We start from the raw sequence: 288,358 nt of genomic DNA, 5'->3' as shown, positions 1-288,358 counted from the left end.
CTAATGTCCAATGGCCGTGTTTCTTGGCCCAAGCAAGTCTTCTTATTGTGTCCTTTGCGTGAATCCAGCCTTCATGGTCAAATTGCTGCAAAGAAACCACTACTAGTCTCCTCTGAACAGTTGATGTTGAGATGTGTCTGTTACTTGAACTCTGTGAAGCATTTACTTGGGATGCAATTTCTGAGGCTGGTAACTAATTAACTTATCTTCTGCAGGTAAGGTAACTCTGGGTATTCCTTTCCTGTGGCGGTCCTCATGAGAGCCAGTACCATCATAGCGCTTGATGGTTTTTGCGACTGCACTTCAAATCAAATCAAATTTTATTTGATTTTACTTGAAGAAACATTCACAGTTCTTGAAATTTTCCAGATTGACTGAACTTTATGTCTTAAAGTAATGAATGGAGTGTCGTTTCTCTTTGCTTATTTGAGCTGTTCTTACCATAATATGAACTTGGTATTTTACCAAATAGGGCTATCTTCTGTATACCAACTCAAACTCATTATGAAGGAAAGAAATTACACAAATTAACTTTTAACAAGGCACACCTGTTAATTGAAATGCATTCCATGTGACTACCTCATGAAGCTGGTTGAGAGAATGACAAGAGTGTGCAATGCTGTCATCAAGGCAAAGGGTGGCTACGTTGAAGAATCTCAAATATAAAATATATTTAACACTTTTTTTGGTTACTACATGATTCCATGCGTGTTATTTCATAGTTTTGATATCTTCACTACTATTCTACAATGCAGAAAATAGTAAAAAATAAAGAAAAACCCTGGAATGAGTAGCTGTGTCCAAACTTTTGACTGGTACTATATATATATATAAGATATAACAATTTGACTATAGGTTATCATCCTTATATGAGTGAATACTCAGAAAGTTAATATTTGACAATTAAGAATTGATGGAAGTTGAATTTTCATGCAATATACTGTAGTGTAGACCTATATATGAATTGTATCACTGTTTTTCCATGAGCCTATAACATTAAGAAACCAAATGGCAAGTGTATATATGAGTTATTGGCATAGGCCTGTAGACACTTTGTCATACTTTTGAAATGAGCATATGTAAAAATGTTGAAAAAAATATTTATAAACGTTCATGCCCTTTTAGGTATGATACCGTAACTCTCGCATAGCATAGTAAAGATCCTTACCTGCGTTAGCCTGTTGTATTTTTTCTGTTTGTCCAAAAGTAAAGTTGGTATGCTATTTCGAATGCGTCAGTGCCGAGCGAGACTAGGACTCCAAAATGATCTAATTTCCTCGGTCGCAGCGCACAGGGAGAGATCACCTGTTGATTTTACGAGCTATTTTAAATTAAATGTTTTAATTAATGTTTAGACACATTTCACTGCACACAATATATTATTACTTATTTTCCAGTGTTTCATAGTTTTTAGTGGGTGACATTCTTTTTTGATAAGTGTATATTATTAGACTATTTCAACATTCATTTTAATTACACGTATGGATTTGGTTTAGTCTAGCTAAAAAATAAAAAAAAACGGAATATGATGATAAACCATCAATCAGGAAACATGCATTTTTTTATCCAGATTTTGTTAAAAATCCTTTTAGCGACTACAACACCGTAAATATCGCGAGATTGTTCGAGGGAATAAGTTCATGTTCGTATTCCTGAACATGGCGACGTCTAATTTGCTAAAGGTAGGAGGCTGCTCAATTCAATACATTTGATTAACGTTACATGAATCATTGTCTGTTGCATAGTTGTGGATATCTTACTCCACGTTGCTAAGCGCACATACCTGAAGATGGCCTTGCAATATAGGTGTTATGAGGTTGTTTGCCTTGCTAGCAATGAAAGACTGCTGTGTACACCTCTCATTGACGTTCGTTAGCCTGTTGCTAATTAGATTCGAACTAGATTCGTAACAGTTAGCTAACACTATCATTTAACTTTACATGACTATGGTTTACTAAGGAACTCAATTCGTTAACGTTTTCACAAATTATCGTCTTTTTCATGAAAACACATTAGTTTGCTGCTAGCTAGCTAGACATCTGGCACTGATGGCACAGTAACAAGCTACGTTAACTTAGTGTCTGCTCATTTTTCCCCCGCTAGCATTAACTCTACTGTATCAGTCTAGCTAGCGAGCTACAGTACTGTAGTTATGTCTGATAAAACACTGAATCACTGCCTAGATTTGGTTTTTCGAGACACCAAAGGTAGGTTAAGCTACTTGCCAGCAACATCCGATAGCTACCTAGCTACGATAACATTATATATCAGGACACACTGGCGCAAAGTTGATTCTACATATATTTTTGTGGGGCTAGCTTACTGATATGTGATACAATGTAGGCCTATTTGATGAGGACCTATAACTAGTCATGTCTACTACTACATACAACATTCCCTCACATAAGAGCCTAATGTAGACTGGATGCAGTTACACATCCTGGAAAAACAGATGCTAGTAAATCAGGGTTGAAGCACCTTTCAGATAGTGGGTTGATAACTGATGGCATGGCTTGTCTAACGGCACATGTTGTTTCTAATGTTAAAGTAGGCCAACTTGCCTAGTGCCTAAACATAAAAGCAACCACTGGGATGTCAATGATATCAATTGTATGTCCTTGATTTCTCTCATCCTCCCTTCTCATGTGCTTCTCAAAGCACATTGGAGTAGAACATCTGAGGTTCTTAACATATGATATTCCGTTTTGAGAAGGAGGATCAAGTAAATACAATTGCGGTTCACTCTGGTGTTGTCATAACTGCTAGGCAGCCTATAGCCAGAGGTGACACTTCTACCCTTCTCACCCAGAACAAAGGCTCCCTCCAGTTTGAGGACAAGTGGGATTTGATGCGTCCCATCGTTCTGAAGCTGCTCCGTCAGGAGTCAGTCACCAAGCAGCAGTGGTTTGACCTCTTCTCGTGAGTATGGCCACGCAGTCCATGTTCATGTGCTCTGTCATACAGAAGTTGTATTCATTAGTGCACACCAAGTTTTGCAACTGCTATTGTAAACAAGTGTTTCTCATTTGACAAGTCCAGGCAGTTTGGTTCCTAGTGAATATGACCCAAGAGCCTGTTGCAAAACGTTCAAAAACAAATGTATGGTGTAGAACAGATTGCCTTACTGACAGATATATTAAGGAATTGTGGTGTCTGCTCTATCCGTTCTTTTTCGATCTTCAACATTCGGAATGTTTCGCATCACTTAATAGACTATACCCCAAGAGAAAATCCTGTCATTTTGTTAACTCCAGGCGTTTCCGTTAATGCCTGTCTCAACTGTTAGACTGGCAGATGATTTGAACCACATGTCCCTCACCTCCAATTCCCTCATCCGATCTCTTGGTTTCCATAGAGACGTCCATGCAGTATGCCTATGGGATGACAAGGGACCGGCCAAGATCCACCAAGCCCTGAAGGCGGACATCTTAGACTTCATCAAGCAAGCACAAGTGGTAGGTAGGCCTGCTTGGTCTTGCTACCATTGAATGGACTGTGCTATTTATTCCCTCGCTGAGTACTACTAATGCTAGCTAGCTATCAACCTAGCTGTGACAGTAGGCTACCGAATAACCATGCAGTCTACTAGCCTACCCCTGAGAACCAACATTTTCAATGCTATATAATCCATAACAATGCCCTCAACTGCTCTCACGTGTTGAGTAACCAAGCAGACTGTCTATTACCCCCAGTTTTTCAACGCCATAAAGTCCATAACAGGGCCCTGCGCTCTCCCCCACAGCGGGTGTTGAGTCACCAGGATGACACGGCACTGCTGAAGGCCTACATCGTGGAGTGGAGGAAGTTCTTCACACAGTGCGACATCCTGCCCAAACCCTTCTGCCAGCTGGAGATCACGCTCATGGGCAAGCAGGGCAGCAACAAGAAGTCTAACGTTGAGGACAGCATCGTACGGAAGGTGAGGAAATGGGGAGGAAGAAATGGGATGGGAATGCGAGAGATGATCACGTGCTAACTGGGTAGCAACAAGAAGTTGAGGGAAAAAGATCACATTGCAAACAGGGCAGCAGCAGTATTTGGTTGTATTTGTAATGATATAAGAGAATTTCCAGTTGGCATGAGGAAATGTTGCCGCCTATAGATTCCCTCTTTCCCTGCTCATGTATAATGTACTCTATCTTCTATTACCTTGTAGCTTTGGGGTGGCAAGGGGAGTAGAATGTAGTGAGAGTAGAATGTAGTGACATCCGGAGGATTGTCGGTTCAAATCCCGAGATTGACTTGGACAGAATGTCATAACAGGAGGGATGCTGTTGTCAAATCATGCCATCGCCTGCAGTTGTACCCTTGAGCAAGGCACTAGATTACGCAAAAAGACAAATGGACATTTTTGAGATATATGGACAAAGTAATGTTCTTCTAAACTTCATTTTATATGCCCTCAGCTCATGCTGGACACGTGGAATGAGTCCATCTTCTCCAACATCAAGAACAGGCTGCAGGACAGCGCCATGAAGCTGGTGCACGCCGAGCGCCTGGGGGAGGCCTTCGACTCTCAGCTGGTCATCGGCGTCAGGGAGTCCTACGGTGAGCAAAACATCACTGTCGTCTTTAGCTGTGAGAGAATGGTGTGTAATGAACGCGAGCCAGATCTTTGGTGTATGTAAACCATACCAATGGATTGATTCACCAAATCCCTGTGCCAAATTGGATTCACCTTCAATGTGAATTTTGGTGTGAAACCCCCAATGACAAATGCAGGCTGTACATGAAAATGTGAGGTACTAACATTTTAGAATTTAGCTATGTAGTGTGAATGACAAAAGTGTAGTCTTAACCCCACTCCACAAAGATGCCTGTAATTCTCCTGGGTTGTGTTCATAACTCACCAAACGGAAGAGAACCTACTGAAACCGGAAGGGACTGATTGGACTCATCCATTAAGAAATGCTAATTTCTAAAACGTTGCATGCTAATGACATTGGCCCCTGGGCACCTCCATCCCTGTTTTCCCTCTGCAGTGAACCTGTGCTCAAACCCAGACAATAAGTTGCAGATCTACAGGGATAACTTTGAGAAGGCTTACATGGACTCCACTGAGAGATTCTACAGAACACAGGCCCCCTCCTACCTGCAGCAGAACGGAGTACAGAACTACATGAAATACGTGAGTAGTACTAGGATCCTTTAACTTTTCTAAAATTCCCAGATGGTTTTCTGGAAACTCTATAGTTAAAGGACTCCTGGACTTCCTGCTTATTCTCTCCCTTTTCCAGGAATTTTCCAACTGGGATTTCTGGAAAACCTGGGAATTTTTGTAAATTTACTCTAATTTTGCAACCCTAAAAAGGCCCCTTGATCATACACCACACTTCAAGTTATAAGCAGAATTCCAAATGGACATGCCAAGTCCAAACCCCTCAGATGCTCATGTATATTTGAAACATTTGCATAGGTGTAAGCCATATGGCGTAAGTCTCATGCTGCCTATCAGATGGCAAGGTGAACCAATGACCACACTGCTTTAACATATCCGATCCTTTCAGGTCTACGTGAGTGGCTAGGGTTTGTTTTAGATTTCAGAGATAACAGAGGTCGAAAATAATCGGTATGAGACAAGTACTGTTTCTGCAGTTCCGTTGTAGTTTCTCAGTAGGGTTACAAAATAATATTTGGCAACAGGAGGGAATAAACAGGAAATTCAGCAATCTTCCAACTGTGATTTCTTGAAGAGCTGAGAATTTGGAGAAAGTGACTGGAATTTTGCAACTCTATTTCTCAGCAACTGTCTGTAATCTAGGCTATCCATCTGAGGGGGAACCAACATGTGTATCTCTGTGCGTTCTAACAGGCAGACACTAAGTTGAGAGAGGAGGAGAAACGGGCGTTGCGCTATTTGGAGACAAGACGTGAATGTAACTCTGTACAAGCAGTGAGTAAACTAAACTCTAAAAATACAAATAACTTCACAAATCTTCATTGTAAAGGGTTTAAACACTGTTTCCCATGCTTGTTCAATGAACCATAAACAATTAAATATGCACCTGTAAAATGGTCGTTAAGACACTTACAGCTTACAGACGGTAGGCAATTAAGGTCACAGTTATGAAAACTTAGGACAACAGAGACCTTTCTACTGACTCTGAAAAACACCAAAAGAAAGATGCCCAGGCTCCCTGCTCATCTGTGTGAACGTGCCTTCAGTATGCTGCAAGGAGCCAGATGTGGCCAGGGCAATAAAGTGAGATGTCCGTACTGTGAGACGCCTAAGACGGCGCTACAGGACAGACAGCTGATCGTCCTCGCAGTGGCAGACCACGTTTAACAACACCTGCACAGGATCGGTACATCACACCTGCGGGACAGGTACAGGATGGCAACAACAATTGCCCGAGTTACACCAGGAATGCACAATCCCTCCATCAGTGCTCAGACTGTCCACAATTGGCTGAGAGAGGCTGGACTGAGGGCTTGTAGGCCTGTTGTAAGGCAGGTCCTCACCAGACATCACCGGAAACAATGTCGCCTATGGGCACAAACCCACCATTGCTGGACCAGACAGGACTGGCAAAAAGTGCTCTTCACTGACGAGTCTTGATTTTTATCTCACCAGGGGTGATGGTCGGATTCACGTTAACCGGGACCTGTACTCTGGAGCGGGATTGATTTGGAGGCGGAGAGTCCGTCATGGTCTGGGGCGGTGTGTCACAGCATCATCGGGCTGAGCCTGTTGTCATTGCAGGCAATCTCAACGCTGTGTGGTACAGGGAAGACATCCTCCTCCCTCATGTGGTACCCTTCCTGCAGGCTCATCCTGACATGACCCTCCAGCATGACAATGCCACCAACCATACTGCTCGTTCTGTGCGTGACTTCCTGCAAGATAGGAATGTCAGTGTGCTGCCATGGCCAGCGACGAGCCCAGATCTCAATCCCATTGAGCACGTCTCGGACCTGTAGGATTGGAGGGCTAGGGCCACCCCCCCCAGAAATGTCTGGGAACTTGGAGGTGCCTTGGTGGAAGAGTGGGGTAACATCTCACAGCAAGAACTGGCAAATCTGGTGCAGTCCATAAGGAGGAGATGCACTATAGAACTTAATGCAGGTGGTGGCCACACCAGATACTAACTGTTACTTTTGATTTTTCCCACCCTTTGTTCAGGGACATGTTATTCCATTTCTGTTAGTCACATGTCTGTGGAGCATGTTCAGTTTGTCTCAGTTGTTGAACCTTGTAATGTTCATACAAATATTTACGTTAAGTTTGCTTAAAAGAAACATAGATGACAGTTCGAGGACGTTTTCTTTTTTTGCCGAGTTTAGGTCCTGGGTTGTAGGAAGCTTGGCCCCAGCAACGTACTGGGCCGTACACACTACCCTCTGAAGTGCCTAACAGTCAGATGCCGAGGAGTTGCCATACCATTTGGTGATACAACTGGTCAGGATGCTCGATGGTGCAGCTGTAGAACTTTTTGGGAATCTGGGGACCCATGCCAAATCTTTTCAGTCTGCTGAGGGGGGAAGGTGTTGGTGTGTTCAGACCATGATAGCTCGTTGGTTATGTGGACACCAAGGGACTTGAAGCTCTCGACCCGCTCCACTAGAGCCCCGTCGATGTTAATGGGGGCCTGTTCCTCTAGTCCATGATCAGCCCCTTTGTCTTGCTCACATTGAGGTAGGGGTTATTGTGCTGGCACCACACTGGTAGGTCTCTGACCTCCCTATAAGCTGTCTCATCGTTGTCACTGATCAGGCCTACCACTGTGTCGTCAGCAAACTTAATGATGGTGTTGGAGTCGTGTTTGGGTACGGCGTCGTGGGTTAACAGGGTGTGCAGGAGGGGACTAATCACGCACCCCTGAGGGGCCCCAGTGTTGAGGATCAGCGTGGCAGATGTGTTGTTGCCTACCCTTTCCACCTGGGGGCGGCTCGTCAGGATGTCCAGGACCAGTTGCGGAGGGAAGGGTTTATTCCCTTAGTGATGAGCTTTGTGGGCATTATTGTGTTGTAGTCAGTGAACAGCATTCTCACATACGTGTTTATTTTGTCCAGGTTGGAAAGGACAGTGTGGAGTGTGACTGAATCATCTGTTGGGGCGGTATGCGAATTGGAGTTGGTGTAGGGTTTCCGGGATGATGGTGTTGTGAGTCGTAACCAGCCTTTCAAACCCCTTCATGGCTACTAACGTGAGTGCTACGGGGCGGAATCATTTAGGCAGGTTAACTTAGTGTTCTTGGGCACAGGGACTATGGTGGTCTTCTTGAAACATGTAGTTATTACAGATTCGGTCAGGGAGAGGTTGTAAATGTCAGTGAAGACTCACTTCACAGAACCGTGCAAACTGGCTCTAACCAGAATAGAAAGAGTGGGAGGCCCCGGTGCACAACTGAGCAAAAGGACAAGTACATTAGTGTCTAGTTTGAGAAACCGATGCCTCACAAGTCCTCAACTGGCAGCTTCATTAAGTGGTACCCGCAAAACACCAGTCTCAATGTCAATGGTGAAGAGGCGACTCCGGGATGCTGGCCTTCAAGGCAGAGTTCCTCTGTCCAGTGTCTGTGTTCTTTTGCCCATCTTTTTATTTTTATTGGCCAGTCTGAGAGATGGCTTTTTCTTCGCAACTGCCTAGAAGGCCAGCATCTCGGAGTCGCCTCTTCACTGTTGACTTTGAGACTGGTGTTTTGCAGGTATTATTTAATGAAGCTGCCAGTTGAGGACTTGTGAGGTGTCTGTTTCTTAAAGTGGACACAATAATGTACTTGTCCTCTTTCTCAGTTGTGCACCGGGGCCTCCCACTCTTTCTATTCTGGTTAGGGCCAGTTTGCGTTCTGTGAAGGTAGTACACAGCGTTGTAGTAGATCTTCAGTTTCTTGGCAATTTCTCGCATGGAATAGCCTTCATTTCTCAGAACAAGAATAGAGTGATGGGTGTTAGAACGTTCTGATTCTGTCATTTTGAGCCTGTAATCGAACCCACAAATGCTGATGCTCCAGATACTCAACTAGTCTAAAGGACAGTTTTATTGCTTTAATCAGAACAACAGTTTTCAGCCTTGCTAACATAATTGCAAAAGTGTTTTCTAATGATCAATTAGCTTTTTTTAAATGATAAACTTGGATTAGTTAACACAACGTTCCGTTGGGACACAGGAGTGATGGTTGCTGATAATGGGCCCCTGTACGCCTATATAGATAATCCATCAAATCTGCAGTTTCCAGCTACAATACAACATTAACAATGTCTACACTGTATTTCTGATCATTTTGATATTTTAATGGACCAGAAATGTGCTTTTCTTTCAAAAACAAGGACATTGCTAAGTGACCCCAAACTTTTGAACCATAGTGTATATAGAATTTAAAAAAGATTTGAATAAACATTGAATTTGGCCTTACTGCTATTAGCCTGTGGAAACGCAATGAATTTAAGATACTTCAAAACATGCTTCCTTTGACTGTGTCCTATATCTGAGAGAGAGCTCTGGGGGAATCACCAGTATACCTTTGATGTGGAAATGTATTTTTCGGCCCGGTACTGGGTTACCGTCAGACGAGCCCCGTGACACTTGTGGCGGTCGTAGAGTGAAATGGAGAACACTGAGTTTGTGTCTCGTATTTCTTATACAAGTTTGTAGCCTAAACCATTCGGACACTACAGACGTTTCCGTTCCGTGAAAAAACATTACCTCCCTGCTATTGATATGATTGAGCCTGGTTCCCCTCTAGGTTTTTCTTGACATTCTCCTTATCCTTGCTCTTTGGGTTCTTGGCCGGGTCACTGTAAAACCACTTTGACACCTGCTGATATTAAACATTAAAAAAAGGCCTCAAATCAATTAGATTTTGAAATATGTGATGAAGAGATGAGCGACCCATGGTTTTTCTATTCCCCCTCAGCTGATGGAGTGTTGCGTGAACGCCCTGGTGACGTCCTTCAAGGAGACCATCTTGGCCGAGTGTCCAGGGATGATCAGGCGAAACGAGACAGAGAGTGAGTACGGCCGGAGCGCTCCCGGCACCAAAGGCTCGGCCAGCTCAGGTTTGCAAACCAGGAAATGACCTCACCGTCCTCCACTTCCTGTTTCAATTTGTCCTCGTCAACCAACCAGACGCTGCCTTTGCCCATTCCGTGTGTCATTCAACACGTTGTCATCATCACCCCCCTCAAACATCAGTGTCTGACCATAATCCCACCCTGTATTGTGTATGTCCTGATAGTTTTAACCAGGTGTCTACCTACTTATGTGTCACTAACCAATGTGTGCCTTTTGTGGAGCATCTGTTTGTTTGGTGTATAGCAGTAAGATCTAGAACTAGGCCTTTGACTGTAAAGTCTAACTGACAATAATATACCACCACTGTGATGTTTAACTTTAAGGGCTGGTATACTGTACATAGATGAAGCATAGTCCTGAACTAAAAAGCATGTTGACTGGAGAATCAGTCAACGGAAACCAACCTCTAAATACTGGTTATTGAAATCTGGCCATCAATTGCCGCTGCGTACCCTTTGTTTGATACTATAATCTAGAAGTAGAAAACTAGAATCTATAGTCTAGCTTCAGTATCTTACCATGGACAGTGTTTGACTAGCTTTCCTCCACCTTATAGAGCTCCATCTCATGTTCTCTCTGATGGACAAGGTGCCTAGTGGCATCGAGCCCATGCTGAAGGACTTAGAGGAACACATCATGTCTGCTGGGCTGGCCGACATGGTGGCCTCCGCCGAGACCATCACCTCGGTGAGTGCTACACATACATAAGCTGCTTACACACACGCGCACAGATATGTTACACTAACAGAGATATTAAATACATATTACTTTTGTGACGTATTTGCTGAAGGGTGACGGGAACAATCCACTAGTCTTTGTATTTTTCTCTGTGTGCGCGCGCAGGACTCTGAGAAGTACGTGGAGCAGCTCCTCACCCTGTTCAACCGCTTCAGTAAGCTGGTTAAAGATGCCTTTCAGGACGACCCTCGCTTCCTCACAGCCCGAGACAAGGTCAGCACAATGTTTTTCCAGCATTGATTCAACATGGCCAATGAATGTAAGCGCAACGTTCCGTCAACGTTTGTCCAACATTGACACAACGTTGTCACTATATGTAACACTTTTTTTCCTTCTCTTAGGCTTACAAAGCAGTTGTGAATGATGCTACTATTTTTAAATTGGAACTTCCGCTGAAGCAGAAAGGGTAAGAGTTCTACTGTATGCTTTAATTGCTTCACTGAATTCAAAATTGATACCGGCATACTGTTGAAAGCTGCTACAGTATTTATTGATGTTGCACTTGATAAACCTGTGGGAGCATTCAACAGGGTGGGGGGTAGATCTTTTGTGTTTTTCTTGAATAATTAAAACAAAAGTTTTTTAAAGTTCCACTTCTGAACTGTTAATTGCTTAATTAGTGAATGACTGAACGTGTGAGTTTACGAGTTCTACTTTCTCTGTACTGTCGGTCTGTCAGGGTGGGGCTGAAGACTCAGCCAGAGTCCAAGTGTCCAGAGTTGCTGGCCAACTACTGTGATATGCTGCTGAGGAAAACCCCGCTGAGCAAGAAACTTGCATCTGAGGAGATCGAGGCCAAGCTCAAGGAAGTGGTACGTGTGTGTGCGTAATGATTTGATGACTCCAGCAAGCTTTCCTTAAGGCTTCGGCCACACGTGCGTACTCGGATGAAATCGTATGTGACGTACATCATTGTTTATTGTCCCTCAGAAGTATATCTCAAGTCAACAACTTTCAGTGTTTTTTTTGTCAGACCTTCTCACCCGCTCCAATTTCTCTCCTGTTGCGCTCACTTCAGGAGCTCAGGGCATGCCCGGCCCAGCATGCATTTGTAGTCTACTTGTGTGCTGCTAATAGACCCTTGCTTTAGATACTGTCATGCAGTTGGCTAAATATTTTCACAAAGAAACTGATAAAACACACAGGTGCTAAATCAATGTGACTTACAAAGATGAGAACCAAGAGGGAGTGCGGTGATGTAGTGTCTGCTGTTGTGTAAGGCTTGGATGCCACGGTGCTAAACTGTTAGGTTATTGACTGGATGGCATTGTTCTTCGCAAGATATGGCGGCAGTTACACGCTGGCTACATGAAACGGCTAAATAATCATTGTGGAGTCTGAAAAGACACTTCTCCCAAAAGTATGTGTTCATGCTGAAATAACTATCATTGTAGCAAAGTGTTTATAAACATTTTGTTCTATTATCTATACAATAGGCCATATTCCCACTTTCAATGAGCTTTCCGTTTTGATTAGGTTATTTTGCCTAAAACCTTTGTCTGCCTATTTATTTATTTTACTAGGCAAGTCAATTAAGAACAAATTCTTATTTTCAATGACTGCCTAGGAACAGTGGGTTGGCAACTCCCTCTCTTGGTTCTCATCTTTGTAAGTCACATTGATTTAGCACCTGTGTTTTATCAAAAAAAATAACACTGCCTCTCTGCCCAACCTGGCAAGAGTGGCCAAACAGGGTGTTTAGCATCCCAAGTGGTCCTGCAAGTGTGGAGAGGATATTAACTGCCTGTTCAGGGGCAGAACGACAGATTTGTACCTTGTTAGCTCGGGGATTTGAACTTGCAACCTTTCGGTTACTAGTCCAAAGCTCTAACCACTAGGCTACCCTGCCGCCCCATATATTAAAAAAAATAACACTGCCTCTCTGCCCAACCTGGCAAGAGTGGCTAAAAAGGGGTGTTTAGCATCCCAAGTGGTTCTGCAAGTGTGGAGAGGATATTCTCCGCTGCTGGCCGGCACTCCAGGAACCATCGCATGAGCCTGAAGTCCCAGACTGGCCAAACCGTTGTTTCTAAAAATTAGTTCAAAAAATAATTTCAAAGACAGTCATTTTTCATTTCATATGTGTTTAATTGTGCAATTTATAGACTATAATGATTTTAATACAATGTTTACAGTGCATTCGGAAATTATTCAGATCCCTTTTTTCCACATGTTACATTACAGCCTTTTTTTTTGCCGATGTAAAAAAAAGACATGCCTTATTTATATTGGGGCGGCAGCGTAGCCTAGTGGTTAGAGCGTTGGACTAGTAACTGAAAGGTTGCAAGATCGAATCCCCGAGCTGACAAGTTACAAATCTGTCTTTCTCCCCCTGAACAAGGCAGTTAAACCACTGTTCCTAGGCCGCCATTGAAAATAAGAATTTGTTCTTAACTGACTTGCCTAATTAAGTAAAGCGAGGGTCTTCAGACCCTTTGCTATGAGACATTTGAGCTCCGGTGAAACCCTGTTTCCATTGAGCATCCTTGATGTTTGTACAACTTGATTGGTGTCCATCTGTGGCAAATTTTAAATGAATTTATACCTGTCTATGTAAGGTCCCTCAGTTGACGGTGCATGTCAGAGCCAAAAACAAGCCATGAGGTCGAAGGAATTGTCCGTAGAGCGCTGAGACAGGATTGTACCAAGGCACAGATCTGGGGAAGGATACCAAAAAAATGTGTGCAGCATTGAAGGTCCCCAAGAACAGTGGCCTCCACCATTCTTAAATGGAAGAAGTTTGAAACCACACACTAGAGCTGGCTGCCCAGCCAAACTGAGCAATTGGGGGAGAAGGGCCTTGGTCATGGAGGTGACCAAGAACCCGATGGTCACTCGGACAGAGCTCCTCCGTGGAGATCGGAGAACCTTTCAGAAGGATAACCATCTCTGTAGCACTCCACCAATCAGGCCTTTATGGTAGCGTGGCCAGATGGAAGCCACTCTTCAGTAAAAGGCACATAACCGCCCGCTTGGACTTTGCCAAAAGGCACCTATAGACTCTGACCATGAGAAACAAGATTCTCTGGTCTGATGTGTAAATGTGGTAATTGAGTTTTTCTTTTAAAATGATTTAGCGACCATTTCTAAAACGTTTTGCTTTATCATTTATGGGGTATTGTGTGTAGATTGAGGTGGAAATCATGAATAAGGCTGTAACGTAACAATGTGGAAAAAGTGAAGGGGTCTGAATACGTTCCTAATTAACTCTAAATGCTGCACGCTTTATGTCCCTACCAGACAATTGTGTCGCACTCGCAAAAGCTTCACAATGCATTTCTTTGTAGGCTATAGCCTGGAAATAATTGAAATAATGTAGCTGTAATTGTTCCTTCTGTCTGGCTCCTGACCTATTTAGTGTTTCTGATGTTTAATACGACATATTTGAAACGGTTCGCTTCTTACATCAATGTTTATTCAAATACTTTTCATTCAAATCCATGTTTCAATTCAAAACCTTTGGTAGGTCCAGGTAGTCACAAAAATAGATGGGTGTTTGTTAATGTGATTTTAATGGAAGTTCGTCTTTAAGTTTAGTGCGGTCGTTGCTTTATACTCTGTATTTCTAACTTTGATTTAGCAGGTACTGAGGGATGCTGTATTATACCTCTATTCTTTTCAGATCTGCAAACACTTGTTTCTTGTTTGGACGGGACAATCTTAGCCGGGTCATGTTCATTAGACACCAAATAGAGGAAAACAGACAAACCGGGAGAGACTACCTGAACTTGTCTAATAAACTCTTGTTTTAGTTTTCCCGGGACCATCATCCATATGTGAAATGTGTGCATGCATGACTAAGTCGCTTTGGATAAAAGCGTCTGCTTAATGTCATATATTATTATAATATGACCCTGATTGCACGGTGGTGTTCTGTGTTCTCCTGCAGTTGCTGGTGTTGAAGTACGTGCAGAACAAAGACGTGTTCATGCGCTACCACAAAGCACATCTGACCCGACGCCTTATCCTGGACATCTCCGCTGACAGCGAAATCGAGGAGAACATGGTGGAGTGGCTCCGGGTACGACCTGTGGGTGGGTGTAGGGCTGTTACGGTGACCATATTACCGGTGGTCTCCAGTCATGATCCCAGTCAAATTCCATGTGACCGTTTAGTCATTGTAACTAGGCTGCTCTGATGGTCATTATTAGCCTACCTCACTTGCTAATTGCCAGTCACTAATGGCCTGGTACTTGGCACACTATTGTCCCTCGAATCACTGATATCAATGCAAATGTATTCAAATCAAATACTTAATGAGAGCTCATGTTGTGCAACATTTCTATAGGCTGTGCAATTGCGTGAGAACAGAATTGATGGCCTCTTAAAGAGTGTTCCATCAGCTTTCTATAGGCTAGGCCTACTATCTATTTCTAAACATTCCTAATATTAAGCACATTGCTTCACTTTACAACAGGAGTATAGCCTACCTGGCCGGCATGAAAATGAACCACGGGAAAAGTGTCCTCCATTCGCTATTTTAAGTGTAGAAATGACATGTATTTTTTTTTTCTCCAATGCCCCTGTTCCGATAAATCGAACTCATTTCACACATTTAGTATATGTAAAGACCAGATTAAGTTAAGAATAGTCTGCTGGGTGACAATATTATCACTTGTGAATGGTGCACATGCTGGGCATCAAAGGCAAGAAACAGCGCCTTCCTGTTCCTAAATTATAGTCGCACAAGTCATGTAGCCTAGCCCATAGGCCTATATGGTTTGTATCAACTAAAGTGGCCAAATAACTGCAAACGTAGCCTATAGGCCTAGGACCCCTGGAACATGGTTAGAGAGCCCAGAGCCCAGTGAAACGTCTTCTTATAAACCCAGTCATTGCGCAATTCTGTGTGAAAAGCGCTTTGACTGACCACTATTTAAAATAGGATACCAGCTTTCTCATGCTGCTATATTTATTGCTCAATTCTTAAAGTGAAACGCATGAATCTTCTTTACAACCGGTGTAGCCTAACTGGTATACATAGGGGAAGATCATTTTCACCATAAATGAACCTTTACAATAAAGCATCACATGCATAATCTTTGCCGATTTTTATGTAAGATGGCCTACTATTCACAAGGTGATGAGTAGATTGGAGAGTTATAATTTGGGCTGATAATATAACTCCACTGTTCTCAAACTGTTCAATGCCTGGCTGAGCGCGTATTACATAGAGTTAGGCCTAGGCTTTATCAGACACGTGTATTTCTTTGCATAGGAAAAAAATTGGCCTTTTTTCTAAGCGCATTTCATGAGGTTTTACTCTAGTTTAGCAGAATATTTTTTTAATAGGACAAATTTCAAGGGTAGGCTACTCTACCGACTAACAAAAAGCTCAATAAAAACAACTTTGTCCATATAATAGGCCTACGAGAAGGGGAGACAAATAGAATATGACCTCCATCCAAACTGGAGGTGGAAATGATTGTCCAAAAACAAACTTAAGTAGCACTGACCCAACAAAGATGGATAAACCATTTGTTTTCCAAGCTGTTTTCCCACAATTTGTATTTTTGAAATATTGCGATATGCCTGGCTTGGCCTCTACTTTTCGGACAGTCGCAACTCGACAATAGTCTGCTCAAATTGCCTTTCCTTCCAACCTATAGCCAAAACAATTAATAAAAAATAAGCTAAATACTCTGACCAAATCATGCTTTAGTAGTGACTTTTAAAATATATATATTTTATTTATTCCGTGTGTATACAAGCGAAGGCTAATTAGGCAATATAATTAGGGAAAGCTTCCCCTAACCTTATGGTCGCGCCGCCTACGCTTGCGTATTAAAAACGTTACTGCGTTCGCTATTTGAGTGCAGGCTACGGATTACATCTCTTTTTGTGGGCCACTAATCAACTAATTCCACACATTTGTGCACCCTGCACAGGAAACCGAGTAGAGTTCATGCCTTTCATGCAACTTTTTTCAAATCATCATTAGTCCCATCATGCCGCCTTAGGCTATATAGTCTGCTCTTTAACACATTAACATTTTGAAGTTACATAAATAACTCTAAATTAAGCATATAGGAGGACCTATTTCTTTGTTAACCGCTCAACACTGAATAGCGGCATGTGCGCACTCCCTCGCAAATTTTGGGGAGAAAATGTCCTATTTTATTCAGCTATGTTCAATTGTATTCTTCATACTATAATGCCATGGAATTCTAAGCAAATCTTGTCTGCTAAATGAGTGTAGCGCACATCCATATGGCATAGCCTACCACAGCCCTAGACGGGTACTTGCATGTGTGCCGGTGTCTTATGAGAAGGGAGATACTGTGTGTTTGCACATGCTGCCTATTTGTGCATTTGTTCCACCTCACGTACTTAAAATTATAGCACGTCGCCAATGTCCCCTACCCTTGATTGCAGGAGGTAGGCATGCCCGCTGACTACGTGAATAAGCTGGCTCGGATGTTCCAGGACATCAAGGTGTCCGAGGACCTCAACCAGAACTTCAAAGAGTGTCACAAACACAACAAGCTGGCCCTATCAGGTAAACCAGGTAGCTGTATGTAACTAATATAAGATCTATAATTATTATGCCATTTAGCAAATGCTTTTTATCCAAACCGACTTATAACAGTGAGTGCTTACATCAGGGTTCCCCAATTGGCGCGCCCCATGTACCGATTTTGGCCCGCGTGTGGTTTAATTGGCCCCCCAAAGTTTTCTGAGAAAAAATGTAAGCAAGGTTTAAAATCATTGTTTGGGTTAAGTATTATATCTGTTTGGGGTTCTTGCGGTCAAATGATTTGTAATTATGTTCTGGCCCCTGACCATGTGCTCAAGAAAAAATTGTCCCGCTGCTGAATTTAGTTGATGATCCCTTGCATACGTTTTCGTATTGCCAACCTGCACACATGTTGCGTACTATGCACGCAATTTGAGGTCAAAGTAATCTGGTACGAAAACTACCCTTTTAAAATACTCAAATAGGTTTCTATTTGGCACATTGTGTTTGACTCAACCGTCTGAATTTGGAGCTGAACCAATCAGACGACTTAGGAGAGAAGACAATCCTTAGCTCTCCACTCCGGCCCTCGTACTATTTTCCTCCAGCTGCATGGCAGGAGCTTATTTATTACGGAAACCGTTTACCATAATGAACGGAAGCAAACCGAGTAAAAGAAGGGTTTCTCTTGGTCAAATTCAGGTAGGTTCCTCCCCATTCCGTTTGCTACCATTTTTAGAAGATTTTTGCAACCGAATCAGCGTAATTATTTCATCCCACCACTCCCTTTCATCCGCTGATACCACTGATGTTAGGGGAAAAAGGTAGGGAAAATGAACTGTTTACCAAATACATTTTCTAAAATTGTACAGTGCTTCCAGAAAGTATTCACACCCCTTGACTTTTCCACATTTTGTTGTTGCAGCCTGAATTTAAAATGGATTCAATTTAGTTTTTTTGTCACTGTCCTACACCCACTACCCCCATAATGTCAAAATGGAATTATGTTTTTAGGAACTTTTACAAATGTAATGAAAAAGTGGGAATGTCATGTCAGTAAGTATTCAACCTCTTTTGTTATGGCAAGCCCACAGATTCAACCACAAAGACAAGGGAGATTTTCCAATACCTCGCAAAGAAGGGCACCATTTGGTAGATGGGTAAAAAAACAGACATTGAATATTCCTTTGAGCATGGAGAAGTTATTAATTACACTTTGGATGGTGTATCAATACATCCAGTCACTAGAATGACTCCGTTGCCAGAGAGGAAGGAAACTGCTCAGGGATTTCACCATGAGGCAAATGGGGAGTTAATTTTAAAAAAAAATCAACCAGTTAGTGTTAAATGGCTGTGATGGGGAAAAAACTGACACTGGATCGACATTGTAGTTACTCCACAATACTAACCTTATTGATAGAGCGAAAAGAAAGCTTGTACAGAATAAAAATATATTTTTTAAAAAGTATCCTGTTTGCAACAAGGATTAAAGTAATGCTGCAAAAAATGGGAATACAAACTGCTGTTTGGGGCAAATACAACACATTACGGAGTACCACTCCATATTTTCAAGCATAGTGGTGGCTGCATCATGTTATGGGTAGGATTGTAATTGTTAAGGATGGGAGTTTTTCAGGGTCAGCACTAAATGTAATGGAGCTAAGTACAGGCAAAATCCTAGAGGAAAGCCTGGTTCAGTTCTTGTTCCACGTGACACTGGGAGATTAATTCACGTTTCAGCAGGGCAATCATCTAAAACGCAAGAAGACGGTGAATGTTCCTGAGTGGCCGAGTTAGTTTTGACTTAAATCTATGGCTACAAAATAACAATGGGCAAATGTTGCACAATCCAGATGTGGAAAGCTTTTGCCCAGAAAGACGCTGTATTCACTGCCTAAAAGGGTCTTCAAAGTGGCACTGCATCGCAGTGCTTGAGGCATCACTACAGCCCGGGTTCGATCCCAGGCTGTTTTCACTGGGAGACCCATGAAGCGGCACACAATTGGTCCAGCGTCATCAGTGGGTTTGGCCGGCCTGGATTTCCTTGTCCCATCGCGCTCTAGGAACTTTGTGGCTGGGCTCCTGCAAGTTGACTTTGAACGGCAGTTGGAAGGTGTTTCCTCCAACACATTGGTGTGGCTGGCTTTGGGTTAAGCAAGCAGTGTGTCAAGAAGCAGTGCAGCTTGGCAGGGTCGTGTTTTGGCTCTCAGCTTTTGCGTGTGACTAACGTGTTGATTACTTATTTAATCAAGATACAGTATAGTGTTACATTTGCATTACTTAAAAAATTATATACTTTTTTTTACAAATATTAGACAACTTTGACATTTAGTATTTTGTGTAGGTGGTTTACAGAATGAAATCTATTTGAATTCCACTTTAACACAAAGTATTTTGATGTTTGTGCCTAAGGCGTCATTACGACCAAGGTAGTTAGCTACAACATTTTAGTAAACTAAGCGACAACGCTTTGCCCGCACATGCTTTCATTGCCGCAACAGTAGTAGGTGCAAGCACATTGACGAGCAAGGGAACGTGTGGTGTTACGGTAGTTCAATTCGTCATTGTGTGGATGGAAGCAGAGTTGTTCTGCTAATACCTTCCTTCACAGAAAGTTATGTTACACTGTTAAAGATTAGTAGGCCTATGTTAATTTAATCAATTGATCTATCTTCTTGATATAGAGTGCATTCGGAAAGTATTCAGACCCCTTTTTCCACAAGTATTCAGTACTTTGTTCAAATCACCTTTGGCAGCAATTACAGCCTAGAATCTTGGGTATGACGCTACAAGCTTGGCACACCTGTATTTGGGGACTTTTTCCCATTCTTCTCTGCAGATCCTCTCAAGCTCTGTCAGGTTGGATGGGGAGCGTCGCTGCACAGCTATTTACAGGTCTCTCCAGAGATGTTCAATCGGGTTCAAGTCCGGGCTCTGGAAGGGCCACTCGAGGACATTCAAAGACTTGTCCTGAAGCTACTCCTGTGTTGTGTTGGCTGTGTGCTTAGGGTCGTTGTCCTGTAGGAAAGTGAACCGTCGCCCCAGACTGAACCTGCTCCAGAGCACTCAGGACTTCATCAAGGATCACTTTGGGCTTTGCTCTGTTCATCTTTCCCCCGATCCTGACTAGTCTCCCAGTCCCCACAGCATTATGCTGCCACCGCCATGCTTCACCATAGGGATGGTTTCAGGTTACCTGTCAAGCGTCACGTCTGCATTCAGGCCTGGTTTCATCAGACCAGAAGATCTTGTTTCTCTTGGTCTGAGTCTATAAGTGCCTTTTGGCAAACTCCAAGTGGGCTGTTGTGCTTTTTACTGAAGAATGCCTTCCATCTGGCCACTCGACCATAAAGGCCTGATTTGGTGGAGTGCTGCATCGATGGTCGTCCTTATGGTATGTTCTCCCATCTCCACAGAGGAGCTCTGTCAGTGACCATCAGGTTCTTGGTCACCTCCCTGACCAAGGCCCTTCTCCCCCGATTGCTCAGTTTGGCCGTGGCGGCCAGCTCTTGAAAGATTCTTGGTGGTTCCAAACTTCTTCCATTTAAGAATGGAGGCCGCTGTTCTTGGGGACCTTCAATGCTGCACACTTTTTTTTTGTTACCCTTCCCCAGAATTGTGCCTCGACATAATCCTGTCTCGGAGCTCTATGGCCAATTCCTTTGACATCATGGCTTGGTTTTTGTCTGACATTCACTGTCAACTGTGGGGAACTTTTGATAGACAAGTGTGTGCTTTTTTCCAAATCACTTCCAATCAATTGAATTTACCACATGTGGACTCCAATCAAGTTGGAGAAACATCTCAAGGATCAATGGGAACAGGATGCACCTGAGCTCAATTGAGTCATAACAAAGGGTCTGAATACTTAGGTAAAAGTATTTCAGATAATTTTTTTATACATTTGCAAAATATTCTTTAAACCTGTTTTCCCTTGGTCATTATGGGGTATTGTGTGTAGATTAAGGAAAAACAATTTAATCCTTTTTGGAATGGGGATGTGACATAACAAAATGTGGGGTCTGAATACTTTCTGAAAGCACTGTAGCTGAATGTCAACAGTAGTCTGTTAATGATGTGACAGTCAGTTCACCATTGATGAGGCATATTGAATGTTGTGTGAATTCTTACAGGGACACTGAAAGTCAATATTAAATAAATCATAGTTTGTCAGCATGTTGGAGAGGTTCCAACTCAATACACTGTAGTACACATGTCAATCAAGAGCTCTGCCTGGGCAGTGCAGTTGTATACGGCAATACACAGACAAGTTATATTTGCGTAATTCATGAATTATTGTCTTCTTCATCCATGTGACAGACCAATATCTCACGAGGCTGCTTCTAAGCTGAGACCTTGAAACTGATCTTTAGTTTGTTCTCAAAACGAGGTCTGTACAGTCAGCAACTTGCATGAAAACAACTTTTTTATAAGAAAAGCGCAAACAAACTGTTCCATTGCATTTTAATGTAAGCATTTAGATTTGAGCTTCTATATCAAAATATTTTACACTCTAAAGTAAGGGAAATTAGAACAGAAAAAAAAGACATTTCAAACCCTTCATTCTGGGTTGTACAATCCAGTTAGTATGGTAATACTAATCATAGGAAAGGTTCCATTAATAAAGTAGGAGTGAGTATCAAAAGTGTGCATGCATGCACAGCGGATCTGTAGATTGAGGTGAATAAATCTCTTGTTACGAACCGGCTCAAAGCCTGTAACAAAGGGAGACAACGTGGAGATAAGGAGTAACAAAATATATATTTATTAACTAAAGCAACTAAGGAAAATATACAATGGTGTGTGTGTGTAATCAGTAGTGTAAGTGAGTGTTTTGCATGCATGAATGTGATCATGCAGGGTGTTGAAAGGTGCCAATGCAAGCAAACAAACAAACGGCCACCAAGAACCACAACACAATCTACAAAGGTGTCTGCATGGAGAGAGTCTCTTCCATGAATGTGGAAGAGGTCTATTTATCCTGGGACACACCTGGCCCAGGTGTTTCCCATGTAGCTGACGACCCTCAACTCCGCCCACCGGCATCCTAATAAGGAAACAAGAACAAAGACATAATACGGCAGACAGAGTGGGAGGGTCGTCACACTCTCAATGTTAACCATTGTTTCAATTTTTCTTACCACAATCGGGTTGCATTTACCTTTTTGTTTATCATAATGCTGCTAAGATCTTCAAAAGGTTGGTGCTTGCTCATCAGCGCAGTGTTCCCACATAATGTAAACAGGTTAAAGGTTTAGATGACCTTACCCTCAACTTGTTAAAAGATAACCTTCAATCATTACTCATCGTCCCTATCTACAGTGGGAAATGGGGGCTCATCCAGAGTTGCCATCTGTTTCACCATCCTCTGGAGAGACAAAAAACATGATAGCTGTTGAAATCTCATCAGCCAGAGACACAGATCCCCCTTAGAGCAAGTTAATACAATTTCACAGGGAAGCGAGAGAACACTTGTTATAACAGTTTCACACCAACCTTGATAAGAATGAGATTGGGGCGAGGTTAGCCCAAGCTACAATCCTGTCTTATTTTTTAGGGCACAGCTCTGTCTCTAGGGGCCTTGCCTTTTCTAAATCCATTATTATTTTTTATTTATTTTACCTTTATTTAACCAGGTAGGCAAGTTGAGAACAAGTTCTCATTTACAATTGCGACCTGGCCAAGATAAAGCAAAGCAGTTTGACACATACAACGACACAGAGTTACACATGGAGTAAAACAAACATACAGTCAATAATACAGTATAAACAAGTCTATATACAATGTGAGCAAATGAGGTGAGAAGGGAGGTAAAGGCAAAAAAGGCCATGGTGGCAAAGTAAATACAATATAGCAAGTAAAACACTGGAATGGTAGTTTTGCAATGGAAGAATGTGCAAAGTAGAAATAAAAATAATGGGGTGCAAAGGAGCAAAATAAATAAATAAATAAAAATTAAATACAGTTGGGAAAGAGGTAGTTGTTTGGGCTAAATTATAGGTGGGCTATGTACAGGTGCAGTAATCTGTGAGCTGCTCTGACAGTTGGTGCTTAAAGCTAGTGAGGGAGATAAGTGTTTCCAGTTTCAGAGATTTTTGTAGTTCGTTCCAGTCATTGGCAGCAGAGAACTGGAAGGAGAGGCGGCCAAAGAAAGAATTGGTTTTGGGGGTGACTAGAGAGATATACCTGCTGGAGCGTGTGCTACAGGTGGGAGATGCTATGGTGACCAGCGAGCTGAGATAAGGGGGGACTTTACCTAGCAGAGTCTTGTAGATGACATGGAGCCAGTGGGTTTGGCGACGAGTATGAAGCGAGGACCAGCCAACGAGAGCGTACAGGTCGCAATGGTGGGTAGTATATGGGGCTTTGGTGACAAAACGGATTGCACTGTGATAGACTGCATCCAATTTGTTGAGTAGGGTATTGGAGGTTATTTTGTAAATGACATCGCCAAAGTCGAGGATTGGTAGGATGGTCAGTTTTACAAGGGTATGTTTGGCAGCATGAGTGAAGGATGCTTTGTTGCGAAATAGGAAGCCAATTCTAGATTTAACTTTGGATTGGAGATGTTTGATATGGGTCTGGAAGGAGAGTTTACAGTCTAACCAGACACCTAAGTATTTGTAGTTGTCCACGTATTCTAAGTCAGAGCCGTCCAGAGTAGTGATGTTGGACAGGCGGGTAGGTGCAGGTAGCGATCGGTTGAAGAGCATGCATTTAGTTTTACTTGTATTTAAGAGCAATTGGAGGCCACGGAAGGAGAGTTATGGCATTGAAGCTTGCCTGGAGGGTTGTTAACAGTGTCCAAAGAAGGGCCAGAAGTATACAGAATGGTGTCGTCTGCGTAGAGGTGGATCAGAGACTCACCAGCAGCAAGAGCGACCTCATTGATGTATACAGAGAGTCGGTCCAAGAATTGAACCCTGTGGCACCCCCATAGAGACTGACAGAGGTCCGGACAGCAGACCCTCCGATTTGACACACTGAACTCTATCAGAGAAGTAGTTGGTGAACCAGGCGAGGCAATCATTTGAGAAACCAAGGCTGTCGAGTCTGCCAATGAGGATGTGGTGATTGACAGAGTCGAAAGCCTTGGCCAGATCAATGAATACAGCTGCACAGTAAAGTTCCTTATCGATGGCGGTTAAGATATCGTTTAGGACCTTGAGCGTGGCTGAGGTGCACCCATGACCTGCTCTGAAACCAGATTGCATAGCAGAGAAGGTATGGTGAGATTCGAAATGGTCGGTAATCTGTTTGTTGACTTGGCTTTCGAAGACCTTAGAAAGGCACGGTAGGATAGATATAGGTCTGTAGCAGTTTGGGTCAAGAGTGTCCCCCCCTTTGAAGAGGGGGATGACCGCAGCTGCTTTCCAATCTTTGGGAATCTCAGACGACACGAGAGGTTGAACAGGCTAGTAATAGGGGTGGCAACAATTTTGGCAGATAATTTTAGAAAGAAAGGGTCCAGATTGTCTAGCCCGGCTGATTTGTAGGGGTCCAGATTTTGCAGCTCTTTCAGAACATCAGCTGAATGGATTTGGGAGAAGGAGAAATGGGGAAGGCTTGGGCGAGTTGCTGTTGGGGGTGCAGTGCTGTTGACCGGGGTAGGAGTAGCCAGGTGGAAAGCATGACCAGCCGTAGAAAAATGCTTATTGAAATTCTCAATTATGGTGGATTTATCAGTGGTGACAGACAGTGTTTCCTATCTTCAGTGCAGTGGGCAGCTGGGAGGAGGTGTTCTTATTCTCCATGGACTTTACAGTGTCCCAGAACTTTTTTGAGTTAGTGTTGCAGGAAGCAAATTTCTGCTTGAAAAAGCTAGCCTTGGCTTTTCTAACTGCCTGTGTATAATGGTTTCTAGCTTCCCTGAACAGCTGCATATCACGGGGGCTGTTCGATGCTAATGCAGAACGCCATAGGATGTTTTTGTGTTGGTTAAGGGCAGTCAGGTCTGGGGAGAACCAAGGGCTATATCTGTTCCTGGTTCTAAATTTCTTGAATGGGGCATGTTTATTTAAGATGGTTAGGAAGGCATTTTAAAAAAATATCCAGGCATCCTCTACTGACGGGATGAGATCAATATCCTTCCAGGATACCCCGGCCAGGTCGATTAGAAAGGCCTGCTCGCAGAAGTGTTTCAGGGAGCGTTTTACAGTGATGAGTGGAGGTTGTTTGATCGCTGACCCATTACAGATGCAGGCAATGAGGCAGTGATCGCTGAGATCTTGGTTGAAGACAGCAGAGGTGTATTTAGAGGGGAAGTTGGTTAGGATGATATCTATGAGGGTGCCCGTGTTTAAGGCTTTGGGGAGGTAACTGGTAGGTTCATTGATAATTTGTGTGAGATTGAGGGCATCAAGTTTAGATTGTAGGATGGCTGGGGTGTTAAGCATGTTCCAGTTTAGGTCGCCTAGCAGCACGAACTCTGCCCCCCATCTATCTTCAATCAGTTCACATATGGTGTCCAGAGCACAGCTGGGGGCAGAGGGTGGTCTATAGCAGGCGGCAACGGTGAGAGACTTGTTTTTAGAGAGGTGGATTTTTAAAAGTAGAAGTTCAAATTGTTTGGGTACAGACCTGGATAGTAGGACAGAACTCTGCAGGCTATCTTTGCAGTAGATTGCAACACCGCCCCCTTTGGCAGTTCTATCTTGTCTGAAAATGTTGTAGTTTGGAATTAAAATTTCTGAATTTTTGGTGGTCTTCCTAAGCCAGGATTCAGACACAGCTAGAACATCCGGGTTGGCAGAGTGTGCTAAAGCAGTGAATAGAACAAACTTAGGGAGGAGGCTTCTAATGTTAACATGCATGAAACCAAGGCTATTACGGTTACAGAAGTCATCAAAAGAGAGCGCCTGGGGAATAGGAGTGGAGCTAGGCACTGCAGGGCCTGGATTCACCTCTACATCGCCAGAGGAACATAGGAGGAGTAGAATAAGGGTACGGCTAAAAGCTATGAGAATTGGTCGTCTAGAACGTCTGGAACATAGAGTAAAAGGTTTCTGGGGGCGGTAAAATAGCATCAAGGTATAATGTACAGACAAAGGTATGGTAGTATGTGAATACAGTGGAGGTAAACCTAGGTATTGAGTGATGAAGAGAGATATTGTCTCTAGAAACATCATTGAAACCAGGAGATGTCATTGCATGTGTGGGTGGTGGAACTAATAGGTTGGATAAGGTATAGTGAGCAGGACTAGAGGCTCTACAGTGAAATAAGCCAATAAACACTAACCAGAACAACAATGGACAAGACATATTGACATTAAGGAGAGGCATGCTTAGTCGAGTGATCAAAAGGTTCCAGTGAGTGGAGAGGTTGGTTGGGGGTCACGGCGATTTAGACAGCTAGCCAGGCCATCGGTAGCAAGCTAGCATAGGATGGAGGTCTGTTGTTAGCCACCTCTTGCGTTCCGTCAGTAGATTAGTGGGGTTCCGTGTGGTAGAGGGGATTAATCCAAATCAAACAACAACAAAAATAAAAACAATAGATATAGTTATAGAGGCCCAAGAAGAAAACATAATAAATGGTCCGATTTTTCTATTCAGATAGCAGCCGGTAAGACAGCTAACGGTTAGCAGGCCGCAGATGGGCGTTCAGGTAACGTCGCGACGGAGGAGCCAGCCGGATCTCCTTCGGGTAGATAACGTCGGCAGTCCAGTTGTGAAGGCCGGTGGGGCTCCGCGTAGGCAGTAAAACGGGTCCGGATAGGTGACTGCAGCCCAGGAGTGATTGACGGAGCTGGCTAGCTCCGGAATAATTTATGTTTGCTCTGGAATCGACGAAGGCCGATAGTCACACGGATAGCAGCTAGCTAGCTGTGAGATCCGGGTATGAATGTCCAGAGAGCAGTCGAAATCCAGGGACATGGAGAGAAAAATTGGTCCGGTATGTTCCGTTCCCGAGCCGCGCCGTACAGAACTGGCAATAGATTTTCGAGCTAAAGGATAGCTGATGACCACAAACCGTGGTTAGCTGAATACTAACGATTTGCCAGTAAAGAAGCTAACTAGCTTCTGAACTAGCTTCTGATTAGCTTCTGGATTAGCTTCTGGCTAAGTTTCAGGCTAGCTTCTTGGAGTTCTTGGAGTTTCTGGCTAGCTTCTTGGAGGATTACAGACATGAGGTAAATAATACTTTTTTATAAATATAAATTGGTGAGGCGGGTTGCAGGAGAGTGTTTTGAAGATGAGTTGATGGAAAAAAAATTAAAATGTATGTGAAAAAAGTTATATATATATATACAGGACAAGACAAGGACAAAAGACGTCTGAACTGCTATGCCACCTTGGAGTTATTGATTATATTATGAAAAACACATTTATAACGACAGTGCTTCATGTAGGTTCGATCACTTTTTCATTTAAGATCCTCACTTTTCTCATCACTTGTGGTAATGACTGATTAGGCTAAGAATGCATTGAGATAAATTACTATACATTTTGCAGTGTGCAGACCTCTACAATCAACCTGATACCCCAAATAAACCATTTTGGACAAGCCTAAATCAATTACGGGCATGGTTGAACACCCCTCTTCATGGATCTCATTCCTTTTAATGGCACATGTTCAAAGTGGATGCCCCTTGATAATGTCTCTCACCTGATAAACGCCACTGTCCTTTACAGTCATGGTCTTTGTCCATTTTCCTACTAGTACACCAGCAGCATAAGTGTAGTTTGGACTGGATCTCTCTCCATGCTCACTCCACATGGACCCATGTCACACTCCTGAGAGAAAAAGCATGAGAAGAAGGCAGTTGATAGCTTTGGCTGCTGTGTACAAGTTGCTGGCTTGAACTCAGGTCTCACGGTAGAAGTGAAGGACCATACTGATTGCCATTTTCAGCCGGTTAAAGGGGATGTTGAGGTTCACACTGTTCTCAGCCTAATTATCTTCCATGCATCTAGATCCCATCTAGATCCCATCTGTGGTCACCTTCACCATAACCTTGAGAGAGGACAAACACCAAACACCATACTGTATGTTGTCATTCTAAACTGTTTTAGAATGGTCCTTCACTTTTACCGTGAGACCTGAGTCCATTAGAGTCCGTGAGACTGTTTAGTTTAGAATGACAACATACAGTTGAACCCCCCCCCCCCAACATTTTTTGTTGTCTTATACTTCCCTATCATCAGGGGCAAAAAAGTATTTAGTCAGCCACCAATTGTGCATGTTCTCCCACTTAAAAAGATGAGAGGCCTGCAATTTTCATCATAGGTACACTTCAACTATGACAGACAAAATGAGAAGAAAAAAAATCCAGAAATTCACATTGTAGGATTTTTAATGAATTTGCAAATTATGGTGGAAAGTAAGTATTTGGTCAATAACAAAAGTTTTTCAATACTTTTATATACTCTTTGTTGGCAATGAGAGAGGTCAAACATTTTCTGTAAGTCTTCACAAGGTTTCCACACACTGTTGCTGATATATTTTGGCCCATTCCTCCATGCAGATCTCCTCTAGAGCAGTGATATTTTGGGGCTGTTGCTGGGCAACACGGACTTTCAACTCCCTCCAAAGATGTTCTATGGGGTTGAGATCTGGAGACTGGCTAGACCTCTCCAGGACCTTGAAATGGTTCTTACGAAGCCACTCCTTCGTTGCCCGGGCGGTGTGTTTGGGATCATTGTCATGCTGAAAGACCCAGCCACGTTTCATCTTCAATGCCCTTGCTGATGGAGGTTTTCACTTAAAATCTCACGATGCATGGCCCCATTCATTCTTTCCTTTACAAGGATCAGTCGTCCTGGTCCCTTTGCAGAAGAACAGCCCCAAAGCATGATGTTTCCACCCCCATGCTTCACAGTAGGTATGGTGTTCTTTGGATGCAACTCGGCATTCTTTGCCCTCCAAACACGACGAGTTGAGTTTTTACCAAAAAGTTATATTTTGGTTTCATTTGACCATATGACATTCTCCCAATCTTCTTCTGAATCATCCAAATGCTCTCTAGCAAACTTCAGACGGGCCTGGACATGTACTGGCTTAAGCAGGGGGACACGTCTGGCACTGCAGGATTTGAGTCCCTGGCGGCGTAGTGTGTTACTGATGGTAGACTTTGTTACTTTGGTCCCAGTTCTCTGCAGGTCATTCACTAGGTCCCCCCGTGTGGTTCTGGGATTTTTGCTCACCGTTCTTGTGATCATTTTGACCCCACGGGGTGAGATCTTGCGTGGAGCCCCAGATCGAGGGAGATTATCAGTGGTCTTGTATGTCTTCCATTTCCTAATAATTGCTCCCACAGTTGATTTCTTCAAACCAAGCTGCTTACCTATTGCAGATCCAGTCTTCCCAGCCTGGTGCAGGTCTACAATTTTGTTTCTGGTGTCCTTTGACAGCTCTTTGGTCTTGGCCATAGTGGAGGTTGGAGTGTGACTGTTTGAGGTTGTGGACAGGTGTCTTTTATACTGATAACAAGTTCAAACAGGTGCCATTAATACAGGTAACGAGTGGAGGACAGAGGAGCAGCTTAAAGAAGAAGTTACAGGTCTGTGAGAGCTAGAAATCTTGCTTGTTTGTAGGTGACCAAATACTTATTTTCCACCATAATTTGCAAATAAATTCATTAAAAATCCTACAATGTGATTTTCTGCATTTTGTTTCTCATTTTGTCTGTCATAGTTGAAGTGTACCTATGATAAATTACAGGCCTCATCTTTTTAAGTGGGAGAACTTGCACAATTGGTGGCAGACTAATACTTTTTTTGCCCCACTCTGTGGCAAAAATTATAGGGTAAATGCCTTGCTTCATTTGGGCGGTCGCTTAACCTCTCTGGTACAAGTGGGACGGTAGCGTCCCACCTTGACAACAGCCAGTGAAGTTGCAGGGCGTCAAATTCAAAACAACAGAAATCCCATAATTAAAATTCCTCAAACATCCCATAATTAAAATTCCTCAAACATCCAAGTTTTATACACCATTTTAAAAGATAAACGTCTTGTAAATCCAACCAGTGTCCGATTTCAAAATGGCTTTACTGTGAAAGCACACCATGCGATTATGTCAGCGCCAAGTCACAATAAATCATATAGCCATTTTCCAGCCAAGTAGAGTGCTCACAAAAGTCAGAAATAGCGATTTTAAATTAATCACCAACCTTTGATCTTCATCAGATGGCACTCATAGGCTTTCATGTTACACAATACATGTGTGTTTTGTTCGATAAAGTTCATATTTATATCCAAAAATCTGTTTACATTGACGCGTTCAGAAATGCATTGTCTCAAACAAACATCCAGTGAAAGTGCTGAGCCACATCAAATAACAGAAATACTCATAAACATTTGATAAAAGATACAAGTGTTAAACATATGAATAAAGAAACTTCTCCGTAATGCAACCGCTGTGTCAGATTTCCAAAAGGTTTTACGGCGAAAGCACACTTTGCGATTGTTAGGTCGACGCCTAGCCACAAACCCATACAGCCATTTTCCAAAACAAAAGTCAGAAATACCATTAATTTTAATCACTTACCTTTTGATCTTCATCTGGTGGCACTCCCAGGTCTCCATCTTAGACAATACATTTTTGTTTTGTTCGATAATGTTCCTCTTTATGACCAAAAAACAATTTTTTTTTTCGCGTTTTGTCCAGTAATCCAAACACAAGTCCAGATGAAAAGTTATTAAAAAGTACAATAAAAGTTAGTAGAAACATGCCAAACTATGTTTAAAATCAATCCTCTGGGTGTTTGTCATAAATAATCAATACTATTTCAACCGGCCAAAAGCTTCGTCAATAGGAAAGGAGAAACGAGAAAGGCACGTTCCCGATCAGGCGCATGGCTGACGTCTGGAAATTTCCACTGGCCACTGATTGAAAGTGCTGTATCTCATTTTTCAGCGTAAAAGCCTGAAACAATGCCTAAAGACTGGCCACATGTAGAAGAAGCCATAGAGATGAACTGGGTCCTAAGTCTTTGAATGGTGGATAGGCTTTCAATGGAAAAACAGCCTTTCAAAATAATAGTACTTCCTGGTTGGATTTTCGCCTTCCATATCAGTTCTGTTATACTCAGACATTTAACAGTTTTGGAAACTTTAGAGTTTAAAAAAAAATCTATCTACTAATTATATGCATATCCTAGTTTATGGGCTTGAGTAGCAGGCAGTTTAATTTGGGCACGCTTTTCATCCGGAGGTGAAAATACTGCCCCCTGCCCAAGAGGTTAACGGCTGGTTCCGGGTTCGAGTTAGGCACCTGCCTCAGGAAGCCTTTCAAAGGGAGAGCTACAGAATCATTGATAAACATGAAGAAGAAAAGAACTTGTAGCGCACATTCCATTGGTCTTGGAAGAAAGAAAATAAACATACTTTTCACTATGCTCTATTTGAATCAGTCCTAAAAATTCTTAATCATCGAGTTTACTGCATCTTGGGCAGGAAGTCTCAAACCCATGCGTGTACAGAATTATACTTCAGACACATCTGATGATACGGTGTCCTGTATGGATGAATTGGGCACCTTCTAAACAACTCTCTTGTAATTGTGCTCTTTTTGACATACAATTCTGTACGAACTGTCCCAAATTTCCCCACTGTGTGTGTGTCTCACAGCCTGTTCGAGTTCAGTGTGTACTGGCGGCTATCTATTGTTCCACAGGAAGGTTATCTCTAATCCAAACAACAGATGACTTAAACACAAGAGCAGTGGACCAGGCCTTGGAAGAGTGAGCAGCCTCTAATCTAACATCAGTCCCAATGCTCAATTCCTCTCTTACTCTTTCAAATTATTAAAATATTGCATTATTGGATTGCTATCTGAAAGCCAATTACCATTCACTTTGTTACTTTCACTAATCTCCATAATCTGTTTCCTTCAATAAAATCCTTCTCTTTCCAGCTGAAAAAACACATTCTCAATTACTGCTCCTAATACACACGGATCAATCTTCTGCTTTTCCCTCTACTGCAAGGTTTAAAGCAAAACAAATGACTTTCTCCATATTGGAAGGCAATTTTCTTTTTAGTATACCTTTACAGAAGTTACTCTGGTAATAAATATCTCTGGATATTCACTTTCTGCTCCAATATTTATTAAATGTCTATTTTAAGATTCATACGCAAAGCTTTGGAGGGATCATTATGTATTAACTGGATTGGCACTGTTTTAGTCCCGAGTCGTGCTCCGTCCATAATAAGTCTGGCATCTGAGACAACAGGGAAACATGCCGTCTCCATTTTGCGTACACTAATTAGTTTAGAACGTCATTTGGGATGTCTAAACTCCATCAGGAGCACAATAAATTGTAGCCTTAAGTTTAGTTAACAGAAAATCATGTTCAAAGGACCACTGAACAGAATACTTTTTACTCCACTTAGTTTGTCTACGTTTGGGGGTGCAGGTTGTAGGAGTTTCTATTCATGCTTCTCATGATCATAATAACCCATTATACTCAATATTATGTTACTTTATCTCTAGTAACCTATTATGCATTTGTGCTACAACTTATTATCCAAATATCAATCTTCCAGCTTATCCCATATCTCAGAATCACACAACTTTCACATTCAAAAGTACCTGCCCCCTTACACTCTAACTGGTTGTGCTACTTTTAGGTGCAATGACTCCAACCAAATATTTCCTGTAGTTGTTGAACACTCATGTTGCTGTGTAGGAATTTGGCCCCCTCTTCCATGCAGAAATGTTGTAACTCGGCAACATTTTTCGTTTTTCAAGCATTAACTGCTCGTTTCAAGTCCTGCCACATATCAATTGAGATTAGGTTTGGACTTTGACAAGGCCATGCTTTTTATCCATTTTCATGTAGACTTGATTGTGTATTTTGGATCATTCTTGCTGCATGCTTAACTTCAGCTACAGCTCACAGACAGATGGCCTGACATTGTCCTTTAGAATTCTCTGATACAGAGCAAAATTCATGTCCTCCAGAAAGTTATACTTTTGACTTATCTGTCTATAGAACATTCTTCCAAGAATCTTGATGATCATCCAGGTGCTTTTTGGCAAATTTGAGTCTACTTTTTGGATGACATGGGTCCCATTATGCCTGGCGAAGACCAAACACTGCATTCCACAGTAAGAACCTCATACCAACAGTCAAGGATGATGATGGTTTTGGGATGCTTTGCTACCTCAGGACCTGGACGACTTGCCTTAATAGAAGGAACCATGAATTCTGCTCTGTATCAGAATTCTACAGAAGAATGTCAGACTATCCATCTGGTAAGGTTGGCAGGTCTTGTATTTCTGGTTCAAGCAGGAATCAAACCTGTGTACCGTTACATTTTGGGGGTATAATGTTTGATGTATGTGGCTGGATGAGACCTAGTGAAAAGCAATAAAACTACTATTGATACAGTGCTTAATGTTTTTGGAATTTTGCTTGGAGTTTGCACTATTCCACTGGCTCCACTACCAGTACCCCCAAAAAAGCACAGCTCAAGTACTTGAAAGTGTGTATATTATATAATTAAATAGAAAACTGGAATGGACATGGGCTTTTCATCAACGTATCGAAAAATGACATATCTTGATCAGGGAATCTTTCGTTCTAGAAACTGATCAAATGTGGCAAATATATTGTATAAAACAATGAATTAGTAGTTATACTTGTGTGTGTGTGAAATGTAATCCCCTTCGCCCTCTTGTGCAGCGGACTCTGTCAACATCAAGATCCTGAATGCGGGGGCGTGGTCGCGGAGCTCCGAGAAGGTGTTTGTGTCACTGCCCACCGAGCTGGAGGACCTGATCCCCGAGGTGGAGGACTTTTACAAGAAGAACCACAGTGGCAGGAAACTGCACTGGCATCACCTCATGTCCAATGGCATTGTGAGTATAAAGCACCCCCCCCACACACACACACAGGAGTGCCTAGGGGATGGGTCAGCCTCTTGCACCTTCACCCCTCCAGCCTCCTCTCTGTGCAGACCATAGAGATTAGAGGTTGACCGTTTAATTGGAATGGCTGATTTTTAATTAGGGCTGATTTTCAAGTTTTCATAACAATCGGTAACCGGCATTTTTGGACACCGATTATGGCCGATTACATTGCACTCCACGAGGAGACTGTGAGATTTCTTCCTAACAAAGACCATAATGGATTTGTCAGAATTGTACATAATTATGACATAATGCTTGTGCAATATTTAGAGTTAGGGATGCCACCCGCTAGATAAAATACTGAACGGTTCCTTATTTCACTGAAAGAATAAACGTTTTGTTTTCGAAATGCTAGTTCCCGGATTTGACCATATTAATGACTTATTGCTTGTATTTCTGTGTTATTATATTATAATCAAGTCTATGATTTGATAGAGCAGTCTGACTGAGCGGTGGTAGGCAGCAGCAGGCTCGTAAGCATTCATTCAAACAGCACTTTCCTGCATTTGCCAGCAGCTCTTCGCTGTGCTTCAAGCATTGTGCTGTTTATGACTTCAAGCCAATCAACTCCCGAGATTAGGCTGGCAATACTGTAGTGCCTATAAGAACATCCAATAATCAAAGGTATATGAAATACAAATGGTAAAGAGAGAAATAGTCCTATAATAACTACAACCTAAAACTTCTTACCTGGGAATATTGAAGACTCATGTTAAAAGGAACCACTACCATATGTTCTGAGCAAGGAACTTAAACGTTAGCTTTTTTACATGGCAAATATTGCACTTTTACTTTCTTCTCCAACACTTTGGTTTTGCATTATATAAACCAAATTGAACATGTTTCATTATTTATTAGACTAAATTGATTTTATTGATGTATTATATTAAAAGTTAAAATAAGTGTTCATTCAGTATTGTTGTAGTTGTCATATAGATATATTAAATTAAAATAAAAAAACATTGGCCGATTAATCGGTATAGGCTTCTTTTTTTTTGGTCCTCCAATAATCGGTATCGGCGTTGAAAAATCCTAGTCAGTCGACCTCTAATAGAGATCCTATGTAATTCTATCCAGATCACATTTAAGAATGAGGTGGGCCAGTACGACCTGGAGGTGACCACATTCCAACTGGCTGTGGTGTTTGCCTGGAACCAGAGGCCTCGGGAGAGGATCAGCTTTGAAAACCTTAAGCTGGCCACGGAGCTGCCTGATGCCGAGCTCCGACGCACCCTCTGGGTAATGCACGGTGTCAAAGGGTAGATGGATGTCAAAGGGTTATCTATCGTAAGGACCAGGGTTGCAAGATTGCTGTAACATTTTCAAAATGACCATGTTTTCCCGAAATCCAAGTAGGATGGTTTCTGGATTGGTGGCATATCCTTGCTCTATTCCGGGTGTTTTCCATCCGGGATTTCAGGAAAACCTATTTTTTTATTGATTTGATATGCTACAAACACTGAAACCTCCCTGCAGTTTCCATGTGACCATAACCATTAGTACTTTCTAAAATGTTTTTTGATTGACGTCTAGCTGTGATGGTTTGACCTTATCGGTTCCGCTTTAAATGACGTTCAGCTTATGAAGTCTTCATAAGCACTATATGTGTTACAAAGCTATAACTGTATGTCATGCTTCATAAATGTGGCATAACTTACATAATCACCCATGTGACATAACCCAATATGTCAAATATGATATAAATGTGCTTTATAAAGAGGGGGCATATTGTGCTGATGGATGGCATACGCTCTAAAGTGCAGAGGTCTGGTGGACCAACACATCAAACTTGGGTCTTCATTATTGGTTAGGTTTAAAATACAAATTATGGAAATGTGGAGGGTTTAGCCATAATTTTGACTGTCACAACACAGTCAAAAAATGACATACTTTACCCAGGTCACTCGCACTAAGGCCAACTTTGAATGGTTGATATCCCAGGCTTATATGTGCTGTGTGCAATAGCCTGGGGATGACATTACACCAAGAAACACTTACCGTGATGAAAGCCCACAACCTAAAGAACTTGAACGTGGCTTTCTTCTGGAACTAAGTTAGATGTTCCTCAGTGCACACAACCTAAACGAGCCATACCGTGATGAAAGCCCACAACCTAAAGAACTTGAACGTGGCTTTCTTCTGGAACTAAGTTAGATGTTCCTCAGTGCACACAACCTAAACAAGCCATACCGTGCGGTATTGGGCCCAGCCATGTCTTTGACACATTCACCCACTCCCTCGCTGAAAGATCAGCCGCAAAATGTTGCTACAATTCGTATCAGGTTGTCATCAAGCCCCGTCTCCAGCATGGGAACAGAAGAGGAATACCTGGTGCAGTAGTTAGTCTCAGGTCAGATTACTCAAACATTTTGGTTCTGACACAAACGCAAGCTTTGCAGGTCCATTAACCCATTTAAATACCTACAGTGTCCTGTGGATCATGATAACCTTCATAACTCAGCATAACATTTTATGTAGTATCCTGCAATACTTTGTTTGAAGTGAGGCACCTTTGGTCATTCATAACACATACATAAAGGCTTAGTGATAATTTGAGTTTACATCCCTAACAGCTAAAACAAATAAACATTAGACATATTTAAGCCATACTTTTCCTATTTGTACATTTTTTTTAAATCTACAAATACATTAAGTTTCGAAAGGTCCAGCAATGCAATCACATTCAACATTACACAGGGCTGTGAATAGTGTAGCTTGTCCCTGAGCTGGCAGACAATAATTATTGCGCCTCTGCCTGCTGGAGATACTGCATGTTGGTTCCAACCTTAAACATAACTACAAACAAAGTTAGCAGGTCTGTTAGGAAATGCCTTTGTCACACCATCTGGATAAGACTGTGCTGCAACACAAACTTTAAATGCGGAGGGGAAACTCCATCCGATTTTGTATTTTTATATTCCACTTTCACTTAAAAATCTCATGCGACGGAGATGTGGCTGGATCTAGGAAGATTTTTAATTCGCTGAGCCTGCTATTTATTTAAAATAATGACAGATTACATACTGTACAGTAGCTAACTCAACTACTACAAATTACAATAAATAAAGGTTATGTTTTTCGCTGTCCAGTGGCACCACAAGTGGGCACTGATCATCACATGATCAGCATCTCGTCAACAACACTAAAAAAGTTATTCTGGGTCACGGAATTTCGAAAATAAATGTCCCCCCACGTAATAGTAAAGTGTCAACCTGTATTTATTCATGATATATGAAAAATAATTGTCTAAAAATTACCAATGATTCATATTTGTTCATCTTTAAGTGACATTTGCATTAAATTTGGGTTTTAAAACATGTTCCAAGGTCACACAAATACCCCCAGTGCGAATCACTGTATATGGAGTACATATGTTTACCGACCGGCTTGATTCGGTCTTATGTTGCAAAATTTGAAATGGTGTTTCATACATTGGATAAAAGTAGAGACTCAACTAGAAAATTGTATTTTATATAGTGCAGTTGAGGAACAATGGGAAAGTCATTTTGCTTTGAAAGTTGATTAACTTGTAACCTCACTTTTTTGAGAAAATGGCCCTTGAATGTTTTCATGCCTACTGGAGAGCTCTTCTGTCTACAACCATTCAACATCGTTCACACCCTCTTAATCTTTAGCCCTGCCCATCTCTTTAAGAATTCACATGTGAGGCTATGTCCTAAATAATCAAATATTTCAACACTAAAGGCTGGCTTACACTAAGCATGTGTAATTTAATTTGGAGTGCCATAGTGTGCTCTGGGCGTTGTCAGACTGTCCGTTCGTAAATTCAGAGCGCTTCGCTCTGAGCGTTCAGAGTGCACACTGGACGCTCTGGCCGAGGAGTAGAGTTGATTCGAGCGTTCTGACCTAACAGCAGTCAAACACCCAAGCTAACTGGCTAACATTGGCTAGCTACTTCCAGACAAATGAGAGAACCAGTCTGACCATTTTACTCACCCTAGCAGAGCTGGTTAGGCTGTATGTTATCCAAAGCGATGGTGACTGCAACTGTGCTGCTGGCAAAGATGTAATGTTGCTTTTTTTTTACTGACACCGGCCATATTCAGCGGGTTTTGAGAGTTCGTAATTATTCTGCACTCTGGCACACTAAGACTAGAGTTCTCTGAAATCGGAGTAGATGGCCAGAACAAATTTACCAGCTACGTCTATCGCAGTGACATAAGCATTCTATTGAAATAGTTAATTGCATAGTGGAGTCTTGTTTAGACCTAGCTAGCTAAACAATGAAGCATAATCCCAACTCATAGCGTTACTACCCTGCTTGAATCTGCAGGTAGCTAACATTGGGCTATAACTAGCAATGCAAATAGCTCTGAGATACGAATAATATTACTACACAGATCACACACGTGATGTTAGCTAGCCAGCCAGCTAATGTTAGCTAGCTAGCTAACAGTACACTTTAACTTGACTTCCTGACAAAATTAGAAATGTTTAATATCTAAAAATTTGCTAGCTAGACTCTCTTACCCTTATACATGGATGAATGCTTCTCCCTCTCTGTCACAGATGCCATGGTTGCCCTTAGTTTGAAGATGTAATCTGGAGACTTCTGTGTGCTCTGTCTTCAACTCTAGCTGCATATTTGCAATTAAATGCCTGAATTTTCTCCAGCTCTCATACACTCTAATTCCACTGATTTCAATACTCAATCCTCCAGAAACTCCCGAGTGGCGCAGCAGTCTAAGGCACTGCATCCCAGTGCTTGAGGTGTCACTACAGACACCCTGGTTCGAATCCAGGCTGTATCACAACCGGACGTGATTGGGAGTCCCATAGGACTGCACACAATTGGCCCAGCTTCGTCCGGGTTTGGCCAGTGTAGGCCGTCATTGTAAATAAGACTGACTTGCCAAGTTAAATAAAAGTGGAGAGCAACACTTATGCAGTTCTACTATGTGATATCTTTCAAAAAAGCAGAGTTAGAAAGGATTACCTACACATACTGACCTGCTCATATTATAGACCGAAGCGTGCTACATGGCAGACCAATCCAAACTCATCTCTCGACATGTCCAGCCCACTCATTATCTCAGCCAATTATGGTTAGCGGGAAGGTTGCCGGCTTTTTCCATGGCTAAACCAACTAGGCTCGTAATTTAACAATTTTCTTATTTACAGATGGCATACACGTTTGTTTTTAAGGCAGTTAACATGTTCCAGAAGGCATTTCTGACAAACGCAATTTAATAAAAATAAAACTTTACCTTCAAATGGCGCTGCTGTGAAGTAGTGATTTGCAACGTACGCCTACTTTGCTGAAACAAGTCACATATTGGCTTAGCACCAGCAGCGGTGCGTGTGTTAAATTACTGGGCAAGACGATACTATTTTACTTATAGTACTTATTGTTTGCTCTATAACACATTCATTCATTCATATGCCACCGTGATATACACACAGTGGAGGAATAAATTCAAATACGTTTGTTTCATCACAAAACCGGAAAGCAACGTCTGTCCTGTGAAGAGCAAGAACTATTCTGTGTGCTGCTGTAAAAGTATTGTATGTAATACTGAGTAGGGTCTGTAGAATGTGTATATGGTGTAATTTCACGGGGCTCTGAATAATACAGCGTGTTGCTGGCCTTTTACCCCACACATTCCATTGGCTGCCACAATGCGAATCCCTGTATTTGGAATACATAATCATCAGGTGGCTTACTGCACTACAGAAAACCCGCTAACCAAACAGTGGAGGGCATGCTCACTGAATTAAGGGCAACTACACCGCAAACATTATCCCCAGACTTCAAAAGTCATCCCCTGATGTGGTTTAAGCATTCTTGTGAACATAGAATTCAAATTGTTTTATTATTTAGTTTGATAAAAAATAAATACATGTTGGAAATCTGAAACCTGGAAAAACTAAACAGAGAAAACTGAGTTTGTGGGGGGAAAACCAAAGTAGGCAAAAAATAACTAACTACTATGTTTTTTGCAGTGCATGACTGCACTTCAGAGTGTTTTGGTTGAGGTCAGGTTCAATATTGACTATGCACCAAAGCGGTTAGGCCATCCTATACTGAACAAAAATATAAACGCAACATGTAATGGGTTGGTTTCATGAGCTGAAATAAAAGATTCCAGAAATGTTCCCTACGCACAAAAAGCTTACTAATCTAAAATGTTGTGCGCAAATTTGTTTACATCCCTGTTATTGAGCATTAGTCCTTTGCCAAGATAATCCATCCACCTGACAGTTGTAGCATATTAAGAAGCTGATTAAACAGCATGATCATTACACAGGTGCACCTTGTGCAGGGGACAAAAGGCCACTCTAAAATGTGGGGTTTTGTCACACAACACAATGTCACAGATGTCTTGAGGGAGTGTGCAATTGGCATGCTGACTGCAGGAATGTCCATCAGAGCTGTTGCCAGAGAATTGCATGTTTATTTCTCTACCATAAGCCACCCCCAAGTTTTCAAGAATTTGGCAGTATGTCTAACTGGCCTTGCAACCGCAGACCACGTGTAACCACACCAGCCCAGGACCTCCACATCCGGCTTCTTCACCTGCGGGAGGGTCTGACACCAGCGGTTTGTGGTTTTGCACAAACTAAGAATTTCTGCACAAACTGTAACAAACCGTCTCAGGGAAGCTCAAATGCATGCTCGTCGTCCTCACCAGGGTCTTGACCTGACTGCAGTTCGGCGTTGTAACCGACTTCAGTTGGCAAATTCCCACCTTCGATGGCCACTGGCAAGCTGGAGAAATGTGTTTTTCACGGATTCATTCTGGTTTCAACTGTACCGGGCAGACTGCGTGTATGGCGATGTGGGCGAGCGGTTTGCTGATGTGAACGGAGTGCCCCATGGTGGCAGTAAGGTTTTGGTATGGGAAGGCATAAGCTATGGCCATCAAACACCATTGCATTTTATCAATAGCAATTTAAATGCACAAAGATAGTGACGAGATCCTGAATGGCCCATTGTCGTGCCATTCATCCGCCTCCATTTCCTCATGTTTAAGCATGATAATGCACGGCTGAAAATGTCCTAGTTCTTCCATGGCCTGCATACTCAGCAGCAATGTTCCCTCTCTTTTGAGCACTGAGCAAATTTCAGGTCTGCTGAGCGCTAACTTGAACATTTGTGACAATTCTGTGCAACTTCCAGCGCACGTTCGCTATGAACTCTGTGGCTGTACTTGATATAAGTTAGTTTTAACAGTGGCCTTTTGATCATATTATAGGCCTACCATAAATGCATCCCGTAACATTTTCACATGGAAATAGCTGTTCTATCATTCAGTCTACAGTTGCAGCCAATGTGTAGTGTTTAATGTAGGCCTACATTCCGTGAGACTTTTGGGGGGGGGAAATAAAACATGGAGGGCTTGACATAAACAGGTTAATCTTCTTGTCCTTCAGACAAGGAGGTGACCGACAATGTTGTGGTGTTTGATGCAAGAAACCACTTTACAAAATAAAATGCATTATTATTCATACCATTAATTACAGAGAATCAGACAAATTATGCTACCCTCTGCCTATTGGCTACTTAGCTTATTGAAGTTTGTCTCAAAATACAACACTGCCCCTTTAAGACACAAAAAATGCTCTTTACCTGATTTGCTTTTCCAGAAAATGTACATATTTTGTGCTCTTGTAGGAAGCAATCACTTAGCTATTGCTGACTACAAAGTATCTATAATTGGGCTTGTAGCTCAATAACTAGCAAAGGACATGAACAAAATGTGCACACATGGCTACATGGAGCTCTTGCGTTAATCTCAAAACAAGTGCATCTACTCACAACCGCTCATGTTGTAAACACAGTCCAGTTAAATGTAAATGGCACATATCCATATATGGCAATGGTCTATTTGGATATAGGCCTACTGCAGCTCTGTTGTTTAGGCCGCACTGGTCTGTATAGAGTACGGACTGAGTAGTGCGTGTCAATGCAATAGAATCCTACTCTGATGCGTTCTGGCTACAATAAAATCTCTTACATAGTTCTTTGTTTTGGTATGTTGCATTGAAAGTGGCTAATATTGTGTTGATTCGATCAAAATTGCTATAGTAAATGGAAATGAAAGATGGTGTTAGCAGGGAAAACAAGCTGATCTACCTCAGATTTCTTTTTAAACATGACTTGAAAAACAAAAGCCTATGCAACATTAACAAATAAAATAATTTGTTTTTAAATTGGTCACATGCGCCGAATGCAACAGGATACAACCTTACAGTGAAATGCTTACTGATAAGCCCCTAACCAACAATGCAGTTAAGAGAAATGCCTAAAAATAAATTAAAGTAACAAATAATTAAAGGGCAGCAGTAAAATAACAATAGCGAGTTAGCTTACTGCACAAACCTCATTGCTACAGTAATATATGTGCCCAATACATTATCACCGCATATTGGCTTTGCTACTAATGCATTGTTGTTCGAGACACTTCAAAAAAATATATATATATTTCACCATTTCAGGTAGGCTATATGATCACACTGGTAATAGATCCGTTGTTATATTACTTGTGAAGCACAGCTGAGTGAGCATACATTTGAAATAGTTTGCTTTTTATTTTACTGGACTGACGGTATCTGCATCTGATGGTCAGTCTCTGCGGAGGGAGAGAGCAGCAGACTGAGGGTCCGCCTCTCAGCATCCCTCCGCTCTCCCATATCTCCACTGACACTGACTAAAAAGGGACACTGTCTTCAAGCTGATGGGGCAACTCGAGTCGCACCGCATTATTTCTGCCTCATGCACAAATTCATGTTGTTCCTATGAACAGATAAAATGAAAAATTAATTTAAAGACCCAAGCCACTAATGATAACATACACCTATAGATACACATTCATTACTGCTGCAGTACTTGTTGTAGCGCTGAGTGGAAATAGGATGAACACTGATTTTATGTCTTATAAAAGTGTTGAATACAAAGTAATGACCGTGCTGAACTTAAACATGAACTCATAAAAACAGCATCTCTTTGCTGTATTTGTTGACAGTCTCTAATCATGGTTTTAAGCATTTTGAAATCTCAGTATCTTTGCTCTAGCTTGCTTTTTATGCATGCTACGTTACTGCGGTCACGGTCATCTGAGCCATCTGATTGGCCAGCAGTAGGCCTATAGTGCACTTGATTTGCTCTCCTAGGCCCGCCGGGAAGGCAGAGTTTGTACCTTCAGACACATGAAATTGTTCAAAATGGCAACAGTTCGCCTACCCAGCTGAATTGTGTGCACCTTCCGCCAACAGGCCGAGACAAATATTGCTTTATCGTTAATTTTTTAAAATTATATATATATATTTTTTTTTACAGAAATACTTGGCGATCGACTAGGAATGATCACGATCGACCGGTTGGTGACCACTGCTCTAGAAAGTTGAGTGAAGTTCAATCACGTGCTTCTCTCTGCGGGCTGATATTTCTGCACGGCAGTCCCGGGGAGTTGCTCGGCAGTCTCGGGGATACTGCGCGCAGCTTAGAAGGAACATTGCTCACCAGACATGTCACCATTGAGTTTGTTTGGGATGCTCTGGATCAACATGTACGACAGCGTGTTCCCGCAAGTAACTTCGCACAGTCATTAAAGAGGAGTGGGACAACATTCCACAGGCCACAATCAACAGCCTGACCGACTCCATGCAAAGGAGATGTTTCACTGCATGAGGCAAATGGTGGTCACACCAGATACTGAATGGTTTTCTGATCCGCTACTTTAAAAAAAAAGAAGGTATCTGTAAGCAACAGGTGCATATCTATATTCACAGACACGTGAAATCCATAGATTAGGGCCAAATTTATTTATTTCAATTGACTGATTTCCTTATGAACTATTACTCTGTAAAATCTTGTTTCATGTTTATTTTTGTTCAGTGTAGAAATGTTTTAAAGTAATGTAATATAATATATACAATTTAGTAGACACTTATCCAAAGCAACTTACAGTAATGTGTGAATACATTTCTACGGATGGGTGGTCCTGGGAATCGATCCCACTATCCTGGCATTGCAATGCGCTACCAAGATACATGGCAAGGTTATAAATGCTTTGTGAAGCCTCAATTTGATATGATTTTATAAGGCCTTTAATCGGTTCTTATTCCACCATTTTATAAAGCACAGGTTTGTCATATTTGACAGTGGGTTGTCACATTTGAAATCGGTAGTTATGCCACATTTATGAATCCTTTTTAAAGCATAGATGAAGCCTTCAAAATGTGCACATCATTTAAAGCGGGATCCTGTTAACTCTCAATCTCTATGCTCCTCACAGCTACAAAACAAATATCCACTCATTTAAGTTCTCTCCTTCCTTCCATCACTCTCCTTTTTTCTTCCTTTTTCTTCTCCCTCTCTCTCTCCTTTTCCTTCAGTCCCTGGTAGCGTTCCCCAAGCTAAAGCGGCAGGTGTTGTCCTACGACCCAGTGGTGGGTTCGCCCAAAGACTTTGCAGAGGGCACCCTCTTCTATGTCAATCAGGAGTTTTCACTAATGTAAGTGTTCCCTAATGTGTGACCAGATGGGGTTTGCAACCCGGCTCTCCACCGCCACAGAGTTGGCTCTCTGGGCTAGCTTTACTTACATTGCCTTCAGGAAGTATTCATACCCGTTGACTTATTGTACATTTTGTTGTTACATCCTGAATTCAAAATGGATTAAATATACCCCATAATTGCTAAATTAAAAATATTTTTTAGAAATGTTAGTACATTTACTGCAAATTAAATACAGATCTCATTTACATAAGTATTCACACCCCTGAGTCAATTGTTAGAATCATCTTTGGCAGTGACTACAGCTGTGAGTCTTTTTGGGTAAGTCTAAGAGCTTTGCACACCTTTATTGTACAATATTTGCACATTTATTGTTTTTCTAAATACTTCAAGCTCTGTCAGTTTGGTTGTTGATCATTGCTAGACAGCCATTTTCAATACTTGCCATAGACTTTCCAGACGATTTTAAGTTAGAACTGTAACTAGGAAACACAGGAGCATTCAATATTGTCTTGGTAAGCAACTCCAGTGTAGATTTGGCCTTGTGGTTTAGGTTATTGTCCTGCTGAAGGGTGAATTTGTCTGAGTGTCTTTTGGAAAGCCGACAACCAGGTTTTCTTCTAGGATTTTGCCTGTGCTTAGCTCTATTCCGTTTCCTTTAATCCTAAAAAACTCCTTAGTCCTTGCCGATGACAAGCCTGCCATAACATGATGCAGCCACCACCATGCTTGAAAATATTAATATTCTTTACAGTTTTACTTCAGTGACTTATTGGAAACAGGATGCATGTTTCGGAATATTTGTTTTCTATAGACTTCCTTTTCACTCTTGATTTATGTTAGTATTGTGCACTAACTACAATGTTGATCTATCCTCAGTTTTCTATCACACTCATTAGTCACCATTAGCCTCATCAAATTTTATTGGTCACATATTTAGCATATGTTATTGCGGGTGTAGGGGAACGCTTGTTTTCCTAGCTCCAGCAGTGCAGTAGTATCTAACAAATTATAAGGCCTTTTTAAGCGTTTCTTATGCCACCCTTTATAAAGCACAGGTGTGTGTGTGTCATGGTGAAATCACTGAGCGGTTTCCTTCCTCTCTGGCAGCTGAGTTAGTAAGGATGCCTGTATCATTCTAGTGACTAGGTGTTTTGATACACCATCCAAAGTGTGATTTAATAACTTCACCATGCTCAAAGGGATATTCAATGTCTGCTTTTTTATTTTTACCCATCTACGAATAGGTGACATTTGCGAGGCATTGGAAACCCTCCCTGATCTTTGTGGTTGAATCTGTTTGAAATTCACTGCTCAACTGAGGGACTTAACAGATAATTGTATGTGTGTGGTACACAGATGAAGTAGACATTGAAAAATCAAACAATGAGTCCATGCAACTTATTATGTGACCTGTTAAGTACATTTTTACTCCTGAAGTTTAGGCTTGCCATAACAAAATGAATACTAATTGATTCAACACATTTTTCCAAATACATAATTCCACTTTGACATTATTGGGTTTTATCTGTAGGCCAGTGACACGCAATCTAATTTGAATCATTTTGAAATTCCGTTACTCAACCATGTGGAAAAGTCAAGGGGTGTGAATACTTCCTGAATGCGCTGTATCTTACAGGTTGAATTTCTAGACTTGGAGGTTGTCCTGTATCATCTAATCAGCAAAAAAATAATGTCCCTTTAATTCGTAAAAATCCAAATAACTTCACAGAAAAGGGTTTCTTCATTGTAAAGGGTTTAAACACTGTTTCCCATGCTTGTTCAATGAACCATAAACAATTAATGAACATGCACCTGTAAAACGGTCGTTAAGGCGCTTACAGATGGCAGGCAACTAAGGTCACAGTTATGAAAACTTAGGACACTAAAGAGGCCTTTCTACTGACTTGGAAAAACACCAAAAGAAAGAAGCCCAAGGGCCCTGCTCATCTGCGTGAACGTGCCTTAGGCATGCTGCAAGGAGGCATGAGGACTGCAGATGTGACCAGGGCAATAAATTGCGATGTCCGTACTGTGAGACGCCTAAGACAGCGCTACAGGAGGGACAGCTGATCGTCCTCGCAGTGGCAGACCCACGTGTAACAACACCTGCACAGGATCGGTACATCCGAACATCACACCTGCGGGACAGGTACAGGATGGCAACAACAACTGCCCGAGTTACAACAGGAACACACAATCCCTCCATCAGTGCTCAGACTGTCCGCAATAGGTTGAGAAAGGCTGGACTGGGGGCTTGTAGGCCTGTTGTAAGGCAGGTCCTCACCAGACATCACCGGCAACAACGTCGCCTATGGGCACGAACCCACCATCGCTGGACCAGACAGGACTGGCTAAAGTGCTCTTCACTGACAAGTCGCAGTTTTGTCTCACATGGGGTGATGGTCGGATTTGCGTTTATCGTCGAAGGAATGAGCGTTACACCGAGGCCTGTACTCTGGAGTGAGATCGATTTGGAGGTGGAGAGTCATGGTCTGAGGCGGTGTATCACAGCACCATTGTACTGAGCTTGTTGTCATTGCAGGCAATCTCAACGCTGTGCCCTTCCTGCAGGCTCATCCTGACATGACCCTCCAGCATGACAATGCCACCAGCCATACTGCTCGTTCTGTACATGATTTCCTGCAAGGCAGGAATGTCAGTGTTCTGCCATGGCCAGTGAAGAGCCCGGATCTCAATCCCATTGAGCACGTCTGGGACCTGTAGGATCGGTGGGTGAGGGCTAGGGCCATTCCCCCCCAGATGTGTCCGGGAACTTGCAGGTGCCTTTCAAGAGTGGGGTAACATCTCACAGCAAGAACTGGCAAATCTGGTGCAGTCCATGAGGAGGAGATGCACTGTAGTGCTTAATGCAGCTGGTGGCCACACCAGATACTGACTGTTACTTTTCATTCCCCCCCCTTTATTCAGGGACACATTATTCCACATGTCTATGGAACTTGTTCAGTTTGTCTCAGTTGTTGAACCTTCTTATGTTCATACAAATATTTACATATGCTAAGTTTGCTGAAAATAAACAGTTGACCGTGAGAGGACGTTTCTTTTTTTGCTGAGTTTAGTATGTGGCACAAAAAATACCCACTAGTACCACCTCTAAATGTTGTGTGTGTGTGTGTGTCCAGAAAAAACTCCAAGGTCCAAAAAAGGGGGAAGATTAACCTAATTGGCCGGCTTCAGCTCACCACAGAGCGAATGAGGGAGGAGGAGAACGAGGGAATCGTCCAGCTCAGGATATTGAGAACACAGGTACTGTATAAGGGCTTCCCCATTTAAAGGTCATTGCAAATAAGATTTTTTGATTTCACATGCTTGTCTCTTTCTCAAAGCACATTGAGGCAGAAGATCTGTGGTTTCTCCCCTTGGCTCTTCTCCTACAATGCATTTTGAAAAAGCGGCAAGGACGGAGGATGCAAGGTATCAAGGGAATACTGTACAATTGAGATTCACCCTCTCTTTCTTCTCCTGGTCTCTCCCTTTCCAGGAGGCCATCATCCAAATCATGAAGATGCGCAAGCGGATCACCAATGCCCAGCTGCAGACAGAGCTGGTCGAGATCCTCAAAAACATGTTCCTACCTCAAAAGAAGATGATCAAGGAGCAGATGGAGTGGCTCATTGAGCACAAGTACATCAAGCGGGACGAGACGGATCTCAACACCTTCATCTACATGGCATAACGGTGGTTCTTCAGGCCTGATGGACAATAAAATATTTCCAGGCCTGACCGTCTTAGAGAAAAATAACATCTTTGTATCGTGGGGGTTCAACCCTGATGGACAATAACAATATTTTCAAGTTGACCTTTGATACTTTGTTTATCTATTCATGTGGGGAAATAAAGACTTGACTTAGGACAGAGTTACAGAAATGTATAAAAGGAGGAGTTTGTGTGGAGAAAATGAAAGGATAAAAAAGAAATGAGTTTGAGCTTCTCAGCAGGAGTCCACACCCACCGAGTGTCAGTCATCGTTTTTGTCTAAGAGGCATTTCCTTGTCTGTAGACGGGACATGGATGGTGGTTGTGAAGGTTTGTCTCTGTTAATGTGGCGTTCGCCTTACTGTCAACCAACCACCACACAGACTGCACCACCTCCCCGACACCATCCATAAACACCCCACCACTATTAGAGTGGCGATGGTTGTTAGGTCTCTCTAATGACATGGAAGGAAGAACGGTAGGAGGTCTGTTTTCCTCCATATCTACAGTCCCAAGTTTTGTGCCTGGCCAACACTAGTTGCCGGACCTCTTCAACAGAACAAGCTGTGTCCTCTGGCAACTGTCTGAGCCAAGCTGTCGGCCATGTTTTTGTTTGTGGTGAAGAACAAAGAATTAATGCCGCATTCACGTGCTAGTCGGAACTAGGAAACCCTGAATCATTCGACTAACTAGTTATACATGTGCTGTGTTCAGCAAGTTGAAATTTCAGAGTTTCTTAGTTCCGACTAGCATGTAAACACTGCATTAAAACGTGACGTCGTTCCTGGACTTTCCCAGACCTAGACTAACATTAGTCCCAGATTTTTTAAAATATTCTCAATGGAGAATCTTCATTGAAAGTGCACTTTATTCCAGAACTAGGTTTAATCTGGGGTGGGGAAACTGGCTCCACAGTATATATTGTAATTCAGAAATGTTCACAAGAGAGACTGACACACATTTTCTGTTTTGACTGATTTTAAAGTGCAGACTGTCTGCTTTAATTTGAGGGTATGTTCATCCATATCGGGTGAACCATTTAGAAAATACATTAAAGTAGTCAACAGTATTTGGTCCCATATTTTTAGCACACCGTGACTACAAATTGTTGGATGCAATTGCAGTTTGTTTTGGTTGTGTTTTAGATTATATTGTGCCCAATAGAAAGACATTATTTACCATGCATTGTCATTTTGGAGTCACTTTTTTTGTGAATGTTTCTAAACACTTCTACATTTAACGTGGATGCAGATAATAATGAATGAATCGTAAATAATAATTGAGAAAGAGGCACAATTATTTGTCCAAATACTTTTTGTTCTCTGTAATGTGGTGACTATGTACAAAAAGTGCTGTAATTTCTGAGCGGTTTACCCAATATGGATGAAATTACCCTCAAATTAAATCTGATAGTCTGCACTTTAACCTCAGTCATTGTATCATTTCAAATGCTGGAGTACAGATCCAAAACATGTCAATGTCAAAATACTGTATATAACCTTCTCTATACATGGTTCTGATGGTAACTACTACAGTACAGAGCTAAAGGAGTGTACAGAAATGTAATGAAATGATGAAATAAACAGCACCTTATTAAAAAAATATGACCGTCAAAATCAACGTTGTCATTCGACCTTGGGCTACTTCCCAAAGCAGGAAAAAGGTGCAAGTAACTACATTTTCTAGCATATGTCCATTGCTAGGCGGCATTCAACTTCGGGAATTCTGATTCCGTCGCTGTCATTTTAAATGGTGCTAAATCTCTGCTGCGGTTACAGCTGGTTTGTAAAGAATGCTGATGTTGAGTATGGCCTGGTGGGTGAACGAATCAAATAAATTGTGTCATGCTCATTGCAAGTTTATTTATTTAGGAATTTGTCAAATGGAGTCCTTTTGAAAAGATTTTTGAAAGTAATTGTTAACTCATGTGGAGCCAATTTCCCCACCCCAGATTAAACCTAGTTCTGGAATAAAGTGCACTTTCAATGATTCTCCATTGAGAATATTTTTAAAACAATCTAGGACTAATGTTAGTCTGGGTCCAGGAACGACGTCACGTTTTAATGCAGTGTTCGCATGCTAGTCGGAACTAAGAAACTCTGAAATTTCGACTTGCTTAACGCACATGTATAACTACAAACAGTTAGTCGAATGATTCAGGGTTTGCTTTGTGCACTGAAAAACTGCCTGCTGCAATACCCACTTCGAATCCCGTGTGTGCAATATGGTTTATAGCCTAACTCTAGACAAGAAGCCTATGGTCGGGATGCGTCCTTTATAATCTCTCTTTCCTCCAGAAGTTTACTCTCATTCACTACTCCCCACAAATGTAGACGCATTTAATTAGTGTTGGCATGGGCTAGACAGAGTTTCCGTATAGCAGTAATTTCAAAGTCCATGAAGGAAAGAGAACAAGCATACTCTTCGGAAAACAGTAGTGCTAATTGGGACACACGCTGGTCCCTTGCGCTATAGGTTCATTCCAGTCCATGGGTTAATCTTTTTACACAGTATTCTTATCTGTTGCACATCTTGACCACACGAGTGGGGCAGAGTGCAGCCAACAGTTTTTCAATTCAGTGATGTGATTTCTTACCAACAGTCATCCATTGCATTTATCAGACAACATTAATAGCGTATTGAAGACATTTCGCGCATAATGTTTTTAAAGTCTGAGTAGACCATCACAAAATTAGCCCGTTTAATAAGATTTGCACTTGCTTTAAGTGTACGTTTGATGTCAACACCGACACCGCACATGCTCAGTCCGCAGCTCCTTGTAGGCTCCTCCCTGGCGTTCACTTGGAGAGGGACATATGGAAAGCCAAAAGGTTCAAATCGTCTTTCCCAGAAACATGCAACACTGGTGATTAGTATTTTTTTTCAAGTGTCAAATGTGATTTTCTTTACATGTGCATTTCCCACTTGTCCAGTGTGCTTTTACAGGTGATTTGAACACTTGTAATGATCATTTTCTCTTGCTTTTTTCAAGTGTCAAATGTAATTTGTGCATGTGAGTTTTTTTCACCTGTCCTGTGTGCATTTACAGGTGATTTGAACGATCGTTATGGTCAAATTTTACACATGTTTATTTCACCTGTCCAGTGTGCATTTGCAGGTGATGAGAACGCTTGTTTTGGTCAATTTTTGCACGTGTTTATTACACCTGTCCAGTGTGCATTTACAGGCGATGTTAACGCTCTAACCCAGAGACTCTTGTCTAGAGACTCGCTCTAGTTACTGGGTGGGATGATGCCCTGAAGGCCACCAGAGGGCGCAAATACAGCCAGCTCCCTTCCCCAGTGATATGGGGAGAGGGCCAGAGAGGACTGAGGCTTTCCCAGGGATGGGGCCCAGACCCCCGTAGAGGGGTGCTTACCCCCTCCCATGGCCACCAGGGGGCACCAGTATATCCAGCCAGCCCCCTGCAGCAGGCCAGGGAGATGAGGGGAGAGGGCTGAGGTCGACCGAGGGAGAGGGGGCCACCCCCCAGAGGGCCACACCCCGCCAACGGCAAACAGAGGGCGCCAATACATCCAGACAGCTCCCTGCCCAGGGATATCGGGGGTGAGGGCCAGAGAAAGCTGAGGCCATCTCAGGGAGGGGGGACCGACCCCTGCCCAGGGCCATCGGGGGCGACACTACATCCACCTATCTCCCTGCACTAGGGATATTGGTGGAGAAGGCCAGAGAGGGATGGGGCCAACCCAGGGAGAGGGGGGCTGACCCCCGCCCACAGCCACCGGGGGGCGCCACTACCTCCACCGAGCTCCCTGAATCAGGGAAATAGGGGGAGAGACGGACGGAGAGGGCTGGGGCCGACTCAGGGAGGGGGGGCCAACCCCTGCTCGCGGCCACCAGGGGCGCCACTAGATCCAGCCAGCTCCCTGCACCAGAGAAAGGGGGGAGAGGGATGAAAATGGGGGGCCAACCCGCGGGGGAGAGTTCCAGAGTGGGATGGGCCCTATCCAATGAGAGGGGGGCCAACACCTGGAGAGGGTGGCCATCCTCCTGCCCCCAACCACCAGGTGTAGCCACTACATCGGCCCTGCTCTCTGCACCAGGAAGAGAGTATGGGAGACTGCCAGAGAGAGATGGGCCAACCCAGGGAGGAGGGGCTGACCTTGGAGAGAGGGCCCGACCACTGCCCGTGGTCACCAGGGCCCGACCACTGCCCGTGGTCACCAGGTTCCGACCACTGCCCGTGGTCACCAGGTTCCGACCACTGCCCGTGGTCACCAGGGTCACCACCTAAATACACCCGGAGAAAGCTGGGGCTGACCCAGAGAGCAGGAGCTGACCTCCAGACAGGGGGGGCCGACCCCTGCTCACTTCCACTTCATCCAGCCAGGGACGGCCCCCCTCTCGGGGTGATGGCCCCCCTTCCTGGATAGGGCCCATCCCTCTCTGGAACTCTCCCCCATTTCTATGGTGCAGGGAGCTCATTAATTCTCCCCTTCTCCTCTGATGTATTCCATATTTCCCACTTCCTCACCATACAGTAGCAACAAACTATTAGAAACGGTACTAATTTCATTCAACCTTTTAAAAATTGTTGTATTTACAGTAGACATTTCCATATCATAGTCTAGTCCAAAACTAATGACAATGTTTCAGAATGTATAAAGTAACCATACAAAACATACATAATTTTAGCAGACATTGCATTAGAACAACCACTAGATACACTCTTAGAGAAAAAGGTTCCAAAGCGTTCTTCGGCTGTCCCATTAGTATAACCCTTTTGGGTTCCATGTAGACCCATCTGTGGAAAGGGTTCTACATGGAACCCAAAATGGTTCTACTTGGAACAAAAAAGGTTCTACCTGGAACCAACAAGGGTTCTTCAAAAAGTTATCCTATGGGGACAGCCGAATAACCCTTTTAGGGTCTAGACAGCACCTTTTTCTAAGAGTATAATTTTATCAGAGACATTTTTAGGAAAAGCAACTCATTTAGCAAGCGCATAAAATGTCTATCGGATATAAATAGCTAGTAGTTATTGTTCTATAGGCTTTCCTCCTTGCTAGTCTGCAGGTGCTTGAGTACTTGATTATGATGTTGTGGCTGTAACATTTCCTGGACATTGCATAAGTACAACAACAACTAGAACTAACAACTTTATCAGATATACATTTTCAGGAAAAGCAGCTCATTTAGCAAGCCAATAAAATAATGTATTGCATTGGTTCAACCTTGAAATCTAGCTACTCAAGACAGAGATCTTACCTTTTTGTCTCTGTGGCGGTTTGCTCTAACCTCGTCTGGGCACTGCAACAGCCAGATAGAAGCAGATGCACATCAGATCTTATTCCCCATTCTCTATTGTCTACATTCTACAGGGAGGTAGCCTTTTCTCCTAAAACATGAGCTACTAGCTAGCCAACTTGAGCAAATACATCTCAGCTTGCTAACTAGCAAAGCCAACCAATTACACAACAAATATACACAAAGTAAACAATTACTTTCCAAACTAATGTTAGTCTCAACCAAATGACAATTACAAAGATCTATTGCTACATTCCACAAAGTAACAACCATTAGTTACAGGCAAGACAGAAGACTATTGCTAGCTAGCTAACCAGCTATGCTATTTCAATGAAAATAAGATAGCTAGTGAGCGTCAACTTTGTAGTTGTAATGCAACATGGAAACACTTTTTAAAATTTCGCCTTGCTGTATTGTTTACATTAGTAAATGTAATTTACTAATTTTAACAATTTGATCCACATTTAGCAACATCCCCCCCAAGTAAGCAATTCACCCTGACCAGACGGATATCAAACAAAGTCAAACTCCTGGAAATTGACAAGGGAGAGGCTACAAAGTGGTACTTTCAGACCCTTGAAATTGTGCTAGTTACTACATAGACGTTCAAAACGTGTGCGGTAGCACAATTTCAGGCGTCTGAAAGTACAACATTCATGCTTTCTAACCGATTGGTGTACATTTTAAACTTAATTCTTCCGCATGTCCTTTTTGCATGAACAGGTGAATAAAACACGTCTTCTTAATTTCACACATTGTGAGCATTTTTACCCTAGATTTTTTTCACCTGTTGTGTTTGCATTTCCAAGTGTAGGAAACGCGTGTCTTCTGTGAAGTTACTTTTCAAAGTAGGAATTTCCCAATTGAATGACAATTATATGGTTGATTTTCTCTTTTCCAAAAGCCATAAAGCTTTTCGTAAAGCCTTTATATTTAGAAAAATATAATTGTTTTAATATACAGTATATATAAATATAGAAGCCCACTGATTGATTCCTTCAAGCAAGCTTAAGATCAAAAAACATTGATGGAGGAGCTCTTTCGCTAACGTTACCTATCTGTAAGTGTGCTATTTTATTTCCAGATTTTAGATATAATTTTATACATTCCATCGCATTTTACAACTAGTACTGTATAGCGTTTATGAATGTGTTTTTCTCTTCTATAAGTCCACTAGCATGTTGTGCTAACTAGCTTCTCTTACCATTCTATTGTATGTTAGCTAGCTAGCTGGTTATCTTTCTTTTGTACTGACTAGCCAAGAGGATGTTGTACCTAGTTTGTTTACTAATTTCATAGTAAAGATTTCGCCCTTTTCTGACAAGTTATTTGCCATTTCATGCCACCTGTCAGCCCAGCAACTTGTGATAGAAATTTATGGTGCCATCGTTATGTTACTGTAACTGACTTTGTTATCTATTTAATTCCCAGTGCGTTACGCTTTTGTTTTTCATTTATTTCTACTTGGAAAGTTCCAGGTTCATACAGGGAGAATAGATTGTTATGTTGTTGTGTGCTCCACTATAATAAATGGTCTTTTCACATGTCATAAATACAGTGGATGGTTACAGGGCATTCCTTTCTTCTTTCTTGACATGTGCTTATAGCTCAAGGTATTTCATCTCTGTCATTGTGTTGTACAGCAATCGGCTTCAACGTGGAGACTGTGACTTGCAAGAACCTGAAGTTCCAGGTGTGGGATCTTGTTGGACAGACGAGTTTCAGGTAATTATATGAATACCACGACAAGCCGTTCATGTATATGCATAAACACATAGACATTGTTGAGTGTAAAAGGAAGACTGAAGCTTCCTCAAGGCATCACAACATGCCATACATTATTTTGCCACATCTCTTTGTATAAATGGTTTGGCCTACTTGCCTCTGCTCGCCAGTCTTTCCCCTAAACCTTCTTTCTCTTTCCTCTATCCCCATTTTTGTACCCCAAACCATGAGCTACTGAGCTAATTGATCAATTCAGTTATTGACTTAATTCAACACACCTGGTCTTCCAAGGTCATTTAAATCAAAAACAATGTGCCTGCAGCACTCCAGGACCAGGATTGCCAACCTCTGACATACTGTATCGGAGGGAACACACTGCTTTCATTTTGAGATTTCTGCAATACAACCCAACAAAAGTGGCCACGCTGTTGATCCCTCACTTAAACCACACACACATACAAACATTTGATTGAAGATTACATTATATGCCGGTACTTTATTTGAAATCATAAATTACATTACATTAAATCACTTTTCTCTACACAGCTAGGCTGCCCATAACAGCTAAAACAGAGCAGTACTTCACCAGTTGCTTTGCTCTACTCTTAGACAGGCCTTCAATCTGGAGGACACATACCGTAAGCCTATGTACGTGGCCAAGACGGTATCCACTTGCACTTATATCCAAGGCAGTCCGAGCATGATACAAGATTATCTTATTTCAGATGCTTGTCAGCAAAGGCCTGATCCATTTAACAGTGAAATAGCTGTGCAGCCCCCCTGATGATGAGAAAACCTCCTCATCATCATCATCAAACCAGCTTCCACTTACATAATAATGTTTATGGAGGTTTGTTTGCTGTTGGTGAGGCTACATTTCTCACCTCAATGGCTATCTGGTCATTGAGATGGTCATGTCTAGTTGTATACTTGTCCTTGTATGGACACCAACCATTCAACACACTCCATTGCATTTGACAGTGTGTAAGATACAGAATGAGTAATGTTTTTCAGTGCACCAGAGTGCTACAACGTGTTTTTTAGAAGAAAAAAAATGTAAGCACAAAAGCACAATTCTGGTAAATGGGAAGGGAGACAGTGGTCAGCATAGTCCAGCAGTGAGTTTTCCCTGCAGCCTTAAGCTCGACCAATGGTGCCACACACACAGTTGTTTAATATGGCTTATTTGTCTTCCCACTAACATGCCATTCAGTAATATAAAATGAAGATAAATACTGGCCAGGGTCGAGTGTATAGAAAAATCTGCAGGGACATTCAAGTATGACTGTAGTGTATGACGAATGATTTGTTTTACATTACGCAATTAACATCAACTACTACTGAAAAACAGGAATTATTCTAAACTTTCCTGTGTTTTCTGTGTTGCTTTTTTCACAGGGAAATGCATGAATAGTCACCATGCAGTATGTCTGAAGTTGGGAAGCAGCCTCAACTGGGAAACACAAATGGGCTGTTCACACAAGCCAACACTTTTCGAGTGAAACTGTGGTATCCAGTCACGACCATATTCTGTATCAGATTCAGCAATAGTCTGTCATTAATTAATTGCTTTGTCTTGAAATCCATTTTCCTTACCTTATCCTGACTTTTTTTGGAACCTTTAGATAGAAATGTATTGTGTGGAACAAATAAGCCTCACTGACTGTAGAATAACAAATCATGTCAGCTCTATTTCTAACATTTCTATTGGCAACATTTTCCTACTGAAAGTGCCCCAGGAAATCGAGTGGTACAGTCAGGGGTGTAATCATTACACAAAATCTATTGCAAAACGTTTAGTCTTTCACAAAACGTTTTGTAACAGAAAACGTTTACTGCCGATGCTGTTCAGTTCCATTTTGTTCTTAACTCCCTTTCCTCTACTACTACTTTTCCTAGCTTCCTTTCCTAGGTTTCCTTTCCTATTGTTTGTGTTTCCTTTCCTGGATTGGGATTGGGATATTTTAAATTGCTATTACTTTTTTTTACATTTGTGAATGATGTATGCAAGGTGGCTGACTGCATATAAAAAAGGAATTTTATGTCAGTTCTAAATTTAAATTACACTTCAATTGTTGTGGCAAAAAATAAAATAAAAGTGTATTGGTCGCATACACAGTTTTGTACGTCAAAGAGCATTTGGAATTTTAGTGTACACACTACTATTTTCCCCAATATAGTGATTTATTTTTAATAAACTCAGCAAAAAAAATAAACATCTTCTCACTGTCAACTGCGTTTATTTTCAGCAAACTTAACATGTGTAAATATTTGTATGAGCATAACAAGGTTCAACAACTGAGACATAAACTGAACAAGTTCCACAGACATGTGACTAACAGAAATGGAATAATGTGTCCCTGAACAAAGGGGGGGTCAAAATCAAAAGTAACAGTCATTGAGTACTGCATTAAGTACTGCAGTGCATCTCCTCATGGACTGCACCAGATTTGCCAGTTCTTGCTGTGAGATGTTACCCCACTCTTCCACCAAGGCACCTGCAAGTTCCCGGACATTTCTGGGGGGAATGGCCCAAGCCCTCACCCTCCGATCCAACAGGTCCCAGATGTGCTCAATGGGATTGAGATCCGGGCTCTTCCCTGGCCATGGCAGAACACTGACATTCCTGCCTTTCAGGAAATCACGGTACCACATGAGGGAGGAGGATGTCTTCCCTGTAACGCACAGCGATGAGAATGACTGCAATGACAACAAGCTCAGTCCAATGATGCTGTGACACACCGCTCCAGACCATGACAGACCCTCCACCTCCACATCGATCCCACTCCAGAGTACAGGCCTCGGTGTAATGCTCATTCCTTCGACAATAAAGGTGAATCCGAACATCACCCCTGGTGAGACAAAACTGTGATTCGTCAGTGAAGAGCACTTTGTGCCAGTCCTGTCTGGTCCAGCAACGGTGGGTTTTGCCCATAGGCGACGTTGTTGCCAGTGATGTCTGGTGAGGACCTGCCTTTCAACAGGCCTACAAGCCCTCAGACCAGCCTCTCTCAGCCTGTTGCAGACAGTCTGAGCACTGATGGAGGAATTGTGCATTCCTGGTGTAACTCTGGCAGTTGTTGTTGCCATCCTGTACCTGTCCCGCAGGTGTGATGTTCGGATGTATCGATCCTGTGCAGGTGTTGTTACACGTGGTCTGCCACTGTGAGGACGAACAGCTGCCCATCCTGTCTCCATGTAGAGCTGTCATAGGCATTTCACAGTGCGGACATTGCAATTTATTGCCCTGGCCACATCTGCAGTCCTCATGCCTAAGGCACGCTAACACAGATGAGCAGGAACCCTGGGCATCTTTCTTTTGGTGTTTTTCAGAATCAGTAGAAAGGCCAATTTAGTGTCCTAAGTTTTCAGAACTGTGACCTTAATTGCCTACCGTCTGTAAGCTGTTAGTGTCTTAATGACAGTTCCACAGGTGCATGTTCATTAATTGTTTATGGTTCATTGACAAGCATGGGAAACAGTGGTTTAAACCCTTTAGCATGAAGATCTGTGAAGTTATTTGGATTTTATGAATTATCTTTGAAAGACAGGGTCCTGAAAAAGGGATGTTTCTTTTTTTTGCTGAGTTTATTTATACATTTTCAATATTTTATAACGTATATAATGGCCTAGCTTACTGCTTGGGCTTATTAGTCACCCATGAATAATAATAAAAAATGCTACCTGTAAATGTGCACTGGACAGGTGTTTAGAACACGTGTAAAAATGACATTTGACACTTGAAAAAAGCAAGTGAAAAATGATCATTACGCATTCAAATCACCTGTAAACGCACACTGAACAAGTAGGAAAAAACACATGTTAAGAAAATCTACATTTGACACTTTTTAAAAAGCAAGTGAAACATGATAATGACAAAGTGTAGACATGTTCCGGGTAAAACGATTTGAACCTTTTGGCTTTCCATAGGGGAGAGCGAGATTGCAAGCGGTTCGGAGGGGGGTGCGTTGCTCAGGCAGGACCGAGGAGGAATCACAGCAGCCCCGGCTGGGACTGCCATACCCGACCCGCTGGATCCCCGGAGGAACAGAGAGAACACGTCGCCCAAGGGAGAGGAGCTCTGTTCAGGTAACAGTAAAACAACACCGCCTCATTTGCATTAGGGACCTCGCTGCAGATGCCGCTTTTGTAATCCGTGCGATACGAGTGACTGTGGTTGAGGAGGTGATGGGAGGCGGGAACAGTAGTTGGAAGGAAAATACAGTAGGCTAGTCATGCGAGCTGCTGCCGGGGCTTGTGTTGTGCTCAAAGCAGGGTGCATTTACGAGACATGATCCATTACCAACGGAGTTAGCCTATGCCTCGCCGTCCGTTGGGAGCATTGTTTGACCCGTCGCGTGCACTGCTGTGGGATACCACGCACGAAGGAAGTCTTTCAATATGTGGTTATTAGCTAGGATCTGCTCTTTCCACAATTGGCAACAGAATAACAACATATTATCCCACCAAACAATAGACTACTGCTGCAACCTTGATTTCTAGCTACAGTTTGCCACTATTGCTATAACCCTATTTTCTTATTTATGCCTTCCAGAAGGGCTTGCAGTAGAGTGGTGCTTATTTGATCATTTTGATATTTCAGGAGAATGCATTGCTAACTTGCTCCTTCTGATATGCGAGGACCAAGTTGATAATTGTCTGGTTTTAAGACCCACACCCACGAGGATACTGTCCTCTCCTTGCCCGACGACCCTGCATTTAATTCCGTTGCTCTATCGACTGCTAGTTGGCCGGAGCGATGTGGATGGATAGGTAGCTAGACAAGTTGTCTCCCATAGCTACCAGACGCAGCTGTGTCCAAATTATAGGCTCTTATTATTACCGTTACGACCGTCTAAACCTTCAATCTTTCACCTAAACAGTTACACAGACTTGAGTAAATAGCCTACTGTTAAAGGCAGACAAATGGTCAGATAGATCTAGGTCAGAACACTAACAGTCCATTGCGAAATAAGAAATGTCTACAATAGGCCTGATTGCCTTAAATTATGTCATATGCAAGCCATTTGTAAAACTATATGTAATCTGACCGATGTTGAATAACAACAAACTCCCTTGATGATTCTTAAATGTAGGTCCATGTGACACAACTAATATAGCCCACTGGATGCTAGCGCTCTCTCTCTCTCTCTCCTGTAAGAAGCCTTGCCTATTTGTCCCCCAATGCAGCTTCCCAACTCCAGTCATCAAGTACACCCAACAGTAGGCTACATATTTTTGTTGTGGCCCTGGACAAGCATACCTTGACAAGTTGTATGAGGTGTTTTTGTCTGGGGTTACAATTGTGCTCTTGGGGGTACTCGGGCACCGAGGTTGGGAAACACTGCCATAATGCACTCATCTTTTGTTATGACTAATGCATCTGGCCTATAAAGGCCAGCCTATTAGTTATAGCAAATTATGATGCATGTAGGCTGATAGGTTAAGAGAGTGATGGAGGATGACGAAACGGAACGTTCCTATGGAAATTAATTGTATAGAGCGCAAATGATTGTCTGTCAGATAGAAATAGGAAATTGTGTCGTCTCTATTCATTCTATTTCTATATGCAACATTCAGGGCCCGGTTTCCAAAAAGCATCTTAAGGTCATAACTAGACGGATCCATCTTTTACCAATTGTACATCATAATTATATATATATTTTTTTTGCTAACCGTACCCCTTTTCTGACTTTAACTTAATTCTCCTAACCTGTTACGTTATTATCCTGCTGCGTAAGTTATCCTATCTGACGTTAATTTGACAAAAGCTGGATCCCTCCTAGCTAATTAAGTTAATCGTTAGAACCTTCATAGGAACATCGCTGAATCTCAGAGCTCTTTCCCAAAATCATCCTTACTAAAGTTGCACATGAAAACACTTGTTATTTACCGACTTCCTCAGACCACTCATAGAACAGCTAAGTTCGTCGTTAGATTCGTTTTTTTCCCTACTGCTTCACTTTATATGCATTACCGCTAAACATAAAATATTGATTCTATCTGTCTCTCTGTGAGCGCCGATAACTTCACAACGAAGTTGACTACAAATACAAAGCTGCCAATGTCTTTGCAATTGTAACAAACAATTAAAGGACAAAAATATGCTCCAAATAAAAACTGAGATGACTGCAGTTAAAGATAAATAGCTTACCTACAGTATAGGCTTCATATTAATATTAAAATCAATTTCATGTTCATTCCATTTCTTTTTCTAGTTGGCTACTGTCTGTAACTTTTGTGTAGCCTGACAGGTGCGCAATGATGTGCCAGATCTTAATTTTATGCATTATTATAGGGTCTTAATATTTTCAGCCATAGGTGATATCTCTGTAGGAGCTGATCCGTTGTCATTATTGTGGAATAGTTCTAATGTTAAGGTAAGATTTGAATGGAGAAAGGCAGCGCTGCAATCAGCTTTCTTTTGATCCTAGCGGTATCAATCTAATCGGTATCGATGCGTTCCTCAACACACACACTTAGCAAATGTTCTCTCTGTGTGGTGTTTTGGGAAACACTGTTTAAATATTCCGCGTTGCAGGACAGATGTATTGTTAAAACACTCGTAAGCCTAAGTTCCTTCGCTATCGGGAAACCGGGGCCTGAATATTTCAGGTTCATGAATACACCACTGATGTCAGATGCATGGATCGGCCAACTTCTAGCTTGCTAGAGGAGACTGCAGAAAGTATGGCATAATGCTGCTGGCTGGGATAGCCCTCCTTATAACACATTCAGGAGGGGGTGAGGGAGAGGGGGAAGGCCCTGCCTGCCTGTGGTGCACCCCTCCACCAGCCAACCAGTGCAGGTATCCCCTCTTTCAGTTTTTTCTCTGCACTACCACACAGGGAGATGGAGAGAGGCGTATCTCTCTCTTTTGCACATTCTTTTGCACTTCTGCACTACCACACCAACAAAGAAAAAGAGGATCTCTTTCTCTCACGCTCTCTTCTTTGTCTTTCTCTGCACTACCACACCACCAAGAGAAAGATGGAGTTTCTCTCTCTCTCTGTGTGTGTGTGTGTGTGTGTGTGTGTGTGTGTGTGTGTGTGTGTGTGTGTGTGTGTGTGTGTGTGTGTGTGTGTGTGTGTGTGTGTGTACAGTACTGTTCCTCCAGATCCATGGGTGTAATCAGGATGTTGGCAGTCCTCATCCTAGAGACAATCACTTTGTCTGTGTCCTACAAGAAGACCAGACATATGTCCCAAATGGCTCCTTATTTACTGTACTACATTTAAGGGCCCTGGTCAAAATGTCTGAATTGCATTATTATATTATTTGATACTCTAGTAGTCTCATTAAATTAACCCTTGCAATGACAAACCATATACTGATATTTGTACCGCCCTTTGCTGCAATAAAAGCCTCCACTCTTCTGGGAAGGCTTTCCACTCAATGTTGGAACATTGCTGCGGGAACTTGTTTCCAGTCAGCAACAAGAGCATTAGTGACGACGGGCACTGATGTTTGGCGATTAGGCCTTGCTCGCAGTCTGCGTTCCAATTCATCCCAAAGTTGTTTGATGGGGTTGAGGTCAGGGCTCTGTGCAGTCCAGTCAAGTTCTTCCACACCGATCTCGACAAACCATTTCTGTATGGACCTCGCTTTTTGCACAGGGGCATTGTCATGCTGAAACAGGAAAGGGCCTTCCCCAAACTGTTGCCAAGAAGTTGTAAGCACAGAATTGTCTAGTATGTATGTATGAATGTATACTGTAGCATTAAGATTTCCCTTGACCCTTGATTTCCCTTTCCCTTGATTTCCCCTTCCAATGAAAAACAGCCCCAGACCATTATTACTCCTCCACCAAACTTTACAGTTGGTACTATGCATTGGGGCAGGTAGCATTCTCCTGGCATCCACCAAGCCCAGATTAATCTGTCGGACTACCAGATGGTGAAGCGTGATTCATCACTCCAGAGAACGCATTTCCACTGCTCCAGAGTCCAATGGTGGTGAGCTCTAAACCACTCCAGCTGACACTTGGCATTGCACATGGTGATCTTAGGCTTGTGTGCGGCTGCTTGGCCATGGAAGCCAATTTCATGAAGCTACCGACGAACAGTTCTTGTGCTGACGTTGCTCCCAGAGGCACATTTGGATCTCGGTAGTGAGTGTTGCAGATTATTTTTACGTGCTACGTGCTTCAGCACTCGGTGGTCCCGTTCTGTGAGCTTGTGTGTCCTACCACTTTGCGGCTGAGCCGATGTTTCCGCTTCACAATAACAGCACTTACTGTTGACCGCGCTAATTCTAGCAGGGCAGAAATTTGACGAATTGACTTGTTTGAAGGGTGGCATCCTATGACGGTGCCACGTTGAAAGTCACTGAGCTCTTCAGTATGGGCCATTCCACTGCCAATGTTTGTCTATGGAGATCGCATGGCTGTGTGCTCCATTTTATACAGCTGTCAGCAACAGGTGTGGTTGAAATAGCAGAATCCACTAATTTGAAGGAATATACACACACTTTTTTTATATATAGCATAGTGTATCACCAACATTTCCAAAACTGAGACAGGCCTACAGTATATGGTTCTCTGTTGCAAGGCTTAAATGGTACTTTGAAAAGCAATGTTTTTCTGTATGAATAGTTTTAGTATTAGCTAATTAGCCTTTTGGAGGCCCTGAGTGAGATTTTGCCATTGGGTGTAGAGAAAATGTTGCAGTTTTGAGGCATTTTTTTTTTTTAAATTGCCCCTTTTCTCCCCAATTTCGTGATATTCAATTAATTGGTAGTTACAATCTTGTCTCATCGCTGCAAAGCTGCGCTGCTTCTTAACACAATGCTTGCTAAACCCGGAAGCCAGCCGCACAAATGTCTCGGAGGAAACACCGTTTAACTCACAACTGAGATCAGCTTGCAGGCGCCCGGCACGCCACAAGGAGTCGCTAGAGCACAATGAGCTTAAGAAATCCCCCAAATAAAAATATTTATTGGTCTGATGTGATTAATAAGGAGCATCCAGACGATGCACTTGATGAATTTATGAAATTGCTTCTACCAATTATTGATAAACATGCACCTGTTAAGAAACTGACTGTTTGAACTTTAAAGGCTCCATGGATTGATGAGGAATTGAAAAACGTTGTTTGAAATAGATGGGCAAAAGGAGTGGCTAATAAATCTGGCTGCACATCTGACTGGTTGACTTACTGCAAATTGAGAAAATATGTGACTAAACTCAACAAAAAGGAGAAGAAACTGTATTATGAAGCCAAGATCAATGGTATAAAGAATGATGGAAAAAACTTGAGCGCTTTAAATAAAATTATGGGCAGAAAGACATTCAACTCCAACTTTCATTGAATCAAATGGCTTATTCATCACAAAACTATTTGATGTTGCCTATTGTTTTAGATCACTACATTGGCAAAGTGGGCAAACAATGAACAGTAAGCCAGCTATGGGGGTACCACAGGGTTCAATTCTCGGGCCGACTCTTTTCTCTGTATATATCAATGATGTTGCTCTTGCTGCGGGCGATTCCCTGATCCACCTCTACGCAGACGACACCATTCTGTATACTTCTGACCCTTCCTTGGCCACTGTGCTATCTAACCTCCAAACAAGCTTCAATGCCATACAACACTCCTTCCGTGGCCTCCAACTGCTCTTAAACGCTAGTAAAATAAAATGCATGCTTTTCAACCGTTCGCTGCCTGCACCCGCACGCCCGACTAGCATCACCACCCTGGATGGTTCCAACCTAGAATATGTGGACATCTATAAGTACCTAGGTGTCTGGCTAGACTGCAAACTCTCCTTCCAGACTCATATCAAACATCTCCAATTCAAAATCAAATCTAGAGTCGGCTTTCTATTTCGCAACAAAGCCTCCACTCACGCCGCAAAACTTATCTTAGTAAAACTGTCTATCCTACCGATCCTCGACTTCGGCCATGTCATCTACAAAATAGCTTCTAATACTTTACTCAGTAAACTGGATGCAGTTTATCACAGTGCCATCCGTTTTGTTACTAATGCACCTTATACCACCCACAACTGCGACCTGTATGCTCTAGTCGGCTGGCCCTCGCTACATGTTCGCTGCCAGACCCACTGGCTCCAGGTCATCTACAAGTCTATGCTAGGTAAAGCTCCGCCTTATCTCAGTTCACTGGTCACGATGGCAACACCCACCCGTAGCACGCGCTCCAGCAGGTGTATCTCACTGATCATCCCTAAAGCCAAAACCTCATTTGGCCGCCTTGTCTTCTAGTTCTCTGCTGCCTGCGACTGGAATGAATTGCAAAAATCTCTGAAGTTGGAGACTTTTCTCCCCCTCACCAACTTTAAACATCTGCTATCTGAGCAGCTAACCAATCGCTGCAGCTGTACATAGTCCATTGGTATATAGCCCACCTGTCACACCCTGACCATAGTTTGCTTTGTATGTTTCTATGTTTTGGTTGGTCAGGGTGTGATCTGAGTGGGCATTCTATGTTGGATGTCTTGTTTGTCTATTTCTATGTCTGGCCTGATATGGTTCTCAATCAGAGGCAGGTGTTAGTCATTGTCTCTGATTGGGAACCATATTTAGGTAGCCTGGGTTTCACTGTGTGTTTGTGGGTGATTGTTCCTGTCTCTGTGTTTTGCACCAGATAGGGCTGTTTTTGGTTTTCCACGTTTATTGTTTTGTTAGTTTATTCACGTCTAGTGTCTTTATTAAAAAACATGAATAACCACCACGCTGCGTTTTGGTCCGCCTCTCCTTCACCAAAAGAAAACCGTTACACCACCCAATTTACCTACCTCATCCTCATACTGTTTTTATTTATTTACTTTTCTACTCTTTTGCACACCAGTATCCCTACCTGCACATGTTCATCTGATCATTTATCATCCCAGTGTTAATCTGCTAAATTGTAATTATTCACTCCTATGGCCTATTTATTGCCTACCTCCTCATGCCTTTTGCACACAATGTATATAGATTTTCTATTATGTTATTGACTTGTTTATTGTCTACTCCATGTGTAACTCTGTTGTTGTCTGTTCACACCGCTATGCTTTATCTTGGCCAGGTCGCAGTTGCAAATGAGAACTTGTTCTCAACTAGCCTACCTGGTTAAATAAAGGTGAAATTTTTTTTTTATATTCATGCATAAAAAAACAAATAATGAAAGAAAAGTGTTGCAAGTTTAATTTTGTATGGTTAGTGTGGGAGAAGGTGGAAAAATTGTAATCGATCATTAAGGACAAACCTGGCATTGACAACTTCGATGGAAAGCTACTGAGCATGGTAGCTGACTCTATAGCCACTCCTATCTGTCATATTGTTAATCTGAGCCTAGAGGAAAGTCTTTGTCTTCGGGCCTGGAGGGAAGCCAAAGTAATTCCGCTAACCAAGAGTGGTAAAGCGGCCTTTACTGTTACTAACAGCAGACCTATCAGCTTTCTGCCAGTACTTAGCAAACTGTTGGAAAACTGGTGTTTGAGCAAATCCAATGCTATTTCTCTGTAAACAAATTAACAACGGACTTTCAGCATGCTTATAGAGAAGGGCACTCAACATGTACTGCACTGACACAAACGACTGATGATTGGTTGTGATGGGTTCGGATTTCTAAACTTATATTATTAATCATTAGTTATACTAGAGACATGAGGAGTGTCATAGTCTGGTTTAAGAAGTTGATGGGTATCTGTAGGAGGAATGTATATGGTAGAGGCAATAAGGCTTGGAATGTACTGAGTGAAGGAAAGAAGGAAAGACGATCACATTTTGGCAGGCACAGATAAGGGTGGAGAGATGTGCTTTATTAAGGAAGGGGCCCAGGTCACATTAAGGGAGAAGGAACAGTGTCACTTAATTTCCTGCCTAGCAACAAAGAGGAGGAAATTCCAACCCAAATTGTGGTGTATATGTACTACCACTGGTGGAACCACATTTTTGTCTTATGCCACTGTATTGACCCAATGTGTAAATAAACTTGATTGGAGCTTTCATAGTGTCCGTCAATTTCTTACTCTGATATTTAGAGCCTAAAAGTTGAAAGAAATGGACAATAAGAATATTGTGGGAGCTGTACTGTTATATTTCAGTGCAGCCTTTGATTTTATTGACCCTAAGCTGTTGTTGAAAAAATGTATGTGTTATGGCTTTTCAACCTCATGGATTCAGAGCTATTTATCTAATAGAACTCAAAGGGTTTTCTTTAATGGAAGCTTCTCTAATGATAAACATATCAAATGTGGTGTACCGCAGGGCAGCTCTCTAGGCCCTCTATGCTTTTCTATTTTTACCAATGACCTGCCACTGGCATTAAACAAAGCATTTGTGTCAATGTATACTGATGATTCAACCATATATGCATCAGCAACCACAACTAATGAAGTCACTGAAACCGTTAACAAAGAGTTGCAGTCTTTTGGAATAGGTGGCCAGTAATAAACTGGTCCTGAACACTTCTAAAACTAAGAGCATTGTATTTGGTACAAATCATTCCCTAAATTCTAGATTTCAGCTGAATCTGGTAATGAATGGCTGTGAGTGGCTGTTGAACAAGTTCAAGAGACTAAACTACTTGGTGCTACCTTAGATAAACTGTCATGGTCAAAACATATAGATTCAATGGTTGTAAAGATGGGGAGAGGTCTCTCCGTAATAAAGAGATTCTCTGCTTTTTTGACACCACACTCCAAAAAGCTAGTTTTGTCTTATCTTAGTTATTGTCCAATCTTGTGGTCGAGTGCTGCAAGGAAATACATAGTTAAGCTGCAGCTGGCCCAGAACAGAGTGCCATGTTATGCTCTTTATTGTAATCAGAGGGCTGATATGAATACTATGCATGCCAGTCTCTCTTGGCTGAGAGTTGAGGAGAGAATGACTGCATCACTTATTTTTATAAGAACCATTAATGAGTTGAATATCCCAAATAGTTTGCATAGTAACTTACACACACCCCACCAGACATGCCACCAGGGGTCTTTTCACAGTCTCCAAATCCAGAACAAATTCAAGAAAGCGTACAGTATTATATAGAGACATTATTACAAGAACAGCAAACCCGTTTAAAAAATGTGTCCTTAAGCTGTTCCTGTCTATTAATGTATTATGTCATGTTTCATGTTTTGTGTGAACCCCAGGAAGTGTTGCAACAGCTAATGGGGATCCTAATAAAATACCCCCAGCCAAACCCCCCACGACGCTGGGCCAATTGTGTGCTGCCCTATGGGGCTCCCGGTCACTACCGGCTGTGACGTAGCCTGGGAACGAACCCGAGGCTGTAGTGGCGCCTCAGAACTCTGATGCAGTGCCTTAGGCCTCTGCGCCACCTGGGATGCCCTTAAAGCATATTTTACCATATTTTTTTAATACCCCAAACCCACCACTTTTATGCGTGGTTTAAGAGATCTATTTTAATGTAATCTGACCATAGTTTACCTGGAGTTAGATAAACAGCATTGGCACGTGGAACCGATGTTGTGGTCAAATGATATGAAAATAAAACTCTTTAGCTACACATGCCAGTGGTGGGTTTGGCATAAAAAAAAACAGAAGCATATACAAAGTATCTCAGACCTATGGTAAAATATGGTGGTGGATCTTAGATGTTATTGGGTTATTTTGCTTCCACTGCTCCTGGGGCCCTTGTTAAGTTCAATGGCATCATGAACTTTACCAAGATCCTGGACATTTTAGCCAAAAACCTGGTTGCAAGTGGACCTTCCAGCAAGACAATAACCCCAAGCACTAATCAAAATAAATTGTTAATTGACCACAAAATCAACATTTTACAATGACCATCTGTCTCCGGACTTTAACCCCATTGAAAACCTGTGGTTTGAATTGGGGAGGGCAGACAAAGGATATCAAGGATCTCGATGTCTTCTGTATGGAGGAATGGTCTGAGCCCTCCCATCGTGGATTCCAGTTTCATAAAACATGTTATTATAAGGCTGTGTTGTAATCCTGGCAAGGGGAGGGTAATACAGTATTGAATACAGTGGTGCCAATAAGTTTGACCTCTCCTCCCCCAATTTTTTTTCTTCCTTGTTAAACAAAATGTCTTTCAATTAACATTTGTATTAGTATAAAATAATATAATTTCCCGATTTTCTTTTAGCATACAATATATAATATTTGTATTTATTTTATACAGTCTTTTTTGCTCATCTTTATCAAGGGTGCCAATAATTATGGACCTGACTGTATATGTAATAAAGACATTTCATTCTCATAGTAGTGTCGCCAAGCAGGTCTCGTCATCATAGAGGTGAGAGGATGGTACTGTCTGACTTAGAGATGGTGACCAGTTCTCCAGAACTGCTGGTATGCATTTGATTTGAGACAACAAATATGGCATCAATTGTTGATCATCACATTTTGTGCACTGATTCATTGTCATGTGGCTTGTTCTGAGTGAGATGGATTGGAACTACACTGAACAAAAATATAAACGCAAATGTAAAGTGTTTGTCCAATGTTTCATGAGCTGAAATAAAACATCCCAGAAATGTTCCATATGCACATTAGTTCTCCAAAATAACGTGCACAGATTTGTTTACATCCCTGTTAGTTAGCATTTCTGCTTTGCCAAGATAATCCATCCATCGTTGACCTGACTGCAGTTGAGTGTCGTAACCTTCAATGGCCACTGGCATGCTGGAGAAGTGTGCTCTTCACAGATGTATCCTGGTTTCAACTGTACCGGGCAGATTGCAGACAGCGGTTTGCTGATGTCAATGTTATGAACAGAGTACCCCATGGTGGTGTTATGGTATGGGCAGGCATAAGCTACGGACAACGAACACAATTGCATTTTATCGATGGCAATTTCAATGCTCAGAGATACCGTGACGAGATCCTGAGGTCCATTGTCGTGGTATTCATCCGCCGCCATCACCTCGTGTTTCAGCATGATAATGTGCGTCTCCATGTCGGAAGGATCTGTATACATTTCCTGGAAGCTGAAAATGTCCCAGTTCTTCCATGGCCTGCATACTCACCAGACATGTCAACCATTGAGCATGTTTGGGATGCTCGTCATAGACTTGTATGACAACGTGTTCCAGTTTCTGCCAATTTCCAGCAACTTTGCACAGCCATTGAAGGGGAGTGGGACAACATTCCACAAGCCACAATCAACATCCTGATCAACTCTATACGAAGGAGATTTGTCGCACTGCAGGAGGCAAATGGTGGTCACACCAGTTACTGACTGGTTTTCTCATCCAAGCCCCTACTTTTTGTGTGTGACAAACAGATGCATATCTGTATTCCCAGTCATGTGATGTCCATAGATTAAGGGCCTAAGTTATTTATTTCAATTGTGAGTTCCTTATATTCTTTGAAATTCTTGCATGTTGCGTTTTTATATTTTTGTTCAGTGTAGATGGTAATTGTATATGAACTACAAGACTGAGCTCCGGTGCATCCTGTTTCCATTAATCATCATTGAGATGTTTCTACAATTTGATTGGAGTCCACCTGTGGTAAATTCAATTGATTGGACATGATTTGGAAAGGCACACAACTGTCTATAAACGGTCCCACAGTTGACCATGCATGTCACAGAAAAAAACAAGCCATAAGGTCGAAGGAATTGTCTGTAGAGTTCCGAGACAGGATTGTGTCGAGACACAGATCTGGGGAAGAGTACCATAAAATGTCTGCAGCATTGAAGGTCCCCAAGAACACAGTGGCCTCCATCATTTTTAAATGGAAGAAGTTTGAAACCACCAAGAACTCTTCCTAGTGCGGGCCGCCCAGCCAAACTGAGCAATCGGGGGAGAAGGGCCTTGGTCAGGGAGGTGACCAAGTACCCGATGGTCACTCTGACAGAGCTCTAGAGTTCCTCTGTGGAGATGGGAGAACACTCTCAGAAGGACAACCATCTCTGCTGCTCTCCACCAATCAGGCCTTTATGGTATAGTGGCCAGACGGAAGCCACTCCCCAGTAAAAGGCACATGACAGTCCGCTTGGAGTTTGACAAAAGGCACCTAAAGACTATGAGACACAAGATTCTCTGGTCTGATGAAACCAAGATTGAACTCTTTGGCCTGAATGCCAAGCTTCACGTCTGGCACCATCCCTATGGTGAAGCGTGGTGGTGGTGGCAGCATCATGCTGTGGGAATGTTCTTCATCGGCAGGGAATGGAAGACTAGTCAGGATCGAGGCAAAGATGAATGGAGCAAAGTACAGAGAATTGCTTGAGGAAGCCTTCTCCAGAGCGCTCAAGACCTCAGATTGGGGCAACGTTTCACCTTCCAACAGGACAATGACCCTAAGCATGCTGCCAAGACAGCACAGGAGTGGCTTCGGGACAAGTCTGTGAATGTCCTTGTGTGACCCTTCCAGAGCCCGGACTTGAACCCGAGACCTGAAAATAGCTGTGCAGCGACGCTCCCCATCTAACCTGACAGAGCTTGAGAGGATCTGCAGAGAAGAATGGGAGAAACTCCCCAAATATAGGTGTGCCAAGCTTGTAGCGTCATACCCAAAAAGAATCAAGGCTGTAATCGCTGCCAAAGGTGCTTCAACAAAGTACTGAGTAAAGGGTCATGAATAGTTATGTGAATGTGATATCAGTTTTTATTTTTTTATTTTTTTTAATACAAAAGTTGTTTGTGCTTTGTCATTATGGGGTGTTGTGTATAGATTAATCAATTTTAGAATAAGGCTGTAACGTAATAAAATGTAGAAAAAATCAAGGGGTATGAATACTTTCTGAGAACACTGTATTTTACAGCAAATGTTATGATGAAATAATTAAAGTATAATTGATCAAATTGTCACGAGGAGGAGCATTGGTGACCTTTTAGAAAATGTAATAAATTGAAAATGAGTAATTCATTTCAGAAAAATAACTTGCTTTTCTATTATCCACCTGGACATTTCCAATGATGACATTTATGTAAAACGTGTTGATTAATTAATGATGAAGTAAATGATGTGATGAATATATTATTTTTATGCAATGACAAGGTAAACTAACCATTTCATTGATGTAAATGCTTCAGGTGATGAGGTCACACAACACAGACAGGCAGGTGTGGAGACTGGGACAAGTCTCTATAGGATCAGAAGAAGAAAGAAAGATCTAAGGATTCATAATAGCAGGATCTAACCCAACTTGCATCTTGTTAGTCTCATTTAAAGAGTGACTACAAATGTATTGGGGATTATAATAGATTTGTTAAGGTGACTAGACCTCTAATTCACACACAGAACTAGAAAATATTTCCTGAAGAAAATGTGTGCTTTCTTTAGTTGTCAATGTGTTTTTTATAGTAGTGGAAGAAGTTGGCACACTAATGACCTGCTCCATTGGTAGTGTCTGACAATACCTTGAGAAGAATGCAATATCCAATAAAACCACACTTGTTACAATAGGCTACGAAGTAAAGCTAATGATGCTAATATTTTTGAATAGAAACATGTTTATTATGCCTACCATTAGCCTGTAGACCTATTATTCAAATTCATAAACTTCTCTCCAATCAATTACATATTAGCATTTGGCCTATTAGCTGTTGATTGCTGCTAAACCAAATACATGACCGTGTATGTTCTCAAACCTCACCCTCGAGCTCTGGCCATCGACCCATTTGTGCTCGTCTTGCATGGAAAAGAGTGGGCGTGTGCCCGCATGGGGGTTTTCCCTCTGCAGTCTCGATCGAGACTGGTCTGCACCATCTGTGTCATGTTTTGGCTCCAACTGCAACCTCTTTATTTCCCCACGTATTCAGCTGATAAATGCAATCAGTGAGTCTGAATTGAATCAGCTGCCTTCGTCAATATTAGGGGTAGGCTATTTAATTTATTATGACAATATCAAATGTCGTATTTATCCATCTGTGAATAGGCTATTGATGGCAGCTATTGAGGGCAAACCGAATAGTTAGCCTCTCAAATGGTGGTGATGGCCTCCATTTGAAGTAGATTTGTACCAGATGAAAACACCTCTGTAAAGCGAAGTTGATTTTGAGAGAGTAGAAGTGTTGATCTAGGATACGGCTCCCCCTGTGCATGTGATCTTATTAACTGTGATTTTAAAAGCCAAAACGTATCCTAAATCAGCACTCCTACTCTGGAAGTGCTTGATAAATACGGGCCCATTCCTAGTAGGTGGTAGGCTTTTGGAAAGGTCCCCAGCTCTGAGCATATGGCACTATAAGTCCATAGGCTGTGGTTGTGTCCCAAATGGCACCCAATTCCCTATAAAGTGTACTACTTTTGACCAGGGCCCATAGGAACTATAGAAAATAGTGTGCCATTTATTATGCACCCTGTGAGTCCATATTAATAAATGGAGAAAAGCAGAATGTGGACATGAATAATTCACTGGTTTAACGGTCGGAGCTCGAAGTTGGGAGCTTTGATTGACAGCCAGCAGCTTAGGTGTTGTGATTTTGATTTGGCATTTTGATTTTGATTTGGCATTCCTCCATTTTCTGTGATCCCATGTTGCTGGAGACCACTTCAAGATAACTTTTTTTATTTTTATTAAATGCCATAAGGTGTAAAGAATTTTGTTTTAACGGCCGTATTTCCTTTGATTAAATGTTTTATTTCATTTTGATTCAGTGTTGACTTTCATGTGCTTCTGTTGCATTACATGTCCATGTCAGGAAAAAAAATGTTGAAAGACCAAATGTTATGTATTTGCTTTTGAATATGTCACAGCAGGTCAGACTGGGCTTAGAGGAGTAGGGTAAAGTTGCCCCCTAGATGCTGATCTTAGTTAAGTTTAGCATTTTCCCCACTAATGGTTATGGTTAGAATTGGGAGATAGGAAGCTGATCCTGAGTCTGTATCTAGGGGAATCTTCACCTTGGAGCAAAATTTGAGGCTAAAAACCTAAAGGATAGGGGGAAGTATACTGTTTGGTCTATGTGCTTCTGTATTCTACTTCCATTCTTCTCATCATGGGTCTTTTAATCTTGTGGTTTGTGTTTCTGGTTCATTTCTGGCAGTTATTGAAGTGTGTGGTGTGTTTGGTCTAAAGTTTGCCTCTAAAAGGCTTCTGCCATCCATCTTTTCCATGCTCCTGTGGAGAACGATCTGTCTGTGATTCAGTTTTTCTTGCGTATTCCTGGCACATTTGAGACTGACAGTCAACATCAGAAGGAGACAATGTTACATGCTTAAAAAGACAAGTAGCCTAACTACACACACACTCCTCATCTTCCCATTCTGGCCCTCCATAAGATCTCATTACTTGTCTTCTTCCCCACAGGCAAAAGAACAGTGTTTTCTTTAACCTAGTTGCCATGCAGAAAATCCTTCCCATTGGTTTATTTCCCAATGACCTTTAGATTTTGTTGTTGTATGATTAAAGCTGATTTAAAAAGATAAAGAAACCAGCTGCGTAGCTAATAGATATCAGGGCTGGGGTCAATTCGAATTGAAACAGTAAATTCAGGAAGTTAACTTTAAATAACTATTTAAAAATATATACATATGAAAAAACACCTTCTTTCAATGAGTTGTCAATGAACTGAGGAGTAGAAGCTATTTATTTCAAAAGTTTATTTCAAATTGCTAAAGTGATTTAAAATCACTTCCTGAATTGACCTCAGCCTTGATAGATTTGCCTTTTGATTAGTCAACTTATTCTATGTAAGCCTGTTGGACCTGTGTGTACTGTGTAGGCAATTTGGCAGCCATTTTGTGTCATCACAGGCCAGTAGAAAATCATACGTTTCAAATTAACCTAGAACAAAACATCCTGCTTGGTGTCTATGGTGATGGAGATTTGTTAAGTTCTTGGTCTCCTGTCACATCGTATGGCGAGGTCATCAACAGCTCGTCGATTTGTGGCTCCAAAGACATTGGCTTGTTCCCTCAACAGCTCTCTCTCTCTCTCACTCACTCACTCACCCACTTACTCACTTACTCACTCACTCACTCACTCACTCACTCACTCACTCACTCACTCACTCACTCACTCACTCACTCACTCACTCACTCACTCACTCACTCAGTTCAGTTCAATGGGGCTCTTTTGGCATCAAAAACATGTGCAAAAGCAAGTGAAATAAACAATATACAAAAGTGAGAAGACACTTAACAACAATTAGAATTGAACAGTAAATATTGCACTCAAAAAGGTTTAAACAATATGCACATTTAAAGTGTTATATTATTAGCTATGTACAGTGTTAGCAATGTGCAAGTAGTAGTACAAATAGTAAGGGAAGCTAGATAAACAGTTATATATTAGTGGTATTTACAAAGTTTTTTGTGCTCCACTGGTTGCCCTTTTCTCATGGCAACGAGCCACAAATCTTGCTGCTGTGATTGCACACTGCGGTATTTCGCCTAACAGATATTGAGTTTATCAATGTTTGATTTGTCTTCAAATTCTTTGTGGGTCTGTGTGATCTGTGGGAAATATGTATCTCTAATGTGGTCATCCATTTGGCAGGAGGTTAAGAAGTGCAGCTTGGGGCCCATAGGCAGACCTGCCCCCCCCAATTCTTCCCAAACAGACTCTGTGTCTAGGATGAACAATTAATCTCTGTGGCTGGGCAGATGGTGTTATCGTCCCAGCTTGAGTCTGGAACCTTGGTACTCCTTCACGTATCTCACCGGTCTTCTTATCAGTCAGCAGAGACCTTGAGATTAGGGAGTCAATCCACTACATAATTGCTCTTCTCATACACAGGGAAAACACATATTTCTATTTAACAAATGAGCCATCTATTCATACTAAGATAATATAATGATATGAAACATATTGAGAAAATATGATGAAACCATATTAAGATATAAGACAGGACACTAAAATATGATTTAGCAGCTTGAACACATAGCTCCTATCCCACCCTTATGTACAGGCCCCCTGTTTACTTTCCCGCTGACCAAATACCATTGCACATACAGTACCAGTCAAAACTTTAGACACACCAACTCATTCCAGGGTTTTTCTTTATTTTTACTATTTTCTACATTGTAGAATAATAATGAAGACATCAAAACTGTGAACACATATGGAATCATGTAGTAAACAAAAAAGTGTTTAACAAATCAAAATAGATTTTAGATTCTTCAAAGTAGCCAGCCTTTGCCTTGACAGCTTTGCACACTCTTGGCATTCTCTCAACCAGCTTCACCCAGAATGCTTTTCGAACAGTCTTTAAGGCGTTCCCACATATGCTGAGCACTTGTTGGCTGCTTTTCCTTCGCTCTGTGGTCCAACTCATCCCAAACCATCTTAATTTGGTTGAGGTCGGGGAATTGTGGAGGCCAGGTCACCTGATGCACCATTCCATCACTTTTCTTCTTGGTCAAATAGCCCCTACACAGCCTGGATGTGTGTTGGGTCATTGTCCTGCTGGAAAAACAAATGATAGTCCCACTAAACGCAAACTAGATGGGATGGTGTATCGCTGCAGAATGCTGTGGTAGCCATGCTGGTTAAGTGTGCCTTGAATTCTAAAATAAATCACTGACGGTATCACCAGCAAAGCACCATCACACCTCCTCCATGCTTCTCGGTGGGAACCACACATGCGGAGATCATCCGTTCACCTACTCTGCATCTAACAAAGACCAAAGGACAGATTTCCAACGGTCTAATGTCCATTGCTCGTGTTTCTTGACTCAAGCAAGTCTCTTCTTTATTGGAGTCCTTTTAGTAGTGGTTTCTTTGCAGCAATTCAACCATGAAAGCCTGATTCACGCAGTCTCCTCTGAACAGTTGATGTTGAGATGTGTCTGTTACTTGAACTCTGAAGCATTTATTTGGGCTGCAATTTCTGAGGCTAGTAACTCTAATGAACTTATTCTCTGCAGCAGAGGTAACTCTGGGTCTTCCTTTCCTGTGGCGGTCCTCATGAGAGCCAGTGTGATCATAGAGCTTGATGGTTTTTGCAACTGCACTTGAAGAAACGTTCAAAGTTCTTGAAATGTTTCGTATTAACTGGCCTTTCATGACTTAAAGTAACAATGGACTGTCGTTTCTCTTTGCTTATTTGAGCTGTTTTTGCCATAATATGGTCTTGGTCTTTTACCAAATAGGGCTATCTTCTGTATACCACTCCTACTTTGGCACAACACAATTGATTGGCTCAAACACATTAAGAAGGAAATAAATTCCACAAATGAACTTTTAACAAGGCACACGTGTTAATTGATATGGATTACAGTTGACTACCTCATGAAGCTGGTTGAGAGAATGCCAAGAATATGCAAAGCTGTCGTCAAGGCAAAGGGTGGCTACTTTTGAAGAATCTCAAATATAAAATATATTTAGATTTGTTTAAAAAAAAATTGTTTACTACATGTTTCCATATGTGATATTTCCTAGTTTTGATGTCTTCACTATTCTAAAATGTAGAAAATAGTTTTTTTTAAATAAAGAAAAACCCTTGAATGAGTAGGTGTGCCTGAACTTTTGACTGGTACTGCAGATCATTCCATCTAACCCATAAAACGTTCATCACTACTTCTAGGCTACTTACAGTATTTAATTATAAACATATGAAAACTTGCTCAAGTCAATCTGTCACTTTCCAACAATAGTCAAGGATTTTCTTAATTTTGGGTCAGTCACTGTGATCAGGTATTTCTGCCACTGTGTACTCTCTGTTTTCTCTGCATTCCTATTTTCTCTGTGTTTTGGTTGATTCATTCCATTGTGTCAAATAGTTATCTTTTTGCTTTCTCATTTGATTGGATCTAATTGTGTTGCTGTCCCAGGGCTCTGTGGGGTCTGTTTGTGTTTGTGAACAAAGAACCAGCTGGCTGAGGGGACTCTTCTCTATGTTAATCTCTCTGTAGGTGAGGGCCTTGTGGTTGAATGTGTGGGCATCACTCCCTTTTTAGGTGGTTGTAAAATTTAACTGCTCTATTCTGGTTTTGATAACTAGCGGTTATAGTCCTAATTCTGCTCTGCATGCATTGTTTGGGGTTTTGCGTTGTACACAAAGTATATTTTTGCAGAATTGTGCGTACAGTCTCAATTGGGTGTTTGTGCTATTAGTGAATTATTGGTTTGTCTGGCTCTCTCCCTCTCGCTCTGTGTGTGTGTCTGTCTCTGTCTGTCTGTCTGTCTGTCTGTCTGTCTGTCTGTCTGTCTGTCTGTCTGTCTGTCTGTCTGTCTGTCTGTCTGTCTGTCTGTCTGTCTGTCTGTCTGAAGTTTTGTTTCTAATTGTTCCTAATTGACCTCAAAGGACTTAATATTTGCTAATGTTTTCTACCCAACACCATTCTTTTGTAGCTGCAAAGATATTTCTGCTCTGTTTTTATGGACTCTGTTTACAATGGTGCTTGAGGCACAGCTATCAGTCAGGTTGAGAATCCGTTTGTGATATACAGTGCATTCAGAAAGTTTTCAGACCCCTTGACCTTTTCCAAATTTTCTTATGTTACCGCCTTATTCTAAAATGATTAAATAAAATCTTAAAAACAATACCCCATAATGACGAAGCGAAACGTTTTTTGTTTTACATTTTGGCAAGTTTATTCACAATAAAAAAACATAAATACCTTACTTACATATGTATTCAGACCTTTTTACTATGAGACTCGAAATTGAGTTCAGGTGCATCTTATTTCCATTGATTGTCCTTAAGATGTTTCTACAACTTGATTTGGAGTCCACCTGTGGTAAATACAATTGATTGGACATGATTTGGAAAGAAACACAGCTGTCTATATAAGGTCCCACAGTTGACAGTGAATGTCAGTGCAAAAACCAAGCCGCGAGGTCGAAGGAATTGTCCGTAGAGCGCCCAGACAGGATTGTGTCTACTCACAGATCTGGGGAAGGCTACCAAAACATTTCTACAGCATTGAAGGTCCCCAAGAACACAGTGGCCTCCATCATTCTTAAATGGAAGTAGTTTGGAACCACCTAGAGCTGTCCACCCCCCACCCCCTGGCCAAATTGAGAAATCCGGGGAGAAGGGCCTTGGTCAGGGAGGTGACCAAGTACCCGATGGTCACTCTGACAGAGCTCCAGAGTTCCTCTGTGGGGATGGGAGAACCTTCCAAAAGGACAACCATCTCTGCAGTACTCCACCAATCAGGCCTTTATGGTAGAGTTTCCAGACGGAAGCCACTCCTCAGTAAAAGGCACATGACACCCCGTTTGGACTTTGCCAAAAGGCACCTTTGCCAAAAAACAAGATTCTCTGGTCTGATGAAACCAAGACTGAACTCTTTGGCCTGAATGCCAAGCGTCACATCTGGAGGAAACCTGGCACCATCCCTACAGTGAAGCATGGTGGGGGCAGCATCATGCTGTGGGGATGTTTTTGCAGAGGCAGGGACTGGGAGACTAGTCAGGATCGAGGGAAAGATGTATGGAGCAAAGTACAGAGAGATCCTTGATGAAACCTGCTCCAGAGCACTCAGGACCTCAGACTGGGGTGAAGATTCACTTTCCTTCATGACAACAACCCTAAGCACACAACCAATACAACGCAGGAGTGGCTTCGGGACAAGTCTCTGAATGTCCTTGACTTTACCAGCCAGAGCCCGATCGAACATCTCTGGAGAGACCTGAAAATAGCTGTGCAGCAACGCTCCCCATTCAACCTGACAGAGTTTGAGAGGATCTGCAGAGAAGAATGGGAGAAACTCTCCAAATACAGGTGTGCCAAGCTTGTAGCTTCATACCCAAGAACACTCAAGGCTGTAATTGCTGCCAAAGGTGCTTCAACAAATTGCTGAGTACATGGTCTTTCTATTTTTTATTAATTTGCAAGTATTTCTAAAAACCTGTTTTTGCTTTGTCATTATTAGGTGTTGTGTGTAGATTGATGAGGAGGGAAAAAACGACTTAATCCGTTTTAGAATAAGGCTGTAACGTAACAAAATGTGGAAAAAGTGAAGGGTCTGAATACTTTCCAAATGCACTGTATAGTAGGCTAAATTGTATTTTACTTTTGAATACACTTTTTCCAACCACAGACATTTGGTAGAAACACCCAATTCTAAATGGATTGTCCAATAGTATTTGTCAATAGTGTAGCCTACCCAAATAAGGTACAATTTTATAAAACTGACACATGCTAATCTTCAAGGATATCAGAGACTTGTTGGTAGGAGGTCAGTTCACGTCACTAACAGAGCCCCCTGTTTTTTTGTGTCTGGTCCGTACAGGCTGTAGGATGTTCTCGTCAGTGAAGGCCTTCGAGGGGCAGCAATACTCCACCCTGAAGAGGCAATGCCTTGCCAGTGGCCTTCTGTTTGAAGACCCACACTTCCCCGCCTTGGACGACACCCTCTTCTACCAGGGCAACAGGATTGGACGCGTGCACTGGAAAAGACCCCAGGTGAGGGAGCTTACTGGCTATCACACACACTAATACTACTACTACTTCTTACACTAATATATATATATTTTTTAAGCAAATGTTCTTTTTAAAATTTCATTCATGGTTTATTTGGAAAGGGACATATTCAAGGATCTGATGACAGGACTCAAGGCTTTGATGAAGGCGATTTATGCCGAAATGTAAGCCGTTTGTTTGTTTGTCTGTCCCACCAATAAATCTATCCGATTTACAGATGACAGCTTTGCACACTCTTGGCATTCTCTCAACCAGCTTCATGAGGTAGTCACCTGGAATGCATTTCAATTAACAGGTGTGTCTTGGTAAAGTTCATTAGTGAAATGTCTTTCCTTCTTAATGCGTTTGAGCCAATAAGTTCTGTTGTGACAAGGCTGCTTTTCCTTCACTCTGTGGTCCAACTCATCCCAAACCATCTCAATTGTATACAGAAGATAGCCCTATTTGTTAAAAGACCAAGTCCATATTATGGCAAGAACAGTGCAAATAACAAAGAGAAACAACAGTCCATCATTACCTTAAGACACGAAGGTCAGTCAATCCGGAAAATTTCAAGAACTTTGAACGTTTCTTCAAGTGCAGTTGCAAAAACCAAGCGCTATGATGAAACTTGCTCTCATGAGGACCTCCACAGGAAAAGAAGACCCAGAGTTACTTCTGCTGCAGCCCAAATAAATGCTTCAGAGTTCAAGTAACAGACACATCTCAACATCAACTGTTCAGAGTAGACTGCGTCAATGAGGCTTTCATGGTCGAATTGCTGCAAATAAACCACTACTAAAGGACACCAAAAAGAAGGAGAGACTTTCTTGGGCCAAGAAACACGAGCTATGGACCGGTGGAAATCTGTCCTTTCGTCTGATGAGTCCAAATTTGAGATTTTTTGGTTCTAACCGCCGTGTCTTTGTGAGACGCAGAGAAGTGGAACGGATGGTCTCCGCATGTGTAGTTCCCACCTTGAAGCACGGAGGAGGAGGTGTGATGGTGTGGGGGTCCTTTGCTAGTGATACAGTCTGTGATTTATTTAGAATTCAGAGAACACTTTAACCAGCATGGCTACCACAGCATTCTGCAGCGATACACCATTCCATCTGGTTTGTGCTTAGTCCCACTATCATTTGTTTTTCAACAGGACAATGACCCAACACGCCTCCAGGCTGTGGAAGTGTGATGGAGACCTCATGGATGGAGGCATCAGACCTGGCCTTCACAATCACCTGACATCAACCCAATTGAGATGGTTTGGGATGAGTTGGACTACAGAGTGAAGGAAAAGCAGCCAACAAGTGCTCAGTAAATGTGAACTGCTGAGCACTAAGGGCTCCCGAGTGGCGCAGTGGTCTAAGATACTGCATCTCAGTACAAGAGGCTGCAGTACCTGGTTCAAATCAAGGCTGCATCACATCCGGCCGTGATTGGGAGTCCCATATGGCGGCGCACAATTGGCCCAGCGTCGACCGGGTTTGGCTGTGGTAGGCTGTCATTGTAAATAAGAATTTGTTCTTAACTGACTTGCCTAGTTGAATAAAAAAAATAGGTGGGAACTCATTCAAGACTGTTGGAAAAACATTCCATCAAGGCAATTTGTTTTACACTTTTTTTTTGGTGACTACATGATTCCATGTGTGTTATTTAATCGTTTTGATGTCTTCACTATTATTCTACAATGCAGAAAATAGTAAAAATAAAGAACAATTCTGGAATGAGTTGGTGTGTTCAAACTTTTGACTGGTACTGTACATTGAATAAACATCTTTCCAATGCGTTGCACATTAGTTTGTTTAGCTCACGCAAATGTTTAACCGCTTAAGACACAAACACACACACACCATCACTTCCTGTATGAAACCTCACACTAGAACTGTGAAAAAGGAGAAGAAAGTTGCTGCTATATGACAACCAATTATAGTAGTTTTTGTGAAGGTTTGTTGTTTTTGTTTTTATAGATTGATACTGGGTAGATGTAAACTGAGATGGGGACATGAAGGAGAGGGATACAACTCAGAAAGTGGCGCAGTTGTGGATCAAACCCCTGCCTCTAGGTGTAATGTGTGGTCTGGGGCCGGCAGCACTACCACTAGACCAGTCCTCGGCACCGATTGTATAGTAGCAGTCACTCCGAAGACCAAAGACACCTGGCTTGCCAAGAACACTGACTGTAGTCTACTAGTGTGTGTGTGTGTATACATCTTCACACACTCAGACTTTCCCACAGAGGTACAAAACCAATACATGCTAAAGAGAAGCACCGTCTTGTAGCGGCTAATGGCTGGTGCCTATTGCCAGACAAAGTGTTAGGAAGTGTCCAAGTCAATTATCCCTCCCCTTCCCAAAACCTTCTCCCCTTCTTCTCTCCTCTCTTCCTGACCAGAGCGCCGCTTATTCCAGAGTCTCTGAGCAGCTAGAAATGGGAAGTGTGGTGCGGCACGGCATCCATTAGCTATGGCAGTAGCCGTTCCATTCACAATCTTCCTTTGTTGTCATCACATTTCTCATTCTTTTTTTTTCTCTTTTATGGTGGTTGTTTTTCTTTTGATGGTTTTGATGCTTCTTTGTGTTTCTTGTTTTCCGGGGTCAATTTCAGGCAATTTCAGTTGAGGTATTTCAGTATTCAGGTATTAAGGCAAGATGCTAATGGTCTGAAATATGTCTTCCCCAATACTTCAAGCAGTTGAAATTTCACGGTTTTAATGTGTAACAGATAGTGAGAAGAGGTGAGTTATTAGAGTACACATCCGAAACATCAACTTATATTTTTTCAGTTTGTTTACAATCTGTATTTGAAGGGATACTTCGTGATTTTTGGCAATTAGTCAGATGGAACTTCCCAAGAGTCAGAGGAACTCGTGGATACCATTTTTATGTCTGTGTGTCAAGTATGAAGGAAGTTAGTTTCGTGAGCCAACGCTAACGCTAGCAATGACCTCTAAGTCTATGGGTATCCGCTAGCATGGGGAGGGCTAGGGGATTGGAAGGGCGGGGTGATTGGGGGGAATGTATGGGGAGACTCGGATGGATGGATGGAAGCGTGGGAGGGTGACTGATAAGCTTCTTCGGTTGCTGGGTGGGATGGGTTGGGGTTATCTTTGTATGCATGTCTTTGATTGTTTTGTACCTGTAAACACCCCCTCTGATAAATGACAAAACTAAATAAAAAGATGGTCACAAAAAATATATTAAAGTACAAACAGCATTTAGTGCTATGTTTTTTAAACGGCACTTGGGTATGTTTATGACCACAAGTCAAGACAGTGGAGCATGCAGGCATAAATAAGAGGCCTCTATAAAATGCTCCTCTCTCTCTTCCTTCTCGGTTCTCTGTCTCTCGGTTCTCTGTCTCTCTCGGCTCTCTACTGCAATCCCTCTCAGCCTTCTCTCCCTACTACATCCACTCTGGACTATAAATTAGTTGTGTTTATCTATGACATGACTGACGAGCAATAAAAAGACAGAGCCCATTTATCTGGGCTCGCTTTGCTGTCCTCCCAAGCCAAACCTATCTGGGCTAAATGAGCTCCCTGATCGTTGTGGCAGTTTTATTGATCTTGTCTGACCGTCATCGACTAGCCTGGTGCTATGACTCTGGCTGCTGGGCGGCGACTGATTTGGTCGCATAGGTACTATGAAGCGGAGTGGCGGCTCTTCAGTACGAGGTAAATTATTTGGTTAGACATGACACTTATTTCTTACCCTGTAGGGAGACAGACAGATCAGTAGGCAATACATTTTTTTTTACAGCCGGGCCAATCCACCCAACAGATATTGGGAGTGAATATTGGAAGTGAACATACTGCTCTGTAAAATAGCCTGTTCCAGCTAGCACATAACGTTCTGAGAACCATATGTTTCTTAGAGCTAGGTTAGAGTGTGGTTGTCCTATGGTTATTTTGCATACAACTTTCTGGGAATGATAGTTGGATAGTTGCTTTGAAACATTCTCATCACATTTAAGGAACTTGACAAAAAAACATTACTTATTTTAACAGAACGTTTCCTTAAAGTCCAAACATGGTTACATTTAATTAACATTTTGGTCATGTTCTAGGAACGTTCTTCAGCTGTTTCGACATTGGGAATGTTCTCAAATTGTTCAGAGAACGTTAAACAATGTTCTGTGCGAATTTCAATACATCAGCATAACGTTTCCTCATGGTTCTATTTAAAGTCATGGTCTCAAATTGTTTTGTAATGTTCAGAGAACATTCTGAGGATGTAATTTATAAAAAATAATACATTCCATTCTCAATGTTAAAACATTTCCATTAAAAACCACAAGAATGTAGTAACGGTCAGAGAATGTTATTAAAAATGTATATGTACCGTGTATATGTATATGCCCACTAATTGGCCACATCTGATCTTAATGAGTGCTTATTTTCTTTTGAAATGGGGTTTGTTTGCGTAGACTGAAATGAACAGCTTTGTATGAGTTTAAAAAAAACATGGCATGCTAGCTCCATCCTGGAGGCGCAGTGAACTAATTCCATAGATAGAGAACAGAAAATGATAGGTTCGAACCCCACTGACGCCATGCCACAATTAAGCAATAAGGCCCCAGGGGGTGTGCTATATGGCCAATGTACCACAGCTAAGAGCTGTTCTTAGGCAAGACGCAACGTGAGGTGCCTTCATACAGCCCTTAACTGTTGTAAATTGGCAATATATCACAAACCCCCGAGGTGCCTTATTGCTATTATAAACTATTTACCAATGCCATTAGAGCAGTAAAAATACATGTTTTGTCATACCCGTTGTATAAGGTCTGATATACCACGGTTGTCAGCCAATCAGCATTTAGAGCTCGAACCACACAGTTTATAATAAAAAAAAATGTATGTGTTTGCATGATTAATGCCTAAGCAAATACATTTCCATGTGTTCTATCTGTGCTTGGAATTCAAAACATTTAACCCAAAATAAGCTAGCAGAAAGCTTTCAGCGAATCATAGTAAAACGGTTTTAGAAGCTCCCTGCAACCCAAAAATGTATTTTCCCAGAACAGGTGACATTTTCTCTTACGTTCTCAGAATGTTTTTTAAAGAAAGTTCAGTTTTGCCGGTCAGGAAATGTATGGTTTCGTTCCCTGAACCAATAGGAAACCAAAATGGACGTTCCCACAGCTTCCAAAGAACCAAATGTGCTAGCTGGGGTGGCTAATGCAATGGAATGTCTTTTTTGTAATGTCAGTTGAATCAACAAATTACAGCCCATGTTGATGGGTAGGTACGCTTCCTGTTTTTACTTCCTGCTTTGCTCCTATGGGTACACACGGAATGGCTGCCAGTCCACCCATTATGCCGCCATCGACTTGAATGGGGACTCCCGTTCTATTCATTATATTTCTATGGCAGCACATGTAGAGAAAATGTGCATCTAACGGTTATTACTTCCATAGTGGCCTTTGAGTAACAGGAGTGGTGAGAGGGAGGGTGGAGAGGTCTCCAGGGGACTCTGCAGTGGCAGTGCAGTGGTGGGCTTCTCCTCTCCACTGATGAAAAGTTGGCTTTTGCAGCAACCTGCTTTCATCTGCAGCAGCAGATTACTGACCTTTGGTGTGGTGTGGACACAGACACACACGTGCACACATGCATGCAATGCACACACACTTTTTTTCACAAACATTCCGTCTTTCTCCCCCTCTCTCATCTTCAGTCCATTCCTCCCTCTCTCATCTTCAGTCCATTTCTCCATCCATCTCTCACCACCAGCCGACACTTCAGAGTCGACGTTGAACTGTATTTACGACCTCATCTAAACCCCTTTCAGTACAGCGGTATTGAGCTGTATTGATTGACAGTCATGTAAAGATAGGGGGGGTGACTGGGACAGGCAATGGAACATCCGTAACGTTTTGTTATGAAACGTGTTTGTAAAACGTGCACCTTACATCGGATCATCTTGAAACGTTCTCTGTAAAGCTAACTTTCATCAAGGTTTTATATGGTCTGCAATTGGTTTCTCACCTTTTCATCGTCAGCGTTATGGTATGTGTAACATCCATTCACCATATTGTGTGTGCTTGCTTTGAGATGTATTCTTCAGACCTTTACTGGTGCAATTGTTGATATCTGGAAAATGAGGTGCTCTAGCTAAGATTCTCTTGGAAAATATATGCTGAAATGCATTTGTCATATATGGCAGTACTATACTAAACAAAAAATATAAACGCAACATGTAAAGTGTTGGTTTCATGAGCTGAAATAAAAAGATCTGAGACATTTTCCATACACACAAAGAGCATTTTTCTCTCATGTTGTGTACAAATTTGTTTACATCCCTGTTCGTGAGCATAAGGTACTATGCCTTCTGCTGACATTTTAAAGCATTCCAAATGACAACAAATGTGTTATTATAGATTGCCATGAACACATCTTTATGATTGAAATGTTTATTTCAGACTCTGTAGCATCCATAACGGAGGGTTACCTAAGAATGACAAACTCCCAGACTTTTGCTAATACAGTGCCTTACAAAAGTATTAATTCCCCTTGGTGTTTTTCCTATTTTGTTGCATTACAACCTGTAATTTAAATAGATTTTTATTTTGATTCCATGTAATGGACATACACAAAATAGTCCAAATTGGTGAAGTGAAGAAAAAAAAACTTGTTTCAAAAAATGAAAGGTGGTGCCTGCATATGTCTTCACCCACTTTGCTATGAAGGCGCTAAATGAGATCTGGTGCAACCAATTACCTTCAGAAGTCACATAATTAGTTAGATTGCACACAGGTGGACTTTATTTAAGTGTCACATGATCTCAGTGTATATATACACACCTGTTCTGAAAGGCCCCAGAGTCTGCAACACCACTAAGCAAGCGGCACCATGAAGACCAAGGAGCTTTCCAAGCAGGTCAGGGACAAAGTTGTGGAGAAGTACAGATCAGGGTTGAGTTATAAAAAAAGATCAGAAACTTTGAACATCCCACGGAACACCATTAAATCCATTATATAAAAATATAAAAATAAATATGGCACCACAACAAACCTGCCAAGAGAGGGCCGCCCACCAAAACTCATGGACTAGGCAAGGAGGGCATTAATCAGAGGCAACAAAGAGACCAAAGATAACCCTGAAGGAGCTGCAAGGCTCCACAGCGGAGATTGGAGTATCTGTCCATAGGACCACTTTAAGCCGTACATTCCACAGAGCTGGGCTTTATGGAAGAGTGGCCAGAAAAAAAGCCTTTGCTTAAAGAAAAAAATAAGCGAACACATTTGGTGTTCGCTAAAAGGCACGTGGGAGTCTCCCCAAACATATGGAAGAAGGTACTCTGGTCAGATGAGACTAAAATTTAGCTTTTTGTCCATTAAGGAAAACGCTATGCCTGGCGCAAACCCAACACCTCACACCATCCCCACAATGAAGCATGGTGGTGGCAGCATCATGCCATGGGAATGTTTTTTATCAGCAGGGGTGGGATAACTGGTCAGAATTGAAGGAATGATGGATGGTGCTAAACACAGAGAAATTCTTGAGGGAAACCTGTTTGTCTTCCAGAGATTTGAGACTGAGTTTCACCTTCCAGCAGGACAATGACCCTAAGCATACTGCTAAACCAACACTCAACTGGTTTATGAGGAAACATTTAAATGTCTTGGAATGGCCTAGTCAAAGCCCAGACCTCAATCCAATTGAGAATCTGTGGTATGACTTAAAGATTGCTGTACACCAGCGGAACCCATCCAATTTGAAGGAGCTGGAGCAGTTTTACCTTGAAGAATGGACAAAAATCCCAGTTGCTAGATGTGCCAAGCTTATAGAGACAAACCCCAAGAGACTTGCAGCTGTAATTGTTGCAAAGGGAGGCTCTACAAAGTATTGACTTTATAGTTAAGTTTTCAGTTTTCTTGTCTTATTCTTTGTTTCACAATAAAAAAAACATATTTTGCATCTTCAAAGTGGAAGGCATGTTGTGTAAATCAAATGATACAAATTTCAAATTTAATTCCAGGTTGTAAGTCAACAAAATAGGAAAAATGCCATGGAGGGGTGAATACTTTCGCAAGCCACTGTATGTTCAGTCTCCCCAAAAAGTTTGTCCATTTCATGTAACATAACGCTTTTCATTTGCCTTATTTCTCCAATATGCCAATATTTAGAAGTCTGCATTTTTGGGTATCCGCTCCCCCAAGGGGTGCTATAGGCACCCACATCAAAAGTGTTATATCTATTTTGTTCGTCCAGTCTGTGAGACATTAAAGTTTGAGTGCAAATGTGATTTTGCTAATGTAACATCCATAACTCTGGAATTGCCCATTTAATAATTATTACAATATTATTCAATTTGGGATACTCAGAATAACATTGCTAGCACATTGTCATAGTGATGTCAGATATGACTGTTTATGTGGTAACTTTAGTATTCCCCCCCCAGGTGAGGCAGTCACCTCCCTGGCAATCTATCAGTGGGCTGTGGACAGATCTATTAGTCAGAGAAGCCAGTGATGACATCACTGTTGCCCTACTATCAGACATTGATCTATTTCCTGCTTTCATTATCGCACCCCACAGGAGAGCGGGATGGAGGGAGCGAGAGAGAGAGAGAGGGAGGCAGAGGGAGGAGGAGGGTCGGGGGGGAGAAAGAGATGCTAGGAGATGGAGAATAAAGTCCACCTGTGTGCAATCTAACTAAGCACGGCACCAGGGATCTGTTCGCACATTGTTGGTGGGGAAAGTCCCTACACACAAACACACACACACACACACACCGGCTGAAAATATTGCCTCACACCTGGTGGGTGAGAAACCACATGCCCCCCCCACCCCCGAAGGGAGAGGTAGATAATAACACACACGCGCGTCACACTTATCAGTGTCCACATAGACTCGGGGTGTGTCTGAAAGGCTCCCTGTCCCCTATATAGTGCACTAAGGCAGACGAGAGCTCTGTGCCCTGGTCAAAAGTAGTGCACTATATAGGGAATAGGGTACCATTTTGGACGCAGCCTCAAAGATATCATTCATGCAGTCTCCCACCTATTACTATTGACTGCAGATCCTTATTGGGATCCTCTAAGGAATTTTAGTAGCCTGCATGTCAATACTCAAGTCTTCTCTGCTTTAGCCCACTCCTGTATTTGCCTGGATTCCAGGACCCAAATTAAGAAAGCTACAGTATTTTCTAGTTAATAGTTAGCAATATGGCTTAAGGGTCTGCTCTTCAACCATGCAACTGTTATCACAGCTAAAGTAGAACCAGTCTTGTACCTTGGGTTAGTTTGAGTGCTGCCTGTCTCTGTGTTGTAGGTCGGGGGTAGTTGTAGCTCTATGTGGGGTAGTTTAGTGCTGTTTGTCTGTGTTGTTGGTCTGGGGTTGTTTTTAGTGCTGTCTGTGTTGTAGGTCTGGGGTAGTTGTAGCTCTATGTGGGGTAGTTTTAGTGCTGTCTGGTGTGAGGTTGTTCTGGTGGGGCTCAGGTTAGTGCGGCCCAGATAAATCCGTGACCCTGTAGATCCTCTTGTGTCGTCACATAATTCACCACAACACCTCTCAGACCTGAGACAGACTTATCAGGGTCGGGGGCTCTCTCTTGCGCTCTCTCTCTCTCTCTCTCTCTCTATACTTTCTTTCTCTCTCTCACTCTCTTAACTTTCTTTCTCTCTCTCACTCTCTTAACCTCATTCCGCTCACTCACTGGAACTCTCTCTTGCCCTCTTTCTTTCCCCCTCTCTCCTATCTGTCAGTAGAGGCATGTTGTGTGTGTGTGTGTGTGTGTGTGTGATGGATAGAAGTGGAGTGTTTTGCAGAGCCTCATCTAAATTCCCATCGATTAGGAGCCGTAATTAAAGAGTCCCGGCCATGCCTGGCCTGGCCTGGCAACTCACTCCATCCATCTGTCTTCTCTCTTTCTTTCCACCCTCCCTTTCTCTTTTTTTCCCTCTCCCTTTTTCTCTCCATCTATCCATATTTCTCTCTCTTTCTCTTATATATCATTCCCTCTTTTTTTTCTCCTTCTCTCACTGACTCTCACTTTCTCGCGCTCTCACTCTTTCTCTTCATCTTCACCTGTCTATCAATCCCTTTTTTCCGTTCTTCCCTTTCGCACTGACGAACCTCGCATCTTTTTGGGGTTGATAGGCCTCCTGTAACCTTTCTAACTCTCTCTCCCTCCCTTTCCCTCTCCCCTGCCTCCCCCTTCTTCCTTCTCTCTCACTCACTCTCCCTCCTTTTCTCTGTGTAGGAGCTCTCTGAGGACCCTCACCTGTTTGTGGATGGGATCAGTGCGCACGACTTGCACCAGGGCCAGCTGGGAAACTGCTGGTTTGTGGCAGCGTGCTCCAGCCTGGCCTCCAGAGAGTCCCTGTGGTCTAAAGTAAGTGTGTCTGTGGGTGGGGAGGGTCGTATGCGCATGTGTGTGACATGTGATCTTAAACAAGAGATGCACACTCTTAACTATAACACACACACACACACACACAATACCCATTAGGCCCCATTACCTGGTGGTGAAGGGATAAACAGGGGAAAGCTCCTCTCACCAGAAGCATCATTAGGATAAATCAACACCTATCTCTAACACTCTCAGTAGAGTTGAAGTACACTGCCATGGTCCTTTGTGGCATCCTTCAAGCTTAGAACTCAGTCTGGTGTTTAGGTAAAGTATCAAAGCAGACTTTTCCAGTCCACCCGGTTGTTTTGAAAGAATGAATGTCTAGCATTCTTTCATGACACCTTCAAGTTACTGGATGTGTGTACCATGTTGTAGGTCTAAAGCCCTATTAGTTCAGGACTGGTATTACTATATGTCGGTTATGAAATTATTATCCCAGCATGTCCGTTTTTTTCCAGTGGACCATTCGGACGGGATTAGTTTTACCGAACGAAGAAAATTATTATATTTCAAAATGTCATGTTCCTAGTGTAAAGATGTTTCAGCTTGTCTAGGGAAAGCCTAATATTGGCTTAATGGCCTACAGTTCTGAAAAAGCCTAAATAATAATGCGTATCAATAAGAACCATGAATTGTAGTCTATGCAGATATTTAATTAACTGACGTATTTGGCATTTTATGAATTAATTGGCACAATATCTTATTCTTTTGAAAGAGAATTAGGCACGGGAAAAGTTGATATGTGACAAAACTGTAAATTCATTTGTAGGCTACTTGAGTTAGACACAACTTGACGGTGGACGTAGACAGGGGGGGTCATGACCCCAAATATTAGAAATTTGTACATTTGACCCCCAATAATATACCATGATGAGTTTGATTGATTTGAAAAACATTCTGCACTGTAAAGCTCCAGGCAGCTACTGGATTTATGTGGCTTTGCACCACAGTACTCCTAATTTTATGATTGGATCCCCCTTGCTGCCAAATGCGCCCGATCCCAAGAGGCAGCCGGCCCGTTGGTGTTAAATGGGAAAAGAGTTGAGAACGGCTTGTAAGGAGATTAGAGAAACACACAATTTCTCCTCTTAACCTTTTCATTGGTCTGCGATGCATTGGTTTGGCCTGCAGTAACAGTTAAGCAGCACGCACAACCCACTCTCTCTCTTTCTCTTTGTGGTGTTTGCTGAGGACAGGTATTCACAAGCACTACAATGTAAACATTTTTTGAAAGTTGAAAAGTTAATGAACATTTCATAAATGTATTCCTGCTGTTGTGTAACTAGCGACCCATTGGTGAAGATATAATATTGTGTAAAAATAGTTTTATACAGAGTAAAACCGTATAACGTTATCTAACGTTAGCTATCTAGCTAGCTAAACCAGCACCAAAGCTAGCACACTATCTGGATCTTTTCCTTTTATTTTTTGTTTAAATTTATTTTTACTTTTACCCCTTTTTCTCCCCAATTTCGTGGTATCCAATTGGTACTTAGTCTTGTCTCATCGCTGCAACTCCCGTACGGACTCAGGAGAGGCAAAGGTCGAGAGCCATGTGTCATCCGAAACACGACGCAACCAAACCGCTCTGCTTCTTGACACAATGCCCACTTAACCCGGAAAACAGCCACACCAATGTGTCGGAGGAAACACCGTACAGCTGGCGACCGTGTCAGCGTGCATGCCCCCAGCCCGCCACAGGAGTCGCTAGAGCTGGATGGGACAAGGATCTCTAGTGACACAGCTAGCAATTGCGATGCAGTGCCTTAGACCATTGCGCCACTCGGGAGGCCAATCCCTTTCCTTTTCAACAGCATTTTCAGATGAGCAGCACTCAGTGAGTTAGTGTTCACCCTGGTGTAAAAGTTGCTAGTGCCCTTAATGGAGGTGCCAACCCCAAAGAGGAGAAAAGTGCAGGAAATAAGATTATTTTGGGGAGTGGAGAGGACTGTAAGTAAATTAATGAATGTTTATATAGCTAGCTAGCTAAGCACACTGTACAATTCATAATAGATTGGTAACTATAAATAATTTAGGTAATAAAAGCAGTCTAATTCGTGTTAATTAGCTAACCCCATCATTGCTAAGGCCAGTCATTTTTGTCATATGATAATGGTATTTGGTCATATGATTATGACAGGGTCAACGACAGGCAGTAGAGAGCGTGAGAAAGAGAGCACCGCTGATGTTGAGGCAGGGAGATAACGAACAGGTAATCAGGTGAGAATTCAAGTTATAAGGAACTATCAGTTCAACTCCTCTTCTTTGCCGACTTGAAGCCCAAGTGCAACAAAACAGTTGATGACTGCATTCTGAGTTGATTTGTTTGTCATGGCAAGGGTCAGAGACAGGCAGTAGAGAGTGTGTGTGAGAGAGCACCGCCCGTGTTGAGGCAGGGAGAGGGCGAACAGGTCATTAGGTGAGAATTTATTGATTTAAAAATATTTTTTAACTAGGCAAGTCAGTTAAGATCAAATTCTTATTTTCAATGACTGCCTAGGAACAGTGGGTTAACTGCCTTGTTCAGGGGCAGAATGACAGATTTTTACCTTGTTTGCTTTGGGATTCGATCTTGCAACCTTTCGGTTACTGGCCCAGCTCTCTAACCACTAAGCTACCTGCCGCCCCGCAGTGGTTATAAGGCAATTTAAGTTATAAGGCACTATCAGTTCAACTCATAATCTTTGCTGACCACATGCTATAACAAATGTTTTTGCCTGTATTCTGATTATATGCCCTCGGACCCCCCGAGAGTGAACCCATTGACCCCCACCCCCCATATGCAACATAAAATGACGCTCTTGCCTGCATAACACTTGGCTTTAAACATACATTTGCTGTAATGTTCTTAGCCTGTTAAACCCTGCAATATCCCTCAAAACACAGTGATGACGATTTGCACGAGATAAGTATTATTAGAGGAGCTGGGAGTTTGCCAAAAACAGTAGGTTTTTAGGGCTGTAATAATATGAGAAAAAATAAGAAACGTGCACACTGCTCTTGCAAGTCTCACTGGTCTTCATTAAGCTTTACGTATCGGCCTCGAGGCCTGGGATAATAGCCTTCCTGCCAATTAAAAATGACTGACATAGCAGATTCGGACGGGATTAAAATGACAGATGTGGTCATTTGTGCTCGTGCACATAATTACATTACCTGAGCTCCCCCAGTAAAACTAATCCCGTCCAAATAGGACTTAAGCTTTGTTATAAGACATTATAAAGGCTTGTACATGCTTATAACAATTTAGAAAGCATTATACCTGCATGCTTTAAGTAAAGTGTTACAACTCAGTAATTAGCTTTTTTATTTTTTATTTACAATGTACTGTACATAAAGATGTGTTAACAGATTTGGAAAGCTTGCGCTATTTCAGCTATTTTGTTTTCAGGACCACAACTACTTCTATCACCAGAGTGAGGATGAGGAATTAATGATTTACATAGAAATACAACCCAATCAACTTTGACCTATTGAAGATAAAGGCATGTTGTCCAACAGTACAACAAGATGAACTTGATGCGTGTGTGACCATGCATTTCCGTGATGGAAGCAGTGCAGTGATGGTTTAGTTACACCAGGCATGGGGCAGCGGTACATACAACAACCAAGAGGTAGATCCCCCAGGAAGCTGGTATGTGCAAAGACTAATTAGCATTGGTGCGGTGTGTGTATGTATAGTGTCTGTCTGTCGTGTGTGTGTGTGTGACCGGCAACTGGTAAGTATGAGAGGGAAGACGTGTGATTGTGAGCTGATGTTATTGAATAAGGAAGAAAAGGACAATGGAGACGACGTCAGATTAATAATTACACTCTTAGACTGCAGGCCATTCTCTTAATTGAGACTCGGGAGACTGTCAGTGTACTCTGCTGCTATTGCTTTTCCATTACTGACAAAAGGAATGGCGTTTGAGAATAATTTGGGAGAAAAGTGGTCAACCGCAAAGAGAGAGAGTCAATCTAGTTCTAAATATGTGTATGTGACCAATACAATGTGATTTGATTTGAGAGACAGTCAATCTAACAGGTGGCTGGTTGTGATTTCAGGCGTTGATTTATGCCTCTGTGGTGAATGAGTGGGTGACTAGGTGTGGGTGGGGGGGATGTGCACAAGCTTGTGGTGCCCATCTCTCCTTCTGTTTTCTTTTTTTCTTTCTGTCTCTCCTACACACAAACATATTCTCTCTTTCCTTTCCCCTCCATCTCTCCCTCTCCACTCCTCAGCGCTGTCTTTGTGGTGGCCTCGGTCCATATTCATAAAGCCTTTCAGAGCTTTGATTTAGGATCAGGTCCCCCCCTCGTCCATGTATCTTATTCATAATGATCTAAAAGGCTGAACTGATTGTAGATCAGCACTTCTGTTCTGACATGTTTATGAATACGGGGTGACCTTTGGGAGGGAGGGAGTTTAAGTGCCGGTTGCTGTGGAGATATAATCCCCCTCTCTGACGTTTGTCATTCGGGCCGGGGCCAGACGGAGACGGATGAGGTAATAGGAAGCCAGTCTGTGTCGTGTTCATTAGGACACACCATAGCAAAAAAACATCACAGGAAAATATAAAACAAGTGTTTCTTCTTGGACGAGTCCAGGCTGTTTTTGTCAGATGCCAGTAGAAAAAATTAGATCCGTAAGTACACACACACGCAGACAGACACCCAACACATTAACATGTGCATCCGTGCGTACACACACACATTGAAATTGAAAAACATCAGAGCTGACGTTGTGTAGCTAGTCTGTTAGAAATGCCACAAGAGAGAACAATTTTGTATTTTTGTTACGATTTATTCAAATGCACATCAATTACACACAAGTAGTCATTCTCTAATTAGTCACGTTATGGTATCAAACAAACCTTACAAGTAATGAATAATCACATATCTAGACTCGACTGACTGTAGCTACAGTACGGCTCTGAATGCTCTACAAAGATTTGAAGGAAACATGATTGAAGACTCACTCGGGTTTAAAAGTCCACTCACAGGTGAAGCACTTACTGCATCTTTAATAGTAATTTCAACATCAGAAATGCTCCAGTCTTTTGATACACTAGACTAGTATTATCTGAATCCCTACAGAAAGTCTACCTACAGTAGAAAGGGCATATTGCAATCCAAAAAGGTTTTGTGTTTTGTTTGAGGCCGGTCGTTCTATGCTAAAATGGAAGACGGGAAGATGAAGAGATGGAAGAGAGTGTTAGAAAGGAAGCGATTGAGTCAAGGGAGTGGAGGGTGCTGAGGTGTTATCCTTCCTCTACCCCAGAGGACGTGAGTGGTTGTGGTCTCTCCGGTCGGTCGATTTGTCTGTCCTGTCCCCTGTGGTACAGCATTCTAACAACTACTGCAGGCCACATTAAATCGCCCAGATTTGGATCACAGGTCATCATTTTGAGACCCGTGCTCTAACCCTAACTTTACCTCTAACTCTAAGAAGAAGTAGCATATGTAGAAAATGACTGAAATTCTAAACGAAAAACCAAGTTGTTCTCCGACGAGGTGGAAAAACATGAAGAAAGGCAACAAAAAGAGAAATGGCAAACATACTTGCTCATAAGGCCAAAGGAAAGTCAAATTAAATAAAACAAAATGTCCGCCTAGTACCTTGCCCTCCGTCTGCCATTTCCTCCTACAGTCTTCACTTCTGGTCCACCTGGAAGCTGATGGAGCATTCAACAGCGTCCGGACCAACACCCTCCTCAAATGCCAGCAGGAAGTACATTGTCTTCCGTACCTTCGCCATCTCGGCGATCCGCTCACCAAACTCCTGGGCGTCTGCCTCATACTGGTGCACGGGTGTGTCATCGCCGTCGCTCTCAGCTCGCCAAAACACCCCCGCCGGCTCCAGCAGTTGGCGGTTCATCAGGTGGGTGAGGTCGGGCGTCCAGAGCTGTGAGGTGGCAGTCACGGTGAGGCGGCCTGAGCGTACCAGCCTCACTCCCCAGTGGGCAAAACGCAATGCCTGCTGGGAGAAGTCCAGGCGGTAGATGGCCTCGTGTGGTCGGAGGAGGCGCTCGCCGTCCTGCCTCTTCCCGCCACGCTGCTGCAGCGACTGGGCCCGCTGACGCATCACCTCGGTCAGATGGGCGTCGGGCCTGAAGGGCAGATCCAGAGTGACTTGGGAGGCCATGTTGGTTTAGGTTCAAGAGTGTGATGGGTCGATAGGGGGAAACGCTTTGACTGGCTGAGTCCTCAGGAATCCTCACTCTCTCTTGGTCACGTTCTCTCTCTCTCTCTCTCTTTTCTTTCTCTGTCACCGGGTCAGGTAGGCACACGCATGCAGCTCTTCTTTGGACTGTGGCCTCTTCCTCCTATCTCTTTCTACCTCTTTCTTTATTGAGTGCAGTATGTGTGAGTGGAAGACACTTGTGCACACCCACAGCACCCTGAGATGAGGGGCGGGCCTTGCCGTCTTGTCGTTCTTGGTTGGCAAGATGAGCTCTAGGCAACCTGAGCTAATGACATCTGCAGAAGCGACGCGGGGATTGCCCTTGGAGGAACAGGGGACAGCTGTGTGTTTGTCACATATTTGTTTTGTCTCACATTTGTACCGTCGTTGTGCTCGGCTAGCGTAGACTTGCCTCTCCCGCATACTTTACTTAACTAAGTGTGACCGAAATCAGAGATTTTCTTTGTCAGTCTGCCAAGTAACCAGTGCAGGCTGGTGTCACTGGAATGGAACAGTATCAAACACATGGAATGTGTTTAATGTGTTTGATACCTATTCCGTTAATTCCATTACAGCCATTACAATAACCCCGTCTTCTGACTTCTCCCACCACCAGCTTCCACTGCTCAACTTTAACTTCAGATAGAAATAGAAAGAATAGGATATCGTGTCAGCTTTATTCAATCTGAAGGAAAAACATATACAGTCGTATGAAAAAGTTTGGGCACCCCTGACTATTTCCATTTATAAGTAATTGGGTGTTTGGATCAGCAATTTCATTTTGATCTATCAAATAACTGATGGACACAGTAATACACTGCTCAAAAAAATAAAGGGAACACTAAAATAACACATCCTAGATCTGAATGAATGAATATTCTTATTAAATACTTTTTTCTTCACATAGTTGAAAGTGCTGACAACAAAATCACACACAAATTATCAATGGCAATCAAATTTATTAACCCATGGAGGTCTGGATTTGGAGTCACACTCAAAATTAAAGTGGAAAACCACACTACAGGCTGATCCAACTTTGATGTAATGTCCTTAAAACAAGTCAAAATTAGGCTCAGTAGTGTGTGTGGCCTCCACGTGCCTGTATGACCTCCCTACAACACTTGGGTGTGCTCCTGATGAGGTGGCGGATGGTCTCCTGAGGGATCTCCTCCCTGACCTGGATTAAAGCATCCGCCAACTCCTGGACAGTCTGTGGTGCAACGTGGCGTTGGTGGATGGAGCGAGACATGATGTCCCAGATGTGCTCAATTGGATTCAGGTCTGGGGAACGGGCGGGCCAGTCCATAGCATCAATGCCTTCCTCTTGCAGGAACTGCTGACACACTCCAGCCACATGAGGTCTAGCATTGTCTTGCATTAGGAGGAACCCAGGGCCAACCGCACCAGCATATGGTCTCACAAGGGGTCTGAGGATCTCATCTCGGTACCTAATGGCAGTCAGGCTACCTCTGGCGAGCACATGGAGGGCTGTGCGGCCCCCCAAAGAAATGCCACCCCACACCATGACTGACCCACTGCCAAACCGGTCATGCTGGAGGATGTTCCAGACAGCAGAACGTACTCCACGGCGTCTCCAGACTCTGTCACGTCTGTCACATGTGCTCAGTGTGAACTTGCTTTCATCTGTGAAGAGCACAGGGCGCCAGTGGCGAATTTGCCAATCTTGGTGTTCTCTGGCAAATGCCAAACATCCTGCACGGTGTTGGGCTGTAAGCACAACCCCCACCTGTGGATGTCGGGCCCTCATACCACCCTCGTGGAGTCTGTTTCTGACCGTTTGAGCAGACACAAGCACATTTGTGGCCTACTGGAGGTAATTTTGCAGGGCTCTGGCAGTGCTCCTCCTGCTCCTCCTTGCACAAATGCGGAGGTAGCGGTCCTGCTGCTGGGTTGTTGCCCTCCTACGGCCTCCTCCACGTCTCTTGATGTACTGGCCTGTCTCCTGGTAGCGCCTCCATGCTCTGGACACTACGCTGATAGACACAGCAAACCTTCTTGCCACAGCTCGCATTGATGTGCCATCCTGGATGAGCTGCACTACCTGAGCCACTTGTGTGGGTTGTAGACTCCGTCTCATGCTACCACTAGAGTGAAAGCACCGCCAGCATTCAAAAGTGATCAAAACATCAGCCAGGAATCATAGGAACTGAGAAGTGGTCTGTGGTCACCACCTGCAGAACCACTCCTTTATTGGGGGTGTCTTGCTAATTGCCTATAATTTCCACCTGTTGTCTATTCCATTTGCACAACAGCTTGTGAAATTTATTGTCAATCAGTGTTGCTTCCTAAGTGGACAATTTGATTTCACAGAAGTGTGATTGACTTGGAGTTACATTGTGTTGTTTAAGTGTTCCCTTTATTTTTTTGAGCAGTGTATTTCAGTAGTGAAATGAGGTTTATTGGATTAACAGAAAATGTGCAATATGCATCAAAACAAAATTAGACAGGTGCATAAATTTGGGCACCCCAATAGAAAAATCACATCAATATTTAGTAGAGCCTCCTTTTGCTAAAATAACAGCCTCTATACGCTTCCCATAGCCTCTAATGAGTGTCTGGATTCTGGATGAAGGTATTTTGGACCATTCCTCCTTACAAAACATCTCCAGTTCAGTTAGGTTTGATGGTTGCCGAGCATGGACAGCCCGCTTCAAATCAACCCACAGATTCTCAATGATATTCAGGTCTGGGGACTGAGATGGCCATTCCAGAACGTTGTACTTGTTCCTCTGCATAAATGCCTGGGTAGATTTTGAGCAGTGTTTTGGGTCGTTGTCTTGTTGAAATATCCAGCCCCGGCGTAACTTCAACTTTGTGACTGATTCTTCAACATTATTCCCAAGAATCTGCTGATATTGAGTGGAATCCATGCGACCCTCAACTTTAACAAGATTCCCAGTACTGGCACTGGCCACACAGCCCCACAGCATGATGGAACCCCCACCAAATTGTACTGTGGGTAGCAAGTGTTTTTCTTGGAACGCTGTGTTCTTTTGCTGCCATGCATAACATCCCTTGTTATGACCAAATAACTCAATCTTTGTTTCATCAGTCCACAGCACCTTATTCCAAAATGAAGCTGGCTTGTCCAAATGTGCGTTTGCATACCTCAAGCGACTCTGTTTGTGGCGTGTGGGCAGAAAAGGCTTCTTCCGCATCACTCTCCCATTCAGCTTCTCCTTGTGCAAAGTGCGCTAAATTGTTGAACGATGCACAGTGACACCATCTGCAGCGAGATGATAATGTAGGTCTTTGGAGGATGTCTGTGGGCTGTTTTTGACCATTCTCACCATCCTTTGCCTTTGCCTCTCCGATATTTTACTTGGCCTGCCACTTCTGGCCTTAAACAAGAACTGTGCCTGTGGTCTTCCATTTCCTCACTATGTTCCTCACAGTGGACACTGACAGCTTAAATCTCAGCGATAGCTTTTTGTAGCCTTCCTCTAAACCATAATGTTGAACAATCTTTGTTTTCAGGTCATTTGAGAGTTGTTTTGAGGCCCCCATGTTGCCACTCTTCAAAGGAGAGTCAAAGAGAATAACAACTTGCAATTGGCCACCTTAAATACCGTTTCTCATGATTGGATGCACTTGTCTATGAAGTTTAAGGCTTAATGAGCTCACCAAACCAATTGTGTGTTCCAATTAATCAGTGCTAAGTAGTTACAGGTATTCAAATCAACAGAATGACAAGGGTGCCCACATTTTTGCATAGCCTATTTTTCACATCTGATTTAATTTCATACAACATAATATTGCTACACTAAAACCTTTGTCTGGACAATTCTCCAGTACTCAGCTTTTATTAGAAAATTAATGGCATGCCACTGTGATCATTTTCTGTGACGACAGAGTCCATTATTATGCAGCCTCAGAGGGGTGCCCAAACTTTTTCATACGACTATGTTCTACCTGATATATTTCTATCTGCAATGTTCAGAACATTAGGCAGAGGGAGGATGGGGTTTCTGCTGTTTCTGGCCAGAGTCCAGTCCATCCTTTGCAGGAAGAGTAAAGTTATTATAGAGCTTTATTATGTTCTGGATGAAACCCTAGATAGATACCCCCCCTCCCTCGTTCTCACTCTCTCTTTCCTTCACCCCCCTCTCTTTCTCTCTATGTCACTGGCTTCCTAAGGGCTCTCACATGACTTGGGGTTTCTATGGTGCAGTATTGTTTTTTATCCTCTCCTCTTAAAGGAGCTGCTACACACACACACACACACACACACACACACACACACACACAGAACAGCCCTTTGATCTGCAGAACAAAGGTTCCATCAAAACCACCCTGCCAGAACTGACCCACCGACCAGGGCTCTTAGTCCACCACTCCCCAGCATGTATCTCCAAGGGCAGTGGAGGAACAGTGGTTCATTTCCATCAAGTTTAGCCCTCTGCACTCCGCAGTACACCTTCATTATGTGGCGTCTCATTACTACACTTCCTGTTTAGCCCTGATGGCTGATGGGTATTTTGGGTGGGTGGGCGAGGGGGCTAAGTGCGGTCTTGTTTGCCCCCCAGCCAGCCCATCGCAGTCCGAGGGGGAGCCCCCGGGAAGGGGATGACTGGCTGGTACTTCATTGCAGCTCTAATCATTCCCCGTCCCTCTGTCCTGTTCCATGTATTCTTCCTCCTCTGGATGTATACTTGCCAGAGCCCAGGTGATACACTACATTTATTCCCTTAATCCTCCGGAACGCAGCGGGCCAGCCGGGGGTAACAAGTTGGAGACGAGGTATGTCCAGCAGGGATCACAGGCTCACTCACAAGAGGGTGTGGTATTTACGAGTTCGGCCGACACGCGGCTTGTTCGTTTGGCTTGCATAACTCTGACTCTCTTTTTCCTCCCCCTCCTCCCTCTACGCGTCCTGCCTACCCACACCCACTCCCTCTTTCACCCCCTCCGCCCTTTTCCCAACCTTTCCCTCTCTCTTTCCCACTTTCATCTCCATCCACCCCCTCCTTCTCCGACCTCTCCCTCTGCTCCACCCCCCTCCCTCCCTCCCTTCAGGTCATCCCAGACTGGAAAGAGCAGGAGTGGGACACGGAGACACCCGAGTCGTACGCCGGGATCTTCCACTTCCGCTTCTGGCGCTTCGGTGAGTGGGTGGATGTGGTGATCGACGACCGGCTTCCCACGGTGGACAACCAGCTGGTCTACTGCCACTCGGATGACAGCAACGAGTTCTGGAGCGCACTGGTGGAGAAGGCCTATGCCAAGTTAGTCAATTAATCAATCAATCTGTCAATGGCTTTATTGTCCAAATTGGGAAATGTGTAGTACAGTCTGGTTGGAAAATGTTTTAAACATTCAATCCATCCATCCATCAAGCAATCAATCAATTTGTTGTCCCAATTGGACAATGTGTAATACAGTCATGGTAAAATACAACATTAATATGTAATGAACACCTAGGGGCAGGGATAAAGAGATACAGTACTGTAGCAGCCCCAGTAGCCCTGGGGAATATCATCTTGAATAGGATCAAATGCTACTGTATGTTTTACTCTCCCAGTATTTGAGGAATGCAGAAAAAATCTTTAGAACAAGGATGCACTCACTCACTCAGGTAAATAAATATTTTCAATTGGTAATGCTTTACTTAACGCCTGTAGGTATAATGCTTTATAACATCTTATAAGCATGTATAAGCCTTTAATGTCTTAGAATTAGGCTTATTATTGTCTGTCACTATTTTAACTGATTCAAGATACTGTATCTACTAGCCACTGTCTTTATGATTTGAGATGTGGAGTCACATCTTGAGATATGGAGTCAAACAAGAGGTTCAGTTGTCATTCTGTTGTCAACTGTGCACTGTAGATAGAGAGATATTTGACTACAGATTAACTCATACATTTTTTCCTCCTCCTCTTCCTCGACCTGTCCCTGCAGAGTGTACGGCTGCTACGAGGCCCTGGATGGCGGGAACACAGCGGATGCCCTGGTGGACTTTACAGGGGGCGTGTCGGAGCCCATGGACCTGCTGGAGGGCCAGATGGCCACTGACGAGGTGGCCCGCAACCAGCTGTTTGAGAGGGTGCTGAAGGTCCACAACCGGGACGGCCTCATCAGCTGCTCCATCCGGGTGAGTCACTCAGGGGGAAGAGCTGTACTAGGCAGCCATTTTGGATCAGGGGCAGCCAGGGGGTCAGTTAGGAGATCTAGGTCAGGTTCAATACAAAACATGAGAAAAAATGCTTTGAAAACAGGGAGGTACTGCCTGTACTTCCTGTTTTCCATTGCAATTTTTTTTTTCTGCCTTGTGCTATTTGGAACACCAAAAAATTGCAACATAAATCGCAAATTACAGGGTTTGGCAATCGCCATGATAATGTGCCATCCCGTCTATTTCGAAAGTTGTGGTTAGTTGGCTCATGCAAAGTCTACATTTGCAAGACGAAAATGTAATCCTTTGTGATTATCCATCTATCTATCATCTATCAATGTAATCATACAAGGCTTTCTCTCTGCTGATGGGACTTGAATTTGTATGAGTGCATATACACTTTCAGAATGCAAATACCGTCCTCTTCTCTATCCATCCATCTACCTGTCATCCTCAATCTGTTTGTTGTTTATCTGTCTATCCGTCAGTCCGTCTATTCATCTGTTCATCAATACGCAACATCTGCTGTTGGGAGCTCCATTTGTACGAGTTCCACTCTCCTCCGGGCAGCCACTGACTGCGTCCCATATGGCACCCTACTCCCTTGACCAGAACCCTATGGATCTACTTCCGGCGCCGACAGAGATGGCCGCCTCGCTTCGCGTTCCTAGGAAACTATGCAGTTTTTTGTTTTTTTACGTGTTATTTCTTACACTAGTACCCCAGGTCATCTTAGGTTTCATTACATACAGCCGAGAAGAACTACTGAATATAAGATCAGCGTCAACTCACCATCAGTACGACCAAGAATATGTTTTTCGCGACGCGGATCCTGTGTTCTGCCTTACAACCAGGACAACAGAGTGGATTACATGCAGCGACCCAAAAAGACGACTCAGAAAAAGAGGGAAACGAAGCGGTCTTCTGGTCAGACTCCGGAGACGGGCACACCGTGCACCACTCCCTAGCATTCTTCTTGCCAATGTCCAGTCTCTTGACAACAAGGTTGATGAAATCCGAGCAAGGGTAGCATTCCAGAGGGACATCAGAGACTGTAACGTTCTATGCTTCACGGAAACATGGCTAACTGGAGAGACGCTATCCGAAGCGGTGCAGCCAGCGGGTTTCTCCACGCATCGCGCCGACAGAAACAAACATCTTTCTGGTAAGAAGAGGGGCGGGGCGTATGCCTCATGGCCAACGTGACATGGTGTGATGAAAGAAACATACAGGAACTCAAATCCTTCTGTTCACCTGATTTAGAATTCCTCACAATCAAATGTAGACCGCATTATCTACCAAGAGAATTCTCTTTGATTATAATCACAGCCGTATATATCCCCCCAAGCAGACACATCGATGGCTCTGAACGAACTTTATTTAACTCTCTGCAAACTGGAAACGATTTATCCGGAGGCTGCATTCATTGTAGCTGGGGATTTTAACAAGGCTAATCTGAAAACAAGACTCCCTAAATTTTATCAGCATATCGATTGCGCAACCAGGGGTGGAAAGACCCTGGATCATTGTTACTCTAACTTCCGCGACGCATATAAGGCCCTGCCCCGCCCCCTTTCGGAAAAGCTGACCACGACTCCATTTTGTTGATCCCTGCCTACAGACAGAAACTAAAACAAGAGGCTCCCACGCTGAGGTCTGTCCAACGCTGGTCCGACCAAGCTGACTCCACACTCCAAGACTGCTTCCATCACGTGGACAGGGAGATGTTTCGTATTGCGTCAGACAACAACATTGACGAATACGCTGATTCGGTGTGCGAGTTCATTAGAACGTGCGTTGAAGATGTCGTTCCCATAGCAACGATTAAAACATTCCCTAACCAGAAACCGTGGATTGATGGCAGCATTTGTGTGAAACTGAAGGCGCGAACCACTGCTTTTAATCAGGGCAAGGTGTCTGGTGACATGACTGAATACAAACAGTGCAGCTATTCCCTCCGCAAGGCTATCAAACAAGCCAGTACAGAGCCAGTACAGAGACAAAGTAGAATCTCAATTCAACGGCTCAGACACAAGAGGCATGTGGCAGGGTCTACAGTCAATCACGGACTACAGGAAGAAACCCAGCCCAGTCACGGACCAGGATGTCTTGCTCCCAGGCAGACTAAATAACTTTTTGCCCGCTTTGAGGACAATACAGTGCCACTGACACGGCCTGCAACGAAAACATGCGGTCTCTCCTTCACTGCAGCCGAAGTGAGTAAGACATTTAAACGTGTTAACCCTCGCAAGGCTGCAGGCCCAGACGGCATCCCCAGCCGCGCCCTCAGAGCATGCGCAGACCAGCTGGCCGGTGTGTTTACGGACATATTCAATCAATCCCTATACCAGTCTGCTGTTCCCACATGCTTCAAGAGGGCCACCATTGTTCCTGTTCCCAAGAAAGCTAAGGTAACTGAGCTAAACGACTACCGCCCCGTAGCACTCACATCCGTCATCATGAAGTGCTTTGAGAGACTAGTCAAGGACCATATCACCTCCACCCTACCTGACACCCTTGACCCACTCCAATTTGCTTACCGCCCAAATAGGTCCACAGACGATGCATTCTCAACCACACTGCACACTGCCCTAACCCATCTGGACAAGAGGAATACCTACGTGAGAATGCTGTTCATCGACTACAGCTCGGCATTCAACACCATAGTACCCTCCAAGCTCGTCATCAAGCTCGAGACCCTGGGTCTCGACCCCGCCCTGTGCAACTGGGTACTGGACTTCCTGACGGGCCACCCCCAGGTGGTGAGGGTAGGCAACAACATCTCCTCCCCGCTGATCCTCAACACTGGGGCCCCACAAGGGTGCGTTCTGAGCCCTCTCCTGTACTCCCTGTTCACCCACGACTGCGTGGCCACGCACGCCTCCAACTCAATCATCAAGTTTGCGGACGACACAACAGTGGTAGGCTTGATTACCAACAACGACGAGACGGCCTACAGGGAGGAGGTGAGTGAGGGCCCTCGGAGTGTGGTGTCAGGAAAATAACCTCACACTCAACGTCAACAAAACTAAGGAGATGATTGTGGACTTCAGGAAACAGCAGAGGGAACACCCCCATCCACATCAATGGAACAGTAGTGGAGAGGGTAGCAAGTTTTAAGTTCCTCGGCATACACATCACAGACAAACTGAATTGGTCCACTCACACAGACAGCATCGTGAGGAAGGCGCAGCAGCGCCTCTTCAACCTCAGGAGGCTGAAGAAATTCGGCTTGTCACCAAAAGCACTCACAAACTTCTACAGATGCACAATCGAGAGCATCCTGGCGGGCTGTATCACCGCCTGGTATGGCAACTGCACCGCCCTCAACCGTAAGGCTCTCCAGAGGGTAGTGAGGTCTGCACAACGCATCACCGGGGGCAAACTACCTGCCCTCCAGGACACCTACACCACCCGATGCTACAGGAAGGCCATAAAGATCATCAAGGACATCAACCACCCGAGCCACTGCCTGTTCACCCCGCTGTCATCCAGAAGGCGAGGTCAGTACAGGTGCATCAAAGCTGGGACCGAGAGACTGAAAAACAGCTTCTATCTCAAGGCCATCAGACTGTTAAACAGCCACCACTAACATTGAGTGGCTACTGCCAACACACTGTCAATGACACTGACTCTACTCCAGCCACTTTAATAATGGGAATTGATGGGAAATGATGTAAATATATCACTAGCCACTTTAAACAATGCTACCTTATATAATGTTACTTACCCTACATTATTCATCTCATATGCATACGTAGATACTGTACTCTATATCATCGACTGCATCCTTATGTATCACTAGCCACTTTAACTATGCCACTTGGTTTACATACTCATCTCATATGTATATACTGTACTCGATATCATCTACTGTATCTTGCCTATGCTGCTCTGTACCATCACTCATTCATATATCCTTATGTACATATTCTTTATCCCCTTACACTGTGTATAAGACAGTAGTTTTTTGGAATTGTTAGTTAGATTACTTGTTCGTTATTACTGCATTGTCGGAACTAGAAGCACAAGCATTTCGCTACACTCGCATTAAAATCTGCTAACCATGTGTATGTGTCAAATAAAATTTGATTTGATTTGAAAGTAGTACTCTGTAAAGGTAATAAGTTGCACATTTGGAACACAGGCACTGAGTCCCCCTTTTGATTGTCTGCGCTCGTCCACTCCTGCACGACAACTCATTTACAGTCCAACATTGTGTGATTCCGAATCAAGTACACTAGCTCAACTGGCAGCGATAGGCGTTTTATATTCATGAGTTTTGATTAGGCTCTAGTACGGAACAATAACAACCGAATGGACACGGACACGGAAAAAATATATAATGGCTAAACAAACGCGTCAGCTAGAGGAACGGCCCTGACCGCACCGAAAACCCTAGTCCTTAATTCCTCGGACATGACCCATGACTTTTTGGTTGTTGTTTGGTTATGGTTGTAACGTCCTGGCAACATTATAAAAATGCTTGACTACGCACAGGCTTTTTGTTGTGAGGAGGTCTGATTTAGGAATGCAACAAAGGCATCTTAAAAGCCACACTCGTGCATCTCTCCCCAGACTCCAAGCCTAATTGCTTTTTGTCTTCTCCCCCCCTTCGCTGTTTTTTGTAAGCATGGTTTGAAAAAGGATGTGTGTGGTAGCAAATGCTCAAAGCACGTCTTCCACAGAGCCTATGGACCGAGGCAGAATAAGGTAGTTGCCTATTATTTTTTATTTTAAATGATGTTCAGGCCGAATTCTAAATATTCTTGCCACCTCTCTTTCTTGATTATTGACGTGCCGAACATTCCCGATCTATCTAATCAGACATCATTTTTATCAGTTAAGAAGAGGTATTTTGATTGATTTAATTGATGACAATCGTTAGTTGTTTTTTCTCATTAGACTCAGATTAGACTCTGATTTGTAAAGGGGGTTAATCGTAACATTTGCTACAATTAACCCCTTACCTAAACTTTTATGGTATTTTATATGGTATTTACACACATTCACATAGTGATATGAAATGTCACTTCTTTACATCAAGTACAAATAAGATAATATCTTAGAGAAATGAAAAAAGTAATTAATTATTTTGAATGCTAAAAGTATCATATAAAATATATGCATTTTGTTTACTCTGCTTTTGGTCAATATGACATGGCTAAAATCTAAAATGAAAATATTTTTGTCAATTTAGTATATTTTCATCCAACTATCAGTTTCAAGTCAGAAATGTTTTCAATTTATGGGGCAGCAGGTAGCCTAGTGGTTAGAGTGTTGGACTAGTAACTGAAAGGTTGCAAGATTGAATCCCTGAGCTGACAAGGTACAAATCTGTTGTTCTGCCCCTGAACAAGGCAGTTAACCCACTGTTAACTAGGCTGTCATTGAAAATAAGAATTAACTGACTTGCCTAGTAAAATAGAATTGCCTTTCATTTTTACCATTGGAGACAGACATTTCACTTCCACCACTTTCGGTTGAATTGTGAACAACTGGTATGTCCTAGAAACTTACAATGTGTGACATGATAGCTAAGATTTGTACAGTATGTTTGTATATTATTATTAATATTATTAATCTACCTCAAATATTGTTTTCATACTAAGCAAAAGCCTAGCTCTCTGAAGTCCAGACAATTGCTTTCCCGTTGGGCCAGGTGTCAATGTTCACTTTTTTGTTCACTTCCACGGCTCTCTGAAGTCCAGACAACTGCTTTCCCATTTGGCCAGGTGTGAATGTTCTGGTAGCCAACATACTCAACCAATTTGAATACAATGGGAAGCCCATACACAGTTGATGGCCCATCAGCACGCAATTAAGTATGCTTAAGTTGAGAGCCTGTGAGGTCTATGAGAAGGGTTTGTGCATGCAGGAACAGTCATGTATGGTTTTTTATGTAGGATCCCCTGGGTCATATTTAGTAGGCACCAAATGGAAGAAAATGGACTGAAACGGGGAGGGACTAAATGATCTCATCCGACATGGATGTCGATTAAGGCAGCCCCCACACCTCTCTGATGCAGAGGGGTTGGGTTAAACGTGGAAGACACATTTCAGTTGAATACATTCATTTGTACAATTGACTAGGTATTCCCCTTTCCCAATAAAAAACACTTATTTTTGTTTTCCGTTGCAAAACATTTTGTTACGTTGTGCACTAATGAATATGACCCTGGTTTCCCTCATTACCTTCCTGTCTTCTTTATCCTTTTTTCCCCTTCTGTCTCCTTAGTAGTTGCTCCCTTGCTGTCATTGCATCACACTTTGTTTGTGAAACCGGCTCATTACATCTGGGCCTTGTGCTCAATGATACTTTGATGATCAAGTAGCAAGGGACAGCACCAGCCATCTAGGCCGCAAGCTCAATTCAAACAAACCAATTCTCAGTTCAACTTGACTGGGGCTTGTTCATCATACAAAAAAAAATGTCTGAATGCACATTTTCATTTTGGAGGCATGTCGCACGCCCTAATGAACACAACCCTTGTCACAACTCAAGCACTTTGAGCTACATTCTGTGTATGACATGTGCTGCACAAATAAATATTTCTAAATTAATTAATTGATTTAATTGTCTCTTAGGCGACCACAGTGGAGGACATGGAGGCACGGCTAGACTGTGGCCTGGTCAAGGGCCACGCATACGCAGTGACGGACGTGAAGAAGGTGCGTCTGGGCCAGGGCCTGCTGGCATTCTTCAAGTCAGAGAAGCTCAATATGATCCGCATGAGGAACCCCTGGGGAGAGAAGGAGTGGAGCGGGCCCTGGAGCGACAGGTAAATACACAACACAGCCTCCTCAGGCCTGGAAGTGGTACTACACAACCATAGTATTAGATTTAGAATTCTTATTTTAATTCGATGTACACAACACTGCTTAATGAAAGCTTCTCCTATTCAGAGTGCCTTTACTGCCTCGAAACGACTAGACCGTGTAGGAGTAATGAGGTGGAGAAAGAGGTGTCCTCCATCTTCTGAAATGGAGGAGGAGGGGGTGATAAATGCCATAAATTAACTGTTGTACATGTATATGTGTGAATGTGTGTTTTTGTTTTATTTCTTTCTTTTAAGAAAAACAACCATGTGGAGGGGAAATTAAGGGTAGGCTCTACATTTGTTTTTTACATTTCAGTAATAATGCAGAAGAAGGAGACAAAAAGTGAAAGCCATTACACTGTCATTCTGAGATCTGCGGGGGTGCTGTTAGTACAGTGACTATGATATTGTGGAGTGAATTCCATTAACTCAACTGTTTGGAACTGAGTTAATCAGATGTGTACGAGTCGTATTGTTATACATAAACTTGGTTGAATGGTAAAAAAATGTCAAGAAGAATAATAATACAGTTATTATTTTTGAAGGCACACGTTCACACGTTTAAGTCACCTTAAAGTTTTTTTAAAAAATATATAGAATCCCCAAAAATATCTAACATAATAAATCAAATCACACACTCAACAGTTAATTTATGGCATTTATCATGTAATAGGATGGGGAGAAGACTAAGAGCTTCTCTCTTCCTCCTCCTGTTGTGTCCTATTGTTTATCGCTAGGTTGTATGACATAGCAGAGATTGTAGGGCTCGCTCATGAAGGCAGCTGAATTATTGAGTAGGTAAAGGAGAGAGATGTTACTTCTTAAAGGGGAAGTGACTGAGCGGTGTTATTAAAGGAGTCGTCTCCTTTCATTCATATAGTCATAGGAATGCATGTATAATATATCTGGGGTTTGATCACAATTGGAGAAATGTAATTTTATTGTTTAATGTGGAAGTTTGTCACAGAGTCCCACAGAAGTTGTGGAACTGGCAGTAATTTCATAGAAACAGAAGAGAGGTTTATTTTCATACGCACGTAGGCACACACACAATTGCTATGTATTGCCAATACCTACAATTCTTACTTCCTGGGGTAAGTCTTCCTGTTTTAATCTATGACTGCTCCTGAGAAAATTGCTGTCCGTTGTCATGTGGTGCTGAACTTCGGGAATCTCCAATCCAAAGGGTTTTTCAGTGGTGTGTTTGCTCTGTAATCTCCTTTGTGTCATACTGTCGAACAAGAGGTAATTTCATGTCTATGCCCCCAGCTCAGAGGAGTGGAAGAAGGTGAGCAAAAGTGAGAGAGAGAAGCTGGGCGTCACTGTGCAGGATGACGGAGAATTCTGGTGAGAGGGACCACCATACACACCCCATTAAAACATTAGGGGCCATTTACCCACACACAGATTAAGCCTAGGCCTGGACTAAAAAGCATGCTCCGGACTATGCTTAATCTGTATCCGGGAAACCAGCCCTAGTTAATTCATCTGTATTTTATTAACTGATTGAGTGGCACTTTCCTAAATATACCCTCCCTCCCTCTTGCCCTCCCTCCCTTCCACCCTAGGATGACGTTTGACGACTTCTGCCAGTACTTCACGGACCTGATCCTGTGCCGCCTCATCAACACGTCTTATCTGAGCATCCACAAAACATGGGAGGAGGAAGTGATGAGGGGCTCCTGGGTCCCCCGCCAAGACCCTCTGAGGAACCGCTCTGGGGGATGCATCAACCACAAGGCCACCTTCCTCCAGAACCCACAGGTGGGGTGCATGATGGTGGAGGATGTGTGGAAGTGGGTGGATGGTGGGAGGCTGGGTAGGAGTGTGTTTTGTACTGTGTGAGTTTATTTGTGTTTTTCTGTTGGTGTCTTTGCATGTACTGCATATTCTGTATTTGATTTAAGGAGATTGTTCTAATTAGTGTGTTTATGTCTCTCTGCAGTATGTGTTTGATGTGAATAAGGTGGAGGATGAGGTGTTGATAGCCCTGCAGCAGAAGGAGAGAAGAGCCACCACCAAAGAGGGCAAAGGAGATAACCTGGCCATAGGCTTCGACATTCACCGGGTATGCGGGCACACACACACACACACACACACACACACACACACACACACACACACACACACACACACACACACACAGAGATGAAGACACACACACGAGAACAGACTCACCGAGTTTAAGAGACACATACGCAGATGTTAACACACACCCAGATGGACACACACAGATGGATACACAGGAAGATGAACACACTCTGTCGCTCCACATGAATTTTTCCTTTTGCCTCTTCATGCTTTACTTCATGGTATTGCCATCTCTTTACTTCCTTGCTACTCATGACATAAAAGATAAGACGTAAGGATCCTGGTTCAGTCCCTGCATGTGCCATCTTTCCACCTCCTATATCTGTCTCCCTGCTTCTGCCTCTATCCCTGCTCTGCCTGATGATGCCATGTCTACCTTGAACGTCTCCCTTTAAAATGTGACCCTGATGTCATGTCCCCACCCGTCCTCTAGGTGGAGCTGAACAGAAAGTACCGCATGCACACGGCCCAGCAGAAGGTGGCGGGCTCCATCTACATCAACTCGCGCTGCGTCTTCCTCAGGAAGGAGCTCAAGGAGGGTCGCTACGTCATCATCCCCACGACTTTTGACCCCGGGCAGCAGGGCGACTTCCTGTTGCGGGTCTTCACCGACGTGCCTTCAGACTGCAAGTAAACCAGCCGGCCAACATACAGACCCACCCCCACACCCCTTCCGTTTAACCTCCTTACCTTTACAAAGGGATAGTTCACTGGGATCATAGAATTGAATAGAACATTATTGTTTTGTACTTCTATGATAGGGATTGCCTAATTTGAATCAGTTAAAATTGATCAAATAACAAACCTCATTTTATAGAAACCCATCAAATTCAACTGGTGTGTATGTTAAAGGGATATTACATTTTGGTATTTTACAACACTTGGGGCTCAAGTATTTTTTGCAGTTTACTACTTACTTCAAAAAAGTGGCCGATCCCTTTAACATGCACACCAGTTGAATTGTATGGGTTTCTATAAAAGGATTTTTAGCTTGTTGATAAAGTTGAATTGATTCTCTAAGTGGACCCAGAACCCTTTTCACGTAATTTGTCATCCACTGCCATTACTCTCACCAAAATGAATGACACCCATATTCACTTTCTTTCCCTACCCAACAGAGAGTTGAACCTAGATGAGCCCCCACAGACGTGTTGGACGGGCATGTGTGGTTACCCCCAGCTGGTCACCCAGGTCCACGTTCTGAGTGCTGAGGGACTCCAGGGCCAGGACTCTAATGGAGGTAAGCTAGTAAGGCTGCAGTAGGAAATAGTAGGCCTACAGTAAAGTAAGCTACAGTATGCACCCATGTCGAAGGGAGGCTTTGGGAGCTGACTTGCATAGACCATTTTCACACGAGCTATACTAGGATGGCCCGGTTGTATCTCCACCATTGTTACTGGACCATGCTGGAAAGGATGGGGGATATTTGGAGGGGAAAGGTTCTGGTCTACACAATAAACTCTTCTGCCGATGGGTAACTTGAGTTTAAGTGTGTACTGTACATTTTGTGCGAGTGTGTATGTGTTTTTCCGTGCCCCAGCATGTGTTGCGAGGTGAACTCTTCTGGTCATACACAGAGCTGCACTGTCTCATTCCCAACAAGAAGAGGCACCCGGCCAAAACACAAGGAGGTACATCAGCATCACCTAGTGGCTAGCGGCTTAGCTACAACTAGACATATTGCACAGTTAATAGTGCAATAGGCTTTGGCTCAGCCCAGAAACAGCCCCTAGCCCCTAAACCCCTTCAAACTCAACTCTGGACCTCAAAGCCAGTTCCACTACTTTTTTACATTGTTCCCCTCTAATCAGGGAATGATTTAGACCTGGGACACCAGGTGTGTTCAATTAATTATCAGGTAGAACAGAAAACCAGCAGCCTCTGGACTTCGTAAGGCAAGAGTTGAATACCCATGTCCTAACCCTTAACCCCTAGCTTCATGTAGATCGAAGAGGATTGGATAGATATAAGAAAAATGGTAGTAGTTCCACAAAGGGCTATGTCTAGGAATACCTTTTTCCATATGGCTGAAACCTATCCCCTCCCTTTCAGATTTATAGTCTTCTATAGTTCCTTCTCCCCATATCCTCTACCTACCTAGTAGCACAAGCAACTAAAGCCCTTCTCCACCTACCTGTCGGAGACCTGTCTGTTGGTCTGATGGCCAGATAAGGATTGGATTCATTTAGACCTCGAGTTGGTTTTGGCCTGCATAGTTGAGTACACATGCACACACACGTTTCCACTTCCCATGCCGATACAGAGATTGACAGCTGTCCCTCATCCTTCCTTCCTGCTCCCTCCCAGCCTCGGACCCGTACGTCATCATCACCTGTGAGGGAGAGAGAGTGCGCTCGCCGGTGTACAAGGACACGCGGAGCCCCAACTTCGATGTCAAAGGCCTGTTCTACCGCAAGAAGCCCAAGGAAGGCATCCACATTGAGGTAAGCACAGACGGAGAGGAGGAACTCTTTTTTTTGTATCTGTCTGTCTGTGTTCATACAGTATGTATCCCTCTCTTGAATATGTTTTACGCTTAACTTTTTGAAAATCACTTTTCCTATGCTTCCCCTATCTCCCGCTTTGTCTCTTTCTTCTCTGCTCTCCTTGGACCTTGGGCCATACCATAATAGATCTACAATAAGAACGTAATTGTGGATACCTTCCTGGGTCAGGTGACCCTGTCCAGTGACCCAAACGACCGGCAGGAGCAGCACACACTCCACCTGCGCGACAAGGGCAATCGCCAAGACAACGACCTCTCGGGCACGGTCACCGTGCGCCTCATCACCTGCATCACACTCATCAACATATGACGTCACAACCACCGTCGTCGCCGCTCTCGCCATGAGATGTCAAAGGAGCTTGACCTTTGTCATCTTGACGACCTTTCGCCCCCCTAAACCGAGCATGTCAGTTAAACGGTTAATCCCCCCCCTACACCTTCTCCACCCAACCCAACACCCCCTTCAACATATACACACAGCTTTCTTTCTTTCTTTCTTTCTGACTCTTTCTCTCACTCTCACTGTTACACACACACACACACAAACACACAGGCCATGTCTGAGTTCCAAATAGTAGGCTGATTGGGTATGCGAAAATATAAAGTTTTATAGTATGTGAAATATTGAACGTTTTGTTTGCTTTAAATGCCAGGATGTCATACTCATTTAATCTTTCCATCTAGTAGAATTCACTGCACACTATTGAGGAAGAGAAGTGTCTTTTCAGACCCACGTAGGTGTGACAACAGCCGATAAACCGCTGATAATCAGCTACCAAAATGAAAGAATGGTGGGAAACAAAGCAATTGTGCGTTCATGTCACATTCTCAGTATGGGTGAGCCTGGTATGTTGTTTTTTTTAAGCTTACTGCCTACATATACTAAACAGTACATTCTAAATAGTATGAAGTATGACTAGTACACAGTATGTATATCGTTTTAGTAAGTAGCAAGACTACTCTCTACATGCCTTCAACTCACACACACACACACACACACTTTTAACATGCTCCTGCACCCCTCATGCATCTGCCAGCGTCTCTAAGGGCTATACATCGCCTTAAGGCTGAGTGGGTCCCTTTAGGAGCCTGTGACCAGCCATATGTCAGGTGGGAGGGGGGTCATTGTATTGGGTGGTACACTGGGTGTAGCCTTGCCTCCTCCCCCCTCCATCACATCTTTCTCCTCTTCCCACTCCCATCCCCTCAGAATACGTTACCCTTCGCTTCTACAGGTTGCCATGGACAAAATAGCAAAAAGATTCTGCCTGCATTGCACACGCCCCGTTTACACACAAATGTTTTATTTAATTTACCTTTATTTAACTAGGCATCACACTCTTAGCTTAGCAACCGGCGCTTTTGATATGCTCCAGTGGAGTGCCATGTTCAAGTGCTTTACGGGACCAAAGACGGACCAGGCCCTCCTTCCCTCTCTCTTTTGCCGGCGGCAGTTGCCACTGTGCCACGTCAGTCGGTCATCTCTATGGCAACGCCACTGCCTGACGCTTCCTAAGTCATGGGACTCCTGTCAATTGACCTGAATCGCGTGAACTGAGAGACACAGCAGCTGTTGTCCCTGTGTGTGTGTGTGTGTGTGTGTGTGTGTGTGTGTGTGTGTGTGTGTGTGTGTGTGTGTGTGTGTGTGTGTGTGTGCATTCGTACGTGTTATGCCTGCGCCTTTGAACATCATGCACCTCGCCTGGCTCTGACAGGCTCACGGACACGGCTGGATGGAGGGATGAGCGGAAGAAGAGAGAGAAGAGGCAGGAAATCCATCAGTCGACTCCTGCCAAAAACAGCGTGCCATAGCCTTGTTCCTGGCTCTGACTCTGTTGTGACTCGATACCGCTATTCCCGACCGGAACACAGTTTGGATTAGCATCATTTTAAACTATTTGAAATTGTAGTGTGAAAAGAGTGGGTTTTTGTCTGGCCAAGACAGAGACTATCACATCATTCAGAAGCATCACTGGTACAGTCCCCAAAACCGTTAGCATCTCTTCTCACGTAGATGATGTCGCGCTTTCTCTTTTGACCTGCTTTCCACAGGCTATTTATCTCCCTTTGACAGTGGCAAGCGGCGGAGAAAGAAGATATACAAGGAGATACAAGCCCCAAACGCTATGTTGTCCATTATCTTTTCAAAAGTGCAATATGATTGCAGAGACTTTTCTAGAGCAGGATCTGACGTGGGATCCCACGTACGTTAAAGAATCATTCCAGAGACATTTTATTTTTTTGAATGTAATGCGGAGAGCTTTCGACCGACCGATCTCTCGCTTTCTCTTTATCGAACCATCAATCCCGTTTACTTGTTTATGTGCTTGTTTCAATGCCTTTTCTTTTTTTTGCATTACTCGAACAACAGCGGCATTTATTGCATTTGATTTATTTATTGCATTATCACAGTTTATATATTTATATATTTAGTGAATTAATGTGTCTCGCATAGATCATTTTTAATGATATGTACATGGCCTTGTATTGTTCTTCCATTGTTACTATTTTATATTTTCTATCTTCAGTGTGGGAAACAAATGGTCGTGTTTAAGAATCAGCATGTTTACACTATTGCACCTCATATCAATGTCATATCAAGATGTTTAAAAGGGTCACTTTTTAAGGTACTGATCAGTGACATCCACCATTCATAACAATATGTTTTTACTATTTACTGTCATTCGTTGCTTCAAATGACGAAAATGCCATTCAGGTGCTGTGTGACATATGTATTTCCTTCTATGTTGTTCAGTTGCAGACTAAGACAGAGAGACTAAACTGGTTGCTAAAAAAAACAACTCTGAAAGGGATAGTTCATGCTAAATCTATTTTTGTGTCTGAAGGCCCATAGCGACAGAATCTGCCAGTAGTTAGCATAATTAGAATCGTCCAAATTCATTCATGTAAACAGCGGTGCCGATATTGGCAGAGCTGCTTTGCAAGCCGAAACTTCAAACTGTCTTGTTATAAGGCAATATGTTATACAAGTAACATATAGTAACAAAAACTGAAACAAAAAATAGAAACAAAAATTGGACAAACAATTTAGTAAACTGAAATAAAATAATTCAGAAAAACATTTTTAAACCTACATGACCAAAAGTATGTGGATACCCGCTCGTTGAACCTCTCATTCCAAATCATGGACATTAATATGGAGTTGGTGCCCCTTTTCTGCTATAACAGCCTCCACTCTTCTGGGAAGACTTTCCACTAGATGTTGGAACTTTGCTGGGGGGACTTCCATTCAGCCACAAGAGCATTAGTAAGGTCGGGCACTAATGTCGGGCGATCATGTCTGGCCCGCAGTCAGCGTTCCAATTCAATGTGGTTGCGGTCAGGGCTCTGTGCAGGCCAGTCGAGTTTTTCCACACCGATCTCGACAAACCCTTTCTGTAGGGACCTCGCTTTGTGCACGCGGGCATTGTCATGCTGGAACAGGAACGGGGCTTCCTCGGGGCGGCAGGGTAGCCTAGTGGTTAGAGCGTTGGACTATTAACCGGAAGGTTGCAAGTTCAAACCCCCGAGCTGACAAGATACAAATCTGTCGTTCTGCCCCTGAACAGGCAGTTAACCTACTGTTCCTAGGCTGTCATTGAAAATAAGAATTTGTTCTTAACTGACTTGCCTAGTTAAATAAAGGTAAAATAAGAAAATAAAAAAACTGTTGCCACAAAATTGTAAGCACAGAATCGTCTAGAATGTCATTGCATGCTGTAGCGTTAAGATTTCACTGGAACTAAGGGGCCTAACCAGACCATTATTCCTCCACCAAAGTTTACAGTTGGCACTATGCATTCGGGCAGGTAGCGTTCTACTGGCATCCGTCAAGCCTGTAGCTAACAGGGAAGAAATCCGAGCGCGAATGTGAACCATATGCGTGAACAATGGGGGCATTTGTTGTTTTGAGTACATTGCTAGAAAGGACAAAAGAAAATATATTGGAGTGTCAGAAGATGGCAGCACGTGTGGGAAAGAGATTAAAGAGAACACCCAAAGAACCTCAACTTTCATCTGAACTGTGCCCACAAAGAATCATACACTTTCATTATAAAGCCAGCCACCGGCTTATTAGTATCTGCTCATCAACAGCAACCAACTTTAGCAGTTATCATGAAAAGAATAGAAACATCAGAACCTAATTCAAGTTTAAAAAAAGAGAAGAAGCGCTTGTTCATTTATTCATCCAGTCTGGCAAGTCCACGAGCCTTCAGATAATTCAACCAACCACCTGATCCCAAATGTAAAACCTGGCGCTGCTAGAGTAAACGGGTGGATTGCTTTGCAAATGGATACAGCAATGCAGTAAGTTAAGGAGATTCTGAAAGAGGCATGACAAAATGACCGTGTGTAAACGGATGGAGCAAGAAAGGAATGACTACTGACGATTATCCTTTTAAATCCAAGTCACTTTAAGATTCATTTAGAATTCAAACCGAAACAAACCTATGACCTGACCCATCACCTTATGTATTATTGTCCCCCAGTGACAAGAAGTGACCCCCCCCCAAGAATAGAAACTATAGGCTGCCACGCATGCATAATGCTACTTTCTGTCCCTAACACACACATTTAAACTAACATGAAATAATATCAAATGATATAGAAATTATTTTATCCAACTCAAAAGTACATTTAAAAAAAAATAGTACATTTGTCTGAAGACGAGCTGAAACTAAACTGAATTTGAAATAAAAATCTATAAACGAAAACTAAATCACAACTATAATAACCTAGATGTTTTGTCTCTATGAAGGAAACGTTCAAGTTACTCATAATGGCTGTAATTTAGTCAGGATCATTTTGAGATGATAATGAAGTGATAATGCCCGAGAAGCCGGTGTTTGGGGGATATATTGGCGCGGGTGTCGTTAGGCCCGAGACGAAGTCGAGCCTCAAGATCACCCCCAAAAGCTAACGTTCTGTTTATCCTCTAAGTAAAGTGTTACAGAGAATATAACGCTATGGAGAGAAGGGTCATGGTTAAGGTAAAGGCAATAGAGTACCATAGAGTGCATACAGATGTCACAGGGTTAAAATATGATATACCAAGCAGATTAATCTTCCATGCCAGGTGAAGAAGAGGTCCTCCTGTCAATAAGGGGATTGGTTGGTTTTCTGTTGCCAGGATGTAGCCATGTGTGTCCATTCAGCCAGACTGGTGCTCGGCTCTACTCTGACCAGGGGCACCCGTGGTGGGCAGGCTGGCAGGTTAGCAGCAGCCATTTTAGCTATTTATACGACTCAGTTTCACAATCTTGTTGTGACCCCCACAGACAAACAATGTCTTCAGTTAGGTAGTTTGCCCAAGTCCTTATCGTTAGCTATTGCTAGTGGTAGTATTACAGCGTCTGTTCTGACCATATCTGAACCAATAATAGTCACCAGGACCAAGGGGTTGTATCACATTGTGGTAGACCATCACTCGTCTTTTTAACTCCACAGACAAATATGTGCCAAAGCGGTGCCAAAATGGACGGGAGGAAAAGACCATTGTACTGCAGTGTACTGTTGGTTCAGGTTCTGCAGTAGATTAGCTTTGTTTGCCGCTCTTGTGGACATACAATAACTAGTTAAACATTGTGGGAATTGTCAAGCCTTTCTCGTTCCAATATGCTTTTTTTGTGTGTGTCTTTGTCAAACACGCGTGCTGGTTGAGATCTCATTGCGTTAACATTGCACGTTCTTGTCATTTGCCAGAAGCATCACTTACTCAAGGTACGATTGGTTTACCCTTGGTGAGCGGAGTGTCAATTCGGTGATCTGATTTTTCTGGCTCTGTATATATTTTTCTGATTGTCCATGGCAAATGTTTTAAGGACACAAAACGCATAAGAATGTTCAGAACTTTGGCCAGTTTTATATCAAACCAATAACACCAATGCATGAAGCAAATTACTTCAAATCAGCTTGCACAGTTTGATTTTCAAAGATATTATATTTTTTATTCAAAGTGTTGTAAACAGTGTTACTACTTTCATATATTGAAGGCTTCTGTTGCATACTTGCATGTATTTTACAGATTATGAACATTTGAATTCAGCATCCTAAACAGTATGTACTGTATATGAAAAGGGGCAGCAGCCAAAGTGTTTGTCCACTACTGCAGGACTCCTATTGTGACAAATGTAGATATATGGTGATGAACAAGGAAGGAGCACAAGGTCCCTCGTGGGCCGCAAACCCCAGTCGCCTGATCGTGACACAAACACCCTACCCCCCCGATCCAAATAAGGATATCCCCACTGGAAGAGATTGTTAGGCACCTTTCAAGGATAGGATCGTTACACTCTTAAGTTCATCATTACCCCCTCCGTTTACAGGACTTACCTTCGAAAGCCACGATCACTATCCCACTTCTGACGTCCAGTGTGATAAATGTGGAAGTTGTGCTAAGTCTGTAGTGGGCTGTGAACACCAGTTGCCTAGCCTAAAGATGAACACCCTATCCACAATTACAATAGGGCTATCCCAGTTGGGAGGGATTGTACTGTGCTTATCAAGTCCAGGGTCATTACAATATATTCTTTACATTTCAGACGCAAGAGCATATAATAGTTGAGAGACATTTTAAAGCAATGGTCCGCAAGAATACTTGTCAGATACTTATCCAGTTAAATTTGAAAGCAAAAAAAATTGTTAGAGATGGACAACATAAAAAATGTGAGGAAAACCGAAAATAATTGATTGCAGAGAGTGTTTGTGTTGTGTTTACAATTTATTTGGATTATGTGTTTTATTAAAGCCTGTGTAATGGCCAAACAGTACTTTCTATGTTTCAGTTGAACACAGACATCACCATGGTGCAATGATTTACCTATGTTAGCTCGTTTAGCCTCGGAGCTACCTGGAGTTTGTTAGCCTGCATACCGCTGCATGTGAACTTTAAAGGACATTGGTCATGAAACGTCATACATGTTTATGCTAGGTGTTACGTCATCTTTACGATAGCATTATGTAGGTTATATGACATTGCTCACTCAAATTTGCCAAGTCATGAGACACCTTCTGTGGTGGCCATGTTTCCAAAATGGAGTCTGATACGTTCGACGAAGGAGCTTGTGATTCTATTGTACTTTTCTGCGGATGTTTATTAACTCGAGGCTGGAATATACTGCATGGTGACACTTATAGAAGATACTAAGGTCTTTATAACGAGTAGCCTATCTTTTATCAATATTTTATACTCTTGTTAATTTTATATATCCAATTAACCTTGTGTTCTCTACACTTAACACTGATATGTTTACTGATAGCTAGATATCAGAAGGCTGTATCTTATGTACTGTATGCTTATCTGAGTGTTCTTACGTTGTCTTTTTTTGTTACCGTGCATGTTTGTTTGATTTCATTATCGGTTACACTGTGGTTTTTTTATAGTTATGATCTGGAAATCATTTATTTTCATTTTGTATTTTATGTCAACTTGTGGCATGACTTTCAAATAAAACATTAAACCTGATTTTATTTTCAATTTTATCTGTCAGAAATGCCTGCCAATGTGTGGTTCAGGGTTGGGGTCAATTCCATTAAATTCAGGAAGTAAATTGAATCTAACTTTGGTGTAATCACGTCTGTCTCATTATACGGTTAGTAGTTGTCGTTTAAAAAAACAACAGTCTTCACATGGCATTATCAACTGGCACATACACATAGTCCCCAAACCCACCCTATTCATAAGCCAGGATTTACACAACTGTGTTAACCCTCCTTCTCCTCCTTATACATAGTGGGGTCCAAAATTATTGACACCCTTGCACATTTTTATCAAGGGTGTCAATCATTTCAACCCCCACTGTAACGTGTCTTCAAAAAGTATTCATACCCCTTGAATTATTCCACATTTTGTTTTTACAGCCTGAATTCAAAATTGATTCCAAATATTTTTTTTCTAAGCCATCTTCACAAAATACCCCATAATGACAAAGTGATAAAAAATAAAAATGAAGTAGAGAAGTATCTAACTTACGTAAGTATTCACACCCCTGGGTCAATCATTTTTAGACCTTTGGCCGCGATTACAGCTTTGAGTGGTCTTGGTATTACTGTATCGTCTTTGACATCTTGATTTGGGGATTTTCTCCCATTCTTCCTTTGCAGATTTTCTCAAACTCTGGTAAATTAGATGAGGAGCGGCAGTTAACAGCAATCTTCAGGTCTTTCCACAGATTTAAAATGGAATTCAAGTCTGGGCTTTGGCTGGGCCACTCAAGGACTTTCACATTCTTTTTCTTTAGGCATTCCAGCATTGCTTTTGCTGTATGCTTGGGGTCATTGTCCTGTTGGAATGTAAATCCCTCCCCCCCAGTCTAAGGGCAGTTAAACTCTAAAGCAGGTCTTCATCAAGGATTTGCCTGTATTTGGCTCCATTCATTGCTCCTGCTAACCTTACCATTCCCCTAGTCCCTGTTGCTGAAAAGCATCCCCATAGCATGATGCCTTTTTCTCAGGATTGGCTTTCATCTGGCCACTCTCCCACAAATCCCAGGATGGTGACGTGCTGTAGAGACTGGTCCTTCTGGCAGGTTCTCCCATCTCAGCTAAGTCGCTCAGTAGTTTTGTCAGATTGGTCATTTGGTTCTTGGTCACCTCCCTGACAAAGGTCCTTCTTGCCCAGTTGCTCAGTTTGGTTGGACGGCCAGCTCTAGGAAGAGTATTGTTTGCTTGTCATATCCAGTTACGCTCTTGTCTCATGGCTGCAACTCCCCAACGGGCTCGGGAGAGGCGAAGGTCGAGTCATGCGTCCTCCGAAAACATGCTCCTTAACACCTGCCCGCTTAACCCGGAAGCCAGCCGCACCAATGTGTCGGAGGAAACACCATTCAACTGAAGGCCGAGGTCAGTCTGCAGGTGCCCGGCCCGCCACAAGGAGTGGCTAGAGTGTGATGAGCCAAGTAAAGTCCCCCCGGCCTAACCCGGACGATGCTGGGCCAATTATGTACCGCCCTATGGGACTCCCGATCATGGCCGGTTGTGACACAGCCTGGGATCAAACCCGGGTCTGTGTTACAGCCTTATTCTAAAATAAAAAATTCAGTTCTGTTATACTCACAGACAATATCTTTACAGTTTTGGAAACGTTAGTGTTTTCTATCATAAGCTGTCAATTATATGTATATTCTAGCATCTTGTCCTGACAAAATATCCCGTTTAAAACGGGAACGTTTTTTTTCCAAAAATGAAAATACTGCCCCTAGAGTCGCAAGAGGTTTTAAGACATGAAGTTAAGTCAATCCAGAACATTTCAAGAACTTTGACAGTTTCTTCAAGTGCAGTCGCAAAAACCATCAAGCGCTATGATGAAAATGGCTCTCTTGAGGACCGCCACAAGAAAAGAAGACCCAAAATCTTCTGCAGAGGATAAGTTCATTAGAGTTAGCAGCCTCAGATTGCAGCCCAAATAAATGTTTCAGAGTTCAAGTAACAGACACATCTCAACATCAACTGTTCGGAGGAGACTGCGTGAATCAGGCCTTCATGGTCGAATTGCTGCTTAGAAACCACTACTAAAGGACACCAATACAAAGAAGAGACGTGCTTGGGCCAAGGAACACAATCAATGGATCTTGGACCGGTGGAAATCTGTCCTTTGGTCTGTTGAGTCCAAATTTGGGATTTTTGGTTCCAACCGCAGTGTCTTTGTGAGATGCAGAGTAGGTGAACGGATGATGTCCGCATGTGTGGTTCCCACCGTGAAGCATGGAGGAGGTGTTGTGATGTTGAGAGGGTTCTTTGCTGGTGACACTGTCTGTGATTTATTTAGAATTCAAGGCACACTTAACCAGCATGGCTACCACAGCATAATACAGCGATACACCATCCCATCTGGTTTGAGTTAAGTGGGACTATCATTTCTTTTTCAACAGGACAATGACCCAAAACACACCTCCAGGCTGTGTAAGGGCTATATGACCATGTAGAAAATAGTTTAAAAAAAATAAAAACCCTTGAATAAGTACAGTGGGGAGAACAAGTGTTTGATACATCAGAAAAGCAGAACTTAATATTTGGTACAGAATCCTTTGTTTGCAATTACAGAGATCATACATTTCCTGTAGTTCTTGACCAGGTTTGCACACACTGCAGCAGGGATTTTGGCCCACTCCTCCATGCAGACCTTCTCCAGTTCCTTCAGGTTTCGGGGCTGTCGCTGGGCAATACGGACTTTCAGCTCCCTCCAAAGATTGTCTATTGGGTTCAGGTCTGGAGACTGGCTAGGCCACTCCAGGACCTTGAGATGCTTCTTACGGAGCCACTCCTTAGTTGCCCTGGCTGTGTGTTATGGGTCGTTGTCATGCTGGAAGACCAGGCAATGACCCATCTTCAATGCTCTTACTGAGGGAAGGAGGTTGTTGGCCAAGATCTCGCGATACATGGCCCCATCCATCCTCCCCTCAATACAGTGCAGTCGTCCTGTCCCCTTGCAGAAAAGCATCCCGAAAGAATGATGTTTCCACATCCATGCTTCTTGGTTGGGATGGTGTTCTTGGGGTTGTACTCATCCTTCTTCTTCCTCCAAACACGGCGAGTGGAGTTTAGACCAAAAAGCTCTATTTTTGTCTCATCAGACCACATGACCTTCTCCTATTCCTCCTCTGATCATCCAGATGGTCATTGGCAAACTTCAGACGGGCCTGGACATGCGCTGGCATGAGCAGGGGGACCTTGCGTGCGCTGCAGGATTTTAATCTATGACGGCGTAGTGTGTTACTTAGGGTTTTCTGTGAGACTGTGGTCCCAGCTCTCTTCAGGTCATTGACCAGGTCCTGCCGTGTAGTTCTGGGCTGATCCCTCACCTTCCTCATGATCATTGATCCCCCCACGAGGTGAGATCTTGCATGGAGCCCCAGACCGAGGGTGATTGACCGTCATCTTGAACTTCTTCCATTTTCTAATAATTGCGCCAACAGTTGTTGCCTTCTCACCAAGCTGCTTGCCTATTGTCCTGTAGCTCATCCCAGCCTTGTGCAGGTCTACAATTTATCCCTGATGTCCTTACACAGCTCTCTGGTCTTGGCCATTGTGGAGAGGTTGGAGTCTGTTTGATTGAGTGTGTGGACAGGTGTCTTTTATACAGGTAACGAGTTCCAACAGGTGCAGTTAATACAGGTAATGAGTGGAGAACAGGTGGGGTTCTTAAAGAAAAACGAACAGGTCTGTGAGAGCCGGAATTCTTACTGGTTGGTAGGTGATCAAATACTTATGTCATGCAATAAAATGCAAATTAATTACTTAAAAATCATACAATGTGATTTTCTGGATTTTTGTTTTAGATTCCGTCTCTCACAGTTGAAGTGTACCTATGATAAAAATTACAGACCTCTAAATGCTTTGTAAGTAGGAAAACCTGCAAAATCGGCAGTGTATCCAATACTTGTTCTCCCCATTGTAGGTGTGTCCAAACTTTTGACTGGTACTGTTTGTAAATGAGATATGTCTGTATTTCATTTACAAAAAAATATATATATTCTAAAAACATGTTTTCACTTGGTCATTATGGGGTATTGTGTGTAGATGTTATTTTTCACCCATCTATTTAAATTCATTTTGAATTCAGGCTATAAATCAAACGGTATGAATACTTTCTGAGGGCACTATATATTACATTACAATGTGTTTTGTGGGACAATAGGTGCAGGATGGAGGAAGGGATTGGGCGGAGGAGAGCAGATATGTATCTTGCATCTAGCCCTGCGTCTAAGCAGCCAAGTGACCAGCCCTGTCTGTTGCAACCCTGACCAGTCTGGCACCATCTGCCACCCCATGACATCTTAGTCCCCAGCCTCTTCCTCTTCCCCCCTCCTTCCCCCTTCTCCCTTCCGACCGACTGGTCACTGTGCCTGTGTGGCGCACTAAGCCCGCCTCCCTGCTAATGGAGATCAGCGGTCTAACTGAATGAGCGAGAGAGGGGCTGTAGTCACTCTTCTACCAGACAGCAACAGGTACCTCAGAGAGAGAGAGAGAAGGAAAAGGGGAAAGCATGTGACCGCGTGAGAGAGGACAAAAAGAGACCGAGACTGCAGCAAGTGGAAAGATTTCAAGAGAGCTTTTCTTTTGGTCACCCTGCTTCTTCCCATTGATTCATCTGCTATCTGGCTGTAACCAGTTACCTGGACTTACCAGAGTGGAAGAGAGGGACAAGGAAAGAGTAACGAAGCGGAAGGAACTGGAGTGTCTTGAGTGGTAAGTAAGGAAGTAAATGATGTAAGGCAGTCAGGGCTGAGGGCTTAGCTGTCCCAGGGCACGGTGTTGGCGCCTTTCTTCAGGCATTAGTTACCCAAATCCTCTTACGGCTTGCTCGCCGCTCAGCCAGCTCAAGCCCACTGCATGCTCCCTCCGTACCAGGCCTCAAAGGGGACCATTTATACTCTGACTTAGAGAAACAGAACGTGACTCTTTCTGTGCGTGTGTGTGTGGTGATCGGGAGTGTGTATGTTGCCAGAATGTGTGTTCAAGTGGAGTTGTACTTTTTTTATTAAATCAAGTTGGTAAAATATGATTAAATGACCCTAGTAAAGAACTGGTAGGATTGTGAGTGAGAATGAGAAAAGGCGTTTGACGTTGGTGCTTAGAGGTATCTAAATTCTAGATTTCCTTGTGCATGTTGTTTTTTAACCTCTACAGATCCGTGTCCCTAAACCGGGACGGTTGTTGCTAATGTGCACCAATGTGACTAGAATAACATTGTAAACAACAGCCAACTTTCCGGGACATAGACATGTCTTATATGGGCAGAAAGCTTAAATTATTTTTTAGCTAACTGCAGTGTCCAATTTACAGTAGCTATTACAGTGAAAACATACCATGCTATTGTTTGAGGAGAGTGCACAACAACAAAACACTTATCACAGAAACTGGTTTGATACATTCACCTCTGAATGTCAATAATGTACTTGTATTCAGTAATCTTGCTCTTATTTGTCATCCTGAGGGTCCCAGAGATAAATTGTAGCATAGTTTTGTTTGATGAAATCAATTTTATATTCAAATGTAGGAACTTGGTTCTACAGTTTGAACCACTTTTTGTTTGTAATATATTTTACTAGATCTAATGTGTTATATTCTTCTACATTAATTTCACATTTCCACAAACTTCAGTGTTTACTTTCAAATGGTATCAAAAATTGAAAAAATTGAAAAATCCTTATTAAGGAGGACATCGGCCATTGATCAGGGAACTTTTTTTTGTAACATCTTTGAAATGCAAGAGAAAGGCCATAATGTATTATTCCAGCCCAGGTGCAATTTAGATGTTGGCCAATAGATGGCAGCAGTGTATGTGCAAAGTTTTAGACTGATCCAATCAACCATTGCATATCTGTTCAAACAACAGCATGGTATTCTTTCACTGTAATAGCTACTGTAAATTGGACATTAGCCTACATTAGCTCAATCGTCCCGCGGGGGGGACACCGATCCCATAGTGTTTAAAGAAGGATTCTTAACTTCTTGCGACTAGCAAACCCGTATCCGGGAACGTAATCATAGCCTCAAATGCATTAGCATAACGCAACTTTTCCTATTCATGAAAATCGCAAATTAAATGAAATAAATATATTCAAACACAAGCTTAGCCTTTTGTTAACAACACTGTCATCTCAGATTTTCAAAATATGCGTTACAGCCAACGCTAGACAAGCATTTGTGTAAGTTTAGCATGGCATAATGCTATGCTGGCAGCAGGCAACATTTTCACGAAAATAAGAAAAGCAACCAAATGAAATCATTTACCTTTGAAGAACTTCAGATGCTTTCACTCAGGATACTCCCAGTTAGATAGCAAATGTTCCTTTTTTCCCAAAATATTATTTTTGTAGGCGAAATAGCTCCCGTTTGTTCATCAGTTTTGGCTGAGAAATCGACCGAAAAATACTTCAACTATAACGCCAAACTTTTTTCAAAATTTGCTCCATAATATCAACAGAAACACGGCAAACTTTGTTTAGGATCCATCCTCAAGGTGTTTTTAACATATATATTTGATAATATATCCGTCAAGGCAATTGTTTTCTCATAAGAAGTGATTGGAAAAATGGCTACCTCAGTATTTTACGCAAGATTTTCTCCGGGAGACACCATGTGACCACTCGCCAAATATGGTCCCTTACCGCCATTCTCCAATGGAAATGCCTAAAAAGACGTCACAATGCTGTAGACAGCTTGGGGAATGCGTGGAAAACATAAGCTCATTCGTAGCTCATTCACAGACATATAAGGAGTCATTGGCATGAGGCGGTTTCAAAAAATGCGGCACTTCCTGATTGGATTTTTATCTGGGTTTCGCCTGTAACATCAGTTCTGTGGCACAGACAATAATCTTTGCAGTTTTGGAAACGTCAGAGTGTTTTCTTTCCAAAGCTGTCAATTATATGCATAGTCGAGCATCTTTCGAGACAAAATATCTTGTTTAAAACGGGAATGTTTTTCATCCAAAAATTAAAATAGCGCCCCCTATATCCAACTGGTTAAGCCTTGAGACAATTGGATTGTGTTTGTGTACTATTCAGATGTTGAATGGGCAAGACAAAATATTTAAGTGCCATTGAATGGGGTATGGTAGTAGGTGCCAGGCGCACCGGTTAGAGGGTGTGAAGAACTGCAACGCTGCTGGGTTTTTCACGCTTGACAGTTTACCGTGTGTGTCAAGAATGGTCCACCATCCAGTTTCAGATCCCACTGTACAGTGTCTTCAGAAAGTATTCATACCACTTGAATTATTCCACATTTTGTTGTGTTACAGCCTGAATTCAAAATGGATTAACTCGATTTTCTCTCTCACCCATCTTCACACAATGAAAAATCTGTGCAACTTCCAGCATGCATTAACTGAGGCGATACGTAAACTGAGGTGATAAGTAAAACATTAACTGAGGCGATAAACATTAACGTAAACATTAACTGAGGTGATAAGTAAATTTTTTAACAGTGACCAAGTAAGCTACTGTGGCTATTCGATCATAATGTAAGCCTACCAGAGTGCCCTACCATCAAAAACAATGGTGAAAATGCATCCCATAACATTTTAACATGCTGTTCTGTCATTCAGCCTATAGTAGCAGCCAATGTGTGGTGTTCAGTGTAGGCCTGCATGACACTTTTAAAAAATGCAGAGTTTGACATTAACCTGCTGATCCACTTGTCCTTCAGTCAAGGAGGTGACTGAAAATGTTGTGATGCTTGATGCAAGAAACCACTTTACAAAATAAAATGCATTATTATTCACATACCATTATTACAGAGAATCAGACAAATTATGCTACCCTCTGCCTATTGGCTACTTAGTTTATTCCAGCCAGTCTCAAAATACAACACTGCCCCTTTAAGACAAGAAAAACCTTGTTATTTGACTCACTTTTCAAAGATGTTCAGAAACGTTTTGTGTTCTTGTTGGAAGCAATCACTCCCGTATTGCCGACTACAAATGATCTATATTCGGGCTAATAGCTCACTAACTAGCAAAGGATATGAACAAAATGTGCCCACGTGGCTACATGCAGGACTCGCTTTGATCTCAAAACAAGCACATCTACTCACTACCGCTTATGCTGTAAACACAGTCCAGTTCAAAGTAAATGGCACAGATCCATAGAGTGCATTCAGAAAGTATTCAGAGCTCTTAACTTTTTCCACATTTTGTTACATTAAAACCTTATTCTAAAATGGATTAAATAGTTTTCCCCCTCATCAATTTACATACAATACCCACACATGGATCTCCGCAGTCAAAGAAATACTTGAACAGTCACTGAAAAACCAACTCGCACTACAGGCAAAAGTGACAGAACTCGAAGGTTTCTCGCATCGAAACAACATTAGACTTTATAACGTAGTAGAGGACGCAGAAAAAGACTCTATGCCCAACTTCGTGGAGGGTCTATTCAAGGGCATACTTGAAGACGACGACCTGGGAATTGAGAGAGCACACCGAGCTCTGGCCTCAAAACCCCCCAGCGGCGCCCCACCAAGATCCATAGTAGTACGGTTCCTAAAATTCTCAGTCAAAGAGAAAGTCTTACCTGCAACCTGGAAAAAGCCTGTTAACTTCCAAGGCCAATTGAGTGTTCTTTGATCATGACTACGCGGGAGAGATACTGAAAAGAAGGAAAGAATACACCCCCATTAAGAAAGCACTTAAAGAGAAGGGTATTCGCTTCCAAACACCATACCCGGCAAAAATGCGGGTATTTCTGGAAAATGGCCCGGTTACATACGAGCATGCAGATGAGGCAGCTGAGGACCTGAAGTCAAGGGGCTTCCCAGTGGAGTACACCGCCAGGAGAAAGGTGACATCACCAGCAGAAAGACATGCTCTCCCATGGATCATTGTTGACAAGCAGGGTCATGGAGAAAGAGGACGTTCACATCCGAAAGAGACTCAGGCATTTCCAACGGGAAGATGTAAGACACTGAATCGGATTTAACAGAATTAATAGTTACCGTGAGCTGTTAAAACTGGGTTGTTACGGTTGACATTGCAATAGGTAAAATTTTTACCCTATTTTCCCCCAATGCTGAACAAGGATGAGTTGCCAAAAGCATGTGTTCTTTACGAACACACTAAGTAGCGTCACGTTAATAACATATATTAGCTAAGGATTAATGACACATTGACAACAGGGCGACAGAAGGGCATATCAAGGGGAGGATTCATGATATGCACGCATGACCGATATAGATTTCACTTGTAATTAACCGATGTGTATAAGCGACGAAATAGGCGCCCTTATTATTTTCGGTTCCACCGGGTCTTGTTTGTGACTACGTCACGCATTTTCATATCTGAGCTAGGGGCCCATCCTGCGGACTGGCTCATCCCCTCAAACCCCAGAGGCAAGAGACAGTCCTCTGACATGGGAGTCCAAATACCAAAGTATTTTCCCACTTTGGTTTACTTTATTATCGTTCTTGATTTTTCATTCATTTTTAGGTTTATGATAAGCAGGCAGATATGGTGCACAGGGTTTTTTATTTATATCGATGTATCATGGGGAATTTAAGGTCATAAGTCTCAATGTGAACGGACTGGGGAGTGACATCAAGAGAAGTAAGGTCATAGCAAAGATGAAACAGGAGAGAGGTGACATACTATTCTGGCAGGAAACTCACTTATCCACACCTGAACACGAGAAACTCAAGAAAATGGGGTACAGGAACACTTTTTTTTTCTTCTTACAAAATGGGTAGAAGGGGAGTTGCAATCTTGATCCCAAATTCAGTTAATTTTGAGTTGATGTCAGAAATAAAAGACAAGGAGGGTAGATTTATACTTGTTAAATGTAAACGGGATAACAAGGAAGTTACATTATTTAATGTATACGCACCCCCAGGGAGTGACATGGTCTTCTACAGGAAGGTGTTTCATTTAATTGCCACAGAAACCACTGGCACTCTTATCTGTGGAGGGGACTTTAACACAATTCTAAACTCAAAATTGGACAGCACAAACCAAAATAGGAAAATGAGCCTAGTTGCCAAAAAGATGAATAGGATACTGCAGGATCTAGGACTGGTCGATGTATGGTGTGACACCCACAGGACCGATAAGGAATATACTTTTTACTCAGCCCGCCACACTGAATACTCCAGGTTAGACTACTTTTTACTCAGCCCGCCACACTGAATACTCCAGGTTAGACTACGTTTTACTCAGCCCGCCACACTGAATACTCCAGGTTAGGCTACGTTTTACTCAGCCCGCCACACTGAATACTCCAGGTTAGGCTATATCTCCTTGTACCTAGAACCATTAGCACAGGCAATAAGACAGGACCCAACCTTAGAGGGAATAACAATAAGAGGCAATGAACATAAGATATGCATGTATGCTGATGACGTTCTGTTATTCCTTAAAGACCCAGGCTCAAGTGTACCTAGATTGATGGATGTTTTACAAACATTTGGAACATATTCAGGGTATGTGCTTAACATACACAAGACCCAAACCCTAGTATATAATTATACCCCACAGGAAGAGCTGAAGAGTAGGTATAACTTCACCTGGACCTCTTCATCCATTACATATCTGGGAGTAAATTTACCAAAAGATACACCCAAACTTTATTGCATGAATTACGATCACATTAACAAGAAAATATATGATGACCTAGACAGGTGGAATTCACTTCCCTTAGATCTTAGTAGTAGAATTGAAACAATCAAAATGAACACCCTGCCAAGGTTACTGTATTTGTTCCAATCACTGCCCATAGAAATCCCTCCTAAACAGTTTAGGGAATGGGATAAACAGATATCAAGGTTTATTTGGAACAGTAAGAGACCAAGAATTAGATATACAACATTACAGTTACCAAAAAACTGTGGGGGTGTGGCCTTACCAAACCTAAAAGATTATTATGTGTCAGCCCAATTGAGACCTCTGGTGTGTTGGTGCAATTCAGAATGTGAATCCAAATGGAAAGACATCGAGACTACTCTGACAGAGATACCCATACAGTCAGTTTTGGGGAAATAAGGACATGGTAAAAGAAATATACAATAGACAAAATCAGTGGATTAATTTCTCTCTGAAGACATGGTTTAGGGTAGTTAAGCAAAATAATTTAGACAGAGAGATCAAACTGCTGAGTTGGCCCGCATACGACCCCAGTTTCATCCCTGCAACTCAGGACAGCAGGTTTAAACAATGGACGCAGAAAGGCATCACATCATTCAGTACAATTATAAGGAATGGGTACCTAGATAACTTCCAGGACCTAAGTAAAAAAAACATGGCTTGGATAAACAAGACTTTTACAGATACCTACAAGTTTGACACTATTTCTTAAGGGAGATAAAAGTGACTGACCCCCGAGCACCTCCAAAATTAATCCAAGTATTCACTAATGCATACAACTTGGGGAGTAACAAAAAACTATTTCAAATCTCTACTTGGGTATTCAATCCTCAAAGAAACATTCTACAAACTATATTAAAAAAGAAATGGGAGGAACTTAACATTGAAATAACTGATGAAACATGGTTGAACATAATAGGACTCAACAAAGCTCCACCAACTCAAGGTCATGGAGAGAATTCTGTTGGAAGAATGTTATACATTTCTTCATAACACCTAAACTGAAATCAAAACATACTGGCTCACTACACCCTTGTTGGAGAGAATGCGTTCTATTGAGGGCGGACCACTCTCATATCTTTTGGACTTGCCCCGCAATCTAAACTTACTGGGGAGAAATAAGATCTAACATTGGAAAAATAATGGGATTTGACATAGAACAAACATTCATTTCTTTGTACATGGGTGAAATACCTGATAACTTACACAATAGAGAAAAGTACCTCTTGAAGGTCCTACTGGCAGCCAGTAAAAAGGCTATCACTAGGAAATGGTTACAAAAGACCCTCCCACAGTGACACAATGGATAGACATTGTAGAAGAAATACACCACATGGTATGACCTTTGCTTTAAGAAATGGGTTTCGTACTTGGTAAAGGTCTAATTCAAAGATGTCAATGTAACTAATATGATGATATGATGATATGATGATGAAGGTATGAAGTGCACTGTAACTGCCAGATCTTTAAAACAAAAAAACAAAAAAAATGTATATCTTTATTTGTACTTTCTTTGTGTTCCTACAATAAAAACTAAGTATAAAAAAAGCATCTCAGAGTAGGAGTGCTAATCTAGGATATGTTTTGCCATTTTGATAATAATGAATAAGATTATATGGACAGATCCTAGATCAGCATTCCTACTCTGAGATGCTTTGAGGAAACCAGCACTGATCCTAGATCAGCACTTCTACACTGTGACACTTCATGAATCTGGGCCCAGATGTTACATTGCAAATAGGAAAGGAAGAGTTTATTGACACCCAGCAGCTATCTGTGCCTGACCCTGTTGTTGAGATGGGTGAAAACTTCACATTTAGGCCTCGTGCTGGAATGGGTTGCCAGATTGGGTTGTGGTGCTGGATAAGAGGCTCTGCCTTGGCATGAGTGTGGTGTGAGGAGCAGTACTTCGATCCAGACTATAAAGCTGGTGATACACAAGTGGACTATATATACTACTGTTCAAAAGTTTGGGGTCACTTAGACATTTCCTTGTTTTTGAAAGAAAAGCTAATTATTTTGTCCATTAAAATATCATCAAATTGATCAGAAATACAGTGTAGACATTGTTAATGTTGTAAATGACAATTGTAGCTGAAAACGGTAGATTTTTTATGGAATATCTACCTAGCCCCATTATTAGCAACCATCACTCCGGTGTTCCAATTGTCCAGTTGTGTTAGCTAATCCAAGTTTAGCATTTTAAAAGGCTACTTGATCATTAGAAAACCTTTTTGCAATTATGTTAGCACAGCTAAACACTGTTGTCCTGATTTAAAGAAGCAATAAAACTGTCCTTGTTTAGGCTAGTTGAGTATCTGGAGCATCAAATGATTGCATTGCCTGGTTCACCAACTAATTCTCTGATAGAGTTTAGTGTGTCAAATCGGAGGGCCTGTTGTCCGGACCTCTGGCAGTCTCTATGGGGGTGCCACAGGGTTCAATTCTCAGGCCGACTCTCTTCTCTGTATACATCAATGATGTCTCTCTTGCTGCTGGTGATTCTCTGATCCACCTCTATGCAGACGACACCATTCTGTATACTTCTGGCCCCTCTTTGGACACTGTGTTAACTAACCTGTTGGGGCCAGGGGGCACAAGGAGTTCCCTAAAGGGAACACCCCCTCCCATTCAGCTGAAAAAAATATTTAGAAATATGTAACTTTCACACATTAACAAGTCCAATACAGCAAATGAAAGATAAACATCTTGTTCATCTACCCATGGTGTCCGATTTTTAAAATGTTTTACAGCGAAAACACAACATATTTATGTTAGATGACCACCAAATTCAAAAACACAAATACCTAGGTGTCTGGTCAGACTGTAAACTATCATTCCAGACTCACATTAAGCATCTCCAATCCAAAATTAAATCTAGAATCAGCTTCCTATATCACAACAAAGCATCCTTCACTCATGCTGCCAAACATACCCTCGTAAAACTGACCATCCTACCGATCCTCGACTTCGGCGATGTCATCTATAAAATAACCTCCAATACTCTACTCAACTAATTGGATGCAGCCTATCAGAGTGCCATCCATTTTGTCACCAAAGACCCATACACTACCCACCACTGCGACCTGTATGCTCTCGTTGGTTGGCCCTCGTTTCATACTCGTCGCCAAACCCACTGGTTACAGGTTATCTACAAGTCTCTGCTAAGTAAAGCCCCGCCTTATCTCAGCTCACTGGTCACCATAGCAGCACCCACTCCTGCAGGTATATCTCACTGGTCACCCCCAAAGCCAATTCCATCCTTTGTTCGCCTTTCCTTCCAGTTCTCTGCTGCCAATGACTGGAATGAACTGCAAAAATCACTGAAGCTGGAGACTCATCTCCCTCGCTAGCTTTAAGCACCAGCTGTCAGAGCAGCTCACAGATCACTGCACCTGTACATAGCCCATCTGTAAACAGCCCATCTTTCTACCTCATTCCCATACTGTATTTATGTATTTTATCTTGCTCCTTTGCACCCCAGTATCTCTACTTGCACATTCATCTTCTGCACATCTATCATTCCAGTGTTTAATTGCTATATTGTAATTACTTCGCCACCATGGCCTATTTATTGCCTTAACTCCCTTACCTCATTTGCAGTCACTGTATATAGACTTTTTGTTTTCTTTTTTCTACTGTATTATTGACTGTATGTCTTGTTTATTCCATGTGTAACTCTGTGTTGTTGTATGTGTCGAATTGCTATGCTTTATCTTGGCCAGGTCGCAGTTGTAAATGAGAACTTGTTCTCAACTAGCCTACCTGGTTAAATAAAGGTGAAATAAAAATATATATTTTTTTAAAAGTGGGTTTGATTACATGCTCAAAATAACCAGAAACAAAGCCCTTTCTTCTGAAACTCGTCAGTCTATTCTTGTTCTGAGAAATTAAGGCTATTCCATGCGAGAAATTGCCAAGAAACTGAAGATCTCATACAACTCTGTGTACTACTCCCTTCACAGAACAGTGCAAACTGGCGCTAACCAGAATAGAAAGCGGAGTGGGAGGCCCTGGTGCACAACTGAGCAAGAAGACAAGTACATTAGAGTGCCTAGTTAGAGTGCCTAGTCCTCAACTGGCAGCTTCATTAAATAGTACCCGCAAAATACCAGCCTCAACGTCAACAGTGAAGAGGCGACTCCGGGATGCTGGCCTTCTAGGCAGAGTTCCTCTGTCCAGTGTCTGTGTTCTTTTGCACATCTTAATCTTTTATTTTTATTGGCCAGTCTGAGATATGCTAACACAACGTGCCATTGGAACACAGGAGTGATGGTTACTGATAATGGGCCTCTGTATGCCTATGTATATATTCCATTAAAAAATCAGCCAAAAAAAGCCAATACCGATTAATCGGCCGATTTTTATTTATTTATTTGTAATAATGACAATTCCAACAATACTGAAAGAACACTTATTTGAACTTATATAATACATCAATAAAATCAATTTATCCTCAAATAAATAATGAAATATGTTCAATCTGGTTTAAATAATGCCAAAACAAAGTGTTGGAGAAGAAGGTAGAAGTGCAATATGTGCCATGTAAAAAAGGTAACGTTTAAGATACTTGCTCAGAACATGAGAACATATGAAAGCTGGTGGTTCCTTTTAACATGAGTCTTCAATATTCCCAGGTAAGAAGTTTTAAATTGTAGTTATTATAGGAATTATAGGACTATTTCTCTCTATACCATTTGTATTTCATTAACCTTTGACTATTGGATGTTCTTATAGGCACTTTAATATTGCCAGTGTAACAGTATAGCTTCCGTCCCTCTCCTCGTCCCTACCTGGGCTCGAACCAGGAACACATCGACAACAGCCACCCTCGAAGCAGCGTTACCCATGCAGAGCAAGGGGAACAAATACTCCAAGTCTCAGAGCGAGTGATGTTTGACCAGCCTAATCTCGGTTATACCAGCCTAATCTCGGGAGTTGATAGGCTTGCAGTAATAAACAGCGCAATGCTTGACGCACAACGAAGAGCTGCTGGCAAAACGCACGAAAGTGCTGTTTGAATGAATTCTTATGAGCCTGCTGCTGCCTACCACCTCTCAGTCAGACTGCTCTATCAAATCATAGACTTAGTTACAACATAATAACACACAGAAATACGAGCCTTAGGTCATTAATATGGTCAAATCCGGAAACTATCATCTCGAAAGCTAGACGTTTATTCTTTCAGTGAAATATGGAACTGTTCCGTATTTTATCTAAGGGGTGACATCCATTAGTCTAAATATTCCTGTTACATTGCACAACCTTCAATGTTATCTCATAATTACGTAAAATTCTGGCAAATTAGGCGGGCCAAACTGTTGCATATACACTGACTCTGCGTGCAACAAATGCAAGAGAAGTGACACAATTTCACCTGGTTGAGAGAATGTCAAGCGTGTGCAAAGCTGTCATCAAGGCAAAGGTTGGCTACTTTGAAGAATCTCAAATCTAAAATATATGTTGATTTGTTTCACACTTTTTTTTGGTTACTCCATGATTACATATGTGTTATTTCATCATTTTGATGTCTTCACTATTATTCTACAATGGAGGAAAAAGTAAAAATAAAGAAAACCCCTTGAATGAGTAGATGTGTCCAAACTTTTGACTTGTACTGTATATATTAGCCCTTTGTGTATCACTATCTTTATAGTACATCTGGATGGAAGTACTGCTCCTCACACCACACATGCCAAGACAAAGCCTCTTATCCAGCACCACAAGGGACCAATCTGGCAACCCATTCCAGCATGTGCCCAAATGTGAAGCTTTCACCCACAACAGGGTCAGGCACAGACTACTGCTGGGTGTCACAAAGCACTTCCTCTCCTATTTGTAAAATAATATTTGAGCCCATATTCATTCCGATTATCTCTTTCACTTATCTCGTCCTTCACATTCCGTAGAAATTAAAAAGGGTATAGCCTAGGGAAAGGAGCAAGGTACTGAAATGGACCCAGGCCATGCCCCCTGTGCCCACTGTAGGTGGCTATGGAGCCAAAATGGCTACCATAAATACAGATGTAAACAAAGGCTTTGATCCCAAGGCAGCCTATGATTCAGCAGTCAATATTAAATTATTGTTTGTATAAACACTGAGATTAGCCCCAGGAATCTGATTAATCCCTTAAAGGCCTGACCCTACCCCAACCTCTAGACTTCTTACCTCCTTCTCGTTTCATCCCCTCTTTTCCTCCTGCCCTCGCTCCCCTGACTACGTTACCAGCTGAGCCACATGGCTACGGCATGACACTGTGCTCAACCCAGATGCAACTGCGACACTAATAACAAGCGTAAAGATATCCAATGAAAGTGTTCCCTGTATGAGGATGATTATTTGCACTGGTTTTACACAAGATTAAGATGTGACATTCTTGTATATAAGTACCTGTATAGACTTCCTTAGCATTTCCATTTATTTTTATTATTTTTATTTTTTATTTCACCTTTATTTAACCAGGTAGGCTAGTTGAGAACAAGTTCTCATTTACAACTGCGACCTGGCCAAGATAAAGCAAAGCAGTGCGACACAAACAACAACAGAGTTACACATGGAATAAACAAACATACAGTCAATAATACAATAGGAAAAAACTTATTCATTTCAGCTTTTATTACTTTCATCACATTCCCAGTGGGTCAGAAGTTTACATACACTCAATTAGTATTTGGTAGCATTGCCTTTAAATGGTTTAACTTGGGTCAAACGTTTTGGGTAGCCTTCCACAAGCTTCCCACAATAAGTTGGGTGAATGTTGGCCCATTCCTCCTGACAGAGCTGATGAAACTGAGTCATGTTTGTAGGCCTCCTTGCTCGCACACTCTTTTTCAGTTCTGCCCACAATTTTTTATAGGTTTGAGGTCAGGGCTTTGTGGTGGCCACTCCAATACCTTGACTTTGTTGTCCTGAAGCCATTTTGCCACAACTTTGGAAGTATGCTTGGGGTCATTGTCCATTTGGAAGACCCATTTGCGACCAAGCTTTAACTTCCTGACTGATGTCTTGAGATGTTGCTTCAATATATCCACATGATTTTCCTTTCTCATGATGTGATCTATTTTGTGAAGTGCACCAGTCCCTCCTGCAGCAAAGCACCCCCACAACAGGATGCTGCCACCCCAGTGCTTCACGGTTGGGATGGTGTTCTTCGGCTTACAAGCATCCCTCTTTTCCTCCAAATATAACGATAGTCATTATGGCCAAACGGTTCTATTTTTGTTTCATCAGACCAGAGGCCATTTCTCTAAAAAGTAAGATATTTGTCCTCATGTGCAGTTGCAAACCGTAGCCTGGGTTTTTTATGGCGGCTTCTTCTTTGCTGAGCTGCCTTTCAGGTTATGTTGATATAGGACTCGTTTTACTGTGAATATAGATACTTTTGTACCTGTTTTCTCCAGCATCTTCACAAGGTCTTTTGCTATTGTTCTGGGATTGATTTGCACTTTTCGCACCAAAGTATGTTCACCTCTAGGAGACAGAACGCGTCTCCTTCCTGAGCGGTATGACGGCTGCGTGGACCCATGGTGTTTATACTTGCATACTATTGTTTGTACAAATGAACGTGGTACCCTCAGGCCTTTAAAAATTGCTCCCGAGGATGAACTAAACTTGCGGAGGTCTACTATTTCTTTTCTGAGGTCTTGGCTGATTTCTTTAGATTTTCCCATGATGTCAAGCAAAGAGACTCTGAGTTTGAAGGTAGGCCTTGAAATACATCCACAGGTACACCTCCAAATGGCTAGAATTATGTCAATTAGCCTATCAGAAGCTTCTAAAGCCATGACATAATTTTCTGGAATTTTCCAAGCTGTTTAAAGGCACAGTCAACTTTATGTATGGAAACTTCTGACCCACTGGAATTGTGATACAGTGAATTATAAGTGAAATAATCTGTCTTTAAACAATTGTTGGAAAAATGACTTGTGTCATGCACAAAGTAGATGTCCTAACCGACTTGCCAAAACTATAGTTTGTTAACAAGAAATTTGTGGAGTGGTTGAAAAACAGGTTTAAATGACTCCAACCTAAGTGCATGTAAACGTCCGACTTCAACTGCATGTGAATGGTGCCTAACGGCACAGTTGCTTCAATGCAATTTTAGACACACATACTTCATGTATCTTTAATGTAAATGTTTTCATGTATAAAGGGGGTTTCATTATGAATCTATATAGATTGTCACGCCCTGGTCAAAGTATTTTGTGTTTATCTTTATGTATTTGGTCAGGCCAGGGTGTGGCATGGGGTTTTTGTAATTGTGGTGTGTTTGTCTTGGGGTTTTGGTGGTGGTATTGGGATTGTAGCTTAGTGGGTTGTCTAGCAAGGTCTATGGCTGTCTGGAGTGGTTCTCAATCAGAGGCAGGTGCTTATCGTTGTCTCTGATTGGGAACCATATTTAGGCAGCCATATTCTTTGAGTTTGTCGTGGGTGATTGTCCTTAGTGTCTTACTTGTACTCTCTGTTAGTTTGCACTAGATAGGCTGTTTTCGGTTTTCATTACGTTTATTGTTTTGTAGTGTTTAGTGTTTAGTCGTGTTTAGTGTTTAGTCGTGTTTACGTTTTGTTTAATAAATATGGATCGCAATCGACACGCTGCAGTTTGGTCCGACTCTCCTTCATCACCACTAGAAAACCGTTACAGAATCACCCACCACCAACGGACCAAGCAGCGTGTTAACAGGCAGGAACCACAGGAGAGGCAACAGAGGCAGCAGCAGCAGGAGCAGCAGCAGCTGCAGTGGGAGAGGCTGCACCACCTGGAGAAATGGACATGGGAGGAAGAACTGGACGGTAAAGGACCCTGGGCTCAGCCTGGAGAATATCGCCGCCCCAAGGAAGAACTGGAGGCGGCGAAAGCTGAGAGGCGCAGATATGAGGAGGCAGCACGGCGTAGCGGATGGAAGCCTGAGAATCAGCCCCAAAAATTTCTTGGGGGGCTCAGGGAGAGTGTGGCAGAGTCAGGAGTCAGACCTGAGCCAACTCTCCCTGTTTATCGTGAGGAGCCAAGGAGGAGACCAGAACCAGAGACTGTGAAGGAGTTAATGGGGAAATTGGAGGAGAGAGAAATGAGGGAGTTGCTGTGTTGGTGCTTTTTGCATGGAATTCGCCCGACGGAACGTGTTGGGGATTTGATGGCACCTGGGTTAGCGCTCCATACTCGTCCTGAGGTGCGTGTTAGTCGGCTGGTGAAGTTGGTGCCAGCCTCACGCACCAGGCCTCCTGTGCACATCCCTAGCCTTGCACATCCTGTGCCAACACTGCTCTCAAGATCTCCAGTACGCCTTCACGGTCTAGCCCATCCTGTGCCACCTCCATACTCCAGTCCTCCGGTAGCAGCTCCCGCTCCAGGCTTCCTGTGCGTGTCCTCGATCCAGTACCACCAGTTCCAGCACCATGCACCAGGCCTTCAGTGTGCCTCGCCTGTTCAGCGCAGCCAGCGCTTTTCTCCTCTCCTGTGCTGCTGGAGTCTCCCGCCTGTTTAGCGCAGCCAGAGCCTTTCTCCTCTACAGCGCTGCCGGATCCTCCCGCCTGTTCAGCGCAGCCAGAGCCTTCCTCCTCTACAGCGCTGCCGGAGCCTCCCGCCTGTTTAGCGCAGCCAGAGCCTTTCTCCTCTCCTACGCTGCCGGAGTCTCCCGCCTGTTCAGCGCAGCCAGAGCTGCCAGCCTGCATGGAGAAGCCAGAGCTGCCAGCCTGCATGGAGCAGCCAGAGCTGTCAGTCCGCATCAGCCAGAGCTGTCAGTCTGCATGGAGCAGCCAGAGCTGTCAGTCTGCATGGAGCAGCCAGAGCTGTCAGTCTGCATGGAGCAGCCAGAGCTGTCAGTCTGCATGGAGCAGCCAGAGATGTCAGTCTGCATGGAGCAGCCAGAGCTGTCAGTCTGCATGGAGCAGCCAGAGCTGCCAGTCTGCAAGGAGCAGCCAGAGCTGTCAGTCTGCAAGGAGCAGCCAGAGCTGTCAGTCTGCATGGAGCAGCCAGAGCTGCCAGTCTGCATGAAGCAGCCAGTCTGCATGGAGCAGCCAGAGCTGCCAGTCTGCATGGAGCAGCCAGAGCTGCCAGTCTGCATGGAGCAGCCAGAGATGTCAGTCTGCATGAAGCAGCCAGAGCTGTCAGTCTGCATGGAGCAGCCAGAGGTGCCAGTCTGCATGGAGCTGCCAGTCTGCAAGGAGCAGCCAGAGCTGTCAGTCTACATGAAGCAGCCCGAGCTGCCAGTCTGCATGAAGCAGCCAGTCTACATGGAGCAGCCAGAGCTGCCAGTCTGCATGAAGCAGCCAGAGCTGTCAGTCTGCATGGAACAGTCAGAGCTGTCAGTCTGCATGGAGCAGCCAGAGCTGTCAGTCTACATGAAGCAGCCCGAGCTGCCAGTCTGCATGAAGCAGTCAGTCTACATGGAGCAGCCAGAGCTGTCAGTCCGCATGGAGCAGCCAGAGCTGTCAGTCTACATGAAGCAGCCCGAGCTGCCAGTCTGCATGAAGCAGCCAGTCTACATGGAGCAGCCAGAGATGTCAGTCTGCATGAAGCAGCCAGAGCTGTCAGTCTGCATAGAGCAGCCAGTCTGCATGGAGCTGCCAGTCTGCATGGAGCTGCCAGTCTGCATGGAGCTGTCAGTCTGCACGGAGCTGTCAGTCTGCACGGAGCTGTCAGTCTGTAAGGAGCTGCCAGTCTGCAAGGAGCTGCCAGAGCGGTCAGTCTGTAAGAAGCCGCCAGAGCTGTCAGCCTATATGGAGCAGCTAGTGCCGCCAGTCTGCCCAGCGCCGCCAGTGCCCCCAGTCTGCCCAGCGTCGCCAGTCTGCCCAGCGCCGTCAGTCTGCCCAGCATCGCCAGTCTGCCCAGCGTCGTCAGTCTGCCCAGCGTCGTCAGTCTGCCCAGCACCGCCAGTCTGCCCAGCACCGCCAGTCTGCCCAGCGCCGCCAGTCTGCCCAGCATCGCCAGTCTGCCCAGCGCCGCCAGTCTGCCCAGCGCCGCCAGTCTGCCCAGCGCCGCCAGTCTGCCCAGCGCCGCCAGTCTGCCCAGCATCGCCAGTCTGCCCAGCATCGCCAGTCTGCCCAGCGCCGCCAGTCTGCCCAGCGCCGCCAGTCTGCCCAGCGCCGCCAGTCTGCCCAGCGCCGCCAGTCTGCCCAGCGCCGCCAGATCTGCCAGTCAGCCAGACTCTTCCAGATCTGCCAGTCAGCCAGACTCTTCCAGATCTGCCAGACTCTTCCAGATCTGCCAGTCAACCAGACTCTTCCAGATCTGCCAGTCAGCCAGACTCTTCCAGATCTGCCAGTCAACCAGACTCTTCCAGATCTGCCAGTCAACCAGACTCTTCCAGATCTGCCAGTCAACCAGACTCTTCCAGATCTGCCAGTCAACCAGACTCTTCCAGATCTGCCAGTCAACCAGACTCTTCCAGATCTGCCAGTCAGCCAGGATCTGCCAGTCAGCCAGGATCTGCCAGTCAGCCAGGATCTGCTGAAACCACCAGCCAGCCAGGAGCTGGTAGATCTATCTACCTGCCTGAGCTTCCTCTCACTCCTGAGCTTCCTCTCACTCCTGAGCTTCCTCTCACTCCTGAGCTTCCTCTCACTCCTGAGCTTCCTCTCACTCCTGAGCTTCCTCTCACTCCTGAGCTTCCTCTCACTCCTGAGCTTCCTCTCACTCCTGAGCTTTCTCTCACTCCCGAGCTTCCCCTCAGTCCCGAGCTGCCTCGGTCCCGAGCTGTCCTTCAGTCCCGATCTGCTCCTCAGTCCAGTGGGGTTCTGGGTGGGGACTACTAGGCCATGGTCGGCGGCGAGGGTGGACTATCCAGGGACGAAGGGAGAGGGGACTAAGACATTAAAGGAGTGGGGTCCACGTCCCGCGCCGGAGCCGCCACCATGGACAGACGCCCACCCGGACCCTCCCTATTGTTTTGAGGTGCGTTCGGGAGTCCGCACCTTAGGGGGTTCTGTCACGCCCTGGTCAAAGTATTTTGTGTTTATCTTTATGTATTTGGTCAGGCCAGGGTGTGGCATGGGGTTTTTGTAATTGTGGTGTGTTTGTCTTGGGGTTTTGGTGGTGGTATTGGGATTGTAGCTTAGTGGGTTGTCTAGCAAGGTCTATGGCTGTCTGGAGTGGTTCTCAATCAGAGGCAGGTGCTTATCGTTGTCTCTGATTGGGAACCATATTTAGGCAGCCATATTCTTTGAGTTTGTCGTGGGTGATTGTCCTTAGTGTCTTACTTGTACTCTCTGTTAGTTTGCACTAGATAGGCTGTTTTCGGTTTTCATTACGTTTATTGTTTTGTAGTGTTTAGTGTTTAGTCGTGTTTAGTGTTTAGTCGTGTTTACGTTTTGTTTAATAAATATGGATCGCAATCGACACGCTGCAGTTTGGTCCGACTCTCCTTCATCACCACTAGAAAACCGTTACATAGATAGACACCACCCTGGTCTCCCGAACAGCAGCAACTGGCAACTGACACTTGAAATGACATGACCAGAATGCCCAGGGTCCAAATTTGAAGCGTCTCAGAGTAGGTGTGATGATCTGGTACAGGGTCTGTATCTACAAAGCATCTTAGAGTAAAAGTGCTGATCTAAGATCAGTTTAGCATTTTATATCAACATGAATAATATTATATGTACAGATCCTATATAGCCACTCCTATTCTGAGAACCTTTATGAATACAGGCACAAAGCTACTGTGCTGTCTGACAGCCAAATACAGTTATCTCACTCTGTCTCTTTATTCATGAGCCTTTTGAGTGTCGATGTGTCTCTAGCCTGGTCCCAGATCTGTTTGTACTTGCCATGCCAACACACATTAGGACGAGGCTAATGTGTCTCTACATTGAATACTAAAGTAAACACTTGCATTCAGCTGCCTCCTATTTATTTATAACTATTTGCATTGACTATACAGTCGAAGGGCAGGTTTTAAATTGTGATTGCTTGAAATGTATCCCATTTTGGACAATCCACTGCATGTAGATTGGCGTGTTTGTTAATTATTTCTTAGTGGGTGCGTCATTCCTTCTTTGTTAGAACCATAATAACCACAATTGGAGGAAGTCCGTACTACTACTAGGGTCTTTGAAAGGTTAACGTCAACGTCTTTGGTGTGTGTGTGTTAGTCAGGTGACAGGTCGGAGTTATGCTCACTGGGATCAGAGAGAGAGGGAGTCTTTTCATTCAGACAACTAACTGTAGTCATGGAGATCTGAAATAATAGCTGCCTGATTAAGCTTTCTCAGCCAGAGCCTAATTTCATTAGACGGTTTACTTGTGGATTACAATCATGGTGTGTGTTTGTTTGGCTGTGCGTGTGTGAGATCAGGGAACTGGTTTTCGTTCTGATTCTCTTGCCTTCTCCAAGATGTGCACTTGTTCACTCGTCCACATGGACTTTAAGGTCACAGGTGTAAGATATGGTGGAAACTCCATTGTGCCCGTGGAGGCAACAGTGTAGAATTCTAGCAACTAGGAAATGGCAAAGTGATATCCACTAGATAACATAGCCACAAAATAAGAACAGCTTTCCCATTCTGAAAACAGATGCCGCTCTGGCAGGAGAAGTCAATAGGCAAATATCACAGCCAATCACAACACTGGTATGTAAATACTACTGTGAAACACTGTCATTCCACTGTTACTGCATATATGTTATGGATATTTTCTGAAATTACATTGCAAAAAAATAAAAATTCCTATGTGTTGCACATTTAAACAGTACTAGTTATAGGCTGTGTGTTATAGGCTATGTGACATTTTTTTATCTTGGCTGTGACTTGGTCATAGCCACGATGCGAAGCCATGATAAAAATGTCATAACACATGGACTTGAGTGTATTATTGCTTTTATACAATGGATTACCAGCATTTAAAAGAAAGATTATTTCCTAAACCATACATAAAATAAAAAAAATGTGATGCTACTTTCAAACACTGGTTGTCAAGTGCAATTTCAGATGTTCTATGGTCGTTAGTTCTATTCGTCTTGACTGCCATGTAAAGCAAAACTATCCAAGCGCTGGTTGATCGTTCCAGTGCTTTGCAGGTTGCTATGACAAACAAAATGGATGCTATGGAGGCTCTTCCCATCTTGCTTGCTAGCCAACTACACAGCTAACACAATCACTTTAGACTGATGCTGGAAAGACAGCAAACTAGCTGCATTTCATTTTACCTGTTTTTCCATTGACATTTCTTTGTATATATCCGTACAAATTATGCTGATTCATGATTTCGACTGGCTAAGAAAAGCTGCCTGTCTGTCTCGTCCTGACTTCCGACACGTTCATTATAATGGGACACAATGTTGCAAATGTCAGAGATAATGTCTAGATGCTTTTTACAGTGGAGATCAAGTTTACAAATTGGCAGATGAGACAGTGGATCTGTAAAAGTAGTGGCAGTAGTAGTGTGGGCTAGGTAACGATGTAAACAATGCCACTTTTTATGTGGCCATGTGTATGTTGTGTAGTATATCATGGGCAGGATAGACTAACATTTGAATTCCTAACTACCCGTTGTATGAAATGCTTTTAAATCCCTAATAAGGAGCGAACGAGTGCACATTTAAAAGAAGGGAAGTGAATCGGACCAGAGCACAGGTCAGAAAGCCCTTGTGCAATGGATGATCAGTCCAGAAGAAAACTGCAGAAGTCATAGCCTGAAATGGCACCCTATTCCCTATTTAGTGCACTACCTCAATGGCTATGGCTATAAGTAATTCACTATATCGGGAATATGGTGCCATGCAATTTCAGACAGCCATACCACCCGAGCCACGGCTTGTTCACCCTGTTACCATCCAGAAGGCTAGGTCAGCACAGATGCATCAAAGCTGGGACCGAGAGACTGAAAATCAGCTTCTATCTCAAGGCCATCAGACTGTTAAATAGCCATCACTAGCCGGCTACCACCCGGTTACTCATTCCTGCACCTTAGAGGCTACTGCTCTACAGTATATACATAGACATGGAATCACTGGTCACTTTAATAATGGAACACTAGTCACTTTAGCAATGTTTACATACTGCTTTACTCATTTTCATATGTATATACTGTATTCTATTCTGCGGTATTTTTAGTAAATGCCACTCCGACATTGCCGTACTAATATTTATATATTTCTTAACTCCATTCTTTTACTTTAGATTTGTGTGTATTGTTGTGAATTGTTAGATATTACTGCACTGTTGGAGCTAGGAACACAAGCATTTCGCTACATGCGCAACAACATCTGCTGAACATGGTTATGTGACCAATACGGGTTAATTTGATAGCCATACTACACATTACATCCAATAACAACTGCTTTGGGGACATATGAATTAATGTAGAGTCATGTTTTAATCTTGCAATGTAATGGAGGGTCTGACAACAAGCATATGTGTGTACCCTCGCTCTCCGTGAGCAGAAAGGTTTATCGTTTTATACACATTAATTCCAATTGATTAAAGTGGTATTCCTCTAACCATAGACAGTGTGGGGTCTGGTCCACCAATCACCACAGGACAATAGACTCTAGCCATCTATCCCGTGAGAACCACAGTATAGAGAGAACCCTGTGGTGAATCTTTACCATTAGTTAGACTGTGCCAGTGGTCAACACAACTGGGTATGGACTACATATGCCCCCCAGCAGTGGTAGTTCAAATCCCCTCTGGACCAGTTTCTACATGTGCATATGTCCTGTAGGTCTGATATGCATGTCTATCATTTTTTTTCTTCTATTCCAGGAGCCTCACATGGTGACTTCTAATGTCCTGGAATAAACCGGAAGCTGAACCATGGTCATTCTGCAACAGGTAGAGAGTAGAATTCCTTATTTCTCACTCGTTCTCTCTTTCAAACACACGCACACTCACACACGCACACTCACACACACACACACACACACACACCCTGTGGACGACCTTTGCAGGTGAGACTTAATTTAAATGCTAAAAGGATAGGGGCTATGTTGTGTTATCAGCTGGCTCACCAGAGGACACAGTGATATCTGTTGTGACACGTTAAAATACCAAACATAGCATGAGCTAACAGGCACCCTCAGTCTCCCATCATTAGTCAGACAGGGTTTGTGGAACTTTAAACATCTCTTTATCCAGGTTTTTAAAGGGATAGTTCATTGATTACATTTTTTGTTTGACAAAAATAAAGTTTAACAAAAATAAAGTGTGGATTGCTGTCACTTGTTGTCCATAGACTGCTTTCAAGGTAAGGATACAAATATTAAAATATGTCAAATCTCTGAACTATCCTGAGTAGGCTACCTCAATGTCAATAGCCTAGCCATGAATCATGCATCTCATGCCCTCAGTAAGACATCTGTGATGTCCAGACGGAGGGATGGTGACATGGACGTTTCACCTCAACTTGGTTTTGCAATGCAATATTTTATGTTTTTTAGTGCTTAACGGCATCTTTTTCTAGCAAAGCTTGTAACCAGGTTTTGGGGAGTCAAAGTAATTCTTAAAGCAATGCACATTTGGTTTCATTTACTCAATGAAACTTTGACAAAATGAATGGTGCTTTCTTGATTGATTCGGTACTAAATGTGTTGTTGTTTTCCGGGTCATTGGATCTACATGTGGTTGGGTGGTTTGTGAGAGATGGAATAACAGCACGGTCAGTGTGTGTCCAGCATGTTAAAACAGAACAACAGTAAATAAAGTCGTCACCCACCCACAATGCCTCCTTGGCCCAATTGAGAAATTGCGTGTGACTAACACATTTCTGTTAATTACTATTGCTCCCGCCTTGGGCCAATCAGGGTTATTTTGTAAATGCCAGATCTCTATGGTATCATTCGCCCAAGTTTTGTCAAAATCAGGCCGGTGCTGTCTGAGATATCATATGTCACTAACGTACTAACGGACGGAGACAGATCCACAGTCCCCTCTTCGATTTCAATGTGGGGGACAATAAAAACAACATGGCAGCTTAACACTAAAATGTGACCAAACCCATTCTCTGACTGGGGCTGATTTCTTAATCTCACCTTGATCGACAGCAGGGATTTATAGTAGGCTGCTCAACCTAGCCCTTTTATAAGGTTCTGTTTATCTGTTTACTGTGCCTCTCAAACATTGAAGTAATCACTGATATGGCATGGGAGGTTTGTGGCATAGGCCTTGTTTTCACCAATCATAATTTAGAATAGTGATAACAAGGACTGAAGGAGGGAAGGATGCATTTTCAAAATATTCAAACCTTCTCGAAACAGCCCCACCTCCTCCTAGCAACAAGTGATATGTTACATCACTTCCTATAAAGTCTGCATTTGGACGAGGCTAAGCCTACATCAACCTAATTTCCCTTATTGGAAATTGGCAGTCTTCAAAATTAGCCAACGTATTTCATGCAGAACAATACGCAAGACTAAAACATACTTTATTTTATTTGGATTGGTTAATTTAGGAAGTGCACAGAAAATAGCTTTGATGTAATAAAAATACCAATGTGTCAGGAGGGATTATGAGGTGCATTGACTCTGTACCGGTACCCCCCTCCCCCCCTCCCTGTATATAGTCTCACTATTGTTATTTTACTGCTGCTCTTTAATTACTCGTTACTATTATTTGTTATTCTTATCCATATTTTTTTAAGCTGCATTGTTGGTTAGGGGGCTCATAAGTAAGCATTTCACTGTAAGGTCTACAGCTGTTGTATTCGGCGCATGTGACTAATACAATTTGATTTGATTAAGTGTGATGTTGCTCCACTCTTGTGACCTTAGACCAGACTTTTGAGTCTGTTGGCAGAGTGAGATGTTACTAGTGGATTTTATTATATAACTATTGTAATAACTATATAACTATTGTAATGTAATCACATTCTCATCAAGTATGTACTTCAGTAAATACAAACAAATATGTTTTGAAATGCATTTTAATTTGAAAGTATATTGACGACAAGTCCAGGGTGTAACGTGGGGATTAAAAAAACATGAAAATCACATCCTGGAACAGAGCTAGACCCACCCCTATTAGACAATATATTGAAATCATGTTCTTAACATATTGGAATGGCAAATGTAATGTATTCAACTTGTGTCAAAATCTCTGTATGGGACTGCAGCTCTCGAAAAGATCTAGCAGATTCAATTGCTGAATGAGTTTTCTGAGAATTCCTTCCTGATCACTGGTTGTATTTGTGGTTGCGTTCCAGGGAGACTATGTCTGGTTGGACCTCAAGACGGGCCGGGAGTTCGTCGTTCCGGTGGGAGCCGTGGTCAAGCTCTGTGACTCGGGACAGATCCAGGTGCTGGACGACGAGGGGAGGGTGAGTCCACACAAAAGTTGACAATGACAAGACATGATGAGACATTGACAAGACGTTACAAGACGGTGACAATATTTTGACAAAACATTGACGCGACGTTGATGAAACAAGACTTTGGCCTTGTTCGAATACTCCTGAAATACATCTCATTCCTCCTTTCCTTGAAGTTATCATTACATGACATAATTGAAAGTAATGCCATGGAAAGCTTGCTTACACCTATCCAGTCATGTTATATCAGTGATTACTCCAATGAAGGAAGGATTCAAACAGGGCCTTTACTTGATCTAACAAACCGACATGGACACACAGTAGCCTATGACACCATAGTTCTTCAATGGCTGTGACTGTTCCCCCATTAGGAGCACTGGATCTTGCCCCAGAATGCCACCAACATTAAGCCCATGCATCCCACTTCCATCCACGGGGTGGAGGACATGATCCGCCTGGGGGACCTAAACGAGGCCGGGATCCTGCGCAATCTGCTCATCCGCTACAACGAGTGTGTCATCTATGTGAGTCACCCCTGCAACACTGTCTGCTCGCTTTTGGTACCACTACAGGACCACCATTTTATATTGTATGAGTCCTTCAAACAACAAGGAAGTGTGGTATAGAACGTATTCTATAAAACATAGTGACCTTGTTTAGTGATGTGTAGCTCATGTTGTTGATGTATGATAAACTGTTATAGGATTTGTCTGCTTGGTTATTTGACTTACTTTCTTAAATGGTTATGCTAGCATATTGGTTATGTTCTTCCACTCTTCCCCTGGCCACAACCCCCCACTGGTTCCTTAGCTTACCTGCCTGGTTGTGTCTCAACAGTTTGAAACAATTTCCTCTCCTCATGTTCTTTCCTCCAGTATCACTGCTCTGGCAGGACACATGATGAAAACGTGTCCAGTCCATTGTGGTACTGGGGGTTCTTGGAACTCCCTCTCCTGGATCCTGGAGAATTGTCATCAACTGACACTAATTAGCATAACGCAACGGACAAAAAATATTACTAGAAAATATTCATATTCATGAAATCACAAGTGAAATATATTGAAACACAGCTTAGCCTTTTGTTAATCACCCTGTCATCTCAGATTTTGAAATGATGCTTTACAGCCAAAGCAAGACAAGCATTTGTGTAAGTTTATTGATAGCCTAGCATAGCATTATGCCTAGCTAGCAGCAGGCAGCTTGGTCACGAAAATCAGAAAAGCAATCAAATTAAATTGTTTTCATTTTTGATGAGCTTTGGATGTTTTCACTCACGAGACTCCCAGTTAGACAGCAAATGTTCATTTTGTCCCATAAAGATGATTTTTATAGCCGAAATACCTCTGTTTGTACTTCACGTTTGGTTGAGAAATCCACTGGAAACTGCGGTCACGACAACGCCGAAAAATATTCCAAATTAGATCCATAATATCGACAGAAACATGGCAAATGTTTTTTATAATCAATCCTCAGGGTGTTTTTCAAATATCTATTCGATAATATATCAACTGGGACAGGTGACTTCTTAGTAGGAAAGAGAGAAACAATGGTCGCATTTGTCTATTACGCACAAATCACTCTGAGAGCCTCCAGCTGACCACTGACGCAATATTGTCGTTCAGGCTCATTTTTCAAAATAAAAGCCTGAAACTATGTATTGTGACACTAGACACATTAGGGAAGCCATAGAAAAAGGAATATGGTTGATATCCCATTCACTGCTCAATAGGGACGCATAGGAACGCAGAGCTTTCTAAATAAGAGTCCTTTCCTGATTGGATTTTTCTCAGGCTTTCGCCTGTAATATCAGTTCTGTTATTACTCACAGACAATATTTTTTACAGTTTTGGAAACTTTAGAGTGTTTTCTATCATAAGCTGTCAATTATATGCATATTCTAGCATCTTGTCCTGACAAAATAGCCCATTTACTTTGGGAATGTTATTTTTCCAAAAATGAAAATAGTGCCCCCTAGTTCCAAGAGGTTTTTACGGAAGCTGTTATAGAGTATTGAGACCCAGCCCCTGTGTGTGTCCCCCAGTCGGTCCCTCATCAACTATTATGGTTCTTTCCTCTCACTCTTCCTCTTCATCTCCCTCCCTATTTCTCTACATAGACAAATTGTGGGGGAAGGGTGAGTACAAACTACAGAAGAAAACCTTTTTTTTAAGCAACATGCTAACAAGCTAGCCCATTTCATTAATGCTAGCACTCCTGCTAGCATCAATGAATGGCTATAATCTCTGCTGGGCTGAAGGCTGGCCTCTGCTTCAGGCTTAACCTTTGATCCAGCTTGTTAAGTGTGCTTTGACCACTGAAGCGTAAATGTCAAACACACATGAGCCTTTAGGGCCTTTAGAACGCAACAGAGCTTTGGCCTGGGCTTGGAGGTGCAACAAATCATGGGCTATTATGACTGATTATTATGTCTACATTTTGCACATTAAGGTGATTTTCAACCTAAATTCAGTTCAAGAACTTGAACTTCCAATGATTTTGTAGCTCTAATTTAACAATCAGTTGTCATCAGGCTTACAACACACTATCTCAGTGATCAAAATCCTAGTGACTACCCTAATCAAAGTGAAAGAAAGCGATAAATCATGGCATCGCTAGCAACAAATTGTACTATCACTAGCAACAAATCAAGCGATCACTAAAGCCTCACGGATGACATCGTTGCCCTGATCTTGGCATGACCCTTGACCATTTCACATTTTGACTTTGACCTTTGCCTGCAGACTTACACAGGGTCAATTCTGGTGGCAGTAAACCCTTACCAGCTGCTGCCCATCTACACACCGGACCATATCCGCCTATACACCAATAAGAAGATTGGGGAGATGCCACCTCACATCTTTGCCATTGCAGACAACTGTTACTTCAACATGCAAAGGAACAACAAGGACCAGTGCTGTATCATCAGGTTAGTGTATTGTATTGATGTGTGTGTGTGTTGTGTTCCTCTATTTGAGTGTATATGTGTTTGAGTTTCTGTGTGTGTGTGTGTGTGTGTGTGTGTGTGTGTGTGTGTGTGTGTGTGTGTGTGTGTGTGTGTGTGTGCCTGTGTGTGGGTGTTTGGGTGTTTGCCTGTCTGTCTGCTTGTCTGCCTCTGTACAGAAAAATATTGTATCTCCTCCTGTGTTCCTCAGTGGTGAGTCTGGGGCCGGTAAGACAGAGAGCACCAAGTTGATCCTGCAGTTCCTGGCAGCAATCAGTGGACAACACTCCTGGATAGAGCAACAGGTCCTGGAGGCCAACCCCATACTGGAAGGTCAGACTCAACATAGAGATGAGACACTAGAATGGGCTATTAATGGCAGCCATCTTGGTCAAATTACAAACCAGTCGAATTGAGAGAAAAAAAACAGACCAAGATTGCTGTCTTGTAGTTGTGTTTCTTGGATGCCAATGTCCATTCTAGTGTTCTATTGAATTCTGTGTGACTCACTACATGCACTGACATTTAATAGCTAGGGTGCTTGCTGTCTGTCTCTGCCTAGGCCAACTTGTCCTAGTGTTACATGGCAAGGTAAATGTTATGTAGAGATACACTCGCTCCAAACTGCCCCAGAGGCAGTTTTAGGGTTTGTTTATGGTTTGTAACAAGGCTAGAATCACAGAAGCTGTGTAGGAAAAGCTGAACTTGGAATGCGTTCTTCAAAGACAGCTAGACAGATGTAGGATGTGCGTGCCTTCCCCTGGAACTAGTACAGGGGTGAAGTAAACACCTTCCAGGCCATGAGTAGTGATCCTACAGTTTGGTGTATAGCTTAAGCCACGCAGGGCATTAATTCACCTTTCTATGACATCTAGTGTGACCCAGAATTAACACAACAACTGGGCCTCTTATCCAGGTCTAATGTCCTATTTGCACCTTCTAAAGTTTCTATCTGGGTACTCTACATGTGGACTGGGAAAAGGATGCATCGCCCTACAGTATACATCCAGTCTATATCTCTCTTAGCTAATGTGACTGACCAGGGTTCGAAACCCGGGTATACTGCATGCCACAATACTGTTAGCACGGTGTGCTAAAGCCCTAGGCATTCGCTTGGGGTCCCGCCAACACAAGTCTTCAGGGTCTCGGGCAAGGTTATTTATCACGCGTGCATGGTTCACTGAACTGCATCTGTTACGCTAACTCAAACCTTTATTCTTTCATCCATGCAGCATTCGGGAACGCTAAGACTATTCGGAACGACAACTCCAGTCGCTTTGGGAAATACATCGACATTCACTTTAACAAGAGAGGGGCCATTGAGGGGGCCAAGATAGAACAGTACCTTCTGGAGAAGTCCCGAGTCTGCAGACAGGTAAGTGTCCAGGGGGAGGGGATATATAGGGGCCAGAATATAACAGTACATAATGGAGACGTCTCAAGTTTTCAGACAGATTCCAATTTTCTTCAACTTTGTACCCAATGAACATGACCCTGCTGTTACTCTTCCCACAGGCTGCGGATGAGAGGAACTACCATATTTTCTACTGTATGCTGCGGGGCATGTCCCCAGAGCTGAAGAAAAAGCTTGGCCTGGGACTTGCCACTGACTACCCCTACCTCACCATGGTGAGTAGTGTGTGTGTGAGCGTGCGTGTGCTACAGTATGTGCGTGCACACATCTTTGCGTGTGTGTGTGTGTGTCAAATCAAGTTTTAATTGTCACATTCTTAAAAAAAACAGGTGTAGATGAACAATGAAATGCTTACATACGGGCCCTTCCAAACAATGCAGAATAGGGAAAATTATAATATAAAAAAAGATATAGAAAAAAAATGGTAATATGAGGAAAAAATACACAATGAGCAATGATAGCTTGGCTATATACATGGGGTAACAGTACTGGGTCTATGTGCAGGGGGAAGAGGAAATTGAGGTAGATATGTACATATAGGTAGGGGTCATGTGACTAGGCAACAGGATAGATAACCATCAGTGGCAGCAGCGTATGTGATCAGTGTGGAAGTGTGCCAGTATGTGTGTGGCGAATGTGTGCCTGTGTGTATGTGCTGTGTGTGTGTTGGAGTGTCAGTGTAACTATGTGTGAGTGTGTGGTTAGAATCCAGTCTATGCATGGAGTCAAAAGGAGCAAAAAGGGTCAATGTAGATAGTAGCTATTTGGTTAACTATTTAGCAGTCTTATTGCTTGAGGGACTTAGCGCTCAGGTACAGCTTGCCGTGCAGTAGCAGAGAGAACAATCTATGACTTGGGTGGCTGGAGCCTTTGACAATGTTTAGGGCCTTCCTCTGACACCTCCTGGTACTGTATCGAGGTCCTGTGTGCATGTCTATAACTCCCAGTGTACATGTGCATACACTCTGTGTGTACACAAGTTTGTGTGCATCTAGGGCTGTGGTGGTCACTGAACTGCATCTGACATTTTGTCAGCCGGTTATTGTCATGCAAACGACTGCTGGTCTCAAGGTAATTTACTCTAATTAACATAATCATGTTTAGCATCTCCAGGTCTCCACAAATACAAGCTGCTGATGCAGTCCTTCGAAACATCTACATTTAAACAAGTCTGATAAATCAATTTAATATACACCCTCACAACCAATCAATTATTTAAGGTCTAAAGAAACATATATTTATGTTATTTATTTAATGTATTATTTAATGATGTATTTTTAATTAATTGTATTTATTTATTTAACATATATTCTGAAATATATTTCAGATGAACAATTTGAGTTGGCCTAATATATGTTATCTGACTATGCGTCAATGCCATAGGCTGTAGGCTTGTTCATTTAGCAGACAAGATATGCTTGTTTATAAATCCTATGCCATTATTGTATGATTTTATAACTCCATTCCGGAGCGAGTGAGTATATGAAGTGGTTATGTTGAGCATAAAAGTGATAATTTGAAACAGGTCCTATATGCTAAATCTAGAGTTATTTGCCAACATTAGTTGTGAATGACCTTTAGAATGTCTTAGAAATCAAAACATATATGGGCTGCATGATGCGACTACAAGCTATTGATTATTTGAGAAAGTCGCAACAAAAAAAAGCTTGCGGTCGGTTCCTTGCCACAGGCTGCACACTCTGTTCTCTTATCAAGTGATCATATTTTCAACCATCAGATTATTCTCTTTTGAATCTTGTTTGAACTAATATGTCCAATTAGTTTCGCTTTAGAATGGCCCATTATCAAATGGGCAGTAACAGGTGCAGGGGAAAAAATATATGTCATCCGTATGCACTCCAATAGCGAATAGAGGCTGCATTCCCGCTGGATCACTCATGCCGGGTAGACTACTCTGGTTATTTCACTCCACACATCAACCACTGTTTGATGAGCATGCAGCCTCTCGCCCAAACTCTGTATGCCATGGGTTCTCCAACCCTATTCCTGCAACTACCCCGTGCTTAATTTGAGAAACCAAGTGAAATCTGTTTGGGAACATCGATCGTAACATGTTTACACAACGAAACACATTTAATGAATAAACTGTTATTGACAGCCCCTCCCTCTGCTTGCTCGAGTAAAGAATGAAGTAGAGGAGTGGAGATGGAAATGCACAGTGTTGAGATATTCTGTTGTTAAAGGTAATGGTCAGCCTATTTATTATGAAAATATACAGCATTTCCTATTACTAGGCTATTCAAAATCAATACAAATTCACAATCATTTTAGGCCAACTCTGTACGTTCTCTCCCAGACTCGTGGATAGAAAGTTTGGCGCGTAGCACAAGGTAACCAGTCCATCCAGTACGCAAAATAATACAGTCCACACTCAAAGGCGATTACTATAATTTTTGACATGCGGTAGGTTTTGTATTGTATAACTACACAATCATTATATTAATTCAGATTTTTTTTTCAGGCTTGGGCTCATACAGTATATAGGCCTATGCATATGTATAAGCCCTAATATTCATATGTGTGTTTTGAATTTATTATCACCTTATAAAGCGCTGTCCATTTCATTGTGTTAGGCTTTGAAACAACATTCACAACGACCATGTTTTCCACGCAATTTCAACCTGCTGTTGAACTTCTTTTTCAAATTGGTCAATCACAGTGAGGTGATGCTAAGTGTTGGATGTGATTTTCGATTGCATTTGCATTGATATCAGAGTGGTTAGTGACAATTGAGCCCTGAGTACCAGGCCTTTAGCGACCTGATGGTCGTTAAGCGAGTTGGGTACCACTAAGCATGTCCAGAGTGCATACGAGGAGATTACCTGACTCAACGGTCTTGTGGAATTTTACTGGAGTCGTGGCTGCTATTGTGGCAGTAAAATGGTCACCGCAACAGCCCTATGCTTATGTGTGTGTCCCTATCCAGGGGAACTGTACGAAGTGTGACAGCCGTGACGACCTGAAGGAGTACTCAAGCATCCTGTCGGCCATGAAGGTGCTGATGTTCACAGAGACGGAGAACTGGGAGATATCCAAACTACTGGCGGCCATCCTGCACATGGGCAAATTGCGCTACGAGGGTGAGCTGAGGCGGCCATTTTGGAAAGAGAGTGTTGTTGCACAATTACAATGACTTTCAATTTGGCACAGGAGCTAGACAGAGAAGACCAACTGTAGGGGAAAAAAGGATTATGTTCATGCACTGTTTGCTGCTCCCACAAGCATGGCCCTAAAGTGTGACTAATATGCAACAAAATATTTTGCTTGTTAGGCCAGGAGTTTTATTTTGGGGGCGTTGTGCAATTATGAAAACAATCAGGAGATCAACGATCATAGCAATGAATGAATAACAGATCTCTTTTGTATATTGTCATCACAAACCTGACGTTTTTAAAGAGACAGTGTACAATTTTAAATGTAATGCATCTCAATAGGAAAATTGTGTTTTTACACAATGTAGAAACCTAATATTCCACAAATTACTTTGAAATTTCAATGACAGGTATTCGTATCAACATTTTTACTTTTATAATAAGCTAATGTATTTATAGTGTTACATATTAGGTTCTAGGGCACAGCATATGCTTCAAAAGTAGCAAGAATTCATTTAAGCCCAAAATATGCTCAATGAATTCCAAAAATCTAATTTTCTTGTGCTCATAAATTTGATATGGTGATCCTAACTTTTTAAACTTGGGAGCCCCAGTGCCACCAATTACACATGTTAATTTGGTGCCCTGCCCACAAGTGATTTAAAAAATATATACCTAAAAGTGTTATTGACGATTACTTGTGGGAGAAGCAAACTGAGGCGATATTACCGCTGAGTAACCAACACTGGCATGAACACACACTACATAGATCAGGGAAGGGCCTTTGATGTGGGTGGGAGCCACAAAAAATGTGAACTCAGTTGATCTGCTTACCTACTTGTGTACACCTCTTGACAGTTGAGATAAATCTTTGAACTTTTAGAGTTAATGTCGTTCCATTCTACACATTTTGCCATGGAGCAGAGAGGAACGTTTTCTGTTTTACAGCTAATTTCCTGCAATTCTACAGATTTTGCCATGTTGTGTAGAGAAAATGTTGAAATTGCACCTTGTGTATTTTACTATTCTAACTTGAAACAGTAAGTTGAGACCCCGACTAATTCTTGTTTTTTTAATGGATCTGAGGGCGTCCGGGGGCCGCCAGTTGCCCATCCCTGACATCGATAGTACAGTGTCTATCTAGAGAAGTGATGCCAAAGAGTCATTGGAATGTTTGTGTTAGTTGTTAAGCCCTGTCTCGTTCTCACCTAGTGAATTTTGCGAGAGGTTTATTGAGGGGTAGTTGTCCTAAACTGGCACCTGACTACACGTTAGCTATTGAGTTAGAAGTTATAAATGCACTTAGCAAAATTTCTTGGCTAATTGACTTGCTTTCCCCCTTTCATCCTCCTTTATAACACATACACTCCAACAGCCCGTTGCTATGACAACCTGGATGCCTGCGTGGTAGTGCGATCTCCAGACCTGTCCACTGCCGCATCTCTGATGGAGGTGGGCAGTAGATTCTTACCTGTACAAGATCTCTATGTTGGGCTTGTACTGTAGACTGCGTCACTCTGTATGGTGTTTGTGTATTGTGTTGTTGTTGTACTCTACTACAGTATGTTGTTGTGTTGTTGTTGAGGTGGACATTAAGGACGTGATGTCATGTCTAACCACTCGTACCCTGATCACCCGGGGCGAAAATGTGTCCACCCCCCTCAGCATGGAACAGGGCCTGGATGTCAGGGACGCCTTCGTCAAGGTCAGGTCAGGACCATACATACATACATACATACATACATACATACATACATACATACATACATACATACATACATACATACATACATACATACATACGTGTGAACACGGACACCTTTTATTATCAAAGTGAGGACACACACACTCCTAAATCGGATTCCTCACAGAAGGTCAAAGTTCCCTTCTGTCTAATGAAAGCTGTTCCTCCGAGAGCATCTACGACACCCACTCATGGTGTAAATGAACGTTGTCCCTCCTGTCCCAGGGTATCTATGGGAGGCTGTTTGTGTGGATTGTGGACAAGATCAACGCGGCCATCTTCAGACCTCCGTCCTGTCAGAGTAAGATCATAAGGAGGTCCATTGGCCTGCTCGACATCTTTGGCTTCGAGAACTTCATTGTCAACAGGTGAGTCCTCTGACTGACCCAAGCTTTGGGGATGTTGTAGCCATTTGGTTCAAATTCAAAGGTCTAAAAGATTTGTTTTCTGTTTAGGGGACGTTGTATGTGGAACATGAAATGACATAATTGTTATGATTTCCATTCTCTATTGGAAAATTGGATGACAATGGTATGTGCCCGACTAAAGTCAGACAATAGAGACAGCCTCTTTTGTTGATTTGTGCGGTTGACATGCTCACTGAAGGGCTTTATACTCTAATGGCTGTCTAGGGACTGGCTCTCGCTACATTTCTTCCCTGTTGATTTGAGCAGCTGTCCATACATTTTGCCAGCGAGAATCACAGACATACACACAAATAACCACACACACACACACACCTGGACAAATTTGACCATCAAAGTAAGGATAGCCACACCCCTAAATTGATTGGCTGTTGAGTAACCGGCTATGTTTCTTCTTCCCTGAAGCTTTGAGCAGCTGTGCATAAACTTTGCCAATGAGAACCTGCAGCAGTTCTTTGTGAGGCATGTGTTCAAGCTGGAGCAGGAGGAGTACAACCTAGAGGACATCAACTGGCAGCACATCGAGTTCACTGACAACCAGGATGCCCTGGACATGATCGGCAATAAACCCATGAACATCATATCTCTCATAGACGAGGAGAGCAAGTTCCCCAAGGTACAGTACCAATTTGGCAATTTAACATTTTATGAAAATCAATATGCATATTTGTGCTTAGGTTTTGTGAGAGGGGATGGACAGTTGGAGGAAGTGAATGTTTGTTATTTAGAACTCTGTACTGAGGGACCGGTTTTTGTGACAAATTATCTAAGAGACATGCAGAGAGGATCCCCGTATTGCACACCAATACCATGGCGCAACAACTATGCCTTTGCCCCTGAGTGGGTTAAAAAAGTGCCATAGAATTGTTTTTGGTCCGAATTAGCACCCTAATCCTATGCCCCTTTATTATAATACTGTATATGCCATTTAGCAGCTGCTTTTACCCAAAGTAACTTAGTCATGCATGCATACAATTTATGTACTGGTGGTCCCGGGAATTGAACCCAATATCTTGCCGTTGCAAGCGCCATGCTCTACCAACTAAGCTACAGCGGACCATATAGTGAATAGGGTATAATTTCAGACACAACCTAAATGTTTTTTCTCTGTTTGTGTCTCACAGGGAACAGAGTCCACCATGCTATATAAACTCAACTCCCAGCACAAACTCAACACCAACTACCACCCCCCTAAGAACACCTACGAGACCCAGTTTGGCATCCAGCACTTTGCTGGGGTGGTCCACTATGAGACCAGAGGTAGGCCTATTGTAAGGCATTGGCTTCACACTCAACCCAATTCATTGCAATCACATAATAAAGTCCCTGATGCTCCATGTAGTAGGACTTGGTTGGATTCTATAGGTAGGTTCATGGTCAGAAGACCAGGTATTGAACTCCAGCAAGTCTATTAGTTGTTCATATGCTCCATATCAAATCAACTCCTAGCCCCTACACCCTAGTCACGTGTGAAGATCAGAGAGGATATGCCATGTGTAAGCAATGTGGTAATGGCTCCACCTTGCCCTCTGATGATTTACATCTATCATATCTCCACAAGTGCATAGTTAAGGGGCCGGGGCTAGGGGTTTGTTTGGGATTGGACGTGGCTGACTCCTGTGTGTTTCAGGCTTCCTGGAGAAGAATCGTGACAGCCTCCACACTGACATTATCCAGCTGGTCCACTCCTCCAAGAACAAGTTCATCAAGCAGATCTTCCAGGCTGACGTCACCATGGTGAGAGATGACGTGTCTGGTGGTCACATAGTGAGGATGTTACGATGACACCTTGAATGTATTTTCCCTACTCACTCCACCAGGCTGTGTCCACTAAGCATAAGGACGAAAGGCTTAGAGTAGGTCACGATGGTGGAATTCCAGAGAGGGTTTAAACTATATAAATACAATAACTAGAACGTGCCTCCCCATTCAAGTCAACAGGTCTGTAATGGGTGAACCGGTAGCCATTTTAAAAGTGTACCCACTTATTTTTCTATGGTTATGACATCTTTTGTGATCTATAGTCCGAAGTTCTCTCTCAATTCTTACTTTTCTTTACTATTCCTACTACTATTGTGTCCCTTAGCATTAGGGGAGCGGTGGTGTTAGCCATGCCTATCTTCATCTCTTTCTCTCATTTTGGTTGTGTTCTCTTGTTCTGTCTGACCCCAGTTTCTGTGTGGCTATCTGCCTCCCACCACTCCTTCTCCGAAGGTAAACAATGGCCATTCTTTCTGTGGTAAAACAATTCTGTATATAAACCCTGGATTGCTGATGCTATGCATTGGCCATTGATAGGCTTTGAAGCAACCGGTTGGCCATATTGGCACTCCCAAGAAATAGCAGTCCTCCATAGGAACGAATGGAATTATATAGCATTTCAATTAAATGTTTCAAGAACAAAATAACATGTATTTAAGTATTTTTTTCTGTTGTAGTGGGGACAGTAACATTAGTAGTCATCTTCAAAATATATTTATTTATTTATTTATTTAGCTCACATATAATTTAAAAATATGCATTAAGGTGTCTAACAGAATAAGTGTCAAAACCGAATGTAGACATTAATAAATGCATTTACAGAGGGGAGAACAAGTATTTGATAAACTGCCGATTTTACAGGTTTTCCTACTTACAAAGCATGTAGAGGTCTGTAATTTGTATCATAGGTACACTTCAACTGTGAGAGACGGAATCTAAAACAAAAATCCAGAAAATCACATTGTATGATTTTTAAGTAATTAATTTGCATTGTATTGCATGACATAAGTATTTGATACATCAAAAAATCAGAACTTAATATTTGGTACAGAAACCTTTGTTTGCAATTAAAGAGATCATACGTTTCCTGTAGTTCTTGACCAGGGTTGCACACACTGCAGCAGGGATTTTGGCTCACTCCTCCATACAGACCTCCAGATCCTTCAGGTTTCGGGGCTGTCGATGGGCAATATGGACTTTCAGCTCCCTCCAAAGATGTTCTATTGGGTTCAGGTCTGGAGACTGGCTAGGCCACTCCAGGACCTTAAGATGCTTCTTACGGAGCCACTCCTTAGTTGCCCTGGCAGCAGGAAACGTATGATCTCTGTAATTGCAAACAAAGGTTTCTGTACCAAATATTAAGTTCTGCTTTTCTGATGTATCAATTACTTATGTCATGCAATAAAATGCAAATTAATTACTTAAAAATCATACAATGTGATTTTCTGGATTTTTGTTTTAGATTCCGCCTCTCACAGTTGAAGTGTACCTATGATAAAAATGACAGACCTCTACATGCTTTGTAAGTAGGAAACACTGCCGATTTTGCAGGTTATCAAATACTTGTCTCCCCACTGTATATTGCTTCCAAAAACTTTTTTTTGCTATGGAAGAGGAGTACCAAGATGGCTACGCACCCTGTCAGTCATCCAGAGTTTATTCACATCCCTGGGTAAACCCAGATCTCACTGCTACCAACACACCTTGTGTATCTTGTGTTTCTCCCAAAACTCTTCTCTATCCATCCATCCATCCATCCTCTGGAACTCAAACCTGTTTCTGTCCCTCTTTCTTTTCAGTCTTCACCCCAGTGGTACTAATATTAAAACAGTGATTCTCAAATATGTTTTTCTTAATCTGACCACGTCATTTGTCACTGCGACCTTGCAGGAACTGGCCACAACCCAGCAGGAGGTCCGAACCCACTATTTGAGAAATACTGTGATTTAGAGTTGTGTTTAGAGTTTACACCAGGGGTCTTCAACCTTTTCTTGCCCAGTGACCCCGTCCCAGTTAAACCCGGCAACCCAGGGACCCCCATCATATGTTATCAAAAAACTAAATGTGCATGTCTTGTCTTATCAGATAATGGCAATGAGATCAAGCCGTCCTTCATGAACTGACCCCTGTAAAATGGTATAGAATCAGCTTGGACCTTCTTTTTAAAAATATTTTCAGTGGTATTGTTAACAAAAACGCCCCCATTAAGAAAATGAGAATTAAAAAACAGGTTCAGTCCCTGGTTCGACCGTGATCTGGCAGAGTTACTCCACCTCAAGAATCCCATTTTGCGAAAAGCTCGGCGCATGCATACTCAGACTGACTGGCCCTCATTCAGGCAAAATGAGAAAGGAGTGCACTCAAGCTATCCGGAAGTCGATGTCCGTCCAACATTTCCTCATCTCCCACCCCTTCTAATGCGACTAGTCCCGATGCTCCTCCCTCTTTTTCACCTCTCCCTTCAGGCAGTCACTGAGTCAGAGGTGCTAAAGGAGCTCCTTAAATTTGACCCCAAAAACATCTGGGTCAGATGGTTTAGATCCTTTCTTCTTTAAGGTTGCAGCCCCTATCATCGTCAAGCCTATCTCTGACCTTTTTAACCTGTCTTTCCTATCTGGGGAGGTTCCTATAGCTTGGAAGGCAGCCACTGTGGATTCTTTATATAAAGGGGAAGATCAAGCTGATCTTAACTGTTATAGGCCAATTTCTATTTTGCCCTGTTTATCAAGTGTTGGAAAAACAAATAAATGATCAACTGACTGGCTTTCTTGATGTCTATAGTATTCTCTCTCTCTCTGGTATGAAATCTGGTTTCTGCTCAGGTTATGGATATGTCACTGCAACCTTAAAGGTCCTAAATGATGTCACCATTGCCCTTGATGCTAAGCAATGTTTAGCTGCTGTTCTTATTGACTTGGCCAAAGCTTTTGATACGGTAGACCATTCCATTCTTGTGTCTCTGAGGGGTCTTTGGCCTGGTTTGCTAACTACCTCTCTCAAAGAGTGCAGTGTATAAAGTCAGAACATCTGCTGTCTTAGCCACTGCCTGTAACCAAGGGATTACCCCAGGGCTTGATCCTAGGCCACACGCGCTTCTCAATTTACATCAAAAACATAGCTCAGGCAGTAGGAATCTCTCTCATCCATTTATATACAGATGATAGTCTTATAGTCAGCTGGCTCCTCCCTTTATTTTCTGTTAAATGCTCTACAATAAAGCTTTCTTAGTGTCCAACAAGCTTTCTCTGCCCTTAACCTTCTTCTGAACACCTCCAAAACAAAGGTCATGTGGTTTGGTAAGAAGAATGCCCCTCTGAGGGTTTGGAGCTTGAGGAAGTCACCTCATACAAGTACTTGGGAGTATGGCTAGAGGGTGTACTGTCCTTCTCTCAACACATATCAAAGCTGCAGGCTAAGGTTAAATCTAGACTTGGTTTCCTCTATCGTAATCGCTCCTCTTTCACCCCAGCTGCCAAACTAACCCTGATTCAGATGACCATCCTACCCATGCTAGATTACGGAGATATAATTTATAGATTGGTAGGTAAGGGTGCTCTAGAGTGGCTAGATGTTCTTTACCATTCTGGCATCAGATTTGCCACCGATGCTCGTTATAGGACACATCAATGCACTCTGTACACATCTGTAAACTGGTCATCTCTGTATACCCATCGCAAGACCCACTGGTTGATGCTTATTTATAAAACCCTCTTAGGTCTCATTCCCCCTATCTGAGATACCTACTGCAGCCCTTATCCTCCACATACAACACCCGTTCTGCCTGCCACATTCTGTTAAAGGTCCCCAAAGTACACACATCTCTTCAGTCAAAGACTCAATGATGGACACTCTTACTGATAGTTGTGTGGCAGCTTCACGTGATGTATTGTTGTCTCTACCTTCTTGCCTTTGTGCTGTTTTCTGTGCCCAATAATGTTTGTACCATGTTTTGTGCTGCTACTATGTTGTTGTCATGTGGTGTTGCTACCATGCTGTGTTGTCACGTGTTGCTGCTATTCTATGTTGTCATCTTAGGTGTCTCTTTATGCAGTGTTGTGGTGTCTCTCTTGTCGTGATGTGTGTTTTGTCCTATATTTTTCATTTTTAAGTCCCCGTCCCCACAGGAGTCCTTTTGCCTTTTGGTAGGCCGTCATTGTGAATAATAATTTGTTCTTAACTGACTCGCCTAGTTAAATAAAGGTTCAAAAATAAAATCAACATTTTTAAAATGAATGCATTTGGTAGAGAGTTTTTCATTATTTTGACCTCCCCACATTAGAATTGGAAGAGGAAGTGTAATCTCTAGCATAGCCTATTAAAAAGGTAACTCCAAACACATTTCTGCTAAGAGCAGCTGTTAGCTGGTTAAACAAAGGTTAGCATGTGTTGGAAAAAAATGTATGTCCAAGTCAAAAAAGCTTACCAGCAACCAGTGGCACTTGCCGCACTGGTAGCCAATTTGCGGGTGCTGTTGTTCAATTGTCATTGTCATTCAATTTGTGGTATACATATTGATTCTTGAAGAATATGACTTATACATGGCAATCCTTTCATCCATAGCTCGGTCTAGTGTTTGAATTTTCCCAGCCCCATCCCTCAGATTAGCAAACAAAGTGTCAGGGTCAGGTTGTTAAAATTACAAATACATTGCTCTCTGTGTGTGTGTGTTGCCAGGGTATGGAGACCAGGAAGCGATCCCCTACTCTGAGTAGCCAGTTCAAGCTTTCTCTGGAGCTGCTGATGAGAACCCTCAATGTATGTCAGCCTTTCTTTGTCCGCTGCATCAAACCCAATGAGCTCAAGAAACCCATGGTGAGTCCAACCTGACATTAGTATAAAAGAGTGTGGGTGGGGGTGTATTTGCCTGTGTGTGTGCGCGTACATGTGTGTGTACATGCCTGTGTGTGTGTGTGTGATTGCGTGCGTGCCTGTGTGTGTGTCACGATGTTCGTTTACCATTCCCTTACAGCTGTTCCCTTTAATCTGTCTGTGTGTCTGTCCACCTAGCTGTTTGACAGGGAGCTGTGTGTGCGTCAGCTGAGGTACTCTGGGATGATGGAGACCATTCGTATCAGACGCGCTGGTTACCCCATCAGATACACCTTCGGAGAGTTCGTAGACCGCTACCGTGTCCTCATGCCCGGAGTCAAACCTGCCAACAGACAGGTTAGCAGAGCTGGGCCCTGTCCATTAGGCACTAAACGAGAGAAAAAAAAAACAGAATGAAACAAGGGCCTCCTGGACTTTTCCAATAAGAAACGCTTGTTTTCTGTAACAAAACGTTTTAGAACATCTGTTTTCTGTCCTAATGAACACAACCCTGCTGTCACTTTCGATTATATTACTATGTTCTGTTACTCTACTTCAGGATGGCTATTAGTTCATTTAGGTGTCATTCATTCCCTGGTGTTTTCTCATAGGATGACCTGAGAGGGACGTGTCAGAAGATAGTGGAGGCTGTTCTTGGACGAGATGACGACTGGGAGATTGGGAAGACCAAGATCTTTCTTAAGGTGACTAGATTACATTGATTGCAAATCACATATCATATTTTCACCTACATTGTTACACATATTACGATAAAATAAAGTGCACTCTTTCTCTCTCTTTCACTCCCACCGCTCTCCCTCTCCTTCTCAGGACCACCATGACATGCAGCTGGAGATAGACAGGGACAAGACCATCACTGACAAGGCCATCCTCATCCAAAAAGCTGTTAGAGGAATGAAGGAGAGGTGAGGAAGGAGGGAGTAGAGGGGAGGGTGAGGCTGGAAGGGATGGAGAAAGGGGGAGAGGAAAGAGGAGGGACACGAGGGAGGGTGAGAAGGGGGGGAAAGGGGACATGCAGTGTTGGTGGGGTGGGGATTCCTTGAAGGATCCTCTTTAAGTTACGATCTTTGTTTTGTTTATCCATATTGTACTTAGGGACAACGTTTAACTTATCCCTCATAGATCGAATTCAGATACTACCGTTGAATTGTCTGGACATTTCAATTCACAAATATTGTGTTTTAGAGCTTCAGTATTATATAATATGTTTCCATATGCACCTCTCCCCACCCCTCCCTCCCCCTGTGTCTTTTCCAGGACTAACTTCCTGAGAATGAGGAGGTCAGTGACACTCATTCAGAAGATGTGGCGCGGCTATCGGTGCAGGAAGGACTACAGTGCGGTGAGTTCTTCTATATCCATGATTACTGACATTTCACAACTGTCCATTTCCTGGATGGTTCACTTGGACATATCCCTGGGCAGGAATGACGTTTAGTCCCTTAATGAACACACCTTAAAAGACCGTCCCACAGTTATTGAATTATGGGTTGTAGTTATGTTGCTATAACGTTATAGTTGTGTTATATTGGTGTAGTTATTTTGTTAGAATGTTATATTGGTGTTTGAGAGTTCTGTTGGTGTCTCCTCTCCAGATGAGGGTTGGCTTCCTGCGCCTACAAGCCCTCTATAGATCAAGAAAACTCTTTGTCACCTACCAATTGGCCAGGACTTGCGTCACTCAAATACAGGCCCGTTGCCGTGGTTTCATGGTGAGGCGGTCTTTTTGGAGGCAGCTGCATGCGGTGATCACCATCCAGGCATACACCCGGGGCATGATCGCACGGAGGGTTACCCAGAGACTCAGGGCAGAGGTAAGATGCTACACTACTTATAGGCATATGCATACACACAGAGATAGACACAAAGCAAGGCAACAGGGCTAAAGTAAGGCCATTTAAATCTGATCAAATCAAACTTTATCCAACAGTGCAGTTCAAGAAGAGTTAAGAAAATATTACCAAATAAACTAAAGTAAAAAATAATAAAAATTAACATAACAATAACGAGGCTATAAACAGGGGGTACCGGTACAGAGTCAGTGTGCGGGGATACAGGTTAGTTGAAGTTATTTGTACATGTAGGTAGGGGTGAAGTGACTGTGCACAAATAAACAGTAAGTAGCAGCAGTGTACAAAACAAATGGGGGGGTGTCAATGTAAATAGTCCATTGGCCATTTGATTAATTGTTCAGCAGTCTTATGGCTTGGGGGTAGAAGCAGTTAAGGAGCCTTTTGGTCCTAGACTTGGCACCCCGGTGCCGCTTGCCGTGCGGTAGCAGAGAAAACAGTCTATGACTTGAGTGACTGGAGTCTCTGACAATTTTATGGGCTTTCCGCCTATTATATAGGTACTGGATGGCAGGAAGCTTGGCCCACGTGATGTACTGGGCCGTACACACTACCCTCTGCAGGACCTTACGGTCAGATGCTGAGCAGTTGCCATAGCAGGCGGTGATGCAACAGGTCAGGATGCTCTCAATGGTGCAGCTGTATAACATTCTGAAGATCTGGGGACCCATGCCAAATGTTTTCAGTCTCCTGAGGGGTTTTGTCGTGCCCTCTTCACAAGCGTCTTGGTTTGTTTGGACCATGATGGTTTGCTGGTGATGTGGACACCAAGGAACTTGAAACTCTCGACCCGCTGCACTACAACCCTGTCGATGTTGGCCTGTTCGGCCACCTCTTTCCTGTAGTCCACGATCAGCTCCTTTGTCTTGCTCACATTGAGGGAGAGGTTGTTGTCCTGGCACCAGACTGCCAGTTCTCTGACCTCCTCTCTTTAGGCTGTCTCATCGTTGTCGGTGATCAGACCAACAACTGTTATGTCGTCAGCAAACTTAATGATGGTGTTGGAGTCGTGTTTGGCCACGCAGTCGTGGGTGAACAGGGAGTACAGGAAGGGACTAAGTACAAACCCATGAGGGGCCCCAGTGTTGAAGATCAGCGTGGCAGACGTGTTGTTGCCTACCCTTAACACCTGGGGGTGACCCGTCAGGAAGTTCAGGATCCAGTTGCGGAGGGAGGTGTTTAGTCCCGGGGTCCTTTGCTTAGTGATGCACTTCGTGGGCACTATGGTGTTGAACGCGGAGCTGTAGTCAATGAACAACATTCTCACATAGGTGTTCCTTTTTTCCAGATGGGAAAGGGCATTGTGGAGTGCGATTGAGATTGCGTCATCTGTGGATCTTTTGGGGTGGTATGCAATCCGTCTGGCCCTGCAGCTTTAAGAATGTTGACCTGTTTAAAGGTCTTGCCCACATCGGCTACTGAGAGCGTTACCACACAGTCACCCAGAACAGCTGGTGCTCTCGTGCATGCTTCGGTGTTGCTTGCCTCGAAGCGAGCATAAAAGGCATTTCGCTCGTCTGGTAGGCTCGCGTCACTGGGCAGCTCGCGTCTGGGTTTCCCTTTGTAGTCCGTAATAGTTTTCAAGCCCTGCCCCATCCGACGGGCGTCAGAGCCGGTGTAGTAGGATTCAATCTTAATCATGTATTGACGCTTTGCTTGTTTGATGGTTCGTCTGAGGGCATAGCGGGATTTCTTCTAAGCATCCGGATTAGTGTCCCGCTCCCTGAAAGCGACAGTTCTAGCCTTTAGCTCGATGTGGATGTTGCATGTAATCCATGGCTTCTGGTTTGGATATGTACATACAGTCACTGGGGAGGCGACATCGTCGATGCACTTATTGATGAAGCTGATGACTATTCTCCTCAATGCCATTGGATGAATCCCGGAACATATTCCAGTTTGTGCTAGCAAAACAGTTCTGTAGCGTAGCATCCGCGTCATCTGACCACTTCCGTATTGAGCGAGTCTCTGGTACTTCCTGCTTTAGTTTTTGATTATAAGCAGGAATCAGGAGAATAGAATTATGGTCAGATTTGCCAAATGGAGGGCGGAGGAGAGCTTTGTATACATCTCTGTGTGTGGAGTAAAGGTGGTCTAGAGTTTTTTTTCCCCTCTGGTTGCACATGTGACAAAAAAAAAATTTGGTAAAACTTATTTAAGTATACCTGCATTAAAGTCCCCGGCCACTAGGAGTGCCGCTTCTGGATAAGCCTTTTCTTGTTTGCTTATGGCCTTATATAGTTGGTTGAGTGTGGCGTTAGTGCCAGCATCGGTTTGTGGTGGTAAATAGACGGCTACGGATAATATAGATGAGAATTCTCTAGGTAGATAGTGTGGTCTACAGCTTATCATAAGGTACTCTCGCTCAGGTGAGCAATACCTTGAGACTTCTTTAATATTAGACATCGTGCACCAGCTGTTATTGCGAAAAAGACACACATCTCCACCCCTCGTCTTACCAGCTTCTAGTAACATTTAAGAACTTTTATGAGAATTTGTAAGTAATTAAACAACTCTCTCCCTCATTTCGTAGCACCGGCGGCGCCAAAAGGCAGAAGGCCAGCGTCTGGTCGAGGAGGAGCGCCTGAGGAACCAGATGACGGTGCGACGAGCGCGGGCCGAGGCCGAGAGGAGTCACAAGGAGCGCCTGGCCGAGCTGACCCGTCAGGAGGAGGAGAGGGAGATGGAGGCACGGGAGGAGGCACGACGAAAGAAGGAGATGGTGGAACAGGTTCCTGAAGCACCTAATGGTTTACTTAGGGGCAAATCTTAACTTCCACTTTTGTCAAATTTTCACTTAGTCATGAATTGATGTTAAGTCACAAATTTGACTTAAATGTAAGTTATGATTTGTTCCATAAAGAGGTTATGTGGAGGTTTTGAAAGATTTCAACCAGAAGTAGCGCTCACAAGCTAAAATAGCCTATTAACTTCTTTGGGACTGGGGGGCAGTATTGAGTAGTTTGAATAATAAGATGCCTAGAGTAAACTGCCTGCTACTCAGGCTCAAAAGCTAGAATATGCATTTAATTAGTAGATTTGGATAGAGGACACTCTGAAGTTTCTAAAACTGTTTGAAGGATGTCTATGAGTATAACAGAACTCATATGGCAGGCAAAAACCTGAGAAAAAATCCAACCAGGAAGTGGGAAATCTGAGGCTTGTAGTTTTCAAGTCATTGCATATGGGGTCATGTTGCACTCCCTAAGGCTTCCACTAAATGTCAACAGTCTTTAGAACCTTGTTTGAGGCTTCTATTGTGAAGGGGGGAAGAATGAGAGCTGTTTCAACCAGGTGTCTGGCAGAGTGCCATGAGCTCTGTCTCGCGCGCACCCGTGAGAGTTAGCTGCGTTCCATTGCATTTCCAAAGACAAAGGAATTGTCCGGTAAGTTTATCTTTAGAATGGTGTAAAATACTTATATTTTTGAGGAATTTTAATTATGGTATTTCTGTTGTTTTGGATTTGGCGCCCTGCAATTTCACTGGCTGTTGGTGAGGTGGGACGCTAGCGTCCAACATATCCCAGAGATGTTAATTAACCTTTTCAATATTACTACTACCCAATATCTTGTCTTTAGTTTATCTGGTAAACTTTCATATCGTACTCTGTTGACTTACGTTTTTATTATTGACATGATCAATGTATTACCCATTTTGGTAATCTCTTCCTCACCTGCATATGCAATAGTCAGTCACAGATCGGTTCATGCTGTCCAAGCTACACATAGAGTACCCTGTGTTACAGTGGGGCAAAAAAGTATTTAGTCAGCCACCAATTGTGCAAGTTCTCCCACTTAAAAATATGAGAGAGGCCTGTAATTTTCATCATAGGTACACTTCAAATATGACAGACAAAATGAGAAAGAAAATTCCTGAAAATCACATTGTAGGATTTTTAATGAGTTTATTTGCAAATTATGGTGGAAAATAAGTATTTGGTCAATAACAAAAGTTTATCTCAATACTTTGTTATATACTCTTTGTTGGCAATGACAGAGGTCAAATGTTTTCTGTAAGTCTTCACAAGGTTTTCACACACTGTTGCTGGTATTTTGGCCCATTCCTCCATGCAGATCTCTTCTAGAGCAGTGATGTTTTGGGGCTGTTGCTGGGCAACACGGACTTTCAACTCCCTCCAAAGATTTTCTATGGTGTTGAGATCTGGAGACTGGCTAGGCCTCTCCAGGACCTTGAAATGCTTCTTACGAAGCCACTCCTTCGTTGCCCGGGTGGTGTGTTTGGGATCATTGTCATGCTGAAAGACCCAGCCACGTTTCATCTTCAATGCCCTTGCTGATGGAAGGAGGTTTACACTCAAAATCTCACGATACATGGCCCCATTCATTCTTTCCTTTACACGGATCAGTCGTCCTGGTCCCTTTGCAGAAAAACAGCCCCAAAGCATGATGTTTCCACCCCCGTGCTTCACAGTAGGTATGGTGTTCTTTGGATGCAACTTAGCATTCTTTGTCCTCCAAACACGACGAGTTGAGTTTTTACCAAAAAGTTATATTTTGGTTTCATCTGACCATAAGACATTCTCCCAATCTTCTTCTGGATCATCCAAATGCTCTCTAGCAAACTTCAGACGGGCCTGGACATGTACTGGCTTAAGCAGGGGGACACATCTGGCACTGCAGGATTTGAGTCCCTGGCGGCGTAGTGTGTTACTACTGATGGTAGGCTTTGTTACTTTGGTCCCAGCTCTCTGCAGGTCATTCACTAGGTCCCCCCGTGTGGTTCTGAGATTTTTGCTCACCATTCTTGTGATCATTTTGACCCCACAGGGTGAGATTTTGCTTGGAGCCCCAGATCGAGGGAGATTATCAGTGGTCTTGTATGTCTTCCATTTCCTAATAATTGCTCCCACAGTTGATTTCTTCAAACCAAGCTGCTTACCTATTGCAGATTCAGTCTTCCCAGCCTGGTGCAGGTCTACAATTTTGTTTCTGGTGTCCTTTTGACAGCTCTTTGGTCTTGGCCATAGTGGAGTTTGGAGTGTGACTGCTTGAGGTTGTGGACAGGTGTCTTTTATACTGATAACAAGTTCAAACAGGTGCCATTAATACAGGTAACGAGTGGAGGACAGAGGAGCCTCTTAAAGATGAAGCTACAGGTCTGTGAGAGCCAGAAATCTTGCTTGTTTGTAGGTGACCAAATACTTATTTTCCACCATAATTTGCAAATAAATTCATTAAAAATCCTACAATGTGATTTAAATTTTTTTTTAAATAATTTTGTCTGTCATAGTTGACGTGTACCTATGATGAAAATTACAGGCCTCTCTCATCTTTTTAAGTGGGATAACTTGCACAATTGGTGGCTGACTAAATACTTTTTTGCCCCACTGTATATGTTTGATGTTGTCCTTTGTTTTTACTCTGTGCCTATAACTCAACCTCAACCCAACAGGTGGAGCGGGAAAGGCAGCAGCCGGTGGACCACTCAGACATGGTGGACCAGATGTTTGGCTTCCTGGGGAACACAGGGGCACTGCCCAACTTGGAGGGACAGGGGCCGGCCGGCTTCGAGGTGAGATGGGGGGTTAGGGGCGGTGGTGGGGAGTAGGGCAGTAGATACTGTCTGTGTAGGTACAGTGGAGTATGTGCAAGGGGTAGGGGTATAGATGTAAGGGGTATGGGTTTAGATGTAGGATGTGTGTGTCTGTGTGCCTTGATGTATATGTCTGTCTGTGTGCGTGGGTGGGTTGGGGGATGCACCTGCTTGTATCCCTGCCTCCATGTGTGCCTCACTGGCTCACTGGCACACACACCCGCAGCCTCCACAAGGACCCCTCTCCCCCAAACAGCTCTCATCAGGGTCAACTACACCCTTATCACTATTGGCCTAGCGTCGTCCGGGTTAGGGAGGGCTTGGTCGGTAGGGATGTCCTTGTCTCATCGCGCACCAGCGACTCTTGTTGCGGGCCCGGGCGCAGTGCGCGCTAGCCAAGGGTGCCAGGTACACAGTGTTTCCTCCGGCACATTGGTGCGGCTGGATTCCGGGTTGGATGCGCACTGCGTTAAGAAGCAGTGCGGCTAGGTTGGGTTGTGTATCGGAGGACGCATGACTTTCAACCTTTGTCTCTCCCGAGCCCGTACGGGAGTTGTAGCGATGAGACAAGATAGTAGCTACTACAACAATTGGACACCACGAAATTGGGGAGAAAAAGGGGTGTCAAAAAATAAAAATAAAAATACACCCTTATTCATGTCCTCATTACATGTAGTACCACAAGACCTCTGTTCAGCAACATATGTTTAAACAATGGAAGTATTTCTAGAAACAAATCTAGAAAAAAATGCTGGAGCTCTTAATAGTGCTATAAACCAAAACAAAAATAAGTTTTGAGATTTGTATTACAGATTTGTTCAAATTAAACAGCAAAGGCCTTTAAACACTTGTTGGATAATAATTGTAAAAATGAAATGCCTTATGATGTCTGGCAGAGTTGACATAAATCCAGTTAGTTGCACTTTACAATTAAAAAAATATATAATTAGGAGGCTGATACTTTGGTCTATCAAAATATATATTTAAAATGTTGTCCATATTTTTGTGGAAAATGTTGAGATTGTCTCATCTTTCCATTCTGGAAAGATGAGACAAGATGAGACACACACATCTGGTCCCTGAGCTCTAAAACAGCAACATTTTCTCTCCACCTCACGGCACAATATGTAAAATAACATGAGATTAGCTATAAAATGTAAATTTCTCTCCCCCATGGCAAAACAAGATCCCTTTCTCAGACCTCAAAAAATGGTATCAGTGTAAAACTGCACTATGCCACTGGTGTGCCTGTGTGTGTGTGTGTGTGCGCACCTGTGCCTCTTTGCATGTCTCTGTGTCTCTGTGTCTGTTTACATGGGTGTTGTAGGACCTGGAAGTGGCTCTGCGGGCCGAGGAGGAGGAGGACTTAGACGAAGCTCTCCCTCTGCCTGACGACGAGGAAGAGGACCTGTCGGAGTACAAGTTCTCCAAGTTCGCCACCATGTACTTCCAGGGCACCACCACACACAAATACGTGCGGCGACCGCTCAAGCAGCCTCTGCTCTTCCATGAGGATGAGGGTGACCAGCTGGTGAGTTGACCTCTGATTTTTGACCTTTTACCAATCGTGTGTGTTCGCCATTGTGGTCCTACAGCTTTGCAAATGAGCCCTGAGTCATGAGTGTCTAACTGAATATTACCTTAACCCCACTAAGGCTACCCCCCCACACACACAATCAATTTCAGATCATTCGGGCACGAAATTAAGAACATGCTAATACCTAACTGAACTTTTGTGGGTGGAGGAGGGGGGGCAAACATACTAAAGGTAACATTTGGTGACTGTAGCCAGTTAAACCAAACCAAAGATGGCTGTCTGTCCAAATACTGCTTACTGGGTCAGGAAACCAATGCAGACAGTGCCTTACAAAATTATTCAGACCTCTTGTTCCCCAATGCTGGAAGGAGGGCCCGAGTGGGAAAAGTTTGGGAACCCCTGTATTGAACTACCAATACACATCAAAGATGAATTGAGCTGTAGAACAGGAATGAAACTGCTCAGGGATGGCCATTGGTGATTTAAAAATGGCTACAGAGTTCAATGGCTGTAATGGGAGAAAACTGAGGACGGATCAACAACATTTTAGTGTCTCCACAATAATGACCTAACGGAGTGAAAACAAAAAAAACAAATATACAGAATACAAATATTTGATAGCAAGACTTGAAAATTGCTATCTATCCATGATCACCAACATCTGACAGAGCTTGAAGAATTTTGAAAATAATAATGGGCAAATATTGCACAATGCAGGTGTGCAAAGTTCTTATAGACTTACCCAAGAAGACTCAACAGCTGTAATCGATGCCAAAGTTGTTACTAGTATGTATTGACTCAGGGAGCAAAATACTGTACTTATGCAATGACTATATTTTAGTTATTTAATTTGTGCTAATCTTTTTATATATATGTGTGTATGTGTATAATATATATATGTATGTATATATATTATATATATATGTGTGTAATATATATATACATATATGTACAGTGGGGCAAAAAAGTATTTAGTCAGCCACCAATTGTGCAAGTTCTCCCACTTAAAAAGATGAGAGAGGCCTGTAATTTTCATCATAGGTACACTTCAACTATGACAGACAAAATGGAGAGAAAAAAATCCAGAAAATCACATTGTGGGATTTTTAATTAAATTATTTGCAAATTATGGTGGAAAATAAGTATTTGGTCACCTACAAACAAGCAAGAGGTTTTTAGAATTTTTTGCAAATATATATACAAAAATAAAAAATGAGTATAAGTATTCAGACCCTTTACTCAGTACTTTGTTAAAGCATCTTTGGCAGCGATTACAGCCTCAAGTCTTCTTGGGTATAACGCTGCAAGCTTGGCACACTTGCTTTTGGAGAATTTCTCCCATTCTTCTCAACAGATCCTTTCTGTCAGGTTGGATGGGGAGCGTAGCTGCACAGTTATTTTCAGGTCTCTTTACAGATGTTCGATAAGGTTCAAGTCCGAGCTCTGGCTGGGCCACTCAAGGACAATAAGAGACTTGTCCAGATGCCACTCCTGCATTGTCTTGGCTGTGTGCTTAGAGTCGTTGTTTTGTTGGAAGGTAATCCTTCCCTCCAGTCTGTGATCCTGAGCGCTTTGGAGCAGGTTTTCATCAAGGATCTCTCTGTACTTTGCTTCGTTCATCTTTCCCTCGATCCTGACTAGTCTCCCAGTCCCTGCAGCTGAAAAACATCCCCACAGCATAATGCTGCCACCACCATCGCTTCACCGTAGGGATGGTGCCAGGTTTCCTCCTGATGTGACTCTTGGCATTCAGGCCAGAGTTCAATCTTGGTTTCATCAGACCAGAGAGTCTCTAGGTACCTTTTGGCAAACTCTAAGCAGGCTGTCATGTGCCTTTTACTGAGGATTGGCTTCCTTCTGACCACCCTATCATGAAGGCCTGATTGGTGGAGTGCTGCAAAGATGGTTGTCCTTCTGGAAGGTTCTCCCATCTCCACAGATGAACTCTGGAGCTCTGTCAGAGTGACCATCGGGTTCTTGGTCACCTCCCTGACCAAGGTCCTTCTCCTACGGTTCTTCTTCCATTTAAGAAATATGGAGGCCACTGTGTTCTTGGGGACCTTCGATGTTGCAGAAATGTTTTGGTACCCTTCCCAAGATCTGAGCCTAGACGCAATCCTGTCTCTGAGCTCTACGGACAATTCATTCGACCTCATGGCTTGTTTTTTTCTCTGACATACACTGTCAACTGTGGTACCTTGTATAGACAGATGTGTGCCTTTCCAAATCACGTCCAATCAATTGAATTTACCACAGGTGGACTCCAATCAATTTGTAGAAACATCTCAAGGATGATCAATGGAAACAGGATGCACCTGAACTAAAATGCTAGTTTCATAGCAAAGTGTCTGAATACTTAATACTTAAAAATATTTCTGTTTAAAAAATATCAACATTTATCATAAATGTCAGAAACTGTTTTCTCTTTGTTATTATAGGGTATTTTGTGTAGAGTGATGAGCAAAAACATTAATTTAATCAATTTTAGAATAAGGCTGTAATGTAACAAAATGTGTAAAAAGGGAAGGGGTCTAAATACTTTCTGAATGCACTATAATTGAGCAATTTGGCCAAACAATCTCTTGAAAACCAATCCCAATCCCCCCATCCCCCAGGCAGCCCTGGCGGTGTGGATCACGGTGCTGAGGTTCATGGGGGACCTGCCTGAACCGAAGTACCACACCGCCATCAGTGACGGCTCAGAGAAGATCCCCGTCATGACCAAGATCTACGAGACGCTGAGCAAGAGGACCTACAAGAGAGAGCTGCAGGAGCTCCAGACTGTGGAGGGAGAGGTGAGGGTGAGCTCCGAAGTGAAGCCTCCCCTAGGTACAGATTCAGGATCAGCTTCCCCTCTCCTAAACATAGTTGAGACAGGGGATAGAATGTGGGTGGGAAGAGTGGGGGAGGGGGTAAAGGGGAGATAAATGAGTGAGAAGTTGAGAGAGTGGGGTGGGGTGGGTAGAGAAGGGATGAAAGGGAGGACGTGAGAGAATGTGGGGTTGAGGAGTCGGGGGAGGTGTGCAAAAAGGTGTTTGATTTATTTTTTTTGCCCAAATTTGAATGTTGTGAAAAGTCTGTGCAACTTCCAGCGCGCGTTTACTGTGAACACTAAGGTTGTACTCGCTTTAAGTTACAGTTTTAACAGTGGTCAAGTAGACTACGGTGGCTATTTGATCATACTGCAGGCCTACCAGAGTGGCCTTCCATCAGAAACAATGGAGAAAATGCAGCCCATTAAATTTTAACATGGAAATAGCTGTTCTATCATTCAGCCTACAGTAGCATCCAAAGTGTGATTTTCAATATAGGCCTACATTCCATGAGGCCTGTATTGAACACAGGGCTTGACATTAACCTGTTTATCCACTTGTCCTTCAGACAAGGAGGTAACTGAAAATGATGTTCCAATCAAATGTTATTCGTCACATGCACCGAATACAGGTGTAGACCTTACCATGAAATGCTTACTTACAAGTCCTTAACCAACAATGCAGTTCAAGAAATAGAGTTGAGAAAATATTTCTTAAATAAACTAAAGTAAAAAATAAGATAAAAGTAACACAATAAAATAACAGTAACGAGGCTATATATGGGGGGTACCGGTACCGAGTCAATGTGCGGGGGTACAGGTTAGTCAAGATAATTTGTACATGCAGGTAGGGGTAGAGTGATTAGCAGTCTTATGGCTTGGTGGTAGAAGCTGTTAAGAAGCCTTTTGGACCTAGACTTGGCACTCCGGTACCGCTTGCTGTTCGGTAGCAGAGAGAACAGTATATGACTTGGGTGACTGCGATCTTTTAACATGTTTTGAGCTTTCCTTTAATACCGCCTAGTATGTAGGTCCTGGATGGCAGGAAGATTGGCCCAAGTGATGTACTGGGCCATACGCACTACCCTCTGTAGCGTCTTACGGTCGGATGCCGAGTAGTTGCCATACCAGGCGGTGATGCAACAGGTCAGGATGCTCTCAATGGTGCAGTTGTAGAACTTTTTGAGGATATGGGGACCCATGCCAAATCTTTTCAGTCTGCTGAGGGGGAAACTGTGTTGTCGTGCCCTCTTCACGACTGTTGGTGTGTTTGGACCATGATAGTTTGTTGGTGATGTGGACACCAAGGCACTTTAAACTCTCGACCCACTCCGCTGTTGGGTTATTTGATGCAAGAAACCACTTTGCAAAATAAAATGCATTATTATTCCCATACCATTATTACACAGAATCAGACAAATTGTGCTACTCTCTGCCTATTGGCTACTTAGCTTATTCAAGTCTGTCTCAAAATACAACACTGCCACCTTTAAGAAAAAAAAGATCTATATCTGACTTGCTTTTCAAAGATGTCTAGAAATGTACACGTTTTGTGCTCTTGTAGGAAGCAATTACTCCCCTATTTCTGACTACAAATGATCTATAACTGGGCTAATAACTCACTAACTAACAAAGTATATGAACAAAATGTGCATATTGGCCTACTGCAGCTCTGATTGTTTATGCCGCACTGGTCTGTATAGAGTACGTGCTGAGTAGTGCGTGCCAATACAATAGAATCCTACTCTGATGCTTTCTGCCTACAACAAATCTCTTGCCTACAGTAGTTTGTTTTGTTTCTGTATGTTCAAATCAAATCAAATTTATTTATATAGCCCTTCGTACATCAGCTGATATCTCAAAGTGCTGTACAGAAACCCAGCCTAAAACCCCAAACAGCAAGCAATGCAGGTGTAGAAGCACGGTGGCTAGGAAAAACTCCCTAGAAAGGCCAAAACCTAGAAAGAAACCTAGAGAGGAACCAGGCTATGTGGGGTGGCCAGTCCTCTTCTGGCTGTGCCGGGTGGAGATTATAACAGAACATGGCCAAGATGTTCAAATGTTCATAAATGACCAGCATGGTCGTATAATAATAAGGCAGAACAGTTGAAAATGGAGCAGCAGCACGGCCAGGTGGACTGGGGACAGCAAGGAGTCATCATGTCAGGTAGTCCTGGGGCATGGTCCTAGGGCTCAGGTCCTCCGAGAGAGAGAGAGAGAGAGAGAGAGAGAGAGAGAGAGAGAGAAAGAGAGAATTAGAGAACGCACACTTAGATTCACACAGGACACCGAATAGGACAGGAGAGGTACTCCAGATATAACAAACTGACCCTAGCCCCCCGACACATTAACTACTGCAGCATAAATACTGGAGGCTGAGACAGGAGGGGTCAGGAGACACTGTGGCCCCATCCAAGGACACCCCAGACAGGGCCAAACAGGAAGGATATAACCCCACCCACTTTGCCAAAGCACAGCCCCCACACCACTAGAGGGATATCTTCAACCACCAACTTACCATCCTGAGACAAGGCTGAGTATAGCCCACAAAGAACTCCGCCATGGCACAACCCAAGCGGGGGCGCCATCCCAGACAGGATGACCACATCAGTGAATCAACCCACTCAGGTGACGCACCCCTTCCAGGGACGGCAAGAGAGAGCCCCAGTAAGCCAGTGACTCAGCCCCTGTAATAGGGTTAGAGGCAGAGAATCCCAGTGGGAAGAGGGGAACCGGCCAGGCAGAGACAGCAAGGGCGGTTCGTTGCTCCAGAGCCTTTCCGTTCACCTTCCCACTCCTGGGCCAGACTACACTCAATCATATGACCCACTGACGAGATAAGTCTTCAGTAAGGACTTAAAGGTTGAGACCGAGTTTGCGTCTCTGACATGGGTAGGCAGACCGTTCCATAAAAATGGAGCTCTATAGGAGAAAGCCCTGCCTCCAGCTGTTTGCTTAGAAATTCTAGGGACAATTAGGAGGCCTGCGTCTTGTGACCGTAGCGTATGTGTAGGTATGTACGGCAGGACCAAATCAGAGAGATAGGTAGGAGCAAGCCCATGTAATGCTTTGTAGGTTAGCAGTAAAACCTTGAAATCAGCCCTTGCTTTGACAGGAAGCCAGTGTAGAGAGGCTAGCACTGGAGTAATATGATCAAATTTTTTGGTTCTAGTCAGAATTCGAGCAGCCGTATTTAGTACTAACTGAAGTTTATTTAGTGCTTTATCTGGGTAGCCGGAAAGTAGAGCATTGCAGTAGTCTAACCTAGAAGTGACAAAAGCATGGATAAATTTTTCTGCATCATTTTTAGACACAAACCTTTTGAGTCAAAATCACTTTGAGTCAAAGTGCAAGTCGAGATCTACAACTCAGATTTTTTTTTACAATGACTTAAAAACATACGCCAAATGCAGCATTAACCAATTAAAAACAGTACTGTAGCAATGATGTTTGTAAAGTAGGCTATAGGCCCAAATCATTATTACCGCATATTGGTTTTGCTTGAATTGCCCTGCCAATAAATTGTTGTTCAGGATAAAAAATATATATATATTTCCAAATTTGAGGTAGTGTCACGCCTTGGTCTTAGTATTTTGTGTTTTCTTTAATTATTTGTTCAGGCCAGGGTGTGACATGGGTTTATTGTGTTGTCGTATTGGGTTTTTTGTAGGCATTGGGATTGTGGCTGATTAGGGGTGTGTCTAGCATAGGCTTGGCTGCCTGAGGCGGTTCTCAATCAGAGTCAGGTGATTCTCGTTGTCTCTGATTGGGAACCATATTTAGGTAGCCTGGGTTTCACTGTGTATTTTGTGGGTTATTGTTCCTGTCTCAGTGTGTTTGTATTCACCAGACAGGCTGTATTAGGTTTTCACATTTTCCGTTTGTTGTTTTTGTATTTGTTCGTATTTTCATTCATTAAACATGTATCGAACTAACCACGCTGCATTTTGGTCCGACTCTCCTTCGACGGAAGAAAGCCGTAACAGAATCACCCACCACACACGGACCAAGCAGCGTGGTAACAGGCAGCGACAGCAGGAAAAGCAAAAGGAGGAATGGACATGGGAAGACGTGTTGGATGGCAAAGGTTGTTACACTTGGGAGGAGATACTGGCCGGAAGAGATCGCCTCCCATGGGAACAGGTGGAGGCACTTAGGAGAGCAGAGGCAGCCGGAGATAAGAGCCGACGATACGAGGGAATACGGTTGGCAAGGAAGCCCGAAAAGCAGCCCCAAAAATGTATTGGGGGGGGGCTCAGGGAGAGAGTGGCAGAGTCAGGAGTCAGACCTGAGCCAACTCTCCCTGTTAATCGTGAGGAGCAGCGATCAAAGGACTTCTGGACTTGGGAAGAGATATTGGACGGAAAAGGACCATGGGCGCAGCCTGGTGAATATCGACGCTCCAAAGAAGAACTAGAGGCGGCGAGAGCGGAGAGGCACTGGTATGAAGAGGCAGCACGGCGATGCGGATGGAAGCCTGAGAGTCACCTCCAAAAATGTATTGGGGGGGGGCTCACAGGGAGTATGGCGATGCCAGGTAGGAGACCTGCGCAAACTCCCTGTGCTTACCGGGGGCTAGAGAGACCGGGCAGGCACCGTGTTATGCTATGGAGCGCACGGTGTCTCCAGTGCGGTGCATAGCCCGGTGCGGTACATACCAGCTCTTCGTATTGGCCGGGCTAGAGTGGGCATCGAGCCAGGTAAAGTTGGGCAGGCTTGGTGCTCAAGAGCTCCAGTGCGCCTGCACGGTCCGGTCTATCCAGAGCCACCTCCACACACCAGTCCTCCGGTAGCAGCTCCCCGCACCAGGCTTCCTGTGCGTGTTCTCGATCCAGTACCACCAGTTCCAGCACCACGCACCAGGCCTTCAGTGCGCCTCGCCTGTTCAGCACAGCCAGAGCCTTCCTTTCCTCTAGCGCTGCCGGAGCCTCCCGCCTGTTCAGCACAGCCAGAGCCTTCCTTCCCTCTAGCGCTGCCGGAGCCTCCCGCCTGTTCAGCACAGCCAGAGCCATCCTTCTCTCTAGCGCTGTCGGAGCCTTCCGCCTGTTCAGCGCAGCCAGCGTTTTCCTCCTCTCCGGCGCTGTCGGAGTCTCCTGCCTGTTCAGCGCTTCCAGAGCCTTCCTCCTCTACAGCGCTGCTGGAGCCTCCTGCCTGTTCAACGCAGCCAGAGCTGTCAGTCTGCATAGAGCAGCCAGAGCTGCCAACCTGCATGGAGCAGCCTGAGCTGTCAGACTTCATGGAGCAGCCAGAGCTGCCAGACTGCATGGAGCAGCCTGAGCTGTCAGTCTGCATGGAGCAGCCTGAGCTGTCAGTCTGCATGGAGCAGCCTGAGCTGTCAGTCTGCATGGAGCAGCCAGAGCTGCCAGGTTGCATGGAGCAGCCAGAGCTGTGAGTCTGCATAGAGCTGCCAGTCTGTATGGAGCAGCCAAAGCTGTCAGTCTGCATGGAGCAGCCTGAGCTGTCAATCTGCATAGAGCTGCCAGTCTGCATGGAGCAGCCAGAGCTGCCAGTTTCCATGGAGCAGCCAGAGCTGTCAGTCTGCATAGAGCTGCCAGTCTGCATGGAGCAGCCAAAGCTGCCAGTCTGCATGGAGCAGCCAGAGCTGCCAGTCTGCATGGAGCAGCCAGAGCAGCTAGATCCGCCAGTCAGCCATGATCTTCCAGATCTGCCAGTCAACCAGATTCTTCCAGATCTGCCAGTCAACCAGATTCTTCCAGATCTGCCAGTCAGCCATGATCTTCCAGATCTGCCAGTCAACCAGACTCTTCCAGATCCGCCAGCCAGCCAGGATCTGCCGGAGCCAACTACCTGCCTGAGCTTCATCTCAGTACTGGGCTTCATCTCAGTACTGGGCTTCCCCTCAGTACTGGGCTTCCCCTCAGTCCCGGGCTTCCCCTCAGTCCCGGGCTTCCCCTCAGTCCCGGGCTGCCCCTCAGTCCCGGGCTGCCCCTCAGTCCCGGGCTGCCCCTCAGTCCCGAGCTGCCCCTCAGTCATGAGCTGCCCCTCAGTCACGAGCTGCCCCTCAGTCACGAGCTGCCCCTCAGTCCAGTGGGGTTCTGGGTGAGGACTATTAGGCCATGGTCGGCGGCGAGGGTGGATTATCCCAGGACGTGAAGGGGAGGAACTAAGACATTTATGGAGTGGGGTCCACGTCCCGAGCCGGAGCCGCCACCATGGACAGACGCCCACCCGGACCCTCCCTATGGTTTTGAGGTGCGTCCGGGAGTCCGCACCTTGAGGGGGGTTCTGTCACGCCTTGGTCTTAGTATTTTGTGTTTTCTTTAATTATTTGTTCAGGCCAGGGTGTGACATGGGTTTATTGTGTTGTCGTATTGGGGTTTTTGTAGGCATTGGGATTGTGGCTGATTAGGGGTGTTTCTAGCATAGGCTTGGCTGCCTGAGGCGGTTCTCAATCAGAGTCAGGTGATTCTCGTTGTCTCTGATTGGGAACCATATTTAGGTAGCCTGGGTTTCACTGTGTATTTTGTTGGTGATTGTTCCTGTCTCAGTGTGTTTGTATTCACCAGACAGGCTGTATTAGGTTTTCACATTTTCCGTTTGTTGTTTTTGTATTTGTTCGTATTTTCATTCATTAAACATGTATCGAACTAACCACGCTGCATTTTGGTCCGACTCTCCTTCGACGGAAGAAAGCCGTAACAGGTAGGCTATATGAACACACAGGTAATAGTTCAGTTGTTGTATTACTTGTGAACAGTGGCACCCGTCATTCAGGTCAGGTGGGGCTAAGCCTTACCTGTTTTGATCCCTACATTTCTAGCAAAAAATATATTAAAAAGTTTTGCATGTCACATATCAGTTGGCAAACAATGTATAAAAATAATAGATATACAGTGGGGCAAAAAGTATTTAGTCAGCCACCAATTGTACAAGTTCTCCCACTTAAAAAGATGAGAGAAGCCTGTAATTTTCATCATAGGTACACTTCAACTATGACAGACAAAATGAGAAAATAAATCCAGAAAATCACATTGTAGGATTTTTATAAATTTATTTACAAATTATGGTGGAAAATAAGTATTTGGTCACCTACAAACAAGCAAGATTTCTGGCTCTCACAGACCTGTAACTTCTTCTTTAAGAGGCTCCTCTGTCCTCCACTCGTTACCTGTATTAATGGCACCTGTTTGAACTTGTTATCAGTATAAAAGACACCTGTCCACAACCTCAAGCAGTCACACTCCAAACTCCACTATGGCCAAGACCAAAGAGCTGTCAAAGGACACCAGAAACAAAATTGTAGACTTGCACCAGGCTGGGAAGACTGAATCTGCAATAGGTAAGCAGCTTGGTTTGAAGAAACCAGCTGTGGGAGCAATTATTAGGAAATGGAAGACATACAAGACCACTGATAATCTCCCTCGATCTGGGGCTCCACGCAAGTTCTCACCCCGTGGGGTCAAAATGATCACAAGAACGGTGAGCAAAAATCCCAGAACCACACGGGGGGACCTAATGAATGACCTGCAGAGAGCTGGGACCAAAGTAACAAAGCCTACCATCAGTAACACACTACGCCGCCAGGGACTCAAATCCTGCACTGCAGTATGTTTTATCTGTCGGCCCCAGCTGCACTCAGGCTCTGTGTGTAGTTAATCCGACCCTCCCTGCCTAGTCATCGCCATTTTACCTGCTGTTGTTGTGCTAGCTGATTAGCTGTTGTCTCTCCTACTGTTTTAGCTACTGTTTTAGCTAGCTCTCCCAATTCAACACCTGTGATTACTGTATGCCTCGCTGTATGTCTCTCTCAAATGTCAATATGCCTTGTATACTGTTGTTCAGGTTAGTTATCATTGTTTTAGTTTACAGTGGAGCCCCTAGTTCCACTCTTCATACCCCTGATACCTCCTTTGTCCCACCTCCCACACATGCGGTGACCTCACCCATTACAACCAGCATGTCCAGAGATACAACCTCTCTCATCATCACCCAGTGCCTGGGCTTACCTCCGCTGTACCCGCACCCCACCATACCCCTGTCTGCGCATTATGCCCTGAATATATTCTACCATGCCCAGAAATCTGCTCCTTTTATTCTCTGTCCCCAACGCTCTAGGCGACCAGTTTTGATAGCCTTTAGCCGCACCCTCATTCTACTCCTCCTCTGTTCCGCGGGTGATGTGGAGGTAAACCCAGGCCCTGCATGTCCCCAGGCACCCTCATTTGTTGACTTCTGTGATCGAAAAAGCCTTGGTTTCATGCATGTCAACATCAGAAGCCTCCTCCCTAAGTTTGTTTTACTCACTGCTTTAGCACACTCTGCTAACCCTGATGTCCTGAATCCTGGCTCAGGAAGGCCACCAAAAATTCTGAGATTTCCATACCCAACTATAACATTTTCCGTCAAGATAGAACTGCCAAAGGGGAGGAGTTGCAGTTTACTGCAGAGAGAGCCTGCAAAGTAATGTCATACTTTCCAGGTCCATACCCAAACAGTTCGAACTACTAATTTTGAAAATTACTCTCTCCAGAAATAAGTCTCTCACTGTTGCCGCCTGCTACCTACCCCCCTCAGCTCCCAGCTGTGCCCTGGACACCATTTGTGAATTGATCGCCCCCCATCTAGCGTCAGAGTTTGTTCTGTTAGGTGACTTAAACTGGGATATGCTTAACACCTCGGCAGTCCTACAATCTAAGCTAGATGCCCTCAATCTCACACAAATCATCAAGGAACCCACCAGGTACAACCTTAAATCTGTAAACAAGGGCACCCTCATAGACGTCATCCTGACCAACTGGCCCTCCAAATACACCTCTGCTGTCTTCAACCAGGATCTCAGCGATCACTGCCTCATTGCCTGTATCCGCTACGGAGCCGCAGTCAAACGACCACCCCTCATCACTGTCAAACGCTCCCTTAAACACTTCTGTGAGCAGGCCTTTCTAATCGACCTGGCCCGGGTATCCTGGAAGGACATTGACCTCATCCCGTCAGTTGAGGATGCCTGGTCATTCTTCAAAAGTAACTTCCTCACCATTTTAGATAAGCATGCTCCGTTCAAAAAATGCAGAACTAAGAACATACAGCCCTTGGTTCACTCCAGACCTGACTGCCCTCGACCAGCACAAAAATATCCTGTGGCGGACTGCAATAGCATCGAATAGTCCCCGCGATATGCAACTGTTCAGGGAAGTCAGGAACCAATACACGCAGTCAGTCAGGAAAGCTAAGGCCAGCTTCTTCAGGCAGAAGTTTGCATCCTGTAGCTCCAACTCCAAAAAGTTCTGGGACACTGTAAAGTCCATGGAGAACAAGAGCACCTCCTCCCAGCTGCCCACTGCACTGAGGCTAGGTAACACGGTCACCACCGATAAATCCATGATTATCGAAAACTTCAACAAGCATTTCTCAACAGCTGGCCATGCCTTCTGCCTGGCTACTCCAACCTCAGCCAACAGCTCCGCCCCCCCGCAGCTACTCGCCCAAGCCTCTCCAGGTTCTCCTTTACCCAAATCCAGATAGCAGATGTTCTGAAAGAGCTGCAAAACCTGGACCCGTACAAATCAGCTGGGCTTGACAATCTGGATTTCTGAAACTATCCGCCGCCATTGTCGCAACCCCTATTACCAGCCTGTTCAACCTCTCTTTCATATCGTCTGAGATCCCCAAGGATTGGAAAGCTGCCGCAGTCATCCCCCTCTTCAAAGGGGGAGACACCCTGGACCCAAACTGTTACAGACCTATATCCATCCTGCCCTGCCTATCTAAGGTCTTCGAAAGCCAAGTCAACAAACAGGTCACTGACCATCTCGGTTCCCACCGTACCTTCTCCGCTGTGCAATCTGGTTTCCGAGCCGGTCACGGGTGCACCTCAGCCACGCTCAAGGTACTAAACGATATCATAACCACCATCGATAAAAGACAGTACTGTGCAGCCGTCTTCATCGACCTTGCCAAGGCTTTCGACTCTGTCAATCACCATATTCTTATCGGCAGACTCAGTAGCCTCGGTTTTTTCGGATGACTGCCTTGCCTGGTTCACCAATTACTTTGCAGACAGAGTTCAGTGTGTCAAATCGGAGGGCATGCTGTCCGGTCCTCTGGCAGTCTCTATGTGGGTGCCACAGGGTTCAATCCTCGGGCCGACTCTTTTCTCTGTATATATCAATGATGTTGCTCTTGCTGCGGGCGATTCCCTGATCCACCTCTACGCAGACGACACCATTCTATATACTTCCGGCCCGTCCTTGGACACTGTGCTATCTAACCTCCAAACGAGCTTGAATGCCATACAACACTCCTTCCGTGGCCTCCAACTGCTCTTAAACGCTAGTAAAACCAAATGCATGCTTTTCAACCGTTCGCTGCCTGCACCCGCACGCCTGACCAGCATCACCACCCTGGATGGTTCCGACCTTGAATATGTGGACATCTATAAGTACCTAGGTGTCTGGCTAGACTGTAAACTCTCCTTCCAGACTCATATCAAACATCTCTAATCGAAAATCAAATCAAGAGTCGGCTTTCTATTCCGCAACAAAGCCTCCTTCACTCACGCCGCCAAACTTACCCTAGTAAAACTGACCATCCTACCGATCCTCGACTTCGGCGATGTCATCTACAAAATTGCTTCCAACACTCTACTCGGCAAACTGGATGCAGTTTATCACAGTGCCATCCGTTTTGTCACTAAAGCACCTTATACCACCCACCACTGCGACTTGTATGCTCTAGTCGGCTGGCCCTCGCTACATATTCGTCGCCAGACCCACTGGCTCCAGGTTATCTACAAGTCCATGCTAGGTAAAGCTCCGCCTTATCTCAGTTCACTGGTCACGATGGCAACACCCATCCGTAGCACGCGCTCCAGCAGGTGTATCTCACTGATCATCCCTAAAGCCAACACCTCATTTGGCCGCCTTTCGTTCCAGTTCTCTGCTGCCTGTGACTGGAACGAATTGCAAAAATCGCTGAAGTTGGAGACTTTTATCTCCCTCACCAATTTCAAACATCTGCTATCTGAGCAGTTAACCGATCGCTGCAGCTGTACATAGTCTATCGGTAAATAGCCCACCCATTTTTACCTTCCTCATCCCCATACTGTTTTTATTTATTTACTTTTCTGCTCTTTTGCACACCAATATCTCTACCTGTACATGACCATCTGATCATTTATCACTCCAGTGTTATTAATCTGCAAAATTGTAATTATTCGCCTACCTCCTCATGCCTTTTGCACACAATGTATATAGACTCCCCTTTTTTTTCTACTGTGTTATTGACTTGTTCATTGTTTACTCCATGTGTAACTCTGTGTTGTCTGTTCACACTGCTTTATCTTGGCCAGGTCGCAGTTGCAAATGAGAACTTGTTCTCAACTAGCCTACCTGGTTAAATAAATTAAAAATTAAAAATTTGTGAAATAAAAAAACCAAAATAAATTAAAAATTAAAAATTTGTGAGAATGTCATATGTTCAAGGGCATTGAAGATGAAACGTGGCTGGGTCTTTCAGCATGACAATGATCCCAAACACACCGCCCGGGCATCGAATGAGTGGCTTCGTAAGAAGCATTTCAAGGTCCTGGAGTGGCCTAGCCAGTCTCCAGATCTCAACCCCATAGAAAATCTTTTGAGGGAGTTGAAAGTCCGTGTTGCCCAGCAACAGCCCCAAAACATCACTACTCTAGAGGAGATCTGCATGGAGGAATGGGCCAAAATACCAGCAACAGTGTGTGGAAACCTTGTGAAGACTTACAGAAAACGTTTGACCTCTGTTATTGCCAACAACGGGTATATAACAAAGTATTGAGATAAACTTTTGTTATTGACCAAATACTTATTTTCCACCATAATTTGCAAATAAATTCATTAAAAATCCTACAATGTGATTTTCTGAATTTTTTTTCTCATTTTGTCTGTCATAGTTGAAGTGTACCTATGATGAAAATTACAGGCCTCTCTCATCTTTTTAAGTGGGAGAACTTGCACAATTGGGGGCTGACTAAATACTTTTTTGCCCCACTGTATGTATCCACCACTTTTCAGTTTTTAGAAAGTTTTTGGACTATTTTGGACTATTTTGTGTATGTTCACTACATGAAATCCAAATAAAAATCCATTTAAATTACAGGTTGCAATGCAATGAAATAGGAAAAATGCCAAGGGGGTTGAATACTTTTGCAAGGCACTGTATGTGTCATATTTCAGTATTTTTTTATTTTATACATTTACAAATATTTCTAAAAACCTGTTTTTGTTTTCTCATTATGGAGTATTGTGTGTAGATTGATGGGGGGTGAACAATTAAACCCATTTTTAGAATAAGGCTGTAACATAACAAAATGTGGAAAAAGAAAAGGGGTTTGATACTTTCCGAATGCACTGTATTAGCAGAACACTGCTTGTACAGTATTATGTGATGGATGGTTTATTCTATATCACACTGTTACACTTTGTTTAGAATATCTATAGAAGTTCAGCAATTGCAATCTTCTTATATTACTCTGTATGCTACTCAGTTTGAGAAGAGGGCCCTCCTGCAGCTTACATCTGATTGTATTTATTGAACTCTGCCTGCTGGACCCATAAGGCAAACTCTGTCACATCCAGGATGGAGTGTCATGCACTCCACCACTTCTGCCACCTGACTGCACATGTCCATAACATTCAGTGGTGATTTTAGCATGTAAATCTTGCAGGGGCTAACTAAACATATATATATTTTTTTATGCAAGCCTCTACACAACACTAAACAATACATTCATTGCACTATAACGTGACAAACGGTGCCCACAAACTGTTTTGGCCTACATAAAGCTGTCCCAACAGCAGGGATATTACATAATTTATGCAGCAGCATACATTACATTTTTGGACTCACCTTGCTGTGCTGTGTTCCCCTGAATAGGAAAGTGGTGCGACGGTCCTTCTTGTGAGCTCTAGATAGAGGCCCAAATTCCAAGTTGGATGACAGTTCAAAATTATTTTCCGTATTTACCCAGTTCCCAGTTGTCTTGAACTCACTGAAGTCTTAGGTTTCCCAGTTCCGAGTTTCCAGTTGTTTTGAACGTGGCAGAAGTCATGCTGGATTGACAGCATGACCATTGTATTAAAACCTTTCTGGCTCATGGCGTTATCCACTTTTTGGTGACATCCAATTGGTTGTTACGATCTTGTCTCATCGCTGCAACTCCCTCACGGACTCGGCGAAGGTCGAGAGCCAAGCCACACTGCTTTTTGACACACTGCTCGCTTAACCCGGAAGCCAGCCTCACCAATGTGTCGGAGGACACTATCGAACTGACGACCGGAGTCAGCTTGCAGCCGCCCGGACTACCACAAGGAGTCGCTAGAGCACGATGAAACAAGGACATCCAAACCCTCCCCTAGCCCGGAGGACGCTGGGCCACCCGGTCACAGCAGGCTGTGACACAGCCTGGGATCGAACCCGGGCTGCAGTGGCACCTTTGTTGTGTAATGTTTATGTCCAAGTTTTTTAGCGGCTTTATTAAGAATTCGCCCCCCCACCCCAATTTTCTCCTAAAATTACATACACAAATCTAACTGGCTGTAGCTTAGGCCCTGAAGCAAGGATATGCATATTATTGGTAGCATTGGAAAGGAAACACTTTGAGGTTTGTGGAAATGTGAAAGGAATGTAGGAGAATATAACACATTAGATCTGGTAAAAGATAATACAAAGAAAAAAAATCAACCATATTGTATTTTTTTGTACCATCATCTTTGAAATGCAAGAGAAAGGCAATAATGTACTATTCCAGCCGGGTGCAATCTATATTTTGGCCACTAGATGGCAGCAGTGTATGTGCAAAGTTATATATTAATCCAATCCAATGAACCATTATATTTCTGTTCAAGACTGCCCAAATGTGCCTAATTTGTTTATTAATAACTTTTCATGTTCAAAATTATGCACTCTCCTCAAACAGTAGCATGGTATTATTTCACTGTAATAACTACTGTAAATTGGACAGTGCAGTTAGATTAACAAGAATTTAAGCTTTCTGCCAATATTAGATATGTCTATGTCCTGGGAAATGTTCTTGTTACTTACAAACTCATGCTAATTGCATTAGCCTACATTAGCTCAACCGTCTTGTGGAAGGGACAACAATCCCAAATAAGTTTTTATGATTATATATTTTTACATTGATGTAAACTGATATGTGACACATATTAATGCCAAAATTACATGCAAAACAGGTGGGACTCTGCCCCTGAATGACGTTTCACCACATGATATAGACAAAGGGACTTATTCACCCACTGAAGACAGAACCTCACCCAGAGAGCTGTGCATGTCAATGTGTTAGACAGCCAAATCCTTAGATTAGGGCAAAAAGAAATACAAATGCCATTCTAGTTCTGGTTAGACAGCTGAAGTTGTACTCTACACACAACTGATTTAGATTTGTTTGGTAAAGTGGAGGCATACTGTCTTTATAAGCACATCAATATGATATCTACAGCAAAAACATATTTTGTCTTTGTAACCCAACTAAAAAAAATGGTTGATGTATCAACACTCAAGGTGGGCGAAGTTTGTGCCATGTCCACATGTAGTTACACCTGTAGGGATATTAGTTCTGGGATTTGTCTCCCGGGAAAGATCTATCAGCGGACTTGAGACGAGACACAATGAGCCAGCTATAGAATATTATGTTGTAGAACAGCTGAGCTGACTGAAGACTGAGGTCATTCAACTCACAGTAGTTTAAATCGTTTCCACTCAGTGGCCAGTTTATTAGGTACATCCCGTTCACGAGAATAGATTGCTCCTACAGTCAGTGAGTCACGTGGCTGTGGCTTGATATATATATATATAGTTTTTTTAACCTTTATTTAACTAGGCAAGTCAGTTAAGAACAAATTCTTATTTTCAATGACGGCCTAGGAACAGTGGGTTAACTGCCTGTTCAGGGGCAGAACGATGGATTTGACATTCAGTTACTGTTCGATTTAACGTTAGAATGCGAAAAACGAGTGACCTAAGCAACTGTGAGCGTCGGGATTCATTATCTAAGAAACGGCCGGCCCTCCTGGGCTTTTAATGCATAATGATTTCTCGAGTTTACCACGAATGGCGCGACAAACAAAAAACATCCAATCAGCGGCAGTCCTGAGGGCGAAAACAGCTTGTTGATGAGAGAGGTGGAAGGAGAATGGCAAGAATCGTGCACAACTCGTCGATCCTTGTCACGAATGGGTTATTGCAGCAGACGACCACACCAGGTTCCACTCCTATCAGCTAAAAATAAGTGGAAAAACATTGCTTGGTCCGTCGAATCACAGTTCCTGTTGCTTCATGCTGATGGCAGTCAGGATTTGGTGTAAACCCATGGTCCCGTCCTGCCTGGTGTCAACAGTACAGGCTGATGGCCATGGTGTACTGGTGTGGGGAATGTTTTCCTGTCACATGTTAGATCCCCTAATACCAATTGAGCAAAGATTGAACGCCACAGTATATTTGAACATTGTTGCTGACCAAACCCAATAGAGCATCTTTGGGATAAGATGGAACGAGCTGTTCACAGCACGAATGTACCTCTGTCCAATCTGCAGCAACTGTGTGATGCCATCGCGTCAGCAAGGACCAACACCCCTGTGGAACGTTTCTGTCACCTTGTAGAATCCATGCTCACAAAAAATTCAGGCTTTTCTGGAGGTAAAGGGGGTCCAACCCGGTACTATACTGAACAAAAATATAAATGCAACATGCAACAATTTAGAGTTCATGTAAGGAAATCAGTCAATTGAAATGAATTAATTAGGCCTTAGTCTATGGGTTTCACATGACTGGGCGGGGTGCAGCCATGGGTGGGCGCCCATCAGACAGAAATACTCCTGTGTAATGATCATGCTGTTTAATCAGCTTCTTGATATGCCACATCTGTCAGGTGGCTGGATTATCTTGGCAAAGGAGAAATGCTCACTAATAGGGATGTAAGCACATTTATGCACAACATTTTGAGAGAAATAAGCTTTTTGTGTGTATGGAACATTTCTGGGATCTTTTATTTCAGCTCATGAAACATGGGATCAACACTTTACATGTTGGCTTATATTTACATTACGTGTAAATTTACAGTACGTGATGAAACGTTGAAACTAAGTTGCAAGCTACTTTCGTAGCAAGGTGCTGTAGAATGAGTTACTTATGAAACACATTCCAGGCTCTTGCTATCTTGCCATAACTGATTTGGCAGAGAAATATCAGCTAGATATGATAGCCAGCTGCAGCTATCAACAAGCTATGCTAGCTAGCTGCTGTCAGTTTGGCTAAACACAAGGTCAGGCTTTAGCCTACACATATAACTAAATTAGCTGACCATCTTGAGATGGTGTGTCAGTCAGGAGGGGAGAAGTCCTCAACTTCAAATCTTTGTTCTATCCATAGCAACGCTAGCATAGCTTACCTCACTGTACTCACTACTGCACTTGTTTGTTGTAATTGAATGGCAAAGACCCACATCAAACCCCACCCCCAAGACGACTCTTGTTTGTCTTCAGTCATTGGCCGTTAGTATTTCATAATGAGTATTGAGGAGATGAGAAGGAGGACGTTGGTAGAATGGGTGGATTTTTTTGTGTATGTCATCCAGGACACAGACAGACTTACAGACAACATAAAGCTCAACTACGCCCCTCTCTCTCCCGCTTACAGAACAGCTCGAATGACGGTGGTGGTGGGCAAAAGAAGAACAGTGTGAGACACAAGCTGGTCTCTCTCACACTGAAGAGGAAGTCCAAGATCACTGAGGAGGTTTGTGTCTCATTATAGCTTTCATAATAATAATAGTAAAAAAACATAATAATGATACTATATGCCAGTTAGCATTATCGTGCTCTTACCAACTGAGCCACACAATCCCAAAAATAGTGGGTTGGATCAACATTCTTGTTGCTGCTTATGGATATTCCCATGTTAATATTTGACAGATTATATGGGTACTCTGATTTGTTATGGGGGTGTTCAGCATCTGTGGGTACCCCTGTAATCCAAACCCCCCCGTTGCCAACTCAGCATTTACCAATACCAATGTTCCCTGTTGGCACCGCCTCCTCTTCTCCCCTATAGGTGACCCGGCGTTTGATGGACGGTGATTACAGCCTACAGGGAAACAGCATGTTGGAGGACCGGCCCACCTCCAACCTGGAGAAGCTGCACTTCATCATCGGCAACGGCATCCTAAGGCCCGTCCTCAGGTGACCTACGACCCCTTGACTTATTCTACCAATTACTCAGAAATACTTTTTCTCTGCATTCTTAATCTGTTCTTTCCATGCCTCCGCTCCTTCATTGATGATCTGAGCTTCCACCATAGTGCTTGGATGTTGGTCACCATCTTAAGTGCAACCTCAACAAAATGGAGCTGCTCTTCTTCCCGGGGAAGGCCTGCCCGCTCTGAGACCTTTCCATCACAGTTGATAACTCCACGGTGCCCCTTGGCGTGACCCTGGACAACACCCTGTCGTTCTCTGCATACATCAAAGCAGATACTCGCACCTGCAGGTTCATGCTCTACAACATCCGTAAAGTACGACCTTTCCTCACACAGGAAGCGGCCAGGTCCTAATCCATGCACTTGTCATCTCCCATCTAGACTAATGGAACTCTCTGTTGGCTCCCCGCTTGTGCCATAAAACCACTGCAGCTTATGCAGAAAGCCGCATCCCACCTGTTCAACCCATGTCACCTGGCTCCTCCCCACACTCCAATGGCTTCGATTCGAAGCTCGCATCATCTTCAAGACCCTGGTGCTTGCCTACGGACCAACAAGAGAACTGCCCATCCCTACCTTCAGGCTATGCTCAAACCCTACGCCCCAACCCGAACACTCCGTTCTGCCACCTCTGGTCGATTGGCCTTCCCGCCGCTACAGGAAGGCAGCTCCCACTCAGCCCAGTCAAAGCTCTTCTCTGTTCTGGTACCCCAATGTTCAGGACAGCGTCAGGACAGCGGAGTCCCTGCCCATCTTCCAAAAATGTCTGAAACACTACCTCTTTAAAGAGTACACTATCTTAAATAACTCCCACCTAGTTTTTTGCTAGTATCACAGACTTAGCTGATAAATACTTTGTTGAGGGAAAATGTACTACAATTGTCATATGTTATTGTGTCACCTAGCTACAGTATTTTAAGATGAATGCACTAATTGTTAGTCGCACTGGATAAGAGCATCTGCTAAATTACGTAAATGTAATTGTTTGCACCTGTCACAAAGAAATGATTAAGTAATATATTGGACGTGTATTCTAAGTGGTATGCTAGTTTGAATATGGGGACCCCTAACCGTCACTGTTATTGGCTGGCTGTTGTGTCTATTACCAGGGATGAGATCTACTGTCAGATCTGTAAGCAGCTGACCCAGAACCCATCTAAGAGTAGCCATGCACGTGGCTGGATCCTGCTCTCTCTCTGCGCTGGCTGCTTCGCTCCCTCTGAGAAGTTTGTCAAAGTAAGACCCTCGTCTTTTTGCTAACACACACACAGCGTATATACACATGTATGCATATATGGGTGCGAACACACACACACCAACACCTCTCGTTTGTCTTGGTCTACTCTGGATGAATTGAAAGTGGATCCACTGAATGTGCCCCAGGATGTCTCATTGGTCTTTAACCCCTGAGACCCCCCCCCCTTCTCCCTCCGTCAGTATTTGCGTACGTTCATGATCAGTGGTCCGCCAGGCTACGCTCCATACTGCGAGGAGAGGTTGAGGAGGACCTTTGTGAACTGCACCAGGACCCAGCCACCATCTTGGCTCGAGCTGCAGGTACGCACAGGTCTAGGATCAGTGAATCATGGGGAAAGTTCTGAACCATATTATTAGGTGGAAAATGCTAAATTGAGATCAGTGCCCAATTGTCATACTAAAAGTAAAGATGCCTTAATATAAAATTACTCAAGTAAAAGTGAACGTTAGCCAGTAAAATACTACTTGAGTAAAAAAGTATTTGGTTTTCAAAAGTAAATGTTATTGCTAAAATATACTTAGGTATCCAAAGTAGAAGTATAAATCTTTTCAAATACCTATATTAAGCAAACCAGACGGCACGATGTTCTTGTTTTTAAAATGTATGGATAGCCAGGAGCCCACTCCAACACTCAGACATCATCTACAAACAAAGCTTTTGTGTTTATTGAGTCCGCCAGATCAGATGCAGTAAGGATGACCAGGGATTTTCTCTTTAAGTGCTTGAATTAGACCATTTTCCTGTCCTGCTAAGCATTCAAAATGTAATGAGTACTTTTGGGTGTCAGGGAAAATGTATGGAGTAGAAAGTACATTGTTTTCTTTAGGAATGTAGTGGAGTAAAAGTAATCAAAAATATAAATAGTAAAGTACAGATACCCCCCTAAAATACTTAATTAGTACGTTCAAGTATTTTTACTTAAGTACTTTACACCACTGCAAATATATTGCCACCCTTGCACTTATATGATTTCCTATTTCTTCAAAAATGTGTTGAAATTTAAATTCAACTTTTGGTCACCACACCTTGTTATGGGATTTTCTGCATTGCAGAACCAATAAAAAATTTTAACCTAAGTATAGCATTTTAATTGAGAAAATAAAGACAAATGGCATAAATGAAATGATTTGCACCCCGGAGCTAGGACATGGTTGCACAGCCTTTGGCGAAGTGTGCTGCTGACAAACACCGACTTTTCAGCAGCAAACTGCTCTAATTCTTCAATGTTTGAGGGGTGCCCTCCACCAACAGCTGTGCTCAGATCTCTCCATAAGTTTTTAGATATGATTCAGATCTGGACTCTTCTCTGGCCATTCCAGAACAGTTCAGCATCGCTTCTTGAACCATCCCTGGGTGCTTTTTGATGTGCTGCTGGAAGACACACAACATTCAATGGAGACCCAGTTTTTGGATGCTGGGTTGAACATTCGACACCTGATCTTCTGATTTCACAATGCCTTGCACGTGTTCAAGGCCCCCAGTACCAGAGGCAGCAAATCAATCTCACAGCATTCTCAAACCTCCCACGTCTTTGATTGTAGGGAGAGTGTTATTATCATTTGGTTTGCTGCTGAAGAGTGGGACAAATTGTCAGTAGTAACGTGCAGCAAGCTTATTGATGGCTACAAGAAGCATTTGTTGGCAGTTATATTGGCCAAATGCGGTGCAACTAAGTACTAGCTCCGGGGTGAAAATCAATTTGTCTATGCCGTTTGTCTTTATTTTCTACATGAAAATTGTAAACTTAAGTTAACAAATATATAATTGGTTCTGCAATGTTGAAAAGTGACGCAGCGTTTTAAGGCACTGCGTCTCAGTGCTGGAGCCGTCACTACAGACACCCTGGTTTGAATCCAGGCTGTATCACAACCGGCTGTGATTGGGAGTACCATAGGGCGGCACATAATTGGCTCAGCGTCGTCTGGGTTTGGCCGGTGTAGGCCATCATTGTAAATAACAATTTGTTCTTAACTGACTTGCCTAAGTTAAAAAAAGATTACAATCAATAAAACATCATATCAATTTAAACCAAATTATGTAAAAATTTTGAATTATTTAAGAAAAGTGCAAGGGTGCCCATATTTTTACTATCTGGTTTTAGACATTCAAGCGTAGCCTGGAGTTATTTTTTATCAAAAATAATTACCCCCCCCAGGCCACTAAGTCGAAGAAACCCATCATGTTGCCAGTGACCTTCATGGATGGCACCACTAAGACCCTGCTGACTGACTCAGCCACCACAGCCAATGAGCTGTGTAATTCCCTGGCCGACAAGATCAGTCTCCAAGACCGCTTCGGTTTCTCCCTCTTCATCGCTCTGTTTGACAAGGTACTGGACTGGACCTCACTCGCTTCATCTGAGCGAGAGACTTGTGTAGATGTGCACACACACACGCATGTATACAAGCAGGGACACACTCACTCTTGCTTACTCAATAACTCACTCAAGCTTACGGTCTCACAAACTTGTTTGAGAAGCTATCGAGTCCATGTTTATTAACAATGTTGAATGTCCATTCTTCCCCCTCTCCCCCCAGGTATCCTCATTGGGCAGCGGCAGCGACCATGTGATGGATGCCGTGTCGCAGTGCGAGCAGTATGCCAAGGAGCAGGGTGCCCAGGAGAGGAATGCTCCCTGGCGCCTTTTCTTCAGGAAGGAGATCTTCACGCCCTGGCACAATCCTGGTGACGACAGTGTGGCCACCAACCTCATCTACCAGCAGACTGTCCGGGGAGTCAAGTTCGGCGAGTACCGCTGCGAGAGGGTGAGTGGGGAATGAGGGCAGAGGGATGAAGGCATGTATGAGGAGGGAGGTTAGAGGTGAGAGATTTGGAGAATTGCTCTTTGATTGTGTCTTTTCCACTCTTCCTTGCTCTTTTACAGGTTGATGAATGATGTGAGATGGCGTTTTTATGTAGAATTTAGTTCATGCTGATGTTCATTGAACAAAAATGTCTAAACGTCTAAAGTGTTGGTCCCATGTTTCATGAGCTGAAATAAAAGTTCCCAGAAATGTTCCATATGCACAAAAAAATATATGTTTCCCTTAATTCTGTGTACAAATTTGTTTTCATCCCTGTTAGTAAGCATTTCTCATCTGCCAAGATAATCGATCCACCTGAGGTGTGGCATATCAAGAAGCTGATTTAAACAGCATAATCATTAAACAGGTGCACCTTGTGCTGGGGACAATAAAAGGCCATACTAAAATGTGCAGTTATGTAACACAACACACTACCACAGATGTCTCAAGTTTTCAGGGAGTGTGGCATACTGACTGCAGGAATGTCCAACAGAGCTGTTGCCAGAGAATTTAATATTAATTGCTCTGCCATAAATCACCTCCAACAACCTTTTAGAGAATTTGGCAGTACGTCCAACTGGTCACACATCCGCAGACCATGTATAACCACGCCAGCCCAGGACCTCGACATCTGGCTTCTTCACCTGCGGGATCGTCTGAGACCAGCCATCCGGACAGCTGATGAAACTGTGGGCTTGCACAACCAAAGGATTTCTGCACAAACTGTCAGAAACCGTCTGACAGTGCTCGTCATCCTCACCAGGGTCTTGACCTGACTGCAGTTCGGCGTCGTAACCGACTTCAGTGGGCAAATGCTCACCTTCGATGACCACTGGAATGCTGGAGAAGTGTGCTATTCACGGATGAATTCTGGTTTCATCTGTACCAGGCAGATGGCAGACAGCGTGTATGCCGTCGTGTGGGCAAGCGGTTTGCTGATGTCAGCGTTGTGAACACAGTGCCCCATGGTAGCGGTGGTGTTATGGTATGGGCAGGCATAAGCTACAGACAATAAACACAATCGCATGTCATTGATGGCAATTTGAATGCACAATATCCTGAGGCCCATTGTCGTGCCATTCATCTTCCGCCATCACCTCATATTTCATATGATATTGCACGGCCCCATGTCGCAAAGGTTTGTACACAACTCCGGGAAACTGAAAATGTCCCAGTTCTTCCATGGCCTGCATACTCACCAGACATGTCACCCATTGAGCATGTTTGGGATGTGTACGACAGCGTGTTCCAGTTCCTGCCAATATTCAGCAACTTCGCACAGTGGGACAACATTCCACAGGCCACAATCAACAGCCTGATCAACTATGGGAAGGACATGTGTCTTGCTGCATGAGGCAAATGGTGGTCACACCACATTCTGACTGGTTTTCTGATCCACGCTCCTACTTTTTTTTTTTTTAAGGTGTCTGTGACCAACATATACATTTCTGTATTCCCAGTCATGTGAAATCCACAGATTAGGGCCTAATGAATTTATTTCAATTGACTAATTTCCTTATATGAACTGCATCTTTGAAATTGTGCATGTTATTTTTTTATTTTTGTTCAGTGTATATGTGAATGCACATTCATGCCTGATGGTTTTTTTGGTGAAATATGAAGGGGGAAGCTTCAACACTTATCTCTCACTCCATCTATCCACTCTCAATCTCCCTCTCTCTTGCTCAGGACGAGGATCTGGCGGAGCTGGCGTCTCAGCAGTACTACATAGAATATGGCTCAGAGATCGTCCAAGAGCGCCTCCTCAACCTCATCCCCTCCTACATCCCTGACCGTGAAATCAGCTCAGCCAAGACCACTGACAAGTGGGCCCAGCTAGTTGTCTCTTCCCACAAAAAGGTAGGTGTCCCCCAAGGATCAGTCTCAGTGCTCTTCACTTTCTGACCCCAAATCTGTTTCTCGTGCTCTTACAACAGGATTTGTCCTTTGAACTATTTGTCACTATAATCAGGGATGTCGTGGGTAAACACATGTAAGCACTTTTTCCACTGCTTATGCTTTAGTGAATAGCGTTTTAAGCGTCTACTACGCCAAATTATTGTTTTCTGAATTAGCATTTGTTAATCGTCGCCATCCTATATCAATCAGCGTTCAGTGTTTACCCACCTTTTGTTCTTACCACCACAACTTGACTATATTGTCCTATGAACAGTACATATGTTCACACACCCAGTTTTCAAACAGTCTCTCTAACCCCTCCTCTGCCTCAGGGAGTTTACACCCAGAAGAGGTTGGACACTCAGAAGGTGAAAGAGGACGTGGTTGACTTTGCTCGTTTCAAGTGGCCTTTACTCTTCTCACGCTTCTACGAGGCCTTCAAGTTTTCAGGTAAGTCTACTGTTGATATTTATGGGAGTTTTGGCCAATTTAATACAAGGGATGTAACACTAATGATATTTCTGAGAAAGACCTGTATCGTATCCATGATATCATGACTAAACGCAGGTTGAAATGACCTTTAAGTAAACTTTGAACCCCTCAGGTCCCAGCCTGCCTAAGAATGATGTCATTGTAGCAGTGAACTGGACCGGGGTCTACTTTGTGGATGAGCAGGAGCAGGTCCTTTTGGAACTCTCTTTCCCAGAGATCACTGCTGTGTCCAGTAGCAGGTATTGCTGCTACTATTCCTGTCTCTCAATAGACTGTAGTCATTATTCGTCAATGATAATTAGATATGTTTTCATTCAGTTGGTTGGGGGGGAGGGGTAATGCAAATAGTCTGGGTAGCCATTTGACTAGATGTTCAGGAGTCTTATGGCTTGGGGGTAGAAGCAGTTTAGAAGCTTCTTGGACCTAGACTTGGTGCTCCGGTACCGCTTGACGTGTGGTAGCAGAGAGAACAGTCTTTGACTAGGGTGGCTGGAGTCTTTGACCATTTTTAGGGCTTTCCTCTGACACCACCTGGTATAGAAGTCATGGATGGCAGGAAGCTTGGCGCCAGTGATGTACTGGGCTGTTCGCACTACCCTCTGAGGTGCTTTACGGTCAAAGGCTTAGCAGTTGCCATACCAGGCAGTGATGCAACCAGTCAGGATGCTCTCGATGGTGCAGCTGTAGAACCTTTTGAGGATCTGAGGACCCATGCCAAATAAATTCAGTCTCCTGATGGGGAATAGGTTTTGTCGTGCCCGCTTCACGACTGTCATGGTGTGCTTGGACCATGTTAGATTGTTGGTGATGTAGACACCAAGGAACTTGAAGCTCTCAACCTGTTCCACTGCAGCCCCGTCGATGAGAATGGGGGCGTGCACGGTCCTCTTTTTCCTGTAGTCCACAATCATCTCATTTGTCTTGATCACGTTGAGGGAGAGGTTGTTGTCCTGGCACCACACGGCCAGGTCTCTGACCTCCTTCCTATAGGCTGTCTCGTTGTTGTCGGTGATCAGGCCTACCACTGTTGTGTCATTGGCAAATTTAATGATGGTGTTGGAGTCGTGCCTGGACGTGTAGTCATGAGTACAGGAGGGGGCTGAGCACACGACCCTGTGTTGAGGATCAGGGTGGCGGATGTGTTGTTACCTACCCTGCCCGTCAGGATTTCCAGGATCCAGTTGCGGAGGGAGGTGTTTAGTCCCAGGGTCCTTAGCTTATTGATGAGCTTTGAGGGCACTATGGTGTTGAATGCTGAGCTGTAGTCAATGAATAGCATTCTCACATAGGTGTTCCTTTTGTCCAGGTGGGAAAGTACAGTGTGGACTGCATCATCTTTGGATCTGTTGGGGCGGTATGCAAATAGGAGTGGGTCTAGGGTTTCTGGGATGATGGTGTTGATGTGAGCCCTGACCAGCCATTCAAAGCGCTTCATGGCTACAGACGTGAGTGCTACGGGTTGGTAGTCATTTAGGCAGGTTACCTTAGTGTTCTTGGGCAGAGGCACTATGGTGGTCTGCTTGAAACATGTTGCTATTACAGACTCAGACAGGGAGAGGTTGAAAATGTCAGTGAAAACACTTGCTAGTTGTTCAGCGCATGCTCGCAGTAAGGATTGTAATGATAAAAAATATGTATTTTTTGTAATATACAAAGCTTGTGATTTTATACAACAAACTAAAATATGGAAAAAAATTGTATTTTCACATTGTTTAGACCCATATAAAATATAAGTACAACAATATTATAATCTGTGTCATTGTTTTGATATTGTAAGAATAATTTCCCTTGACAGAGGGGGTAAGCTCCAGGGCCAGAGCTTCTCGCTGGCCACCATCAAAGGAGACGAGTACACGTTCACCTCAAACAATGCAGAGGACATCTGTGAGCTTATTGTGACCTTTTTGGAAGGCCTCAGGAAGAGGTCAAAGTTTGTGGTGGCGCTGCTGGACTGCCCCAACCCCGGTAAGTAACCTACTATCAAAGGAGACGTTATTTGCCTGTACATTATTTACTTATTAGATTTATTACCCATGGGGCAATGCACATTGATCAACATTGAAAAGACTTTTTAAGAACAGGTCATGATTTTCAAAGCAAACAAGGGAAAGTGTGGTAAATTACTGTGGTTTTGTTGGTGTTTTCTTGTACAGAGGCCTGTTTTTCAGCACCACCACACATGATGTTCCATCACAGGGAATAATAAAGTTATTTGAATGGAATTTCCATTTTATTGAATTTTGTGTTCCCTTAGCGGGCGGAGAGGACTCCACCTTCCTCAGTTTTTCCAAGGGCGACCTGGTCCTATTGGACGAGCACTGTGGCGAGCAGGTCATGACCTCTGGGTGGGCTCACGGGGTCAACGACAGGACCAAGCAGCGGGGGGACTTTCCGGCCGACTGCGTCTACGTCCTTCCCACCGTCACCCGGCCGCAGTATGACATCGTGGTGAGTGACCTCATGACTAGGGTTGCAAAATTCCCTGTCATTTTCCAAAGTTCCAGGAACTTCTAGAAACTGTACTCATGGGTCATTTTGGAAATCTATGGAAACTTGGGGGATTTATACCGCAATATGACGTTGTGGTGATTATGACCTCAGGAATTGCCAAGCTCCATACTGCCTTTACAGCTCCTATTCTGTAGTTTCTCTTTTACTGAAGTTTTTCTTTCTCTCTCTTTTCCTCTCTGCTCCCTTCCCTCTCCATCTCTCTTTCTCTTTCTTCTGCTCCGTCTCCTCTCCATCTCTCTTTCTCTTTCTTCTGCTCCGTCTCCTCTCCATCTCTCTTTCTCTTTCTTCTGCTCCGTCTCCTCTCCATCTCTCTTTCTCTTTCTTCTGCTCCGTCTCCTCTCCATCTCTCTTTCTCTTTCTTCTGCTCCGTCTCCTCTCCATCTCTCGTCCCTTTTTTCTCCATCTCACTCTTCCTCTCTCTTTTGCTCCCTTCCCTCTGCATCTCTCTCCCCCCTCTCTCTCTTTGCTAGGCTCTGGTAACTATGACTCCAGACCAGAGAAGAGAGTCCATCAACCTGTCCCAGACAGCCCTGGCTGAGAGTGAGGACAAGGTCAAGCCTTACACCCTAGAGGAGTTCTCCTACGACTACTTCAGGTAGCCACACTCACATGCACACTCACACGCACATGCACACTCACTCACCTCTTACACACTCACTCTTCTCCTCCCCCCCTCTAGACCCCCTCCTAAGAGCACTCTGAGCAGGGTGATGATCACTAAGGGCCGGGGGAAGGAGCGTCTGTGGTGTTGCACCAGGGAGCCCCTCAAACAGCCTCTGCTGAAGAAGGTGCTGGCCCAGGAAGAGCTCTCCCAGGAGGCTCAACTGGCCTTCGTTGATATCCTTACTGCCTTGCAGCCATTGTGTATCGAAAACTTTTTTATACTTCATACCCAAATCATCTTAAAGTAACTTTATTGAGCTACACAATCAATTTTAAATACATGTTTATTTTATTTTTATTTCACCTTTATTTAACCAGGTAGGCCAGTTGAGAACATGTTCTCATTTATAACTGTGACCTGGCCAAGATAAAGCAAAGATGTGTGACAAAAACAACAACAACAGAGTTACACATAAACAAATGTACAGTCAATAACACAGTAGAGATATCTGTGTACTGTGTGTGCAAATGTAGAAGATTAGGGAGGTAAGGCAATAAATAGGCCATAGAGGCAAAATAATTACAATTTAGCATTAACACTGGAATGATAGATGTGCGGATGATGATGTGCAAGTAGAGATACTGGGGTCCAAAAGAGCAAGAGGATAAACAACATTATGGGGATGAGGTAGTTGGGTGTGCTATTTACAGATTGGCTGTGTACAGGTACAGTGATCAGTAAGCTGCTCTGACAGCTGATGCTTAAAGTTGGAGAGGGAGATATAAGACTCCAGCTTCAGTGATGTTTGCTTTTCGTTCCAGTCATTGGCAGCAGAGAACTGGAAGGAAAGGCGGCCAAAGCAGGTGTTGGATTTGGGGATGACCTATGAAACATACCTTCAGGAGCCCGTGCTACGGGTGGGTGTTGCTATGGTGACCAGTGAGCTGAGATAAGGTGGTGCTTTATCGAGCAAAGACTTATAGATGACCTGAAGCCAGTGGGTTTGGCGACGAATATGTAGTGAGGGCCAGTCAACGAGAGCATACAGGTTGCAGTGGTGGGTAGTATATGGGGCTTTGGTGACAAAACGGATGACACTATGATAGACTACAACCAGTTTGCTGAGTAGAGTGTTGAAGGCTATTTTGTAAATGACATCGCCGAAGTCAAGGATCGGTAGGATAGTCAGTTTTACGAGGGTATGTTGGCAACATGAGTGAAGGAGGCTTTGTTGCGAAATAGGTAGCCAATTCTAGATTTAATTTTGGATTGGAGATGCTTAATGTTAGTCTGGAAGTAGAGTTTACAGTCTAACCAGACACCTAGGTATTTGTAGTTGTCCACATATTCTAGGTCAGAACCGTCAAGAGTAGTGATGCTAGTCGGGTGGGCGGGTGCGGGCAACAATCGGTTGAAGAGCATGCATTTAGTTTTACTAGCATTTAAAAGCAGTTAGAGGCCACGGAAGGAGTGTTGTATGGCATTGACGCTCTTTGGAGGTTTGTTAACAGTGTCCAAAGAAGGGCCAGATGTATACAGAATGGTGTCGTCTGCGTAGAGGTGGATCAGAGAATCACCAGCAGCAAGAGCGACATCATCGACATATACAGAGAAAAGACTCAGCCCGAGAATTGAACCCTGTGGCACCCCCATAGAGACTGCCAGAGGTCCGGACAACAGGCCCTCCGATTTTACACACTGAACTCTATCTGAGAAGTAGTTGGTGAACCAGGCGAGGCAGTCATTTGAGTCTGTCGATAAGAATGCGGTGATTGACACAGTCGAAAGCCTTGGCCAGGTCGATGATAACGGCTGCACAGTACGGTCTTTTATCTATGGTGGTTATGATATCATTTAGGACCTTTAGCGTGGCTGAGGTGCAGCCATAACCAGCTCGGAAACCAGATTGCATAGTGGAGAAGGTACAGCGGGATTCTAAATGGTCGGTGATCTGTTTTTAACTTGGCTTTCGAATATTTTAGAAAGGCAGGGCAGGATGGATATAGGTCTGTAGCAGTTTGGGTCTAGAGTGTCTCACCCTTTGAAGAGGGGTTACATTACGTTTAACATATTGACGTGCATTGATTTTTGGATGCTAAACCGTTAGCATTTGGAGAGAATGGCCAGCTATCTAACCTTGCCCATAGACTGCCTACTGGGTAATGAAACCAATCTGTAATTTGGGTGAACTATATCTTTAAATGTGATGCAAACCTCAACAGGTCATGGTAGCAGGTAGCCTAGTGGTTAGAGCGTTGGACTAGTAACCGAAAGGTTGCAAGATCGAATCCCTGAGCTGATAAGGTAAAAGAAATCTGTCGTTCTGCCCCTGAACAAGGCAGTTAACCCACTGTTCCTAGGCCGTCATTGAAAATAAGAATTTGTTCTTAACAGACCTGCCTAGTTAAATAAAAGGTCAAATAAATTATGTACAGTGCCTTCGGAAAGTATTCTGACCCCTTAACTTTTTCCACATTTCTTTACGTTACAGCCTTATTCTAAAATTGATTAAATAAATAAAAATCCTCAGCAATCTATACAAAATACCCCATAATGACAAAGCAAAAACAGGTGTTTTGACATTTTTAAAACAGAGATACCTTATTTACATAAGTATTCAGACACTTTGCCACGAGACTCGAAATTGAGCTCAGGTGCATCCTGTTTGATCATCCTTGAGATGTTTCTATACAGAGTCCATCTGGGGTGAATTTAATTGATTGGACATGATTTGGAAAGGCACACACCTGTCTATACAAGGCCCAACAGTTGACGGTGCGAGATAAACCAAGCCTTGACGTCGATGGAATTGTCTATAGAGCTCTGAGACAGGATTGTGTCGAGGCACAGATATGGGGAAAGGTAGCAAAACATTTCTGCAGCATTGAAGGTCTCCGAGAACACAGTGGCCTCCATCATTGTTAAATGGAAGAAGTTTGGAACCACCAAGACGCTTACTAGAGCTGGCCACCAGGCCAAACTAGGCAATCGGGGGAGAAGGGCCTTGGTCAGGGAGGTGACAGAGAACCCGATGGTCACTCTGACAGAGCTCTGGGAGAACCTTCCAGAAGGACAACCATCTCTGCCGCAATCCACCAATCAGCCCTTTATGGTAGAGTGGCAAGACGGAAGCCATTCCTCAGTAAAAGGCATATGACAGCCTGCTTGGAGTTTGCCAAAAGTTACCTAAACAAGATTCTCTGGTATGATTAAACCAAGATTGAACTTTTCGTCCTGAATAGCCAAGCTTCATGTCTGGAGGAAGCTTGGCACCATCCCTGCAGTGAAACATGGTGGTGGCAGCACCATGCTATGGGGATGTTTTTCAGTGGCAGGGACTGGGAGACTATTCGGGATGGAGGCACAGATGAACAGAGCAAAGTACAGAGAGATCCTTGATGAAAACCTGCTCCAGAGCACTCAGGACATCAGACTGGGGCGAAGGTTCACCTTCCAACAGGACAACGACCCAAAGCACACAGCCAAGACAGCGCAGGAGTGACATCGGGACAAGACTCTGAATGTACTTGAGTCGCCGAGCCAGTTCCCAGACTTGAACCCGATCGAACAACTCTGGAGAGACCTTAAAATAGCTGTGAAGCATCACTCCCCATCCAACCTGACAGAGCTTGAGAGTATCTGCAGAGAAGAATGGGAGAAACTTCTCAAATACAGGTGTGCCAAGCTTGTAGCGTCATACCCAAGAAGACTTGATGCTGTAATCACCGCCAAAGGTGCTTCAACAAAGTACTGAGTAAAGGGTCTGAATACTTATGTACATATGATATTTCAGTTTTTTAATTATGAGCTATTGTGTGTAGATTGATGAGGAAAAAACAATTTAATCCATTTTAAAATAAAGCTGTAACAAACTGTACATTATGTAGTCACTGTACATTATGTAGTAATGCATCATGGTTTTATGTCTGTGTTTAGCGTGTGTAGCCTTGTGGTCAATGTTTTGTCATGGTCCTTGACCGCTCCCCTGCACCCCTGATGAAGTATATGGGTGACTACCCGTCCAAGCGAGCACGTTTGGTCAACGAGCTGACCGACCAGATCTTTGAGGGAGCGCTGAAGGCAGAGCCACTCAAAGACGAGATCTACTGTCAGATCCTCAAACAGATCACAGAGAACCACATCAAGTATGTCTGACTGTGCAGTCTACACACACATGTACTCTCTCAGGGATGTTGTTGTCATATGGGGATTGACCATGGTGCGTATGTGGCTGTGGCGTGTCTGTCTGCCTGCATGTGTTTGTCTGCCTGCCTGTGTGTGTGTGTGTGGGTGGGTGTGTAGGTACAGTGAGGAGAAGGGCTGGGAGCTGCTGTGGCTTTGTACAGGTCTGTTCCCCCCAGTAACATTCTGCTACCCCACGTCCAGAAGTTCCTCCAGGCTAAGAAGCACCATCACCTCGCCCCCGACTGCATGCAGAGACTCCAGAAGGCCTTACGGTATATCTTACCCGCTTGTAAAGTATATTTACTTTAAGTGTTTTGACATATACACACATTACAGGCTCAACCATTTTGGCAAAAGTATCATTTTATTTAATTGAGTTTCTCAGCTAAGACTGATGTATTTACGCAAGGGACAAATCCTAATTTGAGATCCATGCAAGATTTACAAAAGCATTTGAGTTATGTGTGTGGATCTCAAGTAAGGATTCGGCTCTTAACTCGAGAGCCACTCAAGATCCATGCCATCTTACTCATATTCCTTCCTTTGTCTTTCTATTGTCTTCCTCTGGGTGAACTAACAGTCCAACTAATTGTAGCATGATGTACTACAGTACCCATACTGCTCTGTACCCATAATGCTCTCTCCTTACTAATACAGTAATGGATCCAGGAAGTACCCGCCTCACCTGGTGGAGGTGGAGGCCATCCAGCACAAGACCACGGAGATCTTTCACAAAGTGTTCTTCCCGGATAACACAGATGAGGTGAGAGGTCAACCTCCTCAATGTTGTTGATTGTGAATGAAGCCCAAAACGTGAAGTCAACATTGAGACAATGTTGTGTGTTTGCTGGGTAACAGAGACAAATACAGCACACATGCTGACTTATTCTAACCTGGAACGTATTGTGTGGTCAATTTTATTGCAAATAGTGTAAATGTAGCTTTTTTTTTACAGGCTTTCAAGGTGGAGTCGAGCACCAAGGCCAAAGAGTTCTCTCTGAACATCTCAGGCAGACTGCTGCTCAAGTCTTCTGAGGGTTTCAGCCTGTTTGTCAAGATCACTGACAAGGTACACTACTAGTATATGACCGATATTACATCTGAAATCCACAGTGGTAAAACTGTCCATTTGTGATATTACAACAACAAAGAAACTACTTCAAACAAAGAATACCGTTTTTTTTTTCTCCCTCAGACATCATTGCAGGTGTGATAAAACAGCAGAATAGGTACTGGGACTTTTCTTTACAGTGATGCTGGATGCGCCTCTCCTCCATTTCATCAACAAAACTAAAATAATAACAAAGGTGCTGGGGTGAACAGTGCAGCTGTTTCCCCTTTTACTGATAAGCCTCACCAGCAAGAAAAACTGGTTGCAATGACGTCATTAGGACGTGTTTTTTAAAACTTTGTGGTCAGGTTGTATACTGGTTGTAAAATTATGTTTTTTAAACATGACGTATTTAACTGGTTGTAATCTGTTTATATGACCAGATAACAACCAACATATGACATCTTTCCCTGACTTCTTGATGACTTCATGAAAAAAGACTTCTCCTGTTTGCAATCTGGTCATGTCTGGTTGTAATCTGATGTTTCCACAACTAGAAAACATTATGACCCATGCAAAAGTTTGCCCTCTGGATCAGTACAAGACTGTGTTCTTATAACATACAAAAATACACCCAAATAATATATATAATTTCATAATATTTATCCAAATTATATACAGTATATTACAGTATGAGTCACAGATCTTAATCATTCAAAACAGGGCTGTTTTGAAAGATTCTATACCTCTCTCTACTTCCACTAGGAGTTTACACCAATTTTATTTTTGTAAGATTTCACTACTGTCCGAATGTGAGGGTGATTCAAATTCTAGATAAACTGTATCAATATTTATGTTTGACCTTTGACCTTTGCTGGTTGTTTCCAGGTCATCAGTGTGCCTGAGGGGGATTTCTTCTTTGACTTTGTAAGGCATCTGACCGACTGGATCAAAAAAGCTAGACCCGCAAAGGACGGTAAAGACATGTCTTGACTGTAGAGGGCCCTAGATTCAGTAGAAAGGTAGCGTAGCCTAGTGTTTAGAGTGTTAGTGGTGAACTAGCAACTGAAAGGTTGCAAGTTCAAATCCCCTAGCTGACAAGGTACAAGTCTGTTGTTCTGCCCCTGAACAAGGCAGTTAACCCACTGTTCCTTGAAAATAAGAATTTGTTCTTAACTGACTTGCCTAGTTAAGTAAAGGTAAACATTTTTTTTTATCCATGATTAGATCTGTTCTTTATCACCTTTTAAATCTCCAAGACAAAAATGTGCTTTATTCAATAACAACAAGATATTTGTGGTATTTTCTCAGAGAAACAACCATATTTAATCTTAGATCTGTGTCACTCTGATCAAAATATGAGTTCTCTAAAGCCTCAAAGAAGCTTCCTTTCAGCTTTCCCGTAGGCATCTGACATTTGCTTGGTCCACAAGAAAGAAAGACAGAAAGTCAACCATCCTATTAATCCTAAGGATGAATTGATGATACAACTTTCAGCACCCAGTGCGGCCTTCAGGGTTGGGCCACATAAACATTTCATCAAACATGGTGTGTCATGTCAACACGTTGTGGCAAGGGTTAATGCTAGGTGAAGGTTAGGCTTGGGTTTGGGAACTTTCTAGAAGAAAAAGAAACGCACACCTATTTAGGCGAGGTGCTGGCCAGCGGAGTAGAAAACTTGAAAATAAAGGAGAGCCGCACACTCTAGGAGCTCAGATGCAAAAATGTAATATCCAACGTTTCGACAGTCAAGCTGTCTTCATCATACCCTGGTGAAGACAGCTTGACTGTCGAAACGTTGGATATTACAATTTTGCATCTGAGCTCCTAGAGTGTGCGGCTCTCCTTTCTGGGTTTGGGAACTTGCCATCTATGTAGATGTATTAAAATGAGAAGTATGTCCTGAATCTCTCTCTCTCGTCCATCTGTAGGTATAGTGCCTTCACTGAGCTATCAGGTGTTCTTCATGAAGAAACTGTGGACCAATACCATGCCAGGGAAAGACTCCATGGCCGACTCCATCTTTCACTACTACCAGGTGTGTGTGTGTGTGTGTGTGTGTGTGCGCAGAGTCATTTAAATGGTCAAAATAAATAAATAATCTTTTAATGTGGCATGAACACAACCAGTCAGGATATTTTCATCTGATTGTCAAACAAATCACTTCAAAAAGTTGTTTATCCACTCCAAAATAATTCCAGCATCCAAACTTCATGTATACTCGTGCCATTTGATGAATGGAAATATACATCTGTTACAAAACACCAGAAAGTATGCCTAATGACATTCAGTGATTGCCAATGATTAGGCCTAGATTAATTGATGGTCTTGCTGACAAATTGACCTTTTTTGAAACATGGAAAGTTGGAACACTTGAAATGGGGTTGAAACTGTCCCAGGAAAAGTGGGATGGTCACCCTTCCACACACGGTCAACTTACTAGACTAGGCTATGTGTATTGCCATGAACTTCAAATAGGCCAGTGATGTAGGCCTAGTAGTAAAATAAAAAGGTGGGTAAACTCTGATTGGCAGTCACAGTACAAAAAAGTAATGCTCCCATTTAATTTCAATGCATTTAAAAAAAAGTGGGTAAACAGCGTTTATTTGCATTTACTCTCCACTAGGCCTACACCACTGCCAATAGCATACCCTCTCAGCCAAGGGAGTTCTACACATTATGAACACATGCAGAACAGGTAGCCTACATTCAATATAATACATGACTTCAATCAAAATATGTTTTACAGTGGCTTGCGAAAGTATTCACCCCACTTGGCATTTTTTCTATTTTGTTGCCTTACAACCTGGAATTAAATTGGGGGGGGGGGTTGTATCATTTGTTTTCCACAACATGCCTACCACTTTGAAGATAAATACAACAAAAAAACTGAAAACTTGAGCGTGCATAACTATTCACCCCTCCCAAAGTCAATACTTTGTAGAACCACCTTTTGCAGCAATTATAGCTGCAAGTCTCTTGGGGTATGTCTCTATAAGCTTGGCACATCTAGCCACTGGGATCAAGGCAAAACTGCTCCAGCTCCTTCAAGTTGGATGGGTTCTACTGGTGTACAACAATCTTTAAGTCATGCCACAGATTCCCAATTGGATTAAGGTCTGGCCTTTCCAAGACATTTAAATGGCCATTCCAAGACATTTAAATGTTTCCCCTTAAACCGCTCAAGTGTTGCTTTAGCAGTATGCTTAGGATCGTTGTCCTGCTGGGAGGTGAACCTCCGTCCCAGTCTCAAATCTCTGGAAGACTGAAACAGGTTTCCCTCAAGAATTTCCCTGTATTTAGCGCCATCCATCATTCCTTCAATTCTGTCCAGTTTCCCAGTTCCTGCCGATGTAATAACATCCCCACAGCATTATGCTGCCACCACCATGCTTCACTGTGGAGATGGTGTTCTAAGGGTGATGAGAGGTGTTGGGTTTGCTCCAGACATAGCATTTTCCTTGATGGCCAAATTTCTCAATTTTAGTCTCATCTGACCAGAGTACCTTCTTCCATATGTTTGGGGAGTCTCTCACATGCCTTTTGGCGAACACCAAACGTGTTTGCTAATTTCTTTCTTTCAGCAATGGCTTTTTTCTGGTCACTCTTCCGTAAAGCCCAGCTCTGTGGAGTGTGTGGCTTAAAGTGGTCCTATGGACAGTTACTCCAATCTCCGCTGTGGAGCTTTGCAGCTTCTTCAGTGTTATCAGTGGTCTCTTTGTTGCCTCTCTGGTTAATGCCCTCTTTGCTTGGTCCGTGAGTTTTGGTGTATGGCCCTCTCTTGGCAGGTTTGTTGTTGTGCCATATTCTTTCCATTTTTTAAATAATGTATTTAATGGTGCTCTGTGGGATGTTTAAAGTTCCAGATATTTTTTTATAACCCAACCCTGGTCTATACTTCTCCACAACTTTGTACCTGACCTCTTTGGAGAGCTCCTTGGTCTTCATGGTGTCGCTTGCTTGGTGATATCCCTTGCTTAGTGGTGTTGCCGACTCTGGGGACTTTCAGAACAGGTGTTTGTATATATATACTGAGATCATGTGACAGATCATGTGACACTTAGATTGCACACAGGTGGACTTTATTTAACTAATTATGTGACTTCTGAAGGTAATAGGTTGCACCAGATCTTATTTAGGGGCGTCATAGCAAAGGTGGTGAATACATATGTATGCACCACTTTTCCTTTTTCAATTAAATAAGTAATTTTTTAAATTTCACTTCACGAATTTGAACTATTTTGTGTATGTCCATTACATGAAATCCAAATAAAAATAATTTTAAATTACAGGTTGTAATGCAACAAAATAGGAAAAAATGCCAAGCGGGATGAATACTTTTGCAAGGCACTGTAGTTCATGAGTTGTCCATAATAATTCATGCTTGAAGTCGTCACAGATCGTGTGACATAAAACACCTTTAAGTATCAAAAGTAAAATTCCTTCAACCAGACGGCATCATTTTAAAATGTGTATTTTATTTACGGATAGCCACGGGCACAGTCCAACACTCAGACAGAATTTACATAAGAAGCATTTGTGTTTAGTGAGTCTGCCAGATCAGAGTACAAATACCCCTAAAAAACGACTTAGTACTTTAAAATATGTTTACATAAGTACTTTACACCACAGTGCATTCTTGTGTGTGTGCGCTCATATGTGCTTGACTGTCTGCATATTTGTTTAAGTGTATTGACCCTACTCACTGCTCTCTCTTCAGGAGCTTCCCAAATATCTCTGTGGTTACCACAAGTGTTCCCGAGAAGAGGTTTTCCAGCTGGGAGCTCTGATCTACAGGGTGAAGTTCGAGGAAGACAAATCCCAGTTTCCCAACGTTCCCAAGATGCTGAAGGAGCTGATTCCTCAGGACCAGATTAGACACCTCTCGCCTGAGGTCTGGAAACGGGTGAGTTGTAAAATCAGAATTCCTATAGGACTAGTTTATCTGGACTGCGTGCCCTGATCGAGAAAAACTATACGAGTGCTGATCTACGATCAGTTTTGCATTTTAGGTCATAAAGAATAAGAGGGGTTCCTGAATGTAGATCCCATTCTTTGTGAATACCCTTACCGCTTCTGGCAAACAGTTGTGGCAAATATTTGTCCAATTTGCCGCAAATATGCAGCAAGCTCAAATTTCCACATGCAAATTGGTTTTGTGGCAAACTATTACGGCAAATATGCGGTGACTTGTGAACTTCTGGCAAACAATTCTAGGAAACATTCTACTGATTATGGAAATTAGATCAAGTTTTTGGTTACTTTATGTATTAAAAACATTGAAATGTTTTATCTACATAAACCAAATCACATCATTTTAAATTAACTTGCTTCTCACAGAGAAAACAAAACTCAACATACAACATTTTGAAAATACACTAAACAACATGTATTCAATTTCTTAACAGATAAAAATAAATCCAATACAACATGAAATCATCAGAATGCTAAATAAATATATTTAAAAAAATATTTTTATGTAGTTCCGACATTTACATGAGAGAAATGTGAACACCATAGGGATGTTGACTCGTCTCCACGATTTGGACTTCTAACCCGTTTTAAACATTGTGTGCCTGAGCCAGAGTGGTGTTTGTGAGGGTGGATCCCGAAGGGGTCCGGAGCCAGTTCTTCTCACTAAAATGTCTGTAAAGTCTGAATGGTTTGAGCTCATCTATGAAAAGCTGAGACTCTCACGAACATGTAATGCTGTTTTGATCTGTGACGCTCATAAGCCACACATGAGTAGATAGAAGGTAAGGAGTTCTTCTACATAGACGATCGCAGGAAATCCCAGGACATAGTGTCTATAATACTCTAATAAGTTCACATTGTTTCTGTCACAAACTACACGGTTGTCACTAACTAGTTGGATATTAATTTCCGAGCAAACAATTTCTGTACTTACTGAATTATTTTTTATCAGATATTTGCTTGGTGGACATTCTTTTTTTGTGTTCTGCTTTTAGCCCTGGTTGTCCTGAAAAGAAAATGGTAAAACACTTAATTGTGAGGCAAAATATAAGGGCTGGACATGCAGATAAATGGAAGTAGTGAGAGAAAAAATCTGATTTTTGCTGGAGTCTGGCGAACTGTTTGCCACTAGTGGCAATAAGTATTATTATTGCGGCAGATCCACCACTAGTGGCAAACATTTGCAAACTTCTGGCACTATTTATAGCTCCCAGACGAGCTTAATACATTCTATGCTCGTTTGGAGGCAGACAATACCGAGCCATCGGAGAAGACTCTCGCTGCTCCGGACCAGGTGCTTTCACTCTCCGAGGCTGACGTGGGGAACTCTCAAAACAATGAATAGTCATGAAGCTGCCAGCCCAGATGACATTCCTGGCCTCGTCCTCAGAGTGTCTGCTGACCAGCTGGCGGGCGTCTTCTTGGACATCTTCAACCTGTCCCTGTCCCAGGCTGTAGTCCCCACATGCTTCAAGGACACCATCGTCCCAGTGTCCAAGAAAAACAAGGTGACATACCAAAATTAATATCGCCCTGTCATCAAATGGTGCTTCGACAAGCTGGTCATGACCCACATCAAGGACAGCATGCCAGGCACACTGGACCCACTCCAATTTGCCTACTGCTCTAACAGATCCACAGAAGATGCCATTTCCATCGCTATTCACACGGCCAATAACCCATCTGGACAAGAGGAACACTTATGTGAGAATGCTGTTCATTGACTACAGTTCAGCATTCAGCACTATTGTTCCCTCCAAGCTCGACACCTAGCTCAGAGCCCTGGTCTGGACACCACTCTCTGCAACTGGATCCTGGACTTCCTGACGGGCAGAACACTGGCTGTGAGGATTGGCAACAACACCTCCACACTGACTCTTAACACAGGGACCCCCCAGGGGTATGTCCTCAGCCCTCTGCTGTACTCCCTGTTCCCCCACAACTGCATCAAATTTGCTGACAACACCATGGTTGTAGGCCTGATAACCAGCAATGACGAGTCAGCCTATACGGAGGAGGTAGGTAAACTTGCATTGTGGTGCCAGGATTGCAAGGCCCTCCAGCGGGTGGTGAAGATGGCCCAGTACATCACTAGGACCATGCTCCCACCCATCTGAACATCTACTCAAAACTGCGCATGAGGAAAGCCCGCAACATCATCAAGAAGCCTACACACACCGGTATCGGAGCTTGAGGTCTGATACCAACAGGCTCCGAGACAGTTTCTATCTACAAGTCATCAAACTGCTGAACACTGAACTGGACTGACCACCTGCTCTGATTCTCGTTAATTTAGCACACATGCACGCATCCACACATACAGTATACACACACACACACACATTCATGCTACACACACATCACAACTGCTGCTACCAGAATCGTATTATGATTGCTAAATACTGCACAATTTAAACACTTGCCCCCCAATCCCCCCTTCCCCAAAACACGTTTAAATATTGGACTATAATTGTCCCTTTCTGTACTATACTTATGCTTAAAATGTTTATTCTATTCTACTGAGCCATTTACTTTATATTCATATTCGTATCTTGTATTATTTCTTATTGTTGTTGCATTGTCACGAAGGAACCTCCAAGTAAGCATTTCGTTGGATGGTGTATATCATTTGTATCCCGTACATACGACTAATAAAACTTGAAACTAGATTTTGTGGCACACTATTTACTTGCGGGAAGTTCGCAGCAACAAATACATTTTTGTATCGGGACCATGGTCCTAGTCATTGTGCCATCAAAAATATATAAACAACATGGTAATTAAATTGTCTGAGCAAGGATTTTGTGCTAATTTAGCATAGGTACAGTAGTTTAGTGAACTACGCTTGCGTGAAGAGTAACCTTGCCCGAGACCTAAAGACTTGCTCTAGCTTCTCAAATAAATGCCTAAGCTTTAGGTCAGTGGGAGTGCATAAGAAACCAGGATTTAAATCAGATTTGGTCGCAAACTCTGCTGCTTGTTTTTCTGTCTCACAGTCTATAGTGGCGTTCTTCAACAAGCAGTCGGGGAAGACTCGAGAGGAGGCCAAGCTATCATTCCTCAAAGTCATCTTCAAGTGGCCTACATTTGGCTCGGCCTTCTTTGAAGTCAAGGTAAAGATGTATATAGGAATGCTGTATAGATTTCTGTATGAATTCAGGTTATTGTGCAGAACCGGGGCAGAATAATCTTTGTTTGTGGGGTTATTATTTAGTGCATTAGAGTTACCGTGTGCATTTGAGTGCTGTTTGGTACTTTAGGAGGTTTTTGTTCCAATATTCAACTACCTTTTCTTGATCAATGGTCAGAAAACTCAACTCTATCTCAGGTCATGGACTATTGCTATTGACCTGCTCAGAGAGTTGCTGTGAATTCCTTGCTACTTTCTTTTGATGTATTGTTGTTTTCTTTATGTATTGTATTGTCTTTGTCTGTGTATACAGTACATTTACCTATTGTCTGCCTCAATCACAGTATTTATTTTTATGATTAATAAAAAAATAGTTCACAAACTCAAGTTGTTCGTTATAGATTTATAAGATACCACTTAACAGATGTTCTCCTATTCAACAGCAAACCACTGATCCAAACTTCCCAGAGACCCTCTTGATAGCAATAAACAAACATGGTGTCAGCCTGATCGACCCCAAGTCAAAGGTGTGTGTGTGTGTGTGTGTGTGTGTGTGTGTGTGTGTGTGTGTGTGTGTGTGTGTGTGTGTGTGTGTGTGTGTGTGTGTGTGTGTGTGTGTGTGTGTGTGCACGTGTGTGTGTGTCATGGAAGTTGTGTATGTGTGTGTGCTAAACGTGTATTTCTCCAATTCCCACCTGAACAGGACATCTTAACGACTCACCCATTCACTAAGATCTCTAACTGGAGTAGTGGAAACACCTACTTCCACATCACCATCGGCAACATGGTCCGAGGCACCAAGCTGCTGTGTGAGACCTCACTGGTGAGCTACTGGACATTATGACATTATTATGACATGAGATGTCAATGGCTCTCAGGCAGTGTTGGTATACAGTATTTAGGGCTAGCCTATTTTAGATTCCTCACCCTCCACACAAACAGTGCCTTCGGAAAGTATTCAGACCCCTTGACTTTGTCTACAGTTTATGTTACAGCCTTATTCTAAAATGTATAACATTATTTTTTAACCTCATCAATCTACACACAATAACCCATATTGACAAAGTGAAAAAAAGATTTTAAAAAATAAATAAAAACAGATATACCTTATTTAGTAGCCCTTTGCTATGAGACTTGAAATTGAGCTCAGGTGCATCCTGTTTCCATTGATCATCCTTGAGATGTTTCTACAACTTGTCCACCTGTGGTAAATTCAATTGATTGGACATGATTTGGAAAGGCACACACCTGTCTATATCTGTTTGCCCCATAGTTGCACACAAATCGGCTTTGTTGCTAAACAACCAACCCGTCTATTAACCAAAGTCTTCTCAAGATGCTGAAGTGAAAAATAGGGTTTCATTTAAATCACACTTGACTAGACTGTAGGTGTCATGTGCCCAAAAATCATAGTAATTGTCTTAGCCTGAAATTGGCCAGTATGCAGATAGAAAAGCCTTTTTATGGTGTACATCTGAGGTTATGTAGCTTTGTGGAACTTGAAATGATGAATGCATAGAAGACCTGGGTTTAAATGCTGAGTGTTTGATAAGGCCATCTTGGAGTGACAGTTGACCAGGTTTTCACTTTTGAGACTATTCTGTTGGCTCCATTGCGCCAGGCAAGCTCAATCAAGTGCTTGCAATAGTATTTTACAGATACACATATTTGAACACAGGTCTGATTCATAGGCAACCATGAAGTATGGAAAAACATGAATGTACCTTTGACCTTGTTTGTCTGTGTGACCACAGGGCTACAAGATGGACGACCTCCTGACCTCTTACATCAGCCAGATGCTGACCACCATGACCAAACAGCGCGGTTCCCGTGGAAACAGCAAGTGAGCTGTAAAGTGATTGATCCCGCTGTTGACCGTAGTAGGCTTCGGGGGCTCTCAGATCTATTACACGTGTCTCATTAAAACAGAGAGGGATACATACAACCTTTCCGCCATAACATGTCAAATCAATGACATGCACACACACATACACACACAGATTCACTTGACTGATTTTCTCCCAAATATTGTGGATGAAAGAGAGTGGGAAGTGAGTCTGTTCTACTGATACTGCTCATCTCAGGACTACAGGCACAATGTTGCTACGTCGTCTGAATGCAATGTCTGAGACATTGAATGAATATAATGCATCTCCACGCACTTGTGTTAAAGAAATGTACATGGATCGTTGGTTAAGGGGATGGAGGCAAGACAGCGGCGTTGTGACTAGAATTCTCTTTTTGTATTGTCAGTGGGAATTGTGACGATTGACGTTTTGGCCATGACAATGTTTTGGCTGATTGTCCGATGTTGTTTTATATCTTGGGTCCTGTCTTAATTAACAATCACCAAATTGCCTTTACTTGACCTATACTCAAATGCACAACCAACAATTAAATTACAACTTGTAACATGGCAACTAATCAGGAGCTTTGTTTATAAAATGTCTAAGTCCAATTTTTAGATTACAACTAAGGCTTGTCCATACTATATATACTATAATCACTATTCTATTTTGGTTTAGAGTTTAATTCAACATTTCTCTTATTGTCATAGGCAGGCTAAATAGTTTCTTTCAATATCTATTCATACCTACAGTAATCAGTGTTATTAGTGCACTTCATGTACTGATGAAGTACATTTGATGAGTACAGTCAGATTGACCTCTGGACATTAGCTGTCTCTAGGACTTTGCATACAGTGTGTATACCACATCACTGTAAAAACCTTATTTAATCATGTGACAATATTTAATCATGTGATATTTCTAACGAGCACAGATTTAGCTGTTTGCCTAATTAATTATTGAAGCAAATTTTTATTCTGTAAATAAATTCTGTATCATATGACTCTGCTTTTTATAATTGTGGAGCAGTCAATGATTTTTAAGTGTTGAAGGTGAACTCCGGTAAATGACAAAATACAGTATCATATACATACAGATATCAACAACAGAAATGTGTCAAGACTGCCAGTTTTGGCATATTAAAGTTATGTTAGTGTTGATGTCTGTTAGCAGGATGTCACCCCCACAGGCATCGCACACACTCCCGCGCTTACGTCATAAGTCATGAAAAACATTTTTAGAATAATACTGAACAAATGGGTGGGCATAGGCCCACCCATTTGGCAGCCAGGCCCACCCACTGGGGAGCCAGGCCCAGCCAATCAGAATGAGTTTTTCCCACAAAAGGGCTTTATTACAGACAGAAATAAGCTTTTTTGTGTGTGGTTAATATCTGGGATCTTTTTATTTCAGCTCATGAAACATGGGACCAACACACTACAAGTTGCATTTGTATTTTTGTTCAGTCTAGCTTTAAAATGGCAAAATCCTTTCTCAGCCTCATGGCAAAATGTGTAGAATATCAGGAAATTAGCTCAGGGATTGCTGACAGTTGGGACTATCCTTGCCCAGCAGGGAAACTTATTTTTTTAAATATTTGAAACCAATTGATTTTGTTGCATTATTTGAGCCAAATTACCTAAGGAAAAGATTTGTTTTAGAATTTTCGAAATACTTTCAATACAATGGCTCTATGCCCTTGTACGGAGCAAAGGATCCTAATTTCAAAACTCCCAAAAACTATTTACAATTCTAAAAACAGGCAATAATGGATATTACCTGATACATTTTCTTATGTAGTTTCTTGCAATAGCCCTCTGTAAACTTTAAAGAGTATTTCTCTCAACTGTGATTACTAGACGAGATGTGTCCGGAGATTTGGTGAACTCCGTCAGATTTCCTAAATGATTCAGGAATGAGCAGGGTCAACTACACCATAAGGTCCCCTTATTCATGTCCCATTATTCATGTTCTTACATGTAGTGCAAAAAAACATGGTCTTGTTGCACTACATGGTCTGCAAAGTTATGTTTTTGGGAGGGATTTTCAAATGAATTATTTTCTATATTTTACAAATATTTGGATAGAACTTTTGTTTTTAGAGGCAAAAATATGTCTGTTTTGAGTATCTGTTGTCAACTCCAACTCCAGTCTTTCAAGAATCCCCTATATCAACGACAGCAACATTTTCTCTCAGCCTCATGGCAAAATGTGTAAAATAGCTTGAGATTAGCTATACAATTGCTCATTTATCTCTCTGCCCCATGGCAAAAATCCTAAAACATTCATTTTGGGTGATGGTCGGACCTTGCGGGTGAAAATGTGCTACTTCACTGGTCACCCCCATATGTATAGTGAAACATTTTGCTTAGTCTACCTTTAAAAGTAATCTTAGACCTAGATTCAATCAGATCAAGTCTTAATCAGCGGTAGTAGACTACCGCATAGCAGAGATTTTAGCGGTGTTGGAGGTGGAACTGCATTGGAGCCATCAAATCGGTGAGCAACTGCTCTTGCGACCTTTGTCACGGAGTCACACCCACCCCACTCGCATTAGAAGTTCAGAACGAGAAAGTGAAAGTGTAGGCTATATAGAAATTATTACGCTCAAATGTAAAAATCATAAGAAAATAATGAGGATTTCTATCATCCTAATGGAGGTGTAGATTACATCTCACATCCCAGCGTTAGACCTTGTAAACAAGGCTGCATGGGATTTCTGTTAATGCGACTCCGTGCAGCCAATGGCAATGTCCACTTTAGGTATGATGCCACGAGCCGCTTGTGGATTTGACAGTTCTAATGCAGTTCCACAGGCAAAACAACTGCTATGCAGATGTGGGCTAAAGGAGATCTGATTGAATAGAGCCCTCATTTACATTGTTGTGTGCCGTTCTGTATAGTGGATATTCAATTAGCTCAAACTGTTCTTGTTTTGTAAATGTTGGTCCATCTAACCAAATATGTTGGTATCAATAAAGACATTACAAATATTTCCTTTAATGCCTAATGTTCAGCACCCCAAAAGATTAATGAGCCTATTTCAGTATTATGCCATTTGATAAGAAAACAATCAAACCAACTTAAACGAAACAAAATATTCAGTTCATTTTTGATCATGTTAACGCAAGAAGTCGCGTTCACCCCTCTCATTAACGCCATTGTTTAAAATGACTTCATATTGAAATAGGCTCATACTAAATACAATGGCTATCACTGCCAACTGAGTGTTTTCCTCTCAGCTTAATTTTGGACATTTGTTGCCGGTCTTCTAACTCTGGATTAGCAGGGCCTCTTTATTTTCTTACATGACAATTGTTAGGCACTTTGCAAATCTCACACTATGGAACACAAAAATGTCTATCACAGAATGGGAAATGAACTAAATGACAACAATGAAACGTTGAGACAATAAAATTACAAATTGGCATGTTTGAAAATGGTCTTTTTAATATGATATGTCATCCTGTTACAATCGGAAGAGTAACTAAAACATACAGCTCTTAAATGTCTCTAAATCAGATAGAACGAAGACGATCTTACGACCAAGAGAACACTACAGGTGTCGTACGTAGATGACAAATCAGAATTGTACTGTATCTATACTGTGATTCTTTGGCAGAACATACTTTTCTTTTGTAGGTATTCCTAAGGCTTTGTACGGTGGCTTTTAGAAGCTACCTTGCCCTTTCGGACCACCGTAGCTTTGTGATGAGTTACTCATCAATATGCCGTCAGTCATAATGGAATCTAACAGGTTCAATAGTAATTATTAGAAAAAACATTCTCTCAGCTACCAGAGCTGAAGTTGGCATTATTCACATTGATTTGGCACAGTAAAGCTGAGGCAGAATCAACTGTAGGGAGATGTAAGAGTTCTTCTATAATCTGGCCAAAAGGACTAAACATTGTATAACATTTGTTTTTTTTAATCCTTGCCAGAAGGATTTTCATTTGTGTTGAAAAGACGAAACAAATTTGTTAAAAACAATGAACTCAATATGGACCATGGAAATACACAGTCTAATTGTTCTCAGTAGGTCACTGTTATGTTGTTGCAGTGATTATACAGTATGTTGCAAGGTTCTCTGGGTGTCACCTCATTACACCGCCTAATGCTCTAAAAGTGCTTATAAACAGACTACAATCAAACACATACATTTATCTCCAAAAATAAACATAGAATCATCGTGTCATATTCAAACCTGGGTTCTAATAGTATTCATTTTTCTTTGCAATAATTTGACCATTTGATTAGAGTGCCAGATTCCAGATGGGTGGAGTTTGCACTTTTGTGACTACTTCATTAGTTCCCTAAATGCCAGGAAAGCTCAATCAAGCACAGCATAAGTATTCGAAACAAAACAAACACGTACTAATTGAACTCCAGTCTGGTCATATGCACACATCTTATCGACCACTACTCTCACACAGTGAGGAAATGGTAAGGTGTTTGTAATTCACGTAACTCAACACTGCAGTGGCTGCTGAAATGGAAAGGAACCCATGGAGGGCAAAATAAATGGAGAATATCTACAGCGGAAGGTCTCTTTTTTTTCTGATATTAATGCAGTGAGTAATCCATTTCCATGGGCCTGGTTCAATAGTGTAGTCATCTCTTCCCAGCATCAGAGGGTGTCTGTCGTGTGAAGAGTTGGTTATGGTCCTTGAGGCTGTGTGAGCTTTAATCTGGGATTTACGGATTCATTTCTATGCAATGAAATCCTTTCTGCAAGTGACACAACATCAGCGCCACTTATAGGCCTCACATCATTGAACTATTTCTCATTCTCACTAAAAGTTACAGGGGTTGACAGGTTGAGCTTCGGGTTACCAGGTTGAGTCCTGGTGAGATGCCAGGTTGGGCCCAGGGGTGTTGTGAGAGTGAGGGGGAGGAATGGTTTGTTTGAAATGAGCCTCACAGAGGAGATTGGTTGGTTGGTTCTCAGTGCTCTGAAACGGTCGCCAGGTTAGGCTCAGTGGCTAGAGGGCTTCCAGCAGGCGCTCCCAGGATGTTGACACTGGAGACGGACCACACATCACTCATCTCTGTCAGGGGGATGAGGTTAGCGGGTTAGGGGTTGTCAATGGTCATTATCATTCATATGTAATAATGATTAAGTAATACATGTAATACATTGTCTTTTTCATTTCAACCCATCTCTGTTCTAAGCCTATATAGCAGGGTTCCCCAACTGGCGACCCGCAGTACTTAATTGATGGACATAAAAGGCTGTAAAATCACCAGCAAATCAACTCCAAGTGATTTGAATTCCCACGCATAATAGAGAGATATAAGCTATGTGATCATATACACATGTAAGCAAGGTTTAAAAGTATTATGTGTTATTATATATGTTTGCAAATTGACCGCAACAAGCCCAGTTTACAAATTATTTGTAATTATGTTCCGGCCCCCTGACCATCCGCTCAAGACAAAAATCAGCCAGCGGCTGAATATAATTCATGTTCCCTGCTATATAGGGTTAGTGCGTGTGTGTGTGTGTGTGTGTACATGTATCTCATATGTTACCAAAGCTAGCCATGGAGCAAAGATTGGGTATCTCCCACCCGACACCCTCTAACTCACCTGTCCTGAACTTGCTGTAGATGCCGTGTTCTAGTGTGGGTTTGCTGCCCGAATAGAAAGCCAAGCCTCGTTCTCGCCACCTGTCACCAAACACAGTTACAGTCATCACTATAAGCAGTGACACGACAGGAAGGAACACTACAGGAAGTGACAATACCGTTATATCCAAAACAGACCTACCTTCATCCGAAGCTTAAATTTCAATCACATAACCAATCTACGTTTTTTTTATGTAGGCATATTAAAAAGGCACCTTATGACAACCCTTGCTCTCTGTATTCTGGTGGGCTCACTCACCAGTGGAAGATGAAGATGATGAGGATGAGGATGAAGGACACCACATCGGTGAGGACCCACATCAGATTGTACTCATCTGGAGTCTGAGAAAGACAGCCAACCATTGTCTCTAGGTGTATTACTTTCACCAATCCAAATAATTTTAGATCTGTGATACTTCAAGGAAGGTAGGATATAGGCTGCATTTGGGCCCTTTATCCCAATAATCAGTCCTTTCACTCAAAGTGTGCACGTGTTCACTTCCCTTCATGGATATGGAAGAAAATTACCAGTATAAAATACCAGTATGATGGAAACTCCCTCTAGCTCATACCTACACCAAAATACAATGTTTTTACATTTGTGGAGAGTAGTGAGCAAGTGCACACTTCTTGTGAAAAGATAGATTATTGGGATACAGTAGTATTTGTCCCAGGTTGTTTTTCTCACCATGAGGAAAAGGGGTCTGGTGAGTTTGTAGAGGAGCTGTGGGGAATTGGTGGTGACAGACTGAGCCCCGGAGCACCAGGCCAGAGAGTAGAGCCACGGCTGGCTGATCACATACAGGTTGGTGCTGATGTTAGCCGCCGCATACTCACTGGGGGAGGCATCACACACAGACAGATAATGAACAAACACATAGCCAGTTAACGCACAGACATACACACACAAACACAGACACACCTGATCATCTCTGTAGACATGGAGCTGTAGTGCAGGTTGAGTTGGACGATGTGGTTCTGCTGCAGCTCCTCCACTGGACTCCAGGACCCAGAGGTCTGCTGGAGGTCAGGGTCCATCTTCTGGACCAGGCTCCGCAGGTCTGGGGGCAGCCACAGCACCTGACACACACATTCACACAGAGAACACACACACACAGAGGTCTTTACGGATCCACCTGTACCCGAATACCTGAGACCCGATCTGAAACCCGAGCGGGATCGGATCTAGAATTAGAAAACATTTCACGGGTCTGGGTCAAATCTCCTGTGATTGTCACAGGTCTCGAGTAGGTGTAATTTTAACTGACTATCCTGGAAGGACCCATATAGATCAGAACGTGACTGCTGCAGTAGAGAGAGAGACAAATTGTATAATTTATGCAACTGCTCTTTGCTTTTCACGAGAGTGCCGCTTGTAGCTTGTTGTTGGCCAATCATAAGTCAAAGAGGCAATAGGCTACAGTCATAGAGCCTCCGTGTGGGGCAAAATTTATATAAAAGTCTATACTGAATGGTTCTAGTTGTCCTCGAGTTTGTTTGGACCGGGTCTCTATATTGTCAACATTTATTTATGCATATCGGGTCCAGATGGGAAAGCTCCAGGTCCATTTTGGAACGGGTCCAACTTTTTGGACCATGAAGGCTCCTAACACAGACACAAAGTGAATACGTTTCCCCTAGGTGCAGATCTAGGATCAGCTTCCCATCCCCCAATCCTAACCTTAACCATTAGTGAGGAAAATGCAAAACTGACCCAAGATCAGCACCTAGGGGCAACTTCACCTTACTTCTCTTTATAACATCATCCCACAGTGCCCTCACCTGGTGTGAGTGGATGGAGGACTCGTTCTGGATGACCTCGAGGGTGCGTGTGATCCAGGTGTCCCTGTAGGGGTGGCCCCGAGGGGGGCGGTAGAGGTCAAAGATCACCTGTTTGCCCCTCTGGGCTGCCAGTTCCAGGAAGTCCCTGAGGGTGCATACAGACTGGTTCTGTGCCTGCGCCCGGTCCTCGGCGCCCAGAGACCAGGCCGTGCCGAACGGGTCGCGCTGCAGAACCACCAGGGGGAGAGAGACAATCAGTATACGGAATGCTTTGGCATCATGGCAAATCATATTTCATGGCGCAATGCAGGAGACAATGTAATATCACATTGTATTCCATAAAGTCGTTGGTTGTCCAATTGGAGTTGAGCAATCAATAACCTCCCGACCCCCATCAATAGTACTTTGGTGTAGTGACAAAATGTCTACCTTCACTATCCATCATCTTATTATATTGTCGTAACTACTTCCATTGGTATCCCATCATACCATGTCCATGAAGCGAAATGATCATGATCTTTATTAAAAAGCAGTTCAAGACTAGGCTTATTTTACGTGACCCTGAGTCTTCCTGAGGTACTACCACAGCGGCGGTTGGTGACTCACATAGAGGAACCAGTCCCCGGCGTTGAGGGTCTCCAGCTCTCCCCAGGTGAACATGGCCGCAGGGGCATCCGTCCGGTTGGGGAACACCTTCTGCACGTTGGTAGTCCTCCTCAGGGTGCGGTCGTGCATCAGGAAGGGCACCCCGTCGTAGCTATGACAACGAGAGGAGGACATGGCAGTTACTGAGTTGATGGTTATGGAGTTGACCATTGCAGAGTTGACAGTTGCAGAGTTGACTGAAGTGCATTACGATAACTCTGTCAAAGAGACCCAGGTACTTTATCGATCTATCTATAATTTATTCAGTTATGTCAGTCTCCTTCAACAAATGTTTTACTCCAATAAAAATGCCCAGGAAAAAAATGGGAAAGAACTAGATGGCAATGGCTTGTTGATGATATGAGCTCACCAGCTACAAGTATGTTGAGTTAACCTTGCATAGCAAGCTTGTTTCATAATACTCACGACTGGTGAGATAGACTAATGTTGGGACATGCTTCGGTACACAAGATGGACAGGGTGTGAGGAGGGTTGACAACCACCACTGACCTGATGGTGATGTCAGTCTCCAGACCTTCCCCACCAGCCTCCACTGCCTTCTCAAAGGACATGAGAGTGTTCTCTGGAGCAAGCTGAGATTTAATACACATAAACATGATTCTAACATAGTTATCCCAAACAGAGGCGCTACCAGCACAGATGATGAATAGCAGGCATAAACATCAGTTCAGCAAACTAGTGACCCGGTCACTTCCTGATATGGTCATAGCCACATTCAACATGGCCGCATGTTAGCCTTTGTAGTTTTAAGGCTGATGCTAACTTGCCCTTACTGTCCATACTACTGTGTGTTATTATCTATAGCCAAGGGCCTATTAGCCTGTGGCCTGCTAGCCTAGCATGCTAGCTCCCCCGTACATGTTGTATACTATACTAGTCACTAATATCATCCTGTTGTATACTGCCTATGCTATTCTAGCCATCACTACAGTATGCTACCATTTTGTGCTATGTAGCCTGTTTGCCTGCATTACAGCTTTGTAGCGTGTTAGCTTACTAACCCCTGTGTATTACTGTATATTTATTACCAGCCAATAATATTACCTTGCTAACGCTACTACAACCATTACTATTGTGTGCTAACCCATTGCTGATTTGTATATATTGCATCACTGCTATTACTATTGCATAGCCAATACTGCCATCACTCTGTTGTAATATATACAGTATTCGCTGTTCCTTCTGTCGTACAGAAAACCACTATACACTATCATTACAGCTAGTCTCCTCTTCTTGCTTGTTGTGTGACTGTCCGTTCGGTGTGGCATTAAAGTGTGAGTTGTATCCCTGTCTCCGACTAGGCATTATCAGTCCTCTTACCAGGACTCTGGGACAATTGCACCTTTAATCGAAACCTGACACCTCTATCGGAGACCACCACATGGTGGCTCTCTTTTTCAACTACTACTACCAATACAATGTCACTGCTATGTTGTTTGATGTTAAGTAACTTGTATAAATAGTCATTTCCAGTCAGTTTTGAAAATAGTTGATAAGAATGGGTTGGCATTAATGTTATTGCTGACAAGGCCTACCCACCATGGGTGCCCCTCTGTGCCCAATGAGGGCTGGAGCGGGGCCCAGAGCACCCTCTTTTTTGAGGCAGGGTGAGTACATGCCCAGGGGCACTAAGTAGAGGGCACACAGAACTGCCAGGTACAGCCCCATGATGAGCGTCCGCCCTACTGGAACACACACACACACTATTTATTATGGGATACAGATATCCATTTCTGGTTGATTCATTTCCTTAAGACCAAAGAAATTACACCAGACTACACATTTTGTAAAACAAATAATTGAAATCGAACAAAACATGAATATCTACCGCCGTATTGACTATATGCAGACATATTATACGTTTGAGATCAGAGGAGGCTGGTGGAAGGAGCTATAGGTACCATTTCATTGATTCCATTCGAGCCATTACAATGAGCCCATCCTCCTATAGCTCCTCCCAGCCTCCTCTGATTGAGATAGAAAACCTCCCTGAAGTTTCCATCCTTGCCCAAGGTATGATGTCAGTATTTGCCTAATTCTACTCTGTAATTTGCATATTATTTCTCCAGCTGCTCAAACATGCCCCACCTACTCAGTCTCACCTTTCTTATTGATGCGGAAGAAATGTAAGGCTATTGGCCAGGATAGCAGTGTCATCAACAAGACTCCTCCCACATGCAAATATGGCGCCGTCACCTATTCAAAACATAAACAAATTGCAGAAGGTGGGGAAAAGACAGAGAATAAAGAGATAGTGATGACTATATAGATGAAAGAAGGGAGGCCCCACCTGGAAAGAGAGGAGGAGAGTGGTCCACTCTTTGCTCCATAGGTCAGACAGAACTGCTGTGGCCACAATGGAGAAGGCTAGAGTCACCAGGATGCCAATCTGGCAACACACCCAGAGTTAGAATAACATACAACCATTAGCACCATACCATACTCACACTACTGAGCACTTCATTCACCTAACTTTGAACTGAGCTGAGCACAATTAATGTTCACTTCTTTTTTCAGGATCTATCCATAAATCTGCAGCATTCAGCATTTATATGAACTTTTCTTCTACAAGGCAGTCAGCAATTTCTTCTAGGTAAAATCATTGATTTCATCTTGTCACAGAAGAATGGATGGGATGATTATACAACTTATGGGCCATAAGGACAAAGTGATGGATAGGACACATGAGGTAGAGAAGTAGGCAGGAATTTCAAAGGAGCGCAGACGTTACCTTGTGGCCCCAGTGTAGGTACAGCTTCTGTCCCTCTGACAGCAGACACACAGCCAACAGCTACAACTCAAACCACACACACCTCATATCAGACAGATGCCAACCACCCCTCAAACAAAAAACACACAAATACACCCCTCAAACAAAAAAACACACCCCTCAAACAAAAACACACAAATACACCCCTCAAACAAAAAAAAACACACAAATACACCCCTCAAACAAACAAAAAACACATAAATACACCCCTCGAACAAAAAAACACATAAATACACCCCTCAAACAAACAAAAAACACGCAAATACACCCCTCAAATATAAAAACACACAAATACACCCCTCACCAGCAGCAGAGTGACGTAGCTGAAGAAAGCGGCAGCAATGACCAGCAACACCACAGACCAGGGGAACCAGAATCCTAGGTTCCCAAAGTTAAACCTGGAAAGGTGGGAAAAGGGGAAGAAAGCAAGAGCGAGAGGGGGAGAAAGAGGATGACAAGAGTTGAGAGAGAAAATGTGTGTGTGTGTGTCACATGTGAGTGCGAGAGCAGGAGCCACACAGAAAGAAAGCAGAGAGTGCAGCAGTTAGAGAGCGAACAGTCAAGCACCAGAGACACTAGTCGTGACTATACAGTATGGTAATGTTGTTAGTCTGTGTGTGTATAATGTCTGTGTGTGTGCCCTTGAGTATTTATATATTTGCATGCTTGTTAATAAAGTACTTAGATGTGTGTACACATTACGAATACATACTAGCACACCTACCAGTCAAAATCATTGTAGTCATTCTGAGCTTCACTCCAGAAGTAGAGGAAGACCAGCGTGAGACAGAAAGTCATGATGAGGAGAGCAAAGCTGACACACTCCAACTGCAGGATATAGAAACACAATAAGTCCCACAGACTTCATATCAAATTCATAACCCATATATATACTGTTGGCATGAAAATGTACAATACCAAGAAATGAACAGAGATTGGGATTGGACCGACAACATTTTGGTTGCAAGGCAGCGATTTAGGACAGAGCCAAAACCTCCTCCACACTGATCACTTCTCTTTGTATGTTTGACCCCAACACGAGGTAAACAACTCAAGTCTGGGCTACCATTATTCAATGATTAGAATGTCACACAGCAAGTTGTTGTTTTGCAGCATTGAATAATCTTACAAAACATAGAAGCGTGCCAGTCTTTCACAGGGCTGGGAAATTCAAAACATGTGAATGTGCATTCGAAGGTATTCAGACCCCTTCAGATTTAAAAAAATGTAATCCATGTTAGAATAAGGATATCACGTAACAAAATGTGGAAAAAGGGAAGGGTTCTGAATACTTTCCACACTCACCGTATGTATTTATACCCTAGAATGCTTTCCATACAGTTTACGGCGTGCCCTTTGAACTCTGAGGAGAGGGAGGAATGCGAGGAAAAAGCTCCCCATTGGCTTAACAATGATTGTAAAACCATGACAGTACAAATGATGTAAGCAATGCTAGAGAGAGATATCGATAGTGAGGGAGATAAAGAAAGAGAGTGTGTGTTTGACTCACGTTGTGAGGCTGGGTGTGTGTGAGAGAGAGTACATTTTTGTAGTGTGTGTGTGTGTTTGTGTGAGTATAGTCTCTGCACTGTCAAGGTTATTTAACCATCCTGTAAAACCACAGTCCCTGACTTCTCTAACCTTGCTGCAGCAGCATTCTCCCGGTGTCGCGCGGGTCCTCTGGTAACGTCTCCATTGACAGCCGTAGAGGCCGGCCAGGCACGAGACATAGGGCTGGTGCTCGTAGCGCTGTAGCAGCCGCCGGCGCACCACACGCAGCTTCCCCAGCTTGAGCTTGGACAGGGTGGTCGGAGAGGGGCCCATGGCTCACACACACAGCGCCATCACACACCAGAGAGAGAGAGAGGAGGAGGAAGAGGTAGAAGAAGTGGGTGGGTGAGAGGAGCGTAAGGAGCTTGGAATGGGAAGGGAGAGAGTAAATGGAGAAATCGTGTTAATATTGTAGTGGCCTTAACCCAAGCCCACATAGAGATTTTGTCAAAGGGTTAGGATTTCACAAAGTCCTGGGTTCAAGTCCCGGTTAGAACTATCACATAACTTCATCACAAAAGGTAAAGATAGTGGAGAAGGACAATAGGTAAAAGGAAGTCAAGTCTAACCTTAACCCTGGCCCCCAAACATTAAACAACTGCTCTAGGTCTAGATAATGAATTATAAAAACTAACTAGCTTTAGTAAATGTGAGGCTCCATTTCACTTCCATGTGTTCAGAGTCTTTCTTATTATATCCATTAGTAATAGGGGCTAAGACACTACAGCGACAGTCTCAGAATATGGGATTTCTCTATTAGGGATTCCCTACTCGCTAACTTCTATCTTGATTGGTGGGCTAGTGGGCTTCTACAGGAAAGTATTCAGGCCCCTTGATTTTTCCACATTTTGTTACGTTACAGCCTTATTCTAAAAATGATTAAACAATTTTTTTTGCTCTCCTCAATCGACACACAATACCCCATTATGACAATGCAAAAACAGGTTTTTAGATTTTTTTGCACATTTATTTCAAATAAAAAAACAAAATCACATTTACATAAGTATTCAGACCCCTTACTCAGTACTTTGTTGAAGCACCTTTGGCAGTGATTACAGCCTTGAGTCTTCTTGGGTATAACGCTACAAGCTTAGCACACCTGTATTTGGGGAGTTTCTCCCATTCTTCTCTGCAGATCCTCTTATGCTCTGTCAGGTTGGATGAGGAGCGTCGCTGCACAGCTATTTTCAGGTCTCTCCAGAGATATTCGATCGGGTTCAAGTCCGGGCTCTGGCTGGGCCACTCAAAGACATACAGAGACTTGTCCCGAAGCCACACCTACGTTGTCTTGGCTGTGTGCTTAGGGTTGTTGTCCTGTTGCAGTGTGAACCTTCGCCCCAGTCTGAGGTCTTGAGCTCTTTTCATCAAGGACCTTTCTGTACTTTGCTCCGTTCATCTTTCCCTCAATCCTGAATAGTATTCCAGTCCCTGCCGCTGAAATACATCCTGACAGCACGATGCTGCCACCACCATACTTCACTGCAGGGATGGTGCCAGGTTTTCTCCAGACGTGGCGCTTGGCATTCAGGCCAAAGTGTTCAATCTTGGTTTCATCAGACCAGAGAATCTTGTTTCTCATGGTCTGAGAGTCTTTTAGGTGCCTTTTGGCAAACTCCAAGAATGCTGTCATGTGCCTTTTACTGAGGATTGGCTTCTTTCTGTCCATTACCATAAAGGCCTGATTGGTAGAGTGCTGCAGAGATGGTGGTCCTTCTGGAAGGTTCTCCTATCTCCATAGAGGAACTCTGCAGCTCTACCAGAGTGACCATCAGGTCCTTGGTCACCTCCCTGAATGAGGCCCTTCTCTTCCGATTTTTCAGTTCGGCCAGGCAGCCAGCTCTAGGAAGAGTCTTGGTGGTTCCCAACTTCTTCCATTTAAGAATGATGAAGGCGACTGTATTGGGGACATTAGGGACATTCAATGCTGTAGAAACTTTTTGGAACCTTTCCCCAGATCTGTGCCTTGACACAATCATTCAACCTCATGGCTGGTTTTTGCTCTGACTGTGGGACCTTATATAGACAGGTGTGTGCCGTTTCAAATCATGTCCATTCAATTGAAGTTACCACAGGTGGACTCCAATCCATGTGTAGAAACATTGCAAGGATTATCAATGGAAACATGATGCACCTGAGCTCAATTTCGAGTCTCCTACCAAACGTTCTGAATACTTGTGTAAATAAGGTATCTGTTTTTTTATTTTTAATACATTTTCAAAAATGTCTAAAAACCTGTTTTCACTTTGTCATTAAGGGGTTATTGTGTGTCGATTCATAAGGAAAATTATATTATTTAATCAATTTTAGAATAAGGCTGTAATGTAACAAAATGTGAAATAGTCAAGAGGTCTGAATATTTTCCCGAATGCACTGTATGTCTAGCCTACATAAGGTGATCATTATCTGACAACCAATGACATTATACACTACGATGAAAATTACTGAACATTTTCTATGCTCTTTGCCTGTAGGCTGCAGCCGCCTTGATGTACAGTGCCTTCAGAAAGTATTCATACCCCTTGACTTATTCCACATTTTGTTGTGGTACAGCCTGAATGCAAAATGGATAAAATAGATTTTTTAAATGTTTAAATCTATTGGAAATTAAATATTAAATACAGGAATATCTAATTGAAATAAGTACTCACACCCCCGAGCCAATACTTTGAAGAAGCACCATTGTCAGGGATTACAACAGTGAGTCTTTCCAGGCAAGTCTCCAAGAGCTCTCCACAACTGAATTGTGCAACATTTACCAACTATTCTATTAAATATTATTCAAGCTCGGGGCTCCAAGTAGTGCAGCGGTCTTAGGCATTGCATTGCTTGAGGCATCACGACAGTTCGATCCCAGGCTGTGTCGCAGCTGGCCGCGACCAGGAGACGCATGACGCAGCGCACAATTGGCCCAGCGTTGTCCGGGATAGGGGAGGGTTTGGCCAGCCGGGAGATCCTCGTCCCAGCTCTAGAGACTCTTAATGGCAGGCCGGGCGCATGAAATCTGACAACGTTCGCCAACTATACAGTGTTTCCTCACACACATTGGTGCGGCTGTCTTCCAGGTTAAGTAAGCAGTGCAGCTTGGCAGGGTCATGTTTCGTAGGGGGCATGGTTCTCGACCTTCGCTTCTCCCAAGTCCATACAGGAGTTGCAGCGATGGGACAAGACTGTAACTACCAATTGGGGAGAAATGGGGTAAAAAGTTCAAAAATAAAAAAGATCTTCAAGCTCTGTCAAATTGGTTGTTGAACATTGCTAGTCAACCATTTCTGGGTCTTGCCCCAGATTTTCAAGTCGATAAGGTAGTCATTCAAAAATAATGCTAAACACTATTATTGCACACAGTGTTACTTGTTAAACACATTTTTACTCCTGAAGTTATTTAGGCATCCCATAACAAAGACGAACAAAGACATTTCAGCTTTTCATTTTTTGTATTAATTTGTAAACATTTCGAATGGGGTATTGTCTGTGGGCCAGTGACAAAAAAATCAAAATTTAAGCTGTACGTAAGACAACATATTTTTAAAGTCAAGGGATGTGAATATTTTCTGAAGGCACCTACAGTGGGGCAAAAAAGTATTTAGTCAGCCACCAATTGTGCAAGTTCTCCCACTTAAAAAGATGAGAGAGGCCTGTAATTCTCATCATAGATACACTTCAACTATGACAGACAAAATGAGGATTTTTTTCTCCAGAAAATCACATTGTAGGATTTTTAATGAATTTATTTGCAAATTATGGTGGAAAATAAGTATTTGGTCACCTACAAACAAGCAAGATTTCTGGCTCTCACAGACCTGTAACTTCTTCTTTAAGAGGCTCCTCTGTCCTCTACCCGTTACTTGTATTAATGGCACCTGTTTGAACTTGTTATCAGTATAAAAGACACCTGTCCACAACCTCAAACAGTCACACTCCAACCTCCACTATGGCCAAGACCAAAGAGCTGTCAAAGGACACCAGAAACAATATTGTAGACCTGCACCAGGCTGGGAAGACTGAATCTGCAATAGGTAAGCAGCTTGGTTTGAAGAAATCAACTGTGGGAGCAATTATTAGGAAATGGAAGACATACAAGACCACTGATAATCTCCCTCGATCTGGGGCTCCACGCAAGATCTCACCCCGTGGGGTCAAAATGATCACAAGAACGGTGAGTAAAAATCCCAGAACCACACAGGGGGACCTAGTGAAGGACCTGCAGAGAGCTGGGACCAAAGTAACAAAGCCTACCATCAGTAACACACTACGCCGCCAGGGACTCAAATCCTGCAGTGCCAGACGTGTCCCCCTGCTTAAGCCAGTACATGTCCAGGCCAGTCTGAAGTTTGCTAGAGAGCATTTGGATGATCCAGAAGAAGATTGGGAGAATGTCATATGGTCAGATGAAACCAAAATATAACATTTTGGTAAAAACTCAACTCTGCTGAGTTGCATCCAAAGAACATCATACCTACTGTGAAGCATGGGGGTGGAAACATCATGCTTTGGGGCTGTTTTTCTGCAAAGGGACCAGGACGACTGATCCGTGTAAAGGAAAGAATGAATGGGGCCATGTATCGTGAGATTTTGAGTGAAAACCTCCTTCCATCAGCAAGGGCATTGAAGATGAAACGTGGCTGGGTCTTTCAGAATGACAATGATCCCAAACACACCGCCCGGGCAATGAAGGAGTGGCTTCGTAAGAAGCATTTCAAGGTCCTGGAGTGGCCTAGCGAGTCTCCAGATCTCAACCCCATAGAAAATCTTTGGAGGGAGTTGAAAGTCCGTGTTGCCCAGCAACAGCCCCAAAACATCACTGCTCTAGAGGAGATCTGCATGGAGGAATGGGCCAAAATACCAGCAACAGTGTGTGAAAACCTTGTGAAGATTTACAGAAAACGTTTGACCTCTGCCATTGCCAATAAAGGGTATATAACAAAGTATTGAGATAGTATTTGGTCAATAACAAAAGTTTATTTTCCACCATAATTTGCAAATAAATTCATTAAAAATCCTACAATGCAATGTGATTTTCTGGATTTTTTTGTTCTCATTTTGTCTGTCATAGTTGAAGTGTACCTATGATGAAAATTACAGGCCTCTCATCTTTTTAAGTGGGAGAACCTGCACAATTGGTGGCTGACTAAATACTTTTTTGCCCCACTGTATGTATAGCTAATATATAGCCTGCCCTATGGCACAGATTTCACCTCAGGGAACAATAATATTTACCTGATACAGTAAAATAGTCTACATGGACGGCTGTTCAAGTCCCTCAAAAAAGCACCTATAATACACCAAGGTAAAGTTGGTTTTATATTCACACATTTGGACAGTCAACAGACATTTGCCAAACGACATTTAAAAATGTAAAAATCAATAACTAATTCACTGTTTGTCACAGAATCATCAAACTAGATATGATTTATTCTATAAATGTCTAGAAAACTTTTACAACCTTTGATTTGAGGAGAAATTCAAGTTTAACTTGATAGAAATACATAAAATCTATAAGAGGCCATTTAAAGCGGAAAATCAATAACTAATTCACTATTTGTCACAGAAACATCAAACTAGTTATGATTATTCTATAAATGTCTAACATAGTTTTAAAACCTTTGTTTTGAGGAAAGATTCCAGTTATGATTTTATAGAGGGCATGTAGTCCGTCCAGAGCACAGGTGGTCAAAGTTCTAACGAGTATGTTATACCTTGTTAGAAAGGGCCTGGCAGAGAATTCTGCATCTTCAGTCATATTAAATTAGATTACAGGAAAAAACTATGGGATGAAGGGGTCAGGCCTGACTAACAAAGAAGACAGGTGGATGGATCAAGAGGACCAAGAGGATCAAGATCAATATTCCACAGTCAATATTCAACATTCCACAGTGAAGATAAGGAAAACTAAGAGTGAACCATAACATACAGTGGTGGCCAAATGTTTTGAGAATGACACAAATTAATTTTCACAAAGTCGGGCCTCAGTTTGTATGATGGCAATTTGCATATACTCCAGAATGTTATGAAGAGTGATCAGATGAATTGCAATTAATTGCAAAGTCCCTCTTTGCCATTTAAATGAACTGAATCCCCCCCCAAAAATTCCACTGCATTTCAGCACTGCCACAAAAGGACCAGCTGACATCATGTCAGTGATTCTCTCGTTAACACGGGTGTCAGTGTTGACGAGGACAAGGCTGGAGATCACTCTGTCATGCTGATTGAGTTCGAATAACAGACTGGAAGCTTCAAAAGGAGGGTGGTGCTTGGAATCATTGTTGTTCTCTGTCAACTACAGTTACCTGCAAGGAAACACGTGCCGTCATCATTGCTTTGCACAAAAATGGCTTCACAGGAAAGGATATTGCTGCCAGTAAGATTGCATCTCAATCAACCATTTAGCAGATCATCAAGAACTTCAAGGAGAGGGGTTCAATTTTTGTGAAGAAGGCTTCAGGGCACCCAAGAAAGTCCAGCAAGCCCCAGTACTTTCTCCTAAAGTTGATTCAGCTGCGGGATCGGGGCACCACCAGTACAGAGCTTGCTCAGGAATTGCAGCAGGCAGGTGTGAGTGCATCTGCATGCACAGTGAGGCGATAACTTTTGGAGAATGGCCTGGTGTCAAGAAGGGCAGCAAAGAAGCCACTTCTCTCCAAGAAAAACATCAGGGAAAGACTGATATTCTGCAAAAGGCACAGGGATTGGACTGCTGAGGACTGGGGTAAAGTCATTTTCTCTGATGAATCCCCTTTCCAATTGTTTGGGGCATCTGGAGAAAAGCTTGTCCGGAGAAGACAAGGTGAGTGCTACCATCAGTCCTGTGTCATGCCAACAGTAAAGCATCCTGAGACCATTCATGTGTGGGGTTACTTCTCAGCCAAGGGAGTTGGCTCACTCACAATTTTGACTAAGAACACAGCCATGAATAAAGAATGGTACCAACATATCATCCAAGAGCAACTTCTCCCAACCACCCAGGAACAGTTTGGTGACGAACAATTCCTTTTCCAGCATGATGGAGCACCTTGCCATAAGGCAAAAGTGATAACTAAGTCGATATATAAACACAGATATTTTGAGTTCATGGCCAGGAAACTCCCCAGACCTTAATCCCATTGAGAACTTGTGGTCAATCCTCAAAAGATGGGTGGACAAACAAAACCCTACAAATTCTGACAAACTCCAATCATTGACTATGCAAGAATGGGCTGCCATCAGTCAGGATGTGGCCCAGAAGTTAATTGACAGCATGCCAGGGCGGATTGCAGAGGTCTTGAAAAAGAAGGGCCAACACTGCAAATATTGACTTTTTGCGTCAACTTAATGTAATTGTCAATAAAAGCCTTTGACACTGACTAAATGCTTGTAATTATACTTCAGTATTCCATAGTAACATCTGACAAAAATATCTATAGACACTGAAGCAGCAAACTTTGTGAAAATTAATATTTGTGTCATTCTCAAAACCTTTGGCCACGACTGTACACTACCGAAATCTCCTTGCTTTTGAAAGAAAAGCACATTCTTTGTCCATTAAAATAACATCTAATTGATCAAAGATACAGTGTAGACATTGTTTATGTTGTAAATGACTATTGTAGCTGGAAACTGCATATTTTTTATTGAATATCTACATAGGCGTACAGAGGCTCATTATCAAAAAAACATCACTCCTGTGTTCCAATGGCATGTTGTGATAGCTAATCCAAGTTTATACTTTTTAAAGGCTAATTGATTCTTAGAAAACACTTTTGCAATTATGTTAGCACAGCTGAAAACTGTTGTCCTGATTAAAGAAGCAATAAAAATGGCATTCTTTAGACTAGTTGAGTATCTGGAGCGTCAGCATTTGTGGGTTCGATTGCAGGCTCTAAATGGCCAAAAACAAAGAACTTTCTTCTGAAAATCGTCAGTCTGTTCTTGTTCTGAGAAATGAAGGCTATCCCATGCGAGAAATTTCCAAGAAACTGAAGATCTCGTACAACGCTGTATAATACTCCCTTCACAGAACAACGCAAATTGGCTCTAACCAGAATAGAAAGAGGAGTGGGAGGCCCCGGTGCACAACTGAGCAAGAGGACAAGTACATTAGAGTGTCTAGTTTGGGAAACAGACGCCTCACAAGTCTTCAACTGGCAGCTCCATTAAATAGGACCCTCAAAACACCAGTCTCAAAGTCAACAGTGAAGAGGCGACTCTGGGATGCTGGCCTTCTAGGCAGAGTTGCAAAGAAAACGCCATATCTCTGTCCAATGTATGTGTTCTTTTGCCCATCTTAATCCTATATTTTTATTGGCCAGTCTGAGACATGGCTTTTCCTTTGCAACTCTGCTGAGAAGTCTAGGATTTCTTCTCTTACATCTGCAAGCAGTGTCTGAACATCAGAACGGATGGCATTGTCTCCCTCAATTCGTACAATGGCTACTGCTATAGGTTTCAGTAGTTTCAGGCTGCTTACCACTCTCTCCCAAAATACATCATCCAGGAGAATGCTCTTGATGGGGCTGTCCATATCAGCAGACTGTGATATGGCCATTTCTTGGAGAGACTCCTTCCCGTCCAGGAGACCCCAACGGGTGTTGCTGGGCAGCTTCAATATAGTGCTCTTATTCTTCTCACTTTTCTTGGTGAGGTAGATTGCTGGTACACTCAGATTTTTACAATTGCTGACATGTAATCCTAGTAAAAATGTCAAGTCTTAGGGCAGTTAGGATCACCACTTAATTTTCACAATGTGAAATTTCAGAGTCATAGTAGAGAATGATTTATTTCAGCTTTTGTTTCTTTCATCCCATTCCCAGTGGGTCATAAGTTTACATACACTCAATTAGTATTTGGTAGCATTGCCTTTAAATTGTTTAACTTGGGTCAAATGTTTTGGGTAGCCTTCCACAAGCTTCCCACAATAAGTTGGGTGAATTTTGGCCCATTCCTCCTGACAGAGCTGGTGTAACTGAGTCAGGTTTGTAGGCCTCCTTGCTCGCACACGCTTTTTCAGTTCTGCCCACAAATTTTCTACAGGATTTAGGTTAAGGCTTTGTGATGGCCACTCCAATAGCTTGACTTTGCTGTCCTTAAGCCATTTTTCCACAACTTGGAAGTATGCTTGGGGTCACTGTCCATTTGGAAGACCCATTTGCGACCAAGATTTAACTTCCTGACTGATGTCTTGAGATGTTGCTTCAATATATCCACATAATTTTCCTTCTCATGATGGCAGCAAAGCACCCCCACAACATGATGCTGCCACCCCCAGGCTTCATCGTTGGGATAGTGTTCTACGGCTTGCAAGCCTCCCACTTTTCCCTCCAAACAGAACAATGGTCATTATGGCCTAACAGTTTTATTTTTGCTTCATCAGAGCAGAGGACATTTCTCCAAAAAGTACGATCTTTGTCCCCATGTGTAGTTGCAAACCATAGCCTGGCTTTTTAATGGGGGTTTTGGAGCAGTGGCTTCTTTGCTGAGCGGCCTTCATGTTATGTCGATATAGGACTCGTTTTACTGTGGATATAAATAATTTTGTACCGATTTCCTCCAGCATCTTCACAAGGTCTTTTGCTGTTGTTCTGGGATTGATTTGCACTTTTCGCATCAAAGTAGGTTCATCTCTAGGAGACAGAACGCGTCTCCATCCTGAGTGGTATGACGGCTGCATGGTCCCATGGAGTTTATACTTGGGTACTATTGTTTGTACAGATGAACGTGGTACCTTCAGGCGTTTGGAAATTGCTCCCAAGGATGAACCAGACTTGTGGATGTCTACCATTTTTATCTGAGGTCTTGGTTGATTTGTTTTGATTTTCCCATGATGTCAAGCAAAGAGGCACTGAGTTTGAAGGTAGGCCTTGAAATACATCCACATGTACACCTCCAATTGACACAAATGATGTCAATTAGCCTATCAGAAGCTTCTAAAGCCATGACATAATTGTCTGGAATTTTCCAAGCTGTTTAAAGGCACAGTCAACTTAATGTATGTTAACTTCTGACCCACTGGAATTGTGATATAAGTTAAATAATCTTTCTGTAAATAATTGTTGGAAAATTTACTTGTGACATGCACAAAGTAAATATCCTAACCGACTATAGTTTGTTAACAAGAAATTTGTGGAGTGGTTGAAAAACGAGTTTCAATAACTCCAACCTAAGTCTATCCTGGGGCGGCAGGGTAGCCTAGTGGTTAGAGCGTTGGACTAGTAACCAAAAGGTCCCCGAGCTGACAAGGTACAGATCTGTCGTTCTGCCCCTGAACAGGCAGTTAACCCACTGTTCCTAGGCCGTGATTGAAAATAAGAATTTGTTCTTAACTGACTTGCCTAGTAAAATAAAGGTAAAATAAAACAAATTAAATGTAACCTTCTGACTTTAACTGTAGTTATTCGCTCCGCAAGGCAATCAAACAAGCAAAATACCGGTACAGGGACAAGGTGGAGTCGCAATTCAACGACTCAGACACGAGACGTACAGTGCCTTGCGAAAGTATTCGGCCCCCTTGAACTTTGCGACCTTTTGCCACATTTCAGGCTTCAAACATAAAGATATAAAACTGTATTTTTTGTGAAGAATCAACAACAAGTGGGACACAATCATGAAGTGGAACGACATTTATTGGATATTTCAAACTTTTTTAACAAATCAAAAACTGAAATATTGGGCGTGCAAAATTATTCAGCCCCCTTACGTTAATACTTTGTAGCGCCACCTTTTGCTGCGATTACAGCTGTAAGTCGCTTGGGGTATGTCTCTATCAATTTTGCACATCGAGAGACTGAAATTTTTTCCCATTCCTCCTTGCAAAACAGCTCGAGCTCAGTGAGGTTGGATGGAGAGCATTTGTGAACAGCAGTTTTCAGTTCTTTCCACAGATTCTCGATTGGATTCAGGTCTGGACTTTGACTTGGCCATTCTAACACCTGGATATGTTTATTTTTGAACCATTCCATTGTAGATTTTGCTTTATGTTTTGGATCATTGTCTTGTTGGAAGACAAATCTCCGTCCCAGTCTCAGGTCTTTTGCAGACTCCATCAGGTTTTCTTCCAGAATGGTCCTGTATTTGGCTCCATCCATCTTCCCATCAATTTTAACCATCTTCCCTGTCCCTGCTGAAGAAAAGCAGGCCCAAACCATGATGTTGCCACCACCATGTTTGACAGTGGGGATGGTGTGTTCAGGGTGATGGGCTGTGTTGCTTTTACACCAAACATAACGTTTTGCATTGTTGCCAAAAAGTTCAATTTTGGTTTCATCTGACCAGAGCACCTTCTTCCACATGTTTGGTGTGTCTCCTAGGTGGCTTGTGGTAAACTTTAAACGACACTTTTTATGGATATCTTTAAGAAATGTCTTTCTTCTTGCCACTCTTCCATAAAGGCCAGATTTGTGCAATATACGACTGATTGTTGTCCTATGGACAGAGTCTCCCACCTCAGCTGTAGATCTCTGCAGTTCATCCAGAGTGATCATGGGCTTCTTGGCTGCATCTCTATTCAGTCTTCTCCTTGTATGAGCTGAAAGTTTAGAGGGACGGCCAGGTCTTGGTAGATTTGCAGTGGTCTGATACTCCTTCCATTTCAATATTATCGCTTGCACAGTGTTCCTTGGGATGTTTAAAGCTTGGGAAATCTTTTTGTATCCAAATCCGGCTATAAACTTCTTCACAACAGTATCTCGGACCTGCCTGGTGTGTTCCTTGTTCTTCATGATGCTCTCTGCGCTTTTAACGGACCTCTGAGACTATCACAGTGCAGGTGCATTTATACGGAGACTTGATTACACACAGGTGGATTGTATTTATCATCATTAGTCATTTAGGTCAACATTGGATCATTCAGAGATCCTCACTGAACTTCTGGAGAGAGTTTGCTGCACTGAAAGTAAAGGGGCTGAATAATTTTGCACGCCCAATTTTTCAGTTTTTGATTTGTTAAAAAAGTTTGAAATATCCAATAAATGTCGTTCCACTTCATGATTGTGTCCCACTTGTTGTTGATTCTTCACAAAAAAATACAGTTTTATATCTTTATGTTTGAAGCCTGAAATGTGGCAAAAGGTCGCAAAGTTCAAGGGGGCCGAATACTTTCGCAAGGCACTGTATGTGGCAGGGTCTACAGAAAATAACGTACTAAGCCCCCCCCTCTCCTTCTCAGTGGCTGACGTGAGTAAAACATTTAAACTTGTTAACCCTAGCAAGGCTGCTGTCCCAAACAGCATCCCTAGCCGTGTCCTCAGAGCTTGAGCAGACCAGCTGGCTGGTGTGTTTACAGACATATTTAATCGCTCTTTATCTCAGTCTGTTGTCCCCACATGCTTCAAGATGTCTACCATTGTTCCTGTACCCAAGAAGGCAAAGATAACTGAACTAAATGACTACCGCCCCATAGCACTCACTTCTGTCATCATGAAGTGCTTTGAGAGGCTAGTCAAGGATCATATCACCACCACCTTACCGGCCACCCTAGAACCACTTCAGTTTGCATATCGCCCCAACAGGTCCACAAATGATGCAAATGCCATCACACGTCACACTGCCCTATCCCATCTGGACAAAAATAATACCTATGCAAGAATGCTGTTCATTGACTACAGCTCAACATTCAACCCCATAGTACCCACCAGGCTCATCATCAAGCTGGAGTCCCTGGGTCTCAACCCTTTCCTGTGCAACTGGGTCCAGGACTTTCTGACGGGCCGTCCCCAGGTGGTGAAGGTAGGAAACAACATCTCCACTTCGCTGACCCTCAACACTGGGGCCCCACAAGGGTGTGCTCAGCCCTCTCCTGTACTCCCTGTTCACTCACGACTGCATGGCCATGCACAACTCAATCATGAAGTTTGCAGATGACACAACAGTAGTGGGCTTGATCACCACCAACAACAACAAGACAGCCAACAGGGAGGAGGGGAGGGCACTCGGAGTGTGGTGTCAGGAAAACTACCTCTCACTTAACATCAATAAAACAAAGGAGATGATCGTGGACTTCAGGAAACAGCAGAGGGAGCACCTCCCTATCCACATCGAAGGGACAGCAGTGGAGAAGGTGGACAGTTTTAAGTTCCTGGGCATACGCATCACCGACAAACTGAAGTGGTCCACCCACACAGACAGTGTGGTGAAGAAGGCGCAACAGAGCCTCTTCAACCTCAGGAGGCTGAAGGAATTTGGCCTGTCACCCAAAACCCTGACACACTTTTACAGATGCACAATGGAGAGCATCCTGTCGGGCTGTATCACAGCCTGGTACGGCAACTGCACTGCCCTCAACCGCAAGGCTCTTCAGAGGGTGGTGCGGTCTGCACAACGCATCACCGGGGGCAAACTACATGCCCTCCATGAAACCTATAGCACCCGATGTCACACAACCACCCGAGCCACTGCCTGTTCACACCGCTACCATCCAGAAGGCGAGGTCAGTACAGGTGCATCAATGCTGGGACCGAGACACTGAAAAACAGCTTCTATCTCAAGGCCATCAGAATGTTAAATAGCAATCACTAACTCAGTGAACCTGCTTCCTACACTGAGACCCAATCACTGGACATTTTAATAAATTGATCACTTTAATAATGTTACATATCTTACATTACTCATATTACATGTATATACTGTATTGAGACCCAATCACTGGACACTTTAATAAATTAATCACTAGTCATGTTAAACAATGCCCCTTTAAATAATGCCACTTTAATAATGTTTACATATCTTACATTACTCATATCATATGTATATACTGTAATTTATACCATCTACTGCACCCTGCCTATGCCGCTCAGCCATCGCTCATCCGTATACTTATATGTACATATTCTCATTCACCCCTTTAGATATGTGTGTATTAGGTAGTTGTTGGGGAATTGTTAGATATTACTGAACTGTTGGAACTAGAAGCACAAGCATTTCGCTACACTCACATTAACATCTGCTAACCATGTGTTTGTGACCAATAAAATTTGATTTGATTTGTTGCACTAAAAATCCAAACATTGATTTGAAATACAATTTAAGATTGTAAACATTGTATAACGTTATGTAAACATGGTCTAATTTCATATAGAACAAATTGAGCAGACCAGCTTTCAAGTGCATTTCTTTAAAGATATTGCAAATAAATTAATATTTTCACTTTTTTTCTGAGACAATCACTGAATTAGATTTCTTCATCTTTAAAAGCAATATTTGAGATTTTTTGTGTCTATCAAATCAAAACTGGAATTTCTACTCAAAGCAAAGGTTTTAAAAGTATACTATATATTTATAGAATAAATCATACCTAGTTTGATGATTCTGTCATAATCAGTGAAAACGTTACTGATTTATATAGCTTTAAATGGCATTTTATAGATGTTATGCATTTCTATCAAATCAAAACTGGAATTTTTCCTCAAAACAAATGTTGTAAAAGTATTCTAGACATTTATATAATAAATCATATATAGTTTGATGTTTCTGTGACAAAACGGTGAATTAGTTATTGATTTAAACCACTTTAGACGGCATTTTATTGATTGTATGTATTTCTATCAAATCTAAACTGGTATTTTTCCCCAAAACAAAGGTTGTAAAAGTATGCTAGCCATTTATAAAATAAATAATACCTAGTTTGATATTTATGTGATAAACGGTTAATTATTTATTCTTTATACCGCTTTAAATGCATTTTATTGATTTTATGTGTTTCTATCAAGTCAAAGCTGTAATTTCTACTCAAAACAAACTGTGAATTAGTTATTGACTTTTACATTTAAAAAAAAATGATTTTGGCGAATGTCTTGAATGTCTGCTGAATGTCCGAATGTGTGAATATAAAAACAACTTTACCTCGGTCTATAGACCGAGACTTGCAGAAAATCGGAAATCCTCTAACATATTGACGAATTGCAGTGTCTGTTCAAGGAACGAGCCAGAGATAACAGCGTGTATCCTATGTAACTGAAGTTCGTATGTTATGAAAGTCCATAGGTTATATTCAGTTCTCATAAATGACACACATGCATGCAGATATTATTCCCTATCGAAATCCTTTATCGGACACTGTATACGTTTAAATAGCCTACCCCAGCAAAGGGTTCCGTTTGATTTCCCCCAAATCCTTGGCTTGATTTTCACTCCCGGGGAAGCCGCAGTGCGCAGTTCCTCTTCGCGGTTCACGAACGCACACGACGAACACTTAGGATATCCTGTTATGTCTAATAGTAATCGACTGCCAACTGTTGCCAATGGAGATATTATTTCGTGTACAGTCGAAGACAATTCCTTTCTTCTGGACCTTCACGCTCACTGTCCTTCGATGTTGAATAATAATGGATACAATGACGGGTGTTGGATACAATATTGCAATATCCCGACTCTGTACTCTTATCTCTTGACAGTGTGTCGAGTATTATAGACTCTTAATTATGGACAACAATGCGAGTCTCAATATTAATTGACTATATTTCGTATGAAAAAAACGTAGAGTGTGTGAGTGCGTTCAAGCTGTATTGGGGTGGCAGGGGTTATGGAATGAAATTGTAATCGCGCTTTTAAGTCTTGTCTTACATAAGGGTTACAGCTGCAAAGTTACAGCTTTACTCTATGGCATAATCAACTTTCAAAATAAGGGTCCCTAGGGAGTATTACAAACTCTGCAACATTAGTGAAAAGGTGGACACACACACCACACCAAAAGCAGGTTTCAGTGCATCTTTTTGTTTATTGGCACTATCAATTCAGAATAGGCTAGTTTACAAAATAAATTAAACCATGAAATTGTAGCCATTTCTGCTAATGACAGTATAGCCCGCATTGCAGGTCTCCACCATAGGCAGACCACACTGCTCAAACGGAGTGGATAATGTAACAAACCTTGCCTAACCTGTTACAATCCTCCCTAAAAGGGTTAACCCAGGGTTTCCTCGGGACCCCAAGGGGTGCACGTTTTGGTTTTTGCCCTAGCACTACACAGCTCATTCAATTAATCAACTAATCATCTAGCTTTGATAATTTGAATCAAAGCTGGCCTACCTAGGCAAGGTTCGTTATACTACAATAGGCCAAGCATGTCTAATGAAACATAATAAAAATTTTACACCTAATATTTAGGGCTGGATCTAATCTGTATTGCTGAAGTTTAGCGTTAAAAGGATGATTGAAATGTAAAGGCAATGTTGCAGTGTTAGTTGAGACTGCCTTCATGGTAAATGCTAAATATGTCAGCTCAATCAGAAATTACCTTTACATTTCGATCTGCAGATGTGACGCTTGGCATTCGGGCCAAAGAGTTCAATCTTGGTTTCATCAGACCAGAGAATCTAGTTTCTCATGGTCTGAGAGTACTTAGGTGCCTTTTGACAAACTCTAAGCGGGCTGTTGTGTGCCTTTTACTGAGGAGTGGCTTCTGTTTGGTCACTCTACCGTAAAGGCAGCATCAATGGTAACTTCCGGCGCCGACAAAGATGGCCGCCTCGCTTCGCGTTCCTAGGAAACTATGCAGTTTTTTGTTTTTTTACGTGTTATTTCTTACATTAGTACCCCAGGTCATCTTAGGTTTCATTACATACAGTCGAGAAGAACTACTGAATATAAGATCAGCGTCAACTCACCATCAGTACGACCAAGAATATGTTTTTCGCAATGCGGATCCTGTGTTCTGCCTTACAAACAGGACAACGGAGTGGATCCCATGCAGTGACCCAAAAAAACGACTCCGAAAAAGAGGGAAACGAGGCGGTCTTCTGGTCAGACTCCGGAGACGGGCACACCGTGCACCACTCCCTAGCATTCTTCTTGCCAATGTCCAGTCTCTTGACAACAAGGTTGATGAAATCCGAGCAAGGGTAGCATTCCAGAGGGACATCAGAGACTGTAACGTTCTTTGCTTCACGGAAACATGGCTCACTGGAGAGACGCTATCCGAGGCGGTGCAGCCAACGGGTTTCTCCACGCACCGCGCCGACAGAAACAAACATCTTTCTGGTAAGAAGAGGGGCGGGGGCGTATGCCTTATGGCTAACGTGACATGGTGTGATGAAAAAAACATACAGGAACTCAAATCCTTCTGTTCACCTGATTTAGAATTCCTCACAATCAAATGTAGACCGCATTATCTACCAAGAGAATTCTCTTCGATTATAATCACAGCCGTATATATCCCCCCCAAGCAGACACATCGATGGCTCTGAACGAACTTTATTTAACTCTTTACAAACTGGAAACCATTGATCCGGAGGCTGCATTCATTGTAGCTGGGGATTTTAACAAGGCTAATCTGAAAACAAGACTCCCTAAATTTTATCAGCATATCGATTGCGCAACCAGGGGTGGAAAGACCTTGGATCATCGTTACTCTAACTTCCGCGACGCATATAAGGCCCTGCCCCGCCCCCCTTTCGGAAAAGCTGACCACGACTCCATTTTGTTGATCCCTGCCTACAGACAGAAACTAAAACAAGAGGCTCCCACGCTGAGGTCTGTCCAACGCTGGTCCGACCAAGCTGACTCCACACTCCAAGACTGCTTCCATCACGTGGACTGGGATATGTTTCGTATTGCGTCAGATAACAATATTGACGAATACGCTGATTCGGTGTGCGAGTTCATTAGAACGTGCGTTGAAGATGTCGTTCCCATAGCAACGATTAAAACATTCCCTAACCAGAAACCGTGGATTGATGGCAGCATTCGCGTGAAACTGAAAGCGCGAACCACTGCTTTTAATCAGGGCAAGGTGTCTGGTAACATGACCGAATACAAACAGTGCAGCTATTCCCTCCGCTAGGCTATCAAACAAGCTAAGCGTCAGTACAGAGACAAAGTAGAATCTCAATTCAACGGCTCAGACACAAGAGGCATGTGGCAGGGTCTACAGTCAATCACGGACTACAGGAAGAAATCCAGCCCAGTCACGGACCAGGATGTCTTGCTCCCAGGCAGACTAAATAACTTTTTTGCCCGCTTTGAGGACAATACAGTGCCACTGACACGGCCTGCAACGAAAACATGCGGTCTCTCCTTCACTGCAGCCGAGGTGAGTAAGACATTTAAACGTGTTAACCCTCGCAAGGCTGCAGGCCCAGACGGCATCCCCAGCCGCGCCCTCAGAGCATGCGCAGACCAGCTGGCCGGTGTGTTTACGGACATATTCAATCAATCCCTATACCAGTCTGCTGTTCCCACATGCTTCAAGAGGGCCACCATTGTTCCTGTTCCCAAGAAAGCTAAGGTAACTGAGCTAAACGACTACCACCCCGTAGCACTCACTTCCGTCATCATGAAGTGCTTTGAGAGACTAGTCAAGGACCATATCACCTCCACCCTACTTGACACCCTAGACCCACTCCAATTTGCTTACCGCCCAAATAGGTCCACAGACGATGCAATCTCAACCACACTGCACACTGCCCTAACCCATCTGGACAAGAGGAATACCTATGTGAGAATGCTGTTCATTGACTACAGCTCGGCATTCAACACCATAGTACCCTCCATGACCCTCCTCATCTATCAAGCTCGAGACCCTGGGTCTCGACCCCGCCCTGTGCAACTGGGTACTGGACTTCCTGACGGGCCGCCCCCAGGTGGTGAGGGTAGGCAACAACATCTCCTCCCCGCTGATCCTCAACACTGGGGCCCCACAAGGGTGCGTTCTGAGCCCTCTCCTGTACTCCCTGTTCACCCACGACTGCGTGGCCACGCACGCCTGCAACTCAATCATCAAGTTTGCGGACGACACAACAGTGGTAGGCTTGATTACCAACAACGACGAGACGGCCTACAGGGAGGAGGTGAGGGCCCTCGGAGTGTGGTGTCAGGAAAATAACCTCACACTCAACGTCAACAAAACTAAGGAGATGATTGTGGACTTCAGGAAACAGCCGAGGGAACACCCCCCTATCCACATCGATGGAACAGTAGTGGAGAGGGTAGCAAGTTTTAAGTTCCTCGGCATACACATCACAGACAAACTGAATTGGTCCACTCACACAGACAGCATTGTGAAGAAGGCGCAGCAGCGCCTCTTCAACCTCAGGAGGCTGAAGAAATTCGGCTTGTCACCAAAAGCACTCACAAACTTCTACAGATGCACAATCGAGAGCATCCTGGCGGGCTGTATCACCGCCTGGTACGGCAACTGCTCCGCCCTCAACCGTAAGGCTCTCCAGAGGGTAGTGAGGTCTGCACAACGCATCACCGGGGGCAAACTACCTGCCCTCCAGGACACCTACACCACCCGATGTTACAGGAAGGCCATAAAGATCATCAAGGACATCAACCACCCGAGCCACTGCCTGTTCACCCCGCTATCATCTGAAAAACTGAAGAGAGACTGAAAAACAGCTTCTATCTCAAGGCCATCAGACTGTTAAACAGCCACCACTAACATTGAGTGGCTGCTGCCAACACACTGACACTGACTCAACTCCAGCCACTTTAATAATGGGAATTGATGGGAAATGTAAATATATATATATATATATAAATATATATAAATATATCACTAGCCACTTTAAACAATGCTACCTTATATAATGTTACTTACCCTACATTATTCATCTCATATGCATACGTATATACTGTACTCTATATCATCGACTGCATCCTTATGTAATACATGTATCACTAGCCACTTTAACTATGCCACTTTGTTTACATACTCATCTCATATGTATATACTGTACTCGATACCATCTACTGTATCTTGCCTATGCTGCTCTGTACCATCACTCATTCATATATCCTTATGTACATATTCTTTATCCCCTTACACTGTGTATAAGACAGTAGTTTTGGAATTGTTAGTTAGATTACTTGTTGGTTATTACTGCATTGTGGGAACTAGAAGCATAAGCATTTCGCTACACTCGCATTAACATCTGCTAACCATGTGTATGTGACAAATAAAATTTGATTTGATTTGATTTGCATCAATGGTAGTCCCTCTGGAAGGTTCTTCCATCTCTAAAGAGGAACTCTACAGCTCTGTCAGAGTGACCATCGGGATCTTGGTCACCTCCCTGACCAAGGCCCTTGTCCCCCGATTGCTCAGTTTGGCCGGGCGGCCTGCTCTAGGAAGAGTCTTGGTGGTTCTTAACTTCTTCTATTTAAGAATGATGGAGGCCACTGTGTTCTTGGGGACCTTCAATGCTGCAGACATTTTGTGGCACCCTTCCCCAGATCTGTGCCTCGACACAATCCTTTCTCGAAGCTCTACGGACAATTCCTTCAACCTAATGGCTTGGTTTTCGCTCTGACATGCACTGTCAACTGTGGGATCTTGCATAGACAAGTGTGTGCCTTTCCAAATCATGTCCAATCAATTGAATTTACCACCGATGGACTCATTTCAAGTTGTGAAAAATCTCAAGGATGATCAATAGAAACAGGATGCACCTGAGCTCAATGTCGAGTCTCATAGCAAAGGCTCTGAATACTGAAGTAAATAAGGTATCTGTTTTTTATTTTTAATGCGTTTGCAAAAATGTCTAAAAAACTGATTTAATTTTGTAGTATTGTATGTAGATTGATGAGGAAAATGTTTTATTTAATCTATTTTAGGATAAGGCTGTAATGTAACAAAATGTGGATAAAGTCAAGGGGTCTGAATACTTTCCTAAGGCACTGTACATGAAAATATAAAGAGAGCCGTGCTTTGAAAGATGCCATTTACTGGGCGGATTACCCAGATAATCCGAGATTATAGTCCATAATCCCATAACTGATTTCTCCATTGCAAAGCATATGCTGGGCATGTTTAATAGAGATTGGAAATAATGGTGATGGCAGCTATGCCAATAGTGAGATAAGAGTTGAAGATTCGACTCAGAGGTGTCATGGACCTAGTTCATTCAGTGGACACCAGGGTTGGGCTCAATTCAGAATTCAATTGAGAATGCCTCATGAATTCCAATTAAATTCTTAAATTTTAATTGAAGTAGTAAACATGATACAGAGTTACAATTCTAATTTGAATTAAAGGGAAGAGAATTGAATTCAGTGAATTCAAATGCCTAGGGGTAGTCTATACAAATGTACAATACCAGTCAAAAGTTTGGACATACCTACTCATTCCAGGGTTTTTTCTTTACTGTTACTATTTTCTACATTGCAGAATAATAGTAAAGACATCAAAACTATGAAATAACACATATGGAATCATGTTGTAACCAAACAAGTGTTAAACAAATCAAAGTGTGTTATATTTGAGATTCTTCAAAGTAGCCACCCTTTGTTTTGATGAGAGCTTTGCACACTCTTGACATTCTCTCAACCAGCTTCATGAGGTAGTCACCTGGAATGCATTTCAATTAACAGGTGTACCTTGTTAAAAGTTCATTTGTGAAATGTCTGTCATTCTTAATGCATTTGAGCCAATCAGTTGTGTTGTGACAAGGTAGAGGTAGTATACAGAAGATAGCCCTATTTGGTAAAAGACCAAGTCCATATTATGGCAAGAATAGCTTAAATAAGCAAAGAGAAACGACAGTCCATCATTACTTTAAGACATGAAGGTCAGTCAATACGGAACATATCAAGAACTTTGAACGTTTCTTCAAGTGCAGTCATAAAAACCATCAAGCTCTATGATGAAACTGGCTCTCATGAGGACCGCCACAGGAAAGGAAGACCCAGAGTTACCTCTGCTGCAGAGGATAAGTTCATTAGAGTTACCAGCCTCAGAAATTGCAGCTCAAATAAATGCTTCACAGAGTTCAAGTAAGAGACACATCTCAACATCAACTGTTCAGAGGAGACTGCGTGAATCAGGCCTTTATGGTCGGATTACCGCAAAGAAACCACTACTAAAGGACACCAATAATAATAAGAGACTTGGTTGGGCCAAGAAACACGAGCAATGGACATTAGACTGTTGGAAATCTGTCCTTTGGTCTGATGAGTCCAAATATGAGATTTTGGAGGAGGAGGAGTGATGGTGCTTTTCTGGTGGCACTGTCTGTGATTTATTCAAATTTCAAGGCACACTTAGCCAGCATGGCTATTTTTGTTTCATCAGACCAGAGGGCATTTCTCCAAAAAGTATGATCTTTGTCCCCATGTGCAGTTGCAAACCGGTCTGGCTTTTTTAATGGCAGTTTTGGAGCAGTGGCTTCTTCCTTGCTGAGCGGCCTTTCAGGTTATGTTGATATAGGACTTATTTTACTGTGGATATAGATACTTTTGTACCGGTTTCCTCCAGCATCTTCACAAGGTCCTTTGCTGTTGTTCTGGGATTGATTTGCACTTTTCGCACCAAAGTATGTTCATCTCTAGGAGACAGAATGCATCTCCTTCCTGAGTGGTATGACGGCTGCGTGGTCCCATGGTGTTTATTCTTGCATACTATTGTTTGTACAGATGAACGTGGTACCTTCAGGTGTTTGGAAATTGCTCCAAAGGATGAATCAGACTTGTGGATGTCTACAATTTTTTTCTGAGGTCTTTGCTGATTTGTTTTGATTTTCCCATGATGTCAAGCAAAGAGACACTGAGTTTGAAGGTAGCCCTTGAAATACATCCATAAGGTACACCTCCAATTGGCTCGAATTATGTCAATAAGCCTATCAGAAGCTTCTAAAGTCATGACATAATTTTCTGGTATTTTCCAAGCTGTTTAAAGGCACAGTCAACTTAGTGTATGTAAACTTCTGCCCCACTGGAATTGTGATACAGTGAATTGTAAGTGAAATAATCTGTCTGTAAACAATTGTTACGAGTACAGGGCCCATATTTTTCAAGTGTCTCAGAGTAGGAGTGCTGATCTAGGATCAGGCCCTCCCTGTCCATAATAATCTGATTCATTATGATGTATTAAGGCAAACTGATTAGAGATCAGCACTCCTACTTTGAGACGCTTGATGAATATGAGCCCAGAACAATCCCCGGACACTACAGGGAGGAACGGAACCTCTCCCACTGTACTATATGTACCATGACAAAGGTCACAGACACTGGGAAGACTATTGAGAAACATTTTTGTCTCAACTCTCAATGGGTGTGGGCTGCACAGAGGCCAAGTCGGGACCACACTGAAATAGTAACAATGTGTTTGATCAACTCTTACAAGACAGTTTGTTCACTCAAAGAGTAGCCATCATCCCATGATTTTTTTTAGAGTTGATATGAACACATCAATAAGACCACTGCCAGGCTAGGAGCAATTACAATTACATTATGAGGAGAGCTCCATTCATGGGCATGAGGGACAGGCCTGAAGTAAGGACCCGACAAGGCAATCAATTAATTAACTGCTCGATCAAACAAAGATGTGTATGTGTGCGCACATGTAAAATCAACCAGTTAAATGGATTCGGGCATGAATAAAGCATGCAAACACACGCTGACTTGCTGACAAACATGCACATTCTGTTGGAAGTTCAGCAAAATACATTTGCAAATTTAACATAACAAAACATTAGGAACACCTTCCCAATATTGAGTTGCACCCGCTTTTGCCCTCGGAACAGCCTCAATTCGTCGGGGCATGGACTCCAGGCACTTAAATATTTTGTCTTGGCCATTCACCCTCTGAATGGCACACATACACAATCCATGTCACAGTTGAGTACTACAGTATGAGTCATAATACCCATAAAACCTAGTGGGGAAATGGTTCCAATCATTTTTCCACCATTCATTTTTCCCATAGGGGATTTTAGAAACATTCTGTGTTTAATGTAGGCTTACCCTGGCGTGACATTTTGATAACTGTGTGAATCTCTCTAAGACATTGTGACTTTTCTCAATATTTCTCAATATTCACCTGTATTTTCCCCCAACAAATAAAATGCTAATTATCTACTAATGTGGCTATTTTCAATAACTACAAATGTCATGATGATCTGGATGGGACTGACGAATCAAGGCAAGAATCAGTCAGTCACCTGTTCCATGTACATGGCCCATTTTATCCGCTCCGGGGTAAAACATTTCATATGTCCCATGTGGCTCAGTTGGTAGAGCGTTGCACTTGCAACACCAGGGTTGTGGGTTTGGTTACAATTTGGGGACCAGTGCAAAAATGCATGATTTCACTCCTGTAAATTGCTCTGGCTAAGAGTGTCTGCAAAAATGTAAATCTCTGGATTAATTATCTAAATGTAGTAAAGAATAAAAATGTATTTAAATTGACAAGTTTGTGAACTGTCTTGTGCAGGTTTTTAATTGGCACAATACCTGTTAGAAAAGGTGTCAGCTAGAGATGATGTGCAGGAGCTTGCAGGGATTTGTAGTTTTGCATGATGTCTACTTTGATGCTTATAAGCATTTTCAAATCTAAGAGTAAATTAAGGTAAATATGTTGATAAACGTCACCTTGTCCAAGAAAGATTTACATGGTTATAAAAATGTCATGCCAGGGTAAGCATACACAAAGCACGACCCTTATTTGAAGTGTTTCTAAAATCCCCTATGGGAAAAATGTACTGTATGGTGGAAAAACGATTTGAACCATTTCCCTGTTTGACCTCTTTGTTTTATGGGTATTATGACACCTCCACTATTGTCTCAAGGCTTAAAAATCCTTCCTTAACCTGTCTCCTCTTCATCTACACTGATTGAAGTGGATTTAAGTGACATCAATAAACTATCAAAGCTTTCACCTGGTCAGTCTATTCACGGAAAGAGCAGGTGTTCCTAATGTTTTGTACACCATGTATATGGTTTATTGTTGATTAGCCAATCATTGTTATTTACAGTGTCCTACCTAGCTGAAATGGATCCATTAGAAGGTTACATAATTATGTAGCCAACAGTGGTTAATTAAGACTCTAACAATGAAATATGTCATTTTAGACAGTGACATAGGAGTCTACTGCCAAGTCTCACAGAAAACCCTGTTGGAAATCTGTCTGTTCTCTGCTAGTCTTTGAAGTACATGAGGTGCGTTTGAAGTTGTTTGAAGCTGCTCCAGAGGTAACCCAGTAAGACCTGTGTGACACCAGCAGGCACCTGCTCCATGCACATGGACCATTTGATCCTCACCGGGGTGAAGTTAACCCCTCCCTCAATCCTAACCTTAACCATTAGTGGGTAGAATGCTAATGATGTAAGAAATAACACACAAAAAAAACAAAATGCTGCAAAGTTGCTTAGTAGCTACAAGCAGAGATGCCATGTCTGTCGGCGCCATCTTGACACTGGCCCAAGATCAGCATCTAGGGGCAACTTCTGCCTACTCCGTTTGATCCACAACAGCACACTACACCAACACCTGGATGCAGAGAAACATTAGAATTAAGAATAGTATACCTGATAGAAGTAGGATAATGAGCTATCTTTATTGTAACCACACACTCGTAATACCCTTTTGACAAATGCTGCTTTGCAGAAACAGTTGAGCAACCAAATCTTTGTTACGATTAAATAAAAAGAAATCACCCGCAATCTACACACAATACCCCATAATGACAAAGTGAAAACAGGCTTTTAGAAATGTTAGCAAATTTATTAAAAATAAAAAACAGAAATACCGTATACCTTACATAAGTATTCAGACCCTTTGCTACGAGACTCGAAATTGAGCTCAGATGCATCCTGTTTCCATTGATCATCCTTGAGATGTTTCTACAACTTAATTGGAGTCCACCTGTAGTAAATTAAATTGATTGGACATTATTTGATAAGGCACACACCTGTCTATATAAGGTCCCGTAGTTGACAGTGCACGTCAGAGCAAAAACCAAGCCATGAGGTCGAAGGAATTGTCTTTACTGTTCCGAGGCAGGATTGTGTCGAGACACAGATCTGGGGAAGGGTGACAAAAAATGTCTGCTGCATTGGAGGTCCCCAAGAATACAGTGGTCTCCATCATTCTTCAATGGAAGAAGTTTGACACCACCAAGACTCTTCCTAGTGCAGGCCACCCGGCCAAATTTAGCAATCTGGGGAGAAGGGCCTTGGTCAGGGTGGTGAACAATAACCTGATGGTCACTATGACAGAGCTCTAGAGTTCCTCTGTGGAGATGGGTGTCCTTCTGGAAGGTTTTCCCATCTCTGCAGCACTCCAGGCCTTTTTGGTAGTGTGGCCCGACGGAAGCCACTCATCAGTAAAAGGCACATGACAGCCCATGATTAGCATTTTCAACAGTAACATCCTGTCAGAGTTAATAGTGGTGGTGCCCATGCAATGAATTGCTCCACAGGGTGGTTGAGGAACTGTCTTCTTCACAGGGAGTCTGACTGGGACACAACTGCTGCTTGCTCACAGCTCAGCCTGATACACAGTGTTGTGTCTTTACTATCATTAAACTGAAGACTTAGTTTTTATCAAAGGTTCTCTGTAATTAGTTACTCGATTAAACTGAATAATCATGTAACTGTAATTAACTAGGAAGTTGGGGCACCAAGGAAAGTATTCAGATTACAAAGTAATATTTTCCCAATATAACCTTTCAGATATTTTCATATCTGATCAATAGTCTTCTGATTAATGACTTATTTATTTTACCTCACGTTAGTCTCATTCCAAACATTGTAAATTGTTGGTTATTTGTACGAACCCAGTCTTCACTATGAGTCATCCATACATCAATTGTCTTAAATAATTTATTTATTACAAACTAAGTAATGCACAGAAATGCATAAACAAACAGTAAATATGGTTACATGAAATGATACAATGTGCCCTAGTGGGCTGACCCGGCATGGTGGCTTGTTTGACAAAAGGGGAGTGGGGGTTTTACCAAGAAGTCACTACAGAGTTAATTATAACAATTAAAATGCTAATCCTTTACACATGAACGCTCACTCATTCGGGAACAATTGCAATCAATATATATATTTACACTCAGTGTGTCGTCTTGATCGCTGGTGAAGTCTTTCTTTTGTAGAATTGTCCGTCTCTCTCTCCCGCTCTGTTTTGGTTAGAGGGGTTAGTTCAAAGTGACGTTCGTTATAGAATGGATGTTTCGGCGGTTGTCGTTCTTCGCGTTCAATGATGCAGAATTCCTAGCTGCAGACTAGTAATCAATATCAAAGACTTGTTTTTATTCTGTCGGTATCGATAGTCTAAGAGTTTAACCACGTGGTATGGTTAAAACAATTCAGCAATGGTCTACACCTTTAGCCCTCTCGTAATTGAGGTAAGCTTGGTCTGCTGATAATTTCTCAAAGTTGGGTTTTATTCAGAATGGCAGAAGAGGGCTGTCCCAGGATGTCTGACCCTAACTGGGCTCAGGGGCAGTCCTCTGATTTAGTTCAAATCAAAAGGGAATTGTATTTTTCTTCATTCAACAGTCCACAATCATATTACACAATTATACAAACAGTATCATACTCACTCATTCATCTTATACAACAATTAGATGTAAACCTCATATCTGAGGCTATTATATAAACAGCGTTATGGTAATGTGGCCACACCGTCTCTCTTGAGCTTCCCAAGTTGTGCCAAACGGACCAGTTCGTAGCTGGATTCTTCAATCTTTTACACTTTCTCTGGAACATAAAATTAGTTCGTACCTCAAGTTCTGTGAGGTGGAAGGATTTCCTTTGTCTCCATGAAAAACTACTCTATAACTGCGTGTCCATGAGGTCTTCTCATGAATTTATGACCTCTGACCACAGCAGTCTGGTTGTAGAAGCAGAGAGGGGGGGATGGTGGTCGCTGTACTCAAAGAGGACAACGTCATGACAACAGTGACTGCAGGAACATCAAGTCCCTCACCAATGCTTTTCTCTGCTTTGTGTATTAGGCCTCTTGGTCAATTATGTTCAGTGACATTCTTCTGAAAGTGAGGAATCATTTGTGAAGGAGAGTTCTGGGAAAGTGTGTATGTGAGATACAAAAAATGATCATGTGTAAATATGAAATGTCAGACTACAAATTGCAAGAACAGATCACTTTGGGGTCATATACACAAAATGTGTAATTTATCCTAATAAACAAAAAATATGTTTCAATTGAGAATTAGGCAGGTCTGATGCAGAAAAAGAAAGTAGTGTGAATGCCAATGTCATCCTCCCCGCTTTCATGTTGCCAATGCCGTCTGTCTCATAAGGCCAGTGGCGACCTGTCATTCAGGGAAAGGGGTTACCTAGTGTCGTAACGTTGGATTGAGTAATGTGACTGCTGTTCATCGAATGGTTAACTGTTTATAATTACGTGATTAAATGAATCAGGTAATTATTAACTCAGTAACCTGGGGCACCATGGAAAAGTGTGGTTTTATTGAGTTTCTATTTCCCAAATTAACTAAAAGAAATTCAGAATATTGATTTTACCACCGTCGCTAATTAATACATTTCCTCTACAGTCTCATTGTGAACGTCGCATAATCCGGGAATCTGCACAAACCAGAGTTTCACGAAATAAGTCCATATCACACCAATTGAGATTATTATTAATTTACTAACAAGCTACAATGATAATATAAGATACTCATACACACAGCCTGGGCTATTGATTAGAACTTAGTACAACGAAACAGGTTCCTTGCGGGCCAACACAATGACACGTGTTACACAAAATGGGGATTTCAGGGAGAAAGAGAGAGTGCACGATGGAAAAGCACACTTGGGTAAATTTGTAAACTATGCTTAGTTTAGCCCTAACCTTGCCCCGAACTGCCGCTCTTATGGGTCAGGATATAATGATGTAATTACGTGTCGAAGGTCTCCGATGGGGTATTTCCTCATGGACAGAGTTCCAACTTCTCCTCTGATGGCGACACTTCTGTTGTTGCCGGGTGTAACGTTCTGATTGTCCACACAATGTCCGTGTCCTTTCTCTTAGCGTTCTGTTTCCTCGCAGTTGTTCTGGAAGAGGGGTCTTCTGAGGACGGCTAATCAGCCATATAGGTGGTTCCAGCGTGGGATTGAAAGCAGTGTAGACACACAATTCCTTGGAGAGTGGTAACCGGGTGGTCCTGCCTGAATTCACCCTCTTAGACACAGCTACTTACTTATTTAGCATAGATTGTTAAAAGGTTCCTTTGTCTTCTTCAACCTCATGTTGCGTTTTGGGGTTACAACTAATCGGACCTTGGCTGCAGCTCGTGGTCCCTAGTCATAATGTTTACTCTTAAACTTAAATGTTTTATACTCTTGGGTCAGAAAAGGGCATTTCCGCCTTCAGGGCAAGTTATCTGGGCATAGCTAGTTACGAGGCAAGGCTGGATTTGACTCAGATCCAATTTAGACAACTAACTTCACATTTCATCTTGACAAAAACGTTCTCTTTGATCTGAACATTTTCCACACAACGTACATTACGCAAACATCAGGTACATATTGCGAAAAAGTTACGATGTTTTTGATATAATGGTTGTCATTTAATTTTTAACAAAATGACATTCATTTTCATATTCCATCTATCGTCATTACTACCATTTTGGCTGACGAAACACATTGTCCCGAAGTCCATTTATTGCATGTTACTATTGTGAGGTAGGTTTGCCATAGGCCCATCATACATGCCATTCCTCCACAGTAAGAGGACAAAGGGATTTTGTCTGCTGCTTAAAGATTTACAATGGGTGTGAGGTGTCATAAAAAGAGAGAAAGATATGTCTCTTGTAGGAGTGTGATCCACGGTAACCTGACCCAAACAGGCCAGGCATGACACAAGTCAGTTGTACAACTGAATGCATGAAATGTGTCTTCCGCATTTAACCCAACCCCTCTGAATCAGTGAGGTGTGGGGGGCTGCCTTAATTGACATCCACGTCTTCGGCACCCAGGGACCAGTGGGTTAACTGCCTTGCTCAGGGGCAGAACGTCAGATTTGACCTTGTCAGCTCAGGGAATCAATCCAGCAACCTTTTGGTTACTGGCCCAACACTCTAACCACCAGGCTACCTGCCGGTATGTTTTTATATATGTTTTTTTTTAATCTATATTTTTTTTTGGGGGTGTTGCCTGTTTTCCATATTATTTTGGCACAAACACGTGTCACATACCAGTTTGCAAACAATGTAAAAAATAAAAAATGATTTAATAAAGCCTCTGTACAAACATGGCCTCTTTTTCGCTTTCTTGAGTAAGGCAGCTCCAAAATGCAGGGTTTTCAGCCTAGCTCAGTGCTTTCTGTGGTGGTAGGGCAGCCAGAGTAAAAAAACGGAGCATAGGGGTTGGTAATGTTCTCTAATTGTGCCGTGATTGGCTCAGTTTTCTGTTACTCATGTGGACACAAATAATAAATATTCAACATTGGCCATGCTATCAAAGGGATTTGCTACCAGCATGATTTCTGCCGCACCTCAAAACAACTTAACTCAGAACTGGGAAATCTGACTTCCGTGAGTTCAAGACAACTGGGAACAACTGGGAACTGGGAAAAAAATTAGCTCCGAATGGGAAAATACGTTTTGAACGGTCGTCCAACTCGGAAATGTAAGTTCGGAACTCAAGCCTCTTTATTGAGCTACGACCTGAAGATCACTGGCGTCATCTAGGAAACGACTGGGAATATTCCGAGTTCCCAGTTGTCTTGAAAGCACCATCAATCCAGAGAATGCCAGACTTTGATGACATAGTTTGATGACAAAATTTGCCAACAAAATGTGCACCTCCTTCCTGTTCAAGTGAGTACAGCACAACAAGGTGAGTCTAAACATTTATTGTATGCTGCTGCATAAATTATGTAATATGCTAGGGAGATATGTATACTGTCACTAAAAAAGTAATAAGAAGTATATGTTGTGTAGTAAGCTGTTAGTAGCCCATGTGCCTCACCCTAATAATTTGGTCTATTTCCCCCCCTTAATTTAGCCTACTGTTTGGTTTTATTGGTTTTAGAGAAATGTAATCATTGAAAATTACAAGGGCTATGTCCTGGGAATGTATTGTCTGCTTATATGCCCTGTTTATTTATCCTACGATTCTGACTTCGTGTACAGGGAGAACATTGTAGGAACGGCCCATGTTCCAATTCTGCCGATGTACATTTCAAAAGTGCTGAACAAATAGTTATATTAAGCGGGATCGGTGTCCCCCCGCGGGACGGTTGAGTCAATGTAGGCTAATGTGATTAGCATGAGGTTGTAAGTAACAAAATAAATTCTCCCGCGGGACGGTTGAGTCAATGTAGGCTAATGTGATTAGCATGAGGTTGTAAGTAACAAAATAAATTCTCAGGACATAGATATCTGATATGGGAAGAAATCTTAAATTACTGTTCACCTAACTGCACTGTCCAATTTACAGTAGTTTTTACAGTGAAAGAATACCATGCTATTGTTTGAGGAGAGTGCACAATTAACTTGAAAATGTATTAATAAACCAATTAGGCACATTTGGGCAGTCTTGATACAACATTTTGAACAGATATGCAATGGTTCATTGGATCAGTCTACACGGCTGCCATCTAGTGGCCAAAATCTACATTTCCCATCTGCGACTAAGCTTTAACTTCCTGACCGATGTCTTGAGATGTTGCTTCAATATATCCACACTATTTTCCTACCTCATGATGCCATCTATTTTGCAAAGTGCACCAGTCACTCCTGCAGCAAAGCACCCCCACAACATGATGCTGCCACCCCCACGCTTCACGGTTGGGATGGTGTCCTTCGGCTTGCAAGCATCCCCCTTTTTCCTCCAAACATAATAATGGTCATTATGGCCAAACAGTTCTATTTTTGTTTCATCAGACCAGAGGACATTTCTCCAAAAAGTATAATCTTTGTCCCCATGTGCAGTAGCAAACCGTAGTTGGTCTTTTTTTTATGGCGGTTTTGGACCAGTGGCTTCTTCCTTGCTGAGCAGCATTTCAGGTTATGTCGATCTAGGACTCGTTTTACTGTGGATATAGATACTTTTGTACTCATTTCCTCCAACATCTTCACAAGGTCTTTTGCTGTTGTTCTGGGATTGTTTTGCACTTTTCACACCAAAGTACGTTCATCTCTAGGAGACAGAACGCGTCTCCATCCTGAGCGGTATGACGTCTGTGTGGTCCCATGGTGTTCATACTTGCGTATTATTGTTTGTACAGATGAACGTGGTACCTTCAGGCGTTTGGAAATTGCTCCCAAGGATGAACCAGACTTGTGGAGGTCCACAGGTACACCTCCAATTGACTCAAATTATGTCAATTAGCCTATCAGAAGCTTCTAAAGCCATTACATTTTCTGGAATTTTCCAAACTGTTTAAAGGCAGTGTCAACTTAGTGTATGTAAACTTCTGACCCACTGAACTTGTGATACAGTGAATTATAAGTGAAATAATCTGTCTAAATCTGTCTGTAAACAATGGTTGGAAAAAATGACTTGTGTCATGCACAAAGTAGATGTCCTAACTGACTTGCCAAAACTATAGTTTGTTAAAAACCTTGAGGCTAAGCGAGACGTTAACGTCTCATCTAGCCTCTAGCCCAGAGAAATGCGTAGCGCCAAAATCATAGAGTACTCGTTAAAACTCAAACTTTCATTAAATCACACATGCAGGGTAATCAATTAAAGCTACACTCGTTGTGAATCGAGCCAACATGTCAGATTTTAAATCAAATCAAATTTATTTATATAGCCCTTCGTACATCAGCTGATATCTCAAAGTGCTGTACAGAAACCCAGCCTAAAACCCCAAACAGCAAGCAATGCAGGTGTAGAAGCACGGTGGCTAGGAAAAACTCCCTAGAAAGGCCAAAACCTAGGAAGAAACCAAGAGAGGAACCAGGCTATGTGGGGTGGCCAGTCCTCTTCTGGCTGTGCCGGGTGGAGATTATAACAGAACATGGCCAAGATGTTCAAATGTTCATAAATGACCAGCATGGTCGTATAATAATAAGGCAGAACAGTTGAAACTGGAGCAGCAGCACGGCCAGGTGGACTGGGGACAGCAAGGAGTCATCATGTCAGGTAGTCCTGGGGCATGGTCCTAGGGCTCAGGTCCTCCGAGAGAGAGAGAGAGAGAGAGAAAGAATTAGAGAACGCACACTTAGATTCACACAGGACACCAAATAGGACAGGAGAGGTACTCCAGATATAACAAACTGACCCTAGCCCCCCGACACATTAACTACTGCAGCATAAATACTGGAGGCTGAGACAGGAGGGGTCAGGAGACACTGTGGCCCCATCCGAGGACACCCCCAGACAGGGCCAAACAGGAAGGATATAACCCCACCCACTTTGCCAAAGCACAGCCCCCACACCACTGGAGGGATATCTTCAACCACCAACTTACCATCCTGAGACAAGGCTGAGTATAGCCCACAAAGAACTCCGCCATGGCACAACCCAAGGGGGGGCGCCATCCCAGACAGGATGACCACATCAGTGAATCAACCCACTCAGGTGACGCAGCCCTTCCAGGGACGGCAAGAGAGAGCCCCAGTAAGCCAGTGACTCAGCCCCTGTAATAGGGTTAGAGGCAGAGAATCCCAGTGGGAAGAGGGGAACCGGTCAGGCAGAGACAGCAAGGGCGGTTCGTTGCTCCAGAGCCTTTCCGTTCACCTTCCCACTCCTGGGCCAGACTACACTCAATCATATGACCCACTGAAGAGATAAGTCTTCAGTAAGGACTTAAAGGTTGAGACCGAGTTTGCGTCTCTGACATGGGTAGGCAGACCGCTCCATAAAAATGGAGCTCTATAGGAGAAAGCCCTGCCTCCAGCTGTTTGCTTAGAAATTCTAGGGACAATTAGGAGGCCTGCGTCTTGTGACCGTAGCGTACGTGTAGGTATGTACGGCAGGACCAAATCAGAGAGATAGGTAGGAGCAAGCCCATGTAATGCTTTGTAGGTTAGCAGTAAAACCTTGAAATCAGCCCTTGCTTTGACAGGAAGCCAGTGTAGAGAGGCTAGCACTGGAGTAATATGACAAATGTTTTTGGTTCTAGTCAGAATTCGAGCAGCCGTATTTAGTACTAACTGAAGTTTATTTAGTGCTTTATCCGGGTAGCCGGAAAGTAGAGCATTGCAGTAGTCTAACCTAGAAATGACAAAAGCATGGATTAATTTTTCTGCATCATTTTTGGACAGAAAGTTTCTGATTTTTGCAATGTTACGTAGATGGAAAAAAGCTGTCCTTGAAATGGTCTTGATATGTTCTTCAAAAGAGAGATCAGGGTCCAGAGTAACGCCGAGGTCCTTATTTTATTTGAGACGACTGTACAACCATTAAGATTAATTGTCAGATTCAACAGAAGATCTCTTTGTTTCTTGGGACCTAGAACAAGCATCTCTGTTTTGTCCGAGTTTAAAAGTAGAAAGTTTGCAGCCATCCACTTCCTTATGTCTGAAACACATGCTTCTAGCAAGGGCAATTTTGGGGCTTCACCATGTTTCATTGAAATGTACAGCTGTGTGTCATCCGCATAGCAGTGAAAGTTAACATTATGTTTTCAAATAACATCCCCAAGAGGTAAAATATATAGTGAAAACAATAGTGGTCCCAAAACGGAACCCTGAGGAACACCAACATTTACAGTTGATTTGTCAGAGGACAAACCATTCACAGAGACAAACTGATATCTTTCCGACAGATAAGATCTAAACCAGGCCAGAACTTGTCCATGTAGACCAATTTGGGTTTCCAATCTCTCCAAAAGAATGTGGTGATCGATGGTATCAAAAGCAGCACTAAGGTCTAGGAGCACGAGGACAGATGCAGAGCCTCGGTCCGATGCCATTAAAATGTCATTTACCACCTTCACAAGTGCAGTCTCAGTGCAATGATGGGGTCTAAAACCAGACTGAAGCATTTCGTATACATTGTTTGTCTTCAGGAAGGCAGTAAGTTGCTGCGCAACAGCCTTTCCCTAAAATTTTTGAGAGGAGTGGAAGATTCGATGTAGGCCTATAATTTTTTATATTTTCTGGGTCAAGGTTTGGCTTTTTCAAGAGAGGCTTTATTACTGCCACTTTTAGTGAGTTTGGTACACATACGGAGGATAGAGAGCAGTTTATTATGTTCAACATAGGAGGGCCAAGCACAGGAAGCAGCTCTTTCAGTAGTTTAGTTGGAATAGGGTCCAGTATGCAGCTTGAAGGTTTAGAGGCCATGATTATTTTCATCATTGTGTCAAGAGATATAGTACTAAAACACTTGAGCGTCTCTCTTGATCCTAGGTCCTGGGAGAGTTGTGCAGACTCAGGACAAAGAGGAGTCCGTAATTTGCTTTCTAATAATCATAATCTTTTCCTCAAAGAAGTTCATGAATTTATCACTGCTAAAGTGAAAGTCATCCTCTCTTGGGGAATGCTGCTTTTTAGTTAGCTTTGCGACAGTATCAAAAAGGAATTTCGGATTGTTCTTATTTTCCTCAATTAAGTTCGAAAAATAGGATGATCGAGCAGCAGTAAGGGCTCTACGGTACTGCATGGTACTGTCTTTCCAAGCTAGTCGGAAGACTTCCAGTTTGGTGTGGCGCCATTTCCGTTCCAATTTTCTGGAAGCTTGCTTCAGAGCTCGGGTATTTTCTGTGTACCAGGGAGCTAGTTTCTTATGAGAAATGTTTTTAGTTTTTAGGGGTGCAACTGCATCTAGGGTATTGCGCAAGGTTAAATTGAGTTCCTCAGTTAGGTGGTTAACTGATTTTTGTCCTCTGGCGTCCTTGGGTAGACAGAGGGAATCTGGAAGGACATCAAGGAATCTTTGTGTTGTCTGTGAATTTATAGCACGACTTTTGATGTTCCTTGGTTGGGGTCTGAGCAGATTATTTGTTGCAATTGCAAACGTAATAAAATAGTGGTCCGATAGTCCAGGATTATGAGGAAAAACATTAAGATCCACAACATTTATTCCATGGGACAAAACTAGGTCCAGCAGACTGTGACAGTGAGTGGGTCCAGAGACATGTTGGACAAAACCCACTGAGTTGATGATGGCTCCGAAAGCCTTTTGGAGTGGGTCTGTGGCCTTTTCCATGTGAATATTAAAGTCACCAAAGATTAGAATATTATCTGCTATGACTACAAGGTCCGATAGGAATTCAGGGAACTCAGTGAGGAACGCTGTATATGGCCCAGGAGGCCTGTAAACAGTAGCTATAAAAAGTGATTGAGTAGGCTGCACGAAAACGTCTTTTTTTTGTTTGTAAATTGAAATTTGCTATCGTAAATGTTAGCAACACCTCCGCCTTTGCGGGATGCACGGGGGATATGTTCACTAGTGTAGCCAGGAGGTGAGGCCTCATTTAACACAGTAAATTCATCAGGCTTAAGCCATGTTTCAGTCAGGCCAATCACATCAAGATTATGGTCAGTGATTAGTTCATTGACTATAATTGCCTTTGAAGTAAGGGATCTAACATTAAGTAGCCCTATTTTGAGAAGTGAGGTATCATGATCTCTTTCAATAATGACAGGAATGGAGGTGGTCTTTATCCTAGTGAGATTGCTAAGGCGAACACCGCCATGTTTAGTTTTGCCCAACCTAGGTCGAGGCACAGACACGGTCTCAATGGTGATAGCTGAGCTGACTACACTGACTGTGCTAGTGGCAGACACCACTATGCTGGCAGGCTGGCTAACAGCCTGCTGCCTGGCCTGCACCCTATTTCATTGTGGAGCTAGAGGAGTTAGAGCCCTGTCTATGTTGGTAGATAAGATGAGAGCACCCCTCCAGCTAGGATGGAGTCCATCACTCCTCAGCAGGTCAGGCTTGGTCCTGTTTGTGGGTGAGTCCCAGAAAGAAGGCCAATTATCTACAAATTCTAACTTTTGGGAGGGGCAGAAAACAGTTTTCAACCAGCGATTGAGTTGTGAGACTCTGCTGTAGAGCTCATCACTCCCCCTAACTGGGAGGGGGCCAGAGACAATTACTCGATGCCGACACATCTTTCTAGCTGATTTACACGCTGAAGCTATGTTGCGCTTGGTGATCTCTGACTGTTTCATCCTAACATCGTTGGTGCCGACGTGGATAACAATATCTCTATACTCTCTACACTCGCCAGTTTTAGCTTTAGCCAGCACAATCTTCAGATTAGCCTTAACGTCGGTAGCCCTGCCCCCTGGTAAACAGTGTATGATCGCTGGATGATTCGTTTTAAGTCTAATACTGCGGGTAATGGAGTCGCCAATGACTAGAGTTTTCAATTTGTCAGAGCTAATGGTGGGAAGCTTCGGCGTCTCAGACCCCGTAACGAGAGGAGTAGAGACCAGAGAAGACTCGGCCTCTGTCTCCGACTCGCTGCTTAATGGGGAAAACCGGTTGAAAGTTTCTGACGGCTGAATAAGCGACACCGGTTGAGCGTTCCTACAGCATTTCCTTCCAGAAACCGTGAGAAAGTTGTCCGGCTGCGGGGACTGTGCCAGGGGATTTATACTACTATCTGTACTTACTGGTGGCACAGACGCTATTTCATCCTTTCCTACACTGAAATTACCCTTACCTAACGATTGCGTCTGAAGCTGGGCTTGTAGCACAGCTATCCTCGCCGTAAGGCGAGTACAGCGTCTGCAATTAGAAGGCATCATGTTAATGTTACTACTTAGCTTCGGCTGTTGGAGGTCCTGACGAATCGTGTCCAGATAAAGCGTCTGGAGTGAAAAAGTTGAGGGAAAAAAAACACATATATATATATATAAACGGTAATTAAAAAGTAAAAACCGTAAAGTTGTCAGGTAGCAAAATAGGTTTTGTTGCCAAAATAGGTTGGCAACAAAACGCACAGCAACTCGAAAACAAGTCTGCAAGTTGTGACCGGAAATGACGTGATGACGTAAAAATGTTTTTCGGCGAAAGCATGAGAAGCTATTATCTGATAGTATGCAACCCCCCGAAATACCTGAAGGGGACGTAAACAAAAGAATTAGCGTAGTCGGCGCTACACAAAATGCAGAAATAAAATATAAAACATTCATTACCTTTGATGAGCTTCTTTGTTGGCACTCCTATACGTCCCATAAACATCACAATTGGGTCTTTTGTTCGATTAAATCCGTCCATGTATACCCAAAATGTCCATTTATGAAGCCCGTCTGATCCAGGAAAAAACTGCTTTCCAAAACGCAACGTCATTTTTTTTAATTAAAAAAGTTGCCTATAAACTTTGACAAAACACTTCAAACTACTTTTGTAAACCAACTTTAGGTATTAGTAAACGTTAATAATCGATCAAATTGATCACGGGGCGATCTGTATTCAATAGCAGCAGGTCTTGAAATCTTGGTCGATATTCTCTCTTTCAAAACTTCCTCCTGTGTACTCGATGACAGGAAGTGCCTATTTCTCATTTCACCAAGGATTAACTTCAACCCAATTGCCAAGACTGGCGACATCGTGTGGAAGCTGTAGACATTGTAAACTGGACGCTATCTATTTTCCCTTGCCATAGACAATACAGAGACTGGCAGAGGGATACTTTTTTTATTTTTTATGAACAGGTTGTTCTTGGGGTTTTGCCTGCAAAACACGTTCTGTTATAGTCACAGACATGATTTAACCCGTTTTAGAAACTTCAGAGTGTTTTCTATCCACACATACTAATCATATGCATAAACTATATTCCTGGTATGAGTAGCAGGGCGTTGAAATTTTGCGCGATTTTTAACAAAATGTTGAAAAAAATTCACCCGATCTTTATTAACAAGAAATTTGTGGAGTGGTTGAAAAATGAGTTTTAATGACTTCAACTGTATATATTGAACTTCCATCCTCTCAGGCAAGAATACTTGCCAAAATTACAGTTAAAATCATTGGCCAGTATGAAGAATTAAGAAAAACCACATGTCCAAATCCCTAACGCCATCCATGGCTAATTTAGCTTGCTACAACATAACGAGATGCAACAATTACATTTTTTTTCTGTCAATGACGTTTGGTTTTGATGTGATGTGATTGGTGAGAAGCCAAATATATCATTTTATTTTTTACCATGAAAAGATAAATGATTGTATAGGTTTTTTTTTGTTGGCAAATGTTTTGGGGAAGCCTGGCTTCCCTTGGCATCCATGAAAACACGTCACTAGTGGCGACGGGACCAAACCGTTGTTTGTAGGGTAGGATGTTTGAAGCTTACACGAAGAAGCATTTACTCGGATCAGTTCGGCAAGGTGTCACCCATTCTTTGGATACTGAAGCTCCACCTGTAACAAGAACAAATTGTTCCAATGATAACCAAACCATAAAATTGAGGGGGGGGTTGCTCGCACTACAGATGGCTATATCGGTCTGCTAATATGAGTCTAGTAAAGGCCCAGTACACTACTTTTGTGAAGAAATAAATAATGAAATTATTATTTATTTTTTATTATTCTGATTTTTCAGTGGGTGCTGCTTCACCCTTATCACCCCTACTTGCCTGTGACCTGCCCTGTCTGGAACTGCGAGGAACAGCATAGCCTACATTTTTACCATGACAAAGACCAAAGCCGGTGGGAGTAGCGTTGAGAACAGTGGTGTCTCTCTATAACAGGTGAAGAATCTTTTAAATTAACAAAAATAGTTGGTTCAAGTCATTCCCTAAGTTCTAGACCTCAGCTGAATCTGGTAATGAATGGTGTGGCTGTTGAACAAGTTCAAGAGACTAAACTACTTGGTGCTACCTTAGATTGTAAACTGTCATGGTCAAAACATATAGATTCAAGGGTTGTAAAGATGGGAAGAGGTCTGTCAGGAATAAAGAGATGCTCTGCTTTCTTGACACCACATTCCAAAAAGCAAGTTCTGCAGGCTCTAGTTTCATCTTATCTTAATTATTGTCCAGTCATACGGTCAAGTGCTGCAAAGAAAGACCTAGTTAAGCTGCAGCTGGCCCAGAAAAGAGTGGCACATCTTGCTCTTCATTGGAATCAGAGGGCTAATATTAATACTATGCATGCCAGTCTCTCTTGGCTAAGAATTGAGGACAGACTGGCTGCATCACTTCTTGTTTTTATAAAAAAAACAATGTGTTTGAATAGTCAACTTACACACACAGCACTGACACACACTTACCCCACCAGACATGCCACCAGGGATCTTTTCACACAAAAATTCAAGGGAATGTACAGTATTATACAGAGCCATGAGTGCATGGAACTCCCTTTCATCTTATATAGCACAAGTAAACAAAAAACACCTCACGGCACAACGCTTCTCCCTCATGTGACCTACTTGTTGTGTGTATGTACTGAAATGTATGTAACTGATAGATGTGCACACACACACACTACATGTTCATGTTTGTAAATGTATGTAAAGTATTTTGTCTGTAATGTCTATTTCGTTTTGTGTCGGACCACAGTAAGACTTGCTGTCACCATTGGTGTCGACTGATGGGGATCCTAATAAATTAAATAAAAATTTGTAGAGTCCAGTCCTATGCAACCAAGTAGCTCTAAACAGCACTCATCCTGTGTAGATCAGTGCACAGGAGTTCTCACGCCCGGCAGGGCACAACCATTGATGACATGCCAGTGTTACATGACATTCCATACGTTGAGCCACTACCAACGGCAGAGATGCGCCCTTCTCCCTATAGAGGATAGCTAAATTGCAAAATAATGTTTGCCACAAGAAAATGTGTTGTTTAGCAAACAGCCACATTAAGGCTGGAATATCAGTTTTTTTGGGGCTGCCAGACCAAATTCACATAGAAATATGAGTTATAGATCTGTCATTCTCATTGAAAGCAAGTCTAAGAAGTGGTAGATCTGTTCTATGTGCACTATTTTTGTTTTTGCGTCTTTTACTTTCGGTTTTGAACACAAGCTTCAAATAGATGAAAATACAATATTTTTGCGTACTGAAGAGATAATTTACAGCGGTTTAGATGGTACAATGATTCTCTACAAATTTCTTGCTTTGTCACAAAATCAAATTTGGCGTACTATTAGAATTTTAGCAACCAGGAAATGGCAGAGCAATTTCTGCATATTGCACCTTTAAGATATTTGTTGTAATGGTGTTGATATTTCCCGCCTTGACCACAGAGGGCACACTTGTTAATTGTAATGGCCTTTACTGTTGCTCCTTTGCTCCGAGTCCACTCATATCCAATCATATAGCTGTGAACAGCATGATGACAAGGTCAGAGGTCCCTCCCCCCTCACCTTATTCAATGGGTTTTGAGAAGGAGGCGAGGAGAGAGGACGTGAGGAATGAAGGAATGCAATTGTGATTCTCCCCTTGTTTCCTCACCTCCCTCTCAAAGCACATTGGGGGAGAAGAGGGAAGGTTCCACCCCTTCGGGCTCCAATGCACTTTCAAGGAAAGGCAAGGAGTGGAGGAAACAAGGACATAAGCAAGAATGTGACATATAGTTTTCACACATAAACCGACCTGGCTACTAGGCATGACAAAGAATGATACAGTGTCCATGTTTCATTTGACATTTTGAATGACGTGTAGATGTTTTGTTGTTGCTCAGAGTTATTGTCTCATTGTGCCCATCTAGACACTTATTCCTGTAACTTAACATGTGAAGCTGCAGGAAAACCATATCAAACCATTTTTAAAATGTGACCCTGGTGTCACACATTGGGCCCTTTATTTATAGAAAGACCCATGTAAGCCCTGATAGATTTGGATATCTCTGTGCACTTCCTTCAATATGCAATGTGACACAAGACAACATATTGTTTATCAGACTGTCCTAGTGGGTCTAAAAATGCCTCAGACTATTTGTGAACATGCATTTACAATGCTCCATCTGGATCTGATAGTTGAAGTGAATTAATTTATATTAACTTTGGATGAAGGCTAGACATGCGGCCAGCATGATGAGGGAATCAATATGCCGCCAGGGACGAGTGATACTTAAGTGGCAAACGTCGACTGGGCAAGGAGCCAACAGTCTTGTGCTTGACTAAGCTGGGAGATGAGAGCTATCCCCAGCCAATTGAAATACAACAGACGATGATTGGTCCGAGTATCCGGGGTCCACCCCTTGCATCGATTTGCGCAAATAATTCTACAGTTACCAGCTCAGCAACAATGAATTCTAAAATAATCCATCGAAATGAGCAACAATTCCCACACAGAAATGCGATGTGCCATGCTCATAGCCTGAAATTAACAGGGGTATGACATTTCTCACCCTTGCTAATAAGAACAGAGGAAGAAACGTGATGCTAAGCTGATGGCGTAACATTATGACACTACCCTATAAATACCTGCTATGCTGAAGAGTGAGATAGGAAGCGATGTGAATTATGAGTTTACAAAATGAATAAAAAGATCCATTCAGACCAGCCTTACTGAACGAATTTTCGTAACTAGATTACACTATAAATGGGTATAGTTTTAGCCCGCGGGTGATTTGATTTGGCCCCCCAAGTTCTGAGCAAAAAGCCCCATGTTTTTATAAAACTTTTTTTTTATTGTTGTAAATAAAAGACTGTAAAAACACCAACAAATTAACTCCAAGTGATTTTAGTTTTGGAAATTTGTTCCAAACTATTCCCATGCATATTAGAGAGATATACATACAGTGCCTTGCAAAAGTATTCATCCCCTTGGGGTTTTCCTAATTTGTTGCATTACAACATGGAACATAAATGGATTTTTACTTGGATTTCAGTAAACGGAAATACACAAAATAGTCCAAATTGGTGAAGTGAAATGAAAAAAATAAATGAACTGAAAAGTGGTGCGTGCATAAGTATTCATCCCCTTTGCTATGAAGCCCCTAAATAAGATCTGATGCAACCAATTACCTTCAGAAGTCACATAATTAGTTAAATAAAGTCCACCTGTGTGCAATCTAAGTCTCACATGATCTGTCACATGATCTCAGGAAATATACACCTGTTCTGAAAGGCCCCAGAGACTAAACAAAGGGTACCACCAAGCAAGTGGCACCAGGAAGACCAAGGAGGTCTCCAAACAGGTCAGAGACAAAGTTGTGGAGAAGTACAGATCAGGGTTGGGTTCTAAAAAAAATATCCGAAACTTTAAACATCCCACGGGGCACCATTAAATCTTTTATTAAAAAATGGAAAGAATATGGCACCACATGGTACAGATCAGATGGCCGCCCACCAAAACTTATGGACCAGGCAAGGAGGGAATTAATCAGAGAGGCAACAAAGAGACCAAAGATAACCCTGAAGGAGCTACAAAGCTCCACAGCGGAGATTGGAGTATCTGTCCATAGAACCACTTTAATCCGTACACTCCACAGAGCTGGGTTTTATGGGAGAGTGGCAAGAAAAAAGCAATTGCTTAAAGAAAAGAATAAGCAAACACGTTTGGTGTTCGCCAAAAGGCTTGTGGGAGACTCCCCAAACATATGGAAGAAGGTACTCTGGTCAGATAAGACTAAAATGGAGCTTTTTGGCCATCAAGGAAAATGCTATGTCTGGCGCAAACCCAACACCTCTCATCACCCCGAGAACAACATCCCCACGGTGAAGCATGGTGGTGGCAGTATCATGCTGTGGGGATGTTTTACATCGGCAGGGACTGGGAAACTGGTCAGAATTGAAGGAAGGATGGATGGTGCTAAATACAGGGAAATACTTGAGGGAAACCTGTTTCAGTCTTCCAGAGATTTGAGACTGGGACAGAGGTTCACCTTCCAGCAGGACGATGACCCTAAGCATACTGCTAAAGCAACACACAAGTGGTTTAAGGGGAAACATTTACATGTCTTGGAATGGCCTAGACCTTAATCCAATTGAGAATCTGTGGTATGACTTAAAGATTGCTGTACACCAGTGGAACCGATCCAACTTGAAGGAGCTGGAGACGATTTCCCTTGAAGAATGGGCAAAAATCCCAGTGGCTAGATGTGCCAAGATTATAGAGACATACCCCAAGAGATCTGCAGTTGTAATTGCTGCAAAAGGTGGCTTGGGGACTTGGGGAAGTGAATAGTTATGCATGCTCAAGTTTTCTGTTTTTTTTGTCTTATTGCTGGTTTGTTTCACAAGAAAAAATATTTTGTATCTTCAAAGTGGTGTACATCAAATGATACCAACCCCCCCAAAAATCTATTTTAATTCCAGGTTGTAAGGCAACAAAATAGGAAAAATGCCAAGGGGGGTGAATACTTTCGCAAGCCACTGTATGTGATCGTATACAAATGTAAGCAAGGTTTGAAAGGATCATGTTTTAGTCAAATATATCCATTTGGACTTCTTGCGTTCATTTTTAGTCTACAAATGATATGAATGTGAGAAGAACTAGCCTACTGAGATGTCAACCTTCAGCCTTTGCTGTTTTCCCCCCATCTCAGGGGTCATATTTCAGGGTCTGTTTTCAGCCCAATCATGGCCTTCTCCATCCAGTTCCCCTGCAGTGGACACACCTTCCTGGAATACGCTTTTGTTTACTGGCTGGGACCAGTCATAAGTGCTATTTTGCCTACTGTTTGTAGGAAAATGGTAGCCTGGGCTTCATTTTACCTCACTTCGTCATACTTTAAATTACATGAAGTGAAAGAGAATGTGAACTGTCGTGAGATCAGTCTGGTTCCACTAGGATAAAGAAATGGTAGCCTGGTTCCAGATTGGTTTGTGCTGCATAGCCAACGGCTATTGTCATTGGCATGACAATCTTGGACCAGGCTAGAATTTCTTTTTTTAGGGGGGGGGGGTAAGATAATTGAGTTTCACCCTGCCCTGGGGCTCAGGACAGGGTTGGTCTATAGAGAAAAACTTGCTTCTAAGTGGACCCTGTCTAATCTCTGTCTGTATTTACAGGCAGGGCAATGTGCATCCTGCTCTTTGACAAAGTCATCCCACTCCTGTCTGGGAAAAGCACAATGGGCCTTGACATCCCTGTTGTCCAGAAGAAAAATGTTCAGTAACACAGATACCTGAGATTGTGGCTTTGGCCCTCTCTCTATGTGGGTTCTGGGGCAGCCATTAGTATTTTAGCTTTCACACATACTAAGTCTTAACTTTGTGAGAATTTTACTCACCCCAAAAAACTAGTAAGGGGCACCAATATGAAGAATCTATATCTTATCTATTAAATTCTTGATATTGGTTCCCACCACTTAAAAAACAAACAAATGCAAACCAAACCCAGCATTCTGTCTGTGCTAAGGACTACATGTCACCCACGCAATTGAAACAGTTTCTACAAATGTTTTAATATTGACGCCCTAAAAACGGGCCATACTATTAGTTATTTCCAGTGGTTGAAAACAATTTAGGACAAGAACGCAAATTAATGTACCTCATGGAAACTTTTGATATGGGACTGTGTGCTGGAAATGTTCATTATGAGTGGTTTTGTGAATGATTGCGTCCTATCAAAGCTTTTAATATGGGAAAAGTATCCCTGGACTTTTCCTCACTATGCAAAAGCATTCATTTTAGTCACTGAAATAACCTTTTCCAAAGCTGTCATGAGCACATGAACTGAAATGAACCTTGTACTCTGGATGACTACAGCATTGGCATACCATGTTGTTGCAGTATGAACTGAAATTAACCTTCAATTACTACATCAATACAACATACTCAAGATGACTGGCCAGGTGTACGGTGTTTCCTCTGACACATTGGTGTTGCTGGCTTCTGGGTTGGATGTGCGTTGTGTCAAGAAGCAGTGCGGCTAGGTTGAGTTGTTTCAGAGGACACATGGCTCTCAACCTTCGCCTCTCCCGAGTCTGTATGGGAGTTGCAGCGACAAGACGACTAACTACTACCAATTGGGGAGAAAAGGGGTAAAAAAAATATGTAATTGCTAATTTGCTATATCAGGCTTATTTGATCTAATTTTTGTAATGGTTAGGTTTTTATTAATGCACTGTTCTGTCAAGTGGATGCATGTTGCCGCACAAGTGGACACGTGGTATTTCAGCAACTTTGAAAGAAAGGGATTTATATATCAGTTGTGCCTGTTGTCATAGAGCTAGAGGACTCATCATGGATATAACCAGTTTTAGCATGTACATTGCCATTGAGGGCTTCCTCCATTTTAATGTAGTCAACTGGGTGGGGATTCCTATGAGTTGGGAGCAATCAGCCAATGAATAAGAAAATTGAAACTTTAAATGGAGGTAGCCTCAATGGCGTTGCACATGCTGTCACAGATGCTATAAGGCACAAAGATGAGTCTTTATCTATCTCTATTGCCTGTTCTTCATATGCATATCTGCTCTCTCATTGGCTAGAATGGTCCCACCTGATCTCGAATGGTCCTAACTGATCACGCCACATGTATTTCCATTGTTAGAGCAGTCACTCGAATATCTTTGCAATAGGTAAACGTTCGCTTTTGCTTTTTGACAAAAGAGCAAGCTCAGAATGTATAGTCAGACCCTGGCATTACCTCACTGCAGTTATACAACAGTGACTGTGTATGAAATGGCATCATATTCCCTATATAGTGCACTGCCCTATGGATCCTGGTCAAAAGTAGTGCACTATACAGTGAATAGGGTGCCATTTCCGACATAGCCATAGACATGCCTCCAGACTTAAATCACTGCTCAACTTCTATCTTGTAAATAACAGTTCTATAATGTTGATTCTGTAAGGAATTCCATGGTGTTGTTTGTCTGGAAGCACCTCAGTAGCTTCTCAGGCCAAAAACAAGTATTCAATTTGTTAATGATACATTGGGATTGGTTTAGTTTTATTCTTTAAGACGGAGCGTGGTGATTGTTTTACATAGTTCAAAAAAATTGTTCAAGGTGCCTCAATTTTCAGTGTTCTGCCGCTATTAAGATGGGTGAATGGTGCATTGAATGCATCTACAAAACATATTTCTGCTTGTAGGTACAGTCATTTGAGACAAATATACCCTTTTGATGCTTTAGCTGCACAGAAGCTTATATTAAGTTAAAGAATTGAATTCATGTTCAAAATTTTGAAAATAAACATTCCATGTGAAGAGTTGGCCCATTCAATGTAAATGTTTCACAATTTAATCAAATTATCTGAAATATAGAGAATAGCTCAGAAAACAACATCACAATATTCCCACATAGCACATATTCGTAACACCCAAAATGAATAATGGGAATGGGAAAATACAAAATGTTTAACCTCTACTGGGCAATTCTTCCACCAGAAGAAATGTAACATGTTAGCCTATAATCAGTATTAAAGTCTCTGGGGGAGGCGGTAAACTGTGTATGGATTGTCTGTCCAGTACAGTTGGCCTTACAGATCCCATCTCCATAATTGAGCATGATTAACTAAATAAACAACACAGGAAAACATCCTTCACTGTAGAACTTGCTAGCTTAAACTCTGGTCCTAAAGATGACTAAATAGTGTTTAAACTGTTCACTTTTGTGAGGTGCGAGCCAGAGTCCTTTTGGAAAATCCAAGCGGGCTGTCTTGCCTTTTACTGAGGAGTGGCTTCCGTCTGGCCACTCTACCATTAAGACCTGATGGGTGGAGTGCTGCAGAGATGGTTGTCCTTCTGGAAAGTTTTTCCATCTCCACACAGAAACTCGGGAACTCTATTAGAGTGACCATCGGGTTCTTGGTCACCTCCGTCACCAATGCCCTTCTCCCCGAATGCTCAGTTTGGCCGGCCGGCCGGCTCTAGGAACAGTCTTGGTGGTTCCAAACTTCTTCCATTTAAGAATGATGGAGACCACTGTGTTCTTGGGGACCTTCAATGCTGCAGACATTTTTTGGTACACTTCCCCAGATCTGTGCCTAGACACAATCCTGTCTCGGAGAACTACGGACAATTCCTCTGACCTCATGGCTTGGTTTTTTGCTCTGATATGCATGGTCAACTGTGGGACGTTATATAGAAAGATGTACATTTCCAAATCATGTACAATCAATTGAATTTACCACAGGATTGACTTGTCATTTCAATAGGCATAGTCTACATACTAAAATCTGGGCAGTAGCCCAGACAATGTGTAGTAGGCAAGAGGTAAACTCAACGATTTAGTTTGCTTAGCTCAAATTAACAGACATTTATTCAACATGAATAGCAAGGTGATTTTGAGGTAAGAAGTGCTTGTGTTACCCAATAGCCTGCTGGAATAGGCTGCTGAGGATGGGGTTGTAATTTCAATCACTGAATTAAATATGAATAATATGTAGATATGCTTGTCAACAACAGCCAGTGTTTATTTTGTACATTTTTTTGTTTTACCTGTATCTGTCACGCCCTGACCTTAGAGAGCCTTTTTATTTCTCTATTTGGTTAGGTCAGGGTGTGATTTGGGTGGGCATTCTAGTTTGTATATTTCTTTGTTGGCTGGGTATGGTTCCCAATCAGAGGCAGCTGTCTATCGTTGTCTCTGATTGGGGATCATACTTAGGAAGCCCTTTTTCCCACCTTCAGTTGTGGGATCTTGTCTTTGTTTGTTGCATGTTTTTGCACTACGAAGCTTTACGTTCATTGTGTTGTTTATTATTTCTTTGGTGGAACATTAATAAAGAAAATGTACTCCTACCACGTTGCACCTTGGTCCGGTCATTCTACAAACGAGGAGCGTAACAGTATCCTAATCTGACTACTGTTACCAGCAATCTAATGCGTTCTAACAATTGATTGGCAATTGTGATAGAGCTTTGTTAATTTACAATTTAATCAACTAAACATACCATTAATATTATTTTCATAAAAACTACAATAAACTGAATTTATAGGCTATTTATTACATTGGTTTGCCAGCTCCAGGTAGGCTACACAAGTGGCACATTGATTTGTAATGACTCCAGTGATATAATTTCAACATGTTTATTGTATAAAATTGGTAGCCTACAATGGCGTATACATTAATAGGCTACTTGATTCTCCACAAATGTCAGTTTCATTGAGGACTTTTCCTCATAAAAAGAACCAGCGCAGGAGATCCATAACAAATTTCCTCACGGGCAGCCCCAGAGAGCCAAGAACTGAGCATGTATAAAGTAATTTGCTTGACACCATTTTCTTTAAGCAAAGTCAACAATAGAATGCAGTTTAAACCACCACTGAGCAAATTTATGTAATGTACTCTAGTGTGCCCAAAGTCATTTTCCAGTGCTTTGTCTCCATTAATATTGATGTTCATATTTTCTAGCATATGAATGTTTTATGGAAATAAAAGAGTTAGAAATAGTTGCCTCCATAATGACAATCTAAGTAGCCTACCTACAACTGGTCTAAAGTTGTCACCATGTGCGCACGCTGCTGCCTCTCGCTAACGTGACTCAGTCAATAGCTGTATTGCTCTCTTAAACACACATATGTATTTTATTTAACCAGGGAAGTCAGTTAAGAACAAATTCTTATTTACAATGACAGCCTACCAAAAGGCCTCCTGCGAGGAAGGGGGCTGGGATTACAAATAAAAATATAGGACAAAACACACATCACGACAGGAGACAACACACAACATAGCAAGTCAGCAACACATGACAACACAGCATGGTAGCTACACAACATAACAACAACATGGTACCAAATCAACATGCCAGCAGCACAAAACATGGTACAAACATTATTGGGCACAGAGAACAGCACAAAGGGCAAGAAGGTAGAGACAACAATACATCATGCAAAGCAGCTACAACTGTCAGTAAGTGTCCATGATGGAGTCTTTGAATGAAGAGTTTGAGATAAAACTGTCCAGTTTGAGTGTTTGTTGCAGCTCGTTCCAGTCTCTAGCTGCAGCGAACTGAAAAGATGAGCGACCCAGGGATGTGTGCACTTTGGGGACCTTTAACAGAATGTGACTAGCAGAACGGGTGTTGTATGTGGAGGATGAGTGCTGCAGTAGATATCTCAGATAGGGGGGAGTGAGGCCTAAGAGGGTTTTTATAAATAAGCATCAACCAGTGGGTCTTGCGACAGGTATACAGAGATGACCAGTTTACAGAGGAGTATAGCTGGTATAACTAAATAACTGTAACTCTAACTGTAAATCAGTTTACATCTAAATGTTGTAAAACATATGATTAAATACAAAACTACTTGTGAAAAGAAAGCAAGGTTATTTTAGCCTTCTAAATGAGATACTACAACTGAGGACATTGTGAACTCTGGTGGACAACCAGAGACTTACACAACCAGAGACTTACATCAAACTACTCACCACAGATGGACAAGTGGTTTCAACAGAGAGAAGACAAAGGCATACAAGCGCAAATATGTGTTGCATTTCTTTTCAAATCAGCGGTTGTTCATGTACAAAGTACTCTTTTCATAAGCATAGCTTCCACATGTATGTACCAGCCCAGTCTTTATCTTACCCCTCCCCTTCCATTGTTGTAACAAGCCATCATATCGAGTTATATCATTCTCATTCTGAACGTTGCAAAATTCTTGGATATCTGCATGAACCCTAGTCTAAATGATGATTCAGCAATACACTAATTGGCTTATTTATTTTTCCAACTAAATAACCACACAGAAATACATAAACACACACACGGTATACGTTGAATTGATTACTAACATAATACAATAATACAAGTCCCTAGTGGAATAATGATTAATGGATGACTGGTACGATAACGATATATTCTGAAATGTGACGACCCTCCCACTCTGTCTGCCGAATTCTCTCTCTTTGCTCATTTTCCTTAACTTCTTGATGCACCCATCCCGTTAGCGGGATCATTTGTCAACCACCGCTGAATTGCAGAGCGCCAGATACAAATTAAATTACAAAAAAATGACATTTTCAAGAAATCACAAGTGCAATATAGCAAAACACAGTTTAGCTTGTTGTTAATCTACCTGGAGTGTCAGATTTCAATAAAGCTTTTCGGCGAAAGCATACCAAGCGTTTATGTAAGCACATCTCTCTCAGTAGACAAAATATTACAAACAGCTAGTAGCCAAGTAAATTGGTCACGGAAGTCAGAAAAGCAATAAATTAAATCGCTTACCTTTGATGATCTTCGGATGTTTGCACTCACGAGACTCCCAGTTACACAATAAATGTTCCTTTTGTTCCATAAAGATGATTTTTTAAAATCCAAAATACCTCCATTTGGTTGGCGCGTTATGTTCAGAAATCCACAGGCTCGAGCGGTCACGACATCGCAGACGAAAATTCCAAATAGTATCCGTAATGTTCGTAGAAACATTTCAATTTTTTTTTATAATCAATCCTCAGGTTGTTTTCACAAAATATAATCGATAATATATCAACCGGGAATGTAGCTTTTTCAATAGAGAGAGAGAAAATGGCTGCACCAAGCTGTTGCGCATACAAAACGATGCTGGCACCCAGCCATATGATCTTTCTCGCTCATTTTTCAAAATAAAAGCCTGAAACTATGTCTAAAGACTGTTCACGCCATGGGGAATCTGGTTGATATCCCTTTAAATGGAGTGAAGGCAGGCTATGGAACATGGAGCTTTCAAAATAGAAGCCACTTCCTGGTTTGATTTTCCTCAGGTTTTCACCTGCAATATCAGTTCTGTTATACTCACAGACAATATTTTGACAGTTTTGGAAACTGTATTCTAACCTAATCTGACAATTATATGCATATTCTAGATTCTGAGCCTGAGAAATAGGCAGTTTAATTTGGGTATGTTTTTCATCCAAACATCAAAATACTGCCCCCTACACTCAAGACGTTTTTAATAGGGTGTCGGTGAGTGGAGCCGGGAGGGTCATCAGCGAAATGGGACACACCTGGGCTTGGCTGTTTTTGTTTGTTTTCGTTGGCACCTTTCAACACCCCTCATTATCACATTTATGCATGAAACCACTCACTTACACTAATGATTACTGACTACACACACCATTGTTAATTGTATTTAGTTTATTTTAGTTAATAAATATATTTTGTTAGAGCCGATTTGGACATATTTGTATAAAAGACTGAACATACGGAGTTAAATATTAATGTACATGATGAAATATTAGGTACCTTTATGATTTATATTTACCTGATTGAGATATATTCATTTGTTATTGTAATTCAGTGTTTGCCCCCCTCTTGCCCATTTATTGTATTGTGGTAAGTGTGTTAGGATAAAGGCAGGAAGTCGGGCCTTCGGGGGAAGGAGTCCTTGCTAGATGCGGGAGCGGTATAGTTTTTTGACCATATAGACATACATACAGGTCATAATATGCATTTTCCATATCAAGTATTCTATGCTTTAAGTTGATTGGAGAATCATTTATTTGTTAGATATAAGAAGAATAAACATTTTTGTTGCACCATATCCCTGGATGTCATTGAATGTTTGGCCGTTAGGAAACCTTGAGTATGGACTGTATGCGTACCAAACAACCCCGCTTCAGGCTTGGGCAGTGGCTATGGTAAAGAGGAAAGGAAGCCACTACATATTTTGTTATTCCTTATCTACATGTCGTCTCCCTTTTTGTTATGGGCTTCGAGCCGGTTCGTGACCGATATATTCCTGAGTTAATTCGGGAAACGGTAACTCATTAACTTTTCCGTGGTGCCCCAAGTTACAATGAGTTAATTGTTACATGATTAATTTAGTCACTTAATAATTAAACATAGTTAATTGATTTGAAAAAATAGCCGTCATCACATTAATGACAGTCACGTCATGACACCGGGGAGGAGCCAGCTAAGTATAAGACAGTCATCTGCATATAAATGGTTGAGAGAGCTTCCTACTATATGAGCTATGTTGTTGATGTAAATTGAGAAGAGCGTGGGGCCTAGGATCGAGCCTTGGGGTACTCCCTTGGTGAAAGGCAGTGGCTGAGACAGCAGATGCTCTGACTTAATACAGTGCACTCTTTGAGAGAGGTAGTTAGCAAACCAGGCCAAAGACCCCTCAGAGACACCAATACTCCTTAGCCGGCCCACAAGAAGGAAATGGTCTACCGTATAAAAAGCATTGGCCAAGTCCATAAAAACAGCAGAACAACATTGCTTAGACTCAAGGGTAATGGTGACATTGAGGACCTTTAAGGTTGCAGTGACACATCCATAACCTGAGCGTAAACCGGATTGCATAGACTTCAAGAAAGGCAGTCAGTTGATTATTGACAAGTTTTTTCAACACTTTTGATAAACAGGGCAAAATAGAAATAGGCCTATAGTTCAAAATGGCGCCAGAAAAAAATGGCAGCAGTTTTACGGACACCCAACCAATTGTGCTATTATGTGTTTTTTTCGCGTTATTTGTAACTTATTTTGTACCTAATGTTTCCCCAACCGTATCTTACGGCAAAAAAAGAGCTTCTGGATATCAGGACAGCGATCACTCACCTCAGATTAGACAAAGATTTTTTTCTTCAACAAACAAGACATTCTCCAAACACCCGGCAGGGCTGACATCCACGTTTTTTGCAAGAGGAAGTGACGCAGGTACAGAGGACAAAAAGCCAGATGCCTGGTCAGGACCTGAAAAATGTGAGTGTGAAAGCTGCCGTTACCGTCAATAGTACTCGCCAATGTGCAATCATTAGACAATAAACTAGACGAGGTACGATCACGAATATCCTACCAGCGGGACATCAAAAACTGTAATATCCTATGTTTCACGGAATCGCGGCTGAATGACGACATGTATATTCGGCTAGAGGGATACACGCTGCACCGGCAAGATAGAACAGCACGAGGGAGGGCGGTCTGTGAATATTTGTAAACAAAATCTATTTGTGCACGAAATCTAAGTCTCTAGATTTTGCTCGCCTGAAGTAGAGTATATTGTGATAAATTGCAGGCCGCACTACTTGCCTAGAGAGTTTCAGCTATACTTTTCGTGGCTGTTTATTTACCACCTCAGACAGATGCTGGCACTACGACCGCACTCAGTCAGCTGTATAAGGAAATAAGCAAACAGGAAACCACTCACCCAGAGGCGGCGCTCCTAGTGGCCAGGTGACTGTGTGATCACGTAGCCGACATGAGTAAGGCTGCGGGGCCAGACGGATTACCAGGACGTGTGCTCTGGGCATGTGCTGACCAACTGGCAGGTGTCTTTAATGACATTTTCAACATGTCCCTGTCCCTGATTAAGTAAAATACCAACATGTTTCAAGCAGACCACCATAGTCCCTGTGCCCAAGAACACAAAGGCAACCTGCCTAAATGACTACAGACCCGTAGCACTCACGTCCGTAGCCATGAAGTGCTTTGAAAGGTTGGTAATGGCTCACATCAACACCATTATCCCAGAAACCCTACACCCAATCCAATTTGCATACCGCCCAAACAGATCCACAGATGATGTGATCGCTATTGCACTCCACACTGCCCTTTCCCACCTGGACAAAAGGAACACTTATGTGAGAATAATATTCATTGAATACAGCTCAGCGTTCAACACCATAGTACCCTCAAAGCTCATCACTAAACTAAGCATCCTGGGACTAAACACCTCCCTCTGCAACTAGATCCTGGACTTCCTGACGGGGCGCCCCCAGGTGGTGAGGGTAGGTAGCAACACATCTGCCATGCTGATCCTCAACACTGGAGCTCTTCAGGGGTGCGTGCTCAGTCCCCTCATGTACTTCCTGTTCACCCACGACTGCATAGCCAGGCACGACTCCAACACCATCATTAAGTTTGCTGATGACACAACAGTGGTAGGCCTGATCACCGACAACGACGAAACAGCCTATAGGGAGGAAGTCAGAGAACTGGCCGGGTGGTGCCAGAATAACAACCTATCCCTCAACGTAACCAAGACAAAGGAGATTATTGTGGACTACAGGAAAAGGAGGGCCGAGCACGCCCCCATTCTCATCGACGGGGCTGTAGTGGAGCAGGTTGAGAGCTTCAAGTTCATTGGTGTCCACATCAATAACAAACTAGAATGGTCCAAACACACACACCAAGACAGTCTTGAAGAGGGCACACCAAAGCCTATTCCCCCTCAGGAAATGAAAAAAAATTGGCATGGGTCCTGAGATCCTCAAAAGGTTCTACAGCTGCAACATTGAGAGCATCTGGTTGCATCACTGCCTGGTACGGCAACTGCTCGGCCTCTGACCGCAAGGCACTACAGAGGGTAGTGCGTACGACCCAGTACATCCTGCCATCCAGGACCTCTACACCAGGCGGTGTCAGAGGAAGGCCCTAAAAATGGTCAAAAACCCCAGCCACCCCAGTCAGACTGTTCTGTCTACTACCGCATGGCAAGTGGTACCGGAGTGCCAAATCTAGGACAAAAAGGCTTCAACAGTTTTTACCCCCAAGCCATAAGACTCCTGAACAGGTAATCAAATGGCTACCCAGACTATTTGCATTGTGTGCCTCCCCCCAACCCCTCTTTTTACACTACTGCTACTCTCTGTTCATCATATATGCAGTAACTTTAACCATATCTACATGTACATACTACCTCAATCAGCCTGACTAACCAGTGTCTGTATGTAGCCTCGCTAATTTTATAGCCTCGCTACTGTATATTGCCTCTCTTTTTACTGTTGTTTTATTTCTTTACCTATCTATTGTTCACCTAACACCTTTTTTGCACTATTGGTTAGATCCTGTAA

At 42.9% G+C, this 288,358-nt stretch overlaps 5 protein-coding genes and 1 pseudogene across 15 annotated transcripts in view; 3 read left to right on the top strand and 3 right to left on the bottom strand.

Moving 5' to 3' along the window:
- LOC112258041 (solute carrier family 35 member F2-like) overlaps nt 1–1,271 on the bottom strand; it is an 18,619-nt gene extending 17,348 nt beyond the window's left edge. Inside the window, exon 1 of the mRNA XM_024432102.2 lies at nt 1,169–1,271. The gene's annotated coding sequence lies outside the window, so the exon portion shown is untranslated. The remainder of the gene's footprint in view (nt 1–1,168) is intronic.
- Nucleotides 1,272–1,620: 349 nt separating this feature from the next.
- Nucleotides 1,621–48,416, top strand: LOC112258039 (cullin-5). Of its 9 annotated transcripts, none has more exons than XM_024432095.2 (19): nt 1,621–1,682; nt 2,810–2,919; nt 3,356–3,455; nt 3,743–3,919; nt 4,407–4,548; nt 4,983–5,128; nt 5,813–5,893; nt 9,858–9,951; nt 10,572–10,702; nt 10,859–10,966; nt 11,095–11,159; nt 11,433–11,565; nt 14,643–14,774; nt 17,129–17,252; nt 33,840–34,015; nt 35,144–35,305; nt 44,426–44,544; nt 47,688–47,811; nt 48,047–48,416. In XM_024432095.2, exons 1-19 carry the CDS (start codon nt 1,641–1,643, stop codon nt 48,239–48,241), a joined length of 2,361 nt encoding a protein of 786 aa, XP_024287863.1. In that variant the 5' UTR covers nt 1,621–1,640; the 3' UTR covers nt 48,242–48,416. The 9 variants fall into 9 exon arrangements, with proteins under 9 accessions (XP_024287863.1, XP_042182878.1, XP_024287862.1 ...); XM_042326944.1 differs by having other exon boundaries at nt 17,129–17,261; XM_024432094.2 differs by having other exon boundaries at nt 9,858–9,999.
- A 10,760-nt stretch (nt 48,417–59,176) lies between these two features.
- On the top strand, nt 59,177–117,989 carry LOC112258025 (calpain-5-like). The gene is made up of 13 exons (XM_024432077.2): nt 59,177–59,343; nt 80,321–80,493; nt 90,694–90,825; nt 102,047–102,255; nt 102,932–103,124; nt 109,734–109,927; nt 111,236–111,313; nt 111,535–111,730; nt 111,912–112,034; nt 112,491–112,687; nt 113,176–113,297; nt 114,365–114,501; nt 114,691–117,989. Exons 2-13 carry the CDS (start codon nt 80,329–80,331, stop codon nt 114,871–114,873), a joined length of 1,929 nt encoding a protein of 642 aa, XP_024287845.1. The 5' UTR covers nt 59,177–59,343; nt 80,321–80,328; the 3' UTR covers nt 114,874–117,989.
- ompb (olfactory marker protein b) lies at nt 96,343–97,181 on the bottom strand. The gene has a single exon (XM_024432090.2). The coding sequence runs from the start codon at nt 96,968–96,970 to the stop codon at nt 96,479–96,481; it is 492 nt and encodes a 163-aa protein (XP_024287858.1). The 5' UTR covers nt 96,971–97,181; the 3' UTR covers nt 96,343–96,478.
- An 8,456-nt stretch (nt 117,990–126,445) lies between the features above and the next one.
- Nucleotides 126,446–222,149, top strand: LOC112258022 (annotated as a pseudogene).
- A 2,102-nt stretch (nt 222,150–224,251) lies between these two features.
- On the bottom strand, nt 224,252–248,738 carry LOC112258026 (glycerophosphodiester phosphodiesterase domain-containing protein 5-like). Of its 3 annotated transcripts, none has more exons than XM_024432079.2 (16): nt 248,265–248,738; nt 233,311–233,584; nt 232,394–232,497; nt 231,974–232,067; nt 231,631–231,690; nt 231,190–231,288; nt 231,002–231,095; nt 230,439–230,581; nt 229,389–229,471; nt 228,840–228,990; nt 228,234–228,458; nt 227,374–227,531; nt 227,140–227,287; nt 226,711–226,793; nt 226,414–226,493; nt 224,252–225,872 (listed from the first exon to the last, which is right to left on the bottom strand). In XM_024432079.2, the coding sequence occupies exons 2-16, from the start codon at nt 233,491–233,493 to the stop codon at nt 225,769–225,771; spliced, it is 1,809 nt and encodes a 602-aa protein (XP_024287847.1). In that variant the 5' UTR covers nt 233,494–233,584; nt 248,265–248,738; the 3' UTR covers nt 224,252–225,768. The 3 variants fall into 3 exon arrangements, with proteins under 3 accessions (XP_024287847.1, XP_024287846.1, XP_024287848.1); XM_024432078.2 differs by having other exon boundaries at nt 230,439–230,584; nt 248,265–248,736; XM_024432080.2 differs by lacking the exons at nt 233,311–233,584; nt 248,265–248,738 and adding an exon at nt 232,799–232,901 and having other exon boundaries at nt 230,439–230,584.
- Between the last annotated feature and the right edge of the window lie 39,620 nt (nt 248,739–288,358).

This window comes from Oncorhynchus tshawytscha, linkage group LG09, assembly GCF_018296145.1.
Source record: "Oncorhynchus tshawytscha isolate Ot180627B linkage group LG09, Otsh_v2.0, whole genome shotgun sequence".
Lineage (NCBI taxonomy): Eukaryota > Metazoa > Chordata > Actinopteri > Salmoniformes > Salmonidae > Oncorhynchus > Oncorhynchus tshawytscha.
Note: the sequence above shows the minus strand (reverse complement) of the source record. Positions and strands in the feature narration are given on the sequence as shown.

Coding starts and splice junctions, on each gene's coding strand:
- LOC112258039 (XM_042326943.1), top strand. CDS start 1,641: ATGTTCGTATTCCTGAACATGGCGACGTCTAATTTGCTAAAG. Junction 4,549..4,982: donor CGGCGTCAGGGAGTCCTACG/GTGAGCAAAACA, acceptor TTCCCTCTGCAG/TGAACCTGTGCTCAAACCCA. Junction 11,160..11,432: donor CTTCCGCTGAAGCAGAAAGG/GTAAGAGTTCTA, acceptor TCGGTCTGTCAG/GGTGGGGCTGAAGACTCAGC.
- LOC112258025 (XM_024432077.2), top strand. CDS start 80,329: ATGTTCTCGTCAGTGAAGGCCTTCGAGGGGCAGCAATACTCCACCCTG. Junction 111,731..111,911: donor CCTTCCTCCAGAACCCACAG/GTGGGGTGCATG, acceptor GTCTCTCTGCAG/TATGTGTTTGATGTGAATAA. Junction 114,502..114,690: donor AGGAAGGCATCCACATTGAG/GTAAGCACAGAC, acceptor ATACCATAATAG/ATCTACAATAAGAACGTAAT.
- ompb (XM_024432090.2), bottom strand. CDS start 96,970: ATGGCCTCCCAAGTCACTCTGGATCTGCCCTTCAGGCCCGACGCCCAT.
- LOC112258026 (XM_024432078.2), bottom strand. CDS start 233,493: ATGGGCCCCTCTCCGACCACCCTGTCCAAGCTCAAGCTGGGGAAGCTG. Junction 231,289..231,630: donor ACCTACACTGGGGCCACAAG/GTAACGTCTGCG, acceptor GTGTGTTGCCAG/ATTGGCATCCTGGTGACTCT. Junction 231,096..231,189: donor CTCTCCTCCTCTCTTTCCAG/GTGGGGCCTCCC, acceptor TGTTTTGAATAG/GTGACGGCGCCATATTTGCA.